This window comes from Caretta caretta, chromosome 10, assembly GCF_965140235.1.
Source record: "Caretta caretta isolate rCarCar2 chromosome 10, rCarCar1.hap1, whole genome shotgun sequence".
In the NCBI taxonomy this organism is placed as follows: domain Eukaryota; kingdom Metazoa; phylum Chordata; order Testudines; family Cheloniidae; genus Caretta; species Caretta caretta.
In genome coordinates, this window is record NC_134215.1 from 18,344,882 (window position 1) to 18,633,239 (window position 288,358).

The following is a 288,358-nucleotide window of genomic DNA, read 5'->3' on the forward strand; positions in this document are numbered from 1 at the left end:
CACTTCAGTGTAGACACTCACTACAGTGAGGGAGAGGTGCTCCTGTCGCTGTAGTTAATCCGCCTCCTCAAGAGGTGGTAGATGGTTTGACAGATGAATTTTTCCATTAACCTAATGCTGTCCAGAGAGGGGTTAGGTCGGCTTAACTAGGTTGGATGTGGTGTGGATTTTTCACACAAGAGTGACCTAGCTGGGTTGATGTAACTTTTTAGTGTCGACCCGGCCCTAGTATATTCCTTGAAAATGTATCCAATGGCACAGGTTTTCACATTCTTTCAAGTGTGGACCACGTTATAATAGACAGGCATTTTCTTGTAGATTTGTCTCCCCTCCCATTTTCAGTCACATCCTTGTGGCAACTACAGCAGTTGTTTCCCTAGAAAAGTACTAGTACAAAGGTATCATGTAGCTTTTAAAATGCATTTTAGCAGCTGGAAGTAAAAAGGAGAAACCAGCACAGTAGATTTAGCCAGCTTCCTGCTAACCACCCCCAATACCTGTAGCGCACCAACGTGTGAACTTCTGTCCTATATGTGGGAGAAAGAACCCCTGTGTGAATTGGGCTGGGTCGGGTAGGCAGGAGACCCCTCAAGGTATGTGGCAAGGTAGGAAACTACTTTTGGGGGAGTAGTCCCCTCAATATGGGTGGGAGGGCAGGAAACCCTACTCGCCCTTCATGGGGATAGGAGACACCCTCATCACAGGATGACCCCCTCCTGAGGATAAACCCCCTCTTCGGGTGGGTGGGGGCCAGGAGGCTCCCTTAGGGGAAGGCGAACCCCCCGAACACACCAAAGAATGGGAGACAGGGGAGAGTTACACCACGGGGAGACCCCTCCCGGGCGGGGGCCAGGAGGCAGAGGGCTGAGTCCCCCGCTGCGGAGACTCCCCCCGGCTGGGTGTGCCCTCTCGGAGTGAGGGAAAGGTTAGGGAAGCCCGTTGTGAGGATACGGCGGGTGGGGGGGGGCGCCCCGGCCCAGTACAGGGGGGTTTTCCGCGTGACCCCGCGGGGGTGACCCCGTTCGATGGCCGCTGTCCCAGGGTGCCCCGCGGAGGGCGGGCGAGCGGGGCGGCCCCATGGCCCGCGATCCCAGCATGCCGTTCGGCCAGGCAGCAGCAGCAGGCGGAGCCGCCACCGCCGCCGTCGTCTCCTCCTTGCCTGTGAGACAGCAGCAGCTTGAGGGGAGCGAGTGAGGAGCCGCCGCCGCCGCCCCTGCCCTGCGCCGCTGCCCGGCCGGCCATGCCCTCTCGGGCAAGGTAATGAGCCGCAGAGCCCCGGGGTCTCGGCTGAGCGGCATCGGCACCAGGCAGCACTATCACCCGCGGAGCTGGAATGACTGGCAACCCAGGTGGGTTGGGCTCGGGTAGGGGGAGGCGCGGCCTAGGCGGCCTCCGGGGACACGCGGGGAGGGGGCCTGGCCTGGCCTGGCCTGTTCCCGCTGTGCTGGGGCCTGTGGAGATTGGGAGGAGGGAAGGTGTGGGGGAGAGGAGAACCCCCCGGCTTTCTACGTAGGCAGGCCCAGCTTCCTGAGTGCTGGGGCCTAGAGGGAAATGGGGAGGGGGGAGTGACCCACCCCCTGACTATTGGGGCCTAGAGGGGGTGCGGGGGGAGTGACCCATTCCTTGACTCTTGGGGCCTAGAGGGAGTTGGTGGGGGCGGGGGAGAGGAGGTGCGAGTGACCCGGTCCCTGACTGTTGGGGCCTACACACTCAGGATTGGGGTGTGTGTGGGGTGAACGGGCACTGCCTCTCTAATGTGGCCTAGTCAAATGGGGAACGAAACGCCAGGACACCTCTGATATAAAGGATCCAGACTTTGCTGGGTACTGGAAAGAGCTGGGGTAGGACGTGTGGACAGTGGAGGGTATTTCCTGCTATATAAGCAATCCCTTATCTATTGGTGGTTAGAGAGACAAAATGTTTCTATATCACACAACACGTAACGTCCTAGGATCCTAGTTGGGTTTATCTTGATTTAGCCTTCGCCTTTCAGGGTTTTGTCCTAGGTGATTTATGGTGTATGATGATTTTAAGGTGTTTCAGTTCAGCTGTTGCTGGCACCCCACACAGTATTGTAAGTAGCAACTTTGTTGCTCAGTGACTTATTTTATAGTAGGAGGCACTTTCCTTTAGTGGTAAATAGACGTTTTGAGTTGCTTATATTGAAACAGAATTTACGGGAACCTTCAGTAAGTGCATTTTTGTTCTCTTTTTGTGTTTTTTAATTGGAAATTACTTGAAGGAGAATGGAGGCTGCAAACATACTGGAGGTCTTTCAAGGGCTAAAAAAATAGCACACAAAACATATATATAAATTTTGTTCTTTAATCAAGGAAAAGTAGTTCAGAGTTGTAAGTAAACTAATGGGATTTTTGTTTGGGATGTGTTGCAGTTATTACATTTCAATAAGTGAAAAGTATATTTTGCATCTGAACTATTTCCAGCATGTCCTGTCACCCATGTAGTTGCTAAACTGCTTTAGTTTACTATATTAATTTTTAAAGTTGTTTTTGTAAAACTTTGTAATTTGGCCTGAAGTACAGTATCTAAGTCCTTTGACTTAATTGTTTCTATGTCAAACTTTTTTGGCTTTGTTTGAATGTTACTAAAACTTAAGTTGGCAGAGAAAGGGACTAGGGTTCTGAAGTTTGCTGTCAGTATCATGTAGTTTATTAAATTGATTGAATGGATGTGGAAGTGGATCCTGCTATTGTATGTGTGGAACATTAGTTTCATATATGTGAAAGAATCAAAAGTTCATTTTGACTAAGTAGTCAGCTCTCCACATGTTAGGGATGTTAAGTATGCAAAAAGCATGCAACATTTAAATGATCACGTGATCAGACCTCACTAGATTCTGCTCTCTTTAGTTGTTGAGGTGTAGTAAATTGTAAGTTTAAAAGTTAGAAATTTGCAAGACATCATATTGATGTCCTGTTGTGGCATCCTATTTCTTCAGTAACAATGGAGGACTTCTAATGGCCTACAGTCTGGTACTTCCCTTACTCTGCAGGCAGTCATTTAGGGAATAATGGACTCCATACTTGAAGTCAAAAACTTTTAAGCTCTTGACCCAGAGTTTTCCCCCCAAGGGAAAGCATTAGATGTACAGTTTGTGTCCCTGCTGATATGGTGACAGCTGTGATAACGGCTTCCTGATAGGACATATTCATTCATTCATAGGACCCATCTTATTTTCAGCATAGAAAATGTGCTTTACAGATGCCGAAGCCCTGTCTATGCTAAGAAATTGACTTACTGAAAACCATTGAACTGGAGGAGGTGAAAATGGTATAACTGTTGGCACTGTAAGAACAAAACTATTCAGCAGTATTACAGAAAGTGAGACTTAGAGGAGATGAACCATTGTCACTGACAAGTTAGTTTCCTAATGTGAATGGGGCCTGGTCCTCTGCATCCGGAGGATCATGAAATTGGAGCATTTGTAAAGGAATAAGTGAGATCTGTAGCTGTCCTCGGGAGCAACCTAAACCTGCAGCAATTAGCTTTACCCCTTAGTTTATCTACTGGGCACCCCAAAGAGTATAAAAATGTGCACCATGAGAGTTGAGAGCTAATTCTACATATATATGAAATCTAAAAATGTTACCATAATACAAAGATCACTTTGACCATATGAATCAATATATGGTTGTTTAGTTGAGCCTTCAACATGAAAAAAATCTTTGCAAAGGTATATTGTCAAGGAATTTAAAAAAAATCTGATAGAACTCCCTTAAATAGTATGTTCTGATATATTTTTTTAATTTAAAAGTAGCTGTGAATTTTTTTGCTTCCTTGTTTTATGTTTAGAATGAACTTTTGGGTAGCAATTATAACACAAAATATGCTCAGACTTCTTTTCTTTTTCTTCTTCTGTGTATACATCTGTTTTACTTACCAGTTCGGTTCTAGCTCTGTTGCTGCTGGTTAATGGTAAATAGCTTCTTGCAGGGACAGAGGAAGGTTGTATGCAGGGACCAAAATTGCAAAAATTCTATCAAATTTCCAGTGAAAGAAAAAAGAAAATAGAACTTTTTTCACTAATCTTTCATGGCACAGAACTTTCAAATGGAAATACTATTTTTGAAGTTGACTGTATCCCTTTAATTAGGATATTGTGTTTTGAAGTTTAATTATCTGTAAATGTGATAAATGAGATGAAATCTGAACTATATCATCAGAATCAAAACTTCCTGAGCTTTGAGGTGTGAAAAATGTGGTTCTGATTTTTGTAGCTCAGATCCATCTCTAATAAAGTCTAGTTGGTGAAGCAGAATTTGAATTTCGTGCCCATGTGAATGCGGCAATACCTGTCAGGTGTGTGTGGGCTGGTCTACACAAAGTTTTTGTAACACTGTATATTGACCAGGAATAAGCTATATGATATACTATAAGCTCCTTTATTCCTGAATAACTGTACCCATGCTAGGAGGTTGTACCAGTTTAACTATATCTGTTTCTAAATGGATATAGCTTACTGTGTATGGACAAGATCTGAGTATATGTGGCAGAACTTTGATCAGGTGACTTGATCAGATTTAGACTCTCTATTGCTACCTTTCTGAACTTTCAAGTTTCCACTTCCTTTGGCTTTTGGAAATAAGAAAAAAATTAAAAAGTCATATCACTGTGTAGCTTCTGCTAGTTTGTCTGCTATTAATCTTTAGCGTGGGGCTGAATTAACTGTGCAACACACAGTACTTCTTCACACTGACAGGAAAGCAGGGTTTGTGCAACACAGTAACATTAAGCAAACTGATGTCTACTGATGCAGCATAATGGTAAAGACTAGAACCATGGTTTCAACGTTCACCTTTTCAGGCTATGGAGAGAAAGGATAGATAGATTTTAAATCGCCTGCTCCTGTAATCAGGAATTACTTCTGGAATAACTGAACTTCTCTTTATGAACAGAAAAAGACACAAACAATCTGGTAGCTGAGGATGTATATGGAAAAGTAAGAAACAAAAGCTCTGACTGGTAAAAGTTCCAAAACTACTCTGATAGATACAAGTTCAATCCTGGAATTTAATTCTTGAAAATGGAAGTTATCCTTCTCATGCAATGTAAGTTAGTGTTCTGAATTATTATTATTCATTTGTATTACTGTGGCACTTAGAACCCCTGGTCATGAATTAGGATACATGTGTGGTAGGTGCTGTACAAATACAGAACAAAAACATGGTCCCTGCCCTCAAAGTGCTTATAGCCTAAATTTTAGGCCTGAGCTACATTAGAAAATTGTGGATCAGAAAATCCACACCCTTGAATGCTGTAGTTAAGTTGGCCTAACCCCCAGTGTAGACATGATTGAGATGAGACCCCATAAGAGTTTTAGCTGTGTGAATGGATAGACAAGGCTGTATCTTAGATGTTATACAGAAAGAATCGGCAAGATTTATACATAGACTTGATGTGAGGACCTAGAGAGATCCAAGATGATAATGACATGCAGGTTACAGGCCTGAATAACAGGCAGGAAGGTGGTATCGTCCACTGTGATTGAGAAAGCGGGTAATGGGGAGGGTTTGGTGGAAAAGATTAACAGCTCTTACTTTAGCTGTATTCAGCTTGAGCTGACAGACAACCACAAGGACACGTCAGAAGGAGACATATCTGGTGAGAAGTGGTAGATCTATGAGCATAGAGATGGTCATTCAATTTGTCTTTGTGGATGATATTCCCCAGAGATAAGGTGTAGAGAGAGAACAGAAGGGGGCCAAGTACAGAGCCCTGTGGAACCCCCACAGAAAGTTGGACAGGTGATACAGAGGATCTACCAAAAGACATGCTGTGGTACCAGTTACAGAGGTAGGAATAGAACCAGGAGAGGACAGAAGCATGAAAGGCAAGGGAGGGCAAGGTTTCAAAGAAAAGCATGGTTGACTATGTTGAAGGTGGCTGACAGGTCAAGAAGGATGAGGATGGAATACTGGTTCTAAACTTTGATTAGGAAGAGGTCATTAGAGATTTTGGGGTGAGGGATTTCAGTGGAGTGCAAGTAACAGAAGCCAAATTAGAGAAGGTCAAGGATGGAATTGGAGAAAAGAAAGCTATTGTAACCAGTGTGTTCAATGACAGGTTTCAGAGTAGCAGCCGTGTTAGTCTGTATCTGCAAAAAGAACAGGAGGACTTGTGGTACCTTAGAGACTAACAAATTTATTAGAGCAAAAGCTTTCGTGGGCTGCAGCTCACTTCATTGGATGCATAGAATGGAACATATAGTAATATATATACATACAACACATACAGATAAATTGGAAGTTACCTTACAAACTGCTGTAGCTCATGAAAGCTCATGCTCAAATAAATTGGTTAGTCTCTAAGGTGCCACAAGTACTCCTTTTCTTCTTACAAACTGAGAGGCTAATTACTTAAGATGAGATATTATCAGCAGGAGAAAAAAACTTTTGTAGTGATAATCAAGATGGCCCATTTAGACAGTTGACAAGAAGGTGTGAGGATACTTAATCTATGGAAATAGATTCAATATGTGTAATGACCCAGCCACTCCCAGTCTCTCTTCAAACCCAAGTTAATAGTATTTAGTTTACATATTAATTCAAGCTCAGCAGTTTCTCCTTGGAGTCTGTTTTTGAAGCTTTTCTGTTGCGAAATTGCCACCCTTAAATCTTTTACTGAGTGGCCAGAGAGGTTGAAGTGTTCTCCTACCAGTTTTTGAATATTATGATTCCTGATGTCAGATTTGTGTCCATTTATTCTTTTTGTGTAGAGACTGTCCGGTTTGGCTAATGTACAAGGCAGAGGGGCATTGCTGGTGCATGATGGCATATATCACATTGATAGATGTGCAGGTGAACGAGCCCCTAATGGCGTGGCTAATGTGATTAGTTCCTATGATGGTGTCACTTGAATAAATATGTGGACAGAGTTGGCATCGGACTTTGTTGCAGGGGTAGGTTCCTGGGTTAGTGTTGTGTGGTGTGTGGTTGCTGGTGAGTATTTGCTTCAGGTTGGGGGGCTGTCTGTGTTCAATGAACTTACAGATAGATGGAAGAAGGTGTTGGAGAGGCAAGGGGGGACAAGGTTGTTCTAGTCTTTCTTAAAGCAGTCGCTCTCAGACTCCTGTACCCCTTTCAGGAGTCTGATTTTCCCTGTGTACTCCCCAGTTTCATCTCACTTAAAAACTACTTGCTTAAAAAAATCAAACATAAAAATACAAAAATATCACACCATACTATTACTGACAAATTGCTTGCTTTCTCATTTTTACCCTATAATTATAAAATAAATCAATTGGAATATAAGGATTGTACTTACCTTTCAGTGTATAGTATACAGAGCAGTATAAATAAGTCCTTGTCTGTATGAAATTTTAGTTTGTACTGACTTCACTAGTGCTTTTTATGTAGCCTGTTGTAAAACTAGACAAATACCTAGAAGCGTTGGTGTACCCCTGGAAAACCTCTGTGTACCCCCAGGGTTGAGAACCACTGGATTAAAGCATGTTTGTTTGTATTGTGAGGGGAAGAGCGAGAGGAGAGTGACAGGTTGAGGAGAAGAGGAAATGAGGGTATGAGAGGAGATCAGGAGATGGCATGGGATGGGGTCACTGAGGCAAGTGGAGGGATTAGAGAAGGTCAGACAAGAAACTTCTATGTCTCAGACAGGAGAGGATTGGGAAAGGAAGGAAGCCAAGGGAGAGGGAAAGTTGTCACCTTTTGCCTATGTTGTCAACTTTTTCTTGTACAAGTTCATCCTGAGCAGAGAGAGAAATGTAGGCAGGAGGCAGGGAGGGTTTGAGGACTGAGTCGAAGATGTTGAAAAGGTGGCTGGAATGCAGGACATGACATTCAGTTAAGTTGGAGAAGTGGAATTGTTTAGGAATATGGCATTTGTAGTGAAGGAAGTTAGCTTGATTACAGGCTTTTTGCCAAAGATGCTCTGCTGTGTGGGAGCAGAAGGAAGTGGATGTTGTGACTGAGCCAACGCTGCAGATGGACAGGATGGGTCTTGCAAAAGAGTCAAGGTGTGGAGGGGAATGAACCATGGAGAGAATCAGCCACCATATCAGTGGATAAAAAGGGAGGTGAGGACTGAGAGCAGATGAGAAGTCATCAACCTTGATAGACTGGAAGTCACAGAATATTCTGAATGTTTCAGCGTTTATGTAGCAAAGAATCAAAGCATATTATAATTCATTTGATCAGGATCTCCTATTAGATGTTCTGTCAGTTTCATGTAATGTTCATGGAGCAGTTTCTTTTATGCAATCCATAAATATTGTTAGTTTTCTGCAAGTTAAAAGTTCTTGTGTGGCTTTTTCAGTTTCTTTTCAAGTGTGGCACATGGATTTCAAGATTTTCTGTTCTAATATACAGAACTTTTAAGCTAATTATGTCAAGGATTCAAACTTGTATAGAGATAACGTAAGCATGTAGTGTAGTATACAGAGAGTTACCTGCACAAGTCCATTTACTGTGTACATGCTCTGTTGCCTTTTTGGTGCCAGCTTGCACTGAAAAGATAACTTACTGAGGTAACAACTGATAGTTGTGGTTCGTGTTCCCAACAGAGATACTGCAAAATCCTAGTAGAATGCTTTTCCTAGCACAGAAAACCTTTTTTAAATATTGCAGTGTATTGGATTCCTATTCCACTCAGAATGAAGAGATTATAATGAGCTCAAAGATACTTTTTTCTAATTCAAGCAGTTTTACTGTTGTATTGGGGATTATGTTTTAATTTTATATGACAAGAAAGAGCAATAAGGCTTAATGTGTAAAATGAAGGTAGAAAGAATTGAGGTAGCAGTGATCACATTAGTAAAATTACGGTAAGAGAGATCCTTCATATGATGAATATTTACCTATAATTACTCAGACGCCACACTTCACTGCTGGCCTCCTTGAAGTGTTTTGTTGTTGTTTTTTTTTTAAACAAGTATTCTATTTCTGTTGTCGTTGTTTTGAATCCGCTTCAGTAGTTTGTCCCAAATGCCATGCTTTTCTAATCTTGAAATCAGTCAGTTCAGTTGTCCACTGAATTGCTTTACAGAAATTGATTGATATGTAATATTTCATCCTTGTTGGCCACATTAGTGCTATTATCTAAACATTCATGAAAACTGTTGTGAATAATTTTCCTCGTCAATCTTACTAGTCTTTAAAATGACCTGCAATGGATTTTTAAGTATTATACATTTATTAATTCTATATAAAAGTGGCCTGTAAGATGATGTGTGTGTGGGGGAGAAGATGTTGTTTTTTGTTCCTTTTTAATAACTTGGTAAATAACTGAAATATCAAGCTTGGGTTTTTTTCTAGTTTTGCTGGAAGACCTCTTCCAGGTCTTAGAGCAAATGGATTGTGATCTCCCATGTCTTGACTGAATGGTCAGTGGAACTGAATCTTCTGATAAAGATATCCTTTCTTCAGAATGTTCTATGATCATCCCTGCTACTACAGCTAGAGGCCCAAATCATTTCTGGGATCTTATTGTGCTAGACATTACAAATACAGAAGTAGACATTGTCGTCTTGGTCATTGGGAGGATTCTTTAACCACAGCATTTCTAATTGTATTTAAATGGGCATCAGCAAACACCGTTTTAAACATTCTGACTAAAAATGCCTTTTTCTCTGTTGCCTAGGTTTATCTTTTGAATTCTGTGAAATAAAAATTGGGGGAGAAAGGGATAATCTTTCCTTCCCATTTTCCTTAAAATGTGGGGGTTGGTGGAATAGCAGTGGAAGTTTTCTCCCATTTTTCAGGTGCTTGGACTTTGGTTTCAGGAAGTGGGAGCTTGCTTTTGAAAAACAGCCTTGGCAAACAGGGCAGGAAACGCAGATCAAAGCCTGCCACCCCCACCCCTTTTTTTTTAAACTGGATTTTGATGCCAATTTCTTTCTACGTATTTTGGAGAAAGGAGAGCAGTTCTGTGACCCATAGGGATTTATTTTTCATTCTAGAAATGTACCTCAACTTCAATTTTGGACAGCATATTTTCAAATTCATATATTACCTCAAGGCAAAATACACTCTACCTGATGGATGTATAACTCCTCTGCTCCTTCAGTGTTTCCATCTTGATTTGTCAACATGTAGCTATCAGAAAGGTCAGTTACGATTGTCACCTCATTTGTTATCTGTACTCCTTTCTACCCTTCATTGGTGTCTTGTTGAGCGCTTTGGTGGACCACCCAGTAGTGATTTTGTCATTTTTGTTGGCACAGTGTGAAACTGACCAGGATCACATAATCCCGGTGCTGGATTGTGAGTGGGTAGTTATAGAGGATTGAATTTGAATGGCTGTATGCCAGAGGGGGTGTGAAGAATACTAAGCATTGAGAGTCTCTTGGCTAATTCAGACCAATAAACAGGCTAGATGTTCAGTCAGTCATTCACCTGTCCTGTTGCAGGTTATAAAATCTCTGCTAAGAGTGAATATTTTAATAATTAACTTCCTCTGGAAAAAATGCCTACCTTGCAAGGTGGGTACAAATCTGACTTTTTTTTTAAAAAAAAAAAACAAACCAAAAACTAAAAACAAATATTTTATTTTATTTTAAAACTAAATATGTTTAAAATTAACCTTAAATTTAGTACCAAATCTGTTTTAGGCCTATATTTATTATAATCTCTTAAATAAGTAGGCTGAATCCATGAGCCTCTGTGACAAACTGTATGTTAAAGGCTACTCTTCTGTATAAAAAAAAAAATCAGGGGAAAAAATTAACTTTTAGTATCAAGCTTTATAAATATGGCAGAATAGGTCATGTACTGTATTAAGGGCTTGTTTTGTTTAAAACAGTTTATATGCTGTTTTGTGTGTTTAGTTAAATTCTAGTCACCTTTCTAATGCATCCGGACACAAATCATGAGTAGAAAACTAATTATCTTGTAAATAAACAATATATTCATCATCTTCTAATACTAAATACTAGTACATACTAAAAATGTACAGTTAATAAGAATCTGAAAACATTAAACTTTTAATAGTTGTTTAAATAAATAAATGCTATAGTTTAAGGCTACATTTTAGTCAAGGGTATTTTTAGTAAAAGTCATGCATAGGTCACGTGCCGTAAACAAAAATTCATTGTACTGTATACCCCTAACTAAAACTTGGGCTGGGCACCGCAGGTGTGTATCGGGGGGGATGTGGGCTGGGGTAGGGCAGGTACTGCAGGGTGGGCGCACGCGGCGGGCCGGGGCTCCTGGTGGAGGTCAGGGGACGCAGCTGGGGTGGGCCGGGCAGTGGCTGCATGTGGCCTAGCACCCCAGTGGTTCTGGGGGGCGGGGGGTTGGAAGGTCTGGCAGGCTCCCTACCCAGATCCCTGCAGCTCCCTGGAAGTGGCTGGCATGTCCCTGCAGCTCCTAGGGGAAGGGAAGGCCAGGGGAGCTCTGTGCTCTGCCCCTGCCACCAGCTCTGTGCGCTGCCCCCGCCATGAGCTCTGGTCCCGCACCCCAACCCCGACCTGGCCCTGGGTCCACTCGCATAACCAAACTGCTGCTGCTGGGCATGGGGCTGCCTGAGTGCTTAGGCAACCCCTGAGCTAGCCGCACCGGCCACTGCTTTACTGCGGAGGTCATGGAAAGTCACGGAATCCATGACCTCTGTGACAGACACGCAGCCTTATTTATAGTGCAAAAAGATGTACCAAATCTAGTGTAATGGCTCTATTTAGTTGTAAATCAACGTTTTAATGGTTATATCAACCAGTCAGAATGCACCTTTCTTTAAAAAATAACTGAAGTACAAATGGAAAAGTTGCTTAAAATTGATGATTTAAATTGAGGCCTTCCAGTTGGAGATTTAAATCAATCCTCCCTGCTACCTTGGGCACGTAGGTACTGGGGGTTGTCTGCATGGAACACTTGACCAGCAAGGCTATTCCAGAATAACTAATCTGCTATAAAGTCACTTTTATTCCAGAGTAATTTCCACAGAGGACAGTTATTCTGGGATAGCTAAATAATAGCAGAATAGTTAATCTGAAGTGGCCATGCCAGTGAATTGCTTCTTTGTAGACAAGGCCATAGAAATTGTAAACCCTTCTGGCATCCTAAAAGTGTTATCTCCACCCAGGTGCTATGATAGGTTATTTTTACTGACTTGGAACTATAATCAATATATTCATCTAGGAGGGAAGAAACCAATCTATTTGTAAGGTCACTGACCTTCACGGGATGATGTATTTCCTCAATCATAATGACTCTACTTTTGACTGACTATTAAGTGTACTCCTTTTCCAAAGAGATTTCTGCCTGTCTCCTTATTCATTTGTTAGAACATGAGTATAGTAACTTTTGTGAACATGCAGTGACTATTTGAGTGTTTAATAAACTGGACTGTTCTTTTTTTTTTTGATAGGTGGGGAAAGAGAATTCAGAATGTTGCTTTGTGAATGTGAGCTTCCCAGTTTCAAAGTGCAACACAAAAACAATCAAAGTATGGGCAAGGAAATTGCTCAGTAGGCAGCTATGCTGATTTGCTTCTCTTCTGTTACCTGATAGTGCATCTTCTATCCATACTATTCTGTGTTCTTTGTCTGCTCTCTAATCATGAGTTTATCATATAGAAACAAAAACTTAAAAGTATCTAATTGGCACTGCCCTGTGGAAGTGCATCCAGCACCTTATAGTGTTGTTATGGTTATCCACCTTCATTTGGTTTCTCACATCTCATTCCAACTGCACAATTTTTATTCTGATATCTCATCATGTATTTGTGACTGAGCTGGTCTGCTGGCACCACTGCATAATGGCTTGGTCACCACACTGTGTGTGTTCTCTTATGAGGTCATGTCAAAATATGTGACCGATGTAAAATCGGCATTCCACAAGACTTTATGAGACGGCATTAATAGTTATGTTCATAACTCAAACTTATCTGCCTGGCACAATCTAGTCAAAATATAAATATTACTTTATGAACAAGAAAAGTGCCATCTTAAAATACAGGCATGCGTTTAGAAAGGCAAGAATACAAGTTTTGTATATCTAATTTGGTTGATGTTTGATGGCACAATTGTATTGCATCATAAAAGAGGAAATGGGGAGACAGGTCAAGGAAGTATACTTTTAAATGCAAGTCACTGAAAAGGTTCTGTATTTGTAAGTATCTATGTAAAGTGTGTTATGGTTTTAAAGTGGATAAAATAGATTAGCACTCTCTCCAAAATACATGTACTCTAATATAGGAAGAAGCTTTTAAACTTTAAATGATTGAAAATGGGTTTATTTTTATGGTTTTATTCTTAGTATTTACCAGTAATTGTACAAACGTATTTGGATAAGCACGCACAAGCCATGATTTCAGCAGTCATCTTGCTCTTTGTTCCTTCAGTGAAATATAGAGGCTGAATTTCCATAGTGACATATTATGATGTCACACATGGAACTCTGATAAGATCAAATCAAAAAGAGAATATGCGCTGTTACTTAAACACACATTTTTGAATAAGTAACAAAGTAATACTGAAATGACTGCTAAGAAAATTGCTTTTTGCATAAATTTTCTTATTACAAGCTTGCTTCAGTGTGAGAATCCATCTTCAAAGCATGACAGGTCATAGTTGAATCATTAAGTCTATTCTCAGGAAACCAAAAACTTGTATTGAAGTGGCCCCTTTGTGCCTGCTGAGAGAGGATCAGAAATTGATGGTGGTTTGAAATGAGAACATTGATTGCAAAGGAGAGGAACAGACTTTTTAGAAGAGATAATAATGCTTGCTTGAGAAAGATGCATGGGGGCAAAAGAGCTTTTTTATTTAAACAAAACGCCACTCTCCCTTCTGCAGTTGATGGGCTGTTATGCGAGGTTGCCCGGCATCTCTTGATTCTGTTAGTTTGCAAGACTCTGCTCCCAAACACAGAACCACAATAGTACATAATACTTCTCAAAGCATCTACAGGCTTGTAGAGCATGTAGGCTTCAACACAATAAAAAGATTTTAAAACACTCCTTTTAAAAGAAGGCAACATTTCAGGAAGTGAGGTTAGTCAAGAATATGTACAATTCTCAGGTCAACTGATGTACAAAACCCAAAGTGCGAAGTCGGTTAATGCTTTACTCAACTTAGGGTGTGTCTACACTACGAAATTAGGTCGAATTTATAGAAGTCGTTTTTTTAGAAATCGGTTTTATATAGTCAATTGTCTGTGTCCCCACACAAAATGCTCTCAGTGCATTAAGTGCATTAACTTGGCTGAGTGCTTCCACAGTGCCGAGGCTAGCTATCCCACAGATCCTGCAGTCTCTGCCGTCCATTGGAATTCTGGGTTGAGATCCCAATGCCAAATGGGGCAAAAACATTGTCGCAGGTGGTTCTGGGTACATGCGTCAAGCATGAAAGCAACGGCAGACAATCGTTTTGCACCTTGTTTCCTGAATTATCTGTGCAGACGCCATACCACGGCAAGCATGGAGCCCACTCAGCTCACTGGCACCATACGTCTCCTGGGTGCTGGCTTTTTTGCATTGCTACACAGCAGCAGCTCATTGCCTTTTGGCAGCAGGCGGTGCAATAAGCCTGATAACCATCGTCATCATGTCCGAGGTGCTCTTGGCCTCCCTGGTAAGGTTGGTCAGGAGCATCTGGGCAGACATGGGCACAGGGACTAAAATAGGAGTGACTCGACCAGGTCATTCTCTTTAGTCCTGCCGGCAGTCCTATTGCACCGCCTTCTGCTGAGCAGCCAGGAGATGAGGATGGCTAGCAGTCCTACTGCACCGTCTGCTGCCAGCCAAAGATGTAAAAGATAGATGGAGTGGATCAAAACAAGAAATATACCAGATTTGTTTTGTATTCTTTGCTCCCCCCCTCCCCCGTGAAATCAACGGCCGACAATCGTTTTGGTGAGGTCTGTCAGGGGCACCTTGAAAAGTTTCATGGAGATTCAGTCCTGCCTGGAATACCGGGGGGAGGGATAGTTCAGTGGGTTGAGCATTGGCCTGCTAAACCCAGAGTTTTGAGTTCAATCCTTGAGGGGGCCATTCTGTGTGACAGTTGTTCTTGTTTCTCCTTGTTGTAAAGCCACCCCCTTTGTTGATTTTAATTCCCTGTAAGCCATGTCTTCAGTCGCCTCTCCCTCTGTCAGAGCAATGGCAGACAATTGTTCCGCGCCTTTTTTCCATGTCGATGCCATACCACGGCAAGCATGGAGCCCACTCAGATCACTTTGGCAATTAGGAGCACGTTAAGCACCATGCGCATTATCCAGCGGTATATGCAGCACCAGAACCTGGCAAAGCGAAACCAGGGGAGTAGGTGACATCAGTGCGGTGACGAGGAGAGTGATGAGGACATGGACACAGACTTCTCTCAAAGCATGGGCCCTGGCAATGTGGGCATCATGGTGCTAATGGGGCAGGTTCATGCCGTGGAACACCGATTGTGGGCCCAGGGAAACCAGGACAGGCTGGTGGGACCGCATAGTGTTGCAGGTCTCGGGCGATTCCCAACAGCTGCGAAACTTTTGCATGCGTAAGGGCACTTTCATGAAACTTTGTGACTTGCTTTCCCCTACCCTGAGGCGCAAGAATACCAAGATGAGAGCAGCCCTCACAGTTGAGAAGCGAGTGGCAATAGCCCTGTGGAAGCTTGCAATGCCAGACAGCTACCGGTCAGTCGGGAATCAATTTGGAGTGGGCAGATCTACTGTGGGGGCTGCTGTGATGCAAGTAGCCAACGCAATCAAAGATCTGCTGATATCAAGGGTAGTGTGCCTGGGAAATGTGCAGGTCATAGTGGATGGCTTTGCTGCAATGGGATTCCCTAACTGTGATGGGGCCACAGACGGAACCCATATCCCTATCTTGGCACCAGAGCACCAAGTCGGCGAGTACATAAACCGCAAGGGGTACTTTTCAATGGTGCTGCAAGCACTGGTGGATCACAAAGGACATTTCACCAACATCAGCGTGGGATGGCCGGGAAAGGTACATGACGCTGGCATCTTCAGGAACTCTGGTCTGTTTCAAAAGCTGCAGGAAGGGGCTTTCTTCCCAGACCAGAAAATAACCGTTGGGGATGTTGAAATGCCTATAGTTATTCTTGGGAACCCAGCCTACCCCTTAATGCCAAGGCTCATGAAGCCATACACAGGCAGCCTGGACAGTAGTCAGGAGCTGTTCAACTACAGGCTGAGCAAGTGTAGAATGATGGTAGAATGTGCATTTGGACGTTTAAAAGCGCGCTGGTGCAGTTCACTGACTCGGTTAGACCTCAGCAAAACCAATATTCCCACAGTTATTACTGCTTGCTGTGCGCTCCACAATATCTGTGAGAGTAAGGGGGAGATGTTTATGGCGGGGTGGGAGGTTGAGGCAAATCGCCTGGCCGCTGGTTACGCGCAGCCAGACACTAGGGCAGTTAGAAGAGCACAGGAGGGCGCAGTACACATCAGAGAAGCTATGAAAACCAGTTTCATGACTGGGCAGGCTATGGTGTGAAAGTTCTGTTTGTTTCTCCTTGATGAACCCACCCCCCCTTGGTTCACTCTACTTCCCTGTAAGCTAACCACCCTTCCCTGCTCCCTTCAGTCACCACTTGCAGAGGCAATAAAGTCATTGTTGCTTCACATTCATGCGTTCTTTGTTAATTCATCACACAAATAGGGGGATAACTGCCAAGGTAGCTCGGAAGGGGTGGTGGAGGAGGGAAGCACCGGGTGGGGTGGTGGAGGAGGGAAGGACAAGGCCACACAGCACTTTAAAACTTATTGAATGCCAGCCTTCTGTTGCTTAGGCAATCCTCTGGGGTGGAGTGGCTGGGTGGCCAGAGGGGGACCCCCCCACCACGTTCTTGGGCATCTGGGTGAGGAGGCTATGGAACTTGGGGAGGAGGGCGGTTGGTTGCACAGGAGCTGTAGCGGCGGTCTGTGCTCCTGCTGCCTTTCCTGCAGCTCAACCATATGTTGGAACATATTAGTTTGATCCTTCATCAGCCTCGTCATTGAATCCTGCCTCCTCTCATCACACTGCTGCCACCTATCAGCTTCAGCCCTCTCTTCAGCCCACCACCTCTCCTCCCGGTCATTTTGTACTTTCCTGCACTCTGACATTGTCTGCCTCCACGCATTCGTCTGTGCTCTGTCAGTATGGGAGGTCAGAGAACATTTCATTGCGAGTGCGGTTTTTTTCGCCTTCTAATCTTCGCTAGTGTCTGGGAAGGAGAAGATCCTGTGATCCTTGAAATACATGCAGCTGGTGGAGGGAAAAAAGGGACAGTGGTATTTAAAAAGACACCTTTTCTAGAACAATGGGTACACTCTTTTTCATGGTAAACCTTGCTGTTAACATACATACATAGCACATGTGCTTTCGTTACAAGGTTGCATTTTGCCTTCCCCCACCAATGGCTAGTCCCTCCCCCCTCTCCATGGCTAACAGCAGGGAACATTTCTGTTCAGCCACAAGCAAACAGCCCAGCAGGAACGGGCACCTCTGAATGTCCCCTTAAGAAAAGCACCCTGTTTCAACCAGGTGACCATGAATGATATCACTTTCCTGAGGATAACACAGAGAGGTAAAGAACGGATGTTGTTTGAATGCCAGCAAACATACGCTGCAATGCTTTGTTCTGCAATGATTCCTGACTACGTGCTACTGGCCTGGTGTGCTAAAGTGTCCTACCATGGTGGACGGAATAAGGCTGCCCTCCCCAGAAACCTTTTGATAAGGCTTTGGGAGTACATCTCGGAGAGCTTTATGGAGATGTCCCTGGAGGATTTCCGCTCCATCCCCAGACACATTAACAGACTTTTCCAGTAGCTGTACTGGCCGCGAATGCCAGGGCAAATTAATCATTAAACACGCTTGCTTTTAAACCATGTATACTATTTAAGAAGGTACACTCACCAGAGGTCCCTTCTCTGCCTGATGGGTCCGGGAGGCAGCCTTGGGTGAGTTCGGGGGGTACTGGCTCCAGGTCCAGGGTGAGAAACAGTTCCTGACTGTCGAGAAAACCAGTTTCTCCGCTTGCTTGCTGTGAGCTGTCTACAGCCTCCTCATCTTCATCTTCCTCATCCCCAAAACCTGCTTCCATGTTGCCTTCATCTCCATTGAAGGAGTCAAACAACACAGTTAGGGTAGTGGTGGCTGAACCCCTTAGAATGGCATGCAGCTCATCATAGAAGCGGCATGTTTGGGGCTCTGACCCGGAGCGGCTGTTCGCCTCTCTGGTTTTCTGGTAGGCTTGCCTCAGCTCCTTAAGTTTCACGCGGCACTGCTTCGGGTCCCTGTTATGGCCTGGGAAATTTTGACAAATGTTTTGGCATTTCGAAAACTGGAATAGAGTTCTGTTAGCATGGATTCCTCTCCCCGTACAGCGATCAGATCCCGTACCTCCTGTTCGTTCGGTCCATGCTGGAGCTCTTTTGCGATTCTGGGACTCCGTCATGGTCACCTCTGCTGATGAGCTCTGCACTCACCTGCCGCTTGCCTCGCTGGTCAAACAGGAATGAAATTCAAAAGTTTGCAGGCCTTTTCCTCTCTACGTGGCCAGTGCATCTGTGTTGAGAGTGCTGTTCAGAGCGGTCGCAATGGAGCACTCTGGGATAGCTCCCAGAGGCCAATACCGTCTGATTGCGTCCATGCTACCCCAAATTCGACCCATTTTGACAGTACGAGATAGTACAGTGTACTGTACTGGAAGGTCATGGTTATCAGAGGAGCCAACTGTTATGAAACTTTTGGGTGTTTAAGCTCAAAGCAATTGAAAATCTGCTGCTCTGTTGCATTGGGTGGCTGAGACAGCAGACACGCTATATGGGACATTCTCCATCTCCCTGAGCGTGAACTAGAAATTTCTGCAGTTTACCCTGGAGGGAGAAAATGTGCAAGGGCCATGTAAGTGGAGTTGGAGTATGATACAGATACATGTGGCATAAAATGGGCTTCGTTTGCTACTTAATACCATATGCTGTAGTAGTGACTGTAGTCCAGGTTGTGTGGGCATGTTCACAGCCCACAGTTAGTTCTCATGAGCAAAGTCTTTTGTTCAGGCTTTCCCTGTTGGATCAGGATTTGGGCCTAAGGGACATCTGTCTGTGTTGCAATAGGAAAGTATTAATTGGGACTCTTAGCTACTTGAGTCTGTAGACTGGGGACAAAATTGTAATTTGGGGTGGGTATTGGGGAATTCAGGAAAACAGATGTGTGTTTTTTTTTTTTTTTTTTAAATCCCCAATAATATTTTTAGTGGTTTTTCACTTGCAAAGTGCTTGACAAGCACTAACCCTCAGGACTGTTATTCTGTTTTGTAGATTGGGAAGCTGATCTTTGAGGGCATCTTTAAGAAATGGTTGAAGAAATAAATCTCTTACTATTTCTTGGTTTGGTAACCTTTTTGCCTGCAAAGTGTATTTAATTCCACTGTTTTGAATTTGCCTCTTGGCTCTTACCATAGTGACCTGTTTCGTTTTTATTGGAAGACCATTGAGGATTTGTCGTATTTTCTCTTCTGATTTTTTGGGGGGTTTATATTTAAGAGTAGAAAAATTAGACTATCATTTTTTTTCTTGATTTATTAAATATAAACAAAAGCTCATAATGAGTATGGGAGATCTTTATGGCTTGCTGAACGGCCCCTTCTGTGAATAATTTTCAGCAATGTAAATTCAGGTATCATTCAGTGTGTTGTATAAAAATCATTTTTGTTGGTTATAGTTTCACTTGATTTAACCTAAAACCTCCAATGCTACTTATAAGGAAGCATTTAAGAGTCTGGTCTTAATTAACTTAAGATACTGGACTTGGATATGCAAAACCAATAACTTCAGAATATTAAATGAAGTTACAGCATTCAAAGTCAAATTCACTTGACATATATGGGGAGAAAATGAATGATGTTTCGGTTTGTCACTCCCCCCACTCTTCCCCCCAAAGTTATTTAGCATGACATAAAGTATATCCAACACACTTAATGAAAGTAATGCACCTTTATAGTCTTTCCTCAGTTTCTTGTTTTGTAGTTATCCTGTGTATGCTAAATAACTTCCTAACGTTAAACTTGCTGCTATACTTTTGCATTATACTTGAGAGGTACTGAAAATATTTGGTAAAAATTCTTATTATATAATTATTTTGAGACGTATTAGTGTGATAGTCTTATTATGATTTGGTTTTTTAAAATCTCCAATTCTGGGACGTCACAAATTAAACTTCATTCTGCAAAGGAATTGCCTGAAAAGTCATTTGTAATTTCTTGACCCTTGAAAAGGGTAACAGTTCTTACTTTGCAGGTTTAATTCTTCCACAGTCACTTTCCCTTTAAATCTCATCTCAGTATTATGCAGCTCATCGCAAACAATATGTCTGCTTACAGGGAGGAATTACCTTGGAGCAGTTCTTAGTTCCTCCACAGTTAACTACATGGTGTTTGTTCCTGGCTGGGGTGGGTTTGTGTGTGTGTGACAGAGAGCTCAATCTGCTTTTCTCTTTTTGTCCATCTCTTCTTTCTTGCCGAATTGATCAAGATCTGACATTCCATGCAGTCCATCCAAGTCTGAGAACTTGACCGTAGTTCTTACAGCGGGGCATTGACCCGCTAGAACACATTACCTTTGTGTTCTGTAACTGTGCTTACTCAGTTCTGATTCAAGGCACAAGTTTAAGGTGCTTGCTTCTTCTACAAGTAGCTAGGGTATACAGTGTAGCCTTATTTTTCTTTCTAAGAAGATTATTGGATTGTTTTTAAATGTGAGCTGTGTTCATAAATGTGAACCCCTCTTTTAGTGTACTCTTACATAAAAATAATTTTCTTTTTGTAGATCTGACAGTGCATCAGCTGATCAAGACAGTTTAAAATACCCTGCATCCAGAGACCGGGGCAGCTCTGCCTCCTATGGATTACAACCCTCAAATTCAGCTGTGGTGTCTCGACAAAGACACGATGATATCAGAGTCCACACTGACATACAGAATGAAGAAAAAGGTATATGGATTTCTGTTTCATGTGTAAAGCACCAGGGGATATCCAAAAAAACCCTGAAAGGCAGAAAACTTAAAATTGATAAGAGGGATTGTCTTTACATAAAGCGTAGTTAATCTGTGAAACTGATTGCCACAAGATATAACTGAGTCTAAAACATAGCAAGATTCAAAAAATATTAGACATTTGATATGGATAATGAGAAAATCCAGAGTTGCATTATATAAAATAAAAAAACAGGTATTAATTGACTGATTAGAAAGAAACTTTGCTGTGGTTCTGTTATTTCATAATTGTCTGCTATGGCTTTCTGGCTCCTTCCTCTGAAATACCTGGTACTGGTTGCTGTTGGCAGTAGGTTACTGAAATAGATGGACCGTAGGTCTGATCTCTTATGGGAATCACTATTTTTCTAGTGATCCTAGCAGTGGATTTGGAATTTACTTCTGGGATCTAGTCTGTACTTTGCCGCTCGCTGTAATCTTGAGCAAATTGTTTAACTTCTTTCTGCCTCAGCTTACCTTTATTATAAAATTGGTGTGATATCTGTTTGTCCCACAGTATTATGAAGTTGGTAGATAAAACACTTCATGGTGCTTGGAGAAAGTATGAAGTATGTTCCTATATCTATATAAAAAAGTGACATTTGTCTCCTTCAACTTTATAGCTGTTTTCTGATTGGGAAGGTTCTCTAGATTCTAACAGCTTGTCTACGCAGCACAGCAACGTGCACTAGAATAATTTGAGTTCTAAAACCCACCAGTGTTGTGCAGTAACTAGCATGCATTGACTCTGCTGTGTGCACTAAAAATTCCCTAGTAGGAAAGGGTCTGAGTTAGAAAAGTCCATGATTCCCCCCACCTCCCCTCCCGCAAGTTCAGAAAAATCATAGTTTTGTAGTTTTCTTTGTGAAAGTCTATACTGTGGAAATGACCAAACACACTGATTTTGGTAATCAGGCTTGGGAAGTATTTCATTCTAGTGGACTTAAAGGATACATACCTCCACATTCTTATCTTATCCACTAAAGGAACTCGCATTTTATGATGACAAGAAATCCATATTTCTGTCTAGCTTTGTTTTTTGCTCTGGTCTTTGCACTAGTGGTTTTTTGGGTATGTCTACATTACAAACTTCTCTCCACTGAGTCTGCCTATAGAGGTCCAGGTACTTGTGGCTGTTTGTGTGTGAACTAGTACATGTATATTTAACCTGATCAGAATAAGTTATGTTCTGTCCAAGAAATAGTCAAGCTAATAGCCTGTAGACAGATAATTGTCACAAATGGATTGTTTCTATTCATTCACAATTTTGACTCAGTAGTGATCATCGGACTGCCATTGGTGGAATGTTTCAATCCTGTAACAAGATTTGAGAGGTTACACCACTCTTGAGCAACAGTCTAGGAGGTGGTGTTTGGCAAGGAGGGGAAGAGTACATTTCCTCTTTTCCTCCCTGTTGTAGGCAGGTAACATTTCGTTTGATTATGAGGGTACTGGAAGTTCATTCCACAAACTTTCACAGCAGCAAGCTATTCCCCTGTATACTAAATTTCCACCATTGCACACAATGTTGTCTGCATGGTTCTGCTAAAATGAACAACACTGTAATATTAACATATTTAATTACTCCTGGTGGAATTTTGCACCAAAATATTAAAAATTATATGGACAATATTGTAAAATTCTGCATATTTTATTTGTCAGAATAACACAATATAATCATGTGAGCGCCAATTATTTTGGTAATTTCTTTCAAAATACCTGTCAGCAAGTATGTCTGTAACAATACAGATGACAAAAAAGATTCGGGAAATATTTTTTGACAAATAGATTCCTTACTAGGCATATTAGCACAGAACGTTGAGTAATTCATTTAAACTACAGTATAGGAACATATTTCCTGCACCCCTCAGAAGCAGTGCAAAGGTTTGGGGGAGTCAGGGTAACAGAGGAGCTGAGGGAGAGGGAAATAATTGCTGGGAAGAACCCTAGGTGTGAACTTGGAGGGTTGTTGGGTGTGGGTGGGAGATGTATGGAACGGTTTTTTGGAGGTGGGGGGGTGTAAGGGAGTCAGTGAGCCTCCCTCATGCAGACCCTGGCCAGCCCCTAGCCTCTCCCATTCAGTCAGGCACATCTGTCCCCGTCATCTGTGTCCCGGCGCCTTCACTCAGCCACCCCTCTTCTCCTGTCCCCCATGTGTCCCTGCACCCCCATTCTCATTCACCCCTGCCTCAGTACTGTCACCCCACTAGCTCCTGTGCCGGTGCTCCAGTCTCCCCCCCCCAGCCCTTCTGAATCCCAGTCTATATGACCCCCCAGCAGCTCCATGTGCCACACTCTCCCCCCCCCCGGTCATATTCCGTTCCTCCTTATCTTTATGACAAAGTGGATATTTTGGAAGGTGGATATTTAAATGTGGCTTTGGTTTGGTGTGAAGTCAGATGTTACCTGTCACTTTCAATTAAATTACATGCTTTTAGTCTTGAATTTTATTGTGGTATACTGTCACTTAACCATAAAATGTATTATAAACATAACAATTAAAAGAAGTGTTGTTGTAGCCATGTTGGTCCCAGGATATTAGACAGACAAGGTAATATTTCTTATTAGATCAACTTTTAGTGGTGAAAGAGATCAACTTTCAAGCTTATACACAGCTCTTATTCAGATCTGGGGAAGGTATGCAGTGTCACAGCTAAATAAAAGAGGGGTACAGATAAGGAGTAACCTGTGGTGCAAGAGACCATTCAAGGTGAAGTGAGCTGTTAACATCTCTAGAGTCATAGGAGAAAAGAGGTGTAGTAGTTTACAGATTGTTGTAATGAGCCATAAATCCAGTGGAGATACATCTGCAGGTTTTGCATCTGTTATTTCTCTTAAAACTGCCTTCACCAAACAAGGAAACTCCAGAGTGGAGTGTTGCTTTACTTGTGGCAAAAAAGCCTTGATGACATATATTCTTTCTGTTTGAACTGAAAAAAATGAGAGAGAAGTTGTAGATCAAATAAAAATACATAATAAAAGATTATCCTTTACTATAATTTTCCAGTTAATTACATAATATACTGTACATAGTTTTAAAGTAAGGAAGTTATAGGTCTCTGTACAGAAATTTGTTGGGTCCTGAGGGAATGGTGAAATTTTCATTAACATCTCAGATGCACAGCTCTTGGAGAGAAGCTTTATAATTGCTCTTTGGGTCCACTGCATCTCAACATCATTTGGACTTCAGTTTTTAAATTTCCTAATTCCTGCAGCTTTAAAAGACATACCTGTTCCAAGCAACTGCTATTGCTGCTGGAAGATGGTCTGCATAATAGTCATATTTGTTTTTCATCTTCCTTATATTGTGAGGCAGTTTGGCTTCTGGAAGTGGTGTTGCTGAGAGAGGGCCTATCGACCATTGGTGATCTTGTGTCAAAAAATCTAGATGAGTTCTTCCCTGGTTGACTGGAGGGGTCAGTTAGGGAAGAAATGTTAAAAGGTTGCCTGCATGGCCTGAAATTTTCTTTCCATGTCTGAGCTTCAAGATTGAGTTCTTGCCAATCAGACAAAGGATTGTGAAGGCCCAATAGACTATTCTTTACCCTGTACAAATTGGCAATCCTGCGGAGAGATGGGCAGAGGGAAGTCCCCCACACAAAGTGCTGCAGGAGACATGATGGAGCAGAAGGTTTCTTCCATTCACTATGTAAATTCTCAGAGAACTGGTTCTTTCAGAATGGCAGTGGCATTTGGCTGTCACCATAGGACAGTATGAACACCACTGGGCTGTGCAGTACCATGAGGAGGCGCTGCAGGGCATTGGGAGGGTCATGCACAAGAGACCATCCTTTCTTCTGGGTTGGCTGATCAATGGTGAATCAGTATCTAATTAACTTCCAGGGCTTGTATAGCCTGGAAATGTGCAGGCTTTTAAGGAACATGATCCATTAGGGAAAAATGTTAGTTCAGAAAGGTTTTTAGAATTTAAGGCCGTGACAGCATTTTAAATTTTATTTAACTGATAGTGTAAGTGTTTCCAGTTTAAGTATACGTTGTGCACTTAGAGTGGACCAGTGGTTCTCAATTTTTTGTATTGGTCAGCAAGCTTCTGAATGCGACCCAACCCTCTCCCCGCCCTCCCTTACAAATTAGAAATACTTAAAAAAAATATTCAATACTGTTATAAATGCTGGATGTGAAGTGGTGTTTGGGGGTGGAGGCTGATGGCTCGCAATCCCCACATTACCTTGTGACCCCCTGAGGAGTCATGACCCCCCAATTTGAGAACGCCTGGAATAGACTCTGTTCCAAATTCAAAAATGTTTTTCCAAATAATAGATTTGTTAGTACACCATGTGTGAGTGAGGATATTCGTTGACACATGCAATTTTTCAAATTGACAATGTCCCTTTTAAGCATTTCTACCTGGAATTTTTTTTACTGGCTATTGCTACAAATAACCCCTAACATCTTTATGACTGAAACTAGAGAACTTCCTCTCAGTGTTTTTTCACCATTTCCCAGAGTGTACAAGATAATGTTTACCTGTTAATAGCAGCAGCAGGTCTGGAACTGGAAATAAGCAGGCAGCAAGGAACAGGTGGGTAAGTGCACAGAGGATGGGTGGGCCCTAAGCCTGTTTACACTCAAGCCCACCCAGAAGACCTCTCTAAGCATAAATAACACCCTTAATCTTTTTAAGGGATTTTAAAAAACTCAAACATATGTATTATTTTGAAAATTGAACTTCGATTTTTTTTAACTCTAATTTCAGTTTGATAGTGTCCCTTTAATTTAGTCTGAACAAGTGACCCAGAAACTCAAAGGACCTAGCAAAGCACTTTTGCATATGAAAGTCTAAAATCAAGCCAAATAACAAATTCAATTTTTTTCATAATTAAAACTGGAAGCCTTTTAATTATTTAAACACTTTATTACATTGGTATAACGCGGTACTAAATAGACAACGCAATAACGTTCTGATTTCAAACCAATTTTTTCCCAGGTGGCTACAATGTCAATGGAGGATCTGGGGAAAATACTTATGGTCGGAAGTCGGTGGGGCAAGAGCTGAGAGTTAACAATGTGACCAACCCTGATTTTACCAGTGTTCAGCATGGAAATCGTGCTTTAGCCACAAAAGACATGAGGAAATCACAGGGTAAGAATGCTATGTGTTTACAGGAAGAATAACAGTAAATTATTTTGAAGTGTAAAATTGTAAACTTCCAAAGATAGGTTGACTGCAGATTAAAAGTATTTGGGGAAAAATACACAATTTAAAAACAAGTGTTTTGGCTATATTGTTACATGGGAAAAAGAGAACATGAAAATATGACTCTCTAATTTGACAGCTCAGTTTATCTTCTAAAGTGAGGAGCGTGGTCTACTTAGTGATAAGAGCAAGATGGGAATCAGTCATGGGCTCTGCTCCCACTACATCAGAGACTTCCTATGTGAAGTTGAACAGATCTTCAGCCTTATTTTTATGATGGTTTAATTTGAACAGTGTTTGCATGAAAATAGGATTTGTTTTATGACTAAATGAAGTTATAAACACTAACTACAGTTGTGTTACTTAGTCCAACAACAGCTGATTGTTATAATTACACCTCTACTCTGATATAATGTGGTCCGATATAACATGAATTCGGATATAACGCGGTAAAGCAGCGCTCCGGGGAGCAGGGCTGTTTTACCTTGTGATATCAGAATTCATGTTACCACAAGTGGCTCCTCTGAGCCCCCCCCCCCCTTACTTGCTGTGGCTCCCCCATCCCAGTTCACCTCCGCTCCGCCCCCTCCCATGAGTGCGCTACAGCTCCGCTTCTCCCCCTTCCCAGGCTTGCCGCGATTGACGTGGCAAGCCTGGGAAGGGGAGAAGAGGAGCTGCGGCGCACTTGTGGGAGGGGGTAGAACGGAGGTGAGCTGGGGCGGGGGGGGGGCGCAGAGGAACCTCTTCCTGCCCCAGGTCACCTGTGCTCCGCCTCTGCCTCTTCCCCTGAGCCCGCTGCCGCCGCTCTGCTTCTCTCCCACCTTCTTTCCAGGCTTCCCGCACCAAATAGCTGATTGGCGCAGCAAGCCTGGGAGGAAGAGGAGGAGCGGAGCAGCGGCGGTGGGCTCAGGGGAGGAGGCGGAGCGGAGATGAGCTGGGGTGGGGAGCTTGGTTTTCCTCTCCCTACCCCGATATAACACGGTTTCACCTATAAGACAGTAAGACTTTTAGGCTCCCGAGGACCGCGTTATAGCGGGGTAGAGGTGTAATTAGTGGTTCCTAAAGGCCTCCACCAAAATTGACTGTGCTACGCAATTTATAAACAAATAGTAATGGACAGTCCTTGCCCCAGATAGGTTAGTCTACTTTAGGCAAGACAGACAAAAGCTGTGAGAGAAGAATACTATCTCCATTTTACAGATTAGAAAACGGGGACACAGACTGACTTATTCAAATAGAGATTTTGTGGCAGAGCCAGGAATTAAACCTAGACCTCCTGAGTCCCAGTCTAGTTCCTTAACAACAAGAATGTCCTGCCCTTTCTGATCTCTTCAGATGAGCCATAAGTAGATGAATGACTAATAGCTGTCCCTGTTTTAAGTCTCATGTCTCTAGTAATAGAATTTAGGGGTGAGAAGAGAGAATATTTTTCAGTATTAGCAGAATATTCTTAATAGTATGTATGTTTCTCTTGAGCAAGCCACAGCTCTAAGTTGCTTCTTAAAGTGCAAAAACTACAGTCTTTAAAGAATGAAATTTAAAAGTAACCATCGGTGACTAGTACACATCTGTTCATATTTCATCTGTCTTTGGACTCAACAGTTTGAGGGCAACTTTTTATTGGGGAGAGTTCACTAATTGGTGGTGTAATCTCTTAGCCAGTTATGTTAAAACTTGGTGTATCCTTTGAAATAATAGAATAATTTTTTTGTGGTAGGATTTTATTTTTAATTTCTTTGTTTGCCATGATCTGAATGTGGTTTCTTTACAGTTGTTTAAATATGGAGGTTGTCTTACTATGAGGGGTAATTAGCATGTTGCAGAAACTTCCCTATTTTGCAAACAAAGTCTTTTGCAGGTGTCCTGTGTTTAACGCTTTGCTTTGCACAACTTCATGTTCATTTTGTCCTTCTGACTTGGTTTTCAGCATATGATTTAGGCTCAACTAACTGGCAGTCTCAACATTTTATTATGTAATAAAGGTCAATATTTCATTTATTAATCAAATTGAAAGAAAGCTGTTTTTAACAGAATTATAAACTGGAAGACTTTTTCATGGAGAAATGAAGTACGTCTATCTAAACCAGTAAACTGTCTTTTTGCAGTTTCATATTGTCGTTTCTTTTTGTATATAAAACAGCACAGCTGCATTTTAATTGAGAAATAAATGTACAGTTCTTGCTCTGAAGAGATTACAAACAAAAGGATAGACACACAAGATGAGACACCAGGAAGTCAAGCGATGAAGATTTAATTACTACAGGTTTAGTTATTTCTATTAACTTTAGATCTACAAGTTAAAACTGAAGAGCCTGCCAGTTTGCTCTACCTCCAGAGCTGCAATTGGTGACAGAAATCCCTCTGCGCAAGTTTAGCACTGCCTTATTCAAGACATTTCTAAATTAGTTACTAAAGAGTACTTATATTCTTATTCCTAACTATAGTATAACTAGTACAGAGTGCATTTCAGAAAAGTAGTTTCTCTCTAAGGCTCCGGTGACCTGTTTCTCTGCAACCCAAATGCTACAGAAACTGGCTGACAAGGCAAAAGAAAACTTTGAGCAAAACTACTCATCCTGTTCCTCTCCTTCCTTCCACAGTGGGTCAGAGATTTGTGATTTTCTGTTTTCAGATGAGTCATTACAGTGCCCTTACACCCTGCTCTCCTATCTCTGTAGCTCAGCCATGTATGGGACATTGGCAGGTAATCTTTGCAGGGCAGCTGCCAAATAAGTCCAGCAGCCAAAGGCTTCTCAAATTAGAGTGATCTTCTTGTAGCAGGGATTCCAGTTCCTAGAGTGGGAATTTCATGGAAGAAATTCCAGCTCTTGCATTAGCAACACCAGGAGCTGACTGTGGTTCCTTCAACACTCCTCACTGGATATAGGGTGTGCTTTCCCATTTCTTAAGACCATGACTTCCAGATAAGCCAAGAGAAAAGGAAAATGAATTCAGTCTACATGGCTATAGTACAGCTGAATACATTGTGCTCAGTTCCAAAAAAGAAATTACAATGAGGAAGTAACATGTTCTCCAAAAGCCTTTTTGAAATTCTTTGAGCTTTTGGGGATGTATAGACATGCTGGCCAGAAACAAGATGTACATTAGACTGCGTCAAGTTTTCCTTGCCATTTCCTTTTCATAAAGATGCCCAATCACCTATCTTCCTCAAAGTTTTAAGACTCTGAACTAATGGCCGATGAGAAACAGATTCTCAAATGCCTTTTAATTTTTTTTTAAACCAGGCAGGGCAGCTACAACAATCGATACCTGTCTGGAAGGTTGGGAAGCACCTTTCCCAACCAGAATAGTACAAGGAGTGTGGTCTCCTAGGGTGAAATGACCAATTAATAGTTTACCAGAACAGAGTGACAATCCACAATGGTCTCAAACCATTGATCTAGTAGTCAATGATGACTAACCGTAATCTTTCTCATGCTCCATATGTCTTAAACAGCAGGGAAAATCTAGCCAACCAGTCTTCCAGAAGGAGCCCTACATTCCCCTTTAAACAGGGGAAGAAAATCTACTATCCATCTGAACTCCCCCATTCAAGAGAACACCATCACAGTTGGCTGGCTAAGTAAAGAACGGATGAATTTTATGGATTGGAGTTGCCACTTCCTGTCTTGGTATTAGTAGTAAAATTGGTTGGCTTTCAGACCTAAGGGCGTCCAAGCAAAACTACAATTCTTCTTTTTGTATTTTTACCCACGAGACTAAAACGTGGAGCAGTAGCCACTCTCAGTTAGGACCAAGGGAGCTCTTGTCCACGTTTACTTTTTTCTTCAGAACCAGAGATCTCACTGAAGATCAGAAGAAGAAGAGCAATAGTCTTTCTTATCATGCAAACCTGATGTAGGATACCATGTATTTGGGGATCAACAATCTCTCGGAAATAATCGGTTTGTTCCACACAGGAAGAATCTGCTAGCATAGGAATCAATGCCATATCAAGATCCTACCAGATAGAAGTTAGCTGTCTGGTTGTTTAGGTTATCTAATTATTCTCTTTTCCCCAGTGTTAACATGCCTTTCTCATCAAAGAAAGAATTATGAATAAAGTCTGTGTATGCCTGTTGGTATTCAAACACTAGAACAAGATTGGACAAATCACTGCTAATTCTCATTAAGATTGTACAAGTGCAGGATTTTTTATCACTATGGTATGGATAAAGATGAATCCATGTGGAGTGCATATTTCCTCTATCCTTGTTTGTTCTCATAGTAATGACTACGATTTTCCATCCATCCAGATGTTAAGATATAGCTTAAAGCAGACTCTCTATTACTTCTGATAGATGAGCAGTTCATTTTCCTCAGTTCTTCTATCTGATATTAAAAATATTTACTGAAAATTGATTTAGGTTTCACTGTACATTTTATTTATCAGAGTCTTTTCACCTTCTCATGACCTGATTTGTAGTGAGGGATCTCAGGGGAAACTCACTTATGTTTGTTCTACTTAGACAAACAGGTACCAAACATAGATTCTATTTCCGAAGTAAACCAAACTTTTCATAGTTCTGGAGTAGTTCTGATGTCATTTGGTAAGATTCTCTCTGTGTAAAATAAATCTGACAAATTTTAGACAACTGCAGAGTCATCAAGATTCCTGAAGCTAGTAGGTTACCATCTTATTTAGCAAAAACAACGAGGAATCCTTGTGGCACCTTAGAGACTAACAAATGTATTTGAACATAAGCTTTCGTGGGCTAGAACCCACTTCATCAGATGCATGGAGTCAACTGTCTGTAATGGGCCACACTCTTACCACCTCAAAAGTTGTTTTTCCTCCCTTGGTATCCTGCTGTTAATAGATTTATCTCGTTAGATTGACCTCACACTTGGTAAAGCAACCCCCATCCTTTCATGTATTTATACCTGTTCCTGTATTTTCACTCCATGCATCTGATGAAGTGGGTTCTAGCCCATGAAAGCTTATGCCCAAACAAATTTGTTAGTCTCTAAGGTACCACAAGGACTTCTCGTTGTTTTTGCTGATACAGACTAACATGGCTACCCCTCTGAAACCTGTCATCTTATATAGGGCTCCAACTCGCCTATCAGTAATAACCTTGTGGACCATGGAATGGTACATCTCAAATGAAGGTACTGGTCAGGTAGTAAATTGATCACTCATTCACTAAACAATACAAAACTTATGTGGAGTCCATACTCAACACAACATTTGGACGGAAAGGTTTGCATGTAGTAGTAACTTGTTAACTTACATTTATTTTATATTACTGTGGCACAAAAGAAGCCCCGACTGAGATCATAGCCCCATTTGCTCTGTACATACACATATATTGTAAACAGTCCCTGCCCAGAAGATCTTGGAGTCTTAAACAAGACAGAGAGGATGGAAGAAATAAGTATGATGCCTATTTTACAGATGATAAATTCTGTATTTGTCTCTCTTCTAACATTAAAACAACATGACCTGCCACCCTCGGTGGAGTGTCAGTACTTAAAACAAAAACAGTTCCTAATCTTTCAGTTTGGTGTGGATGCCCTAGGCCTGCTAAAGGCCCCAGAGTGACAGGAAACCTTGGAAATGCCTCATAAACTCCCCAAGTCCATGTCTGCTATATATGCTTTATATATGCTTTAGTCTGGAGTTCTTTGTGTAAGCATATGAAGGTGAGTTATCACAGCCCTTAAGAGTCTCAGTAGCAGAGCATATTACAGAATGTTACAAATGCTTCTGTGGATCTCAGGCTATGCCTGACACAGCAAAAGATTCTATTCAAAATGTATTGGACTCCACGGAGGTTTTGCAAGATGAGGGCTTTGTCCTCTGATGTAAGTTGGTGCTGTAATAGAGAAAAAGGAACCCTTCTGCATGCTATGGGACTGTCGAACAGCCAGGCAGTTGTGGAAAGAGGTGGACACAAGTGATACGCTTCTTCAACCAGACCTCAGTTTAAAATTATTTCCTAGGTTATGTACCTACTATGCTTGGTTTAACTCCACCACAGGACTTTGATTCTTGAGGGTTGCCATGATTATGAAGCTCATGATTTTACAAAAAATGAAGGAGTAGGCTTATGCCCGGAATAGAGCAATAGTATTCAGACCTGTCTGAGTGAGCAGCAAAAGAAAGAATATCTTACCAATATTGAGAGCACTTATATGAATTGGAAGAAATTTGGACCCTGTTTCTTGATACACTTGGATAAAGAATGCAGACAGCTCAAGGAATACAGACTTCCATTTTATCTGACTCCTCTGCTTTTTTTCCTCTCCTTTCATCCCCCCAGATCTTGCCTTCCCTTTTTTGGCTATTTGTGTGTATTTTTATTGTTACCTCAATCCTAACATGTTGTCTCTGTGCAGTATTGTTTTATTTTTGTATTGTCTAGTCTTGCATCTTTGACAAGCTGTAAAATTGCAAAATTTTATTGAATAGCCTGTGAAATGGGTGGTATTTGGTAACATACAAGCTGTAAATTGTTTACTTTTTGTATTTTTTGTTTCTTTATGAATACTAATAAAAATGATTGTCAAATCTGTGTTCTACTGTTCTGAATTTCTGAAAATGTGTTGTTTCATTCCAGTTAAAATCTCTCCTGCTTGGGACATCAACTGCTAAGATTTCATTTTAAGATCTTTGGGCCTGAATATACTGGAGATTAGGAAAGTTTTATATTCCCCTGAAAACTTCCTTTCTGTTAATAGTTAGGGAGAATAGGATCCTATAAGAAGTGGAGACATAATTACAGTAAAGGTATTCTGTTTTGTTTTATAAGTAGAAGACCCTGCTGCAGAGGCAGGAAAACAGAGCTGTTCAAAACAGTTAACCTGTTCTTATTGTTAATCCATCATAAAATTAAATTTATTTCAGTTTTGAAGTTATTGCTCTTCAACAGGCAGGGTTAGCCTAATGCTGTAACCACAGGTTTTGTTCTGCCTAAGAGCAACAAGGAGACCAAAGAGACATTATAGAGTGTGTACTATTTGCTAAAGAGAAGAAATTTTCAGGTATCTGAACCCATTTTTCTATTTCATTTTTTTAATTTGAGGCTAAGGTAAAGACAAAAATAAAACTGGGTTTTGTTTTTTCTCAAGAAATGGCTATGCTATTAAAATATACCCATGAATTTAAGTTCAGCTTGCTTAGTAAATACTCATACACCATTATAGAGAAAAAAATATTTTTCAGAGCGATCGTTGTCTTATTCTGACGAGTCTCGACTGTCAAATCTTCTTCGGAGAATTACTCGGGAAGACGACAGAGACCGAAGACTGGCTACTGTAAAGCAATTGAAAGAATTTATTCAGCAACCAGAAAACAAACTGGTTAGTAATGTTAACATGCAGTTCCATGTATCATTAAAATGTATAATATGTTCGTTTTCTAAATCAATTTTCTAAACGTTTGACTACTGAAGTGTAGGCTGGGTTAATGCACTTGGTTTTTTTTGTTTTTTTTTAAAGGGTAAACATTTCTGGGCCATGTGCCCTTTCTGTAGCGTTCAGGAAATGATTTATAGCTTGATTACTTAAGACATTTGCCTCAAAGCAAAACCACAAAATACGTGTGAGCCCAAGATGTAAATACGACATCCATTGTACAGCAGTCAGTCTGTTCTTTTTCTTCTGACTGCTCCTGGAAATATTTTCTTGATGAATTAAGTACATTTTTACTTGAATTGAAATGATTTTCTTGTATTCAAAATAATAATTAACTTCAATATTTTTATTAAAAATTGAATACTTATATAAATCATGGATTACTGTGGCAAGGTTCGCAGCTGAGGGAAATACAATTTTCTAGAAAATACAGATGGGGGGAGGGAAGAGCTTCCTACAATGGTACTTGGGGAACCAGAAGCACCCCATCCCCATTTCAATTATGAGCTAGCTTGATGCAAATATCATTGTCTCGCCAGTAGTTTCCCAGCTGTTGGACAGGGACGGGTGATAGATTAGAATCCTGTGAAACCTGCGTGATAGATTATTTCAGAAAAACGAACATTTGCTTAACACCAACCTCTCAGATCTCTCTGAAGGGCAAAATAGAACCACTGAAGCATGAACCTACTACTCCTTCCAGGGATTGCTGTCAAGTTAGCAAAATCTCATCGTTAACTGTATAATATAATAAATCTGAATCCTGTCCATTACCAGGATTGGATTGATGGTTAATGATTAAAGGGCAGTCTCTGTGTTGCAAACCAGACTTAAAGCCAGTTAAAAGGGGCAAGGTCATAAGAGGGCTCCACATAGAGTTAATTTTGCTATAGCCATCTTACTATCTTTGCCCAAATAGGAAAGATTATGGCAAAATAGCTTTAGTTCCACTGCAGCCCTCTGACTTACTTCATCCTTACTTCATCCTTGATCCTGTGTAACAGGATAGCTTGCACCTTTTAAAGGTGAGAGGCCTGGGGCCAGCTAATCTTAGGGAAGTAGGCACACCTTTGCAGGGATCAGGTTAGTTCCCTATAAGAGCAGCAGGAACCTGCAGAGAGAGGGGATGCTCAAGGAGAGAGAACCAGAGGAAGCTGTGACAGAGACTGTAGAAGAGTTGTTGTGCACACGAGACCTTTGTCCAGGCAGAAGGGTTTGGGCCTGGAAGACAGAGAACAAGGCTGAGGACCAGGGAGAGCAGATTCCATGGGAAAAGAGAGACTTCAGCCAGGTGGGGCTGAGAGTGGCTTGCCAAGACAGGAAAGAGCTGTGGGGAGAAGAAAAGTCCCAGGACTGAGGATAGTTTTGCCTTTCATGCCAATAAATTAGATCCTAGAAGAAGGGGTGTTATTTAAGGAGCCCCTTGAAGGGGGGAAATTGAGGCAGGGTTGCCTGTTGAGTGACTTCGGCTGCGAGAGGGCGCGGAAGGCAGTCCTTACGATGAAACTCTGGCTGCAGGCCTTTACCATGAGACTGCGCTGCAATTGTTAATTGATATCTTAGCAATAGACTGAGTTCAGATATTGTCTGTGTTGATTATTTTAGGTCAGCTACCATAAGGGGCACAAGTCCAGTTTGCAAGTTGGAAGTCGAAGCTTTGTGAGCCCATCTAGTATTTTAAAAATGAACTGAAACAGAGAAGACATTGCATTTGTCTCCTCTAAATACAAATTTGCTATCATGAAGGCATCCAGTCTGGCCACAACAGAAATATTACTGTTTCTTGGAGAAGGCAGCCTTGATTCAGTAGACAGTATACCTCTCAAAGACATTCTGGTGGTTAGGGCTTTCTTGTTCTGGAAGAAAGTGTTTTGCCTCCTCTGAATCACTGTTAGACACAATAAGAGTCTTCTAATCCCATTCTGCAATTTACAAAGGTTTGGCATTATAGACCTGAGGTGTGAGAAACAAAGAGCAAATTTGCCAGTATTTACTTGTTGGCGAGAGAATGAATCTATGCAGGTAAAATAGCTACATGGGATATTTATGAATCTCCTGTTCTGCAGCAATTGGTGCTGAATTCAACAGTCTTGCTATCAACATCAGAGGCTTCTTTTGAAAATCATATAAACGTTTTTCCCTCTTAAAGTTTAAACCAGTGCACTTTTCTCATGCAAATGAGACCTACATCAGTTACTCTCCTTTAGCTTATTTTACAGTAACTGTAAAGTTTTTCCTTCTGAAAATCAGTGTGGTGTTGATTTCTGCATCATATTGAGTATCTTCTTTTATTGAATAAATCTTGTTTGGTCTTGATTATTAAAAATGAGGAAATGCATATTCCATTAAGGATTCCTACTGTCTATCAGGCATATGAGAGGAGCTATTATATATATGTCTTTAAAAAAATAAATAAAGGCATAAGAATACTCCCAGTGAAGTGCATGCCTGTTTTATGCTTTTCATAGCCACAATGCTGTTAAAACTTCTGAAGGAACCCACTACTCATAAAAAGTCTTATCTGATGCTGATTGGAATAAAAATTAAGCATAAGTAGCTGGGAGGTCAGACTACTTTTACATGTGAATTTTAGTTCAAATGTATTTATAAGCATCTTTTTGGAATCTAACATAGGCCTGTTGCCCTCCCACCCCTTGTGGATCTTACATGTTTTAGGCTTAGTTGTAACTGTCAAGCTCTCCAGTGGCCTTGGGATTTTTCACACATATGCTCAGAAAAAAATATGATGGGCATCTGTGAGCATTTCATGTTGTTTATTTTGGGGTGGAGTATAAGTGTGTGTGTGTGTGTTTTAATGTGGGAGAAGTTAAGACTCCTCAAAATGGGACAGTTGAGAGCACTGTCATCATTTTAGTTTGCTAGCATGAAAGCAGGACTTCAAAATTAAGGGTTAGCCTAGCTGAAAATATGAGGACTTGCTAAAAATCTCATCTCATTTCATTTTACTTGTAGGATCTTGGCTCAGGCTCTCACTATTTATTAGTCAACCTCTTCCCCTGCCCTTCTCCATCCTCAATCCAACCTCAGTTTTTCATAATCTTTTTAATTTAGACTTTTCATAACACTAGGGAAGATACAGTAGACTTGCAGATATATTTCTCAGAACACAGTGCTAATGCCCATCAAACTTGTCCTTAACTCAACAGTGAAGGAAGTTTTAGGGTAGACCCACAAACAATTAGAACAGTAAGTATCATACTTCTCACACGTGGCCTGTCAGAACATTGTCAAAGCCTCTCCACAGTGTCAAACTTTTAATATATTTTTAAAGGAAATATTTACTTTAACTTAGACCATTCCAGGAAGTACACTTTTCATCACTGAAATTTTTAGCTATGAGCAGATAATGTTCTTGACATAATCTTGAGCCAAAACTTTAAAACCTACTCAAGACAAAGATTTTTAGTGAGCCATAATATCTGTAGGCACTAGATCAGGGGTGGGCAAACGTTTTGGCCCAAGGGCCACATCTGGGTATGGAAATTGTATGGTGGGCCATGAATGCTCACGATATTGGGGGTTGGGGCGTGGGAGGGGGTGAGAGCTCTAGCTGGGGGTGTGGGCTCTGGGGTGCAGGAGGGTGGGACCAAGGGGTTCAAAGGGCAGGAGTGGGATCCAGGTTGGGGCAAAGGATTGGGGCATGGGAGGAGGTTGGGGTGCAGACTCCAGGCAGTGCTTACCTCAAGCAGCTCCTGGAAGCAGCGGCATGTTCCCCCTCTGACTCCTACACAGAGGTGTGGCCAGGTGGCTCTGAACGCTGCCCCGTTCGCAGATGCTGCCCCTGCAGCTCCCATTGGCCCTGTTTGCTGGCCAATAGGAGCTGCAGGGGTGGCGCTTGGGGAAGGGGTAGGGGCCGTGTGCGGAGCAGAGCTGCATAGAGCAAGCCCCTGACCCCGCTCCATGGCAGGAGCTCAAGGGCCAGATTAAAATGTCTGAAGGCTCGGACGCGGCCCCCGGGCCATAGTTTGCCCACCCCTGCACTAGATGCCACCACCGTTTTTGCATTCTGTCTTGCAAAGCCTGCATAAGTCTTTCCCTTCCTTGTTCCATGGTATCCTGTGCCTTTTCATACTTCCTTTCCCAGAAGCAAAGGTTCCCCAACTTGTTTTATAATGACACCATGGTATTCTGAGGGAGTCAAGCACGCAGTCCCTCTCATTTTGCCATTGTTTTCTGAAATGGATCAGCATTGATCAGAATGTAAGATTTTTGAAGTGACCACACACTTTTTCCCCCAAGCACATTAGAAGGTAAACATGTTTTATAAATAAAAAAAAACATAAAAGTAGGCGTATTAGTTTTTAAACATGTCATGTTTTTTGTTATAGTGCCTAACGCTATTGCAAGTGATGTATTTTTGTTTGACCGTGCATTGCCGTATATACCATGCACGTAACTATTCCTCTAGCCTCAGCAATAATTTCCTTTGCAGAATAAGAGATGTGACTGTTTTCCAAAGTTAGGATCACCTAACAAAACATGCTTTTTTTTAAATTTTTTATTTTTTTTTAATAAATACCCCCCAGCCTTAATTAATCAATTAAAGGGTTATTCTGCTGATATACCTGATGGTCAGCATAAAATTGTGTACCCGTAGAAGACATGACAGTAGAATCTCAGAGTTACGAACACCTTGGGAATGGAGGTTCGAAATTGTTCGTAACTCTGAACAAAACATTATGGTGGTTCTTTTAAAAGTTTACAACTAAACATTGACTTAATACAGCTTTGAAACTTTGCTATGCAGAAGAAAGATTCTGCTTTCTTTTTTCTTTTTTAAGTTGTTTACATTTAACACAATATTGTATTGTGTTTTTGGGGTTTTTTGTGTCTCTTTTGCTGCCTGATTCCATACTTCCGGTTCCAAATGAGGTGTCTGGTTGATTGGGCAATTTGTAATTCTGGTGTTTGTAACTCTAAAGTTCTACTGTACTGGAGATAAGGCTCTCTTCATGTTTGTGATGCAACAGTATTAGTGAGAACTACGTTTAGGCTTAATTGCAGTATGTTAGTAAGCTTTTCTAGCCAGTACAGATAGGTATGAAACATAATCTGTAGCACAATATTACAAATCTATTTAAAATAATTCATAGCTGTGTATGATGTCCAGCGAAGATATAATAGTAGTCCACTGTTGCTAATAATGTTTTAATGTGAGTGTAGGAAGGGTCTAAATTGCGGTAGCAATTGTGACAGTTTTAAGTGTATATCCTTTAACTATTGCAGGTACTAGTTAAACAACTGGATAATATCCTGACTGCCATACATGATGTGCTTAACGAAAGGTAAGCTGCAATAAGCTAGAAAAACAAAGCAGTCCAAAAGTTTTAAAGGGACACTGTCCACTTGAATGTTTTCAAATTGACTAATTTCTAAAATGTCTATTTTCTTATAGAGCACCTTTTCAAATATTGTGCCCTGACTTAAAATAAAAAGTCCTTTTAAACATTTTTAAGTGCTTTTCTGCTCCTGTGTTAACAGCAAAGGTGAAACTGACTGTTGGAAGTATGTAGAGTCAGTTTCACAAAGTAAACACAGTGCAAAAAGACATTTTTCTCCAACTGTCTGTGAAGTAATACTTCATAGGCATTACAAGCTATATGAGTAGGGTGGGATTTTAAAAAATGCTTAAGGGAGTTGGGGTTCCAACTCTCAGGCATGTCAGAAAATGCCACCCACATTGCTGAAGTGCAAAAATGACACACACCTTATATTTCTGAGGTGTTGACTTTTTTTTCAAATCTTAGATGCTACTTTTAACAAGAACATGGACAGAATTTTAATGTAGAAACGTGATTGTTGTTTGTTATTATCCCTGTAACTGAAAGGTTGTATAACATCATTGACAGGTTTCAGAGTAGCAGCCGTGTTAGTCTGTATTCACAAAAAGAAAAGGAGTACTTGTGGCACCTTAGAGACTAACCAATTTATCTGAGCATAAGCTTTCGTGAGCTACAGCCGTTGAAGTGAGCTGTAGCTCACGAAAGCTTTTGCTCAAATAAATTGGTTAGTCTCCAAGGTGCCACAAGTACTCCTTTTCTTAACATCATTGACACTTGTTTATTCTCAGTTGGTATACTTAAAATGTAGATTAGTATGTAAGATTAAGTATAAATGCTCATTAGTAGCCATAGGTATTTTGACAAACTTTTATTTGGTGGTCATTGCAGCAGAAAGCCTCTCTTGGCTTTCATCCAACATGATACACCATATGTACTACATTACAATCAACTTCCTAATCCTTACAAGTTGCCAAGGATACTTTCACAAAGCTACTGGTCCTGTTTCACGATGTGTATTGAGCTGACCACTGTTTAGTAAAAGTCACTAATATCCCTGTTCAGATATTAAAATAATTCTTCAGTTGACATTTTTTTGTTTCAAATTCAGGAGATCTTTCATGAACAAATTCTACAAAATAAAAAAAATTAACTTGAGCTTATTTTTCAACAACTCTTTCATATTATATCCATCTGCAATTTGCATCTCTCCATAATAGTTTCCTATTCCTTTGTTTATATAGTAGCTTTTTTCTAAAATTTCTGCAGACAACCAAATCCCCTCTTGTCTCTGTCGCTATACATGAAGGGGACATTAGATATGGTTACAAGGAAGTAAAATTTTACACAACTAGAATTTTACATAACTAACCTCTGGAACTAAGTGCAACTAGAAATCATTGGGGCTAAGAATTTAAGTAGGACTCAAAAGAGAGTGATCCGTTTGTATGGGTAAATAAGAACATCCATAATTGCATTAGACTCAAAATACCTTTTTAGAAGGGGTGTGAGTGTGTGTGTATGGGCATAAGCAAACCCACTAAGTGACAGGGGTTAGAAGGAAGCTTCTTTTGTGAGCAGGTTATTCCCTCATTGTCTGCTATGGGGTTTTTTGCACCCTTCTCTGAAATATCTAGTGCAACTGCTAAACAGGATACTGATCTACACAGACTGCTGATTTGATCTGGTATTGTACGTAATTCCTAGGTTCCTAAATAATGAAAATAATTCAGACATTAAGCATTGGCATTTTTTTAACTTAACCTGAAAGTTCAATTTCACGACAGTAGCTTCTGAATCTGTCAGTTTTATTTTGCTGTGTTTTCTGCTGGCTGAATTAAATAGTTGGACTCTTCAAGTTTTTAAATTTTATACCTAGAATACTGGAGCTTTATTATAATGTAAAGGAAGTAAGTTATCTTTGGGGGGTTGGAAGCGAGAGAACCCAAGTTTCATTCATTTGAATATCTAATTATAGGAGCATACAGATTACAGAAATTTTATGCCAAATGCAACCTTGGTACCTATGTGCAATAACTTAAATTAAAATTAAAATTAATATTAAATGTTGCATATAAAAAATAAATTAGTATTTTTTTAAGCCTCCCCCATTGGCCAATAGACAAACTTCATACGAGCGAAGAAACACCGTCCAACTAAAAGCTAAATGAAAACTGTTTTACATGGTTTCTAGAAAGTGGCCAGACATAAGTTTTCATGTAGTGTGAGAGGGAGTGAGTTCCAGAGGGTCTCCCATTAAGAGTGCATTGCCATAGGCCACAATGAGGTCATTTTGTAGGGTTGCCAGAAGAACACCTGAGTAGATAGAATCTGTTGCAAGTGGAGCATGGGAGAGAGGTGGTGTCTGAGGTAGCCAGGCCCTGAACTTTCTCTCTACTATGTATTCTTGTATCTAAAGTCAGCTGTCTGTTTACTTGAGGAGATTTGTTCATCAGATGGCAGGTCTAAAATAGTTTTGCCAATCTAACTGTAGTATTTCCATATTTATATAGACTTGTTTAGTGGAAATCAATTTCTTATTATTCATTTTTACATAACTGATCTAAATGGCTGGTGCAGCTATTTAGTGGAAGGAATACAATAGCTTCATATATACATGCCTTTTTTGCATTAGAAATGATTGCTTGTGCAAACTTTTTTACTGAATATGTTCAAGATTTTTTACTGAATATGTTCAAGATTTTTTCTGTTCTTGTACTTGTTCACTGTGTAAAAAGGTCTAACTGCTTTTACCTTCTGAAAGCTTAAATTAATTTTTTTGTATAAATACAGTAGCAAATTGCTTCAGGAACTGAGACAAGAGGGAGCTTGCTGTCTTGGCCTTCTTTGTGCTTCTTTGAGCTACGAGGCTGAGAAGATCTTTAAATGGATTTTTAGCAAATTTAGCTCATCCACTAAAGATGAAGTTAAACTTCTTTACTTGTGTGCAACCTACAAAGCACTAGAGACTGTGGGAGAAAAGAAAGCCTTTTCATCTGTAATGCAGGTAAGAATAAAAGTTAAAATTGGGGCATTATTGCTTTTCCGGTATTTTATTGATGCACAGCTTGAATCAAATCATTGCTTTTACTAAAATGAAGACATGAAGAGTAAGCAGTCAGGGTGTTAGAATAATAGAGATACATAACCCTGTGGAAAAACACATTTTACATATGGAATAGAAAAGTTTAATATTTTATGAGATTTAAGTTTACTTTTTCTTTAAAAATGTGATTTGAATTTGATGTCTGGATTATAGTTTGAAAAATCTTTATATAGTAAGGATGTGTGAAATGTCCTTCTTTATTCTGTTTTGGTTAATATCTAGTCTGTAAGTATTTTAGAACTAAAACTACTATTTTATCTCACTTCTTGTGACCTTGCTGCCTGCTCTTGGTTATTATAGCATTTTTTTCCACCTTTTTACTTGATTAAACTGGAAGACTTGGCAGCAGAACTTGCCAGACCCTCCCTCCCTCCCCTTGAAAAATTATTTTCAGTCACAGGGACATCTGAAATATCACCTGTCCAGTATGAGGGCTGTGAAATATTTAAAATAAGCCTGGTGGCTGGAAGGTCCACCAGAGCACTAGCTTGTATTTGCCTTGTATTTTAATTTGTACCTTTTTACTCTTCATCCCGTTTTGTTCTTGTGAGTATTCATGATTTCATCAGTTCCCTGGGTTGTTTTTGGTTGGGAGACCTGCCTACGCTTAAAAGGGTTTTCCGGTATAGATCTACTGGTAGAGTTATGTTGGCAAACTGCCCTAGATGGAAATGTTCTTTTGCTAGTATAGCTTAAACCAATTTCTAAAATGGAGTAAGGCTTTGTCTGTATTTAAAAGTTTTTTGCTGGCATAATTATGACTGACATAGTTATGCTGGCAAAAGCCCTAGTATAGATGGCCATTCTGGCAAACCTCCTAGTGTAGACAGAAATTATATTAGTAAAAGAGTTTTATTGCCAATATAGCTTACGCCAGTTCCCAAATAAACTTTACTGGCAAAAGGACTCTTGCCAGTATAGCTGTGTCTACGCTAGGTTTTTGTTTTTTCTCCTCCTATCCTTGACCGACAGCTATGCTGGCAAAAGCCATAGTATAGAAGCAGGTACAGTGGCAGAAAATTCATCTTGCCAGTATAGCTTATTTTGTTCAGGGAACTGGTAAGAGTTGTACTGGCAGTAAAACTCTTTTGCCAGTATAAGTTGCATTTATATTAGAAGAGTATGCTAGAATAGTTATAGTGGTATAACTATACTGGCAAACCTTTCGTAGCGTAGACCAGGCCTAAGGACTCTTACCTTAAGGACTTTAACTGCATCTATACTAGGGCTTTAGCTGGCATAGCTGTGTCAGTCAAGGTTGGAGAAAAATCACACACCTTACCGATATAGCTATGCTGACAAAAGTTTTAAGTGTAGACCAGGCCCACACCTGTAGCATATTTGCTACGCTCGTTTTGAAATGCTAAACTTTTTTTTCCACGGTCACTTATGAGGATTCCTTCAGTGGAAGAAGTCTGTAAGGAAAAAATGCTAATTATGGTCAAGGAGCTCATTTCATTTAGTGGTCGCTTCAGTTAGCCTTTGGCCTGAGGTACCTTACACTTTTTTCCATTTCTCAAATGTTTTATTATGACGTGGCTGTAGCTCCACCTTTCCCTTCTCCAGACAGTCGCTCCAAACTAAAAACATTTGTGATTTACCTGGGGGATCAGCCTACAGTAAACCCCAAATGTTTGGGTAAAAAGTATTCAGACTGTCTTTTAAAAGGTGTTAATTGTCAGTCAGTTAAGTCAAGAGAAACTGTAGAGAAACAAGGCATGAGTTTATGCTTTACCTTTGATTGTGTCTACAATCTGGAGACTTGATCTGCACTTAAAAATTAGGTTGACATAGCTATGCCATTCAAGGCTGTGAACAATTTCGTCCGCTGAGAACTGTAATTAGGTTGACCTAACCCTGATGTAGTTGTGGCTAGGTCGATGGAATAGTTCTTCCATCAACCTAGGTACCACTAAGCTGCAGTGCTGTAGCTGTGTTATTGTAGTTTGTGTAGTGTAGACATACCCTTAATTTGGGTGGTGGTGTTCCTACATCGATGGAAAAAACCCTTCTATTGACATGTCTCTGCTCCAGGGTTATGCTGGCATAGCCACGCTCACATTGGAAGGGGTTTTTCCATCCGTGTAGGAACACTGCCTCCACAAATGAAATTAGCTATGTTGACGGAAACATTCTTCCGTCAACATAGTTGCATCGACACGGGGAGTGGCGGGGAAGGTCAGCATAGCTGTGTGATCAGGGGTATGTTTTTTTCACACCCCTGATCAGTGTAGCTATGTAGATGTAACTTGTAAGTGTGTAGGCCAGGCCTTAGGAAAGACCAGGCTTCTCCCTAGGCTAAAGCATGAATGCTTGTAGCCTGGATCAAAGTGAAGAGTGACCACTTAGTCTTTATGAATGTTAAATATCTCCTAACTGGATGTAAAAAGTCTAGTGAAGACAAGCCCTTTGTGAACCTCAGGTATTTTGGAATACCCATCCACACGTTCAGCCCAGGCAAGTGTTAGAAGAATTGTTAGGGGAACCTTCAAGTCTTTTGTAGTTCGTTGGAAACCCTAACACCATGCAAGCCCTCTCCCAGGTAGCCTTATTAGTCTCTGTAATTCCTAGTAAGCTTAAATAAATTTGTCATTGTTAACCTATCACTTTCCCCCCCTTTCACACCTTGGCATTTCCATGTTTCATAGGAAGGCAGAAAATATATACTATACATCAAAATGCTATGCAAGTACCTGTTGCTTGAATCTTAACAATGAGCAGCCATCTGTTTTGTATCAGATCTATCTTATGCCAGTCAAGGTTACAATTGATTTAACAGCATTCATGACTTTTCAATATTTTTGAATAAGCTGAAATGACTAGTAACTTTTTTTTAATTTGTGACTCTTTTTAAGCTTGTAATGACCAGCCTGCAGTCCATTCTAGAAAATGTGGATACACCAGAGTTACTGTGCAAATGTGTCAAGTGCATCCTTCTGGTGTCCCGATGTTACCCACATATTTTCAGCACCAATTTTAGGGTAAGCTTGTGCCTGAATTTTTTCTGCCCCCTTTTATCGTATAAAACATTGACATAGCACATCACATAGGTGATTTACCTTTTTCATTGCTTTCAAGGACACAGTTGACATATTGGTTGGGTGGCATATAGATCACACTCAGAAACCTTCTCTGACACAGCAGGTGTCTGGTAAGTCTGGCCTACAAAATCGTTACATGTGATGACCTACTATTAGTGTTCTGCTCCACCTTGTGGAGGATGTGGATTTATTTCTAAGTGTTACTCACTGCCACTGTGCGCACACTGCTGTGGAGGCAACCTGCCTGATCCCCAGACAGAGGATGCCTCTTGTCACTCAGTGGCAACCCCTCCATGTAAGTGGCATTCATTAATTATTAAAAGTCCAATGCAGTTCCTTCCCACATGGGGTAAAGGAGTTTACATAAAAACAACAAAAAAAAAAGTCTGGTTATATGGGAGACTTAGCGTATTAACAGAACTCAGAACCAAAAAACCTATTGTCATATACCATTCATGTCAGTCAGTTAAAATTTAATTAAAGGACATTTTAGCCAGCCTACATTTAAACATCATTTGCTTTCTCTGTTAGAGAAAATTAATTCATTCTTATAGTTATCAACCCTCAAGCAACTCCTGAAAACATAACCTCCTTCTTGTGCACCTTTTAAAAATAACGTGTTAGAAAAAAGGAAGGATGGATTGGGATTCAGGAGACAAGTTAATTTTCTGGCTTTACCACAGACTTCCTGTGATGACTTTGGGCATGTCACTTAATCTCTCTATGCCTCAGGCGCTCATCTGTAAAAGGGGACTAATGTTTCCTTTGTCTGTTTAAATTGTAGACTCTTTCTTACAATGTATTTATGCAGTGTCTAGTCCAGTATGACCCCAATCTCCTTGAGGCTCCTTGGGTTACTGTAATACAGATAATTATAAATAAAAATAATTTTGTTCTTAAAAAAAAAAAAAAAGAAAGATAAATTTAAATGAGTCATCTTTTCCATCCTTCAGTAATATGTATCTGAAATTTTATACCTGTGTTCTACTTTGCTTGTAACAATCTGTTTCACTTGGTCTGACTTATACAGGATGGCTACAGAGCTTGGAGCCATTTTGGGTAGCTGATCTTGCTTTTTCCACCACACTTTTGGGTCAGTTTCTAGAGGATATGGAGGCATATGCTGAGGTAAGCAAAGTTTATTGTGAAGCAGCATTAAGAGTTCTAAAATAATTAAGATATATTATAGCCATAAAGGCCTGTTTGAAGAGCTCTGTGTAAGCTTGAAAACTCATCTCTCTCCAACATAAGTTTATCCAATAAAAGGTATTACCTCACCCACCTTGTCTGTCTGATCATATTACCTTGTTTTGTTAAGTTTATAGAAAGTATGTTGAAAGTAAGGTGTGGGGTTGATGGGAGGGGACTCAAATGCTGCATACGCTTGTAGAAAATAAAATAAAATATAAAGGTGCTTGCATACTGATATGCTTCTTGGATGAAATTCTAGCCCCATTAAAGTCAGCCCCTCTTGTTTTTAGGAAGTCTAATTTTGAGGATGGGAATAGGGAAGAAACAATGATCTTTTGTAACAGATTAGTCAGTTAGCTCTGGGATGTGTTTAAGACATGCATATTGAAACACTGGGGTGCAATATTGCATTTTCTTAGAGAGACAAGGTAGGTGAGGTAATGTCTTTTATTGAACCAGCCAGCTTCTGTTGGTGAGAGAGACAAGCTTTTCTTAGCATTTTCTGCTAGTTTGTAATGTTGTCGTCTTCATGATTTCCTGTTAAAACAGATGAGATGACATTGAGATGTTCACAATAATTGAAAGGACGACATGAAAAAGAAAGTTGCTTCTTAAATCTTATTTAATATGGTACCTGGTTTTATTTTGCTATAAATTACAACAATAATGCATCTGTAATTTGTACACCAGTAATCTATCTTAAAATTTGTGGTGACTGTATACACAGAGCTAATGTAAATACAGTTTTCCAGACATTTTGTGTTGCTTATCATCTTTAATTAACAAGTATAATTACAGCTTGTTGAAGCTATAGTGTAAAGAGAGAACTCTGGTGTTGTCATATTTATTGTGATACATTTGGGATACGTCTGATATTAAAACTGAATTTTATATATATTTTGTCTATATTAGAACTGCTTGTACTTACTACTTAATGACATAAATTTTCCTATCTAGGACCTCAGCCATGTGGCCTCTGGAGAATCAGTGGACGAAGATATTCCTCCTCCTTCAGTATCACTACCTAAATTAGCTGCACTTCTTCGGGTTTTCAGCACTGTGGTGAGGAGTATTGGGGAACGCTTCAGCCCAATTAGAGGACAACCAATTACTGAAGCATATGTAACTGATGTAAGATTTCAGAACATGTTTCATGCTACTTATTAAGAAATATGTGCTGGTAAATTTACTGTAAATAATGAAACCCAACATCCATATTTTTTGCAAAATTTGGCAGCGTACAAATGTACTCATGGTCAACTTTACTGAAGGACTAGATTTGTCTGACAGCTAATAGAATCTGATTTAATATTTAGTGGTGATTGTGACAGAGACCTGTGATAGCTATATGTACCAGAAACCACAATGTATTTGATGTAAGTATTTTTCCAAAGATTTTTCAGTCTGACCTGGCTATAGACCTTTGTTATGATCTGTTCAAATTATCATGGTGCAAATTATCATGATGCTTTAAAAAAACTGGAGTATAATTATAACCAGCTAAAGGTTTGTACTTTATCCCTTTCTAATCTTCATCTAGTTGAAATCTGGTATATAAGAAGTTTTTCATTTTAGAGTATCTTTTGGAATAGATACTATTGCACAGTATGAGAAGGTGACTTTTGTTCTTACGTTGGTAATACAAAAATAATTAATGGGTTACAATCACAGTTAAAGCGACATCCAATTTAATCAAAACAAGGACACTCAGGAATAAGGTCCTGATTCTGCAGTTGAATCTGAGTGGGTAGACCTATGCCTGTACAGAATCCCATTGATATGCCTGCAAGGAGTTCCAGATTTAAGGGTCCACCTGCACAGATTTCATTATTGGGATCTAAAGTTGTCTGAGTGACATGTGCAGGCACTGAAATATGAGACCCTTGTGGGACAAGTTAAGTAAAGAAGACCAGTTCTTTTCTCACTGAAGGCAATAGAAGTTCTAACATTGACTTCAGTTCAAGGTGTATAGGACCCAAAGTAATTACTTTAACTCTGTGTTTCTGTGCTTCTTTTAGTTCATTGTCTTTAAAATTATTCTAAATTTGGGGTTGTTGCATTTTTGTATTTAATGAAAATATAAAAAGAAAAGGAGTACTTGTGGCACCTTAGAGACTAACCAATTTATTTGAGCATGAGCTTTCGTGAGCTACAGCTCACTTCATCAGATGCATACCGTGGAAACTGCAGCAGACTTTATATACACACAGAGAATATGAAACAATACCTCCTCCCACCCCACTGTCCTGCTGGTAATAGCTTATCTAAAGTGATCATCAGGTGGGCCATTTCCAGCACAAATCCAGGTTTTCTCACCCTCCACCCCCCCACACAAATTCACTCTCCTGCTGGTGCTAGCCCATCCAAAGTGAAAACTCTTTACATAATCAAGTCGGGCTATTTCCTGCATAAATCCAGGTTTTCTCACATCCCCCCCACCCCCATACACACACAAACTCACTCTCCTGCTGGTAATAGCTCATCTAAACTGACCACTCTCCAAGTTTAAATCCAAGTTAAACCAGAACATCTGTGGGGGGAGGGGTAGGAAAAAACCAGAGGTTTTTTTTCCTCCCCCCCTCCTCCCCCCCCAGATGTTCTGGTTTAACTTGGATTTAAACTTGGAGAGTGGTCAGTTTAGATGAGCTATTACCAGCAGGAGAGTGAGTTTGTGTGTGTATGGGGGTGGGGGGGATGTGAGAAAACCTGGATTTATGCAGGAAATAGCCCGACTTGATTATGTAAAGAGTTTTCACTTTGGATGGGCTAGCACCAGCAGGAGAGTGAATTTGTGTGGGGGGGTGGAGGGTGAGAAAACCTGGATTTGTGCTGGAAATGGCCCACCTGATGATCACTTTAGATAAGCTATTACCAGCAGGACAGTGGGGTGGGAGGAGGTATTGTTTCATATTCTGTGTGTTTATAAAGTCTGCTGCAGTTTCCACGGTATGCATCTGATGAAGTGAGCTGTAGCTCACGAAAGCTCATGCTCAAATAAATTGGTTAGTCTCTAAGGTGCCACAAGTACTCCTTTTCTTTTTGCGAATACAGACTAACACGGCTGTTACTCAGAAACCAATGAAAATATAAATGCACATTAAGCATTTTTAATATTTATTTTGACAAAGAACTTGCTCCAGTGCAGAGTAGTGTTGGATTCTGAGATTATTAACAGGAGTGTCATATGTAAGACATGGAAGGCAATTATTCCACTCTACTCTGTACTGGTGAAGCCTCAGATGGAGTACTGTGTCCAGTTTTGGACATCACACTTTTCAGAAAAATGTGGACAAATTAGAGGGAGTCTGGAGGAGAGCAACAAAAATAAGAGGTTTAGAAAACATGAGGAAAGGTTAAAAAGCCTGGACATGTTTAGTCTATAGGAGAGAAGCCCTGAGGAGGGACACAAGTCTTCAAATATGTAAAAGGTTGTTACAAGCAGTGTGGTATTCAGTTGTTTTCATGTCCATCGAGGGTAGGACAAGAAGTAGTCAGCTTAGTTTTCAGCACAAGAGATTTAGGTTAGATATTAAGAAAAACTTTCTAACTCTAAGGATAGTTAAGCACTGAAACAGGTTACCTAAGGAGGTTGTGGAATCCTCATTCTTGGTGGTTTTTAAAAAACAGATTAGATAGACATCTGGCAGGGATGTTTTAGATGTACTTAATCTTGCCTCATCATGGGGGGATGGGGGAGATTAGATGACCTCTTGAGGTCCCTTCTTGCCCTGCATTTCTGGTTCTGTGTAGTTTCAAATGGATGTGGGTTTTTCCCCTATGCTTAAATAACATCCAGTACTAGTTAAACTGACTTGAATTCACTTTCCTTCTTTTCCAGGTTCTGTACAGAGTAATGAGATGTGTGACTACAGCAAACCAAGTGTTCTTCTCTGAGGCTGTATTGACCGCTGCCAATGAGTGTGTTGGGGTTTTACTCGGTAGTCTGGACCCCAGTATGACTATACACTGTGACATGGTCATCACATATGGCTTAGATCAACTGGAGAATTGCCAGACTTGTGGTACCGATTATATCATCTCGGTCTTGAATTTATTGACACTGGTACATACAAATTCTCATTTTTGTGGGGCTTTATAATTAGAAAAAAATATTTAACATATCTCATTCAGGCACCTGAATTACAAACTGATTTAACAGTAAATCGTGATCTTTGTTTCCTTTTTTCCTATTTCAATGTCTTGTATTCCCCTCCCCCCCCCCAAAAAAAACCCCAAAACAAACAAACAAAAACCTATCAAATGTTTGTAATCATTTTGAAAAACTGGTAGAGCTTGTGCTGATAGCCTTCCTACTTAGTTCTATTACTGAATAGTTTTCAGTTTATCCAAAATAATTTTCCTTTGACTTTGGATAGTGCCTATTCTTTAACCAATATGTTAACTTTCCTCTGCAACTGGTAGCAGTATTTTTGATGAACTGCCAGAGAGACTAGGATTTAGTATGTTTATGCAGTCACTCTGCCATGGCTAAACACTTTGGATAGCGGATGACTTCAGAATATTGATCTCCACAACCTGTGTGTTGGCTAAATAACTGTTTTAACCTCTATTGGCTAAATAACCACATTAGCACATTACCATAGAACTTACGTCCAGCAATCTATATTGGTCATATGCTTGAGTTCCACTTCGGTTGACAAGATAGCATAAAAATAGCCTGTCCTCTGAATATTGAATTTTGGCAGAGCAATTATGTTTTTTCAGTAACTTACAAAAGTAACTAATCGGTGTCTATGTAACTGATTTCTTAACTCTAATGTAGTCAAATATTTATAAATATCTTTAAGGGGTTCTGATTTATTAAGTTCTGTAAATTAGTGCCATAAATGTGTCTGAATAAATAATTCAGGCAATTGAAGATGTATATTATCAGTGCTTATGTTTTGTCTCTAGATTGTTGAACAAATAAATACAAAATTGCCATCGACATTTGTAGAGAAATTGTTTGTACCAGAATCTAAACTACTTGTACTCCGTTACCATAAGGAGAAAGAGGTAAGAAGTGGATGGTTGCTACTAATATGCTATAGCAATTCTAATACTGTTTTAGAGGAGTGGTATATTATCTTATGGAATTTTGCCCATAAGAAGAACAGTTAGTTGCGTAGATGTCTGAACTCATTAGAAAAACAGAAGCCTAAACTCAGGTTTGGTTATTGTTCATTCGGTTGTGGCATGTGAGGAAACATACTTTGTCACATACCAGACAGAAGAGAATTCTTTTTAATTTGCATAGCATCATTTGTTACAAATATAAATTGGAAGGTGGAAAAGAAAAGGATTACAATCCAGTGTTTACTTGGAGGTTTTTTGTGTGCGCGCTAAATATATCTTAACTCAGAGTTTATTCAGTAGGGCTTTTAGCATATATTTTAAGATTAACTCAATTTTAATTTTAGTTTTAAAGTTGATTCTTAATGGAAGTTCACCTACTTGTGGCAAATAGTCTAATTTGTTTTACTATTGGCTGGTGTAGTTTTGGTACCCTAAAATAATGATCAGCTTAATTTGCCTAGAAGAATTAAAGAAACAGTTAATTATAATAAACTGAAGAGCGAGACACTCAGACCATACATGTTCATAAGTCTTTCTTTCATCTAACAAGAAAGCTTCACTTCAGAAATATCTCACTGTTAAATAACATTTTGAATCTTTTCATTTTCAAGGTTGTTGCAGCAGCCCATGCTGTCTATCAAGCAGTATTGAGCCTGAAGAACATTCCTGTTTTGGAGACTGCTTACAGGTTGATTCTGGGAGAAATGACCTGTGGTCTAAATAGTCTCCTTTGTAGCCTACAACTTCCTGAGGCATGTTCTGAAATCCAGCATGATGCTTTTAAGAACCATGTATTCAATGTGGCTAATGCAAAGTTTGTAGTTATATTTGACCTCAGTGCCCTAACTACTATTGGAAATGCTAAAAACTCATTGATTGGGGTAAGTATTTAACTGCAGTAAAAATAAATACTTTTTTAAATTTTTGCTCAATAAATCATATAATGTTTGGCTTTTATTGATAGATACACGTCTCCGTGGATTCATGTAATGCATATAATCTTCATTTCATGCGTGCATATATGTACTTAAGGGGTCTTTTTTCTTGATACTTCAGTACTTTTGAGGGAGGAATTTTAATAACTTCCATGGTGCAAAATTGTTTGAGATAATTATTTCTAGTCTTAAAGGTGTGAGGAAATATAACTTCCACATTACAGTACTTTACTGGGGTGATGGTAATTACTTCTGATACCGTCAGGACATTCTACTATCTTGATGAGAAAAGAAAGAAACTAAAGTAGTTTCGACATATCTTGCAGTGATCCTCACTGACAATAAAATGCTACCTTGCATTTGATGTCGTGTTTTCTGTCTTTTCAAGGTAGAATATAAACCTTTTGGGGCAGTGTATGTATAGGGTGCTTTTAAAAAAAAAAAAGGTGGACAGCAAAGTAGAAGATTAGCAAACAGGGTCAGAAATATGAAGGATATATTTTCATTAAATCATTTAAAATATAAACAGCCAAAAAAAACCCAAATCTGCCAATGTATTTGAATACAGTATATAGAAATTACCGAGTAGGAAAGAAAAATGTAGAAAACTGCACTGTCTCCAACTTCCGTATTGTGCCACTTTGATTCAAAGTACCCTTGCATCACCTTTTAAAGAAAACTTTTACATCAGAAAAGACAGATGTGTGTTTCTTCAACTATGGGCAGGACAGCATTCACATTTGAGAAATTCTAGATAGACAAAAACAGTAAAGATTACTAGTAAAAATGTCCTAATTTCAGCAGGTTTTTTGTGATTTCAGCAGTACATTTTTTTGTTTAAAGGAAACTTGATCATTTATTTCTTTATAAACCAGATACATGTAAATATGACTGATAGCAATATCCTTTACATACATATTTTTGTGCTTTTATTACAATTGTTTTGTAGATGTGGGCCCTTTCTCCAACTGTGTTTGCACTGTTGAGTAAGAATTTGATGATTGTTCACAGTGACATAGCCATTCACTTTCCTGCTGTCCAGTATGCAGTTCTCTACACTTTATATTCACATTGTACCAGGTAGGAAGATCACTAAGGCATTAATATTTAAGAGCATAAATAGATAGATGTAAACTGTATTTGAGTTTAGGGAAGAATTTTACGATAGCAGCACTGATGGTCGTGTAATCAATGTGTTGCCACCATTTCTCTTATAAATCCTTATTTTCATTGATTTTATTTTCATAGGTACTAGAGATCACCCATGAAAAACGATTCTAGGTTGAAATTGGCCATGCATATTCTCAGTTTCCTAAAAATCTTGTGCAAAAGATAATTTTAGATATTTTTAAGATTGAGAATTAAGGTTTATTTTATAATTTCTAATTTAAGTGTGTCTAAAATAATTCTGCAAGCAGTTTATGATGTGAACTAATGGGTTTTCCTTTTTCGAAAAAAATTAACCTCTGGTATGTTACATGGTTCCTCTGATACTTAGCGTATTCTTTTCAGTACACATTAAACAATGCTTCATTTTGTATGGCATCTTGCATGCAAACATTAACCGAAACATTGTACACTGCAACTGCAAAAATTAAAGTAGATTTCAATTGTTGTATTAGGGATAAAATACCTATGAATAAAAAACTTCTAGATTTCAGATCAACAAGTAGTCATAACATGTCCTAATGAATGCAAGGGTGAAGTAAAAAATCCAGCTTGAAATAGAAGAAATCTGGGGGGGAACAGATTGCTGAGACACAAGTTGCTCCTGTGCCACCTTGGAATTAATAGTACATGATTGGTCACTCGTTATCTAATGCTTCCAGTGATATTGTGGCTGTGTTGGTCCCAGGATATTAGAGGTGGGTGAGGTAATATCTTTTATTGGATCAATTTCTGTTAGTGAAAGAGACAAGTTGAAGAAAAGCTCTTTGTAGCACGAAAAGCTCTTTCACCAACAGAAGTTGGTCCAATAAAAGATATTACCTCACCATTCTTGTCGCTCATTACTTAAGGTATTTTGCAAGGTATGTCTTGTGATTGAATCCATCTTTGGTGATGAGGGATAGGAGCACTGACATAAACTAGAACCATGGTGCACACAAGCACGGTGGCAGCATCTACATGCAGTTTTGCAGGTCAGGACTGAATGACATAGGCAGTACTCTCATTATTCTAGACTTGGGACGCTTTTGAGCAAATGCTAATAGATGTGACAAACGATGTGGTGATTTTGTAGTGGAACACATCTGGATCAGACCCTCTCAACTTAACTAGCTTTAGCTTCCTTTCTTGCTTGTATACCTCATATTTTTTCTGTCGCTGTTTAATGTTGAAATTACATTTATTTTCAGTACTTCAGAGGATTTGAGGCTGTAGTTAGCATAAAACTATTGAAAAATAATTAATTAAACTCATTCTTATTTAGCTAGACATTGATAGTGCATTGGAGCTTTTAAATTTTAGACTATCATGCAATTATAACATTGAAACTAGTTTCTGGGCAACACATCTGAGTATAACACTGATTTTTTTTTTTCTGATTTAGTTGTATGTTTAAGGAAATAAAATACTTTTTTCTAATTTTCCTTCAGGCATGACCACTTCATATCCAGTAGCCTCAGCTCCTCCTCTCCTTCTTTGTTTGATGGAGCAGTGATTAGCACTGTAACCACAGCTACAAAGAAACATTTCTCTATCATACTAAACCTTTTGGGGTTATTGCTTAAGAAGGATAACCTTATTCAAGATACCAGGTAAATAGTATTGTCTTCATATCAGAGATTGAGATTTTTTTTTAAAGAGAATTATTAGTTCTGATTTAGAACCAAGAAAATGTTTGCATTATTTTTCTTTAGAATAAAAAAAGGAGTGGTGAGGACCAAATATTTCAAAGTGGAGGATTTTGGTTTCATACAAAACATAAGAACTAAAATAATCATTCATGCTCAACATAATTGGTTCATAGGATTCAGGCTAAAACACTGAAAAAAAAAGTTTTCATATTCATGAAAACACCAAAGGTGAAACTCTTCTAGGCCAAACATTGAATATAGAGCTTCCAAAACTCAATTGTTAGGTAATTTTCACTTATTTAATGGTTTTCTTTCACAAATATTTGCAAGTTTGCTTTACCACATTGATGTGAAAACTCAGGATATTTAATGTTTTATGAGTAACTTTGTCCCAGAATCTAGTTTTATAGAGTGACTAGTCTGTAATGCATTTTTAGGAAACTACTGATGACCTGGGCTTTGGAAGTGGCTGTTCTAATGAAAAAATCAGAAACATATGCGCCGTTATTCTCTCTTCCATCTTTCCACAAGTTTTGTAAAGGACTTCTAGGAAACAGTAAGATCACACAAAATTGTTTTTTCTTATTGGTTACCCTTTATAAGATGCCATTAACTGTATTGATATGTCCTTGGGTAAAGACAGCTGATTGATAGATACAACTGTGGTCATCTTCTGATTTGCAGTTTTTTGTTGAGCTCTGGTTGCAGCTGCATAACCACTCCCTTGCCTTTTCCTCTTCCTCTTGTTCCTCAAACTGTCAGTTATTTGGAGAAGAGAATGTCCTTGTATGAAGGGACTACAATCATGAGATTGATTAAGCTTCTCAGTGGAATAATAGATATTTGGAAGTCAGATTGCATATGTTTGACAAAGGATAAGCAATCCTACCATAATTTGAGGTATTGTGTTAGATAGAGATTGGAAAACTAAATGGTGACAGGGTTATGGAAACAAGTATTCTAGCCCTGCTCTTATATCCTTCTGGCCTTGGACAATTAATTTACTTTCTTTAACTCTGTTTCTCCTAACTGCAAAATAGGCAAATGTGTATTATCCCCAACACATAGGGCAATATAAGGATTAACCTGTCAGCAATGTTTTAGGTCAGAAAGTGCTACATAAGTGCCAGGGATTATTCTTGATGATAATTATACATTTTTAAAATGACACAATCATGTTAAATATACATGGTAGGGATACAATTTCAGCTTTGATTTCCATGCGGCTTCTATTAGCATTAATAAAATCCATGCAGCTAAAACGGAACAAAATAAAAATGAAATGATTTTTTTATACAGTAATGTCCTTAAACGTTCAGGATATCTCTGTGTGGAGATGAATGAGTTTTTGCATCTTAATGAAAATGACATCCTTTATTTGTACCCTTAATGCAGCCCTTCTTGAAGATGTGAATATCTGTCTTCAAGCATGTAGTAGCCTCCATGCTCTTTCATCTTCCCTACCAGATGACCTTTTACAAAGGTACTTCCCCAAAATTCAATAAATTTTCTTAATATGTTACTAGATGCACATTTTATTATGACTCAATTTATTTTATTTATTTATGCAGGTGCGTTGATGTGTGCCGAGTTCAGCTAATCCATAGTGGTGCCCGTGTAAGACAAGCTTTTGGGAAACTGTTAAAGTCAATTCCTTTGGACGTGGTTCTGAGGTAAATAGTTCATTTTAAGTATTTGTGTATCTAGAAAGAGTTTTACTACTTTGTTTCACAGTCTAACTTTATTTTAATTTTAAGAAAGTACACTTCTGTAATATATCCAAATAGCTTAGCTATACAGAGTTAATATTTTTTAAAAGATCATATAAAACATGACAACAGTACCATGAGACTGTTTTTTGGTTTTTTTATTGGGTGCTTAGTGTACTTTTAGCATAAAATGACAGTTATTGACTTGGAGTTTAATGAAATGTGAACTTTGTAAGATCAGTATCACCCAGTGTTTCAACAATAACATCTTCTTGGTCTCCAGGACACAAACTCCTGGGTTCCAAAAAGCATTTTTCATTCTCATAATCTGAGAACATACTTATTTCCAGCAGTTATAACTTTTATTTTGACTGGGAAGAAGATTGTTGCTTCTGTGCATATCTAGTAAATTCTAAATTTTAATATATCAAATTGTATTCTTAATCTAGGAACATATGAACGTGTTTCCTTCATAACGTCGTCTTTTGGGCTGAAACAGCCACTATCTAGAGTCAAATATTGACAAACAATGTATGGCAACTCTGTTATATATATTATAGACCACCCTATAATTCAATAAGATGATTCAACTTGTATAGGCAGAGTACTTGAAATCCAGAAATGCTTCTAGTATCTGGTAAATTTATCGAAGTATCAAGTCCCTCAAACCTTACATAAATCTTTAGATTCTGCCTTAACATGTATTTGTGAGCTGTTTTCTTTTATCCTTGGATAATTAAATAATCTATATTTTTAGAAATTTCTTACTCTAATTTCTCCTGTTCTGTCAGAGACTGCCATCTTTCTTAAGGTGTTCTTCCGACTCGGCAAAACAGGTGGCAATGTTATACAAAATTCTTTTTAAAAAAATAAGTAATTGGTGGTATTTTCCTGGCAAATTAAAAAGGTATAAGTGGCAGAGACTGGCTATAGAGAGACTCCTATTATTCTTCCCAGTCCAGCATTTATATATATGTTGAGGGGATTTTGATGGTGGGACTTCTCTGGAAACTTTGTCTCTTTAGAAGCTTTTCAGAAACTCAGTTGTTTCCCTCAAGGAAATCCTGCCAATATAAAATTCCACACATGTTTTAAAAAATTTAAGATGTACTAGTCAGCCCCAAATCTCTTAATGATAACAACACACACAACAGAAATAGCCCTTGCTTTACGCCAAAGGGTGAGTAGTGTACTGTCAAAATTGTAGTTTACAAAACCAGTTATAATCCTTAACTTCAAAACTTTAACTGAGGAGTTTCTCAGCCATTTAGTATAGTAACTTTTCAAGCAAACAGCCAAGTCTCAAAATCTTTATCAGTGACCTAAAACAGGTACAAAAGCAGTTCAACAAATTGTACTCCAAAATAAAATATGTAGTTCTGCTTGGTTGAGGTCACTGAGTTGAAAAAAGGTAAAGACAATTACAAATGTTTAGGTAATTGGAGATAAAGTACATTACTTTTTTAGTTTTTGCTTATCCCTTCTCTCTAGACCTGGGATGAGTGGGATGAGATTGGCCCAATGAGCTCTAGGGATGTTTTGCTGTACATGCAAAAACTAGTTAAAACTGAAATAGTGTTGCAGTTTCTTTCCTAAAATTAGTAAATACCGGGAATAATTTAAATTTGTTTTGTGAACTTCCTTGTATAGTATAGTTTGGTCTAAGGAGAATCAGACATATCTTATGTTTTTCTGTTTGTAGTAACAACAACCACACAGAAATACAAGAAATCTCTTTGGCTGTAAGAAATCACATGAGCAAAGCTCCAAGTAATACATTCCACCCACAGGACTTCTCTGATGTCATTAGTTTTATTTTGTATGGGAACTGTCACAGAACAGGGTAAGAACTTTTTGTACCTTTTAAAATAAAAAATATTATGTAGAATCCACACTTGACTATTTACTAAGTATATGCCTATTATTATTGGACAAGTTTAATGTGTTTGGTTTGCATTGGTTACCTTGAATCCTGAAATACGAAATTAGCTCATCAACAGACCTACTTCAAAAGTGATAACTAATTTACAAATGGTTTTGCTTCATAGTATAGATATTATCTGTGATGGAATTTGAGACTCTGCTTTTATTAAATATGTAAGATCAAATAGCTTTGGTAGCTCTTTTCAATGCCCCCTGGAAGAATTGGATTCATTTCAGAATTTGGGCCTCTTGCTCTTAAGAGTTATGGAAAGTCACTTTTGGTGGTAGAAGGCTGCTTCCACCTTTCAAAAACTCCTGTTCAACTACTAAAAAAAATTGCTTTTTGTTCACCCTCTCAACCTTTCAGTTAGTGAGAACTGTGTATAGGGTTGTGCTAGTGACAATGTAGTTGAACAAGCATTTTAATTACATGACTATCTTTTTCAGATGTTTGTAAGTGTGTGCGTACTTTGTGGTCTAACTTCTCATTCTTTTTCTCATCTCAAAGGCTAAACTTATTTTGAAAAGTTTGGTAAAATTCCACTGAGCTGTTTGAATTATCAGGATGGGAAGTGCTTGTGGGAAGGTGTCTTCAGTCTTAGGCCCCAGTTCTATAAAGAACTCCATGTGAGCAGACACCCATTGTTGTTGGTGTTGCTCCACCAGAGCACATAGGTTTACACTTGGCTAACTTGGGGGATTTAGTTTTAAAAATGAAACTTCTCATGCTTGAGCCTTGTGAGCTGCATGTAGTGTTTTTCAGTTAAATGCAAATACCAGTACATTTGTCTGTGTGCAGTCTCACAAATGTGATTATATTTACAACATACGCGATATGATTGTGTAGACATTGAAATGAATGTATGATCATTTTGCACGTCACATCACACACAGCAAAACCTACAATAGTGTGTATAACCAAGGGGGATTAGTTACAGACTGAGATGTTACTGCAATACAAATAATAAATAGTAATTGCAGGAATGCAGTTGCTGTGGGAAAATTGCTTTATATATCCTGATGCTTTAAGATATTATTAATCCTCAATCACTTTTCCATTGAATTAAAGAAGGTAACATTCTTCTTTGAGGTATGTGTAGCCATGTATTCCATGTGGGTGTGTGCACCCCACATACCAGTGAGCCAGAGAACTTTGCCTCGCAGTACCTGTAGGGGCAGCCCTTACGCCCTGCAGCCATAGCTCTTCCTGGCCACATAAGGGTGGTGCTGCCCTCACCACCTCGGTTCCTTTGCACTGCCCATGGATAGAGGTGGAGCTCTGTGTGGTATCTTCACCTCATAAGAACGGCCATACTGGGTCAGACTAACGGTCCCTCTAGCCCAGTATCCTGTCTTCCAACAGTAGTCAATGCCAGATGCTTCAAAGGGAATGAACAGAACAGGGCAATTATTAAGTGATCCCAGTTATGATTTTCACCTTCATGGCATCTTCAGGTAATGAATTCCACAAATTATGTGTTGTACAACAAAGTACTTTCTTTGTTTTAAATCTGCTGCCTATTAATTTCATTGGGTGACTCTGGTTCATGTATATGTGAAGGGGTAAATAACACTTCCGTATTCACTTTCTTCACACCATTGATGATTTTATAGATCTCGGTCATATTCCCCCTTAGTCATCTCTTTTCCAAGATGAACAATCCCAGTCTTTTAATCTCTCCTCAGAGGGAAGTTGTGCCATACCCTAAATTGTTTTTCTTGCCCTTCTCTATACCTTTTCCATTTCTAATATATCTCTTTTGAGATGAGCAACCAGAATTGCACACAGTATTTAAGGTGGGAGAGCGGTGGTAAATTTTCATATTATCTGTTCCTTTCCTAATGGTTCCTAACTTTGTTAGGTTTTTTGACTGCTGCTGCACATTAAGCGAATGTTTTTAGAGAACTATCCACAATGAATCCAAGATTTTTCTTGAGTGGTAATAGCTAATTTAGACCCCATCATTTTGTATGTATAGTTGAGATAATTTTTTTCAGTATGCATTACTTTGCGTTTATCAACACTGAATTTCATCTGCCCTTTTGTTGCTCAGTCACCCAGTTTTGTGATATCCCTTTAACTCTTTGCTGATTGCTTTGGAGTTAATTATCTTGAGTAATTTTGTACCATCAGCAAACTTTGCCACTTCGCTGCTTACCCCTTTTTCTGGATCATTTATAAATATGTTGAACAGCACTGGTCAGAGTACAGATTCTTAGGGAACCCTGCTATTTACCTCTGTCCATTCTGAAAACAAACCATTTATTCCTTCCCTTTTAACCAGTTACTTATGCATGAAAAAAACTTCCCTCTTATCCCATCACTGCTTAATTTGCTTAAGAGCATTTGGTGATGGACCTTGTCAAAGGTTTTCTGAAAATCCAAGTACATTGTATCCACTGGATCATCCTTGTCCACATGTTTTTTGACGCCCCTCATAGAATTCTAATAGACTGGTGAGGCATGATTTCCCTTTAAAATAGCCAGTTGACTCTTCCCCCAACAAATAGTGTTCAGCTGTGTCTGATCATTCTGTTCTTAACTGTAATTTCAACCAATTTGCTTGGTACTGAAGTTAGGCATATCAGTCTGTAATTGCCAGCATCACTTCTGGAGACTTTTTTTTTAAAAATTAGTGTCACATCGGCTATACTCCCGTCATCTGGACAGAGCCCGATTTAAGTGATAGGTTACATACCACATTTAGTAATTCTGCAACTTCATGTATGAGTTCCTTCAGAACTCTTGGGTGAATACCATCCGGTCCTGGTAACTTATTACTGTTGAATTTGTCAATTTGTTCCAAAACATCCTCTACTGACACCTCAGTCTGAGAGAGTTCCTCAGATTTGTTACCTAAAAAGAATGGCTTAGCTGTGGGAATCTCCATCACATCCTCTGCAGTAAAGACCAACGCAAAGAATTCATTTAGCTTCTCCGCAGCACACTTGTCTTCCCTGAGTACTCCTGTAGCATCTTGATTGTCCAGTGGCCCCACTGATTGTTTGGAAGGCTTCCTGCTTCTATTGTACTTAAATTTTTTTTGCTGTTTGCTAGTTGCTCTTCAAATTCTTTTTTGACCGACCTAATTATACTTTTACATTTGACTTGCCAGAGTTTATGCTCCTTTCTATTTTCCTTAGTAGGATTTGGCTTCCAGTTTTTAAAAGATGCCTTTTTGACTCTATTGGTGGCATTTTTTTGGTCCTCTTACAGTTTTTTAAAATTTGGGGTAAACATTTAATTCGAACCTCTCATGTTTTAAAAAAGATTCCATGCAGCTTGTAGTCATTAAGCAGTCACACTTTCACTCCCAGTTTTCTGAGAACTTTTATATAGTAATATTATACCTTCGATTAAGTTTAAGTGTTTAGTTTAGTGTTAGAGTAGTTAGCTGCCCTGTGTGATGCCCTCACCAGGGTTCAAGCAATGCCCACCATGTAGGGGGGCTATCCCCAACAGTTTATTGTGCCTCAGCGAGGGTCAGAGCACCTCTCTTTAATCTATCTGCAAGTCATTCACCAAGAGGACTCAGGTGGCTAGAGACTTGCAGTTGAAGCAGAACCTTCTGGAGCAGGCCTTGAGGCCCTCATCTCCTCAGCAGTTGCCTTTGGATCCAGCAAGTGATGTTGGCCTGCTCTCGGGCCCTGCTGCTTCCCCCCAAAAGAAAAAGGGGTTGTTCACCCTCTCTGGTGCAGTGAGAAAGAGGTCCTAAAAAATATGAGTTGGGCCCGTTCCAGGGCTTGGGGAGATGATGACTTTTCTAGGAGGAGTGTTGACCAGCATTGTATTTTTTATGGCATGTGGAATGGAGCAGGTCTGTCCAACCGCTCCCTAATATTGGACCGAGAGCAGCGAGGGCCCTTATTGCCAACTTTGGTTCTGGCCATGGTGCACAGTTGAGTCAGGTATTGACGACATTGGCACCAGCGCTAACTGTCTCCATTATGATAACATACCATGCATCAGACCTGCTTTGCCTCTCAATCCCAGACTTCCTCTTGTTTCAGGAGTTCTCTAGTGTTATGGCGTCTACTGGCTCATCCTCCATTGTGTCTTTGGCACCTTCTGGCCATATCGCAGTCACAAGCTCTGTTGGCAATGCAACTTCTATCGCATAGGCCAGACTGCAGAGTCAAGGCTGGGCCCAACACTGAAGGCCCCCACGATGCTGGTGCAGGCTTCAGCACAGTTATTGTCTTGGAGGCAGATCCCATCATTGAGTTTGGTACCAGCTTCGGTGCTGAAGCCTCTGCTGGCAGTACTCGTGCGACTGATGCTGATTCCTCCCTCCTCTTTGGCACCTGTGCTGCCTCCTTATTGTGCTTTAGATGCGTCTGACTGGTTCTTTGCCCCATCAGGAACTGATTCCCCCATTGTTACTACAGAAACTCTGGTATTCCTCAAGATCCAGGCTGGGGTTATCCTCCTCGTCCGATAAGTGCCAGAGATCATTTTGAGATCACTTTAACTTCCAAGATTGACATCTGTCCTGCAGTTGGGACAGGGTCTCTTGGCCCTCTACCTACTGGCCACCAATGCCTTATACACATGTCGTCTAGTGGCCTCCTTGGAATCCCTGGGATACTCCTCAGTCCCTGAGGTCCTGCTCCAGATCAAGATCGCTGGTCCTGATCACCACTCCCATACCATTTCAGCTGCAAGTGATCGCTGAGTTGATTTCCCAAGGACCTATGTGGCTCTTCTGTCCTGATCTTGTGGTACAAGAACAGAATCAGTCATTGGCACAGCAAACTACCTTCTTGTCCTGCCCACTCTACTGTGCTGGAATCTTCCTCTCACTTGGTGTCTGAGGACATTAAAACTTATCAGGACCTCCTCTGGCATATGGCCACTGCCTTGGGTATACAGGAAGAATTTCTGCAGGAGAATACGCATAAGTTGCTGGATATTCTCCAATCATTAGCTCCAGGTAGAGCACCCCTCCTGATTAAATGAGGCTTTTCTGGAGACTACAAAGGCCCTCTGGAATACCCCATCTTCATTGCCCCCTGTGGCGAAGTGTTTGGATGCAAGGGTTCCTATGCAAGGGTTTGAGGGTTTCTCTTTCCGCCAAGCCACTAACTCCCTGGTGGTGACTGCAGCAAATGACAGGGCTTGGCAAGGAATGTGTAAATCCACACCCAAGGACAGAGAGTGCCAAAGAGGATGGAGTTGGGGAGAAAGATTGTATACCTCCTCTTCCCTGCAGATGTGCATATGAACCAGCGGGTGTTGCTCTCTAAATATGACTTTGTTAATTGGGCAACCATATCTAAGTTCATGGAGAAATTGCCAGAAGCCTCCAGGGAAAAGTTTAAGGTATTCATTGCAGAAGGCCATTTGGCCAAGATTTTGTTGCAGGCAGCTCTGGAAGGGGCAGGTGCCTCAGCCAGGATTATGGCATTGTCTGTAACCATGAGGAGAGCCTGATGGTGACAGAACTCAGGTTTTGTGCCTGATGTGCAGCAGACCATTGAAGGTTTACATTTGATGGCTGGGTTTTGTTTTCAGGAAAGACTGACAAAACTTTGCCCTCTTTTAAAAGACTCCTGAGCTACTTTGTGCTTTGGGAGTATATTCTCTGGCTGTGAAGAGGTACCACTATAGTGGTTAGCTGCTGCAGCAGTTATACCACTTGCAGTGATTTTTTTTGGATAATTGTCCCATCCTGTGTGGCAGTGGAATTACTCCAGAAAGAGCCAGTGATTACAAAGGAGGAGGTCCTCTGGTTCTGAGTTTAACTAGCCCCTCCCACCCATTTGCCCACCTGGCATCTAGTGGGTACCCATTTTGACTTGTTTAACCTCTCCTTTTCCATGCCCCCAGTTCAGGGACAAGCTAGCCCACTTGTAGAGTGTTTGGGACTCAATTACAATGGACAACTGGATCCTAAACGCAGTCAGATTGGGATATGCCATACTGTTCCTCTCCATCCATCCTCTATTTAAGCCTCTAGCAACTTCTTTCCACTTTCTGTGTCAGAGAACAGCTTTCCTTGTGGTGGTAACATTTGTAAGGAGAGTGTGCATATTGCAGGCTTGGATGGCGGAGCCTCCCCACATGCAGTTTTCAAAAGACAAAGTAATCCTGAGGCCGCACCCAAAGCAAAGGTGATTTCCCAGTGTCACTTGAACAGTGTTATATATTTACCAGTGTTCTTCCTTAAGCTGCGTTGAACCCCAAAGGAACAGAGTCTTCATACCTTGAATGTCAGGTGATTTTACATTTTTATGTGGCTAGAACTAAACCTTTTCATTCCTCTCTTCGTCTGTTTCATATGCAGACTGAATGAAGGGTCAAGTGGTCTCTTCACAGACAATCTCCAGGTGGATAACATCATGTATTTTGACAGCATATGAAGTAGCCCAGGCTACGCCTCCTCAAGAGGTGTGAGTGCATTCCAAGCAAGTTCAGGCAACGACAACAGCATTTCTCTATGACGTTCCTATATTGGACATTTGCAGGGTGGCCACTTGGTACTCTGTGCATACTTTTGCTATGTGCTATGTCATTACAGCTGTGTCCGGATCAGATGCAAACTTTAGGAAGGTAGACGTGCTGCCTTCTTTAAGTAGACTCTGAGCCTCACGTCCTGCGAGTACTGCTTGCAAGTCACCTGCATGGAGTATGTGGCTACATCTACTTGAAGTAAAAAGAGTTACCTACCTGTAACTGTTGTTCTTCCAGATGTGATACAGATGTGATACAAATGTGTATTTCGTGACCTGCCCTTCGTTGCCTCTGCATTTGGAGTCTGTACTTCAGACCTTTTATATGAAGGAACTGAGAGGATCGGGGCAGTGCCACCCGTATACAGCCAGGGGAGGCCCTACAGCCATAGGGTGTGAGAGCCTCAGCTACTGGTATGTCCCAGCTCCAGAGCATGGAGTGTGCACACTGACCTGGAATACATGTCTGCATCACATCTTGAAGAACAGAAGATTATGTATTTTTCCAGACAGAAACTATTAAAATTACATTCTTTACTAATGCAAGTTGTAAATATTAAATTTAAAGTTTCAGTTAATTCTTTTTGGTATGTAAAGACTTAATGTATTTAAATCTGCAAGAACGGATGTTATGTAAGCCTTTGTATAATCAGTTTTGTCACCATGTAGCTACTAAAACCCACTACTCTGCTCACATCCATGTTGAAAGAGTTGAATATGTTTTTTTATTTTACTTTTTATTACCACTGGGTTGGTCATGTGGCATTAGGAGGGCCTTCAATGTTTTCAGAAGTTTCTGAAAGCAGACTAGGTAAGGCAGCATTTGTGAACCCAGAGAGCAAATTCTATATACCTCATAGTTTTAACCATCTGTTCCTCTTTTATCCCTGCCAATTCACTCTTAAAATTAAGGTCTTTTCAGCTGTAAGTAAATAATTTTTTTGTTTGTTTGGTTTTAATTATGGTCTGTTTAATAGTTGATTTTTTTTTCTGATAGCCTTAAGTCAGCTGGGTGTGATAGGTGAATTTGAGTAACTTCTTTTTCTTGTCTTAATTGCACCATTGCCCTAGTGGATTTCCTTAGCTTGATGCACCCAGTACCTCTATACAGCTAGTCCCATTGTGCACAAAAGATGCTACAAACTAATGTTGACTGGTATATAGCACACTGCTTCCTCAGGTACTCCAGATGCCATCAACCTTCTTGCCTGGAACCATATGCTCCATATAGTTATACATGCCTCTTCCTCTCCTCTCCTCCCCCCCCCCCCCCCCTTCGAGCTCAATGTGTAGGTATTCAATACAGATGTCTTTATACCATTTCTGTAGGATGCCAATCTCCTTCTTATGTATTTGACATATGATACACACAGAAGTTATACTGATATCATCTGCATTCTGAGACTGCAGACTCAATGCAAACTGACAATGAGGCATGTTTTGATGGTGTTGGCTCATGTTAGAAGATGAGACAGTGTTGGGACAGATATTGAGTTGTACTACTTGCAGTTGGCTTCACTGCGATCTTTCTAACTTGTGGGCCTTCTCTGTCATTTTGTACACCTGGAAGAGAATGTCTGAAATCCTTTTTCCGGTTTTTGGCACCAGCTGAAACTATTTACCATTCCAGTTTTTGGGATGCAATATTTTATGCTGCTAAATCCTTACAGTCTTCATTAATTTCTATTCACATCTATTTTTATCTCTCAGAATTTTGAATATCTTATTTCTCTTTGCTCATTTTCATTTTCAACCAAAAGTGTATGCCTCTTTTTCAAATTTGTCTTCTGCACTGTGTTTTCTTTACTTTTGGCTAGCAAACCCTTTGTCTCCATTTTTTCTGCCTTTGTAATTTTTTTTGCAATGTTCTTGAGCTCTGTATTTGTTCCTGCAGAATAATCCTGTGTGTGTGTACACGCATGTGCATGACAATAGGAAACATAGGTCCATTAGAGGTTTGATTACAAGAGTAATCAGTTACAAGCTAAAATACCTTTACAGCTATGTATATAGATATGAATTGCTGTATTTGTCTTAACTTTTTTTCAGGAAGGACAATTGGTTAGAAAGATTGTTCTACAGCTGTCAGAGATTAGATAAGCGTGACCAATCGACCATTCCTCGCAATCTGTTGAAGACGGATGCTGTACTGTGGCAGTGGGCTGTTTGGGAAGCAGCTCAGTTTACAGTCCTTTCTAAGTTAAGAACCCCTTTAGGTAGAGCCCAAGATACGTTCCAGACAATTGAAGGTAACATAAAGAATGTATATTTTTTTTAATGGGATATTTGGTTTAAGAAATAGAGTAGTGAGCTGTTTTCTTAAATTATGGTCAAGATAGGAAAAAATTACTTTCTTTTTCAACAATTTGTTGCTTTTTTAGACCTTTCTTAAATGTCAAGAAATCAAGTGTTATATAATAATTTTGGAGATGCTTTATGTAGTTTTTTATTTGTTGAAGTACATGTTAATAATTTTAGACTCAATTTTCACAGATATTTTTATATTATATTAAGGTGTGAATACCTGATTATTTGGTAACCAGTGTGTTGACATGTTCTGGCCAAATGTTCATAGGTATCATTAGAAGTCTTGCAGCCCACACGTTAAACCCGGATCAAGATGTTAGCCAGTGGACTATAGCAGACAATGATGAAGGACACAGCAGTAATCAGCTTAGACTTGTTCTCCTTCTACAGTACTTGGAGAATCTGGAGAAATTGATGTACAATGCTTATGAAGGATGTGCTAATGCACTCACTTCTCCACCCAAGGTTTGTCTCTTTCAATGCTGACCGTGTACTGCAAACTGTCCCACAAAAGTGGGAATATTTCACTGTATATCACTAGATATTTATCAAGAATCATATGCCACTTCTGAATGATTCCTTGTAATAACTTTTCTATCGAAATGTCCGATATACTACCCTGATTATAAGCCAACAATTTTTCCACTTTAAAAAATTAAAAAAGCTCAGGATTACCTAGCTGTTCTCCCTATTGGTGGAGTTTACTGTTTTTGAAAAAGATCAGCTGCAGACAACCTGGTTTCCAAACATTGTAGGCTTGTGTTCTGATTTTCATTTAACCTTGTTTGTCTAATTTCAAACAAACATGATATATTCCTTCAGTTTCTTTTGCCTTACTTGATTTAATGTTATTTGTTATTAAACAACTGAAAAGGGAATATCGTTTTCTTGAGTAACTGTTTACACAGCAGCACAATATCAAACACGTTGCAGATGATAAAATGAATAACTATTGAATGTGAATTAAAGGCACAGTAGTCACTGCTCTATTAAGCTATCAACATTTGTTATGAAATGCATTCAGTTGTGAGGAGTTCAAGCTGCCATTTGTTGGATATGAAACAAAAATTGATGTATTTACAGTTAAATCTATGAAGCTTTGGCCTTCATAAACCAAACTGCTTTAAAAATTGAAAGGACCACTTTGCTGTTTTCCCATTTCTGTTTAAACAATCTGTAAAATGGCCAAGCAGTTGACATATTAAATCATGTCATAATTGCAATGAGTTTTTGCAAGAATTATTTGTTTGCTATTTTGCCTGTCCAGACATGTATTTGGAAGGGTTCCAAGGAAACCATTTCTGTTTGTTGAAAAAAATCCATCCAAATCTGATTGATTATAATATTTGGTAGAAAGATATTGCACCACTCGTGTGTTTGCCTCAGAATCTCTACAATTATAATGTATGTTGTCATTTCCCAATGGCAGGTCAAACTGAATTTGGGAGTAGTCTAGAATTAGTGTATTTTGCTGCTGTGCAGGGGATCAAATTTTAAGGATCAAGCTGAATTCTTTTCTCCCAGGCTGGCAAGAAGTAGTGAGTCACTGATGAGTCAGATTTTCTCTCTTTTCATCCCTTCTTTCCCCCCAACTTCCAGCCTCTTTCATATGGAAATGTGGTCCTCCAAGAGCAGGTATTGACGGAGGGTTGAGTAAAGCAAAAATATTTTCCAAGAAATCATCCGTTGTAAGTAGGGCTTCTTAGGTACGGGGGAAAGAGATTTGAAAGGACAAGTTAAAACACATTTAAATCTAACTTCTTGTCATGGACTTGCTGACAGAAATCTTCCCACGGCAACGTTGTTACATTTTAATCATTCTATAGTAAATTACACCACTTGAAAATTTAGTTAGAGAAGGGAACCCTTCTGGATAAAGATTATGCTGTGTTCTATGTATTAAATATTATAATGCATCTATTTTAATTTATACAGAAATAGAAAGTATTGTTTTATAAAACTCAGGATCTCTTTTTTTTTCTTTCTCCCTTCCCCCTATTGTAAAGGTTATCAGGACATTCTTCTACACTAACCGCCAGACCTGCCAAGATTGGCTAACTCGGATTAGACTTTCTATCATGCGGGTTGGATTGTTGGCTGGTCAACCTGCTGTGACAGTCAGACATGGTTTTGATTTACTCACAGAAATGAAGGTAGTATATTTTTCAAAATTTAGTAAGCTGTAGAAAAAAACATTTCCATAGTATTGTATATAAACTAAAAGATAAACCAATGGATTAGGTAATCAAACCAATAGGCCTGTCAAAAACTGTATTCTAGAGCAACAGTTTTGAACTTTTACTTATCTATTTTTGAGGGGGTGGAATTTTTTCTAGGCAAAATAGTTTAAAATCTGGAAATTCTGTGTTACACATTTAGTCAAAGATTTATAGCTAGCTCATATTTTGAACTATATAATTCCCACTGTTTAAGTAAGGAGCCTCTGTTTAAAACTTGTGGAAGTTTTTTGATACTTTTGCTAGATCAGTATTTTTCAAACTTTTTGTCTGTGGAACCCTTCCTGATATTGTGAAAAGCAACCCTTTTCTAACCAAGGACTGGGATGAGGACTGGAAGAGGATGAGGTCCAGGAGGAGATCTTTCTACAAAATGTTGGCACAATGAGTTGGAAAAACCACTGTGTTTAGAACACTTTGTATAAAAGCTGAAGGGTACCGATGACTTGTTCGATAATGTTGTTTGACCTTCTTAAAATGTGTGTGTTTTTAGCAGAGAACGCTTTCTAGATTTATGCCTGGGTAGTAATTTGTCTGCTGATGAATTTCTGGGGATTTGTGAAAAAGTAATGTATTTGCATAAGTATAGGCGATGAGCTAGATGTGCTTTTCAGAGGGTAGTGTACAGTGTCTGGTTTTCAAATATTCTTTGCTTTACTTTGTGGGAGTGGGGTAACTGTGACCATTGAGAATACTTTATTAAATATAAACATGAAGTATTGCATTACACATTTAAAACATTTAACAATGTACGCATCTTTTCTCTTCAAACAAGATCTGTTAAATTAGGCTTAAACTTCATTTCTAGGGAAGTGAATTGGAAGTGACAATTATGATGTTGGTGGAAGCACTATGTGAGCTTCATTGCCCTGAAGCTATACAAGGAATAGCTGTCTGGTCTTCTGCTATAGTTGGGAAGAGTCTGTCTTGGATTAATTCTGTAGCTCAGCAAGCAGAAGGACGGTAAGTTGGCACAAATGGCTGGAGAACTGGTATAAATATGAGCTTATTTTCTAAATACATGAAGTGCCAATATTTTTATCTCAGTTAATGTAAGTTGCTTCATGGATCAAAGCTGCTCTTCTGGTTTCCTTATCTGAACAAGAAGTTCACTTTTAGCATGTCTTTGGGAGATGGTTAGCATGTCCTAGAATTTTTTAAAAACAGATGCATAAGAACATCACTAAGTTGTCAGTGTTCAAGGATCAGCTGTGCTGTGTTACATTTTCAGAAATTCTCTGTAGTGTAGCAGCATTAGTTAGCCAGGGTTATGTTGCAAATTATTCTTTAATCTGAATTTTTTTTTACCCGGTTTCCTGGCCAGAGGTAGTAATCTGAGGTTCTTTAAGGATATCCAGATGTAATTTTCAGACCTGGCTCTGAACCCTTTTTTGTGTTATGAGTGTTGATCACGCTGAGGTAGTGTCTTAAATTACAGCTCCACCCTAGTCTACACTACAGTGTTAGGTTGACATATGTTATGAATTATACCTGATAGGACACGCACACAAATGCTACGAATTACACCTGGTAGGTCACGCACAGTTCGAATCTAGGCTGAGGCACATAAACAAAGTCCACAACTGCAAAGTTCCCAAAAAACACCAAGTTTATTACGCTTGAGCGTGGTGCCCCCCTGCTACCCAGGAGGGTACCCCGAATACAGATTATACAAAGGTTATATACCTCTTAGCAAAGCATGTTGCCCTCGCGCATCGGAAACCTTAACCAATAAACAAACCCTTTTTTTATCTACCACCTATCCCTGCTTGGTGCATTCTTCATGCTAAACTAGTATGTTAATTACACAGCATGGTCCTAAAGCGATGCGTCAGTAACTTTTATTATCAGGATGGGAGGCCTCACATCAAAGGCCAGGAGATAAGGAGTTAGAGACAGACAAAGAACAGATACCAGGAATCAAGGCAGGCTGGAGACGAGGAGGAGGATTTTCACAGGAATGCAGTATCTAAGGAACACTCCTCCTGATGCATGATGTGCTTGCTTTTAGACAATGGCGGGCCCCAAACCAAAATGGAGTCACGTGCTAACTTTTCCTTAACACATAAAGCACCTTATGATTTACAGCCACTGCAGTGGCTGTAAGTCAACCTAACATAGGTCGACTTGTTTATAGTTTAAACCTATGCTAAGAATCCGTAGAGCAGTGTGGTAGATTTTAAAAAGTGAATCAAAATACATGGAAACATACTTGAAATTTTCATCCACTTATGGGGAAGCAACTCACCTTTTCACTGTGGAAAGTAGTTACTGAATCCCAGAAAGGAAAAAGGAGACCCCTGTTAATTCTTAGGTACATGTGCAGACAAACAAAACCTAGGCAGGCAAAAATCTATAGAATTTTTATAAGGATTATTGATGTCTGTTTTCTTTTGTTAGGTCCTTCAAATAATGCATATCTTTGTAAGATACAAAGTGTGGTGTTCAGAAATACTTTCTGTTAGTAATGTGAACTGTTGCTGTACCAAGACTTAGAGAAAATCTTCAGTCCTAAAATCTACTGTACTAAACGTTATTTAGCTAACGGACATTCAGCTTCACTGTGTCAAGACAGTTATTACATGTGTGACTGAATAAGCAAAATAATGTTTGATCTATTATTCAACTATTTGAATAGTCAAAGCTTGCAACTCTGTTATGCAACATCCTTTCAGATTAATGAGATGTTGGGATATGACTAGTACAACAGGCCACAGTGAAAAAGGAAATTAATGGGACATTTCTGAAAGGAAGGTTAGCAGTGAAAAGGGAAATGTTGGTTTATGTTTGGTTTAACATTTGTTTTGCAGTACTACTCGGAGCCTCTCTATCATGATGATGGGGATCTCATTCTGTTAAGTGCTGCACAAAGGCATAGGATGACAGTCCCTGTCCCTTCTTACAGTCCAAGAAAATATGCAATATACAGAGACTAGAGGGTAGAAGGAAAAAGTCAGATACAATTATTATAAATATATATACACCTTTACATTTTTTGTTATAAAGAAAGAAAGAATTATTCCCAACTGCTGCTTAAACTATCCATCATTATATGCTCTTCGGGGTGTGGAAAAGTGACTAGTTTTGTTTGTTTGTGTTTTAATTTAGGGCAAAGACATCTAAATTTGGGATTTGTGATGTTAAGTATATACAGTAAAATAAAATACTGTTTTTTGTTTTTTTAAAGGTCCTCATGGGTTATATACTTAGCACTACTGCCAACCCACAGAGCTAATAATTTATTGAAAATCGATATTATGTTGTATAGTTTTAATGTGGGCAGTCTTCGGAGTTTTGAACACGTAGGGAAAAACACCCTTTCCACCCATACCAAAGTACTTGTGTTTTACATATTAGACTAAAATTCACCTGTGGGAAAAACATGCAAACACATTCTGTGTCCGTGTATACCTTTTGTCCTGCTGGCATACTGAAAGAAACAACACTCTTAATCTCTCTTCCCACCTCTGTCTCTGTTACAGGTGCTTCCTTCCCCCTGCCTTCTTAACTGCTTGGTTTGGCCTGTGTGGAAGCATCTTCCTGCAGGACTAGCTTTGATGTCTCTCACCCTCCAACATTTTACCACTTCCTTCCTCTGCCACCAGTCAGGGCCCATAGACATGCTGCCTTAAGTGTCAACATACCTTAAATAGGATCTGGTCAGAGGCATGAGGAGTTAGTGGCAGAGTGGATGCAAATCGGGCCTGCAGATCACACCAGTGATCTTCTCTTCTCCTGCTCTGTTGAGTGAGAGAAGTGGGAACTTCATGGCTCTTCTCCTTCAAACAACTTCAGCTCCCTCCATAAGACCAGCAGTGTCTGAGAAGCACTCCTATTATACCAGCCTCAGTTAGGTAACCTTGCCAGATTACACCTCTGTCTCCCGCTTGTGGTTCCTGTAAGCAGAGAAAGAAAGAATCCAATATTTGCTTCTCTCAGTTAAAGTCATGAGTAGCAAACGTTTGTGAATATAACAAAGCTGTTAGTCTAGTCATCTTTCATCTGCGGAGGTACAGTACTCACAGTATGCTAAGTGCTTTCCAAACAGGCGAGAGAGAGCGAGAGTGAGCCTTGTTGCAAGGGCTTCAGAGTCAAAAAAGGAGAAAACATATTAGGCTGGGAGAGAGGTACACATATGAGCAAAGAGGCCATGGCAGTTAACGTGTGTCCTGTTTGTTCCATGGTTTTCGTTCGATGGTTTTCATTTTTTTCTTTTAAAAAATGTTTTGTTATGGGGACAGTGGCAGGGGAGCAAGGGAGATACTAGGAACAAGGTTTGGGGGAAGGTCATTGAGAGGCAGGAGTGCGGGAAGAGTGACACTGGCAATGGAGGGACTGTGTTGAGGTGTGAGAATGAGATTAGGAGGAGCAAACAGTCAGCAAAAAAACAAATCTAGAATTCAAATTGTAAAATGCCAGCTGCTGACATCTTTCGGGCCTAGAGGCTGTGAAGCTCGTTCCACTAACCATGGTTTCCATTCTGTATCCCCAGATCAACATAGCTGGGGGAGCTCTGCTCGTCCTCACCCTGCTGTGTTGTTGCTTCTGTCTCCTGTGAGGGAGGGGGAGTTTCTGGCAGACGTCTCATGTGAAAAATCATATTATAGCTACTCCATCTAGAACAGTGCCAGCAAGTAAATTTTGCTTCAGTTCATAGTAATTTGAAGTTGGTATGAAAAGCTGATACATAGTTTCATATATGTGAAATTATGCCTATCAACTGACCACCTTAATTGTTTTCCATCTTCTTCAACCTTATTTTTTAAAGATCCCAGTTTGATGTTTTGGGTTGAAGGATAAAGACAATTCCAGAAATAAAAAAGATCAGTAACTAGATCACCCACCTTCAGTAGCTTCCTCGCCCCACCACTTCTGTTTTCTAAGTTTTACCATAGGGAGAAATCCTCTGTGGTCTTCCTTAGTTTTATTCTTGTGGCATTGCAGGGATCATTCATTCTGTCCTTTTATAGGAAAGTTTAATACAAACTCCATATACAAAAAGTAGAAAATCATTGCTGTAAAATGTTGACTAAACATTAAATCTTAAATGTTTAAGGTTTGAAAAAGCAACTGTTGAATACCAGGAGCACTTGAGTTCCATGACAGGAATGGATTGCTCCATAGCTGGTTTTGATAAATCTGTCCTGAAGTTGGCCAATTCAAATAGTGGCAATAATGCCAGCCCAAAGCATTCTTTCAATGGTAAGTATTATTAATTGCTTTTTAAAATGGTCACAAACTCCATGTACTGAATATGTGCATAACATTGTTATGGTTTACAGGTAATATAGTCAACAATAAAGCCTTGCTATATTGCCTTAGTAATTTACATTGTAAACACTTACGTACAAGTTTAACTGAATAATCCAGTTGAAGATATTGGGGCTACTCACATATGTAAAGATAAGCACATGCATAGATGTTTGCAGGTTTGGGGCCTAGTGAAGAGTTGGATAAAAGCAAGGATAACACATTGTATTTTAAGCAGTTTAGTTCTAATTATTTAGACTTTAATACGTCATTACTTCCAGTTATTTGTATACATCATGAATGTACTATAGTATAAAAAGAAGCCTTAAAATGAGACCTTGCCACAGCACTCTATTAAAATCTTGAGAAGTGGGAAGGGGTATTTTGTACACTTTTGTGTGTATTATCAGGTGCACATATTAGTTTAGTTCTTCTATATTGATCAGATCATTTTCTATCTTCCAGTTTCTTTATAAATATTAACTAAATTCTCTTGCGTAAGTATTTCAGTTTTACAGGTGATAAAATATGCTACAGATGAGAAGTTAGGTGCTGTAAATATTGTGTAACTAATCTTATCTAAAACAGATGAAACTTTTTGCCTTAAAACATAATTTCCAAATGCTTTGTCAAGTAATAAGGCTTATTTTTCTTAAATATTGATTTTCTTAATTTCACAGGTGAAGCTAGAAAAACTGTTCTGACTAAACCAAGTGATTCTTCACCTGAAGTTATAAATTACTTGGGTAACAAAGCATGTGAATGTTACATTGCAATTGCTGATTGGTCTGCTGTACAAGAATGGCAGAATGCTGTCCATGATTTGAAAAAAAGCACAAGTAATACCTCAGTCAATTTAAAAGCAGACTTTAACTACATAAAGTAAGGTTCTCATTAATTTATTCAATAATATCTCTGAAAGCAGTAAACTGTTACATGAAAGCTTCTCTTAGTCTCATCATATCAGTGCCATGTGGTTTCCAAGATCTTTATCTTTTGTGATGCAAAATGAATAATGATTTAGTAGGAAAACTTCCTTGATGTATAGTAGCTATAACAAATAATTAGTGAATTGACACCATCCTAAGTAAATCATTGGGGCTTTCATGATTCTTAAGATTAGGAAAGGCCTCTTAAAGTGTTTATTTGGAGGCAGAAGATAATGGATTTGTTTTAGTTATTTTTCATTGTAAGGGGATTCATCCATTCTCACAACTAGAATAATTTTTTAAAATACCTTATCTTTCACTTGTATCTTTTTTTATTCTTTAGATTTCTGAATTAAAATATTTTAACTCTAAAGCTTTCTTCAGAAATTAAAGAAGATTATGTTGGTTGATAGCTAATGATTCATTAGAGATACAAGGTGGATGAGGTAATATTTTATTGAATCACTATCTGTTGACAAGAGAAATTTTCAAGCTTACGTGGTGTTCTTCAGGATCTCTGTGTAAGCTTGGAAGCTTGTCTGTCTCACCCAATAAAATATATTACCTCACCACCTTGTCTCTCGAATGACCTAGGGCCGACACAGCTACAACAACCCTGCATATATCTAATGAATCATGATAGTCTTTTTAGGTTTTTTTAAGTAAATATAAAAAAAGCGCACCTATGATTCTAGCAGACATTTGTCTTGTTACTCAAGTGGGTTTCAGCCTTTCTTCATTTGTGAACCCCTAAAAATTTCCAGTGGACGTGCAGACCCCTTTAGAAATCTTACACATAGTTTGTGGACCACCAGGGACCACAGGTTGAAAACCACTGTTCTAGGGTAATGACAGTCGTTTGCGAACAACTTAAACGTAGTCTGCGGATCCCTAAGGGGTCTGTGGACCACAGGTCCAAAACCACTGCTCTAGTTAATATAAAGTTGGAATTGCAATAGATAAGACTTCTGTAGCCATTCCATTTGAAGATCTATTCTTTTCAAGCCTGTACTTCTCCAATAAACTTCATAAAAAATCTTTTGTCTGAAGTTTTTCACATGCAGACTTGGCCTAAAAGTAAATTCTTGGGGAAAAGTTTAAATATAGTCTGTCAAGATGTTTGAGTTTCTAAGGATAGAGTGTTTCTTTTTTTCTGTTAGTAAAACTGGTGGACTTCCTCATATAAACATAACTCAAAAAGTTTGTTTTTTAAAAGTTGCCATGTAGTTAATCCACAATGTAGGCAAGTCTTTACGATGTGTCTGAAAATATTTTGTTTAGAAATAGTTATGAATACTTCATATCCTCATCCTTTTTAGATACATTTGTCTGTGCTGGCAGAGATTTTTCAGTGATAGGCATCCACAAATAGTTTGTTTGCAGGTGCAGAGATTTGATCATTCTGAGTTGTGTGGGGCATGTGTAGTTTTATCCAGGTCGTCTGTCTAATCTACATATTTTCCTGGTTATTAGGCACCAAATTTGTACACCCTCTAAAAAGCTTTTTAGGGTGCTCTATACCCATTTAAGATTATGACTTCACTGCAGAATCAAGCAAAAGGGAGAAACTCTGTAGCTAAAGAGAGAAGTTTTTAATCAAATAAATATGCAGTAGTAATGGAAATATAAACGTTTTCATAGTGATTGTGGGTTTTTTCTTCTTTGTCAGTCCAGACACTTCATATTTCCTTTCTGCCAGCAGATGGTAACAGAACACTTTAAACATTTGTATCATGACATTCTGTGTTAAGGGTCTTGTTGGCTCAATCTTCAGTGTCTGATCTCAGTTGGCTGACTGATACTGTATCAAGTCTCCTGAACTGCTCAACTGATATGCTGTCAACAGGGTAGAAGGGTTGGGTGAGGAAGTTAGATTTTGGCTGTTGCAGGCTGTCAGCATACTCCTCTGTAAACTATGCCCTACACAAGACTCTAGGTCACAACCTGTGGCTCGTGGGCCGCTTGCAGCCCAATCAGCACACAGCTGCAATCCATGTGACATCCTCAGGGCCCTACAGATAGTATTGGATGTGGCCCACATAACACATTGTGGCCCATAATGGTAAATAGGTTGAGAGCCACTGTTCTAGGAGCTTGTCTATGGAAGGACACTCAAGAAAATTAACTGAAGGTGTAAATTTAAAGTAGATTAGTTAAATCAAGTTTAAACCCCTTTGTGAATGCTACTATTTTGAATTAAAGTGGCCTTAATTCACTTTAATTCTGAAGAAGGTTCTCATAGGGGTTTAATGCAGTTTAACTAATCCCCTTTAAAATTTAGTTTGAATTAATTTTTCTGAGTGTCCCTGTGTAAACAAACCCTGTGTCTCTTGTTGTCATGTGCACCAAGCAGTTCAATTACTGGCCAAAAAAAATTTTGGGGCCTCTTTATTAGCCCTATATAAGTCAATGGTAAAACTCTCATTGACTTGGATGGAACGAGGATTCCCCCCCTTAAACATAAAGGAAAGCTCTTTTTAAGATTGCTCCCCTGAAAGGATCTTACTTTAATTTGCCAGTACTTATTATTTTCCTTCCTTTATCCCTACACCTAGTGGAAGAGCAGTAGGTGTGTGGACTAATTGATGATTTTCTATAAATATGAAACTTTGAAATGTTTGTTCTTTAATTTTGATAGTCTGATAGCTTCTAAATTTTCATGAATGGCAAAAATTGAATTAAGTGTTTTCTGCTACGTTACCTTCATTTTACAGATTATGATTTTATATTAAGATGGAAATCTTTGTTTTCAAGTTATGTGAATGTGCTCTGACTTCCACCTTCTAAAAGTGCTGTGTGAGAACCTCTCAGGGCTTTGAATAAAGGTATGTCTACACTTGAAGCTGGTGGCATAATTCACAGCTGGGGGAGACATACAATAGCTCTGACTGAGCAAGCATGCTAAAAATGGAATGTAGATGCAGCAGCGCAAGTGGGCTAGCTGCCCTGATTGCCTGCCTGTTTCTGACACACGTTCTGCGTGGCTAGCCCTTCGTGCTGCTTGTGCTGCTGTGGCTATATTCTATTGTTAACACGCTAGCTCACTCAGAGCTAGCATGAATATCTCTTCAAGCTGGGATCACACCCCCTGCTCGAAGCGTACATATCGTAAGGCTACATGGAAGAAACATGTTAAAAGACAATTGGTTTGAGTAGTGCTCCTTCTGGCTTTTCATTGCTGTTAAGTTGTAGGATCTTCACCAACTAGGGTGAAGTAGGAGTATGGAAATAAAACTATAAAAATTGAATTGCAGATCTTTAAGCAGCTTTGAATGTGGAGAACTTATTGACTGTACAGAACAGCTAGAACTGCTACCTGGAGAAAACATCAACCTACTTACTGGAGGATCCAAAGAAAAAATAGGTACAAATAAAATCAAAATTCATAATAAAAGTAATTCCTAAACACTTATTATAAGCTTAAAATACAGTACCATATCAATATAGAAATTATACTTGGAGACTTTCTGGATAAGGATTCCAGAGTTCAGCAGAACTACTGTAACTTTATTTACCGAGTTGAGAAATAATTGGCAATCATAATCCTAAATGCTGTTGTATCTTTTTTTTGGATATATATGTGTTTTTTGAGAAAAGAACTTGGACTTAGAAATGTAATTTTCTCATTAATTATCAATATTTGTTCTGCAGTTCTTATCGCGAACTTTCTTCCTTTCAAAACTTTTATTGCAAGAATTATGGTAAAGGTTGGTACTTTTTAATCATTTGTGGAATGTATGTATGTATAATCTTTGTAGACATGAAGAAGCTGCTTCCTAACATGCTAAGTCCTGATCCAAGAGAATTTCAGAAAGCAATTGAAGTACAGTTGTTGAGAAGTTCAGTATGTCTGGCAACAGCTATTAACCACACAGAACAGGAACAAAAGTGGCAATTGATAACTGAGTAAGTTTAAAGAACCTTTGAGTGAATACAGTGACCTTGTATAACTTGTGTGAGAGAAGTTGTAATCCATTAAAAACCACTTTGTAGTAACTGTAGTCTTTGTTGTATTTAAGTATGAAGCTTTTGTTTGGCTGCATTTCTGAGAGTACATGAAGTTGTGTTTCATGGATTAGGAGTATAAACCACTAGGAGAAAGAATAAGGAGGGATTTTAATTTTAGAGATCTAATGCTTTGTTCACCTGGCCAGTTGACAGTAAACAATTCTTTGAAACAGACGATCTGTGGAAACTTATTGTGCATGATAAATGATAGGTTATGCAAGACCTGATCTTTTCTTCCATATGAAGAGGCTGAATTTTGCTGCCTGTTGCACATTCATAGTGTTTTTTTTATGTTAATAAATAACAATATCTGTTAATTAAAAAGACGAGGATAATTAGTAGCTAATAGAATGGACTGTTCTAGTTTCTAACTCTAAATCTTTATTTCAGAAATATAGTAAAATATCTGAAGCAGACGTCACGAATCGCCATTGGACCTTTAAGACTTTCCACATTGACTGTGTCTCAGTCATTGCCAGTGTTGAGCACCCTGCAGTTATATTGTTCATCTGCTTTGGAAAACACAGTATCAAGCAGGCTTTCATCAGAGGTATGTTTTTTTGTGTATAAATTCTTAAAATAATATTAATAAGGTCATGTGTTAATACATGCATCAGGTAACATCTTTCTGCAGAGATGGGCTCATTCTTATTCAAACTAAGTTGAGAACACATTGAATTTCCTAACATATTTGCACCTGAAAATATTTTTTTTTTAATCTGTTAGTAAAATTTCTGACCATTTAACACCACTTCTACCTGCATCTTTGTAATCCCACAGTAAAAAGGGCTTCATTGCAGGACTCTTCAGACCTCACTTTAGACACCTCTCTCATGCAGTAACATCCCTGCTCAAACAGTCCAACTAAGCAAATATTTTTGGTGTTACGCTTTGCTATATAAACTTAAATTAGTAAACTACAGCTTACTCCACTCTAAAATATTCTGTAGGTATTGAAAACTACAAGTTCTACATTATTCCATGACAAACATGAAATTTTTTTATGCCTTCCACAGGACTGTCTTATCCCTCTTTTTAGTGATGCTTTACGGTCGTGCAAACAGCATGATGTAAGACCATGGATGCATGCCTTAAGATATACTGTGTACCAGAATCAATTGCTGGAAAAAATTAAAGGTATCTAAATTTTATGTTGGTCTCTAAGGTGCCACAAGGACTCCTCATTATACACAATTAGTGACTTAGACTTTTGTTTTGGTAGAAGCACTTGCATTTTCATGGTTCAAATAATTTGCTTAGAAATATGCAAAATATGCTAAATAAAATTGTTTTATTTAGCAAATGCTTATGTATGTTATAAAATATTTAGGAAACAATGCTATAATGTAATTCACTCATTCTCAAGTTTTTAAACACTTCCATTGTGTTCTTAGACATACCTTGTGCTGTCATTAGTGTGTTTTCAAAAACAAGCTCCTTTACAGTAATTCAAGTATGCAGTATGCTTCTGGTATGCAAAGAAGCAGGGTACAGGTAAAATCTCCGCCCCGGTTTTTTTCTTCTTTTGGTAATCCATGAGTCTCAAATTTTAAATGTCAAACTGGAATTAAAACTAGCTACATGAGACGAGAGCATACTGTGGAAGAGTGATTAATGTTTTTAATACTGGCTCCAAACAGGTTTTTTACTTTTATATTGTCTAATAGAATCTTAAAATGGAAAAAAGTAAACAAATTGCAAAAATATTGCTTTTCTTATGTAACTAGTTTTGTGGCCTCTGACATCAGCCATCTGTTAAATCGCATGCATATTGGGGGGAGAGCGCCCACAATCTTCTGCTCCAAAGCCATCTCATATATCACTTGACCTAACAGACTCTTCATTAGTTGTCAGTGATATTTTTTTTTTGCTGTGAATCACCCATCCAATACTCTGGATTTTATCTGTCTTCTGTTTAAAAAAAAAAAAAAAAAAAGTATCAGTAAAATTGCACAATAATGAATTTGGACCATTGTCAAGAATCTAAAAACCGTTAGGTCATTCTTCTCTCTTCAGAAAAGAAAACTCCCACTTAATGGTCCTTTTTAAAAAAAAAAAAAAGTGCCTGGGAGAATAATGAAGGCTAAGCATGATCTGAAACTCAGTACAAACCAATTAGAAATATTTGAGCAGCGCTCATTTCTTTGAAGAGAAAGCAGTAGTATACATAGACTTAAGCCAGCATACCAGTTTTTTAAAATACTTATTTATCAAGTTTTCACAGGTCTACATAGTGCCAAATCCAAAAGAGGTCCATATCTTTTGTTAGAATTTGATACAGAGAAAGCTTTTGACAGAATAGAGTGGAACTTTCTGTCTATGTAGTGCTTTCATATTGACCTTGACCCCCAATTCCTTAAATGGATAACTGCTCTTTATACTGGCCCAAAAGCAGCTGTGCCTTTTGGACTTAAAGCTTCCCTGTTTGAATTACACAGGGGAGCTAGGCAAGGATATCCATTGTTTCCTTTACTTTTTGCATTTCCATGGCCTTTATACAGAGGATAAAGAATAATGAATTTATCACTGTAAGCATGACAACACCTCAGAAAATAGCTTTATATGCTAGTGATGTAATAGTATCTAACCTGAACATTTCCTTAAAATTAGTATCTAAAGAAATGCATGATGTCAGGAAAACATGAGGCTTGAAATAAATTATACTGTTTCTATGTGTAATTATAGATCTGTAATACTAGCTATAAATTTACCAGACTTTGAGAAGTTATCCCTCCAGAAGACATTTGGGTACACATAGGCAACAAATTCTGTAAGATACTGGGGAATTAAAATCTCAAAACAGCCAAGAGTTAAATGATTTAATTTTTCAAACTACTATTTCAGCAGATGAAAAAAGACTTGGGGTGCTGGAGGGAAGTATGCAATTACTTGGTTGGTAAGAATAGCCACGATCAAAATTAATATTGTTGCCCAGGATATCCTTCTTGTTTCAAAATCTCTCTCTAATCATTCCAGATAATTCTCTGGCAGGCATACAGAGAATGTTAGAATTTATATGGACTAAGAAAAGACCAAGAGTGGGTATAGTTTTTTCCTCTGTTGATAGTTGCATTCTGTATACGGCTGGCATGGTGAGGCAATCATCTACTTGTGTTCCAAATGCAATTATTGCTTTAAAACAAAGTTTTGTCGTCAAAAATTTGCTTTCTTTTTCAGAACAAACTGTCTCTGTTAGAAGTCATCTAATGGAACTGGGTCTAACGGCAGCAAAATTTGCTAGAAAACGGGGGAATGTGGCCCTAGCCACACGATTGCTTGCTCAATGCAGTGAAGTTCAGCTGGGAAAAACCACTACTGCTCAAGATTTAGTTCAGCACTTCAAAAAATTGTCAGCACCAGGTCAAATAGATGAAAAATGGAGTCCTGAACTTGATATTGAGAAAACAAAATTGCTATACACAGCTGGTTAGTGTTTGATAATCTCACATAGATACTATGTCTTATCGTACTTCTTGCCAGGTTGTTTTTTCCAAGAAATCATAGTGGTACAGTAAACCTAGAAATTGCTTTCAACCCAATAACTAATGTCTCAGTTTGAGTATTTTAAAATGGCTTTTCTCTTTAGTTGTTTAGATTTGAAGGAAGAGAAACTCCCTTTCTTACAAATTGCTGAGAGTATAGAATTGTTTCTGTATTATAAGTTTAACTCTTACAAATATTTGGCCCTGTAGTATAGACTCTTATAATACCCCAGTAACATCAGCAGATAGAAAAAGGCAGTCTCTCATTTCTGTTCATGATTTGTTAAAGCTGCATCTGAAATTTGCGGAATTTTGAGATTACGGGGAAGTGCTTTGAATAAAACTAACATCTCTAATAAAAATGTACTGTGTGTCTTGATATGCAGGTCAGTCAACACACGCTATGGAAATGCTAAGTTCTTGTGCCATATCTTTCTGCAAATCTGCCAAAGCCGAATATGCAGTAGCTAAGTCTATTCTTACACTGGCTAAATGGATTCAGGCTGAATGGAAAGAGATTTCAGGTCAACTGAAGCAAGTATACAGAGCACGACAGCAACAGAATCTCACTGGCCTTTCTACATTGTCTAAAAACATATATACTTTGATTGACCTGCCAGCTGTTAATACAATAGAAGAGGAATATCCTAGAATTGAAAGTGAATCTACAGGTAGAAGTTCCTCCTTCTAGTTTTTGCTTTGCCAGGCTATATGGTTACTCAGATGTGATGGTTCCAATAAGGGGCAGAGCCAGCTGTGCTGGTAAAGTTTAATGTGGTACAACTGCTTTGCTATTTTAAAAAAAAGATTTTCAGACTTAGGTTAATATTTTATATAAAATTCAGATTTTGGGGTTTTGTAGAATTTAAATACTAATGGGAAATACAGGAGCTTGGAATGAATTCTCTTAAGGGCAACACTATGCTTTTAAAGTTATTACAAAATCATAATAAACTCTCACTTAAGATCTAGCGCCCAGACTGTAAATATAAAAGATCTATATTTAAATACCTTTAATAAACTTGAAAAACAATTATAAAATTTTTTTCCTCACAGGGTAACTGATCTTTTTTCTAAACACTTTTATTGCTCTTACAATTGTGATGTGTGTTGCAGTTAGTAAATTTGGTTGTTTCTTAGGAGACTTCTCCAAGTGTCACGATTACATTTTTCCTCGTTTGAATCTGGACATCCTATCTAATTTAGGCCTCTGTTCAGCACATGCTCTCTACCTGACTTGTATCTATATTCTTTTCTCTTTACCTTCCTATATCTCTACTCTCTTTAAAGTGATATATTGAAGTCTGTCTCTGAAGCACAGTATTCTGGTATTTTGGAGATCAGGATTCTCATAAATGTGAATCAGATGTGTTTATTTTTGTGTGTAACCTCTGTTGCTCTATTTCCACCACCACAGTAAATATTGGCGTTGGAGAACCTGACTTCATTTTGGGGCACCTGTATCACCTGTCTTCAGTACAGGCACCTGAAGTAGCCAAGTCATGGGCAGCACTGGCTAGTTGGGCTTACAGATGGGGCAGGAAGGTAGTTGATAATGCCAGGTAAATCTATTATTCTTGTTTTTAAAAAAATAAATACATAAAAAATCTTAATTTCACATTTGTTGAGTATATGTTAGCTCTCAATAAGTGTAATTCACCCCTGTGCGGTTCAGAGAGCCAAAACAAGATGGATGTGCCACTTGTGTTCTGTTTTGATTGCTGGCCCTCCGAATAGGGGTGAATTTCACCCTAAGACGAAGCCTTAAATATACAGTATTATGAAGGTAAGTAGTTCTGTAAATATTTACATTAATTGTGGTTTTGGGTTTGATGACTTATTAAATGTTACAGTCAGGGAGGTGTCCGTCTTCTGCCAAAAGAGAAATCTGAGGTTCAAAGCTTGCTTCCTGACAACATTGCAGAGGAAGACCGAGAGAAAATCTATGGCATTCTTGGACAGGCAGTATGTCGTCCAGCTGGAATTCAGGTAAGTGGAAACTTGCATTATTGAAAAATGTTCCAATTCATTCAGCGTGCCACTTTAGCTTTCCTCCCTGATTGTGTAGTGGACTACAATATTTATATAATGTCTTAAATCAAACTTCTCCCAAAATGGCATACTGCACAAAAAATGCAGAAATTCCCAAGAAATAAGCTATGTTAGTGATTATACATGTATGGCATTATATCTGCTCTGGAATGAAGCAACTGAAAGAACTGTGTGTGTACACATTTCAAATTCCTGGCTACCCTTCCCGGGATCAGCAATTAATATACATTGTGGAAAAGTTTTGTGGTCTTGTTCAAACCAATTATCTCATTCTTTCCTCTTAATATTCTTGCATAATCTGAGTTTAGGATGAAGATATGACCCTACAGATCACAGAAAATGAAGACAATGAAGAAGATGATATGGTGGATGTTATATGGCGTCAGTTGCTGAGTAGTTGCCCCTGGCTTTCAGATCTTGATGAAAATGCAACAGAGGGGTTAATCAAAGTGTGGAGAAAAGTAGTAGACAGAATCTTCAGTCTCTATAAACTGTCCTGCAGTGCATATTTTACCTTCCTTAAACTCAATGCTGGTCAGGTATGCATTACAGTCTGTTGTGGTGATGAAAGCTAGTTCTTAAACATTTTTAAAGCTTAAGACCCATGACAAAACAGTATGGTCAGTTAAGAGTGCTACTTCTTTCTATAATATGTAGGTTCCTCTTGATGAAGATGACCCCAGACTACTTTTAAGAAACACTTCTGAACAAAGCACTGATGATGTTATTGTGATGGCAACCTTGAGATTGTTGAGGTTACTTGTGAAACATGCTGGAGAACTTCGACAATATCTAGAGCAGGGACTAGAAACAACCCCTACTGCTCCATGGAGAGGTAAGGTGGTTTTAGCTGAATTATTAAATTGAATTTTGACAGACTTTTTTGCTAAATATAAATAAACAGAAAACTTCTTATCAAACTTGCCTTTGCAAACCTTTCTCTTTCAACCGTTGTAAACCCTAAGTTTATAAAAAAAAAAAAAAAAAAAAATGTATACACAATAGTTTGTCTCCCACCTAATAGGCAGATTATTGTGTACTCTTCATCTAACAAAACTTATTTTTTAAAAAGACTTTGGTATTCCCTAAGACTTTTGCGAAGACTAACCTGTATTCAAATTTGAAAGACTATTTTCAGTTTCTTGTAGGAAGTGAATGACCCCTTCCCAGGTGGGCCAGAGGAATGGACCATATATTCCTGAATTACAGTGGTAACTGCTGGACAGTGGCAGCCCTTCCAGGAATGGGTGAATTCCTACCACTTCTCTCAAGTGCTAGAATTAGTCAGCAAGATGCAGTGACCTGACTATAAAAAAGTGATGTTGAGTGGAAATGACAGGTTTCAGAGTAGCAGCCATGTTAGTCTGTATCCGCAAAAAGAAAAGGAGTACTTGTGGCACCTTAGAGACTAACAAATTTATTTGAGCATAAGCTTTCGTGAGCTACAGCTCACTTCATCGGATGCATCCACTGCACACATCCAAAGAAGTGAGCTCTAGCTCACGAAAGCTTATGCTCAAATAAATTTGTTAGTCTGTAAGGTGCCACAAGTACTCCTTTTCTTTTTGAGTGGAAATGGGTCTCTCCTTATTGCACCTTCTACATTGTCACAAAATCACATTTCTTTTTTGGAGCTTCTAGTGACGCAATCCCTAAAAACTATATGACGCTAACAGGCCCAATGTGCAGGACTCAATTGCTAGTGCTCTGTTGCAAGATTTATGTACTAAATATAATTGACTCTGCTTCTTGAATGGTAGGGGGAAATAATCTAGTACCCATACACTAAAAGGTAGAGATCTTGCTGTGGTTTAAATAACAGGAGAATGTTTCATGATACAAAAATTACACATCACTGAAAACATCTTTCTGTGGCTTCAGTGTACAAAAATCAATGTAGCCCTTTTTTCTGCTCTTTTTTTATAAAGGTATTATTCCTCAACTCTTCTCCCGCCTGAACCACCCTGAAATATATGTTCGTCAAAGTATTTGCAATTTACTGTGTCGAGTAGCTCAAGATTCTCCTCATCTTATATTGTACCCTGCAATAGTGGGTACCATTTCACTTAGCAGTGAATCCCAGTCTTCAGGTATGGAAGGATTCTTTTTGTTGTTGTTGGGGTTATTACTTAATGCCAAATAGTTGATAAATGAAATAATGTTCAGAAGGTCCATTTTAAACAATTTGCTGAGAAATACAGCAAGTCTATGTATGTGTGCTGCTAGCTAGAATGCAGTATGTTTGAACTTTTACTGTTTATACAGTAAAAGTTCACTTTGGTTATATCTTTCGATACAACACTCCTTAAGGTGTGACGTATTATGGACTACACCTGTAAACTGTCTAAAATTCTAGTACCTTGTACGAAGACCCCTTTGGCACACCATAATTTTTTCATTATGATTTCATATATTATATCTAAGCCTTTTATACTTCCATAAGTTTGTGCAGTACCGAGCATAATGGGGCCCTGATTCAAAATTTGGCCTTTGGATGCTACTGCAGTATATATATTATTCAATACACTTTTTCTAATCTAGGGAACAAGTTGCCCTCTGCAATCCCTACTTTGCTAGGTAACATTCAAGGTGAAGAACTATTAGGTGGTGAATGTGAAGGAGGAAGTCCCCCGGCTTCTCAAGAAAGTAATAAGGATGAACCAAAAAATGGATTAAATGAAGACCAAGCAATGATGCAGGACTGCTACAGCAAAATTGTAGAAAAGCTGTCTACTGCAAATCCAACAATGGTGTTGCAGGTAAAATAAATTTGTTTTTTTGTAATTTATTCAGGCTGACTTGTAACCAGACATACAGTTTGTGAAATTATGTATTCTTTGAGTGCTTGCACGTGTCCATTGCAACGTAGGTGTGCGCGCGCCCTGAGCACAATTGCCACAATCTTTTCCCTTCACGGTATCCGTTGGGTCGACTCCAGCGCCCCCTGGTGCTGTGCGCTCATAGTGCTAGTATGTAGCCGCGCCAAGCCCGCATCCCTTCAGTTCCTTCTTACCGCCTGTGACGGATACTGGAACTTACCTCTTTGCTCAGGCAATCTCTTCCAGTGGTTTCTTTCTCCTTTTTTGGGGTATATAGTTCTTGTAGTTTAGCTAGTTTGGTGGTGGTGGTGGTAGCACTACTTTTAGTAGTTAGTGTGTTTTGGATGCCTCTGTACTTATTTGGAGAGGCTTGTCTGCTCCCTAGTGCCAGGGTATGCCTCTGTCACGGGGTTTTAAGCCCTGCTCTTCCTGTGGCAAGTCGACTAATTGTGTCTTCACCAGACCCGCTAAATCACTATCACTGCGTCAACTACATCAACAGGCAGGGCGGAGTGCTCTCTTCCTCCCTATGGCAGGAGGCAGTCTGGCTGTGGGAGTTCTGCATTACACACTCAATCTACCTAGAAGCATCTTACCTGCCAGGTACACAGAACAAATTCGCAGATCACCTCAGCAGGTCCTTCTGCACTTGCCACAAGTGGTCCCTTCATCCAGACATGGCAAGGGACATCTTCCAGAGCCTAGGTATGGGACTACCTTTGTAGACCTGTTTGCTACCTGCGACAACAGGAAATGCCATCAGTTTTGCTCCCGGAGGGGCCACAATTTGGGTCTCTTACGGATGCCTTCCTGTTGGCATGGACAACTTACCTGTATTACACTCCCCCCCCCCCCCCCCCCATTCCCTTAATTTGAAAGGTTCTGTCGAAAATCAAGCAGCATTGAGCACGGGTCATCCCTATAGCCCCGGCGTGGCTCAGATAGCACTGGTTCACTCACCATCCTCAAGCCTTTCAGTGGAGCTCTCACTGCACCTGGCTGAATCCTGAAGAGCAAGCTTGCTCAGAGCAGATTCATAGAGTCCTACTAAGCAGTAGAAAATCTTCCACCATGGCAACATACCTGGCAAAGTGGAAACAGTTCTCCATCTGGTCTTCCCAATGGAGGGTTCCACCTATACAATCCTCATTGCAACTTACTTTGGAGTACCTTCTGCTCTTGAAACAACAAGGTGGCCATTTCATCTTTCTATCCTAAAGTTGACAAGAGATTGGTCTTTTCGCATGAAATGGTAATCTGTTTTCTCAAAGGCCTGGAGAGGATGTTTCCTCAGATAAAGAAACGAATCTCTCCTTGGAACCTAAACCTTATCTTGTCAAAGCTGACAGGCCCGCCCTTTGAGCTGCTAGCGACGTACTCACTGTTTCACCTCTCCTGGAAAGTGGCCGTTTTAGTGGCCATCACTTCAGCCAGAAGAGTTTCAGAGACCTGAGCCCTCATGGTGGAACCCCTGTATACAGTGTTCTTCAGAGATAAAGTACAGCTGTGTCTGCATCCAAAGTTCTTCCCAAAATTGGTTTCACAATTCCATTGCAGCCAAGCAGTTTTTCTACCAATATTCTACCCTAAGCTGCGTGCAGATGGAGAAGAACAGTGTCTGCACTCCTTGGATGTTAGAGGGCCCCTGGCATTTTATATTTCACAGTTCATAATGATAGCTGAGCGAATGAAGGGGCTCCCCATCTCTGCCCAGAGGATTTCGTCTTGGATTACTTCACGTATCTGGGCATGTTATGACTTCGTGGGAATCCCTCGTCCACCTAACCTGACTGCTCACTCCACAAGATCTCAGGCTTCTTAGGCCGCTTTCCTAGCTCAAGTCCCTATTCAAGATATCTGCAGGGCAGCAACCTGGCCCTCGGCGCACACATTCTCAGCACACTTGCCATTACCCAGCAAGCCAGAGATTATGCCAACTTCGGCCGGGCAGTGTTGCAGTCAGTGTGTCATAGAATCATAGAATATCGGGGTTGTAAGGGACCTCCGGGGACCTCAGGGTTGGAAGGGACCATCTAGTCCAACCCCCTGCTCAAAGCAGGACCAATCCCCAACTAAATTGTCCCAGCCAGGGCTTTGTCAAGCCTGACCTTAAAAACCTCAAAGGCAGGAGATTCCACCACCTCACTAGGTAATGCATTCCAGTGCTTCACCACCCTCCTCCTGAAAAAGTTTTTCCTGATATCCAACCTAAACCTCCCCCACTGCAACTTGAGACCATTACTCCTTGTTCTGTCATCTGCTACCACTGAGAACAGTCTAGATCCATCCTCTTTGGAACCCCCTTCAGGTAGTTGAAAGCAACTATCAAATCCCCCCTCATTCTTCTCTTCTGCATACTAAACAATCCCAATTCCCTCAGCCTCTCCTCATAACTTATGTGTTCCAGTCCCCTAATCATTTTTGTTGCCCTCTGCTGGACACTTTCCAATTTTTCCACATCCTTGTAGTGTGGGGCCCAAAACTGGACACAGTACTCCAGATGAGGCCTCACCAGTGTCGAATAGAGGGGAACGATCATGTCCCTCGATCTGCTGGCAATGCCCCCACTTATACAGCCCAAAATGCCGTTAGCCTTCTTGGCAACAAGGGCACACTGTTGACTCATATCCAGCTTCTCGTCCATTGTAACCTCTAGGTCCTTTTCTGCAGAACTGCTGCCTAGCCACTCAGTCCCTAGTCTGAAGCAGTGCATGGGATTCTTTTGTTCTAAGTGCAGGACTCTGCACTTGTCTTTGTTGAACCTCATCAGATTTCTTTTGGCCCAATCCTCTAATTTGTCTAAGTCCGTCTGTATCCTATCCCTACCTTCCAGCATATCTACCACTCCTCCCAGTTTAGTGTCATCTGCAAACTTGCTGAGGGTGCAGTCCACGCCATCCTCTGGATCATTAATGAGTCCTTGAACTCTGAGCCCATCTCCTGTGCAACTGGTTGTGAGTCATCTACATTGGAATGGACATGTGCAAGCACTCGAAGAAAAAAGATTTGCTAACCTTTCTGTAACTGTTGTTCTTCGAGATGTGTTGCACATATCCATTCCAAGACCTGCCCGCTGTTCCCTCTCCTGAAGCGATTGGTAAGAATAACCTGAAGAGGTGTGGGGTCGGTGGGGCCCCTTATACTTGTGCTATGAGCATGTAGCACCAGGGGGTGCAGGAGCCGATCCGATGGAAAAAATTCTGGCAAATGTGCTCTGGGCACTCACACACCTACACTGGAAAGGACGTGCAACACATCTCAAAGAACAACAGTTACAGAAAAGTTAGTAACTTGTTTCTTTTGCGTGGATGGTTACTAAAGTTTCCAGTGTAACTTTGATCTTACTGTAAGGATGTCATTCTTTTAAGACGTTCAAGCTGCTATTAAATAGATGACCTAGAAAAAAAATCTTGAACTTTAAAAATAAGGGCATTTTAATTTATTTTATACAGGTTCAGATGCTAGTAGCAGAGCTGCGCCGAGTTACAGTTCTGTGGGATGAACTTTGGTTGGGAGTGCTGTTGCAGCAGCACATGTATGTCCTCAGACGGATTCAGCAACTGGAAGATGAAGTCAAGAGAGTTCAAAACAACAACACTCTACGGAAGTAGGTTTTCATGAATAACTTCTAAGTAAAAATGGGCGAGAGAAGACAGATTGTCGCTGCGCAGTAGAATTATTAAATTGACCAGTCATGCTTTTCCTCCTAAATCGGTATCAGAGGTCAGGGTGCCACAGCTGGTACTTTGGTGCACTCCATTTGCACCACACAGAAGGTGCAAGTGGAGCAAAATATACAGCAATACGTTCCTTGCTGTGGATTCCCCCAGTATGGAGCAGTCACCTGTGAGTGTAGAACTACAGAATTCATATCCTACTCCTTCCCTTCTCACAGCCCTAGTACAGGCTCCTGTCAGCTGTGTAGAGGTTTGTCAAGGGTAGAGATGGGAGTGGCTGGTGTACACTGTACTCCAGCTATTCACCTCTGGTGTACAGTGGTGGAGGGACAGTTAACAGCTCATGTTAGGCTTGTACAGGAAGCTTTAATTGATTTTCAGCTTGTCTTTTTCCCATTCCTGGGTTTTCCTGGGTGGCTGTGTGGAGGAGGGAAGTGATGCTTTTGGAAGCACTTGTCTAGCCTCCGGAAGAATCAGATGACTTTCAGTCCTGCTCTCCCTGTCAATACTTCTGTCTAGCATGGAAGCAGACAATAAAGAAGCCAAAACTATTACTGCTTCCTCATATGCAGTGCTACATGCAGCCAGGGAGGGAGCAGCAGCTGCTCAGAGTCCTCCCTGCTCACACCAGAGCAGCTTCTGTGACTGGAAAGGAAGAAGTGACAGGCTGTGCCTCTATTCCCCATAGTGATGGGGCTGATTCAGAGGCTTCCGTTTAAAAAATTAGAAGCCAAAGCTCAAGGGACCATATTTTCAATATGTAACCAAATACAAATTTTCTTCTTAACACAGCCACCATCAAAGGCCACAATTTAGAGAACTGGGAACCAAAGGTTGGACATCCCTGTCTTGACTGCTTTTTAGTTTGTTGTCTCTTATTAATGTATGAAATCACCTTTATCATATATCTGTTTGATTCTAAGTTCTGCACTGGTAGGCAAGATTGAAGATGGAAAAATATACTAAATTTAACTAGTAACACTTCTGTGATTTGTCTTTTCAATGATAAGACATTTTATTTAGTATAATTTTGTACCCAACACTAGTGTTGTACCCAACATTTTTGAAATGTTAGACATAAATGTTTCTGGTACGACTGATCTGTCTCCTGTCCTGAAACATCAACCGTTGACAAGTTCTAAGTGTTTATTGCCTCCTCTTCTGAAAGGCATCACAAATGAAAGTCCAATGGATTTGGAAATATAAATTCAGGTTTGTTTTGCAGTGTTTTTTTATGAAGAAGAAAAGAGCTTGTTCCTTGGTGGTGGTTTGACAATTATTTATAATATAGACATTTATTTGACATTTATAATATAATATAGAAGTACTGTTAAGTGTTTTGGGTGTACATAAGTAGCTTTTTTTCTCTTCCTGGTATTAACATCTGGTTGGCTCACTTATGGGTTTTTAAATATTGCTTGCTGGTGTTAAAATACCTATTTTCTTCTATTTTATATTTATCCTGAAAGATTGGCATCTTAATTTAGACTTTGTATTTAACTGGGTAACTGTCAGTGTGATATATCCTATAATAAATATGCCTTTTGTTTTAAAATAGTTCATTTTTAAAGCTGGTATAGAATTATTTTTTCTCTCCTTCCTACATAGAGAGGAAAAGATAGCAATCATGCGTGAAAAGCATACAGCTCTAATGAAGCCCATTGTATTTGCTTTGGAACATGTACAAAGCATCACTGCAGCTCCTGCAGAAACTCCTCATGAAAAGTGGTTTCAGGACAATTATGGAGATGCAATTGAAAATGCTTTAGAAAAACTTAAGAACCCTTCTAATCCTGCTAAACCTGGAAGCAGCTGGATCCCATTTAAAGAGGTACTGTGTCTTCAACATGCTAGTAAAGAAAATTATATATAAAATCTGATAACTTTTTCTGCTACATATGATTAAACTGACTTCTTACTTGTTACTGGAATGACTAATGTACCAATCAAAGTCTCTTCCTCTGTATCATGGGTTTGAATGTCATCATATTTTAGGGCAAGATCATAGCTGGTTGAATCTTGGAAGATTAACAAGGACAGATTTTGTGTCCTCATTACATCGCAAATATTTTTGTCTCGAGCGGAAGCTGACATTGGGAACTTGTTTAAAATCATAATAGGGCCAAATTAGGGCAGTGGTGCTCAAATTATAGTTTGCAGAATAACATGCTTAGGAACAAGGCACAGGTGCCTTAAGACAAAGGAAATATCCTCTCATGGATTAAGTAGACTGCAGAATGAAGCAGTGTGAGAGCTACCACTGCATCAATAAGCATCTGTCCTCCAGTACCATCTGACTATAGGTTGGCTTCATCCCTTGCAATTAGAGTAATGTTCCATATGCACATTTTTTTTTTATGCCCTCTCCAGGACTTTTAGGAGCTCTGTTATCACCACATCCTAGTATTTTGCCTCTGCCACAAATACAGCTTATATCTCTACCCTCTCCACTACTAACCTTCCAGCCATTGATAGTACTTTCCTTTTTTAACCTCCTACCTTCTAGTCTGTGGGATCCTGGAAAATGATAGGAGCAAGCAGCTGTTCCTTTCCTGTTTTTCCCATCCTATCTCTTCAAATTTCTCCCCATCTCCCTCCCCATGAGCCTAGTCATCTCAGACTCTGCTACCGAACACATTTCCTCTCTTGGAAGTCCAGCAGTGCTCCAGTTAGTTTTAACAGCAGTCCTCAACTTCTCCAGTTCTCTTTACATGACCTGCTTTCTACCACCTGACAGTCTTACTCAAAAATCTCACAATTCTTGCAGTCTCTCCTAGTTCCTCCAGATACTGGCATTGCCATCTCAGTACTGGAAGACTTGAGCTGCTAGATCAAGGTAGGAAATACAGCTCTTTTCTGAAGGTTTCTTTGGTGTGACTTTGTTATGAAGTAATGACTTTTATAATCCTTCCACCAATGCATTTGGGTGATATTTTTCTATTGGTTGAAGCCTGACTTTGGAGCTTCAACAAGTTCAATGAACTACCATCCTGGAATTGTTTTAAATTGTTTCATTAAAGGTCTCAAACCCAGCACTGTGTAGAGACAGTCTTCAATGTTAGCAGCTCTGGACCTGGCAGAACATCTTGGTCGCCTACTGTAATATGAGGCCTTTATCTGTTAGCTGTCCCTGTGGCAGGATGGGGAGCTATACCACCTGACTCCATTCCCATTATGCCACTGAGTTCCAGCTCAGGGCCCTTGTTTGGAACATCCAGAACCAATCCTTCTCTGTCCCTTGCTGCTCCCTGAGCTGCCTCCTACCTTTCTTCCTCTATAGGCTTCCCCAGTGTCTTGCTCTGTTCTCCCTTTTTGGAGCATTGGCTTCTCACCAGTTTCCTGGGATCCTCTCTGCAGGCCTTCTGCCTCTCTGGCAGCTGCCTTTTTCCTCAGGAGTTCCCCCTCTAACTGAGGTACCTTTTATCATGTCCAGGTGCTAAACTGTTGAATTAACTGCCTCCCAGTTACTTCATGAATTAACTACTCCTAGGTGAACCTGAGCTGTCTCATTCCCCCTTGTGGAGCCTCTCAGAGGTAGGCTGTGCCCCTGACCCCTTCAGGGGGCTAACTACCCTCTGACACCTACGTATCTCCCGCTTCATACCCGCTAAGTCTTAGGATCTGTCTTGTGACTCCTTTTTGGTCATCTCCTATCCTGTTTTATTGCTGATGCTTTAGAGCGTTGTAGCAACAAAAGAGCTCTTACAGGCAGGAAAAGAGAACTGAAACCAGGTCTATACCAAGAGCTTACATTGGTGTAGCTATGTTTCTTAGGGGTGTGAAAAGTATAGAGACATAGGCTAAGTCTGCGCTACAGACCTATTACGATATAACTATGTTGCTCAGGGGTGTGAAAAATCCACCCACCTGAGCAACATAGGTCAGTATAACTATCCCTCTGTGTAGACAGCACTGTGTCGACAGGAGAGCTTCTGTTGACATAGCTACCACCTCTCAGGGAGGTGGATTAACTGCGCCGATGAAAGAAGCTCTCAGGTCGGCGTAGTAGCATCTTCACTAAAGCACTGCAGCAGTGCCATTATAGCGCTGTATGTGAAGGCAAGCCCATAGCTATACCGACCTAACCCCCCCAATGTAGACAGCACTAGGTCGATGGAAGAATTCTTCTAATCTACCGCCTCTCAGGGAGGTGGATTTATATATACTGGCAGGAGAAGCCCTCCCGTGAATGTAGGTAGTGTCTATACTGAACCACTACAGCGTTTTAAGTGTAGACATCCCTAAAGAGAGATGATGTCCAACTGTTAAATGGCCAGAGCCAACCTGGGGTAATTGAACCGGATTGGTAGATGGGTGCTATTCAAGAAAACCAATTTATATATTAAAGTTAGCCTGTTCTGCAAAACAGAAGTGAGGAAACCTGCAGATTTCTTGGTAGCAAGTAACTCTCTAGTGCTCTGCTCTGTCCTTTCTTCTGTTCCCAAAACAGACCTAGTACCAAATCTTAATAAATACAGGAACTAGCCCCTTTAAGGGAGTTCCCTTCTTATAAATACAGTTTTCTCTAAGCCAAAATCTTTTCTTTTGTTAAATAAAAATGGTGAAAATAATGTTACTGTCTTTGATATGGTTTTGTCACCAATAATTCTAAATATAGATTAGTACATCAATAAAATGGAAGAATACATGGCATAAGAAAGAGCTTCCTTCCTTCCTTCCTTCCCCCCAAAAGTGGAAAATCTGTTTGTTTTTGTAAATGTTTACCACTACATCAGCTTGAACCTCAGCTTTTTAACCATTTCTTTAAAAGGTTATGCTAAGTTTGCAACAAAGAGCACAGAAACGTGCTAGTTACATCTTACGCCTTGAAGAAATTAGTCCTTGGTTGGCTGCCACGATGAACACTGAAATAGCACTCCCTGGAGAAGTGTCCGCTAGAGACACAGTCACGATTCAAAGCGTGGGGAGTACTATCACAATTCTGCCTACTAAAACCAAACCCAAAAAACTCCTTTTCTTGGGTTCAGATGGGAAGAACTACCCATACCTTTTCAAAGGTAAGACCTGGAAATTTCCTCAGGATTGGGGTGGGAGGGAGTTACATGTTTTATATGTATGTTATTCAGGCTTACACTCACTTTAAATTAGAGAGTAGCACACCTAAAGTTGGAAAGATGTATTGTGAACATTGAGTGTGTATTCTGATAAAGTCAGCCTGGCCAAAAAACTTCTTAGGTAGCCCTTAAAATTATACCTGAACAGTGGATGAAAGACATTGTAGGTGTCCATATGTAATAGTATCCATCATCCATCAGCTTTTCTTTCCAGAAATTCTGTAAGATTCTTTGACTCTCAGAAGAAGAGGCCTGTGGGTCCTTGTGGCTGTTGCAACAGAAAACAGAGTCCCAGCTGCAGCCTGTTTTGATCTTTCTTCTCAGCTGAACTCTCTCACAAAACTCATGCAGTAGCCTGAAGAGAGAGCGTCAGCCTGAGGCGTGAATGGTAGTGAAGTGATCTGCAGAGCTGGCACTCCACTTGCATGCTTCTCCCGTGGAGTTAGAACAGCAGCCCAAGCGCAAGGACTGTTTTCTTAGCAAATACCCCATTGCTTAGGAACCCATTCTGGGCCTGGATAGATATATAGCTTTTTAAGTCTAAAATGAAATGTGCACTTCAGAAATGCTACTTTGGGGGATTCATTTAAGGAAAAAGAGCTTTTATTATTTTAGTTGTAGAAGCTAAATTTTAAACAGAATACTTTTAAATTTTATAATACAGGTTTAGAAGATTTACATCTAGATGAGAGAATCATGCAGTTTTTATCAATTGTGAACACCATGTTTGCTACAATTAATCGTCAAGAGACACCACGGTTTCATGCTAGGCACTATTCTGTGACACCGCTGGGAACGAGATCAGGCCTGATTCAGTGGGTGGATGGAGCCACTCCTTTATTTGGCCTTTACAAGCGGTGGCAGCAGCGAGAAGCTGCTTTACAAGCTCAGAAGGTAACTACTGTATTTTAGCGCCTCTCAGAAGTGGAATAGATCATAAGTTTCTTTAAAACCTAAAGCAAATATTAAAATATTTTTCATTATTTTTATCTGTACATGCATTCGTTCTGAGCAGATCTGTATGTTCATATCTTATGGGTTTGATCAGATGTCAGGCAAAACTGTATAGACAAATTTTGTCTTTTAGAGAGAGGAACGGTTCTTAGGCATATTTTAATTTAATTATACTATTCTTGCATGATACTTCAAGGGTAGGAGCATTTTTGGATGGCTTGAGCTAAAGTTACTCTAAACCATTTGTTTCTTTTCCATTCTTAGCTCTTTTGTCACTTTACCTTCTGTAGCTTTAGAAAGGGATTTTCAGAAGTGCTAAATGTTGTCCTAACCCTGCTGCCACTGAATTAGTTATAAAAGTCCCGTTGACTTCAGTAGAAGTTGAGGTAAGACTGTGCTGAGTGCTTTGAAAATCACCGTCCTAAATTTAAAAAAAAAAACCCAACGTCCTGAATTTGAAATAGTTAGTCCAAGCGCTGCAAGTCATCATCAGGAGAGAGGATTTAGATTCCAACTTTTTTAGTCTGAACTGACTTTAGGATAACTTCAACTCAGTATTGTAGTAGAATAAATAAGATAGCTTTATAATTCAATTTCTTGTAGGCTCAGGATTCTTACCAGACCCCTCAAAATCCTGGAATAGTACCTAGACCCAGTGAACTTTACTACAGTAAAATTGGACCTGCTTTGAAGGCAGTTGGGCTTAGTCTAGATGTATCTCGTCGTGACTGGCCTTTGAATGTAATGAAGGCTGTTCTAGAGGAGCTTATGGAAGCAACTCCACCAAATCTTCTAGCTAAAGAACTTTGGTCATCATGTGCTACACCTGATGAGTGGTGGAGAGTTACACAGGTAAGCTAACATACATTATTTTCCTTTTTAAAACCATATTTTTGACTTGAGTGAGGGGCAGTAGATGCTTGGGATGCTTATAGCAATGGCACTCTTGTAGGGACAGGTGAGCTAGTACTATTGAATCATCACTTACCAGAAGTGTGTGCTTTAATATGGATAGTTGGAAGAAGGGAGCGAGAGAGATTGGAAGTAAAAGCAGAAAAAATGGTGACCTAGAAAGAAGTGGGAAACCTGATTACCTGTATCTTAATTAGCCTATTAATTGAAGTTCTTAAATAAATGAGTGCTCTGTTGGTAGATGTCTTGAGACAATCAGTAAAGGAGAACTTGCAACTGACTGCTGTGAATTATCCTAAAAAGAATAATAAAAAAATTAAGTGATGTTTTTTTAAGGTTCATAAAACCCAAAATATTATTCTGAAATTTTCTTTAAAGTCATACGCAAGATCCACTGCAGTTATGTCCATGGTTGGCTATATAATTGGTCTTGGAGACAGACATCTGGATAATGTTCTTATCGACATGACTACAGGAGAAGTTGTACATATAGATTACAATGTTTGCTTTGAAAAAGGTAAAAAATATTTTCTTTTATATACATTGTTCAAATATAACCTTTTCTTAATAATTAAAAATCTGAATCTTTCTCTTGAAGGAAAAAGCCTTAGAGTACCAGAAAAAGTTCCGTTCCGGATGACACACAATATTGAAACAGCACTTGGAGTAACAGGAGTAGAAGGGGTTTTCAGGCTTTCTTGTGAACAGGTAGGCTGTGTGACTTCTAGAAATGTGGGGAACTCTCATCTGTGTTTGTTTGGAAATGCTTCCCTTCTCCTTACTGCCTTTTCAAAGCCTTATTCTATTCTTATTCTTTAAATGTTGTGTTTTGATATGGAGGAAATAAGAGTATTATTTTGGGGACATTTTATATTTATGTGAAACCCTAAAAAAAAAATAAGTGTACAAGTATATAAAATTTGGCTCCAGATGTTGGCATAATCACAGTGGTCCATTGTTTGGCAGGTTTAACTGACTATTAAAAATTAGGCTCTCCAGATCAGAAATATAAAGTATTATGTTTAGAATACTGTGTTAAAATTTGAGATAAATGCAATGTAAGAAGCACATAGCCAATCATACCTGTCAACCAATTAAAATTAGAAATAAGGCACACCTTTAACGTGAGCATGATTAACTATTGGAACAAACTACCAAGGGAAGTGGTGGATTCTCCATCTTTTGATGTCTTCAAATCAAGACTTGGATGCCTTTCTGGAAGATATGCTTTGGCTAAACATGGGTTATTGAGCTCAGTACTGGGGTAATTGTGTGAAATGTACTGGCCTGTGATATACAGGTGGTCAAACTAGATGATCTGATGATATCTTCTGGCCTTAAGGTCTATGAATCTGTTATGTCTTATGGGGATATATAAGATGGTTAGAGAATTTAATACCTGAAAAGTTTTTGTATTCTAATAGTAAATTGAGGGGGTGTTTCTGGAGAATTTGTGGTGATATGACAAAGAAGGCATTAAGTTTCACTGAGATCTTCACTTACTACTGAGCATGTTCAGAGACTTCTTTCAGCCCCTAAGAACCTTTTTATTTTTTACTGCATACCAAACAAATGAAATAGCTCTCCAGGAAGACTATATGCATGTCAAACTTGCATTTCAGACTTCAGGTTTTTTTGGTGTACTGTCAAGGTTTTTTTTTTTTTTTTTTTTTTTTTTTTATTAAAAAAAAGAGAGAGAAAGAGATTTTTATTTTTTTATTTATATGTTACACAAGGGGGAAGTTGACATTTATTTACTCAACCATAACTCAGATGACTGAAGGGATTTTGCTTGGTTGTCATTATCTTTCCTCTTCTTTCTCTACTACTTTTCTTCTCTCTGTCTTCCCACCTCTGCACTCTTTATGCACAAATAAGAAAAGAAAAATCAGCTTTGGGCAGAGACAAATACAGAAAAATTCATCCCCAAAGTAAATGTTTTCAAAGAGTTAGGAGCTTGTGAAGAAAGGTTAGAACGCAAACTCTGGTGCAGCTGAAACTCAAGAAAGTGCTATTTGAACTTGCAGCTATAATTGTATATACTTCAGTATATCCACCTTCAGGAAAGTTATGGATTGCTTTATTTAGCTATTCAAATATTAATGTATATATTGTATTTAAAAACTGTGCTATTTTATGAGGATAACTTAACCTGACTAAACTTGTTAAAATACACAAAATACAGGTTCTACATATTATGCGACGTGGGAGAGAGACTTTGCTTACGTTGCTTGAGGCTTTTGTTTATGATCCTCTTGTGGACTGGACAGCAGGAGGGGAAGCAGGATTTGCTGGGGCTGTGTATGGTGGTGGTGGCCAGCAGGCTGAAAACAAACAGAGCAAAAGAGAGATGGAAAGAGACATCACTCGTAGCCTCTTTTCTTCAAGAGTAGCTGAGATAAAGGTGAAGTAGAGTCACTAAAGTAAAATTTCACATTATACTATCAGATAAAACATTTTAAAAAAGCTAAAAGTCTCATGAATAGAAATTCTTCACATTTTAAAGTAGTTTTTGCATGTTAGAAATACTATTTACTAAGAGCATAATACTGACCTCTTTTATTGAGCTAATTCAGGCCCAGATTTAGGAAAGTCACTGTTTAGGAAGGACACTTAAGAACACGCTTAACTTTTAAGCACATGAAGGTTAAGTATGTGCTAAAGAAATTTCCTGCATTGGGCCACAGGGTTGAAATCTGAAGCCTAGAGACATTGGTCAAAATATTGACCTATGTCCTAAAAGCTTAATACCTGTGAGAGTGAAAGAAACCTGTACCCATGGATTACAGCTGAGCAGCAGCGCAGAAATGAAGTACTCCCTCCTCTATCCATTTGAATAAGTATCACATCTATTTTTCTAATTTCTATATCTTGATTTATAGGTAAACTGGTTTAAGAACAGAGATGAAATGCTGGTTGTGCTTCCTAAGCTGGACAGCAGTTTAGAAGAGTATCTAAGCTTGCAAGAACAGTTGACGGACATTGAAAAATTGCAAGGCAAATTACTAGAAGAGTTAGAATTTCTTGAAGGAGCAGAAGGAGTGGATCACCCATCTCATACATTGCAGCACAGGTATCGAAATATCTATGCTTCTACAGTGCATTTATTTGAGGATCTTAAAGCTTTGTTTTATATTGCACTGTTAACACATTGCAGCTTTTTATGAATAGGATGCTGTCTGCACACTGGTTAATTTTATAACGGTTACTTCGAACCCGAGATTGACAGCAGTGAGAAACCTGTTCTCACAGTGCAAATACAATTAGTGTTTAATATATTTGTTTTTAACTTTTTATAATATGTAATCCTGTGAAAATTATAAAACAGATTTTCAGATCAATTGAGTTAGTACTGCTTTGATCGGTGTAGTTAAATATTTCTCATATGGCGGTTAATAGATTCCCTGACTTCTATAACTCAGGTATTCTGAACACACCCAGCTGCAATCACAGCAAAGAGCTGTTCAGGAAGCAATCCAAGTGAAGCTGAATGAATTTGAGCAGTGGATAACACATTACCAAGCTGCTTTTAATAATTTAGAGGCAACACAACTTGCAAGTCTTCTTCAAGAAATTAGCACCCAAATGGACCTTGGTATGAAATAAACAGTATTGTATCCTTCTCTAGGTATTTTTATCCATGACAAAATAATTGAACTAGTATTTAAAACCAAATGTTTTCTTAACAAATGACTTAAAAGTATGTTTGTAATACTCTGGTTTTATACATATAAAGAAGTGATTTTAAATTATGGTCATATTACATATGTGATCACCAATAGTTACAGGAAAATAGTTAAAATTTAATCTCTTTCTTGAAAGGTCCCCCAAGTTATGTACCAGCAACAGCCTTTCTACAGAATGCTGGCCAGGCACATTTGATCAGTCAGTGTGAACAGCTAGAGGGAGAGGTTGGTGCTTTTCTTCAACAGAGGCGGTCTGTTTTACGTGGCTGTCTTGAACAATTGCATAACTATGCAACAGTAGCTCTTCAGTATCCCAAAGCTGTGTTTCAGAAACACCGAATTGAGCAGTGGAAGACCTGGATGGAAGAACTCATCTGTAACATGACCATAGAACGTTGTCAGGATCTCTACGGGAAGTAAGTTGACAGCACAATGGATTTCCCTAGTAATTTAATCCTTGCTACTTTCCAGATATCTTTATATTAAGCAGGAAATGTAAAATACTAAAGTTTTGTTTTATATTAAAATGCCATAGTCTTTCCAAGGACTGTTTCTTTTTAAAGTGCTATTACAGAAGTTTTAAAAAGATAATAGAGAATATCTTGTAAAGTGTGGTCACAGCTTCATCCATGTAGTGACAAAACAGAACTATAAATATTGTTGCTTTATTTTGTGATTAATGGCTGTGCACAGCTCTAGGAAAGTGACCGTCATGGTTTAAAACAAAACAAAACGCTACCCCACACCAAGCAGAGTTTTGATCATGAAAAAGAAGTGCCTGAGACTCCATGAGGTCACTAGGGACTTTGGCATTGTTATCAAATACTACAATGATGGGTGGTAGAAAAACTCAAAAGCACAGTGAACTGGTATTTAGTAGCATGGTTAGTGGTTTTTAACATTAATTGTACTTCTGAAATTAGGAGACTTCTGGCTTGTTGTCCACAAATTGATCCTGAGAATAGATTTTAGTGTTAATGCTGGATTATAATCAAAAGGCAGAAAGGTAGGATGTCCATTGACTTACATCGGTGCTATTCTAAATTTATTGCCAACTCATTCCCTAAAAAATGTTGAAAGGTGACACTGAAGAAGGAAGACTTTATTTTAACTCAAAAAAAAAAAATTTGCTAGATCAATATACTCAGTGCATCTACTGTATTAGAGATGTTCTGGAAACAAAGGATCGAATTCTGGGTAATGAAGGGGAAGTGAACGTAAGCTCTCCACCTCGATAAAAGGAGATGCATTCAAAACAAAAGCAGTGTTAATTTGCATTTGTATCCTGGCTTAGATCAACTCTCATGATTTCTTTTTGTGCCAAAAGTAGGGGGGGAAATGTGGATGGACATCATGACTTGGGTCAGGCACTTGTATAGAAGCAGACTAAAGCTGGTTTGGAAGAACCAAAATTTTCAGCAAAGGGGGAGGGGGTGGGAATCTTGTGAATTTTTTGCCATCTTTTTTTTTTTTTTGACAGAGAGACTTGATCTACACCAGAGCTGTCCATGCACTATTGTACTCCATGTCAGGAGCCATTGAATGAGTTACAAGTCCATGATTTGACAGAAGAGCCAAAGTAGGGTGGCCATCGTCCACTTTGTTCACATCTAGAATTTGGCCCAAAATATTTCATGATTCAGTTCCTGTTTAAATAAGGAGTACTCTTCCTAGGGAATGGAATGCAGCTTGTTAGAGCGTCAGAAAGGAGAACTTGTCATTTTGTTGTCATTTTACAGGTATGAAATGCAGTATGCTCCTCAGCCACCTCCAGCTGTATGTCAGTTCATAACTGCTACAGAAATGACTCTTCAAAGATATGCAGCAGATATAAACAACAGACTAATCAGACAGGTGGAACGTTTGAAACAAGAAGCAGTCACTGTGCCAGTGTGTGAGGAACAGTTGAAAGAAATTGAACGCTGCATTAAGGTTTTCCTTCATGAAAATGGAGAGGAGGGGTCATTGAGCCTAGCAAGTGTTATAATATCTGCTCTTTGCACCCTTACAAGGTGAGCTGTCTGTTTATAAAATATACTATAGGTAGATGATCTCATGGTCCCTGGATAGGCTGCCCCCTATGAGACCGTTTTCCAGTCCCCTTAGTGTACCCTTTCCAGTTTCAGGCCTGTGCCTCCACTTCTTTTTGTGGTGGGGGTCTTGTGATCCAACCACTGTCTCTGGGTTACAGCCCCCCTGGCTACCACCTGTGACTAATTCAGGAGATCCAGCGGGGGTTGTATACTGCAAGGTTTCCCTTTTGGGAGCCTTGTGTCTGTATGTGTGTGTAGTAATGCAGAAACAGCTGATTTTAAAAAAAAGAACATGATTTATTTTTCCTAAAGATACTCAGTGCTTAGAGAAGTGGATTTAAAATAAGAAACCTACATGCATATTTCCTTACCTAAGCTTTTAACCTCTTAATCCCTAGCTGAGATTAAAGAGTCTGGCTTATTCCCCATCTCTTGAGTTGGGTGAAACAGTCTGTCCTGCTTGCAGCTTTTCCCCCCAGTCCCTGAATGTCAGTCACTGTTAGCCTTTTCACTGTCACATCCTGACCAGCCTCTCTGACCACTTCCCCACCTACTTTGACTTTTCTGCCAGAAGCACCTTTTAAACTCGTCAGGATTTTCTGATCTTTCAGGTTCTCCTTTGATCTCAGTTCAACTTTGGAAGAGTAAAACAACCTAGCTTGGATGAATCCAATATCATCATCATGTCTGTCCCGTCCCCCGGCCCCTCCCACACGCACACGATGGCCGAGCCACTGTTATCTTAATTCCCTTGTAGCTGCCTACCTAAGAGGCTGTCTTATCTGTCTCGTGTTACTCCTCTTACCTGGCTCCTCAACATCCTTTTACAGCCTCCTTTGATTTCACTCTATGCATTTAGGCAGGCAGCAATACACAATTGCTGGGAAACAGTCACACAGTATTCCTAAGAAATATAACAGACATTTTCCCAGGTCATCGCAGATGATTATATATTCCTTTTTTGGCCAAAAAAGGTAATTTTTTTTACACTTGAGTTATTGACTTTAATTAGAAAATCATTTTATCAATTTAATATCAGTATTAGAAATCTAAATTACCATATTGCCTGGAATATACTATAAAATATGTTGCCTTTTTTTGAGATCTGTTCCATTCCATGTTTTTATGGCTAGCTTATCAATTTAAGTAGAAGCAAAGTAAACTTAATATGCATTAGCACATGTGCTTTTACTTGTCTAACAGAAATATTGCTTCATTTAGACGTAATCTAATGATGGAAGGTGCTGCATCTAGTGCTGGAGAGCAGCTGGTTGATCTGACTTCAAGGGATGGAGCCTGGTTCTTGGAGGAGCTGTGTAGCATGAGTGGGAATGTTACATGCCTCGTGCAGTTGTTGAAGCAATGTCATCTGGTCCCACAAGACTTGGACATTCCAAACCCAATTGAAGCATCAGAAGCAGTTCACTTAGCTAATGGAGTTTACATCTCACTTCAGGTGAAGTGTACTTTTATGCCATTGTTTTTTTCCCCATTGTTTTTTTGGCTTCGGTGGAGCCATATAGTTTATGTTGTGTTCCAGAAATTCTCCTAAAAAAGTATTTATAATTATTTTACATTATCACCAGAAGTCTTTCATCAGGAATTAGTCTTAAATATCCCATTTATTCCCTGACTCTCAACCTATTATTTTTACTATCTTTACTTCATATTTAAATGACTAAAACAAACTATTAATGCAACCCAAAATTTTGAAAAAAGTTACTATTTATTAACCATAATGAGATATAGAAGATGGGGATAGTAACAAATTAGTCAAAGTAACAGCTTTATGTCTTGCTGTTATTTCATAGTATTCCATGACCCCTATCGCTGGGAGTCCAAAAAGGTTTCCAAATAGTGTTTAAAATTTCTCATTTCTATTTATTTCTAGCTACAGTTTATTCCTCCTCTCCCCCCCCCCCCCAAAAAAAAAAACAAAAAAAAACCAAAAACAACAAACCACAAGCTGTTTGAAACACACTAAAGGAATACTTTACAGGCCTCAGCTCCCAGACGTGGGGGGGGGGGGGGGGGAGGAGGAATTAACTATCTTCATTTTACCTACAGAAGAGTGCTAACCCATAGAAACTTTTCACTTTAAGGGCAACTCTGAATCATATGGATCAAATACTTGGTTTTCACCAGCCATCCATTTGGCTATGACAGGTGTGACTGTTACATTTTTGAGGATTTTTGTGCTCCCGAGTCACTTTTCAAAAGCACTCTTTACCCACCTTTATAAAGGGCCTTGAGAGTCTCTGAAGAAAGGTGCTATTTTATAAGTGCAAAGCATTAACCCGTGTTTCAGAAGCATGCATATAACTTAATTGCACTGCACACAAATATGGTCATATTTCCTTTTGAGTTCTTGGATGAGACTTGAAAATCTTACTAAACTAAGCTAACTAACCTTTCTTTTGGTGCATCCTGTCTTGTTTTGGAGATGGAGGGCGCTGGCTGATACCTTACACAATGTGCTTTAGCCCTCAGATGCATTCTGTGTAGTGAAAATAGTGGTTCTCAAAATGAAGTCTCTGTACTACCAGTCATCTGCAGAGCACTTGCAGTTAGTCCTTGCAGAGCTGATTGGTCACATGGTGCTAGAGCTCCTAATTTCTAGTTGCTAAACAGCAGTCAGATAAGCTAAAACTACTTTAAATGTTTTCCAATTATTTTTCCATACAAAATTGGTTATTTGCTACAGAGTGGTGGTTCAGTAATCTGCATAAGTCATGAAAAGGTGACAAAGTGGGCAACAAGACACTTTCTCTAAGATATTGCCTTTACTACTTAATGTTTTAAAACCCTTTGGTTTATGTAAAATGCCATTGCTTTAGGTTTAGAACATCTAAATTCAAAGTTACAGGGCTTCCTATTCTCAATTTATATGATAAAATATTTGAATCAAGTTTCTGATCCTTTTGCTAGTCAATAGTCTATTGTCTTCAAACAACCTTTACTGTAGGTGGCATACTTATAATATAAATAAGGCATTGCATAGGACATCTAAAAAGGGAAGAAGCTATTTTTTTTTCTTATTCTTGCATATTTCTGACAGGAATTGAACTCAAACTTCAGGCAGATCATTTTTCCAGAAGCTCTTAGGTGTTTAATGAAAGGAGAGTACACTTTAGAAAGTATGCTTCATGAACTGGACAATCTTATTGAACAAACAACTGATGGAGTCCCTTTGCAAACGCTGGTTGAATCTCTTCAAGCTTATTTAAGAAATACAGCTATGGGGCTAGAAGAAGAAACACATACTCATTACATTGATGTTGCAAGGTAAATAGTTTTGTGTGTGTTTCCTTTAGTTCAAATTCAGTATGTTTTGCCGTATTCTAACCCACCATATCCAATTCTTGGTTTGTCTTTAATTTGATTATTTGTCACCTAACAATGAATAATAGTAAAATGAGTATAAATGTGAGATTATGAAAACTTTTATATTTTAATCAGCATAAATTAGACATTAAGATACATTTGATGTTTGGGGTATTTCCCAAAGTGTCCAGGCAACACAAGACCATTCTTTTAGCCAGACGCTTTTATGTTAGAGATTTAAAAAGAAAAACTTAGGAAAATATGGAGAGATGAGATTTCAGGAGAGCAAGTGTCTCTAAAATCTGAGAAGGTTGTGAACTGGAGTGAGGAATTCATAATTTTTGCAGTTCCTGCAGCAGCCACTGTTTGAATGAGTTTTCTGCACAAGACTTCCTGGTCAGATAGAATCACCAGTGGCCATAGGTATTTTTGGTAGCAAAAATATCTTAACCCCTTTATCTTTTTCCTAGAATACTTCATGCTCAGTATGGTGAACTAATTCAGCCAAGAAATGGTTCAGTTGATGAAACTCCAAAAATGTCAGCTGGTCAGATGCTTTTGGTTGCATTTGATGGAATGTTTGCCCAAGTAGAAACTGCATTTGGCTTGTTAATTGAAAAGGTATGGCTTTATTTTTCAAAATATCCTTGAGGCATAAGGCATTTATAAAACAAGAAAATAATCCTTTCCTTACTTTCATTCAGCTAAACAAGATGGAAGTACCTGTCACTTGGCGTAAGATTGATATAATCAGGGAAGCCCGGAGCACTCAAGTTAATTTCTTTGATGATGACGATAATCGACAAGTTCTAGAGGAGATTTTCTTTCTAAAGAGACTACAGACAATTAAAGAATTTTTCAGACTCTGTGGTACATTTTCTAAAACTTTGTCAGGTAAATATGCATGAATGTAAAAGAAACCATTTTTGTTTCATAGCAATAGGAAACCTCCCTGTTCTACACCATTTTACCTGTGATCTGAGTACAGAGTGAAACTAATCTGTATTTTTGTAACTTACATATTTTAAGATGCTAGTGTCTAGAACAGGGGTCTCAAACATGGGGCCCGCGGGGTTCTTCCCTGCAGCCCACCAAGCTCCACACGACTTCTGTCCCCTCCCCAGCGTGCCACATCCCCAGCCTACCTCCAGGCCAGAGGTGGGCAAACTACAGACCTGGACCGGATCCGGCCCATGGATTTGCCAACCCTGTGGTGCTGAGGGCCCCACGCCACTCCGGGAAGTGGCTGGCACCACTTCCCTGCAGTTCCGGGAGAACGGGGAGCAGAGAACTCCGTGAGCTGTTTTTGCCTGTGGTTATCTCCCCTGAAGCTCCCATTGGCCGGGAATGGGGAAGCGCGGCCAGTGGGAGCTTCGGGGGAGGTACCCACAGACAAGAACAGCTCACGGAGTTCTCTGCTCCCCCTTCCCCCGGGGCTGCAGGGAAGCGGTGCCCACCGCTTCCCGGAGCGGTACGGGGCTGGGCCAGAGCCAGGGAGCCTACCCTGGCCCCGGTGCGCACCCCCGCCACCCTGGAGCCCCTCAAGGTAAGTAGCGCCGGGCCGGAACCCCGAACCCCTCCTGCACCCCAACTCCCTGCCCTGAGCCCCCTGCCTGCACCCCAACCCCTGCCATACCCCGCACTCCCTCCTGCACCCCAACCTCCTGCCACACCCCGCACTCCCTCCTGCACCCCAACCCCCTGCCCTGAGCCGCCTGCCTGCACCCCAACCCCCTGCCACACCCCGCACTCCCTTCTGCACCCCAACTCCCTGCCCTGAGCCCCCTGCTGCACCCCGTGGGCAGGGGTGGGGATGGAGTCAGGGGCGGGGGCAGCGGCCCTCAGGCCAATGTATGAGTCCTCATGTTGCCCTCCTGGTGATTCGAGTTTGAGACCCCGGTCTAGAAAATAAATGTAAATTCTGTCATGTAATAATGTTGTTGTCTTTGCAGAAAATAAATGAAATTTTTCTAGATATACAAAATGTTTATATGAAATATTGTTTATTTTTTAAAGGATCAAGTTCACTTGAAGATCAGAACACAGTAAATGGACCTGTGCAAATTGTCAATGTGAAAGCCCTTTATAGAAATTCTTGTTTTAGTGAAGACCAAATGGCTAAACCTATAAAGGCATTTACAGCAGATTTTGTGAGACAGCTTTTAATTGGCCTTCCAAATCAAGCCTTGGGGCTTACCTTGTGCAGTTTCATCAGTGCTCTGGGTGTGGATATCATTGCTCAAGTAGAGGCTAAGGACTTTGGAGCAGAAAGCAAAGTTTCTGTGGATGACCTGTGTAAGAAAGCTGTAGAACACAATATCCAAATTGGCAAGTTCTCACAGTTGGTCATGAACAGGGCAACAGTATTGGCCAGTTCATATGACACAGCATGGAAGAAACATGATTTAGTGCGCAGACTTGAAACCAGTATTTCTTCTTGCAAGACTAGCCTTCAGAGGGTGCAATTGCATATTGCCATGTTCCAGGTAAAACCATATGTAAACTCTTTCCAAAATTGTTCATCTAAAAATATGCCTCAGTTGTGTCATGCAGGTATATAAAATGCATATTGCTTGTGGAGTGTATAATGAATGTCGGTGGTTTTTAGTAAACTTAATTTAGTTTTCAGTTTTAAAATTTTGTTTTAATACACAGATGTGGAAGAATAGCGTAGCATGCTGGTGGTAGCTTGTGGAGCTAGCTGCTCTCAAGGGTGCAGACATGACCATTTGTAATTTAAGTTTTGGAAATAACCATATATAAACCAGTGTCTGGCTATGCCAGAAGAAGGACCAGAGACACTGGATGTGTTTTAATTAGGCCATAAATGTATTTTTAAGTGTCTGGGAGTACCCGACAGATACAAGTGTATGGTGCAGGTAATTCCGTAATTATTTCAGTGTGTACCCGGGAGGCTTCCATCAGCCCTCTCCCTTACCCATTGTGATCCTCAAGCAACCCGCAGCTTGGACCTCCCCTTCCCCTCTCTGAATAGGGGTAAGAGAGGCTGTAAAGGGAGGGGATTTGGCTTCCTGCGGTACCAGTCATAGGAGCCCCAACCCCACCCCCTCTCTTTCCCACTCCTTTAAAGGATATCTCCTTTAAATCTTTTACTGATCCATTTGATCTGATCTCTCTATCCCTTCCCTATGGAGTACCTGTACTGGACATCTGTCCCATATTCACATAATGAGTTGCAACATCATAGTCTAATTCCTTTTCCTGTTTGCCCAACTAAGCCTCTCCCCACCCCAAACCAGCTGTGTGGAAGGTGGAAAAAACCCACTTGTCCAGTCTGGTGATGAGGGGAAAGTTCTGTTTCAGCCCCCCCGAGAAAGGAGGAACTAGTGCAGTGCCCACAGTGAAAAATCCACACCCCTGAGTGACATTTATACCAACCCAATCCTCTGTGTAGATAGCGCTTTCTTGACAAGAGAGCTTCTCCCATCGACATAGCTACCATCTCTTGGAGAGGTGGATTAACTCTGCCAATGGGAGAAGCTCTCCCATCAGCGTAGTAGCATCTTCACTGAGTGCTAAACAGCACAGCTGCACCGCTGTATGTGAAGACGAGCCTTTAATGATTTCTGCTATGTAGATATTTGGTTGAGTGTAGTATTGTGATAAGTCTTCCTTTTGGAATGTTTTGTATGTTTTAGAAAAGTGGAGTAGGAAATTGTTTTTTATTTTAAATGTAAATGAGTTGTTTTTAAAAATAATAATTAATAACAATTAAAACATTAATTGCTAAACTGTTTCATAGATGTCTTCTCAAATATTCTGTTTGTTAACCTGTGATGGGTTTAAAAAAAAAAGTATAAAGTGTAATCCATTTTCCTTTAGATTAAGGGTACAGAGATAAATATTTTTCTGAAGGGTTAATAATAAATGGTTAATTTAGTTCAACAGGACACTACATTATTTGTATCCATGGCATATAACCATCTGTATCACTTTCTACTGATGTTCATAACTATCTATGATGCCTGCTGCTTATATCTGTAACATATTTGCCATTTATTAATTGTTTAACCCTTTATAAATATATCCTTGATATAAAATGTAACCATGATGTTAGAATTAATGTTGTCTTTTAAAAGTTTAACATTTTTGAAAGAAATTATATAAACTTCAATACAAATATTTTTTCTGAAAAAGTGGCAGCATGAAGATCTCCTTATCAGTCGCCCACAAGCCATGTCCATTACTCCTCCACCCCGTTCTGCAATTTTAGCCAGCATGAAAAAGAAACTTCATACGCTCAGCCAGATCGAAGCTTCAGTTGGAACAGTTCAGGTATTTTCTTTTTTTGGGTGTGTTTTTGCAGCATGTATAAATGTGAATTCTTTCTCATTGTGTGGACTGCATTAGTACATTCCAAAAGTGTCCACCTCTTGCTCACCATAATTCTGGATATTAGCCAATGTGAGCTAACATCTTTTACCTGGCCTTGTTAGTCTGAGTTGCCTTTCTCTGTCCCACCTTTTGCGTAGTTATTCCATTACTTCATCCCTCTGCCTCAGGAGACACAGCATTCTCTGCTTGGGATGGCAGGAAATTTGCTCTGACTAAATACCCAGGTATACAAAGCATCCTTCTCCTGAAGGCTGAGACACTTATCCTTCAAGAGGAAGGGTAGTCCCATGGGTAGAGTTTTGGGTTTTTTTAAACCAGTCTTTGTGTTTTTTTGCAATTTTTTGGTTGATCATTTTCTCAATATAGGAGAAGCTAGCAGCACTTGAAGCAAGCATTGAGCAGCGTTTGAAATGGGCAGGAGGTGCCAATCCTGCATTAGCCCCAGTCCTACAAGATTTTGATGCCACTATTGCTGAAAGAAGAAACCTTGTCCTTAAAGAAAGTCAAAGAGCAAGTCAGGTACTATAAGCTATTTCACCGAAAGTTTGTTCAGCCCTGCTACAGGTAGGGTTTGGAAAATCTCTGGTGCCAGTAAGGGCAGTTGACTATTTTTGGGAATTCCAACTGCTTTTAAATTAGAAAAATTTATATAATGTTATTGCCCATGAATTGACACAGTTGTTACTACTGCCTGCTTTGAGTGCTCTTGTCTAGAAGTAGACTTGCAGATAAAAGCCTTGAAGCTTCATTGTGTTTTTATTTGATGTAATATGCAATTTAATTGGGGTGGTTCTCACTTTTTCCACTTTGTAGGTTACTTTCCTCTGCAGTAACATAATTCATTTTGAAAGTTTACGCACTAGAACAGCAGAAGCCTTGAGTCTTGATACTGCATTGTTTGAACTTATCAAACGTTGTCAACAAATGTGTTCATTTGCATCACAGTTTAACAGTTCAGTCTCTGACCTGGAGCTACGTTTACTTCAGAGAGTGGTGAGTAAAGTTAATGGGGGAGACGGATTGTAAAACACAACATAATTACCAAACTTATGAATGGCTTCTCCACTTCATTTTCACTTACTAGTTTTGTGTGCTTGTTTTAGCAAGTAAAGGGTATTGGGTTAAATCCATTTAGCAGTAAACATAAAATGGAAGTACTTGTATAGTAAATTATTGTATCTAGATGGAGCTTAAAATTTTCTTTTTTCAGGGCACCAATCTTGAACATCCTATTGGTAGCTCTGAATGGCATCTCTCAGCTCACAAACAACTAACCCAGGACATGTCTACGCAGAGGGCAGTGCAAACAGAGAAAGAACAGCAGATAGAAACAGTTTGTGAAACAATTCAGAATCTGGTTGATAGTATTAAAACTGTGCTCACTGGTCACAACAGACAACTTGGAGATGTCAAACATCTGCTGAAAGCAATGGCAAAGGTAATGCCCAAAACTTCCATTGTTTTGTTACAGAAGACCTACCTAGTGTTCAAGAAAAAAAAATTACCAGGGTATTCATATTAGGCTACCTCATGGTATCCCCTAAAATTAAATATTTAATAATGGTGATTCCTGCTCACGTACATAGGGTTGAACCGATTAACACTTTGAGATCAAAGAAATTTTACTTAAGGGTATATTGAGTAAAGGGGTTCGGGTCGGAGTGATACAAGTTGATCAGATATTGGTAGACCTAAAGCTTGCCTTTTTTGTACGTATGTCTCTGTTTCTGTTTTAACCCACACACGCGCACAAACCTTTTTAAAATGCTGGACATGTCCAACATTTCCTTTTCAAGTTAGATAAATCTGAAGAAAAATTTTCTTATATTGATATTACAGTCACTTATGTACATGGTGTTCATAGGAAAACCCATCAAAGGCTGTAGAGGCAGGCAACTGCTAAGCTTTTCTAAGGTACAGAACAAAGCAAACATGAATCTTAACGCCTAGTTTCTTTGTTTATAGGATGAAGAAGCTGCTCTGGCAGATGGTGAAGATGTTCCCTATGAGAACAGTGTTAGGCAGTTCTTGGGTGAATATAAATCATGGCAAGACAATATTCAGACAGTTTTGTTTACATTAGTTCAAGCTATGGGTCAGGTCCGCAATCAGGAGCATGTTGAAATGCTGCAGGAAATAACTCCCACCCTGAAAGAACTCAAAACACAGAGTCAAAGGTAAAGCTATATGTTTTGTATGGTTGTAGAGAATTTTCTTTTCTGTTTACATATGTAAATAAATCCAGACACACATGCCATTCTAGTTCTTTTTGCAGAATTTCACTTCATTTTTACTCAGGTTTTCATTTGGGATTTTCAAGTAGCATACTATAGCTGAATGTATAAATATTTGTATTGACTTTATTATGTTTCCTAGTGTCTACAATAATCTAGTGAGTTTTGCATCACCCTTAGTCACGGATACATCAAATGAATGTTCAAGCCCAACATCAACTACTACATATCAGCCAACCTTTGCTGCAGGTAACATTTGGGAAAGTATCAAATCAAACATGATGGAGAATTTTTTAGCAAAAATAAAGAACTAAATCTCTCCAGGTGTACTGTTTTGGCACACTTACTACACCTATTTCTGAAAGAGAAAAAAATCAAACTTGGTGGAACAGGTATTTCTTACAGACTACGTGTGTGTATACCAAGTTTTAATTAAAAATATTAGTTTTATCCAAATTCAGTTTGAACTGTTAGTCTGAAAGGACAGTTCTTAAATAGCTGATCGAATGTTCATTCAGACTTTCCAAATTTTTGTCGGGGTTGAAAATAAGCATGACAAATTCTATACTAAAGGATAACTTTTTTTGAAAATTAACATTGATCTGCCTTGTAAACCATTTCTACAGCTTCCTTCAGTCCATTCTGCACGCACAGTTCAATAGTAATGTACATTCACAGCAGGTGTGTGTGCTGTAGGCATATGGAGGTGACTGCAAGCAACTTAGACCAGGCTGTCTCACAAATGGCCCAGTTAAGAAAAGTTTCTGGAGTGCCACGTTCTCCTCAGGCCTCTGAGGTAGAGGAGCATATGGAGAAAAGGTGGATGGGAAACCAAAAGGCCAGTAATCTGCTTAGCTAGTAAAGGTGAAGCTGCCTTGAGAGACAGGTAGCTTCAGGCTGGGTGCAGAAGAAAGAAGGGGAGGAGGGAAAGGTCATAGTAGCTGGAGAGAGGAGATGAAAAAGACAAAATCAGAGACTTAAGGGGCAGAAGAGAGCAGTGTGACAAGGCTAATGCAGCTGTTTAGTAGTTGGACAGGATTTGTGAATGGGATGAGAAGGCCAATTTACAATTTAAAAAAAAAAATCTATTTAGTGTCATGAATCCAAATCCCAGGACAATGGAGTTGAATTTGCTTATTCATTCATATGCTAGTTGTTAATGGGAATACCCTGGCTGCTAATCATCTCCCAGGAACTTGTTTTAGAGAACTAGCAAGTTACTGACCTGTTTATATATATTTCCTCTTATTTAGAATTTTAATTTTTACATTTAAATTTGAGTGTAAAAACAAATCCGTTTTAGTAATACTTTTCTACATTCTGTTGCTCAAATGATTAAACATTATATTTACAGCTGTGCGTAGCAATACAGGACAGAAGACCCAGACAGAGGTCATGTCGCAGAATGCAAGAAAGCCAGTTCAGAAAAATCTTGCTACGTCAGCAGATACGCCTCCAAGCACAGTTCCAGGAACTGGCAAAAGTGTCGCCTGTAGTCCTAAAAAGGCCGTCAGGGACCCGAAAACAGGAAAGGGTAAATAGTGGAGTAAAAATTGTTGTAAAATGTGTTAACGTGCTTCTATATGTACTGTTAAATGTAGCTGATTGTTTGAATTTGCATTTTTAGCAGTGCAAGAAAGGAATTCATATGCAGTTAGTGTGTGGAAGCGAGTCAAAGCCAAGTTAGAGGGCCGAGATGTGGATCCCAACAGGAGAATGTCTGTTGCTGAACAGGTGAGTTGAATTTCGTAAAAGTTTAAGTAACAGTCCTTGTTAACAGTACTTGTCAATAAATTATCAATTTACTTATTTATCTTTTGTTAAAGCTTGACTGCAAAACTGAAACCTACAGTGAGTGGTTTTAGGATTGGTTAATCCACATTGGAATATTGTGCTCTGTCCTGGTTGTTTAATGGAAAAGAGGGTCAGTGGGAGGGATAAAATGGGAAGCAGTATTGCTACACTAGATCTAGTTTGGGAGAGCAGGAAGAGGGGCGTGTGATAGTGAACAACAAATTAGACGTGCCTTTGCAATACAATGTGGGAGCAAAAGCACCCACGGCAGGTTTAGGTTATATATGCAGAGAGTCACTGCAGAGTAGGGAGGCTCTGGTGTCAAGTGCATCAGTAATATTCCATTTAGTTTTTACTGAACATCGTGCTGCCTATGTTATATGTATTTACTTTAGTGACCCAAAAGTTCTCATTCTTGTTAGCTCTGCAGAGCCAACACAACTAAGTGTGAACTATATTGTATTCCTTTTTTTCATGCATCAGAATTGTTGCCTTTTGTGCATAGCTTTGCAGCTCCATGTCTTTAATGAGTAACATAAAGGGCATAATTTCCTTGTGAATTTCAGCATTACAAAGAAATGCTTAATTTTACACGCCTAAGTAGTGCCTTTGAAGTCAATGGAACCTATCTAGTTCAAACAGGAATTCAAGGAAGTCCTATGGCCTGCTATGCAGGAGGTGCTGGATGATTGTAATGATCATTTCTGGCCATATAATTTATGTATATAAAAAGCTGAGCATGTTCTTAAATGTTTGCAGCACTGGGGCTTTAAAGAGGACACTTGGTCTTTCCTTTCCTGAAACTTTGTTTAATAGGCAGCAGGTTTAAAACAAAAGAAAGTACTTCACACAACACAGTCAATCTGTGGAACTTGTTTCCAGGGGATGTTGTGAAGACCAAAACTATAGCAGGGTTCAGAAAAGAATTAGATAAGTTCATGGAGGATAGGTCCATCAAAGACTATTAGCTAAGGTAGTCAGGGATGCAACACCATGCTCTGGGTGTCCCTAGCCTCTGACCTCCGGAAGTTGGGAGTAGACAGAGGATTGATTGCCTGTTCTGTTCATTCCTTCCAAAGCACCTGGCATTGGCTACTGTCGGAACACAAGATACTGGGCTAGATGGTCCATTGGTCTGATCCTGTATGGCTGTTCTTATGTAAATTTGTATGAATAAATTAATTGAATATTTAAAGTTTACTTAGAAATTCCCTACAAAAGTTTCTAAATGTTAAGGCCTAGTTAGGAAGTACTTTTAACAGTTAACTATTATATGAAAATACATTCAGTTGCACTAGTTTTAATAACTTATTTATTTGTCTCTTAAATAGGTTGACTTTGTGATTAAGGAAGCAACTAATCTAGATAACTTGGCTCAGCTGTATGAAGGTTGGACAGCCTGGGTATGAATAGGAAGAAAGCAGATCAGTCTGGTTCAGCAACGTCAGACATCCACCAGAATCAACTCGGCCTCAGGCATCCATAGCTGCACCACAGCCGGTGGTGATGCATACTGGGGCTTCATCTGAGGAAACCTAGGAAATCTCGGTGCACTGGGAAGTGAATCCTGCAGGATAGCTGCACTCAGGGATATGCTTAACACAATGGTCTGCAACCCCCCCAGGGTCAAGGGTGAAAGCTCACCGCCTGAACAACACGGTTGTCTTTCTGCTACAGAAGAACTGCAAACGTGTCAGGGGGTTAGCTGCAGAAAAGAAATCGGAATGCTACAAACCGCGGAGTGATTGGAACTCAATTCCACCTGACCCTGTGAACAATTCAGGAAACATCAAACCCTGTTCAAAGAAAAACAGAAAAATGGGGCCGTGAAGAAATCACAGCAAAGGGAGATTTGATGCATTTAGATTCTTGTTACTCTTGTTGGTTGGCAACAGAGCTGGTTGAGTTGACCAGTTAGTATACAAAAGGCTACAAGATATGAACTTCAGAAATGGACTGAAAGCAAAGAGCTGTATCAGATACACACTACATTGGAAGAACTTCTGAGATAGAAGAAAAAGCCTTTTTGTATCTTCCCTTTTTTTCTCCTCTTGTCCCGCCCCCTTGGCTTATTCTTGTAGTTTAAGGTGTACTTCCAATATACTTTTTATTTCAATCCTTGTATTTCACAGTTTAGTCAAATTAACAACATAATTTTTGTTTGGTAAACAGGAAATTTTCCAAAAGCACTGAAAATACTGAACATTCATTGATTATTTCTGAGTTGGCTGATCAAATGCAAAATGTAATTTTGGTTACTTTAAAATCATTTCTGTGATTTTTATCATGTACAGTTTCTCAAGATTGTCACTGTGCATTTAAAGGTAATGAATCTAGCAGGCATTTGATTTAATGTGCACTTCCCTCTGCTTGCAGTGTACACTTTTTTGTAATTCAGAATTGTCCCTCAAATCTCATTCTATTGTGATTGCTGTAGTTTCTTTGGTAAAATGTAGCGAATCCAATGTAATCTTTACCTTTTTAAAAACCAGGATAGAGTATCTAGTAGAGTTTTACATTGTTGATGACAGATAAACAAACAATAAAGTGCTGTTCTGGTGGAGGTAGAGTGATATGCTTTTTAATTCACTTTCTTAATACTTTAATTTACACTTGTAAATTATTGTGCTTCAGTTTACTGTGGTTTTCAGGACCTATACATATAATATTAAAATGAAGGACTATCCAATTTTTGTTCAACTCATTTGAAAAGATTTGTGCAAAGTAATTTTTGCTTTGCCATAGGACTTCAGTAGATGGTGGTTCAATAATGCATTGATAATTAATTTCTTACCATCAAGATTTACTTAAATTCAGCTTTGCACTCAAAGTGTGGTTATGGTCGGAAAAGTTTCTATAAAAATGGCATCTACTTAACAGATCTACATCCAGTTTGTACTGTCATATCTGCCTATTGACTAAAATATTTTTTTCCACTGTTTTATTCTTTAGACTATATTGACTATGCCATACTATGGAAGAGAAGAGCTGGTTCTTTTTCTGGCTCATGCACTGAGCACAATTCTGTTCCAATTACAGAATCTATTACTAGTGGTGATGTCCAAGACTGAAAGCACATTGCTTAACTCTCTGATCCCAGATTCTCTACTTGTAAACTTAGCAAATTTGGTATAAAAGCCATTAAAAGATGATAAACTTGGAATTCTATTTTAGCCACTTAGAACTTTAGAACTTGTGCCATTTTAGCCACTTTTCAGAGTAAAAACACACTTTAAATACTGAGCTACCCAAAATGATTTTTTTAAATCAAAATTTAATCATAATTAAATATCTTGAGCCAAGTTCACCACTTGCATGAGCTGACACAATTTTCATTGACGTTAATAGAGTTGCACTTGCTTCTGTGAGTGGAGAGCTTAGTCCTTTAGCTAGAGTAGTGATAATCAAATAACACAAAGTAACAGGCATAGTAAAAGAAGAACATACATTATTTTACATATTTACCATGTGTTACCTGTTCTGCCTTCTCAGTAGGTCCTAGGCAGATCTGCGTTCACTCTCCTTTTGCCAATCTTTCATGGACATATGCTTTAAGTGTAAGATATTCCAACAAAACTATGGCCTTTTATGCATTCTGATTGCCTGACTAGGTGTAGGGAAGTCACAGGCTATGTTTATTGACAAATGCATTCCAATATCAATGCTTTTGAAACTCTCTGCCATGACATGTATTGCAAGAAATACAGTGTTTGAATGTTAAAGCAAAGAAAATTCGTATGCCTAACAAGACACTCACACTGTTAGTCCATTTTACTTTTTCTCCACTTTCAAATAACCTTACAATCTGTATTGGAGCACCATAGTAATAAGACTGTATTATACATGCTGTTTTATTTCTTGGAAGCCGGGGGAGGGGAGGGTTAATGCACTTGCCTGTGGCTCATGTATTATACCTCTGCCATCCAGAAATGAAACGCTTGTGTGGAGATGGGTTCTTTACTGCCTAACTGAATAAAGTTTAAAAAGAAAATCAGCTTGTATTCTTGGTTTCCTTCTATGGTATTCTAAATTACTTCTGTTTTTGTAAGTTGTAGGGAGAGGAACAAAATCATCTTAAATAGCCAGCAAGTGCCAGATGTCGGCCTTTAGAATTAAGCATATGTGTAACTTTGGCTTCAGTAGGACTTCTCACATGCTAAGTTTTTGTAGTATTGGAGCCTCAACGAACTAGGGTGGTAAACATTTTTCTTGTTAAATATGCAGATTCAATATAAAGTTAGGAAAACCTAAAGGGCAATCTGTATACAGTAGAATCTGCTTATAAATTAGATCTTAATAGAGAGCTTAATCTAATTACATGTTTTAAAAGATGAGACAGTTTTATGAGCTGGATGAAACCATGTTATGGGCTGAGTTTAAACCTCTATTATGGGCTGAGTTTAAACCTCTAAGCTGATGCATAAACCAGTCCTCCATTTAAGATAGTTGTAAGAGACAGTTAAGGGGCCACACCTAAAACAAAGCCTAAAAGAGTCTGCCCAGAAACTAGCACCACGGGGGTAGAGGGATTGACTGGGTATTATGACCAAGTGGTGTAGGTGTGGGTGTAAGAGAACACAGAAAGAAACTGGGAACAGACAAGACTGCAAGAGGGAAAAAAAGCAAGAGACGAGCAATAGTCTGTGAGCACCATGTGACTCTGGAAAAAGCTAGAGAGCTTTTGAGTCTGGGTTTGTTTGTAGAGGTTTGGGGGTTGGGGCTGGTAAACTATGAAACTGCTCCTTTTTGTTCTTGGTTCCTTCTGCATTCAGAGACGTGGGACTTTGTAAATAAACAAGAATGCATCAAAGAAACCCCCAATTTCTATATCCCCAGGGTCCTGAACTTTGACTAGTTGCTCAGTTCAGAAGGGGCTTCACTGTTGTCAGGAGTGGGATTCATTTTTTCAAGGAGAGAGATTGTGAGCTGGTATCCTGTTGAACCAAGATGGACCAAATAAATGGAGTGGCTTGTGGAAATCAGAAACGGCCAGCAGGATTGAAAACAAGACCTAAAACAAAAAGAAAAGGAGTACTTGTGGCACCTTAGAGACTAACCAATTTATTTGAGCATAAGTGCTCAAATAAATTGGTTAGTCTCTAAGGTGCCACAAGTACTCCTTTTTGCAAATACCGACTAACACGGCTGCTACTGTAAGACCTAAAACAGGAACTGGAGACTTTGCCAATGGAATTAAAACAAGATCTGGAGGTTTCCCAGAAAGGGCTCAGAGATGGCTTGCAGGCTGAGATTAGATCCCTGTTGGAGCAGCAGCTACAAAGTGCCCGGACAGATTGAGGAAACCCAGCTGCAACACACCCAGGATGGAATGGTGAAACAGATTGATGAGGTGATCAGTAATCTGACTGCCCTAGACTAGAAGTTTTTCCACAAAATAATGCAGACGAAAAAGGCTTTGTCCAGTTTGGAACTTGCTAACTGAGATGAACTGCAGTAAGAACTTGAGCTGAAAATTCAGCTGCAGAAGGAAATCAGAGTCACTCACTGACCACAGTGGAAGATAATTACCTGAATGAGGAATTGAGCCAACCAGTCGACTTGGATAAGACCAGACATTTACAATGGTTTTCCACCCCATTTGTAAGCCACATATGCCCTGAGGGGAGAGATCAGGTTGTCTCAGCTCAAATGATGCAAAAGCCCCACTATCTTTGAGGGGAAAACTCTCTTGGAGGCTTATCTGACTCAGTTCAACATAACTCAAATGAATGACTGGGAAGAGGGACAGAAAGGGGTATAATTAGCCACCAATTTAGGTGGCCCAGCTCTGATTGTGTTGTAGAACCTACGCCCAGAAAAGAGACATTGACATAAAGCTGCCAGAGTGGGTATATCACTTGTGCATGAGCACACATGGCTACTTTGTTGGCACTGTGTGTGCGCACCATGAGTGCTTGTGTCAATGCACAGGTAGGTATCCCAGTGCCACTCACCGCTACCTGGCCCATTCTTGGGACATTTTCACAATGCATTTTGGGGCAGAAACAAGTAGCACAGCAGTGACTAGGAGCAAGGGATCAAGTTCCCATCTTATAACTTTCTCTATCCCATAATGCCATCCAACGTTGCAACGGGGGGAAAAAAGGAAAGAAAGCTAACCAGTAGCCTGTGAGCACAATGACCCCCAGAGAAAGTTTTTTGGGTCTGGTGTTGGCTAATGTGGTTTGGGGAGCTGGTAAGCTAAAAAAAAAACTTATCCTTTTTTTTATTGGTTCCCTCTGCATACAGAGATACAGGACTTTGTACATTCCTTGTAAATAAACAAGATTGCAGTAAATAAATACCGAGCTACCACCAATTTCTGTTTCCGACTGAAAACCCACAAAGCCGTGAACTTTGATTACCCACTTGGATCATAAAGGGCCAACAATAGCATATCTTTTGATACAAAGCCATATACATAAGTAAACTATGGAATAATCCTTTAACAAAACTGACATTCAATACCTAATTTTTCCTCAGGGCATACTAAAAACAGAATTATTTTCTGCAGGTTGGAAAAGCTGTTTAGCTTTGCTATGCAAAACCAGAATTAAAAATGTGATTAAAGCTAATGTTAAATTTATATAATATACAGGTTAAGAAAATAGTGTCTGTATACCTGGGCATAGTGCTTAGATTATCCACAAATACAAAGTTTGTTTTAAAAGTCATAAGATACATATAGTACATGATCAGCAATAACCCAAATTGAGGTGAATACAATTTTAACAATACAGTTTAAATATTAGAATCTGAATACTCGGGTACCTCACTCATGAAAAGTTGTACAGAGTTCGTTATGGAAAGCCAAATATATCAATGAGTGAAGATTGTCCATCAGTAATAGAATTTAGGGTAGGTTGTCTATTTAGAAAATGCATTCCATCACGTGCATTTTCCTCAGCTAAGATAATTGGAGCTGTACTTTGTAACTTGTGAAAATTTTACCCATAGGTTTTACCTTCAGTACACTGGCCATTAAGCCACCATTTTCAGGTCCTCGTGAATTAATTTCTCATAAAAGTTAAATTCCAAGTGGCTTTGTAGTTTTCAGTTGTAAAACAAATATTGATAGTGGAACTTTGGTACAGGAAAAAGTTACAGTACCAGTTCCAAGTCTAATGTGAATTAGCACTGTAAGTTCACATAGATGGAGGAAGTATTAGTCCAGAGGTTAGGGTGCTAACCTTGGATTTGGGAGACCCTGATTCAATTCCTTACTCTGTCTGTGTGATCTTGAATAAGTCCCTGAGTCTCTTGGTTCCCCATCTGTAAAATGGGGATAATACTTCCCTACCTCACAGGAGTGTTATTAAGATAAATATGCTACAAGATTGTGAGGTGCTCAGCTACTGTGGTAATGGGGCCCATAATATATAACCTTAAATATACTTTGATGAAACTATGATAAAAATATCAAGTCATAAAACTCAAGGTAAAATTATGAAGTTGTGAACACGTTTTCCAGTAATCAAACTTGCCTTTGCTAAGCCAATATCTACTTTTTTCCTTTTCCTTTAATGCTTTGTAGGTGCTTCATGATCTTGCCTATTTTAGCTTTCCTTCTTGACTATCTAGATCAATAGGAAAGACCCTTTAATGCAGCTGTATTAGCAACTTTACATACATATTTAATAAAAATCATTTTTGTTGATCCCTGGTAGTTAAGTTGTCTGGAGTGCCTTGTTGGGGCTGTTTCCCATTGCATGGTTGTACTGTACTGCCCTGGTGGACTAATAGCTTGAAAAGCCATTACATTTTCACCAGTCTAGTCTTCAGTCTTAACATGTGAATATCCTAAAACATTTTTTAAAAGGAAAAAAACCATTCAATCTATGATTAACAGCTGTGACATACTTTTAACCCCATAAGTGAAGATTATCAGTTTGGGGCTAACATGCCCTATTAATTGTCCCCACGGTTATACAGTAATTTCTCAACTTCCTTTGAAATCTAGTCAAAATTAGGTTTTTGTAATCAATGGGGTTTTATACTAGTCTTGTAGGAAACTAAGAAAAGGTAGCATGGCCTGCTGGAGAGGCACCACGCTGGGAGTCAGGAAACCTTGGTTCTATGCTCAACCTTGCCATTAACTTACCATAGTGCCTTCCTGGCAAGTCACTTAAATTCTCTCTGACTTCCATTTCCTTATCAATAAAATGGATATAATATTTACTCTTTTTATGTGAAATGCTCTGAAATCTATAGATGAAAAGCACTATAAAAGTGCTAAGTATTACTTTTAAAAAACTCTTTGCAGCCAACAGGGTGGTAAGCGGGCATTTTGAGGATGCACTCGAGCAACCTGCCAGCCTGTGTCCTGGATCCTGCTTCCCGGCGTTTCTCCAACCAGCTTCCCCTTTCCTCCCTGCCTGGGCCTCTATAACTTTGGACCGTTGGGTCCTCAGCACTGTGGCTCAGGATTATACCCTCCAGTTTTTCTGTCTCCCCCTCACACACCGCTTCCCTGTCCCTCTTCAGGGACCCCTCTCATGATAGTCTGCTTATGCAGGAGGTCCCTCTAAATTACAGGGGCCGGGGTTTTTACTTCTGTTACTTTCTAATCCCAAAGGGGGGCTAAGGCCCATCCTGGACCTGCAAGACCTCAACAAATGCGAAGTTTTGCATGGTCTCCCTGGTCTCCATTATTCCTTCCCTAAATCCAGGAGTCTGGTAGGCTGCCCTCTATTTGAAGGACGCTTACTTTCATGTATCGACATTCCACAGGCACAGAGGTTTCCCACATTTCATGGTGGGGTCTGCTCACTACCAATTTGCGGTGCTCCTGTTCGGCCTGGCGACAACCCCAAGGGTGTTTACGAAGTGGATGTCGGTGATGCGTCTTACCTCAGGCATCGGGATATCCAGATTTACCCTTACTTTGACAATTGGCTGTGAGGCCTGCAACCATGAGCTATGCCTCATGGCGATACCGGAGGACAAGGTGCGCGCCGCCGAGTACGCAGCGTCCAGTGGGGCTTGTAAAGAGGTCTGTGCCACTGCCTTGCCCTCCTCCACTATCGCTCCAAACTCCTCCCTGGACACTGTTGGCACGAACTCCTTGAACCTGAGTAACGAGTTCCAGGAGTTGAAGTTATACCAGCTCAGAATTGCCTGCTGATTGGCAATCCTGAGTTGGAAACTGCCCTCCCCCCTCACTCCCGTCGAGTACACCTTATGCTCAAAGAAGTCCAGGCACTTGGCATCAGGCGCTGGGGCTTGTTGCCCGTGCCTCTCCTTCTCGTTCACTGCTGCAACCACCAATGAACAAGGCTGCAGGTGTGTGAAGAGGTATTTGTACCCCTTCGATGGCATGAAGTATTTCCTCTCAACGTACTTGGCGGTGGGAGGGATGGAGGTTGGGGTCTGCCAGACAGTCTTGGCATTGGCCTGTATGGACTTAATGATGGGCAGAGCCACCCTTGAAGGATCTTCCAGGGCCAAGATGTTAACCATCGGATCCTCCAACTCCACCACCTCCTGGGCCTGCAGACCCATGTTGCGTGCCACCCTGCAAAGGAGGTCCTGGTGGGCACGGCTGTCTATGGAGGGCGGTTCGGAGACAGAAGTGCCTGCAACGGCCTCGTCTGGGGAGGACGACAAGGAGGCTAATGGGGGAACAGGGTCCTCCTGCTCTTCAGGGACCTCCCGTCCTGTCTTGCTGGCTGAACCAGGAAGACCAGGGTCCTGTTCAGGAACTGGAGTTGGAGTTGGTTCCACAGGGGGTGGGGTGCGGGCATGGCACCTCCTCGGCACCTCAGGGGTGAGGCGATTGGCGGAAGCCTCCAGCACCTGCGGTTCAGAGGTGGACGATTGGGAGCCTTCAGACTGGGTGCCCTGGGCTTTGTGGTATGCCCAGGGGGTTCAAAATGGCCACTGCGCTGGTCCCTGCCACTGTGCAGGCCACGGTCCTGCCTCCACCACAGAGCATTCACGGCCTAACCAGTGCCAACCCCACTCGGAGTATCTAGATCCCGTCTGAAGATTGGGATCTGGACCGCGATGGCCAGGGTGATTCTGAGCGGAGCTGATCTGATGAGCAGTGCCACGACCTGGATTGATGCTGTGATCTGGAGCTTCACGGGGTCCCTGAGTGGCACCAGGAGCGGGACCTGCTGCGCGACAGGGATCGACACAGAGATGGGCATCACAAGCGGAAGTGCTGGCACCACCTGGATCGGTGCTGCGAGTGCAAGCAGTGCCGTGATTTTATCCGTGGTGCTGAGGGATGGAGCATCACCGGTTTGCCTTGGGACAGTGCCACTTGATGCAGTACCAAAGGCTTGGCGTAAAGGGTGGGTGACCTCAGCGCTGTCATGGCGATGAGGTCCCTCACAGCCTCAAAAGTGGCCAGGGTGGATAGCAGTTCCACCTCCTTGATGACCTGGGCCGGGGAGTCAAACGGCACCGGACTCGACAGTCCCCCTTGCGAGGCCGAAGTCGATGGTGCCATCTCCGCAGACTTCGGCGCTGGATGCTCCTCTCGAGGACACACCCCATTGGCTAGCTCCAGAGGGGTGGACCTCTGGGACAGAAAGCTGCTCCTCCCTTGCTTCTTGCACTTGTCGGCTTGGTGAGCCTCCCCCAGACAAGTGTCGTCGGGGTTGCCCGTTGGCATGGGCTTGCTGCAGGACTTGCAGGGCTTGAACCCCTGGGATTTGGGCATGTAAGCCCTCCCAAGGAAAAGCGGTCAGGATAGAGGATAAACTCCCCAGCCCAACTGCTAACTACTAACTAATGACTAAGAACTAACTAATAAGTACAGAGAACAAGAAACAAACAAAGTTAGGGAAACATGGTAGAACTTGCTGAGCAAGATGCAACAGTTCCAACGACTGTCACTGGCGGTAAGAAGGAACTGAGGAGGCGCCGGGTCAGCAGGATCATATATGGAGCACCATGAAGGTGCCACTTCAGGGGGCTCCACAGCCAACTCGACGGGTGCTGCTAGGGGAAAAACTTTCCAACAACTGTGCACGCAGAGTGCACACACCTAATTGGAAGCGGTATGAGTAATCACTCGAAGAAGAAATTGTGTGTCCGTGACTGAGGAGTAAGAGGAGAGAGTTGTAAGGGGGAATTCAAGGCGATTTGAGGGGAGGAGAAAAGTCACATTGTCTTTTGTCAGTTTCCACTTGAAACAAATCAGCAAGATCCTGTGCAAAGAAAAATGGAAGTAGGAAGGAAGGTTTGAGGAGTGAGTCAAATGTGGCAAAAAGGCAGAGAAGTTGAAGTAGAACTGTTTAGCTAGGAAAATGGGAGAACTGAAAGAGGAGAGAATTAATTTGTTATGGAGCAAGACCGCCTGATCAGGGGATTTCCACCAGATAGACTGCAGCACGAGATCAAGAACAGAGGAAGTGGATGTTGGGGATGAGCCAGGGCTGGGAGTTTGGAGGGCAGACCTTGTGATAGGAGAGAGCGGCAAAAGAGTCAAGTTGTGGAGGAGAGTGAAGCATGGAGAGAATCAACAGCTGTATCAATGGAAGAAAGGAAAAAGAGGCAGGGAGGAGAGCGCTGAGAGCAAACAATTCAACGCTGATGGAAAGCAAGTCACAGAAAGGCCAAGAAATAGGGCATGAGGTGGGGGCAGGGGGTTGATAGACGATGTTGAGGGAGACCAGCTGAGAGCACCAGAGAGGTCAGAGAGACAGCAGAGCTTGGTCAAAACCAAGTCCAAGCCCATTCGGTGAGTAGGAGAGTTGAACCATGGCTGCAGGTTGAATGAAGAGGTGCTGGTGAGGAAATGTGTAGCTAAGGAGTCCAGTAAGTTGTCAACATGAAAGACTTGAAGATTGTGAGGCACAAGAGGAAGAGAGCAAGCCAGGAATCTAAATCAGAGAGGAAGGCTGATGGGAAGGACTGTAGAGGACAGCAAAAAGGAGGGGGAAAAGGGGTGGAGAATTAGATGCAGTGCTGTTCAAAAGAGGAGAAAGATAGGGAAGAGAGAAGGTGTTGGAAGTGGCAGGAAGAGGACAGGAGAAGCCCAACACTCTCACCTGGTCTGATCCAAGGTGGGGAGTGTGGCTGCAGAGGCAGTGTCAGACAAAAGGACCACTGTGAGACCCAGGAGCTGGAGGGAGAGATATATTAAGAGGTCATGGATGACCGATCTTTTTCAAGATGAAGTGGATGTTCCAGAAATGGAAAGCGAAGAGAAGGAGGGAGAGAGAAAGAAGAAGGATGGGCATAAGGTTAGGAATGATGGCATGAGAAGGGTGGAGACAGGTGTGGGACATGGAGAAGGTGGGGATGGAAGGAAGGTCAGGGTTGAGGCAAATGTCACCAGAGCTGAGGAGGCGGTGGCTGCAGAGGATGTGGGTTCTGGATTTATGCTGGCAGGAGAGGGGCAGAGTACAGGATGGAGATACCTCTACTCCATGGATCCAAAATCCAAGTGGTGACAGATCACATAGATAAGAAGGAGCTAAGTCATCTTTGCTTGGTCAGGAGGCCATTCAGTTCTGGACTACTTGTGTTCATCAAGGCCCTACATTTTCCAGGCACCCAGAATTTGATGGCAAATCACAATAGTAGCCAATTCTCAGACAACCATGAGTGGCTGATAAAGGACCCAGTGTTCATGAGAAACTTTTGCAAGTAGGGATACCCATCACTAGATCTATTTACCAGGAACCAGAACAAAAAATGCCAAGTGTTCTGCTCCAGAGGAGGCTCCAGTCTAGGCTCCCTGTTAAATGCCTTTCTTATACCCTGGATACCAGGACTTATCTATGTCTTCCACCTAGTCCTCATGATACTGACAATCTGAGGAAACCAAGGCAAGATGCTGGATACATGATTATGATAACCCTGGCCTGGGTCAGGCAGTTCTGCTATTCGGATCTGATGAACCTCTCACCGCAGTCCCCTGATCACTTTGCCTAGCATAGGATCTGACCGTTGTTCTGTGAAACTACAACTGGACACTGCAATGTTACAACTGACGCCTGGATACTGGCTGGCTAACATCCACCAAAAGAACCTAAAGTTCACATTCTACCCTAAAGCACAAAAGCCTCAACTAGACTGACTTATAAACCTAAGTGGAAGAATTTTATTTCAGCATCTCATCACTAGCTGTCTCGAAAACACCCTTTTCAGCCATATAGGGCTAGTAAATAGTTCAGAAAAAATCTGGACTTTCTATTAGTTGCATGGGAGTCTATTTAGCAGCTCTATCTTCACATCACTCTATCTAGGACCACAGTGTGGGTTTGTTTGTATTTTACTCTACAGGGGTGGTCTCCAACTTTTTTATGCACAAGATCACTTTTTGAATTTAAGTGCAACCCAGGATCTGCCCCGGCCCGCTCACTCCATCCCCCCTCCCTCCATCGCTCCCTCTCCCCCACCCTCACTCACTTTCACTGTGCTGAGGCAGGGGTTGGGGTTTGGGAGGGGGTGTGGACAGGGGTTGGGGTTTGGGAGGGGGCCCAGAGGTTCAGAATGTGGGAGGGGGCTCTGGGCTGAATCTGGGGCAGACTGAGTCTGGGGTGTACCAGGTGGTAAGAGGTACAAGCTCTGGGAGGGAGTTTGGGTGCAGGAGGGGGCTCTGAGCTGGGGCAGAGTGTTGGGGTGCATGAGGGGGTTTGAGGTGCTGGCTCTGGGAAGGGGGTCAGGGCTGGGTCAGGGGCTTGGGGTGTAGGAGAGGGCTCGGGGCTGGGGTGTGAGCTCCTGCTGGGCGGCACTTACCTTGGGTGGCTCCCAGTCAGCAGCATAGTGGAGGCTCCCTGCCTGCCCCACGCTGCCCCCAGAAGCGACCAGCATGCCCCCATGGCCTCTGAGGGGGTGGCGGGACAGGGGTCTCCGTCCACTGCTCCTGGCTGGAAGCACTGCCCCTGCAGCTCCCATTGGCCACAGTTCCCTGTTCTTGGCCAATGGGAACTGCAGGGGTGGTAGTTCCAGGCAGAACACGGAGATCTCTGCCCTCGCCCACCCCACCTCACCCCACCCCCCAGGAACTGCGGGGGCATGCTGGCCGCTTCTGGGAGCGGCGTCGGGCAGGCATGGAGCCTGCCTTAACTCCGCTGTGCCGCTGGATTTTTAGCAGCCAGAGCTCACGATTGACTGGCAGAGGCTCCAGGATCGACCAGTCAATCGCGATATATGGGTTAGTGACCACTGCTCTATAGTGTCTAGATTCCTTAGTTGCCTTATTTGTGTTCTTTTTTTCCCCCAGTTCAGGAGTGGTCCTCTTGGGACCGCAATATAGTATTAATAGGGTTAATGGGCCCTTCCCAACCCTTTGAGCTCTTGGTAACTTATTCCCTCTACCACTTCCAATGAAGACTGCCTTTTCAGTAGCCGTTACGTCAGTTTGAAGAGTATGAGAGATTCAGGCCCTCAGGGTAACTCCCCCTTATACATTGTTTAATAAAGGTGGGGTCACTGTCAGGCCTCATCTCAAATTACTGGCCAAAGTTGTTTGAGTTCCGTATGGATCGATTTATTCATCTCCTAGTTTTCTTCCCCAAGCCTCTCCACGCCAGGGGAAGCTAAACTTCATAGCATTGATGATGTAAGGGCCCTGTTGTATTACCGTTAACAGGATAATCATTCAGAAACACACCTAGACAATTCATGGCCGTTTCTGAGAGGATTAAAGGTCAGGCAATATTCTCACAAAGATTATTGAAATAGGTCTCTGACTCAATAAAAACACATTATGAGCTAGCAAACTTCCATCCACATGCACCCATTAGAGTTTCTTCCTCTAGCGCTCAAGCTGCCTCTGCTGCCTGTTTGAAGAACGTCCCTATTTCTGAAATTTGAAGGGCAGCTAGCTGTGGAGTTCACTCCACCCTTTTACAAGACACTCTAGGCAGAGGCTTCCCAATTGGTATCCATTTTGGTAGGGTGTCCTGCAGTCATCATTTAACTGGCACTCCTGCCACCTCCAAGCAAACAGACAACTGCTTGTTAATCACCAATAGTGGAATCCATGTGGACAATCACTCAAAGAATAAAGAATGGTTACTTGCTTTAGAGTAAAGCTGGTTCTTCAAGGTGTGTTGGTCACACAAATTCCATGACCTGTCTTCCATTCACACTACTACACCGCCCCCTCCCCTAGAAATCTTTATTGACAAAGGAATTGAGGGATGGTTGGACCTGTTCTGCCCTTTGTGTGGGGAGGGAGCAGAGAGGGGGTGTGCGTGTGTGACGACGTCTAGGGCATAGGTCCCTAGGCAGCACTAGTCCCCCTACCAGCACTAATCCCTAGGAAGACTGCAGGCCAAATCTAGACTGCCAGGCACTTTTGAGTAGACCCCCAATACCTTTTTATTTACTTGTTATTTCTTTAAAATTATTTTCTCTGCAGTCTGGACCTTGACTATACCTTGACCATGACATTTGGACCTTGACAAAAAATTGACTACTCCTGCCCCATACCAAAATAATCTGATCTTAGACATGTGTGCATTAAAAGTAAAATTCCTATAGACAACACATCTTGAAGAACCACAATCACTGTAAAGTAAGTAACCATTCTTTCTTTTTATTTACCTTCAGGTGTCTGAGTCTTTAGGTACACTCAAATCATGTTTTCAAGCTCCTCTCCAAAATCAGGAGGGCTTAAAACTTGCTTTTTAAAATAAAGCTGAAATTCTTGCATAAAGGTTCAGCTCCTTGGAGACAAATGACTAAATCAAACATCAAATCTCATTGTAAAATTACACACGATGGGACCATTCTACCAAGCTGATAATTGGTGGAGGCATGACTCATGGTTTTTGAAAGCTTGAAGTGGTTTAGCTGAAGTTCAGACCGTTCTGTGGTTGTGTATCCATTTTGTTTGTTCTTCTGTTGGCCCTCCCTTCCTGTTAGCTCCATCCACCCATTCCGCTACTGCCCATAGCTGCTTTTCCATTTGCCAAAAGCACGGGGAGTGCGTCCGCTATGGCCAAACCGTGCAGTGTGTGCCAGATCGGCTCTGTCCACACCACTCTGAAACCACCCCCCAACGTGCTTTCCTGAACGATGCATCTCTCTGGCATGTGGTGTTCCCTGAGTGTTCCTGGCGTAGCCACCTGAGGGTGCTGCTCTGCCCAGGCACAACTATCACCATCCCCCCCACTTGCTTGGCCTTTAATTCCACTCTGCTGCTTTCTTTTCTTTTTGCTCGTCCATAGTCCTCTTCTGGGCTGGCCACAGGCCTGTGCTCGTTGCAGCTGTGCCCTTATGGACCAGTGTCTCTGAATGGTTTTTGTACCTGTGGCAACTACTGAGGCAGGCGCCCGCTCAAGGGGCAAAGTACCCACTGAGGGGTAGCTGTGAATGGGAGACTCTCCTCTCCTAGATGTGGGGGGCTGTGAACGGTGGCGTCTCCCTCGCCCCCAGGAAACGTGGGACAGCTGAGAGGCTCTCCCTCCCATTGCCCCCAGGAACTTGGAGACAAGTGAGAAAGCCCCCCCCCCCCCCCTCCCCTCCTGAGGGAGATTTCGGCCACCAGTTAACGCTCTACACTACTGAGAGGAAGAGGAGAAGCGGATCCCTGATTGGTCGCGGCCTGTATTCAAACAGCAACTGCCAGCAGGCAGGCTCCGGTTGTAGTTGAGCGCTCTGGGATTGACCTGACCCAGGCTTGGAGTCCGCCAACCAATTTGGCGGGCACGGCGTCTGGGCGGAGCTAGCCGCTTCCCCCACCCCGCTGGACGCCGCGTCTATAAGGGCGGCGGCCGGGGGGGCTGGCGAGCTGCTGCAGCGCGGTTTGACGGCTGCAGTGCAGCGACTGGGAGGGCGCGGCTAAAGGACGAGAAGCAGCAAGCGCAGCGCACCGCACCGCACCGACTCGCACAAAATGGCGGAGGGAGATAACAGGAGCGCCAACCAACTGGTGAGCGGGTCTTGCGGGCTGGCCAGGGTCGCTTGGGAAGCCGGAAGGGGACGTGAGCGTCTCCGGCCCCTTGCGCCGTTCTTCTCGCTGCCCCGGGCGCGGTCTGCTCGGGGAAGGAGGGAGACAGTGGGGCTGCGTCTTCCCTGTCCCCCTTCCCCCCCACCCCCCACGCGTCTTCAACCCTCGCTCTCCAGCCGGGGGTGGCGACCAACGAAAATTTATCCCCTCCGGCGTTCCGTAGTGAGGGGGTCCTGGCTTTGTGTGGGAGGCCGGGCCGGCCCCGTTTCGCCCGCCTCCGGGAGATGCTGTTGGGACTGGCTCCCGCAGGCGCGGGGCAGTCTGCGGTGGGGACGGAGCGCTCGCGGCGGGAGGTCGAGCCTACCCCGCGGGCGTTCTCCGGGCAGATGGCGTGGGGCCGGTGGCCCACTGAGCCGAGCGGGGGTGTGCGGCCGCTTCTGTGTGCTTCCCCCCCGCCCTGGCTGACCGCCTGAGCCCGTCGAAGCGCCGGTGGCCCGACGCCTCCCTTGGTTCAGCCTCCCCTCCCCCAGCCTTTGGTGGCTTTGGTCAGCGCGCGCAGAAGGGCTCCAGCCGCTGACTGCGCAGGGCGTCCTCGTGGTGTTAGCACCTGCCCCTGTTAATAAAGGGGACAAGGATTAGCCCGGCGCTTCCCAGCAAACCTCACACGAGGCCTTGGTCGCTTGTAATTGGCCCAGCCCTGTATGCAATTTTAGAGTCAGATTGTTTTTTACATAACATACGCAGGCTTTTTTTTCTTAGTTTGTAATCTCTGTGAGAGAACCCACCAGGCTTTCCTGAGGGGATGGTCATATTTCAGCGTATTTAGGGTGTGACTAGGTGTTTGACAGATGTAAGAGGACCGCAGAAGATGCAGGGTGGCTAGTGGGGTACTTTAAGGTAACGGCTGGATATAGCTACAAAACTGAGGGTGGAAGAAGTGAAGACTTGACTTAGTGGGTGGTGGTAGCCAAATGGGCAGGATGCGTTCATCTTCCATTCAGTTTAAAATTTAAATAAAACAAATCTGAGAAGTAGTTTTGGGTACTCCCTTGGACACGTTTTTTTATAGCTATATTTTCATATTCTTCAACTTGTATTATTCTAAAAATTCCAAATAGACAAAAGGGGGGAAATTATTTCTTGAAAATACAGGAAGGAGGAAATAGTGACACTGCGTAGATGTAGGTGCTACCAAATGCACAAACTAAAACAAAAACCTGGAAAAATCATGCTAATTCGCTTTTAAGAAGACAACTGAAACAATAAGCAATTTGAACTTACCATCAGTATACATTCTCATTGCAGAGGTGTCCTCTGGTCTTGAAGTTTGATGGATTAACCATGACTTTGTATGAGTGGTTAACTCATTTGTTGTTGTTTATATTAGAGCAGAGCGTTCTCAAACTCTGTGGTAAGAAACCTTATTGGAAGTGATATCCCAAAAGGTCTTTTTAAAATTTAAAAAGTTTCATGTACAGTCATCACCTACACTGCAGCATTTCAGAAAATGCTTGGGAAGCAAAATGCACTTGCCTGCTTTGAGCCATAATGGTCAATAAGACTTTATTTATTTATTTATTTATTTATTTTGCTAAGCCTAGCTTTCAGCGTGCACCAGGCTGCACAATTTGAGCTACTGAAGTGAACTTGCAAAGTTCCATATCATCCTTCAGAGCTCATCTCTAAAAAGAGACACGTGTACACTGCTGGTTCAAAACGTGCAGCTGTGCAGATTGGTGAGATAAAAGGGCCTGTCACAAACAAAGCCACTGCAGAGTATGAGCTCCCTCTGCACTCCCTACCCTGCAGAGGCTGCAGACTGGGCCCTGCAGTACTGGGAGGCCTGGGGCACATGGGGATTTTCCTCCTATCTCCCCAGGGAAGTATGCGCGCTTGCTGGGGGTGGTGTCAGTTGGGTCTAGACTGTCTGGTGGATAAAAGCCTGTCTGTAATACTAAGGAGAGCCACCTGGCTCTTCAGCAGCAGAACTGGATAACTGCAATCCCTGCTTGGCGGGGGCTGGAGTTGCTGAGGAGCAAGAGCGCTTCTATGCCAAGTGGTATCTGATACCCAGGTAAAGCCAAGACTCCCCCATTCCCCTTCCTTCTGAGTCACCTGCTCTTTAGTTATACACAAGCACAGCCCTTTTCTCATTAATGGTGCTTTTTAAAATTTGTGCAAGAGCAAATAAAAATGTTTTGTATTTAAATTTTGTGGGGTTTTGTTTTTAAAGGAAGCAAAATGAATTTTGACTCACACTCAGCAATAACCCAAATAAGAATTAGCAGGAACATCAGACTTAAATTAAACAAGTTAGTCAAGTCATTGACTGTAGCTCAGCAGCATATCAAAATATATCAGGACACCATTTATGATGTACTTATTTGTTGTAATTTGAGTAACATAAAAGGCCTAGTGGTGGCTTCATTGTGTTTTTTGTTGTATGTTATAATTAAGTGTTGTAATTAAACTTGGGTGAGATTTTTAGATTACATTTTTTTGTTGGAAATTGAAAATATTCATTAGTTGAAATGTATTGTTCGGATGAAACTTTTATCAGGAAGGTTTCTCAGGTCCGGAACAGAATTTCTGGTCGAAACCAGAAACCCACTGTAGAGTAGCCAGTCGCCCAGTGGTCAGGGCACTCTCCTGGGTTGTAGGAAACCCATGTTCAACAAGACTCTGGTTTGCATGATTCAGATGAGAGACTGGAATCTGGATCTGCTATATTCTGTGTGAGTGCCCTAATCACTGTTTTATTGGGTATTTTAGAAGTGTTTATTGTGGGAGGAAAAAAGGTCTTGCTTTTGTTTCACATTGGAACAAAAACAAATGTTGAAATCTGAGAATTTTTTATTGGAATTATCTAACATTTTAGGCCTCCTAGGCATTTACTTCACAGTCTGGATATACTTAAATTAAGCTTATGAAGGGCTGAATTAAATGTGCATAGGAAACAGAAATTTGCATGTGATACTTTGAATATCTTATTTTCAAAAAGGTGTTATGGGAACCAACAAAGGTTGGGGAAACACTAGACTAGGGGATTTCTTCTATGTCTGAAAATAGCAGATTACAAATCTTTTAATATAGCACTATGTCTTGTGAGTCTCAAAACAGTGGAGGGGGATTTAGAGACCCATTCTACTCCGCAAATTGCTTGGAAAATCTCAGTCTCACTGTTTTGATTGAAACTGACTATATAGCTATATCCCATACTCTTTTGGGTCTGACTGAGGAGAATTTTTGATATAAAAATGTTTTTCTAACTGAAAAAGGAAGTAACCATATATGGTATCTTAATAAAAAAATAACTTAGTTCAGAGTGGCTTCACAACCAAAGGTCCTTATTTTAATATAAGTGGTGTATCTGTAAAGCACTTTAGATGTAAGAATTATTTGATTTCTTAATGAATGATAACGCTTTTTTTTTAATACAGGCTGCAGAGACTGCAAGTTTGGAGGAACATTTGCAAGGATGGGGAGAAGTAATTCTGGTAGCTGACAAAATCCTTCGTTGGGAGAGAGCTTGGTTTCCACTTGTATTGATGGGTGGTGTTTCCTTTGCTTTTCTGTGAGTGCGGTACCCTCTGATCACTTACATCTTCAGATAGCAAAAATGCAGTGAAACTTAGCAAGTCTTTACTTCTCTAAAGATGCGTAAACAGAGATCTTGGAGTAAGAATCCTGCACAAATGCAAGTAAAGCAGAACTCCTCAAGCTCTAAAGATTTGTCTTTCTGAGCGCAGTGGTAACAGGAAGGAACAGAAGCCATGTTCTACCCACACACAGGCCAGTGGCAGTGCTGATTTAGTCTCAGAAACCTTAGAGGACCAACTATACCTAGACTATCCCTAATGGGTTTGTCTAACCTGTTCTTTAAAACTTTCAATGACTGAATTTTCACAACCTCCCTTGGTAACCTATTCCAGTACTTAATTGTCCTCAAGTTTTTCTTAATATCCAACCTAAATCTTCCCTGCTCTAGATTAAGCCAATTACTTCTTGTCCTACCTCCAGTGGACATGGAGAACATATGTGCACATAGTGATTCTTTGATGCTTGGAAAATAATTCAGACTTTTTGTAGGGATAAAGTACTACCAGTTTCTTGATTCCTGAGCTAGCACTCACCATGCCTTGCATTTTCGTAAAAGCTCCTTGGTGTATCAACGCTTAACGTGAGTTGGGGAAGTATCCCCAACCTGCTATCCTCGGGATGGTGTTGTGCATGCCTGTGCTAGGGAACTGTAGATCAAGAGTGACAATCTTAAGATGACATCTTTATAGAATTAGAAGTACAAGTGAAGTGACTGTCCCTTCCTGAAATAGTGTAAACGTTCTGTATTGCTAAACAATCTGCATAGCACATTGTCTTGCTGCAGGTTTTAGTGTTAACAGGTTTTAGTGTTGTTCAATACAGTGATATTTTGGAGGGTACTGCCGGGGAATAGTTCTGTATTGGTATTCTTTTTTTGGTTTTTGTTTTGTTTTAAATCACTGGAGCTAAGAGCAACTTTGAACCACTTAACTTGTTAAATTTGTTTAAATCTAAATTTTGTGTTGAACTCAAACAACATCCTTTTAAATGCAGCAATTTAAAGATTTAGACAAACTGAATTTTCAGAAATCCACAAGCAAGCAATTTTTATATTGCCTTTTCTTTACAGGATGATCTACTACCTGGATCCTTCTGTTCTTTCAGGTGTTTCTTGTTTTGTCATGTTCCTGTGTTTGGCTGACTATCTTGTTCCTGCTCTTGCTCCTAGAATTTTTGGCTCTAATAAATGGTATGTAAAATCAAAACCAGACAAATAAACCCCTTATGGCTTTCCTATTTATGAAAATGAACATTGTCAAAATGGGCAGTTGAGTGGCTAATATCAGGTCAGTTGTGTATACCATAGCATGTAAGGGTAAGGCGCTCATCACCTACTAACCAAAAGATGCTAGTGAGTCCAGTGGTAAGAAGTCGAGCTTCATTTTATTTTAGAAGATGGGGTACTGCACATCTTCGCAGCTCTGCCTCATTCCAGCTAAAGACCTCTTTAGTGATGGGCATATTGCCTTAATCTGCTTTAAGATGTTGCCTTACTACTAACTTTATTCTTTTAAAGTTAACACTTCAAGTCTTAACAATTCAAACTGGTGTTAAATATGATTGGTGTTAAATATGACCTAACTAAAAATCTAGAAAGGGGAGTATACAGCACATGAATGAAAATTTTAGGTGCTGAAGTGGAGGAGTAGTCCATAAATTAGGATGAAGAAAGTAATACACCGAGGGACCTAGAGTAGAAATTTGGGTGGGAAATAATCAACACTTCAACTTGGGGGAAGGGAAGTGAATTTTTACAGAAAGAAGTAACAATAACCTGACCTACTGGAAGAAAAACCTAGAGAATTACATGTTGGATTTAAAAAAAAAAAAAAAGAGGAATCTAAAATGGGATAATTGGCTAATACCAGGGTAAGACCGTATGGCTGTTTGAAAAAAAATTCTATGCAAGAGTATCAGCTAGTGTAGCCAGACTAGGCAGTGGATAAAACTTCAGTAGTATGCATCTCTTGTGCATGCTCTAACGTAGCATTATGCAAGCCTTTTGAATTAATTGCCCCTGAAAGAATAGTACGCAATTTTTGAGCGATTCAGTGTACAGTGAATTCTAGAACAAGTTCAAAGTATACAGTCAATTGATAAATGAAGGGTGCTCAATAAAATGGGCAGTAATTTAAGGAAATGTAAAAGTAAACAAAATCAAGATCATGCTTCAATGTACATAACACTGATCTTGAAAAGTTAAGAGCTCTACGTGTTCTTTGCTTTTACTGAAAGAGCAATGAATTTTACATCCTGAACTTTAAACTGACCTTTAGATGATATCTTAGGCTCAAGATATTTCAGATTGTAGTAAATTTATTTTTAAAAATTCCTTTTTAAAAAGGACCACAGAACAACAGCAAAGATTTCATGAAATTTGCAGCAACCTGGTAAAAACTCGTCGCAGAATTATTGGCTGGTGGAAACGTGTCTTCACATTGAAGGAAGAAAAGCCTAAAATGGTACTTTACACACTTGGTCCTGAGGGGTTGGGGGTTGAAAAAATTACTTAAACTGTGATTCTGCTTTATTCACATTTGAAACAAGGGTTTTGTCTGTTTATGAAATGGCATCTTGTATTTAGATTTGGCAACTCTGGTTGAGTTTGCAATGTAGGGAACACATCTTATTTTTGTAAATCTACCAAACGAGGGTTCAAAACACTTCTCAATATAAACTCAAACTCTGACCAACTTTAACCTTAAAGCAGAGTATAACAACTTTGAGGAGCCCAACTTCTGAGACCATCTTAAATCAATGTCTTTCAGTAAGCACCTGCCATCTGAAAACGAGGCTCCTTTTAAGGTGTGTCAAGTTAGGCACACTTTAGAATATCTTGGCCTAAAAGTAACTTCAGATGCTGTACCTTTCTTATCAGTTGTAATGGTGGTGCAATTACACTAAATATTTCTCTACCACATCTGTGTGAAAGACCCTTGCAAACAAAAGGAACAGTTAATACACTGGGAAACTGATGAACTGAAAATATGAACATTTGTCTGTGATCTCAGGTCAGGCATTTTAAATGGTGTGTGTAACTATAGTGTGTAATGGTTGGGTGAGCGAGGGGCGCTTCCAACTAAAGTGGTTGGAGGTTCATTTCCCTTCTTAAATTTGGGAATTTAAAATGCTGTGAAATCCCGGACAGGACTTGAGTAACTTAATGTTTTATCTCTCATTCTTAGTACTTCATGACCATGCTCTGTTCTCTTGCTGGAATTGCTTGGGTAGGACAGCAAGTTCATAATCTCTTCCTCACCTACCTTATAGGTAAGTGTTCATACTTTGCAGAGTGGATACAAACAAGAATATTTTCCCCTCTTCTGAATAGAGACACGATAGCCAAAAGTTCACATGCTAAACTGCTCATTTGTTTGAAACTCACTGTTTCCTGATGGACCTACTTTCCCACTTCCACTGAAAGGACAAGCAATACAGTAACTTCTCACCTAGTGTCATCCCCCTTCATGTTGTTTCATTGTTACATTGCTGATCAATTAGAGAACTTGCTCGTTTAAAGTTGCGCAATGCTCCCTTATAATGTTGTTCGGCAGCCGCCTGCTTTGTTCACTGCTTGCAGAAAGAGCAACCTGTTGGAGCTAGCTGGTGGGGGCTTGGAACCAGGGTGGACCGGCAGCCCCCCTAAGTTCCCTGTCCGGCAACCACCTAGCAGGCTATCAGTTGCTGGGCAGTGTCTCTCCCCGCCACTGCTGTGTGCTGCTCCTATTCTCTGCCTTGAAGCTTCTCCCAGGAGCCTCCTGCTTGCTTTGCAAGGGGGTGGGGGGAGGAAGAGGGGTGCTAATGTCAGGGTGTCCCCCTCCCCCTGCTCCTGTACCCCATCTCCACAGAGCAGGCAGGGGAGGGACATGAGTGTTCAGGACAGAGGGAGCTTACTGGCAGCAGTTGCTGTCTCAACTTGTTGATCTACTTAAAGGGGCAATGCACATCTCTCTCGCGCACACATACGTCTCTGTCTCTCTCTCTCTCATGCTGTGTCTCCTTCCTCCATTCGTGTGGAGTGTGAGGCTACATTAACAACAATGTAGTGCTATTCATCATTTAGCAGTAAGGCATTCCTTGGGACATATTCGATCCTCTGACTCCACCATCTCAAGCAAGCTTCACAATCATCATTGCTGTGTACAGCATTAAATTGTTCATTTAAACTTATACGATGTGTGTGTAAAATTGGATTTGCTTAACATCGTTTCGCTTAAAGTAGCATTTTTTAGGAACGTAACTACAATGTTAAGCAAGGAGAACACTTAATATAAAGAACACTTAATAGGGTTTAGCAAACGTGGGGTTATATAGTGAAAGGAACTTTTTATAAGAAAATATACTGTTAAGTAATTTGTTCTGTCTGATCTCATTTTAGTGAGTGTTTTGTTGCTGTTTCCTGGATTAAACCAACATGGAATCATTACCAAGTATGTTGGAATGGCAAAAAGGGAGATTAACAAACTTCTCAAGCAAAAGGAGAAGAAAAATGAATGAAGCATCACTTGCTAATTAAGCTACAGCGTAAGATGTCCCTGGGAACAGTTTCTAGAATTCCTCTATACTTATTATAGAAGCAGTTACTTTGCTCATTGGCTCTAATTAAAATTGGGTCCCTATTCAGCAGAAATGCCATTCTCTCAACAGCTGTGAGGGTCTCCTGTTTCCTCTGGTAGGCACATAGTTTTGTAGCCTGCTGGTGATTATATTAGGGAAATACCTATTTTATGCAATGGGGAGCCCTGCTGAACTTATTTAACATCCACACCATGTGGGAAGTCTTAGCTGCTAAAGCACAAGAATTGGCACTTTTGTAATGTATGAATAGTATCCTCATAATGAAGTTAGTAGTGTTGCCTCACCATCAATAGGCTTGTGGGCGCAGAAAGCAGCGAAGTATGTGATTTAAGAACTAGTTAATTGGTGTGGAGATTTTTTACTACTGATTCTAGTGGGAAGGGACCAATTAATAGTCTTCGTTCCCATTCAGTTCTTTCTGGGGGCACTTGCACAGAACTATGGCTAAAAATGAATCTATGGCCTAGCTAAAATAGTATTTATTTGTTTCTGTTGGCTAGCTTAATTGGTTGAATAAACCATGGATTATTTCTGCCAAATAGGGCTCCTGAACACTTAAATTTGAATTTAGTCACTAGCTGTAGTGTATCTGTCAACTCATTGCACTGAAAATATGTTGAAAGTGGCCTAGGGTATATGTACCCGAACAGTCAATTATTTTGAAAACTGCTGTAGTCATGGAGCCATGTAACAAGTCTGTTTTTATGTATGTTGTCCTGTCCATAGATGTACTAGATATTTCTGTCTCTTGTAAATAATCCTGTCTTCTGAGTTATGACTTCAGTTTTTAAAACTGTACTTATGTTTCCTTAAGTAAAAGCTGAAAGATGTTTACGTATCAAGGCCTCTTAAAAGTTGAACATTTGTTTTAAAACTATCTTTCTTCTATGTTTTTCAACTGTAAAACAGGTAAATGGTGGTACCTTTTAATTTAAAATATAGACTTGAGAAAACCATTTTGAAGAGTTGCTCTTTCGCACATCCCTGGTGTGTGTTCACAATGTATCTGATCCTTGCCAGGATGAGAGTGGAGATGTGAAAATACTTTCATTCTTCAACCTCACAAATGCATCTATGGGCACAGGGCTACTATCTTAAGTGTCTCCCGTACTGCACTTAATGTAATGATAGTAAACTTCTCTCTTTATTTTTTTTCTAAAGAGTGGAGCTTGTCAGTATAACTGCTGTTTGTTCAATCTGAGAAGTAGTGCCTATGCTGCTGAGAAGCCCGGAACATCATGGGAACAGAAGAGACTGTAATGTCTTTTCTCTGCAGTACATGGAATTTCTTCCACTGTTGCTTGTCATAGCTTTCATAGCAGCAGCTGCTTATGACTGACCTAGGTCAATTTTTAGGAACTGTGAATAAATCTGTGGGGAAAGGGCATATATGAAAGTGACAAAGCAGGCCCAATCAACAAAAAATACAAGTTTGAACTCTACAAAGTTAGACACTGCTGGGGAAAATGAAACATTTGTTAATGTCTCAAAGCTGACATTTAACTAACTTTGGATTCTGACTATGATGAGTATCCCATATAATGAGCAAGAATACTCTGATACAGAATTTCCCTTAGCCTCCATGGCTGCAGAGAATCTTTAAAATGTAAACTGATGCAGGGTTAATACTTTAAGCCTATAAGTAGCTTGAAGTAGTAGCTTTCAATGGTATGAACTTTTCCATCTTAATCAACTTTGAAAAATATATGCTAATGTTAACTTGCTCACTTCTAAAGATCTCTCTAGAAACAGCAGAACACAATTCTAAACAGCCTCTAATGGGCTTCCCAGATGCTAAAGATCTGTTTTATCAAGCCTCCAGGCCTCCAGCTTTTCCCCAGCCAGTTTTCATAATGTGGATTGATGCATAACGCATACTGAAGCTTAAATTTAGGGTGTATGTTTAAAAACAACCAGCTTTGTTAAATGGTATAACCAAGTAACACTGTGGTATTCATATACAATAAAAACATCCCATTTTAAAAAAAAATTGTTGCTGAAGAATCTCCAGACATCTGTGATGTAATTCAAGAAGTTCACTCCAAAATCTAGGCTTGCAAGGATTATACTGGCTCTTGGCTATGAATGCTTTCATGTGGCTTGAAAACTGGGTGAAGACCGTAATGAAAGATCAGCCTTGGGGATAGTGAAGTAACTGTTCCTTTGTTTTGAAGAAACTATACCTGGCATTTTTCTGTGCATGTTACTACCAAAATATAGTGGCAATTTGGAAAAAAATACCTTTGTTGAAGGGGTGCAGTGGGAAGAGATGCCTCTCTGAGGAACAAGACACTTACTTTGGCATCATATGAGTACAACTACTTAACCTTTTATTGCAGCACCTGTAGAAGAGCTTGGAGGATGGCTTTCTCACTTCTCTTTAAAGCAATCCACTCCACATAACTATTTCACCACTCCCTGTGCTTTTTGATCCTGGTCTCCAGAAAGGGCTGGAGATGAGGATAGAATTTCCATAGAGTCCTAAAAGGGGTTCAGGGAATGAAGCCACCCCATTGTTTTCTTCCAAGATCTGTTGATTCACTTCATAGAATCATAGAATATAAGGGTTGGAAGGGACCCCAGAAGGTCATCTAGTCCAACCCCCTGCTCGAAGCAGGACCAATTCCCAGTTAAATCATCCCAGCCAGGGCTTTGTCAAGCCTGACCTTAAAAACCTCTAAGGAAGGAGATTCTACCACCTCCCTAGGTAACGCATTCCAGTGTTTCACCACCCTCTTAGTGAAAAAGTTTTTCCTAATATCCAATCTAAACCTCCCCCACTGCAGCTTGAGACCATTACTCCTCGTTCTGTCATCTGATACCATTGAGAACAGTCTAGAGCCATCCTCTTTGGAACCCCCTTTCAGGTAGTTGAAAGCAGCTATCAAATCCCCCCTCATTCTTCTCTTCTGCAGGCTAAACAATCCCAGCTCCCTCAGCCTCTCCTCATAAGTCATGTGTTCCAGACCCCTAATCATTTTTGTTGCCCTTCGCTGGACTCTCTCCAATTTATCCACATCCTTCTTGAAGTGTGGGGCCCAAAACTGGACACAGTACTCCAGATGAGGCCTCACCAATGTCGAATAGAGGGGAACGATCACGTCCCTCGATCTGCTCGCTATGCCCCTACTTATGCATCCCAAAATGCCATTGACCTTCTTGGCAACAAGGGCACACTGCTGACTCATATCCAGCTTCTCGTCCACTGTCACCCCTAGGTCCTTTTCCGCAGAACTGCTGCCTAGACATTCGGTCCCTAGTCTGTAGCTGTGCATTGGGTTCTTCCGTCCTAAGTGCAGGACCCTGCACTTATCCTTATTGAACCTCATCAGATTTCTTTTGGCCCAATCCTCCAATTTGTCTAGGTCCTTCTGTATCCTATCCCTCCCCTCCAGCGTATCTACCACTCCTCCCAGTTTAGTATCATCCGCAAATTTGCTGAGAGTGCAATCCACACCATCCTCCAGATCATTTATGAAGATATTGAACAAAACCGGCCCCAGGACCGACCCTTGGGGCACTCCACTTGATACCGGCTGCCAACTAGACATGGAGCCATTGATAACTACCCGTTGAGCCCGACAATCTAGCCAGCTTTCTACCCACCTTGTAGTGCATTCATCCAGCCCATACTTCCTTAACTTGCTGACAAGAATACTGTGGGAGACCGTGTCAAAAGCTTTGCTAAAGTCAAGAAACAATACATCCACTGCTTTCCCTTCATCCACAGAACCAGTAATCTCATCATAGAAGGCGATTAGATTAGTCAGGCATGACCTTCCCTTGGTGAATCCATGCTGGCTGTTCCTGATCACTTTCCTCTCATGCAAGTGCTTCAGGATTGATTCTTTGAGGACCTGCTCCATGATTTTTCCAGGGACTGAAGTGAGGCTGACTGGCCTGTAGTTCCCAGGATCCTCCTTCTTCCCTTTTTTAAAGATTGGCACTACATTAGCCTTTTTCCAGTCATCCGGGACTTCCCCGGTTCGCCACGAGTTTTCAAAGATAATGGCCAATGGCTCTGCAATCACAGCCGCCAGTTCCTTCAGCACTCTCGGATGCAACTCGTCCGGCCCCATGGACTTGTGCACGTCCAGCTTTTCTAAATAGTCCCTAACCACCTCTATCTCCACAGAGGGCTGTCCATCTCTTCCCCATTTTGTGATGCCCAGCGTAGCAGTCTGGGAGCTAACCTTGTTAGTGAAAACAGAGGCAAAAAAAGCATTGAGTACATTAGCTTTTTCCACATCCTCTGTCACTAGTTTGCCTCCCTCATTCAGTAAGGGGCCCACACATTCCTTGGCTTTCTTCTTGTTGCCAACATACCTGAAGAAACCCTTCATACTCACTTGCAGAGAATGGAAAAAGACAGCTCTGTGATGGAATCCAAATAAGTGATATCTTCTTGATTCCAAACTTAGAGTGGTACATCTGCTATATTAATGATAAATACCCTCATGCAGAGTTTGTGGTGGGTGGGAAAGGCCTTCCACCTCCCAGTGAATGTCATGTTATCTTGTGAATGCCTGAAATTTAACTGCACAAAATAAAAGTAAAAATCTTTTTTTATAGTAATTTGGTGTTAGCTGTACAGAAGTAGCGGGAACTGTGAGCATGTGTGATCCTTAACATAAAGATATCCTTTTAAAATACCAACAAAAAACAAGCTAACTATATTCTTTGTATTTTGGTAAACTTGAATTCAGATAGAAATGTTCATCTTGCAAAAGGAGTAATGGTATCTTCACATCCTAGATTCTACTGTTCTCTACTCTTTTTTTTTTTTGTAGCTTAAATGTCTGTATTTCCTACACTGATATAAAACTGGCCTATCATGCCCAGTTTAGGATTTTTTTCCTCTCCCCACAGATCTCTTCTGTGGGCCTCAAACTTATTTACTCAAACAATTTACTCCTTAAGACTAAGTTTTTTGTTTATAAATCTATGGCTCCTCCATAATGTTTAGTGAGTTGTGTGCAATTTCAAAAAGAAAAATGGACCAAAGGAGGTTTAATCAATCATTTCAATTTCCTCACTTCTGCTGAATGTACCTGCAGTAATATACACCATGCACAGAAGCTGAGTGAATGTACCACTGTGTTTTAAATGGAATATTAGTACATCAGGGAATACGGCTAGAGTGAAAGGGTCAAATCCTGTAATGTGCTCTGTACAAGTAGCTCCCTTTCTCAGAAGGAAAACTTTAGGATCTGAATGCATGTTTTTCATAATGCTGGAGGAGACTAGTGAGTATGAAGGGCTGCTGTTGTAATTACATCAGTCAAGAAAGAGCTACAATGAAGGAGTTACCTGTAAGAAAATATAGCAACCAGGGAAACTAATTCCTCAAAACTCAAACCTGACCTTTTCAACAAAGAACACAACTGCTAACCAATCTCATTAGGAGTGCTATCATACATGCTATTAAAAGGAGAGATCATAAATAAACTAAGGTAGAAAGTTTTTTCAGGGTTTGTCTACATGAAGAAACTTACCAGCATAATTATACCAGTAAATTTCCTTGTACAGGCCACCTCTTATGTCTTCTGTGTTTTGAGTCACGGTAGCAGACCCAAACGCTTAAGGTTAGGCAGCTGTGGTTTTGTATTGCTTGAATCAGATTTACTGGTAGAGTGGTGCTGGTCTCCCATTGTGGGGCTTTCTGACTGCAGGAGGTGCTCAGTACCTTTCACTGTCACAGTTCCTTTCAATTTATTTTCCTGCTGTTTCAAAAGAGATTTCAGAGTTTAAGGCTGGATGGGACCATTGGATCTAGTCTGATCTGTATACCATACATTTCATTGTTATCCCTGCATTGAGACTAGTATAAGTTGTATAACCATAGTGCCAGGACCCCAGTGTGGTAGGCACTGTACAAATACAGAACAAAAAGACAGTGCTTGCCTTCAAAAAGCTTACTCTCTAAGTAACTTGTGTTGGACTAAAGTGTATCTTCCAGAAAGGGAGGCACTCAGCTTTTTTTCTCCACTAGATGAAAAATCCCTTAACTACCTTATATCTTCTGGTGAAGGCCTTACAGGCTCCAATCAAGTAATTTCTCAATCTTTTTGATAAACTAAACAGAATGAGCTCTTTGTATCTCACTGTAAGGCATTTTCTCATTGTTTGAATAATTTCTGTGGTTCTTTTCCCTCCCCAATTTTTCAAAATCCTTTTTAAAATGTGGGTTATCAGAATTGTATGTTGTATTTCAGTATCAGTCTTACCAATACAAAATAGAGAGAAAATCACCTTCCTCCTCCTGTTTAGTTTTCCAGGCATTGCATTTAGCCCTTTTTGCCTCAGCATTGCACTGGGAGCTCATGTTCAGTTGCTTGTACGCTCTGACCCTTAATTCCATTTCAGTCACTCCCTTTCAGGATACATTTCAGAGTAACAGTCGTGTTGAGTAACAGCTGTATTAGTTTGTATTTGCAAAAAGAAAAGGAGTACTTGTGGCACCTTAGAGACTAACCAATTTATTTGAGCATGAGCTTTCGTGAGCTACAGTTCACTTCATCAGATGCATACCGTGGAAACTGCCAAAGACATTATATACACAGAGAGACTATGAAATACAGTCCCCCATTTTGTATGAATGGCCTGCATTCTTTGTTCCTAGATGTATTAAAATATTTTGTTTGAATGGGCTTATTTTACCAAGCACTCCAGATTATTGTGTGTGACTGCTCTGTCCTTATTATTTACCACTCCACCAATCTTTGTGTCATCCACTAATTTTATCAGTAATTTTATATTTAGTTTTAGGCAATGGATGAAAATGTTGAACTGTACTGGACCATGCACATGGTAACATACACCATGCACAGAAGCTGAGTGAATGTACCACTGCAGAACCCTGCTAGAAGTATCCCCATTTGAAGATGATTGACAACTACCTTGTGAGATCCATAAATTAGCCAACTCTGAATCCATTTAACGTGCTTTACTGATGTCTAATGCTATTTTTTTAATCAGAATGTTATGCTAAATCAAACAGCTTACAAAAGTCTATTATGTATATAGTTACCTTTCTCAACTAAACGTGTAATCATCACAGAATTGGGTTTGTCATAAAACCTATTTTCCATAAAAACATGGGCTGAATTATATTCCTATCTTTAATCCTTTATCAGTGTAATCCCCTGTCAACTTTTGCTCAGGATTTATATCAGGCTAACTGCTCTATAGCTAACTGAGTCACCTCATATGCCCCTTTTTGAATACTAGCACATTAGTAGTCTTCTGGTATTTCCCTGGTATTCCAAAATTTATTAAAAATTAACATCAGTAGCCAAAGATCTCCCCAGCCACCTGTTTCAAGACATTTGAGGACAAATTATTCAGGATCGTTCATTTTAAAATGTTTATCCCTAGTATATGGTCTTTGATCTCAGTTACTAATGCACTGGAAACTACTTCATGAGCCTCATGTATGATTACAGGTTTCAGAGTGGTATCTGTGTTAGTCTGTATCAGCAAAAACGAGTCCTTGTGGCACCTTAGAGACTAACAAATTTATTTGGGCATAAGCTTTCATGGGCTAGAACCCACTTCATCAGATGCGTGGAGTGGAACGTTTAGTAGCAGGTATATATATACATAGTACAGGAAAAGATGGGAGTTGCCTTACAAGGTTGGGGGTCAGTCTAACAAGACAATTCAATTAACAGAATACCAAGGGAGGAAAAATCACTTTAGTCGTGGTAATGAGCATCATCTTGTTTCTTTCCAAATACAAAACAAATATTTATTGAATACTTTTCCTTTTTTGGTATCATTATGAATAATTTTACCATCTGATGTCATTTCCCGAATGTCTTTGGAATGCTGTCAGATACACAACAAAAGCTCCCTTCCCGCCAGTTCCAGCGCTGATTGTGCCGGTTGCTGAGGTCCCCGCTTCTGTCCTGAAGCACTTACCAAACTTCTCTGTTTCGGCTCCCTAACTGTGTTTGGTGACAAGCTCCACCCTTATGAATGTTTCTAAACGTGGGAGGCAGCAAGCTTCCGCTATGAAGCTCCTGACAGGGCAAGGCAAAGAGCTCACCCCATGCCCCCCTGGGTAACTGCACCCCACCAGAGCCCACTGACTGTGGAAGGCACAGAGCTCATTGCATGAACAGCTGGTGTTTAGCTTCCCCCTTACCAGGTCCCCTTGACTGCAAGTCACAGAGTTCAACCCATGGCTTAGTGGACTACATCATGTGGGGCACTTAGCTCCCCACTTCTGGTACCCCTGACTGGGGGAGGGGCTCAGCCTCAGGGCACCTCACAAGCTCCGCGCTCTTCCCTCACTGCATCGAGTCGCTGCTTCCCTGCGCCAAGGCCTTCACGCTGAGGCCCCTTCCCCGCCCCAGGGCTCCCCTCGCCCCCCAAGATGCAGGGCTCACCTACTCCCCGCGAGCCAGCTAGCTCCCGTCGGACCACGGGCCCCCAAGTTGCGGAGCGCGCCCCTCCCAAAAGACGGTGACTCGGCTGTGACAAGGTGAGCGGGCATTCAGTTTGTCCGTTCACACTTGCCTTCACCCTCCTCCCTCCCGGATCGGAAGTATTCCGGTTGCTATTGGATACCTGACGGAAGTATCGACTGCCTGTCTCAGGAAGGGCCAAGAAAAATGGCGGGCGCCGCTCTCAGCCAATGACAGCAGGAGAGACCTGCGACCGCTTCTCTCCGACTGGGAGAGCGGGTATCGCGAGATCCCTGAGATCTCCTTCCACCAACCTGAGTTCCCATAACGCCCTGCGCGAGCCCGGCCTCTTCCTTTTTCCGCCATCTTGCTGCACCGGTGAGTTGTGGGCCTCGTTGGGCCCTAGGCGCCATCCGCCGTGTACTATCCCCATCCTGGCCCTGCGGGCGTCTTCACCCGCCTTCCCGCCACCTCCGGACTCCGCCCGGCCGGCTCAGTCTGTTTTGAGCCGCCTGCGGCCGCCACGGCCGCCGGTGGAGCCACCCGAATAGGGAGGGGGGAGGCGCTTTCCTAGCCTGAGCCCCGCTCTCTGGAGGGAGCTGTGGTGGGGTGGGGGAGGGCTCGGGTGGCAGGCTGGGCCCGAGGAGCGTGATGGTGGGACTCGGGCCGCGGGAAGGGGGGGAGTGGGGGATCTGGGGTATGTGAGACGGTAGCCTGGGCCCTGGGAGAGGCGGTGGTAGGAGGGGGTATCGCGGGGGTGAGGGGGCGTGCAGACGTAGGCTTGGCCCTGGAAGAGGAAGAAGAATCGGGGGCGGGAGGACGCAGACTGGGCCTGGGTAGGGGGCAGTCAGTTTCTCTGAGTTCAAGCTGAATCTCCCATAGTTTATCTCCTGTTAAGTCGGTGGGTGCTGATTGAGTTTAGCAGTAAATGCCCCCCTGCGCAGTGCAGATAATCATACCAGGCAGGAGGGTTATTTTGTGTGGCAATGTGGCTTGATCCAGCCCTTCTGGACTCAAAGCACCTCAAAGGTATTGTAAAACTCTGTAGGCCAAATGCTGACAGTGTAATGGCTGGGTAGGCAAATGGGGCGATAGTACAATGCTTTGTTTAACTGTGGGATATGTTGCCCTAGTCATCAGAACACAAGCTTGAGTGCCCAAGTGCCACAGTATCTTCAGTATGCAACTGGATTTCTGCCAGAGATGGGTGAATTGGGCAATACTTAAAAGGTTTTGTCCTTGTTCTGGACAGGCTATAATGTGGGGTAAATGATTCTTGAAACCCACTATCAAGAGTTGACAGTTTTTAGTAAAAAAAAAAAAAAAAAAAAAACACAACAAAAAACAACACCCTCCCCCCCAAGAAAGTGCAAAGCCATGTCACTTTAATGGTATAACAGCTCTGTAATGTAAACAGGGTCTAAGATTTTGCTCAATACTCCACTGCAGTCTCAACAGGCTTAGATCCTATTGTGAGATTTTAGCCCACATTAACCAGTAGGTCCAAAAATAACTAGTGACTGTTTCAGTCTTGGGGTGACATATTTCAGAAAGTACAGCTAATCTCTGGAAATTAGGTCATTCTCATATTGAACACCTGAAATCTCTTATCGCTTATGAAAAATCCTGGCCAGGATGTCTTGCAGCATCTTTAAATATGCTTTAAGTCTAGACTTTAAGTCTTTGTCTCTGAACATATCTTATTGTAGAACACTAAGTTTATGCTGTATATGTTGTATAAACTTTTTATGGCATAAAATGTAGACTGTTGAATATAGTTATGATGGGTTTGAATTGTGGTGGTCATACCCAAATAATAACTTGACCTGTGTGGTGTTTGCATAAAACATCTTGAAGCTTTGTCAGAATAATAATATCTGCTGTTCTGAGTTCAAAAATTCTGAAATTAACAGTGGTAGCTTTTTTTCAAAAAGTATCCCTGCTTAAATGTGAAACCAAGAAGTTGGCACACATAACTAACTTTGTTCCACACACAGGCATCATGGTGCGCATGAATGTTCTGGCCGATGCCCTTAAGAGCATCAACAATGCAGAGAAACGTGGAAAACGTCAAGTTCTCATTAGACCGTGCTCTAAAGTAATTGTCCGGTTTTTAACTGTGATGATGAAGCATGGTAAGTCATCAGAAAGTAAAATTCTTATCTAATTATTTCTATAAAAGTTAAGAGGCACCAAATAGTGTAAAACTCAACTATCTCCTGTAGCAAAGGGATATTGCATCACTTGCAATGTTTCAAACTGCAAAAAAAAAAAAAAAAAACATTTAGGGGTGGGGAGCGGGCAAGGGCAAATACTTTGTTTATTGTCTTTTGGTTGGTGTGTTAATGAATAGCATTGGAAAAACTTGGGTATGCTGCCAAGATAAAGCCAACAATGCAATTTTTTGGAAGCTGTCCACAGTGGCCAGTGTTCAGTGTCTGAGTGATTCCTTAGATAAAACATGCATTGCCTTTCCAAGTGAACTTAAATTGCATTTAGTTTGACTCTGTGGGAAGGTGAGCTGATCAGTTACTCTGCTCTTTTGTAGAGTAAGCTAATCAACCTGTTAAACTTCCAAGTTGAAAAGAGTACTTGGAGACATGCAAGACTAACCTTACAAAGTTAGTGCTGCCTCGAATATTGCTGGATATAAGACCATTGTATTAAATACGTTAAACAGAGAATAATGTGTATTCTGTAATAGCTGAAATGTGATGACTTGTCTACATGAAAAAGTTGCACCATTTTAACAGTTGAGTGCTAATAGTTTTAAGTGTGATTGTTAAACCAATTCAGTGACACGAAGGCAAAAGGCTGTGTGGATGCTTATTTGGTTTAGCTTAAGTTGATTAGGACTCTTAAGCTAAACCAAAATAAGTCAGTCTTAAACCAAAATAGGTGTCCAAAAAAGCTTGGCACCAGTTTAATAAAATTGGTATATGAACTGATTTTAAGTTAAACCACTGCAGCTCTCTCATGTAGACATGGTCTAAATGTTAAGTTTTTGACTTGTCTGCATTTAAGACTGCACTAATTTGGATAATAAAGGTTCTGCTTGATTTAATCGTTCACAGGTTACATTGGTGAATTTGAGATCATTGACGATCACAGAGCTGGGAAAATTGTTGTTAATCTCACAGGCAGACTGAACAAGGTAGGGTTTGATTTAGTGCTGAATTCTTTTTTCTTTCTAGAAAGCTGTTTAATTCTGAGAAATATACACTCTTCCTATGCATTTATATTGTTAATCTTTGAAGGAATTCTGTGAATGTGGTTGTGTAATGATAAATGATTTGATAAGGGCATGTGAATGGAGGCTAGTATGCATGTGGCTTAAGTGGAAGCTTTCTTGGGTCCTAATGATTGTGCTGGATAAAAACGTACTTGAGCAACCATAACAAAGTAAATTAAGCTTGTGTGGGAATATGTACAGGGAACTTTGCTTGCCAGCACCACTTTCTCTGCTTTTTCCTTAGGGGCCTTCTAGTATGTATATATTGTCCAGTCATACACCCTGTCTATATTTGTGTAGTCTCATATTCCAGTTTCAGACAACAATTCAATTATGAAATAATCAGTAAGCTAGAAATTGAATACTTAAGTATTTAAGCTGACTTTAATTGGAACAGATTTGTTTGGAACATGTTTAAGAAATGCAAACTTGTATCCAGGTGATGCATAATACTAGTAAATGACTAGAGAAAATTGTAGAAGTCAAGCCTTGCTGTACTAACTGGATTTTGTTTGCAGTGAACTGTTGAGCTGTGCATCTTGTAGTTATGTCATTGCACTGCATAACTCCTTCCTAAATATCCATGTAATGTTTTTGGGTTGTCAAGATTTCTTTAACTCTGTCCGGAAATCCTGTGGGCTATATAACTTGACAGTTACCATCATGATCTATTATAACAGATTCCTCCATTGGTTCAAAACCATTTCTCACTTAAATAGTTTAAATGAAAACACTGCCCATCCAGTATGTCAATATTCTGAATTGGTAGCAGAGAAAGTTGACCCCTCATGAGCATATTTTGGATCCCTTCCATAGAGAACAGAAATCTGTCAACATAAACATGTTTTTCAACTGGTAATTACTTGTCTGGAGCAGGCTGAGGATTGTATAAGTGCAATAGAGAATCTCATAATTTGACCAGGTCGAACTATATAACAGTTTGGAGTCTGTTGTATTTTAGGATAAGGGTTTGTGCTGTCACTGAGCTACTTGGAGGTTGTTTTTTGAGTGATGTTTGGCACAAACAAATATGTTTTTCTAGAGTAGTTCTGTTACTTGGTCCAGTCAAACATTGAACAGTGCAACAACAGCATACTTTTTGTGCATGCTTAAGTGGCAAAGACTTGTTAAAATAAATGTAAATACCAATTAAATGGTGAGAACGAAAGTTGCTGTCTGCTCCATATTTTTAGTGTCACTGGTTATTGACACTTCAGCACATATGATACTAACCCAAGATATAATCTGTGTTGGCGGTTCTAACCACACTGTATACTTCTGGTTTTTAATCATTTGCATAAGATTAGTATAATTAACTTGAACATTTCTTATTAGTTGGTGAGTTTCTAGGCATGGTTTTTAATTTCTCAGACATACAAAAAACTTAAAAGTTTGTGTGTCCAGGTAGCTAACTTTGTAGATATTCAGTTCTTCTTTGCCATGGTTAAGAACCTGGGAGTAATCTCAGTTCTTTGGTAATAATGCTCTGGAGTTAATGCTTTCTTTCAAGGCGTATACAGCATGCTCTTAAGCTCTCCCAGAACTGAACTGGCTACAAAATGGCATTGCCTTCTGAGTTTGCAGACCCAGCAGTAATGTAGTTTCAGCCCTATCTAGTTGAAAGGAAGACGGTAGTATCAAAGCAGCTCAGGACTGAATAGTTAGATCCTCTGCTTAGTCCAGCTGACAACCTGAGTATGCACAGTGGATGAAGTTGATGGAATAATGGAGTGCCATTCTTGGATACTTTGATCTTGCCCTGTCAGACAAGTTGGATACTTGATTGGCACTATTAATCCTCTTCTGATCAATGATTTGGCGAGACATAGCACTGAATGCCTTAAATGCTGCAACTTGTGTAGAGAGATAAGGTAGGCTAGGTATTATCTTTTATTGGATCAACTTCTGTTGGTGAGAGAGACAAGTTTGCAAGCCACACAGAGCTCTTCAGGTCTAGGAAAGGTATTCACAGTAAAATGCATGGTGGAACAGATTGTAAGGGACCATTCAAGGTAGAATGGCCTGTTAACACCTCTGCAGTCATAGGATGAAAAGGGGAGTGTGTGTTAATGGGTTACAGATTGTTGTAATAAGCCATACATCCATTTTCATTCCCAGACATGAAGAAGAGCTCCATGTAGCTTTGAAAGCTTTTGTCTCATCAACAGAGGTTGGTCCAATTAAATATACTTCCTCACCCAACTTGTGTATCTCATATCCTGGGACCCAAAAGGGCTACAATTACATTGCATATACAACAATGGAAGAAATATATGTAGTAGTCCTCCTGTATCAAAGTTCTTCAGCTTCTGTTGGGGTTTTATTTTATAGTGTGGTGTGATCAGTCCCAGATTTGATGTTCAGTTGAAGGACCTGGAAAAGTGGCAGAACAACCTTTTGCCTTCACGTCAGTTTGGGTAAGTGCCAGATATGCAGAGTTAAATTGTTGAAATTCACAATGAGGAGAATTGCTATGAATTGTTCTAAGAGAAAGTAGTTAATGCAAAAAAAAAAACTTCAGGTAATTTCATAAATGAAACTAGCACTGTTTTGAAGATCTCTGTTCTGATCACTTCTTCAGAAAAGAGGGACACACTTAAAAATCAGTTTTTATATAAGCATTTTTTATCTACCGCTAAAAGTTAGCGCGAAGAGACAGCGTTCTTTGTTTTTCCGTTTGTGCATCTGACAAGACTTCGTATAGTCAATTTCGTCTACATCATTCTCACTCTTCTCCGTCCGAATGTTGGTCTTAATTCTGTAGAGACACTTAAAAAGAAAGTTGTAATAAAAATACAAATTAACAGGTACTTGGGTATAGGTGTAGTATCAGAAATGACTGAGGTCTTTTTAAAAATTCTCTAGATATCAAACTAAGGACTTTCTTTTAATAGAGGCTTTGGCTGTTACATTAAATCAATATATAGTAGAATCCCACTGTCACTGAATCTTGTGACTAAGTGAACAAACACACCAAAGCAAGGAAAGATGCATTACAAAATGTACAGTTACTATAAAGAGTTAACTGTAGCTAAACATTGCTCTAGTATTCTAGTACATATACTTCAGCATATTTTGTGTGAATTAAATAGAAACTCTTGTGAGGCTAATCTTGACAGTGTCAACTTTCGTGCAGAAAGCATGATAATTACTATAGTTAGGTGTTAGAAATAACTAGAGTTACCTCAGCTAGCTTAAGCTTAGTACTAATATTCAGGTATTAGCAGCATCAGCATGAGCAACTTTAGGAGTTGTACCATATGAATTTTTTATGCTCTGCTAGCAATCTGGCATAATACCAACTATACACTTGTTATGAGCAGGTAATTGGCATGGGTTTGAAAATGGTGACATGGGCCAACCGCAAAGTTGAGGTTATGACCTTGCTAACACTGCTTCAGCTCTACGGTGCTAACAGCAGGAATGTCCAATGAAAATTCCTAGTGTAAATAAGGTTTGTGGGGAAGTTAGGAAGTCTACTCTAAAGAGCATGTCGTCAAATGTAAATTTACCCCAGTGCAATTTTAAATTCTCAAGCATTTCAAAATAGCATATTTGTAGGGTTTGTATAACTATTTTACATTAGAACTGTTGTAGTCTAAGTTGTCACATTTCCTTGCATTGGCTAAAGAAGCTGAGACATTGCACTACAAAAATGAGATTGGATGGTTTTTCTAATTGTATGAGTGGTAGGGAAATCTACCAGAATATGCTACTGAAAATACTTTTTACTTAATAGGTACATAGTGCTGACAACTTCCGCTGGCATCATGGACCATGAGGAAGCAAGGCGAAAACACACAGGAGGCAAAATCCTGGGATTCTTTTTCTAAAACTTGTAAAACAGGCATACTAATAAATTGTTCAAATGGACTCTGTTTGCATTCAGTATTAATGGTTTAGAACACTTCCATTGGGAACACTGCAATATGTAATAACACTTAAGACCTAATGGTACACTCCACACACTGTAAAACATGGAAGACGTATTGTAATTGAGCCAATTCTAGATTTGGCATCTATTCCACTCTGCTTACAATTTTCTAATTCTACCAAGCTAATTAATTTCAGTTCAGGAAGAAACAAATTATAGCCAGTTACTCCAAAATGCCCCCAAATCCTCTGTGTAAGGTCTGAAATTTTGAGCTGCACAGTATTATAGCCTATGACTGGTGCTACCTGTTATTCAGAAGTATGACTATCTAGTGCCTAGGGTTGTTAATGTCTATTTTTTTTACCTTAAGGTCAGGTAATGAAAGATGCTTTGCAAGTTGCTATAAAGACAGTGCCCAGGGAATAGCAAAGTAGCTTGTATGCTTTGAAATCTAAATTCTAATCTTATAAAAGTTTCTACTAGTCCAGGAAATAAGTACAGCGGAAAATTAATCAATTTGTTCCTAGGTTTTCCAATTAATCTTTTTGTTAAAACTTTTTTTAAAAAATGCAAATGTATATGCCTTCTCAAAGTTGCTGTGCAAATTTAGAGTTGTGAGGTTCTAGGACTGTTGAACCCATTCCAGAATGGCAAAAAACCCTGAGATCTCAGTCTCCCACAAATAAACAGAGCAGGCAGTGACAAAAATTAGATTAGCGTTGAGTTATCGGTCACATTCTTCAAAGTCCGAGTACCCCCAAGATACAGTGGATTTTTTTTAATGCTGTAACAGGAGAAGAGACTTGAGCTCATTTCAAACAGTACCAGAGAATGTGAAGCAGGCTTCCTTGTAGCACAGCTGCGCTGCTGTAGCACTTCAAGGTAGACCTTACTTACGCTGATTTGAGGGGTTCTCTCATTGGCATAGGAATCCACCTCTCCAAGAGGCAGTAGGTAGGTCGAGGGAAGAAGTCTTCTCTCGACTAGCACTATTACGTTTATAAAAACTCAGGGGGAGTTTTTCAGGGGACAAGGCAATACGCAGTGTTTATTTAAAATGCTAAACAGATATTAAAAATCAGTAAGTATATGCATATATTCAAACAAGCACACACACACAAAGGTTTTGCATCTGGTGTTATAGTTACCAGTCCTTATTGTTGCTCGAGTCAGCCTAGTGGCCAGCTAGACTGAACACGAGTAGTGGGAGCTGGGCCTCTGTCGAACGCATCCGATGCTCTGTTGTTGCAGAATGACCCAAAGCCTCCTGGCTCTTGCCCACCTTTATAGTAGTTGTCTTTCATGTAAGTCTATGGATTTTGCTTTGTCAACTGGGATCTGTTAATTGCAAATCTGCTGTTCTCACAGTCGTCTTTCATCAGTAATGTTTGGCTCCTCAATCACAAACTGGGTGCTGGGTGTTTAAACAGCTGCTCCTTATCTTATAGTTTGTTTTTAGTTTGGGATGGATGCCTTGCTCTTCAAGGTCATTAATCTGCACTCCTACAGCCATCAGGACAGGATGACACTGGCGTCTTGTGATTACTAGTGTGCTCAGCTGGCCTCTTTATCTTTCAGGTGAGTTGCATCATATGCGCATTTAACTTACACAAATTCAACTATATGCACTCGGGGGGGAGGGGGTATCGATCTAAGTTAAGCAACTTCAGCTACGTGAATAACGGAGCTGAAGTCAACGTACTTAGATCTACTCACCGTGGTCTTCACTGCAGTGAGCTGACTGCTGCCACTCCCCCGTCGACTCTGCCTGCGTCTCTTGTAGTGGTGGAGTACAGGAGTTGACGGGAGAACGCTTGGGGGTCGATTTATCACGTCTAAACTAGACACGATAAATCGATCCCCGCTGGATCGATTGCTGCCTGCTGATCCAATGGGTAGTGTAGATAGCCTTTATGCGCGTTGAAACCTCCCGCCGAAGAGAGACAGCTTTCTGATGAGAGAGAATTCAAAGCTAGCCAAGGTTGGCTTCACAGTTTTAGGAACCGCTTCAACCTCAAAAACGTGCAGACTACTGGTGAAGCCGCCTCTGCCAGTGAAGAGGCAGCAAAAGCCTACTCTGAACAATTAAAGAAAATCATAGAAGAAAAGGACTATCTTTCAGAACAAGTTTTTAATGCTGACGAGACTGGGCTCTTCCGGAAAAAAATGCCCAACCACACTTCGAAATCAGAAAGACAAGCCCATGGCTTCAAAGCAGCTAAAGACCGTGTGACTCTGTTGTTTTGTGACAATGCGGCTGGGCATTTAATAAAGCTGGGCTTGCTGTACAGGGCTGCAAATCCCTGTGCCCTAAGAGGCAAGAACAAAAATCTCCTGCCTGTGTTCTGGCAATCAAATAAAAAGGCTTGTGTGACAGCAGCATTATTTCTGGATTGGTTCCACAAGTGTTTCATTCCGGAGGTCAAGCGGTACCTCGAAGAGAAAGGACTTGACTTTATAGTGTCGCTGATCGTAGACAATGCTGGCCACCCTGCGGCACTCCGGTTTGCGATTTAAGGGATTTTCAAGGGTAATTTTGACTATATACGATTTTCGCCTTACGCGCTGACTTTAGAACCTAACCCCCGCGTAAGATGCGACATCACTGTACTTATATCCTTGCATACCTCACTCACACAAAGAACAACTATAAAAAGAACAGGAGTACTTGTGGCACCTTAGAGACTAACAAATTTATTAGAGCATAAGCTTTCATGGGCTACAGCTCTAGTCTCTAAGGTGCCCCAAGTACTCCTGTTCTTTTTGTGGATACAGACTAACACGGTTGCTAATCTAAAAGAACTATGTATCTGTCTACTAAGCAATTAGAGGAAGTTAAACAGTTTCACAGCTATACATTCTTCTACTAAGCAATTAAATGGAACAGGGGCTGTTGAACAACTTTCTAACAAGCAGGCTTATAGCAAAACGTGATCTTGAAACAAATCAATCTCATTTAGTACTCTTAACTCTAACTCAATCCAACACAGCTTAATAGATCAGGGCAACTTAGTCCGGGATTGGTATTGGGTGTGCACTGGCTAACAGCACTGTCTACACAGAGACTTAGGTCGACTTAACAGCATTACTTGGGTGTGGATTTTTCACACCCCAGCCTGGCATAGTTAAATAGACCTAGTGTAGATCAGGTCTTGCACTAAGATTTGAATAGACTTGTTGGAATAGAACAAACATCTTTACATTTTTAATCATTAAATATATGGTTTTCCTTAGTGTAATCAAGTATACAACTTGCAGATTTCCTTATCTTTGTGTCCTGGGCATCATTGCAATCACTAAAAATAACTGGATCAGATGGAGGTCTTCCACTGCAGAATCTTAAGCTGAGCCTGAGAAGGAAAACTAACCTTATTCATAGTGCTTGAGTTGAATAACCTAAGAGCAGCAGTAGACTGATAAATGAAAAATAATGGGTTTGGTGTTAAAATGTTCCCTGAAAGAGAAAATTGGAAGACATTATGTATTCCTAAAAACAGGTTCTCAAGTTGCTTTTTGTAAGCATGGGGATACCTGTTTGTGCTATTTAGTGGTGATGGATGCAGTTCACATTGTGAGCTCTCAATCTTGCAGCTTAGTGTTCATAAAGCTCTTGGGATCACCTTAAGATATACTGGGTTTTTTTTGTTTTTTGTTTTTTTAATACCTTGCTTCGTGGTGTTACCCTTGACTGGAAATAGTTGAAATGTAGATGTAACATCAAAGCCGTGGTGATGTGCTCCCTTGAATGAGGTTCACTGTGGTTTTAAGCTCACTAATTTAGTTATTTTCTTTTGTTTGTGGCTTATGGAGCCCAAGACTAATTACAATAATCGGTCATTGGCATGTGTATAGCTCTATCCAGTAGTCTGTTTGCATTAGGTGTGATTGCTTTAACCTTATACAAGCACCTCATTGATGTGATCCTACTTCGGAAACTTTTGAAGTGGAAGAATATTTTAATGTCTCTGGATGATTTCTCAGTTTAGGCTAAGGGGGTCATGTATTAGAGTATATTCAGTTTATTTAATGATCCAATACCATTGACACTAGGCCTAGAGCATCTGTTCTTTTGCATTAATAGTCCCTGCACCAGATGCAAGGGAAGGGCATGTATGTAAGTAGGTGGCACCAGGAGCACCATCCCAGGACAGATTTTATTGTACATAATTAAGTTTATTTTAGAGCATGGGTTTCCAGACTTGCCTACTATGGACTACATTCTCATATGGGCTTCCTTCCCATTCACGATCAAATAAAACCCAGGCAGCAGTTACAGCTTTCTTTAATGTGATTTAGCAGGTAAAAGTAAGGGAGAGCAGCCCCATGTGATCAGTCAGCCTTCCACAGATGGAAAACTTGAAAGCAGACTTGTAGTGTTTGAAGTTACCATGTACGCAAGCACTGGAGTGATTCCTAAGGGAAGGAGCAGCATTGGTTGCATTTTAAAACAAACCAAACCAAACCAAACTTTTGCACTGACAAAGTGAAGAGACTGCAAAAGCAACTGTGGAAGTAATTTTCTGTGGATGCTATTTGCCTGAATATCTGCCTCATCCTCATTAGCTGATACTGCTTTGAAGTTATAAGCCTATATCTGGCGCATCTATAGTCACAAATTGAAATGTCACCGGACAACATGGCAAAGCTAAAATGGGGTAACATGAAGAGAATCTTGAAAGCTGTAAAATAATAAATCAAATTGCATGTCTAGGTAGTTTTGCTTCAGTAATAGCCCCCATTTAACTCTGCCTAACATAAGATTTCCATAATCTCTGGCTTTGGTTGTACTAGCTAGTTGCTGCAGGCTAGAGATCCAATTAATTTCTGAAACAAGATTCAGCAGCTAACATGTTGGATTACAGCACCCAGCATAATGCCTTAGTATGGAGCTGCCTGAGAAGGTTTTGTAAAAACATTCAGTTCTAAAGCAGGCTGTAGAAAATGGGAAGAGATAGGTGCTGAACTGTGGCAGTGCTCAGAACGTTTAGGTATCTTCCTGAGTGAAATCTAAACTTTGCAGATTGTCCAGAAAAGCTCCAAATCCAATAGCATGTAAGTGTTCTGAACTTGCATGTGTGCCCCTCCCCTAGGCTAGCCTGAGGTGAACTTTAGAGAAAAACATTAGCCTGACTAACAAACTTGAAAGACTGCATCTAGTTGCTATTCATAAACCTGCATGCTATCCACTATATTAAATCTAACTCCTTGAATTAATTGCCTTTAGAAGTATTTCTGGAAGCAGAACCTGCTTGCCTAGTTGAGGAATGGTTAGTATTTGTAAACCGCGAATAATAGGAGTTCTTCCCACATGCACAGTGCATTCTCACTTGTATGTCCCAACAATTTACAAAGGTGGGTAAGCATCACTAGTCCTATTTCACATGTGGTGGAATGGTTAAAGAGTAAATAACTCACCTAAGATCAGCCAAAAACTCTGGGGCATTCTGGAAATAATGGTGGGTTATCTGTTAGACCAGTGTGCCCCAACCTTTCCAGACTATTGTGCCCCTTTCAGGAGTCTTGATTTGTCTTGCATACCTCAAGTTTCACCTCACTTAAAAACTACCTGCTTACAAAATCAGACATAAAAATACAGAAGTGTCACAGCCCACTATTACTGCTATTGCTTACTTTCTCATTGTTACCATATAATTATAAAATAAATTAATAGGAATATAAATATTGTACTTACATTTCAGTATATAGACCAGTATAAACAAGACGACTGTGAAATTCTAGCCTGTACTCCAGTGCTTTTCATGTAGCCTGTTGTAAAACTAGGCAAATATCTAGATGAGTTGATGTACCCCCTCAAAGACCTCTGTACCCCCATGAGTACATGTACCCCTGGTTAAGAAATGCTGTATTGGACATCTTATTCTTCTGATCACATGCACTGTAGAAACAGCATCTCCCTTCCTTACTGACGGTGGGTGTTTCTTTTTCAGAGTTTAATTTATTGTAAAAAAAATAAAAAATAATAATAATAGAAAGCACTTGGATTAATTTTGCTGGATATGTATTTCTCTTGCAGTGAAAGATTCTACCACCAGGTGGTAGCACATGATTTAATCATCCAAGGTTTTTCGAAGGTTATGCTAAATCATGATGGAGGCCCTTCTGTCTTTTGTGTAGCTAAGGAAAGATCCTGACTCTTACCTCACACTAGTGTACTTCTGTTGAGTTGATCCTGTTTTGCACAAGGCTAAATGAGATGAGAATAAGGACTGAAAAAGAAACTTGCTCTACAAGATGCTGGATCAAACTGAAGCTGGATGTAACACCAATGATTTCAATGGAATTTTACACCAGGACTGATTTTTCTGACCCCTTATGTTTTAATTACTTTGTGGGAGAAGCCAATCAAAGCAGTTCTAGCAAGAATGGCATACTTTTTCAGGTTCTTAAAAACTAAGACTTATGGGTAGGGCCCTACCAAATTCACAGTCCATTTTGGTGAATTTCACAGTCATAGGATTTTTAAAATAGTAAATTTCATGATTTCAGATATTTTAAATCTGAAATTTCACAGTGTTATAATTGGAGGGGTGCTGACTCAAAAAGTTGTGGTGGGTTTGCATTATTATAGGCTGGGTTGCAGTACTGCTGCCAGAGAGCGGCACAGAAGCAAGCTTGGCATGGTACGGTTTTGCCACACTTACTTCTGTGCTGCTGCCTTCAGAGCTGGGCTCTTGGTTGGTAGCTGCCACTTTTTGGCCATCCAGCTCTGAAGGCTACAGCAGAGAAGAAAGGGTGGCATGGTATGGTATTGCCCCCCTCCCGCCCCACTGCTGCTGGCAGGGCACTGCCTTCAGGGCTGGGTGCCTGGCCAACAGCTGCCACCCTCCGGCTGCACAGCTCTGGAGGCAGTGCAGAAGTAAGGGTGGCAATACTGGGACTCCGTAAAATAAGCTTACAACCTCTCTGAAACTCCCTTTTGGGTCAGGACACAAGTGTTTCTCAAATTGGGGGTCTCCCGGAGAAATCTGTATAGTATAGGGTAAGAGCGCACACAAGTCCAGATTTCACGGTCCATGACACTTCACGGTCCATTTTTCATGGTCGTGAATTTGGTAGAGCGCTACTTGTAGGTCAGTTATCAGAAATACAAGTAGTAATTACAGGTAGATCTTTACCATCCTTTAAATTGAACAAAGTCAAATTATTTCAATGGCTTTCTTAGCTCCTTTGAGATTCTAGGAGACAAATTCAGTGGTGAGAAACACTGATGGATGTTAGCCATCAAGCATGAACGGGACAGAAAATGGATGTATGTGAGTTTAAGTGGCAAAGCTTTGACTTTCATCATTGCAAGTTGAGGGATAAGAGTGGGTATAATAGGAAGTGCAACTAATAGAACTGTGTAAGGTAAAGCAGATCTTCTCATTTTCTCTTGTGCTCTCCTTATCTTTCCTACTACATCCAGCCCCTACTTTGATGTGTAAATCCCAGGTGGCCTACCCACTGAATGCCAAATCAGTGCAAGTTACATTGCTTTACTGCTTCCTAGTTCTGGACCCACTTACACCACTGTTTACTGCTGCATTTGGCTCAGACCTCTGTGGTCTTGACACATCTTGGCACTGTGGGTACCTGTAGCAATCTGAAATGTGTTCCCACATCTATGAGACATACCATTACTGTGGTTACTAATATTGTAGATACAGTTTGGTGTAGATATAGCTGTTAATAAAAGGTATGATGAAGAGCAACGCTAAATGTTACTCAAGAGTACTGAAGTTACTTTCCAAGATGCGTATAGGTAAAATGAAATATGGGTGAACTCTTGGCCCCGGTAGTCAATAGCAGAGCTTTCATTGACTTGAATCCAGGATTTTATCCTTATTGGGAATGGATTGCAGCCTTGCTGCCAAGTCTCTCAGTTCTACTTTAGGTAGGAAAGTTCTCTCTTCTACTGTGACATACATTATTTGGCAAAAAGATCATTTTAAGAAACAATCTGCCCTGCTGATGATTAACTTCTTTAGAGTTATATAAGGGCTGAATTTCTAGGGTGTTTGAACTGATGAGTTTTTGGTATTTCCAGTTGCTCATTTTGTAAACAATATGTCCTTTATCTGCTAGGCTAGTAACAAAAACTTCAGGCCATGGCTGTATCTGCTTTTGGTTGAGAAGTTGCTGTGAGCCTCTCCCCTTCAGTTTGTCTGTGGCACTTCAGATAGTATAAGTGGCAGATGCTTCTCTTAGCCCCACAAAATGTGATATTTAGTTTTTGAATCCTGAGGAGCCAGCCCAATCATACTGCGTACGTTTACTGGTCTTTCAATTCAGGTAAGCTTCAGCTAGAAGGCCTGCATCTCCGCTTCATCCATGTCCTAAAACACTAGTGTCAGATGCGAGGTGTGGTGTTTCGCCTTCTGATGGAATCATGATGGAGGGCTCTTCTTCTTCTGACTCTACGTAGCCAAAGAGGAATGATGCTGATAGTCAATAATATTACACCCTGCAGATTGCTAACCTGAGTCACTCATGAACGGGGTTCTCTCCCTTGATCCAGGGGCACCTGTAGTTTTCCTTTTCTCTCACTACTCCTTGCAGTTCTTGGCCTTTATAAAGACCAGGTGCTTTTCACTATCTCCAACCTCTGACCTGAGCTGAGAGGCAGATGATTAGTCACAGGTGTGGCTGGGCCCTTCTCCTGGTAAAAAGGCTGGTTCACCCAGTGGCATTGCTTTTGTCTGCTTTTTCCTCCCCAGGAAAATCAGTGTCCTATAAAAAGCTAATGGAAACAGAAAAAGTGAAGGGGCTACTCAATTGGTTCATGACTACAAATTGCATAGTCTCAAATGACAAGGTTTCTTGTGTTTTTTTTTTTTCCAAAAGGCTAATTCAGCCAATTCAGATTTATAAACAAGATTAGCCAATGTTAAATATCTCACAACCAAATAAATCACATTATGATTTGACCAAGAGCTTGATAAATTGTCTCAGTAGATTTGGTAAACAGAACCTGAACGTTTAGTCCAGAGAAATGGCCTATTCATTTCAGGAAATTTCAGAAACAGCATGTATTCATTCTGAAAGTCACCTATTCAAATGCTTTCTTTTCTCCAAAGGAATCTATTTATACACACAGTTCCATTTTAAAACATAAATAGAATTATCTAATTTGATATAATATTCCTGCTGTTATACTTATCTGTCTGGTACAGTAAATAAGCATTTCAGGACTAGTGGCTCCACTTTAACTGTGCAATTGGTATTAAAGTAGGCGAAGATTAAATAGAATCTGTTATTCTGGACCTTTTGTATTTGATACCAGAGTGCTCTGTGATATTTCTTTGTAAAGATGGGTGTAAATGAAAGTTTTCCCATGTGTCACCTGAGTACAAATGTCTCATTTGGTTTCATTTATAAATTGTATTTCGATCATAAAGATATACCAAAATGTTGGCAGAGTGCATTAAAAGCATAACTGCATAAGGATTCTCTATTGAATGAGGTCATTTATTTGAATACCAGTCTACCCCTTCTGTTAAAGAAAACAGGATCAATGACAACAGAGGGGAAAATGTGAATACCGCTGTAAATAAAATGTTTCACTTACGCTGGTGCTCAGTGCACATATGTAACATGATGCAAATGAATGCTAAGCAAATAAGCTGAATCTCTGGCAAAACAATAGAAACAAAGGAGAATTTATTGAAAAATTCTCTATTGCTGTCATCCTATACAAAGGAACTGGACATAGGGTCTCATCAAAGTCATTGGGAGTTTTGACTTCTGTAGGAACGGGGATTGGACTAAAGAGTAACCTGTCAACTCCTCGTGGGAGCTCTTTGTAAATATACAAATCTAGCTACCATTTCTGGAAAGGTGGTCTTGTAATTTAGATTTGGCCAAACCTGATTATAGCACAGTACCGGGAGTCAGCGTTCTATTCCCAGCTCTGCCATGGACTACTCGTGGGGCCTATGAAAGGTAACAAACTCTTTGTGCCATAGTTTATTGATCTGTAAAGTGTGGCATTATGATTCATAGAGAAAGACTGTTACATTTCATAGTGTGTAATCAGCTAAATTATACTGGGATACTATATCTTGACTAATATGAAGTCCACTGCTGTACTTAAAGGGTTAAAACTTTACAAGTAAAGGGAAATGGCCCCAATGCCTGTCGGGTTTCAATTGGTACTGGACAGTGGTGATACATTTAAACAAGAGGTTTTTAACAGCCCTTGTTAGGGAAGAAATTGTTACGTTTGTGTATTGGAAGCAGATGGCATTTTCTTGTTCATTTTGCATAATGGTTTTGGTTATAACGCTGTTCTAGTTACACGGTTCCCTAATCAGAATAGCCTCCAAAAATTTAACAAAAAAAAATTGTTGTTTTCAGGAATCATCTTTAGTAACGCAGCGCGCGCACATATAAAGATGAGCAGATGTCTAATTAATAACTAAATTACAACCTGTTAAAATGTGATACTTTTGCTTTGATATGATGATATATTAGTCACACTCACTTTATATAACCAAGGATTCAACTGGAATTTTATACCCTGAACACACCAGGCATACCTTGTTCATTTTTCTGAAACTGAGGAATGGCTATGTTAAATACTGTACAGCTATTTTAAGTGATCTGGAACAAATTGTTCTAGCTGCATTCCTGCCTGAGCTTGACAGGTGAGAAAAACCTGTGGACCAGAAATATACATACATAGTATTAATACAAGTGGAGAAATGGTGCTTATGTCATTTTGACAATAATGTTCCCCTGAGTAATTCTGGATTAAGAGATTTTTAAGGCCAGAAGAGACCAGTAGATTACCTATCCTGACCACCTTTATAACACCATAGAATTTCATCCAGTTACTCCTGTATTGACCTGGATGAAATTCCTAGACAGCTGGAGAGAGAGAGAGCGAGAGAGAGGGGTTAATGAACAAACATAAACTAGAAGCCTGGCTAGCATGGAAAATTGTTCCATTGGAAGTTTTAACATTACAAAGGTTTCATGCATCAAACTTAGAAATCTTAACATACATGAGTTCTATGGCACCAGTTTAGACATGTATGAATCTGTTTTGGAAAAACAACAACACAATCTTACGAATGTCTCGTTACTCAGCTCCCATTTAAAAATAAATAATCTGATTTCTATCTAATTTCTTGACTACAATAAGTCGAGCTCAGTTTGCCCCACCCATATTTTGAATTCTATATTTTTTTTGCTCAGATTCTTTATCTAATATACCAGTCAAATATGCAACTGTTTTATAAGAATAATACTTTACACTGACAACACCTTTAATTTGAGCATTTCAAAGCTGTTTTTGAACAGCCTTCCCAATGCCCCATGTCTCTCCATACCCTTGTAAGGTACGTAGGTAAGAATTATTACTTCCATTGTACAGATAGGTGGCTTGCCTAATGTCACACAGCAAGTCAACAGCAAAGGTAGGAATAGGAGCCAACAATAAAGAATATTAGTGCCATCAGTTTAATTATTTGAAAACATCAGCTGGTTTGGCCAAGCACAATGTGCTTTGTAAGGGGCCCCACCTAGAAGCAGACACAGAAGCCCCATTACAGAGTTGGTTGCCGGCAGAAAAATTTAACTTTTTTGCTCACTCTGGTAGCTCTGTGAGATACACGTCTTGTTCTTGTGAGTGCATCAGGGTAATGCAGTACTAGCTGATCATATTTCAGTGCTATACAAACAAAAGAATGCAGGATACTCCATCTCAAATAGCCAACAACACCCAGCACCCACAATTTCCGTTCTTTTTACAGTGGCAAAAATTCTATAAGATAGAAATCAAATGTTCTTTGACATCAGGCTGGTTTGCTGCATATTTTCGTGGGACAGGTGTGTTATTCCACCGATTCTGGGTTGTGACTCCAGAATTTGGTTTCCCTAGTCAGTGTAGCCATAGGCACTTTTCAAATGGGTCAATTGAGCATTCTTGCAGTGTAAGTTGGTTAAATGTGCTGGTATCAAGCCATGAACATGTTACTAAGCAATGTAAGCTACAACTTGCTATTAAATCCAGTCACCTCATTTGGTAATGAGGTTGGAAATGAAGAATGATGTGTTTGAGGTTGCTTGCCTGGTACGCTTATTGAGTGACTTTGCTATTTAATCATCATGACCTCTTGTGCAATGGTGCAATGCCAACAAGAGCCTCATTACTAACCTGATGTCCATGATACTGTACTCAGCAGAGCCCTGTAGAGTTTATGAAATGTCCCTTTGTGAGGCTACCATCTGTGATTTACTGTCTGCACTGGACCCATTGTAATATGTGATGAACATGAACGTAGCAACTTTGGACATGATCGTTGTTTGAGGAATCACAATCCTGTCTTGGTAGGGCACTTAAATAGCTTCAGAACTTCACTACGGTTCTGAGTGAAGGCAGAAAAGGTACCAAGATGACACTGGCATGCCAGTCTCTGTTGCAAGCCATGCCAAGTATACCTACATTTTGGGCAAAGAAGGAGCTAACTGAGTTTTCTGGGAAGACCTATGATGGTACTTTACAGCTATGCAGAAAAGGTAAGTGGCATATTCTGCTGATGAGTAAAGTGCTGTACTGTGTGGCTCTTATTCATTTTTCAATAGGTTGATCACCACCCAGGGCTAGGGGCTCATTGCTGAAGGAGGGTCATAAACTTTTGCTCCTTCCAAAGAAACTGTCGGGGGAAAAATCTTATCATTGCTCTGAATTTCCTGAAGAAGCCCAAATCTTTCCTGTTGGATTTCTTTGTTTAATTTTGGGCATGGTTATGAGAGTGCTGGAAATATCAAAGGTAAAATGTGCTGATGTACATTGACTTTGTGAATATGAGTGAGCGTATGATATTGCTGGGCGGATAAAGAACTTAACTACTCCTGTGCGCTAAGGAGGTTTTCCATTAGCTCAAGTGGTAAAGGATTCTGATTTTGAAACTGAAGGAACAGGATTCTAGGTCCAGCTCGCAAGTGAAGATATGTGATTTATCCAGCAATTATATCTGATAGGAGTGCTTGGATTCATTGCTGCTTGGTACCTGGCCGTTGCATTTGAACTCCTGTTTTGTAGAGGCAATACTTAACTAGAGGAATATATGCACTGAATAAATCACTCATTGTTTTCTATTCTGCAAGAAGATAATTGATTTGAAAGATTTTTGGGAAGGGCCTTGTCTGGCACTAAATTATAAAAATACTTAAGCAAGCATCATAAAATAAAGAATTCCCATTCACCATCCAGTCCCTGATTTAGAATACCTTCTTTAGTTCCTGGTTATAATATTGAGTTTTTTCTCAAATTCCATCCTAAAGGATCCTTGCATTTATTATAGCATCATGCCATTCAGCCTAGGGAGAGCCATATTTTCCAGAAACCTGCAATCACCTGTCTATGATCCCTAGATGTCTCTATTGCCTTAATAGATGGAAATTTGAAAGACAAAGAATGTGTTAGCCAATCACAACATGTTATCTTGAATAGAAATGTGCTATGTGAAAGGTTCCATAGTTTTCTACTCTATTGGTAAAACAGAGTGAGGTTCTTCTATTGTGTCACATGGCAAAAATGTTTGTGTAAACTTTTTTATTGCTTACCACCAATGCAAGCAGATTTTGCAGCTGTTTGGAATTGTATAGAAACAGAAAGAGGAGACGATTAAGATCAGAAGCAAAATGTGAAAAGCAGTAACTGGTTGAGATTAAAAGAAAATTAATGTCTGGAAATTATTTCTAAACCACCTTTCCAATCTCATTAACTCCACAGACAGAGCCTCATGGATCCTGGAGTTTCTGTGCCAGTTGCTTTGGGGCAGATCATTCTTATGGACTGATTTTCAGAAGTACCGAGTACTAACAAAGTTCCTTGTAGTCCTGGGAGCTGGAGGTAGTCCGTATCTTTGAAAATCAGGCTTTGGGTGTTGAGGTCAGTGTGAAATCATAGAAAAATGGTGAGGAATGCTTTGGACATTACCAAGGATTCTTTTCCTCCACACCCTTTTGCAATTCATGTTGATGGTCTCTCATATACTTCAAATGGCAAAAGTAACTATTCTCAGGAGGAAAAGAGCTCATCAAAGCATAATCCATGGGTCTCTGTGTGGAGTAGTAGTTAGGAGTCCTGGCTCCCAGTCCTGTATGCTAAGGTCACTTCCCAGCTCTGCCACCTACTCTCTGTGTGACTTACTTAAGTACTTGTGTCCCTCAGGGTGAAACTGGTGTGTTAATTCTTACCTAGCTCAAAGACAGGTTGTGAGTCTCTGCTTGTCTACACTTAAAACGTGACAGCACCAATTTTTTACTAGCTAGTTACAGTGGTACAACCCTAGGGTTACTTTGCTTCCCAAATCAGAATAAGCTATGTGGGTATAAGCACATCTATAGTGGTGCAAAGGCATCCACGCTAGGTGGGTTTTGCCACTTTAATTGTACCAATATAGTTAAAACAGCACACTTTCTAGGGTAGACAAGCCCTCTCTGATCTGGCCAAGATGCCCTCAGTGCAGGATCCAAACGTGGTATGGAACAAAGGTGGCGTTAAGCCAGTCCATTTCTGATGCATGCTTGCCCACAACTCCAAGGAACTGTTCTGGCAACTTGGAATTATCGAGTTGTAGGGAGGCCCCGGCCATAACTTGTTTTCCCCAAACATGCCTCTATGCCAGGGGCTGGAGATGAGGTGACCTATAATCACTATGGAGACCTTATGGCTAGATCCTCAAAGATATTTAGGCACCTAACACCCAAAATGTCTTTCATGTCACCCAGAGAGTCCTACACATGGGGAATGCTCAGGGACCAAATTTAGCAGTTTCTTTTGCACTGCCAGAACAGCACAAAGCAGCTGGAGTCACCCGAGAACTGGGTCCACTGTATGTGTCATAGTTACAGTGGCATGAAAAAATAAAAGCCATTTTATATTAATGGATTTTCTTGTTCCAAAATGTAGCTGTGAGAGCTTGCCTCACAAACCAGCGAAAGAGGAATCCAAGGCTGGCAGGCAAATACCACAAAAATAGAACAATATTGCTACAGTGGGTAACATGTTCCCCTGACAGCTGAAGTATAAACTGAACAAAAATCTGCTTTAATTGCTATCTCTCTGTCTACTGCCTGCCTAATTCACTAAAAATAAAGGTCTTCTCTTTAGTGATGCTCAGAACTGAGCTAAGCAGACGTGATTGGGAGATAAACATGTTTGGAATAAATACTGATATGAATGACACTTATTAGCTACAGGGTGGCATGTTTCTCTCTCATTAGGTAGCATAATAGCACATTGTGAAAAGAGAAGGGTTCCTTACTTTTGCATTATTATTTATATGTAAACCCCCCACAACAGATCATCATGGTGGGGAGGCTTGCAGATGTTAGTAGATGATTTTCTCTGTAATTCGCACTGGCATTGTTTATTGGGAGCTCTGAGCAAACAAGATGAGCACAGCTGCAATTTGAGGTTTTCTCCTTCTTTGTCAAAAAGTTACTTTGTTCACTTCACACATAGGGGATGAAACAATGGAGATGCGCTGTGAGGGAAGAGTGTAGCCAGTTACATCAGTCCCTCAGGCCTCCTAAATACAATATGACAGAGTCAGGACCAGACTCCTGTCTACTGTAGCTCCATTGAAGCGAAGGGCCAGACTGTAGCGGATTTTGCGCAGGTTTGCAAGGGGATATGCTGCAAGGTCCCATGTGTCCTGCTCCGGCTTGCACAGGATGGTAGAATGGGCAAATCCAATTGGCATCCCCTGGGTATGTATAGGGGAGGAGCCAGACTCTGACCCCGCACCTTTCCAGCCCCATTCAGCAGAGTAGGGTGGAGGGGATTGCACTTTGTGCCCCCTACAGGGACATGCAGCAACTGTCCCACCACTGTATAACGTTCCCCAATGCAGCGTGGCTGCAGTATATGCCTTTGCCAAATAGGCCCAATCTGGCCATAACCAAGAAACAACCTTGGCTTGAAGATATCTGGTTGAAGCATGAGGGGGATGAACACATTTTCATTTATTACAAGTAAATTACAAGACCCAATCTGAAGTACTGTAGTTCATTAACGTAAAAGCTTTGATCCTCTCCCCTGGACAAGCCAGGCAAACCTCCGGGGGCCATGCACTATGCAGTCAACATAATGTGAAAAGATCCTGGGTGGAAGATCAGATCCGTCGTTTGGATATTAAATATATTTGGTTTTGGATGACGGTTGGCCTAGGCATCTCCTTCATCATATTATTCTTTGTTCTTATTTCTTTTACTTTATATATTTTTTGGTAGTGCACTTTCCAGGCCTTCAAGAAGGGACAGTCTCTTTGTCAAGGAGCTCACAGTCTATGGAGAGACAGGTCGAGCAGGGTTAGGAGAAAAAGAGCAATAAACCAGGGGTTCTGTACACATCAGATGCATTCACTCTGAGCAGCATAGAAGTAGGTTTTAGGATTTGATCCAAAGCCCACTGAAATCAGTGGTACTCTTTCTATTGATTTCAATGGGCTTTGGCTTGGGCCCTTAAAGAAGGCTCTGATGTGCACAACATAGGTCCTTTGGTAGCACTGGCCAGCTTCTTGGCAGAAGCATCTTTATCAGTCAATGGTATCGTTTCCTTAAAACTTCCAGTTCTTCCAGAGTCCCTGGAGGATAAGCGTTGGGGCATTCTGTTGAATTTGTATTTAGAATGTGGCCATTGAACCAAACTGGAGCTTCCACATACTGCTGATAGAACACTGAACGATCTCTTGGAGGGTGGGATGCTCCCCACCCTGAACCGTACAGAAGGGCACGGCAAGCAACTTCATTTGTTTTAAGGAAGAGCTTGACAAATTTATGAATAGGATTGAGTGATGGGATGCCTTATGGGGGAAAGGTACCTGTCAGTTCATGTTTCATGTTCCTAAATCACATGCATCAGGGCTTCAGCCAGTCACCTGGCAGGGTCAGGAAGGGCTCCACCCCACAATAAATTCCCATTTTGTTTTGTTTTTTTTGGTTTCCTTCCACGGAAGCATAAGAGGTGGCCATAGCTGGAGACTGGCCAGGGTGGAATGAGATGTAATTAAGAATTCTTTCAGGTGCTTGGCTGGTTGGTTTTTGCTCAAGGTCTAATTGATCACCATATATGGGGCTGGGAAGTAATTTTCCCCCAAGTCTGATTGGCAGTGACCTTGGTGGTTTTTGTTTGTTTGTTTTGGGGTGTTTTTTTTTGCCGTCTTTTGCAGCGTGTAGGTATGAGTCACTTGCCAGGATTATCTGGGTATATTTCAGTTCTCTGCCATTGTAGGGGCCTTGGGCATTGGTGCACCTTGGTCCCTCTATTCTCTACCTGTGGCACACAATATTCTAGTCTCCTGAGCACTGTAAGACTTTGGTCTAATTCTGGTTGTTGGGTTCAGTGTGCAGATGCTGGTTGGTGTTGGTATCCTGTGATATACAAGAGATTAAACTAGATGATCTAATGGTCTCTTCTGGCCTTAAACTCGATGACTCTAAGATCTTAGAAATGCTTAAGAGGTGATTGTGGTGTGACGCTCCATATTCTTCATAGAAATATGCTTAAGATATGAATATGCCATAACTAAGATATACTTTATGCAAGATGGCTCATGTAAGATATCATTGAAAGGTTATGAATTACTCAATGTGATTATCCAATTTGTGTGCACGTATCATTTCTGTATCTGAATTTAGGAATATTAGGACTCTGTAACAATTACAACTGTGTGTGTACTTGGGGAAACGCACACCAGACAGTAAGCAATCATCCTGAATGAGCCATTTAAGAAGGACAATAGAACTCTGAAGACACTAATCTCCCACCTTCCAGAGGAGTTTCCTGGGATGCTGCATTGACACTACAAGGTCAAGTGATTATGTCACCTGATGCAAAATACCACCTTGAACACTGCTAATACTTTCCCACTGGAAACAAAGGCTTCCCACCTTATGTAAATCTTATTTAAGGCTGGGGAGTAAGGCAAATAGGACTCTTCTCCATTGCCTTCCTGCCCAAGAAGAAAGACTGCTGAAAGTACCTGAAGAGACAAAGGAACTAAGCTGAGGGAAAGGCAAGGGCTGAGTCCAGACTGAGAAAGAGGAGTCTAGTCTGTAAAGAGAAATAACTGGAAATTTAAGCTACAGAAACTCTGCATCCTGCCTAAAGTCAAGATTTAGGGTGAGAAATTACATTTTGTAACCTGTTTCTTTAGTGAATCAAGCTTAGTTTGCGTGTTTTGTTTTATTTGCATAGTAATTTGCTTTGTTCTGTTTACTATCTCCTATAATCACTTAAAATTTACCTTTTTATAACTAATAAACATATTTCTTGTTTATAACATAACCCAGTTTGTGCAATTTATAACTGGGGGATGAGGCAAGAAGTTGTGCATATCTCTCTTCACATTGAGGGAGAGGGTGAATTTTTATGAGCTTGTACTGTGCAGATCTTTCTATACAGCGCAAGACAATATTATATGGGGTTTACCTCTCCACAGTGGGTGTGCACATAAGTGCTGGGTGAATTCTTTCACACAGATCTGACTGTAGTCTCTGTCTGCAACTGTGTGTGGTCTTGCCTGGGAATGTGCTGGAAAGGGGCTTGAGAGCCTGGCACAGCAACCCAGGGCAAGGGAAACCCAGGCTGGCAGGCTGAGTGACCCCAGCACATCAGATGGCATCCCAGAAGGGGGTCCAACCCATCACAGTGGTGATGCAGCTGGCATTTGCATTCAAACGAGAGCTGGCTGGGAATGTTTTGTCAACATTTTTTTGTTGAAAAATGCCTATTCGTCAAAACCCAAACTGTTTGCAAAACAGGTTCAGATCTGAAGAACCTTCCAACTTGACAAAATGCTGAAAAAAGTCTCAAAGCAGTTGATGTTTCGCTTTGCCCTTTTTCAAAAAAACCTGTTTTCTGATTCAAAATGAAGTTTTGTTTAGAGATTTCAGCTGATTGAACTGAGAGGTTGAAATCCAAACAACATTTTTTTGTAATTATTGAAACAAAATGTCTCAACTGACCCTAACTGAAACTTTTTTGTGGGGGTATATGAATATTTTTAAAATTTTGACTTTTCATTCCAGTTTGAGATGGGAATTTTTTTTTTTGAACTTATGAAATAGTGAAGGGACGGGAAAACTGTTTCCTGCCCTAGGTCTATTTTCTAACTCTTTCATCACAGAAATTTAGGGCTGGAGGGCCTCAAGCGGTGATCTAGTCCGGCCCCCTGTGCTGAGGCAGGATTAAGTATACATAACCCATACCTAATAGGGGTTTAATGTTGGGTTCTAAGAAAAAACTGGAGCATCATTTTGTGTGAGAGGAGCCTGGAATCTCACAGTGGAACTGTGAAAGCTGAGTAACAATATTTCAGGGAGCTTTAATGGAAGGATACCTCTCTTGATGAATCTAGTTCTATCCTGGTAAAAGGTGTTAAACCTACCATTATTCATATCCTATAGTACAGATGATTCCATTCCACGATAGCTGAGCTGTAAGAGGAAAACCCTTGGGACACACGCCCATGAGTAACAAACTTTCCATTCCCTCAAAGTTCATTTGATTGAGTGCTTGGTTCAGAACTACTCTAAAAATGCCCAGCCAGAGCTTGAAGTGTCTCATTACCAGGTGTTCAGCTTCTCGGAACTTTCACTCAGGGGTTGTTGTGGGTTTTGTGTTTTCTGTTGAATTTTTTTAATGAAAATGTCAAAGCGGGGAGGAGGGAGAGAACAATTACAAAAAGTGCTACTTTGCTTGAAAATAAAAATGCTGACTTTCAACAGCAGGGGCTTTCAACAGTGCTTATTCTGTTCTGTGCTTCTGATTATATATTATCACAAAAGCTTTTGGGATGCTGTTTGGTATGAAAGGCCTGGTACAAATATGAAATTGTTGTTTTTAGCATGCTGTAAGGTAACTCAGGTTTACCTGGAGGCAAAGCAGGAGAGAAGAGCAAGTAGGAGGTGTTGCTACTCAGACTGCAATCCTCTCCTACCAGGAGAGGAGCAAACAGACAGAAGGACAAATACAATAAATAATAAATTGGCCTCATAATTGACTGAAATCATAACAGTTCTGTTCCAGGCAATGCGGTCTAGCAAATAGTGCCCTGACCTGGGACTCAGAAGACCTTGGTTCTATTCCCAGCTCTATGACCTGGGGTGAGTCATTTCAACTTTCTCTGCCTGTTTCTCCTCCTGTGCCTTATCTGCTTAGATTCAGAGCAGAGATTCTTTTGCTACATTTTTACAATGCGCCATGGAGCCCTGATCTCAATTATGGCCTCTGAAACGCTACTGTAAACAACAACAATACTAAAAGTTCTCAAACAGGTCAAGAACAGGTGGGATGGTAAGATGTGTGTAAGATGGAAAGAGCTATCCTGATAACCAAGCAACCAGCAAAATTATGAACAGGAAGGAAACATAAGTAAGGTCTAAAATTGACCCCAAGTGGGAAAAATCTTTGTAGGGGACTGGAACTGCTGTGAGGTTCTCCTTGTGGAGTGTTCCTAGAGCTGTTCTGTCTGGGAAAAGGGCAGGGCTGAATTAAGGCATAGGCAATGTAAGCCTGTGTGTGTAGGATCCGGCCCCAGCTCCTGGAGACATAATTGCATCAGATTCTCAGGTTTTGTTTTTTTAAGAAGTTTCTATTCCTCATGGTTGTGAAGAAAAGCTTGCAGATGTGATTCAGGTGTAGCCAACTGTCACTCTCTTGCTTTGCACTGTCACTACCTGAGTCTGCAAGTAGCCAGAAGCAATAGCTCCAAGAGGAGTGAACTTCTCATACATCTTAATGGAGTGTTAACTCCCAAACCCACTGCTGTAGGGTGGCCCTGCTCACACCAACCCACCACAGGACAGTGGTAGGTGGGCCTGGCCTATCCACCCATGCAGAACATGCTGGCTGCAAAAGCACAAGGGCCTCCTGTGCTTCTACCATGCTACTTCCAAGGGAGAGGAACCCCTGCTGCTTCTTGGGGTGGGGCAAAAGGGGCTCCCGTGCCACTACCATTGCAAGTGGGGGTGGAGTCACAGGGGGCTGGATGATGTGCCTAGAGCTCTGGATTGTTTTTATTTTGTCCCAGGGAGAAGAGGTTCCCTCTTCTCTTGGAGAACAAGCAGGGGGTTTGGCCTAAATATTCTCCAAGACCTACTGGAGATTAGGGGCATCTGTGCTGGTTCTGAACCCCTCCCTGAAACATCCCTAGCTCCCTGGAGCTTCCACAGCATGGAAAAGAAACTCATAGACATGGCATCCAATTTCAAATAGTAAAATATAAACCATATGGGAAATATCTTCCAGGAAAAACAGGACTTAATATAAACAGACTGTGGTTGAAACAATTGTGTTTTATAGATAATAATCTCTGGCTCCAGCAGTAGAAATAAAGGACAAAAACTGTGAGGAGCCAAAAAAGAGTGGTTGTGGGAATGAATCTCAGGGAAATGAAGATGAAAAATACACAGAAAAGCATAGAATTGCCTGAGACAGAATCAGAACTATCTTCCTAGAACGACAGCTGATATCATATAGGAACCACATAGTGAAATGTAGAGGATCGGGCTAAAGGTCAGGACTAGTTGGCAATTAATAGTGGAAAGAGCAGGCAGCCAGGGTGGGAGCCATCCTGGCACTTCTATTCTTCCAGTTCAAGAACAGTAGTTTTTCAAGAGTAGGCTTTGTTGGTAGGGGATGGTCCTTAGTGCAGGTGATTGTAAATATCACTTAGAAAGGAACATGGACAGATGGGCTCAAGCCAGAATGGTCAGGTGAGGGTCCAGATTTCAAGCACCCCAAAATTTGGGAGATGTTCAGATTCGGGTTTTTATTTCCATGGGTAGAGAATGGATTTACTTGTGGGAAACTTAAACGGTATAAGGAAGTCTCTGGACTCTGGAAGTCAAATATGTCAGAAGCATTGCTGTTTATTTTACCTAACGATGCCTGATGGAGCTGCCATGCAGTGGCACAAGCTGTTGCCCTCTCATGAAGCTATGTGTGTTGAACATGTGTTGCTCTTTTCAATTAATTTCTATGCCAACCTGTTCACGTTAGAGAGTCATTGCTATGCATTAAGGACCTGACCCAAAGAGTCCTATTGACCTCAATGGGCTTTCGATCAGGGTGTAAGGGTCCAAATCTGCAACTCTTGCCAAGTGGTGCTGACTTTTGTGAGTAATCCTATTGACTGCAATATTACAACAACTCATGTGACTAAGTACTGCTTAGCATGGACAAGGGTTACAAGCCTGGGCCCCAAATATTAAGTTCCTCCCATTTGCACATTGAATGATCAGATATTAGGAACAAAAATCAATATTGGTAATAGAAATGCTAAATGTAAGTGCTAGCGAGAGATTAGATATGATTAGTTTGTGTGTTATTACCTACGTTTAGTCATGAGACATGTATATAGGGCAGATCCTCACCTAGTGTATATTTACACAGATCCATTGAATATACACAATTGTCCTAAGAATGTCAGAGAAGCAGATACATCAATAATCTGTATTCTGACTCTTTCTTAAAAGAGAAGCAATGGGGACCACCCTAGCTGAAACAAGCACTTGGCAGACAATAGAATTCAAAGGTTTATATAATTCTTATTCTGCTGCTGCAGCTGTCGTCTATTCAAGAGCTGGGATGATATTTTTAGTTGGAAAGGAGAAGCGTGTCCCAACTTTATGCTAATAATGTAATTTTGGTGCACTAGCTGATTTTCTCAGGCTGTTGAATGGATCAAACAATTTGCCTTTTTGGAGCCCCAAAAGACATAGGTGCCTAACTGCCACTGTAGGCACCTAAATCCAACATCTAGGAGACACTGAGATCCTCAGCTGCTGCCTAGCTCTGGAGGGGCCTATAGTCCCTCTGCCTAAATTTCTGCTTTTAAAATCCCCATGGCCCCTAAAAATCGGCCAGTGAGCATGTGCACAGCCACCTCAGTCTAGGCACGTGGGCGCCTAACTCAGGCCTAGGCTCCAGTGTTCCCCTGTGAGGCCCAATCCAATGGGCATGCTCTGAGAGTGCCTAAGCCCACAGAAAATAACCAGGGGAGGAAGTAGGGATGCCAACCATGTAACTTCTACCCCTGCGGTTAGAGCACTCACCTGGAGATGGGAGACCCAGGTTCAATTCCACTCCCTTCCCCAACCCTCGGGTGAGTACCCTAACCATTGAGGTTAAGGTGTTGGGGGGCACCACCACCTTTTTCTCCTTGGTTTTGTGTGAAGGGGCTGAGTGGCCTAACTTCAGGAGAGGGTTTGTGAACATGAATCCTGAGCAGAGATAGGGGGCTTAGGCAGCTCCCTGCTCAGCGGGTGGGCTTTTGTGAGTCCCATTCTTAGGCACCTATTTCTCCCCATGCCTTGCTTAGGGAGCCTCGGTGCCTAACTCAGGGCTGTGGATTCTGCTAGGTGTCAAGACTTGTGAAAGCTCAGTGTCACTGTGCCCAAGTTCTTTTGTGGATCCAGCACTAAATTAATAGAATACCTTACTCCCCTTTTTGCTGTCAGTTTGTCCCACACAATTTTAGTACTACCTGGTCCAGGTTTTTTTAATATGAATTCCTGGATCACCAAATGTGAGCAAGCCCTACAAAAATGAACCTGTATTAGGTAAGTCATCCTCAGCAGAAGGTGTTATGTGCACACCTTCTCCTCAGCAGAAGGTGTTGTGTGTGTGTATGTTTGTACACACACGCTCTCTCTTTCTGCATGCAAAAAATGCAGGCGGGAGTGCAGTGTCTATCTCCTGGTATCTGAGTACTGAATCTAAAAATGTATCTGAACTGGAGAGAAACAGAATCCTTTTTCTAAAGGTCGTATGTTGAAATTAACTAAAAGAGACCCCAAGAAATCTCCACTAGTAAAATAAAGTTACATATACGGGACAGCTCATTGTTTTGAAACTGACAACTGGACAAGCTTTCTCCCCAAATTAAACCCTAGTTTATCACAGAATAAACATGCCATGCAGTTAAATGAATCAGAAATGCAGCAGACACTTGCTTTGTGGCTTTCCTTTCCTGGCTTAGAGTACTTTGTCACTAATCAGTGCACATTGTACAGAATATTTTTATACCACCATGAGATAGGTATTATTCCCACTTTAGAGATTAGGAATGAAAATGGAGGGAAGTTAAGTGACAGGTCTGAGGCCACAGCAGAAGTCAGTGTCAGAGTTGGGTTTAGAATTCAGTTATTCCTGGCTCCTAGTTTATGCTCAGACTACATCCTTTTCTGACAGGCAATTCCACAGCTGCAGATGGTCCTGCCAGCAGTATACCCAATGTGATCCTGCTGCATGGAATTGAGGAAGATTTGGAGGAGCTCACATAGGAGTTCACCCTGCCAGAGCAATCATTATACACTCCATTTCCCTTTACACATGTTTATTCTTTGCATGAGTTAGCAGCCAGGCCACAGAGTGTGTGTGTGTGTGTTTTGGGGGGGGGGGGCACTTGGGAGATATTGTAAGGCAGTTTATTCCCCTGGGGCTGAATGCACAGCAATGCTCCCAGCTCCTGCTGGCCCAGACACAGCAATACATGCAAAATATTAACCTCTCTCCAATCATTTAACTGTTTGATACCCACCACTACCCATAACAGCCCCTTGTGGCTCAACATTGGGAGAAACAATAAATCCTCTGTGATTTCTGAACTCGTCCTGTAGAATTTCCCCATGCAGCTGCAACAACAGTATAAGCTGTGAGCATCTTTCTCCAGGCAACAGGTTATGGAGATGATTCCTAGCTACCAAAGAAGAGACGGAATGCACTGCTGGGGCTGTGAATGACCCAACTGTATAGAGGCTGGTGACCTCTCGCTGCAATAAGCCGTTTGACAAAACATCCCTGGTTTGACATGTGCCCTTGAGTAGGTAGTATGATCAGAGTTTTTCAAGCCTTATTCTTATCTCACTACAGGTCACAAATGCCCCAGAAGCAAGGGAAAAAACAACAAAACAAAAGGAAACCTGGAGAACCTGTAGTCTGACACTGCATTTGATGAATGCAACTTGTTCAGAAGTATCCAATGGCTCTATCTAGGCATTTGTATCATGCTCATTATTGTAGTATCTTAGTGCCTAGAGTTGGAGGGTCCAACTCCCTTGAGGTGTATGTAGCCTCTGGAAAAGGCAGCCCTCCATATTGAAAAAGGGCCCTTTTAAGATTTCCTCTGAGTTTCTCTTATAAATAACCTCTTCTGTTGGCCTCCCCTGCCTCCAAACTTCCTGTTGTCTCGTGATTCTGCGGGACAGAAAGTATCACTTAATTAAGAGGCTCATGTGTCCAGGGGAGCAGAGGTGACTCAGGAAAGTAGACCAGAGTTTGAAAAGCTGTGGACCAGGGGCTACCTCTGACATTAAGGAACTTTCAGACTTCCTAGATGCATTTTGGGAATCTTTCAAAGGAGCAGAAATTCACATCATGGGGCTGTCATCGGTATCTAGGCACTGGCGTTTATTTTAGATCAGAAATGTTGACTTGTTACAGGAGATCTTGGAGGCGAATAGCCAGCAGAGCTGGGAGATTAAAATAAAAAAAAATCAAGCTGAGTCTTTGACAAAACCATTAACACCTTTTTAAAAACTAAAAAAAAACCAAAAAAAATAACCCTAACAAATTTTTTCTTTTCATTTTGATGCTCTTCCTAGATTCTACTGGGCCTGAAATAGATGCTATCCTTATGGCTTTTCTGACCCCTTTGGAACCAGAAATGGTCAACAGTAGCACAAAAGATTTATGAAACTTTCAATCCAGTTTCTACACTAGAGAGATTTAAAGAAGTCTTAAAATATGTAGGGGCTTCACTGAATTGAACCACTGGAGATGGGTGAGTGGAGATTCCATACATCTTTTTTGCCTCTTTAAAGAATTGTTCAGCACATGTAACCTGCCTTCATTTTCTGCATCATGGCGAACATAAATATGTAATGTCCACCTGTTATATACTAAACAAAGTGAACAGCAAACTTGCATCCCAGGTTTTTAAATATAGAGCCAGATTTTCGAAAGAGCTCAGGGTCAGATTTTCAAAGAAGCCCAGTTCTATTTAAGGGACCTAAATAAGAGCCAGATTTTCAGAAGTCCTCAGTTCCCAGTGTGCTGAGATCTTTGAAAGTCTGTCCAGTCTTATTTTGGTGCCGACAGGGAAGCTGAGCTCTCCTGAAATCTCTAGTCCTAGATGTGGGTCCTAAGTCCTTTTGAAAATTCTGGCCGTAACATCAGCACAAAGGTACACAGCTGACTTCAGCCTTGTAGAGCTTCATGATTTTTTCGACTAGATCCCTTCCTTCCTTAAAAGTGTGACTTTAGGTGCTTTCTAACAGGCACCTTTCTTTATGAGGAGCTGCCTTTCTCTCAGGCCACCCATTTTAGGAATCTTTCCCAGAATGCTTTTCTAACAGCTGGCCCGCTGAAATTTGTCAGCGCTAAGCAGCTGCAGCCCTGAAGCAACCATTCAGTGGAGGCTTGCTCTTCCAGCTGGTAAGTACTCCAGATTTGTTTCCCCCTGTCTCTCATGAACGAGGAGATGGAAAGTCCTCTTACTGATGCAAAATCACCTCAAACAGGTATTTGTTTCCTGCCAAACCTCTTCCTCCCCCAGGTTTGTGATGGGCCATGGCAAGTGCAAAGAAGCACAGAATGAATTATCTGGCTAGGAAATAAACACTAATTTGGCATGATTTCATATTAGCATTGTAGCACTTTGGTGAAGCTGATTGCTTTTGCTTTGATCTAAAATGTTTAAGCAGACATATCCTGAGACACCCATTCCTACAGAATAAAAGGAAAGAAATAAAGTAAGGGTGGGTTAAGTAATCAGTTAAACTGAGGAGGGAAATAACGCTCACTCAAAATGCCTATTTTCAGAGGAAATACTAGTATCTGAGCTATGTTTTCTTAGGGAACTGGCTGGCTCTGGTGGTCAGTCATAGGGAAACAGTCTTTCACCTCTAGGATCCCCGGTTGTAATCCAGCCCAAGTGAGGAGTGACCAAAAGTCATTGCTCTCTGAAGGCCTCTGTGCTGAGGAACAATGTAGAGGGGAAAGGGTGTTCCAGAGGCAGCTTTCCTCAGAGAAAACCCTGGCTGTATGGCTTCAGTAGAGTAGGGAGAGAGAGCCCACCATGTGTGTGATGCTATAAGTCCTCTGCAGTGAGAATCCAGTGTGTTCAAGGAGGCAGAACCCTCTATTTCATTCCGCAGGGAGTGCGAGAGGCCAACATCTCTCAGCCAAGGAATGACTTGGGGATAACTCTGGAGTAAAAACCTCATGGAGTATTCATCTGCCAAGTGCTGCCTCCTGCATGGGTGACTGTTGTGTTGGCAGAATCTCACAGCTCAGTGGTGGCTTGTCCATCTATCTACACCTCTATCTGCCCTGATCACGGTAGTGCTAGAACACACATGATACACTGCAAACATGCCTTGTCTTGAAAGAGTTCCCAAACCTCAAACACTTCACTCCCCCAGGGAAACAGAAATTGGCCTGGCATTGGCTCAATAAGGCACTGATTAGTCCACCACCCTCAGCTGAAGGTGTAATTACAACTTATCCTTTCAAAACAATGCACCTGCACCTACTTCACTTGAAGTTTTATAACAGCATCACTCAAGGGTCATGGGCAGTTCAGGCACTAAAGATCATGGTTGCAGCTAGGGTCTGTAAAAGCAGAGGGAGAAGCATAGGGCTGATGTAAGTAGTCCTTTGCTGCCTTCTCCCTTTGCAAGGCCTGGTACCTGGGCAGGAGGTATGTGTTGGAAATGGGAAGAGGAGTAGGCAGAGCATTAGGTGCTATGGAGATTCTGTTCTGCAGTGCCACCTATAGGCTGTTTGGGAAAGGCTTCCATATATTAGATCAGCCCTGGGGAATCTGGGCTATGGCTCCCATGGAGCTTGCGCCCATCTTTGTTGTGCCCTGGAAGCCTGCCTCAACTGCTGTGACTTGTTAGCACTAGCTCCAGCTGACAGATGCTATTGAGCTGGAACATGGTTTGCTCCAGAAGGGGAGCTGCACCTGGGCAGAACTCCTCTGGAAGGAAATATTCCAGGATTTTCTATGGAGGACAGACACAGAGCAAAGAGTTTGCTGAATCTTTTAAGGATTTTTCAGGCTTCCAGGAAAATAACGTTTGCCTGGTGCCTGATCTTAGGATTTTTTGCCCACAAAGGAAGAGCGTGGCTGGCTAACCATAGGCCCTGGTTTTTTTTAAGTCTTCCCTGGCTTTGTTGCCTAGAAGGGGCTAGATCCTCAGCTGGTGTAAAGCAACATAGCATCATTGACTTCAATGGAGAAAATATTCCTCCACGACCTCACGGGGCAAGAGGGTACATATCTTTGGAAACACTTTAGTGGAGCTACCTTGATTTACACCAGCTGCCCATCTGCTCAGAGTGTCCTATTGGCTTTTCTGGTGGTAAACTGTACCATGTGCTTCTAATAACCCTCCCTCTGTTGCCCTGTAGTCAGTGATGCCAGGGCAAGCGTGGTGTGTGTGATGTCATCTTCTTTCCCAATCACACTTTCCAAATGGAATAACAGCTTCACTGCTATCTTGTGTTGCTTCCCACACAGAGAGTGGTGCCTCTGAGAGCTCCTCTCTATTCCTGGCCTTGCTAAATCTCTAGCAAGATGTGCATTTTAAAGGAGCGATAAGCATTTTATTCTTGACTGAAGTCAGGGGAAGAGCTGTCAGCTGACTGAGTGGTTCTGGATCCACCTGTCGTTTATTTTTGGAAACGTTCTCCCAGGCTCTCCCATTAGCCATTTCAGTGTGTCAAGGTGAGACAAGGATTAGTTCTTTAAAGAAAATGAGTCAGACCCAGAGCTGGTGTCAATCAAACTCCAGATAGTGCTGCACAGATTCACACCAGCTAAGGACCTGGCCTACCTTTCCTTTTTATAGAAAGGAACCATTCTCCTTATGCACCCCCATCTAACTGTATCTTGAGCTTCAAGGACCAAACCGAACCCCCCACAAAACATCCCTGCAGTTGAACAAGTTCCCTGGATTCACATTTCAAATATGTTTACATTTAAAAGGCTGAGGTAAAAACAGAATGAGACCGGAAGAAAGTGGGAAAGAGACAAAAGTCAAGGGGTGTGTGTGTGAGTGAATGTGTGTGAGCGAGAGAGAAAGAAAGAAAGAAAGAGAGACATAGATATATAGAGAAAACGCATTATGTAGCTTAAATGAAAAAGCAGCCAAATAGAAAGCTTGACTTCTCTTTTGTTGTAATCTCAGGCACACTGTGATTAGTAGAGAGACATTTTTCTCATCAGTACCATGCTAGGAAAAGAAGAAAACTAATTGGCATCTGCCACCCACTGTTTTAATGCAATTTCTCTTAAATATTTTCTGTGTACTGCATTCTGTTGTCAAAAAAGCAGCTTTTCCATGGTCTGTGAAACACATTTCAGTACAAACACAGCTCAATACAAAGGTCACCCCGTCAAAAAAATGTTTTTCCTCAGTAGAGAGAGTGCCAAAAGTGGCATTTTGCTGTATAGTCTCCCCCTTTTATTTGATATTTCTTAAGTGGTAGACAGCTGGAGATTGTAATTTTTCTTTGATGAGCAGAATTTGAGGGAGCCTGGTTTTTTTTTTTCTTACTGGAATATGGACTCTTTAATAGCTACTTATGACAGGTAATTTTCTTCTGTCTCTTGTTTCTTTTATGGCTCTTATTATCTATTGTTTTTGAGATTGGCTATTGTTCCTTATATTAGTGTATGTTTCACTGAGTTAGAGTTTTAATGGTAGTTAGGCTCTCAGATGCTAAATTACATTCCACATCAGCCTTTCTGTTTACCTGACGCATGTCAAACATGAGAAGGCTCTGGGAACTTGCATACAGAACAAGAACAGTAAATCAACTGTATATCACATTGTAGAGTCCAGCCAGAGGTCAAACAACAGCATCAAGAAAGGTTTTGAATGATACCCCTCCTCCCACAATTGTTCCACATGTTTAGAATAAGGCAGATTTTGAAGTTCTAACTGACGCTGTAAGCATCCAGAAGTGTTTGTTTTCTGCATGTTCTCCCAGACGTGCTTGTAACAGAAATATGTGCACAAAACAAGCCTGATTCTTATCCTCTTTATGTCACACAGGAGCCATTACTATGTGTGGGGGATTTACCTGGTGCATATTTCACCAAGGGTTTTCAATCACACTGTTTATCGCTATTAATTTGGGGGGTTGAAGAGGGCGTGGATTGTTCAATAAGGAAATGGTCTCCTTTGTTGTGCTGACTGGATTAACCATTATAAGATACTTTTCTGAAGAAGCATCTGAGAGGCAGGAAAAACAGTGATTCCTGGTTAGCTCCTACCAAGTAAATGTCAAGTAATCTTCCAGTGCTGGCAAAGGAAAGATCAAGACATTTAAGAACACAGCAGCGGATGCTCTCCCTCCCCGAAAAGAGCTACTGTTTATTTTTGTTGGGAAACACAGTCTTTTGAGAGAGAATTCTAACAATTTCATCTGTAATTAGTCCAAGTACATTGACTTTAGGCCTACCTATGTTTATCTAACAGCTCTCTGAAATGAGTAGTATATGTAAAGGATCATAAACCTTTAATCTTAGATCATCCCATTAAAGAGGATCCCCGAAGTAATGTATCTCCACAATGGAGCTCTTATTGGGTGATGTGGGCAGCCTTGGAATCTTAATATTTTCAGACAATGGCTTAGGTGGGACTTGAATCTGGGACTCCTGGATCTATAAGCACAAGATGCTGCTGCCTGAGCTAAAGAAAGAGCTCCCTTAGCCTGGTGGTAATAGCAGACTCCCAAACTTATTAGTTGAGCCAGCTGCTATAGGGGAAGAAAGTGCCACTGTGGGCTACAATGCTATCTGTCCTGCAGGTGGAATTCCATTAAATAACATTGAGTTCTTTTTCAAAAACGTCTTTTCTTCTGGAGGGACAGGAGGATTTTAAGGCTCCCGTGGCCTGATTCTTTACCTAAATATTGGATTTGGGGGTTTTTAGGTAAATAGGATTGGCACAAATGATACCAAAACTGCAGGTGTGTGTATTTCAGTTTATGTGGACAAAAAGTTACTGAATACAATGAAACTTGCTTTGAAGAGTCATACGAGCAAAAATTGTTGTTAGTGATGGTCTTTAACTAAAGACAGAATTAAACTGTTATGGAAATAGCTTGGATATACTTTAAAGTGATTGCTTCAGACAAGAAGTTGCTATTGGGAGTGGTCCTCCCTGTTGCACTTGTCACTGTGCAGTTTCTATCTTTCTTGCTGCTAGAATGCTGTGCATTTTAGGAACAGAATTTATTTTAGCTTGTTGTTTGTCTAATTACAGGGCAAAGTAGTGTACATGGTAATGTCAACTTCTGATCTCCAAAACATCGTTATAAACACTGCTTGCCCCAACTCCAGTCTATCGACAGACATTCACCGGGGTTCAGGCCTCTCACTGTAGGATCATAGAATCATAGAATATCAGGGTTGGAAGGGACCTCAAGAGGTACACTCTCCCTGCCCCTGCCTTGCTATTAGTTTCTGTCAACCCTATGAAGAGTTCTTATATGCTATGAAGCTGTCAGTCAATTTCTACCCGTGGGGGTGTTTGATGTTTTATCAGTGGAGTGTGTTATTTATTCTTTAGGCCCAAACACAACCTAGTTCTTGCATAACAGTTTGTGTTGAGCTTGGTCATCCGTTTCAAGCAGGACAGATTGCTAAAGATCTCTGTCACTTCCAATAGTTCTGTTCCTCCCATTGCTGAGAGCAAAAAGGGCACCAATGTAACCCATTTCCTGCAGTTCAGTTCCACTAAACCCATTGGTCCCTTGGCTGACTGCATATTGGAAAAGCAACTGTAGTAGCTGACAGTGCAGTTCTGCCTTTTATATCAAATAATGCTCAGCACTGTCAAAACATAAGCTGAATATAGGCACCGAGAATCACAGAGTTCTGAATCCTCCCTTTCCAGGGGCATGCTGCTAATATTATTGCAAGCCTTTTTGATTTAGACTTATTTTGGACACTAAATTGTTGATTCGACCTTGATTTTAAGTAACTAATATTAAATAACACTGTAACATGCCTGTTTCCTAATATGTGCATCTAACTCACATTCGCTCTTCCGGAATTTCAAGCCATTTTCTGTGCTTCTTTTGCTTTTAGCCATTCCTTTGGTTCACTCGTCCTGCTGAGTCCCAGTAGAGTATCATCAAGCAAGATGGGTGAGGTAACTTTTTTTACTGGACCAACTTCTATTGGTGAAAGAGACAAGTTTTCAAGCTACACAGCGCTCTTCTTCTGCCAACCGAAGCTGGTCAAATAACAGATATTACCTTGCTCCCCCTTTTTGCCTTAATATCCTGGGACCGACGGCTACAACACTGCAACTGTCAAGTAATGTACTCACTAGGTGGCAGCCACTGACAATTAATGCCTAGACAGAGGCCAAACAACCCTGTAAAATGTATTCCCACCCTTAACCAGGGATGGTATTAGCAAATGATAAGACACATACAATCATAACAGATAAATGCCAAAAAAGCAGCAGTTTAGTTTAAATGAATCTCAGACTTTTATGCAGATTGAAATTTCTATCAGTCCATCCCCATGTTACCGGAGTACCTCAGATATAGACAGTCCGTATGGTGAGCTTCGACTGACTTGCCACACAGAGTGTGTGCGTGTTTGTTATAGGTGCCCAAATGAGGGTGCATAAAAGTAACAAATGATCCCCGGTTTGAAGGATTCCTCACAAGGGGAAGCCTTTTTATTGCAGTTACAGATTTTTCTTTTCTTAGGAGCCAGCCCTTCCTTCACTAGCTGACTGCTCCAGCACATCTTGGGCTTCAGCTTAGTTTCTCGGTGAGACAGGCAGTTGGGTGCACAAAATGATCCAATGTTTTAAAAACCTAGGAAAACAATTTAAGCTATTTTTTTCAAACCCTTCTGTTTGAAGGGTTCTCCACTGAAGAGCTCTTCAGTAGTTGAGTGAGAATTCTTTTGTGGTTGGCTTTAGTGATCACTGAGGCTTCTGGAAGGAGCTGTATTAAAAAGGATATTATATGTAATTCGTTTCCGAGTTGGAAGGATGATCCAGTGGTTAGGACACTAGTCTTGGACTTAGGATCCTGACTGCAGCTCCATGCTGTACTTTGTGACCCGGTGTGAACCACTCTCTCTCTTGCTTATCTGTGAAATGTGCATAACAGCAGTTCCCTACCTCCCAGGGGTGTTGGGAAGATAAGTGCGTTAAAGATTGTGAGGTGTTCATATGGTGTGGTTGTGGGGTACCTGAGCTGCTTTTTGTTGAGGGAACAGTTGTCTTCAGTGACCCTTCTGGCTGCATCCCTCCTAATTGGAATGTTATGGGCCAGATTTTCAAAGAAGTGCTACCCCCATTTAGGCACCCAAAAATCTGTCCCCATGTGACGGGGCACAGCTTCCAGGGGGGCAGGCTGCAGAGTGCTCTTTGTCATCTCTGTGCTTGGCTTGACAGGTTTCCATTCATTCAGTGCTCATAGCTTGCAGCTGTGTTTCCAACAGTCACACCTTCCTGAGCAGAAACCTCGGGCCTGGTCCATCTCCTGTGGAATTCAATGGAAGTTTGCGACGGACATGAACGATGTGCCCCTCGAGGTCCAAGCTGTGGTGTCAGAGCCAAAGAGTCTGAGAGAGCTCTGGGTTTTAACTGATCAGCATCACATAGAATCATAGAATATCAACATTGGAAGGGACCTCAGGAGGTCATCTAGTCCAACCCCCTGCTCAAAGCAGGACCAATCCCCAATTTTTGCCTCAGATCCCTAAATGGCCCCCTCAGGGATTGAACTCACAACCTTGGGTTTAGCAGGCCAATGCTCAACCCACTAAGCTATCCCTCCCTCTGCCCCCCAACATGACATGAACCTCTCCATAACATGGGTGCTGGTTCCAACTAGCTCATGCCAGACCCTCTGAAAGGCACAGTGCCCCTCATTAGCAGCGCACACAGGTGAGCGCAGCATGAGGATAGCTAACTTGGGTATGGCTTTGCAGTTTGCTCAGTCTCAGGTGCCAATCACGAAGTTAAGTCTGTGGGGAAGACACGTCCACAGGCTGCACTGCTCCACTGGCTAGGAGGCGTCAAGCCCTGTCTCCTTCATCCCCCGCCCCTTCCCATCCACTTTACAGAAGAGTGACCTCAGGGCAATGCTTGCATTCTCCAGCTGTGGTTTCTTGCACACTGCCATCGTCCTGCCCTGCCCACCAGAGTTTCTGTAAAACTTTCTTTATCTTGATTCCATTTGTGATGAACACAACAGGAAGAACTGTACAGAGCAGCCTCCAAGTGAGAACAGAAAGATCCTGAGTTAAAGCTAAGTGCTCTGTTATACATACACGGGTATATTTATCCAGTTGTGGGAGGATAATCCTGCCAACAGTCTATGGAGCCCGGGGATAATTTGCAAGTCCCAGCAGCAAAGAAATGAAATGTTCGCTTGTTCTGGGAGTATAGAGTACCAGAAATGTGTGGCAGAATTTTTACCTTGGGCACATTCCAGCTAGTGTGCCCTCTCTTCCCCCCACTCTCCACATATACAGCCTGAGTTTTTAGTAAACAAATTCTGTGGCAAAACTGTGCATGACTGAATTCACTGTGCATGTTTAGGGCCTGCATCCAGGAGCTCTGCTAATGGTTTGTGTCTGTCTTGGCTAAACATAACGGACACATTCACTACTGTATGCAGGCACTTCATTTAATTGGACATCAAGCTACAACAGTGTAGCCAACTCTCATTGTTTTATTGTGGGTCTCATGATATTTGGGATATTTCTTAAAGCACCAGCTCCTGGAGTCATGTTACTTCATGAAAATATCAGCCTTTTAAAAACCGTTTCTAGTTTTTGGGGAAAACTTCAAAACATGCCCTGAGAGCATGCTAGAGGCTCAGAAACCAGAAGACAAAAAGGACACTATGGGTTTTAATTATTATTTTTATGGACAATTCTAAAGCCAGTCTCCTGAGGTTTTGAGGCCTGGCTCATGATTTTTGAATGCTTGGGGTTGGCAACACTGCTCAAAGCCTACCCTTGTAACTCTGATCTGTCACATACCTTTGTTGTGGGTGTCTACACGGCACTGAAATCTCATCACCACTATAATGTCCAGCCATAGTCACAGACAAAACAAAAGGTAAAAGACAGAAAAATGTAATGACCTCAGATATTACCATAGGCTCCACTCTCATAAGCTTTGTAGATTCTTCTGATTCATTAATCAATGTGGAGTGAGAGAGAGACATGGCTCTGTCCTGCAGATGCAACCTTTCCTGCTGCATTGTCTGTTGACAGTGGCCTATACAGAGAATTGTCAAAGTGCAGAAAGAGACATGAAATGTCTAGTAAAGGGGAACAAATATTCAAAGGCAGCATGTTTAGTGACCAGAGTCAGGGAAAGCTGGTAGTCAAGACATAGGCACTGACTCCGTAAGTGTTCCGGGGCTGGAGCACCCACGGGGAAAAATTAGTCAGTGCTCTGCACCCATCGGCAGCCAAGCTCCCCCCCACCCCACCTCCCCTCCTCCTTCTCCCCTCAGTCCACTGCGTCCCCACTGCTCTGCCTACCTCCCAGGGCTTGCTGCTGCAAAACAGCTGTTTTGCAGCATAACAAGATCTGGGAGGGAGAGGGGAGGAGCAGGAATGCAGCATGCTCAGGGGAGGAGGCAGGGAAGAAGCGGGGCCTGGGCGGGGATTTGGGGAAGGAGTTCAATAGGGGCAGGGAGGGGGTGGAGTTGGGGCGGGGACAATGGGGAAGGGGTTGGAATGGGGGGGTGGGCAGGGTAGGGGTGGAGTTGGGGCTGAGCTGGGGGCAGAGAGGGGTCGAGCACCCACCAGCACCATCAGAAGTCGGCACCTATGAGTCAAGAGCTCCAGGGTCTGTTTCCAATTCTGCCATTGACTTGCTGCATGAGTGTGAAAACCAAATCACCTCCCTCTTTCAATGCCTCAGTTTCCCTATCTGTATAATGGACAGGGTGCACCATATAAAGCATGTTGGCATCTTTGTGTTATATAATTGCAAAACATTATCAGCCCTAGATTGTTATTCTCAAGCCCTCTCACTTAGCCTTGTGATTAAGGCATTGGTCTGTTTCGGAGAGCTGAAGTCAATTCTCGGCTGTATCACAGAATTCCCTTTGGACAAGGTATCAGATCTCTCTGTGCCTTAGTTTCTAGCCCATACGATGGGGTTGTAATAGTTCCCACCTCTCACAGGGCTGGTGGGAGGATAAATTCACTGACGTTGGCTGTGGTGTCGCGGGCAGTAAAAGCACCTCGGTAGAAGTCATTCAGCTGAGGCATGGCATCCGTCTGTTCATTCAGGAATATGGCTAGGATTCTTTCTTTCTTTCTTTTTCTTTCTTTTTTTCACCTTGCTCTAACAAATGTGTGCCAGACCATACTCCATGATCTGCTGCTCCGTCAGCTGAGGAGGATGGACACCTGGTTTTCAGTGGAGGGAGGCTAGTAGAGGGGAAAAAATGGCCCCTCTGGGAATCACCTATGAAAATGAAAACCATGAATAGCCATTCGTGAACTATTTGAAACAGCGATGGAGTCTAAGGAAGCGGCCCAGATGTGTCTGGCATACGGCAGGAGATGTTGTAAAACCAGGGCCATGAAAAGCAAATATGTTGTGAGCCAGCCAGGTTCTTATCTGGGTAATACGAATACCACAGTAATGACAGGTGGGCTAATGGTGCTCGTCCTCCTGCAAACCTGCATCGCAGGCTGCTCGCTGCTCTACACCTTGGTGGGTGTTCTCCAGAGAAACAATTCCACCCCAGGATGAAACAGGAGCAGTGTGTGATGCCAGGCAGCGTGAGAGACCAAGTGCTCCCATCATCACAGAATTGTGGGTCAAATGGAAAACTATGTATGTCGCAGCATATCAGGCTCTGCTCTCATTAGGGAAGATCTAGCCACATACACGGATGAAGTATGAAAATATCTCATTGTGGACTGCCTGCAACAGGATAGGGAAGCAACAATGAGGAGTGGGGTGGAATCCCATCAAAGTCAGTGATTTTCACAATACTGAACTTATTGAAAATATGTCACAGTAGGCATGTAAAATGTGTGTGTATTGTCCCACTTATGCCAAGGCCAGAAAATTCTGACCAAGCTGGAGGAAAATAACAATTTGGGCAGAGATCGCATCAGGCAGGATGCTTCAGCTTGTTAAAATGCAACTTACTGTCTGCTTGAGAAGCTTCTGCAATGCATAAAAAGAAACTGCTCATGCTTGCATTGGGAGATATAAAGGAGAACAGAAACATATTTTTTCATTGCTTTCTACTGGAAAATTATTTATTGCCACTTAACAGTCGCTGCGATCTTAAAGTGGTTATTTGGAGAGTCAGCAATGAGAGTGGCTGTATTTGCAAGTGTTCTTAACAGGAGAGAAGTTGCAGAGAGAACAAGTTAGCAATGGTTGTAACTGGGTTATCGCAGCATTTTAATGGTTCGCTGCTCTGTGTTTATCATTGGCTACAATAGCTCCTGTTTCCCCAGCCCTTCTGATATTTCTGGCATTTATCAGACACTTTATTATGGCATCACTATCTAATAAGGGATAGCTTGGTGAAGAGAATGTGGTGGGAATAAATAGAGGTTTTTTCTGGCCCCCACCACCAAACCACTGGTTACAATTGAGCCAGCTTGTTTCAGTCACGGGCTAGTGACTAATGCCGTTCTTACAGACAGTTGCAGAAAAATAGGTTGTAAGGAGAAGCTACTGAAAGTAAATCTGAGTGACCATCTGCTCTGGGCAGTCTGTATTGTTGACCAAAAGAGACCGTTCTGATTAGAATAAATGATGGCTTTTTCTGTGGGCTCTCTCTTGTGAGTGGATGGGGGGAACCAATGAACCCTACAAAAACTCCAGGGCCAGTAGACAATATTGAGTGCTATGTTATTGGGAGCCACTCAGTTAATACCCAGAGCCTAATGAAAAGTAGCAGGGCTGTTCATTACTTATCAGGTTATGCTAGTTATTGGAAATTGAAAAAATAAAAATAATACATTTGAGTGTGCACTTATTGAGGTTGCATCTCCACCGCAGGTAAAATCTGGGAGGAACGACTGTCTGAGATGGACCAGATACTATGGAAATGATCCATCCTGGACATCAAAGTAGAAAAAACTTTTCTAACTTTGCAACAGACCCCAGACATTGTAACCAATTGCTGCGTACTGTGAGCATGAGTAACTACAGTCATGTTCCTTTCAGTTTTGCTGCTACCGGTGACTGTGTAAGTATATCCTGGTTTTAGATTTGGCCCCATTTCAGGAAAGCATTAAGCGTGTGCTTGAGTCCCATTGAAACCAATGGAATTTAAGTAGATGCTTAAAGTTAAGCATTTTCCTGAATATGGATGGACTTAAGCATATGCTTAAACGCTTTCCTGAATAGAAAGCTATGGAAAAAGAGGAATTAATGATAATCAGTGTTGTGATGAATGGAAGATGGTATTTTTAATACAAATACTTTTCCTCGCCCTACCAGATTGCGAACAATAACCCAGACACCCCTCCTGGCCATCAAAGTGTCTTCACTTCTGTTTTCTGCTGCTATAACATGCAGTGAACTAAAGAAAATGAAAGGCAATTGGGCGGAGCTGAAATGTTAAACATTGCAGAGAGTGTGGAATCGTGTCAGCCCCAAGCTTGTAAAAAGAAAAATCATCATTCAGTACAGACAGCTTAATAGGCTCATAAAATTTGGCACCATCAAAATCACGATTTTGGTTTAATCAAAGCATGGCAGGGGAACCTTGAGAAATGACATCTGTATTATCCCCTGATCAGCCTGAGAGTAACATCAGGAGCAGGCTGGAAACAGCTCAGAAAATAATTTCGCATGGAGTGCTTGCTGGGAAAAGAACGCAAAAATAGATTGAAATGAAAGAATTAATAGGAGTATCAATAACCTTCCTACAGCTTCCATGAGACATGACTTGAAAACTATTTGAAAGTTGGAATCTGTTATGTATACTATGACCATCAAGACAGGCTGGGAGATGAGATGAGAATCCAAATCAGGTAATTAAAAGACAATCCTGGAAAGTACTAGGAAAACTAATGCTTAAAGGCAACACACCAAAAACTACTAGCCTGCTCTCCAGACACAGGTGTGAAGTCAAATTCTGATCTCACTTACACTTAGTGGAATGAAGAGATTTACAGCAGCGTGACTGAAATGGGAATATAGCCCCTTGGGTGCAAGGGCTAATTCTCTCCAGCAAAGAGCATAATGCATCTTTGCTTTCAGAGGAAATTCTGTGGGCGTAAGGTGAGGAAGAACTCATCACCCAGAGATGATGTGATCGTTAAGTCTGATCCAAAGCCCATTGAAACAGCCTTATTGAGTCCAGTCCTGCCATGGGTAAGCATCTCCTGAGTGGTGCTGTATCATACAGGAGTGGGGAAAGTGGGAAATAATGGACATAGCCCCCCGCCCCCATACCCCCAGTGTGTATCTGATCCTTGTGCACTTGTACTGTGCATGGGCAGAGCCGGTGCTAGACATAAGCAGACTAAGCAATTGCTTAGGGCCCCGAACAGCTCAGCCCCCAGTAGCTTTTTTTTTTTTTTTTAATATGTGTTGGGGGTGGGGGGGAGGATATTCCTCCTTAAGGCCCCCAATGGGTGTGGCAGAAATACTGTGTGTTGGCTGCTTTTGCCATTCCTGGGTCAGGAGGCTCAGGTTTTGAGCTCTAGGCGTAAATTGTGCTGAGCATGGGGCTAAGGAAAAACAAGCCCTTCCAGCACTTAGGGGAAACATGACTTAGGAGCCTAAGCTACTCTTCTAAAAGCGGTTTAGTCACTGAAGAGCCTCACTGTAATTCAAAGTCAGTGTTACTTAGACACCTTTATGAGAATTTTACCCATAATGCTTATATATTTAAAGTGCTTTACAAACATTACATAACTAATTCTCACAAGTTTTCTGGAAGCATTCTTATCCCTATTTGACAGACAGGGCCGTTAAAATAGAAGAGTGACATGACTCACTCAAGGCCAAACAGTGAGCTAGTAGGTGAGCTGGGATTAGAATATGGGAATTCATGACTTCCAATACTCTGCTTATTTGTACCATCCCACCCTTCAACAGAGGATCCTTTGAGGGTTTAATGAATCCTCATCCCCAAAATGCTGTACCAGCTTTACTCTCAAACCACAGCGACACACAAATGAAGTTCTTTGTAGGACAGGAATGCATCAAGCAAAACATTTCCCATTCCCTGTATTCACTTTTTTTTGGATACACTATAAACAGTCCTAGATTCTGTCTTCATTCACTGGATCCTAATGTAGTGGACACTCCAGCACACCAATTCAGCTGCTGCTCTGCAAAAATAAATAAATAAAAATAAAAGCCCAAGAACAAATATTCCTAGCAAAGGGGTTGCAACTAAGGCTCTAGTGATAAAGAGAATGTGGCTGGTAGTTAATTTGCACTGCTTGAACCAAAAATATAGAGAGAGAGTTTCACACCAAATTCAAATTCATATTTAATTTTATGTTTGCAGTGCAGACAGCCAGCATTTGTCCTCAAGGCCAAACCTTCGATATTTCATCATTTCAAACTTAGAGTGTTCTCAGAAAGAAGCATTGTTGCTGTCTAGATTTCTAAAATGTGTGAAAGCCACGTCTGTCTCGATGGGCTTTACTACACCACACAGGATCAGTGAAACTATTGAATAAGAAAAAACACTTCTGTGTAAGCACACTATACACCAAGACAAAGATTAGGTCACATGGGTCTAACTAAGACCAATGTTGTACATTTACATACAAAGGAGGAATGGAACAAAACAATAAAACTGGTCATTTTAGCAACAACCCAGGTATTTCTTTCTCTATTGCTCTCAAAGGGAAGAGAGTCTGAAAGTAGTTGACACTAAACTGATTGATGATTCCTCTATCTTGGTGTGTCTTAGCAGATAAGCATGAAGTAAAGAGACTTGTGTTTTCAGATGGGCTGAGAGCGCAGAGAGGAAAAGTAAGCAACATTAGTTCTGTGTTGCGGGCAAGGGTTGTGGTCTGGTTGAAAGATGGAAAACCATTCTGCTGCTTCTGAGAAACTTCTCTTGTCCACCAAGTGCTCCCCTTCCTAGTGACAGGCCCGTACCTCCACTTCTCTTTGGGGCAGGACCCATGCTCCAACCACTCTCTGACTGGGTCTCCAGGTTAGGCCCCTCTGCTTGCCAACCATGATACTGAGCAGGCTCAATGGACGTGGCACCTGGAAGAGTTTCCCTTTGGGATCCTGGGGACAGTAACTGGAGGCAGTGACACATAAGCAGATTTTTAAAACTGAGTATGATTTATTGTGCTTAAAAAGTGCACATCACTCTGAGAAATAGATGTAAAGTAACAGGAAGTCTATGCACATGCTGTCACACCTATGCTTGGCCTTCCCCTCCGGTCCCTAGGTAGACATAGCCTTGGTGCTGCCCCTTTTCTTGGTGCCCCACAAATTACAGCCTGCTTGCTGCAGACTGTGATGCTCAGTCAGTTTTCTCTGGGGGGCAGATCTGTCTCTTTATCTCCCTCTTCTAAGCCTTGGCAAAACAGCCCTGGGCTGGGTTAAGGAGTTGACTGTAAACCTGGCTGTTATGTTTGGTGCCTGCAGAGATGCTCCTTATCCAGGCCCTTGTTTGACCTTTTTTTGTCTCATTTCTTTAACACCCCCCTTTGGCTTTGCTCTGTACACACAGGCAAGATAATACCACACAGATACCATATGCCCCTCAGTGTATTTATAAAAAACAATAGAAATATTTCCCAGGTCGCCTCAGAGGCTACTCCATTCCCATTGGACGAGAAGCTGGATATATGAGTCAACAGTGTGCCCTTGTTGCCAAGAAAGCCAATGGCATTTTGGGATGTATAAGTAGGGGCATTGCCAGCAGATCAAGGGACGTGATCGTTCCCCTCTATTCGACATTGGTGAGGCCTCATCTGGAGTACTGTGTCCAGTTTTGGGCCCCACACTACAAGGAAGGATGTGGAAAAATTGGGAAGAGCCCAGCAGAGGGCAACAAAAATGGTTAGGGGACTGGAACACATGAGTTATGAGGAGAGGCTGAGGGAACTGGGGATGTTTAGTCTACGGAAGAGAAGAATGAGGGGGGATTTGATAGCTGCTTTCAACTACCTGAAAGGGGGTTCCAAAGAGGATGGCTCTGGACTGTTCTCAGTGGTAGCAGATGACAGAACAAGGAGTAATGGTCTCAAGTTGCAGTGGAGGAGATTTAGGATGGATATTAGGAAAAACTTTTTCACTAGGAGCGTGGTGAAACACTGGAATGTGTTACCTAGGGAGGTGGTGGAATCTCCTTCCTTAGAAGTTTTTAAGGTCAGGCTTGACAAAGCCCTGGCTGGGATGATTTAGTTGGGGAGCAGCCCTGCTTTGAGCAGGGGGTTGGACTAGATGACCTCCTGAGGTCCCTTCCAACCCTGATATATTCTATGATAGGTTCTGCAGCCCCTTACGTGGCCCTCCCCCATGAGGCAGTATTGGCAGATCCATCCCGCTGCACATCCTCACCCTGTGTCTTCTCCTGGCCTGCCCATAGCTAGCCTGCTTCCATGGCGCAGGCACTGCCAAAGAAGCTGAGATGGGCTCCCAGAATCCTGTTCCACAATCTACTTGGGCAACAGAACATTTTCACTTTGCAGCCAAAGAGGTTTCCACAACTACAGAGGGAGGGGGAGGATTTGCCCTAGCTGCAGTACCTATTGAGTATCATGGTAGAGAAGGCTAGCATGTCAGATGTGTGCTTCCAGCACTGGTGAATGAGGAAAAATTGTTCCCCTAGTTTCCTCGTTTTATGTAAGATGTGGGGTTGCCTCTTACGATTCACTGGAGAGTATTGCTAGGAGAAGTGATGAAATGGAACCTATGCAGAGGGTGCAGAAATACCTGCAGAAGCTACAGCTAAACTGGACCATCTTTCAGTCATATTCACAAAGTGCTTGTCATTTCCATTTCATAGCCACCTTGAAGTTGCTGTTCATACAATGCATGTTAGAGGGGGAGGGAGGAAAAAATCTGTATCCAGAGTGTTATACCCAATTGGAATAAATCAATATGCATGTACTTGAAGAAAATTATTTCTATGTGGTGCTCAAAGTTTGTGATTCTAGGTATTTTTTCTTTTCAGCACTTGATTTTTCCCATACATGATTGATTTGACTGGGAATTATTTGCAGGTAGCTTCAGAGGATCAAAGTCAGAACCAGCCTTTACAACACACTATTTATCCCTCTGCCATTCAGTTTAGGCAGATGGTAATAAGATTCCTTTTGTGCGGCCTGACATTCATGTCTTTTGTTTACTCTATTGAAATCGTTTTGCAGGCCTCCCACATTTTAATAAGCTGTAGAGAATCTGGCAACATATTCTACAAAGATTTTCTACAATCAGATTAACAGCAGCAAAACGAGAAAATGCCCCTTCTCCCCATAGTTGCTGAATATATTCGTTCATAAAATGTCAGAATCCTGCATCTGACTCCTTGAGAACAGCACCTTCTCCATTGCTGCCTTTAATCTACATTATTATAGGTTTAAAGCAAACACACTCATTTCTTGCCCTTTAATGTCTCTAGTTTTCACGCAAGACTAAATGATTTTGTGAAGGCTGTACTGACACTAAATGACACGCTCCTACACCTTTAAAAGAAGGTATTCCCTGTCAGAGACAGGAAAAGTCTCATTAGTCTTTTCAAATCACTCCCAGCAGGTTTTTCTGCAATTCCTGACTTGTCAGGTGCATAAATATGCTTCTCTAGTTTAATCAGCCATGCTGATTGTGCACGATCACTATGCTGGAGTTTGCTTTGCTTTCATATGGACAGCTGAAAACATCTTTTTTAAGCAATGGTGAAAGACAGAGAGCCATGCGGAATCCTGAGAATTAGTTGGAATGTGTGAGATATAAGTTGGAACCTGGTCATTATTTCCCAGAAAATACTGTGGTGAAGGGCATTATAACTATTGGAAAAGTATATATTAAAGAAGAATTGCTAATGTGATCTCAGTCTCTCACTCACAAACATACATTAGGAAACCAGATTGGTTAAAGAGCACCCCCAATACCTGATGGGACACGTAATCAGTCAGGGAATCTGTCCCTTAAGAATTCAGCTACCTCTTGTGCTTTCACTACATTTGAAGCTATAAGTATAGGGGGTATCAAAACTGTTTTCACAGCAGCCAGTTGTGGTCTCAGAATCCAGGAGTTTATTTGGATGTCAGTGACAGAATGGTCAAAAGTCAGGAATGGATGAATGAGTAAGACCCAATGACTGGACTGGATCAGATCCAAAGCATAGCTCCCCTGACTTAAATGACTCTATGCCCATTTACACCAGCTGAGGACCCAGTCTTTTTTCTTGCCAGAGCCTTTAGTAACAAAGAACGATGGAGGAGAAACACAGGCACCCTACAGAAAATAACTGGATTTATCTGCTGTCTGAGAATAACACATCAGGATTAGTATTATTGTTGTAGTCGTTATTGCTACATGATCAGACTCTACATAGTATTTACTCAGGCAAAGGCCCCAAATGGGCTCAATGGGTGTTTTGATGGATCAAGCACTGAGTGCTGTAGGATTGGTCTCATAGCGATGAGTGAGGTCCCCCTGTGGTCTCTGTGGAAATTAAGTTCCACATTCATAGTATGAGACGGGAAGGTATGGGAAGATAAGAGGTTTTGGAGTGTTCAGGGACAGAAGGATCTGCCTGGCTCACAGTGAAGTAATGAGCTAAGTTCCAGGCTTAATGACTGGCTCTCAGACAATCATACTGCAGGATTCATAGATGGAGGCTAAGGCCCAATGAATCTTGCTAGTACTGCCTGTGGCAGGGAGCCAGTGAGGAGCACAGAAGAAGGGGGCAGTGGCTCTATATCCTGTTCCCTAGATCCCATGGAAGCCTTTTCAGTAGGTACACCATAGAGCTGGGCCTCTGCAGGTTGCGAGGGAAAGTGCTGAGGGCTGCTCTCCGCAGCATTGTGCCCCTCATTGCCACATAATGCCCCTCCAGGTTGACCCACTCAGTGTTCTCTGCCACTCTGCTCAGCCATGGAAGTGTAAGGTCAGGGGCTGAAGACAGCAGGGCTCTTGAGAGCGTGCCACCACAGCCATGGGTGAAGGGGTGGCCTAGAGAGCTGTGTGGAGACACTAGCCTTGCATGAGGATGGCCCTCTCTGCTGTCTGTGGCTGTTTTGAGGTCCTTAAGTGATGAAAGCAATGCTCACTTTGTGGGAGGACAAACCCCTCTCTTCCCCCCCTCCCCCCCGGAAACTCATGATGTTTCCTGTCCTCTCTAAAGCTAATTTCTATGCCTGCGTTGATTTGACCCTTCGTTTTAACATGTGATACATGTGAAGCTGAGACGGAGAGAAATTAGACGGGAATGGAAGTGGCAGCACCAGCACACAGAGGAAAATATGGCGCATGCAACGTTGGAGCCATTTCAAAATCTCTGAGCAAGCAATGCCAGGTTCACCAGCAGGCATGAAGAGATTAAAGAGCTCTCTCTCCATGCCTGTATTCAACAACACTTTGGATGCAAAACAGTGCTGGAACTGATAGCCTGAAACAAACTGCCACTCAGAGCAAGTGGGATGCAAGAGAAGGATCTGAGTTAGCAAATGGAATGGGGCAACAACGTACAGAATGAAGTTGGCTGCAAGGTGGTGACCACACCACATGTGCTGACTGCAATGAGAAATTAAGACCCCCCCCAAAACAAACAAACAAACAAAAACCCCTTCATCTCTTCCATAAAAGTTTTAGGTCATCATAAAGCATCAGAGCAGCAAATTATCCCAGTGTTTCTAAGATGCTATGTGTGTGTGGAGATGAAGAATAGAAATGATTCCGAAAGTCTTGGAAGTGCATTCTTTTGAGCTCATTTAGATGAGGACGCTTTCCCACACAAACTTTAATTAAAGTATTTGATTTTCATTTTGTACATGGAGTTAATTTGTGTGACACAATTAAGTCCCTTTTGTGTAAATAAAATGTGTTTTTAAAACTGGAGTAGGTAATTAAAAAAATCTTTTCTTCTGAAATTTTAGCTGCCTTTAATCTCAAAAGATTGTTTCATTTTAGCTTTGTTTTACTTGAGCACTTTTGAAATGGAATCTGTTAAACATTAGGATGCATTTCAAATAACCGCTTATATCCCCGTGTTTTTCTTTTATGCACAGTCTGGATTTTATGCCTTGCATTTGAGATGTTTAAAGGATCTTGAAAGCATTTAATTGGACTAAGCAATGAATTTTAATTCAGCCATTGGACCTTATTGCTCAAAGTAGCCTGGATGAAGTGAACTGTTTTGTAGTGTCACTGCAAAACAGTAGAAAAGTCATGGCGATGTCCTTCTTTGAAATTTGTGTGATTTGGAATAAAAACACTTCTGGATGTATTATTAATTGAATAAATGGCACACACCCTCTCTCTCCATACAGATAAAATTATCATCAAATCTGGTTTCCTGCATCGTGCAGTGATCATAGAATATCAGGGTTGGAAGGGACCTTAGGAGGTCATCTAGTCCAACCCCCTGCTCAAAGCAAGACCAATCCCCAACTAAATCATCCCAGGCAGGGGTTTGTCAAGCCAGGCCTTAAAAACCTCTAAGGAAGGAGATTCCACCACCTCCCTAGTTAATCCATTCCAACGCTTCACCACCCTTGGAGTGAAAAAGTTTTTCCTAATATCCAACCTAAACCTCCCTCACTGCAACTTGAGACCAGTGCTCCTTGTTCTGTCATCAGCTACCACTGAGTACAGTCTAGAAAGAAATATCCTCTTTGGAACCCCCTTCAGGTAGTTGAAAGCAGCTATCAAATCCCCCCTCATTCTTCTCTTCTGCAGACTAAATAATCCCAGTTCCCTCAGCTTCTCCTCATAAATCATGTGCTCCAGCCCCCTAATAATTTTTGTTGCCCTCTGCTGGACTCTTTCCAATTTTTCCACATCCTTCTTGTAGTGTGGGGCCCAAAATTGGACACAGTACTCCAGATGAGGCTTCACCAATGCTGAATAGAGGGGAATGATCACATCCCTTGATCTGCTGGCAATGCTTCTACTTATACAGCCCAAAATGCTGTTGGCCTTCTTGGCAACAAGGTCACACTGTTGACTCATATTCAGCTTCTCGTCCACTGTAACTCCAGGTCCTTTTCTGTAGAACTGCTGCCTAGCCACTCAGTCCTAGTCTGTAGCAGTGCATGGGATTCTTCCATCCTAAGTGCAGGACTCTGCACTTATCTTTGTTGAACCTCATCAGATTTCTTTTGGCCCAATCCTCTAATTTGTCCAGGTCCCTCTGTACTCTATCTCTACCCTCCAGTGTATCTACCACTCCTCCCAGTTCAGTGTCATCTGCAAACTTGCTGAGGATGCAATCCATGCCATCCTCCAGATCATTAATGAAGATATTGAACAAAACCGGCCCCAGGACTGACCCTTGGGGCACTCCTCTTGATACCAGCTGCCAATTAGATATGGAGCTGTTGAGCCTGATAATCTAGCCAGCTTTTTATCCACTTTATAGTCCATTCATCCAGCCTATACTACTTTAGCTTGCTGGCAAGAATACTGTGGGAGACCGTATCAAAAGCTTTGCTAAAGTCAAGGAATAACACGTCCACTGCTTTCCCCTCATCCACAGAGCCAGTTATCTCATCAGAGAAGGCACTTAGGTCAGTACTTGATAGAGAGAAACAACATCTTCCCCAAACAAACAGAAACCCTCCCACAAATAATCAAAACAATAATGCATCTGGCCAATATTGCCTTGCTATAAATGACTGAAAAAGTACCTTGCTGAGCTGTCACATGACTATCTTGCATCCTGAAAAATGAGATCTGATTACTTCATATTAGCACACAGAAGTATTGTACTCATGTAATTGGATCTTAGGGGGAGCATAAGGAGAGAGAGATTTGGCCATCCATGTCTTTAGTGTTACAAGACCGCTCTTTATAAAGGGACTCATCTGTGATTATTTTCATGCTCAGTTTGCTTGAGACTTCATAGAAGATATCAACTGCTGTCTTTGGATTGCCAATTGTTTTGTTGTAAACTAAAGCCAGACCCTGCAGCTTCACACTACTTTAGTACTGACCATCTCATAATAAGGTATAAATTTCAGTCCTTCTGACTATCAAATAAAATCTCTTAACTCACATACTCATCTCCTAGTGTTTTGCTATATTGCTTATTAATACAGATAAACTTGATTGCATCAAAAAGAGGAGCAAAGTCCTTTTCCCATGATAGATATTTATTAATTATTATTATTTTCAAAAACACTTTGGGACCTGGTCTTTCAGTCTCCATGCATGTAAGACTAGCCTTGGCAACATTCAGAGTTGGCAACATACAGTAAGGACTGTAGCATTATGCTGTTTGCACACTAAGTGCAATCTCTCCTCTAATTTAAAGATCATGTGCTACAGAAGGTTTGTTTGGCTTTGTCTACACTACACAGCTTTCAGCGACAGGGCTGTGTCGCCACAGCCGTGCCGCTAAAAGTTGTGCAGGGTAGCTGCTGTTTGCCGGCTTGCCTGCCGACAAAAAAAACTTCCACCGCCAAGGAGCGGGGTTAGCTTTGTTGGCAGGAGCGCTCCTGCTGACAATGTGCTGTTCATACTGGCACTTGTTGCGGCAAAACTTTTGTCTTTCGGGGGTGGGGTGGGAGTTTTTAACTTTAAAAAAGTTTTGTCTTTCAATTGCCAGTGTAGACATAGCCTTAGTCTGGTAATTCTTGTAAGTAGAAGCTTTGCTCACTCTTTCCTTCACAGTATGTGTGTGCCCCTTCCTCTTGTGTGCACTGCTCCACTACATTTTCCTTAGTAAGGAGGCTTAAAATGCCTGTAAGTATTCTCACACCTGCAAGTCCCGTATGTTAATCAGTTTTGCTGTCTTGATAATCTCCACCTGCTTTCCCAATCTTCATTCCCTCCCCTCCCAACCAGATCTCAATGGTTCTGATAGCTAATTCTCTCTTTCTGGAACACTGATAAATGGAAAAAGTACAGGCTTTAGATTTTCATTTGCAGCTTGACTAGTCATACTCGCACAGGAAACTTGCCTCGGCATTTAGATTATCATTCCTGCAGCCCTCCAGTCTGAGATCACATTTAAAGTTTGTACTTTGGAGAAAAAAGAAAGGGGAAAAAACCCATCTCCAGAACTTTAAATCACACTTAAACCACAGACTGGAAAAAGTGAGGCTGCATGCACGATGGTGTTCAGGGTTATGCTGTTCCAAGGTGTCAACCCATCAATAATCTGGATAATTCAACAAGTCAAAATCTGCAAGGGTAGCTGTATCAATCTACTTGGCATGAGTTCAGGTTGTTATAAGAACCAGCAATGTCTTATCGTTTTTTTTATCCAATTCAGATACTTGGGTAGTGGGTACAACTGTTATGTGAAGAAGTTGGATTTCTATTCTTACTCATGCAGCTTCACTGAGACAAAGGAGGTGGTTTCCAGGCAAAGCAGCACAAAGCATTTTATTTAACTGCTACAATATAGAGTACCTAGTCATCCTCCCGCTCTGCTGTGCTGATTCAGAGCATCAGTTGCATTGTCTCTCTTCATTTTCCTCCCCGCCCACAGGGCTGGGATGAGCTAAAGGCGTAGGCAGGATGTCGGTAACTCTTATAGCTAAAGGTACAGTCCCATCAATCCATTACACTACCTGCTTCAAAGAGTCAGTAGCGGCCCCTTGTGAAAATGGAGGAAGGATTTTGTTTTACTGAGTCCTTTCATTTTGGTGAACCTGTGTTCAGCATGGTCTGTTGGGCTCTATTCTTGCTGAGCAATACAGCCAGTAAAGACCCTTTGAACTGCTAGATATCTCTGTGTATTTTCTAAAGGGACAGGCATCCCATTTCTCTGAGATGTCTTTACTTGTTTGTATATAAGTAACAATAGGAGCTGCTTAAAAAGTTTCTACCATTTTTCATGGAAAATGTTGACCTCATTTCTGTTCCGCAGGTTTGAAAAGGGAACCTTTTGTTTGAAATTTTTTGATAAAAATTTCAAACAGTTTCAAAAACGTTGGTGTTTTCAATTTTCAGGTATTTTGGTGGGCTTCTTCCCCCTCCTTCTCTCCCCCCTCTTGTTTTCATTTTGCAACTGAAAAGTAGCAGGAGGCTAGAAGGGGAAGGCAGAAAACTAAAAAGAGAAACATTTCACTTTTGAATAAAATGGAAACTTTCACCCCCAACCCCCCAATTTTTTCCCCACAAAAACTTTCATTTAAAAAAGCCCGTTTTTCAACAACAAAAATTCATTTGAAAAATTCTGATTAGCACTAGTGAGAAGCCCCAAGCTTTAGGCTTCCCACTCCAAGTCCTTACTGGCTGGACAAAAAAATGAAAGCCATTTCCTTGGGAGTTCACAGTTCAAATGCAGCAGTGGGCAAAGAGTAGACCCAGTGCTGCTTTCTTTGGCAACGTAGGACCACTCAAAACATAATTATTGTGTGCAGTGATGCTGCTGCACTGTACTTGAGTGAGCATTCTCTGATTCTCTTCTTTCTCTCCTGTATGAATTATTAATTTACCCTGCTCCTCTCTGCTGCAGTGGATTAAATAACTCTGAAACCTGTAGTTTGAGTGTAAAAGAAGAAAACCAGCTGGTGCCCCTTTTGTCCTGGAAAGAGGCAGAGAAAATCACAGTCTTCATGGCATATCTAGTGCCATGATGTCCATTAACAAGTCTCTCTGTAGCACGTCTTTTTCTTTTTGGACCATTGTTTTGTGGTTCAAGCACTGGACTGGGAGTCAGGAGATCTGGCTCAACATTTTCCAAAGGGTCTAGAGATTTTGGGAGCTTAACCTGAGATGTCTTACAGCAGTTTAATTTTTCAGATATTGCCAAGCATAAGAACTGATTGGGAATTTTCTGACAAGATGTTCTTTTATAGGAAAATGCCAATTTGCCAAACAGAATGTGTTTGCGGGAAACAGTCTGTTTTGACAAATCTTCAAATACAATTTTTTTTTTGGGTGGAGAAAAAAAGAGTTTCTAAGTTGTCAAAATGAAAATGATCATTTTCTGGCTCCAAATGACTTTTCATTTTGAAACATTAGTGAATTTGAATGAAAAAAAGGTTTTAAAAAAAATCAAAATGATACTTTGAAATGGTCAAAACGCAATGTTTCAATTGACCTTCATACTTTTCTTGATTATCAGTTTGTGAAAAATTCTGAGATTTCAACATTTTTATCTTGATTCAGGAGAGGAAAAATTCTGAACTCTCAAACTCTCCCAGGATTGGAAAACCATTTCTTGCTCATCTGTACTGAGAACCCACCCTCTGACAGTCACCTCAAAGGTGTCACATGCTATGTCCCCAAAGTCAACACTCATTTTGGAAATTACTGTACTTGGGTTTTTCCAAGGATCTATCAGAGATTTGCTGGCGGACTTTTCTGTGCTTTGGCTCCCTCATCTACAAATGTGAGATGACAATACATCTCCGATGTCACAGCAGAGGAGTGTGGCTGCATTAATGTGTGTGAAACATTCTGAAGTCTTTGAATGGAAGGTACAGCATAAAGTATTGTCAGACACGAGCAAATCAAGTTCAATTAAACATTTATTGGATTAATTTAATTTTTATTCTGTTTGAGAACTGCCTGTGAACAGACTGCTAAATTTTCCAATAAATTCTTTATTCTAAATTATTTGTGAGTTTCTACAGCAAATAATTCTTGGTCTGTGTGTAACTTGTGAACAACTAGTGAATATTTGCAATTGTTCAGCTATGCAAATCATGCAGTATTTGACTCTCGTCCTTGATTGGATAACTTAGGTAGTTTCCCAACATAGTGTGAATTTCAAAGATTAAAAACCAACATACAAATTCAAAACTTGTTTTCAGCAAATATTCTAAGCATTGGAACTGAAATGCTTTGCTGGATTGGGGTGAGAGTTTTCATCACCTTGCCAATCTGAGCCCAAAGAACAGAGACACCACTCTCTGAAATCAATGAGAGTCTTTCTACTGACTTCAGTGGATACTGGATGGGGTCCTAAATTCCTTTTTCCATGAATGTATGGGTGAGTAGGCAAACTTAAAAGGGTTGAAAATGTGGATAAATCAAAATTTGCCGTCAAAAAGGAATATTTGCAGAGAGAGAATCCTGCTAGCTTCTCAGCTTTGATGATTATTTTTAACATTTTAGACTTCCTGTGTCTTTTTTCTGTTTGTGGTGGTGTTGTAGCTGTGTTGGACCCAGAATATTAGAGAGACAAGGTGGGTGACCTGAAGAAGAGCTCTGTGTAAGCTCAAAACGCCTGTCTCTTTCCCCAGCTGAAGTTGGTCCAATAAAAAAATATCTCATCCACCTTATCTTTCTTCTATGTAATATATGATTTAATCCTTAGCAGGGACACTACTGCTTCTGCTTCTGTCTGCGACACGAGTTTAGGTTTAACCCGTATTTGCAGTCTGCCTTATATTTATGTGCCTTTCAACAATGCCAGGTGTGAGAGTGGCAGTGGAGAGGGCCTAGGTTGAGTTCAGTGCTGGTGAGCTAGCTGAAGCAGGGGAGTTTTGAGTAGGCATTTATATGAGGAGAGGGAGGGTGCCTGAATGCAGGAGGAGGATATTCCCAGTGTCTGGGGTGGAGTGGAAAAAGTTGCAGTGTCATGTATGGGAGGAGGAGACCTCAGGAGTATCAAGCTGGAAGACCATGTGCCCAAGAGGTGGAGAAGGAGGAAATGAGAGCTGTGAAGTAGGCATGTTCTGAGTCATGGAGCACTTTGAGGATGTGGGGTTGGATTTGAAGCAGAAGGGGACAGGAAGCCAGTGGAGGGGGAGTGATATGGTTTGTTGAATGGAGCTGACAGACTCAAAGGGCATGGCAGAGGTGCTGAGCACAAATTCTTCATCCAAATCCATCCACCCAATACATATCACAAGAGCAAAAAATAAGGAACACGAAAGTTTAAAAACATCAAAACCTAAGTCACCAAACATGCATTGTGGGGCAAAAAAATCTCAAGATGGGAATCACTGATGTGACACAACAGCAGTGGAGAATAGGGCTGCCAGTGACAACCAGTTCAGCTAAACAAAAACCGTAGTGGCACACAGCTATCCAAGATCTCATTATTTATTCCACCCAGTATCACTGCTCTGGGGACAGCGTGAGATCATAGAATCATAGAATATCAGGGTTGGAAGGGACCTCAGGAGGTCATCTAGTCCAACCCCCTGCTCAAAGCAGGACCAATCCCCAATTAAATTATCCCAGCCAGGGCTTTGTCAAGCCTGACCTTAAAAACTTCTAAGGAAGGAGATTCTACTACCTCCATAGGTAACGCATTCCAGCGTTTCACCACCCTCCTAGTGAAAAAGTTTTTCCTAATATCCAACCTAAACCTCCCCCACTGCAACTTGAGACCATTACTCCTTGTCCTGTCCTCTTCTACCACTGAGAATAGTCTAGAACCATCCTCTCTGGAACCCCCTTTCAGGTAGTTGAAAGCAGCTATCAAATCCCCCCTCATTCTTCTCTTCTGCAGACTAAACAATCCCAGTTCCCTCAGCCTCTCCTCATAAGTCATGTGTTCCAGACCCCTAATCATTTTTGTTGCCCTTCGCTGGACTCTCTCCAATTTATCCACATCCTTCTTGTAGTGTGGGGCCCAAAACTGGACACAGTACTCCAGATGAGGCCTCACCAATGTCGAATAGAGGGGGACGATCACGTCCCTCGATCTGCTCGCTATGCCCCTACTTATACATCCCAAAATGCCATTGGCCCTCTTGGCAACAAGGGCACACTGCTGACTCATATCCAGCTTCTCGTCCACTGTCCTCCCTCGGTCCTTTCCCGCAGAACTGCTGCCTAGCCATTTGGTCCCTAGTCTGTAGCTGTGCATTGGGTTCTTCCGTCCTAAGTGCAGGACCCTGTACTTATCCTTATTGAACCTCATCAGATATCTTTTGGCCCAATCCTCCAATTTGTCTAGGTCCCTCTGTATCCTATCCCTGCCCTCCAGCGTATCTACCACTCCTCCTAGTTTAGTATCATCTGCAAATTTGCTGAGAGTGCAATCCACACCATCCTCCAGATCATTAATGAAGATATTGAACAAAACCGGCCCCGGGACCGACCCCTGGGGCACTCCACTTGACACCGGTTGCCAACTACACAATGAGCCATTGATCACTACCCGTTGAGCCCGACAATCTAGCCAACTTTCTACCCACCTTATAGTGCATTCATCCAGCCCATACTTCTTTAAGTTGCTGACAAGAATACTGTGAGAGAACGTGTCAAAAGCTTTGCTAAAGTCAAGAAACAATACATCCACTGCTTTCCCTTCATCCACAGAACCAGTAATCTCATCATAGAAGGCGATTAGATTAGTCAGGCATGACCTTCCCTTGGTGAATCCATGCTGACTGTTCCTGATCACTTTCATCTCATGTAAGTGCTTCAGGATTGATTCTTTGAGGACCTGCTCTATGATTTTTCCGGGGACTGAGGTGAGGCTGACTGGCCTGTAGTTCCCAGGATCATCCTCCTTCCCTTTTTTAAAGATTGGCACTACATTAGCCTTTTTCCAGTCATCTGGGTCTTCCCCCCTTCGCCACGAGTTTTCAAAGATAATGGCCAATGGCTCTGCAATCACATCCGCCAATTCCTTTAGCACTCTCGGATGCAACTCGTCCGGCCCCATGGACTTGTGCACGTCCAGCTTTTCTAAATAGTCCCTAACCACCTCTTTCTCCACAGAGGGCTGGCCATCTACTCCCTTTAGATGCGACTAAATAGGTCAGAGTTTCTGCTTTATTGTGTTCTACGACTTTCTGCCTGTGATGGTTTTATTGCATGTCATGATATAAAGGTCCAGTGGATTGTTTTCTCCTGGTTTTTAATTTGCTTGATAGTCTAGTGACTGGTATGAATACCATTCTTCCTGTTCATTATGGAGGCATGCATGTGGCATTACAAAACACAATAAATGCAAAACTGTGCTCAGACTCATGAAGATGGAAATGCTGGCATCCTGACTGCTGCTAATATTTCACTTTTTAGTCTACTGTATGAATCTCTTTGCCCCATTGGTGAGAGTGACTTGCTAGCATGTGCAACAATGTTCACTTGGTCGGAGTTTTGGCTGTGCTTTTACATTAGTATAGCTCCCAGCCCAACTGCATTGACATAAACAGTTAGTTCATTCTGCTGGTGTTAATTAAAATAAGCTAAGAGTATCACTTGTTATCATAGCTTCTAAAGGCATACAAGCATCTCTGTGTCTATCAGCCCATTTCCATGGCTGATCTTTGTTTGTCAATTCATGTTGTGGCTGTGTACAGGTTGCTAAATCTGGAGTGAAACAGGAGCAATGATTAATGAAACCCAGATGATTTCTTGCTTCTACAGCAGTCTTTGGCTCAGTGGCATGTTATATCTATACCTCCTTTCTTACACCAAAATAAATGCAACTATAAAATTAAATCCTTGCCCTTTGTTACTTAGGTGGTGTAGGTAGCTACGAACCTGTTATGGTGGGAGTCACCAGATGATGCTAGTAGGCATATTGGTGGGGGTGTGCTTCATTTGGGGGCAGTGCACAGCCTTTGAAGAAATGATGCATTATTGTTCTGTTTCTCTTTGGTGGAGTTGTTGCAAGAAGCAGGAGAATTTCCTATCTGCCTTAAACTCTTTAACTAGCAGAGCTGCTCCATGGGAACTTGGCACTAGTGAGTTGGCTTCAATTCCTGAAAGAAGGGATTGCCTGCTATGTGGTGTTCGACCACGTCTGTTCAAGGACTGGTGTGTCTATAATGTAACTAAAACAAGTTGCACAAAGAAAACACTGGAAATCAATGTCACTGATTTCTCCTCCATCAGGAAACTCACCTTCAAGTCCTTGAATTCTGCTACCACCTGGCAGAGGGGGGTGACAACATAATGATTTTGATTTCTACATATTTCACCTTGACATCTCCAGGAGTCTGCAGAGCAGCTGCCATTTTGTGAAGTGGAGTTGATGCAGTATGTTACCAAGGCAACCAACATCATGCTCTCTCATGGAAACCTTACTTTTGTTCATTCTTGTTTTGTTGTCTTCCTTAATTTAAAATAAGTAATTCATAGTGGTAGTACATGGTTGCGCTTTGTGTATTAAAATCATAACCACACCTCTCTTTGTTTCAATCAAATGGCATCACTATTTTCTTAATCAAAACCCTCTGAAAACAAATTCAACCATAAAATGATTTTTAATCTTTAATATTTTTATGACAGAAACAGCTTCAGGACTTGGGGCCGTACCATTACATGGTGCCACATAACCCTCTGTAACTTATAATTTGCTTCTAATTTGCTAAATTAGATTCTTTTCTTACAGCCTTTGGAGTACAGATGCTAGCTTGGCATCAAGTTTATCTTGTGTTTCTCCATGCACCACAACATCCTCAGGGACATTCAGTACTCCATGGATTCCTGATTGCTGACTTTCAATGACATTCCGAAAGATCTCTGCTGCTGATGCGAGATTGTCCTCTGTCCTACAGGATATAAAAGACAACAGTGCATTTAATATATTGGAGTATATGAGTCACAGCAGCAGTTTGTATGATTTATCTATAAGACAATGGTGCTGCCATGGCATGTTCTGTAAATATAAGCACAAACAAATCATGCTGTAACTGGTAGTAAATTTCCTTTACTGCTGAAGTGTCTAAATTAATAAATGCAGTGGCAGCATATACAATAATTAAATAATTCAAAGAATATGCTGAATAGGAGGCTGCTCACCCAGTACAACTGTGGTCCATTCACCTTCTCTGACAAAGGTATGGGAATTCAGAGACACTGCAGAGAGAAAAGAAAACAATATACCTCATGAGGCCTGATGACTCTGCAGACCTTGCCAGTGGGAGTAGGGCCATGGCAAGGGCTGGGGTGGGAAAACAACCAACGTGCAGTCTTAACTCTATAATGGACACCAGTGTCATACACCAAATTACATAGGCACACTGTGATCACTTCTGTAACGTCTACGTTAAAAAACAGGACCCAGTGTAGAACACCATTAACAGTGCAGATCATCCATTCAGTACTCTTCCTACACTGTACAGAAGAAACATCTTACCACTACCATTTGCTACCCAGCACCAAACCTCACGTACATATGCATTCCATACAAACCAGGATTGTGGGTGAAATCACATATAAAGGCTGCACCAACCCTCTATTAATCAGGCACATAATAACAACAAACATGGAGTTCCAGGGAGCCTACTGGTTTCCACCAAGGCCAGGGTGAGAAGGGGAACTGAGGAGTGGTGTGTCAATGAGGTGTGGAAAGATTTTACTGTTTAATTTCCTTGCCTTTGATGGCTTGTGTTGGTGGACTATATAGTGTAACAACCTCCGATCTAGACTTCCTAAGTTTTTGGTGAGGGGTATATCTCGGCGTAACCCAAATGTGTCATATATTATCTTCATATTCCCTTTTGTAAGATGTATTGTTTTGTATGTATATGAGGGCTAGGGTAGGGAGTGCGAAGAGGAGAAATGGCTTTCAAGCGCTCTACATAGGTTCCATGAACAGACAAGGAAAATAAAAACATTGTTTTAAAAAATGTTCATTTTCCCACTTGAAATGAAGCAAGCGGAAAAGAGAAGATAGTCAATGAGAGGCACAAAGAGGTGTGAGTCAAATGCTGATGAGCATATGTTCCCGCATAGGTGGGAAATATCATAGGGTCTCCTGAGTTATATTTTCTATTGGCAATTCTGGTGAGGGAAGTTACTGAGTTAATCCAACTAAAATAATCTGCTGAATTGGCTTGGAAGATAGTCTCTGGGAGTCTTCTCTGAATTCTTGTTGTTTTTTAAATTCAGCTAAAATCAGTGTCCGACCCAAACAGGAGCAGGGTCACATATTTTGCGCTGACTGATGCACCCTGTGCAACCCCCCTGAAGTCACTGGAATAGTATACAGTGGAATATGGCGACAACTGTATGTATAATCATAGCTCTCTATTACCAAGCAGTTTACATACAACTCGTCCCCCTGTTAAAGCCACATCTATTTTAACCCAGCTTCCGCCCCACTCTCTAGCAGATTAGGGCAAGTATGAGATGCTACACCCTGTCAGAGAGTGGAGGTCTTGATCGTGTACCCCCAGTACTCTAGTCTGGAAGGCATTTGTGCTGGAGTGCAGAAGGAAATAGGGAGTATGTCAGAAAGACACTTCTGGAACAAAGCTTTATAATGAATGTTTCCTGAAATGGGATGGAAAGGACTTTTGTATGGGGCTTTTAAGGGTTTGGATTTACTATTTTGGAGATAATAGCCTCCAAATTAGCATAGCCATGTCTTCTTCACAGGCTACTCTCTGGTACAAGGGATGCTTTATACTGATTTCATTTAACATAAGAATGGCCACACTGAGTCAACAATGGTCCATCTACCTCAGTATCCGATCTTTGGACAGTGCCCAATGCTAGATACTTCAGAGGACATAAACAGAATGGAGCAATTATCAAGTGACTTATCCCCTGTTGTCCAATCCCATCTTCCGGCAGTCAGAGGTTTAGGGACACCCAGACCATGGGATTGCGTTCCTGACCATCTTGACTAATAGCCATTCAGGGACCTATCCTCCATGAAGTTGCCTAATTCAGTTTTGAACAAAGTTATACTTTTGGCCTTCACAACATCCCTTTGCAATGATTTCCACCACCTGACTGTACATTGGGTGAAAAAATACTTCCTTTTGTATGTTTTAAATCTGCTGTTGTTAACTTCATCAGGTGGCCCTTAGTTCTTGTGTTTATGTGTAGGGATAAATAACACAACCCTGTTCACTTTCTCTATACCATTCATGATTTTTATAGACCTCTATCATATCCCCCTTTTGTTGTCTCTTTTCTAAGATGAGCAGTTCCAGGGCTCATCTGCACTGGGAATTTAAATCAGCGTAGCTACATCTCTTAGGAGTATGAAAATTCTTCCATCGATCTAGCTACTGCCTCTCGGGGAGGTGGATTACTTATGCCGATGGGAGCACCTCTCCTTTCAGTGTGTTGTGTCTATACTGAAGCACTACACGTGCAGTTGTGCTGCTGTAGTGTTTCAAGTGTAGACAAGCCTCCCCCCCACATTTTTAATCTTTTCTCGAATGGAAGCTGTTCCATGCCCCGAATCATTTTTGTTGCTCTTCTATGCATCTTTCCCAATTGTAATATATCTCTTCTGAGATGGGGTGACCAGAACTGCATGTTGTATTCAAGGCGTGGAAGTACCATGGATGTATGTAATGGCATTATGGTATTTTTCTGTTTTATAATCTATCAATTTCCTAATGGTCTCTAACATTCTACTAGTGTTTTTGACTGCTGCTGCACACTGAGTGGATGTTTTCAGAGAATTATCCACGATGACTCCGAGATCTGTTTCTTGAATGGTAACAGCTAATGTAAACACTGAATTTCATCTGCCATTTTGTTGTCCAGTCACCCAGTTTAGTGGAATCCTTTTGTAATTATTTGCAATCGATTTTGAACTTAACCATATTGAGTAATTCTGTATCATCTGAAAATTTTTGTCATCTTACTGTTTACCTCCTTTTCTGGATCATTTATGAATTGCTTAAACAGCACAGGTCCCAGTGCAGATGCTTGGGGGAATCCACTATCTACCACTATCCACTGTGAAAATTGACCATTTATTCTTACTCTTTGTTTCCTGTCTTTGTTTTCAGCTCAGCACCTGTGTTTGGAATTGCTCTTCAGTACTATTTACTTAATCCTTTAACAAGTTTAGGGCTGTAGATATTTTTTTACTTGACTCCCTGATCAAGCAGGTGAGACCCTGCATTAGTGTAACAGTTATAGACAGCACACTTGGCTTTAAAAGAGTAGCTGTTGCAGAAAGCATTTTTCATTTGATCTCTTAAGGCCAATTTCTGCCTTCAGTTACACTTATGTTGTCCCTTTGATTTTTAAAGTGTGGGAGTCTGATTTTCTTCTCACACTAGTCTTACACTGGGGTGTGAATCCATTGGCTTAAATAAATTTCCTCATGATGCATTTTCCAGTGGGAGCAAAAGGAGAATCAGATAAAGGAAGAACATTTTTTTTTTTAAATCAAAATTCTGAACAAACAATTCTCGGTTATGTGACTCTTTCAGTATTCTAGAAATGTAGGACCTGATACAAAACCCATTGAAACTAATGGAAATTTTTTCATTGACTTCAGTGGGCTTTGGTGTTCAAATGCCATAACAATGTTCAACATTTTCTTTGTTAGGCTTTAAACTTTGTCTTCCTGTAAGAAGTTTTAATAAGAGTAGAAAATGCGTGGAATATTTAAACTGAACTGTACTTTAAAAACAGAAAAGGGAGCTAGTTCTAGGGTCTGAAGGACATTTCGCTTGATTGGAGCTATTTTTTCCCCCCTGACATCTATTAAAATAATTTGAATTTTGCTGAACCTGTGCCTGATCAAATATTTTTCCTTTTGAATTGCTGCTGTATTTTAGTAGGGATGTGTCAAGTAGCTATGTCATTATCTCCGATGTTCTCCTGTAGATTCAACAGGTGTCCGATATTCAAAACAAACCCTACAACTGAAGATAAGAATAAACATTTTTTAACTGATAAAATGATGTGTATAGCTGCAGATGAAGAGTGGCAGCTTGCTTCACAAATTCACATTCTGATATGCTGAGCAATGAGAGTATGAACTCTCTATAGGTGAGAAAATACAAGTAAAGGTTTGCTCCTGGTATTTCTCCTCTTTCTGCTTGTAATCCCATTCAGCTGAATATAGATCATTCTACTAAAGGGAGATAAACACGTTGCCATTGATCATCCTTATGGGTATGTGATATGTTGTATGTTCAAAGGAACAGTCCCCCTCCTTCCTCGAACCCCAGACTCTCTCAGTTGTGTGCCTAGTTCCAGAGCTGGATTTAACATACATAAAGAAGGACTGTTCAGTGGGTTATCATCAGGAAATGGAGCATCTCACCTAGACTACTGGTTTGAATCTGTCTCAGAACAGTAGTGACTGACAGGGGTTGGAATCCAAATGCTCTTTGGTTCTGTATTTGAAATAGGTTGATGGTATCAGCCCAGTCCCCAAGGGATGGGTGCCCTTTGCAATGGGCATCCTTGTTGAGGACTTCAGCAGAGAAGCTAAAGATTGAGTGAACATGGGTCACTGAGCTCTCTCTTCACTCCTAACGCTGGTCTCTCCAGGTAATAGTTCAGATACACGTGTAGGGAAGCTTGCATCACCATTGTTAATGTTGCACCTACTCTGTGGATTAATATGGTCCTTGGGTCTCCTTGGCTGTTAACCAAGCAAGATCAAATGCATGCAATTTTGTGTGCAATTTTGTATGGAAAGGGAGGCAAAACAGAGGTAATATGCTATGATTTGGACGTATGACTCTGGGAAGCACCTGGTCTCCACATAATGTAACAAAGGATTTGTCTGTATAGCTTTTCCATTCAGAAACTCATTGAATGCCCTGGTATCTACTTCACTGAAGCCCGCAAAAATTGTTTTTCCTTCATTTTCATGCCCTTCTAGAAATTTGAGTGCGTTTCCCCATTTGACACAGGCTGAAGGAATATAACACACATTTAGTTTTTGTTCTCTTTACTTTTGATTTATGGTCTTTAAAACAACAATTGAACAAATATAAAGTGAGACAAAATAAAACTCCACAGTCATTTGAAAAAGCCTGATATCTTGGATCATGTTTTGCAAGATAAAAAAGATCAGATATCACCTATGTCCTCACAAACTGCTTCTTCACACAAAGCAAATAATCATAAACAGGTTATTTCATTGACAGTAAGTTTAAAATCAAAGGTCTTGTCTAGTAATACAACCACATTGTCAGACTGTTTTTCTAACTGTTGCTGTAAATGTTATGACATTCAAAAGATGCATCAGATTTTGTTGTTTTGCTGTGTGGCTTAAAGCATAAATATAGAAAAAATGCCAGCAGAAAAAATGTTAGTAATTTATATTTGAACCTGGAAAATTCTCTTGGGTTTCACAGAAATATCCAAAGTAGCATGAAACAGTCTGAATTATTCCCCATTTTTTATACAGCTTGTTTTGTTTGTGATGACCTCTTCCCTCCATTTTTACTTTGTCATGTAAAATGTTTTCTAATTAGAATTACTTTTTAAAGGAAGCCAGTAAAACACTATGGCAGATTTAGGCCCTTATCCTGCAAATAGATGTGCCACTTTGAATCTGTATTCTAGTGCGGAGCCTTCCTGAAGTCAATGAGACTCCAAACAGGAATATGGGTCCATAGTGGGGATGCTCTTAAGGGGGCTTATCCCATAGCCTTTTGGAGGTAGCAAACTTGTTGCCATGCGTCTTTTGCAAACACCTAGCATAACCTTAGCATTATGGCCCAAGTTTGCAATGTGCTAAGCATCTCCTGAGAGGTGCTGCACAGTGTCTTTAATACCCATTGAAGTGTGTGGGAGTTGAGGATGCTCAGAGTATTAGGCCCCTACTAAATCATCATCTGTGAATACCTTATGTGAGGGAGGTCCTGATGGAATAACACTGAAGTATGCAATAGAGCAGGAAAATCCATTTGGTCCACAGATTCTGTTATCTGTATTACAGTATTATCTATAGGCCAGAGGCCCATGGTGCTGGGTACTGTAGGACAAACATATGACAGACAGCCCCTGAGCCTAAGTGCTTACCATTTTAATTCTAATACAGGCAAGTGACTGCCATATTGTTCCAGTGAGGTGGCAAAGTTTGCAGATGATACTAAACTGCTCAAGATAGTTAAGACCAAAGCAGACTGTGAAGAACTTCAAAAAGATCTCACAAAACTAAGTGATTGGGCAACGAAATGGCAAATGAAATTTAATGTGGATAAATGTAAAGTAATGCACATTGGAAAAAATAACCCCAATTATACATACAATATGATGGGGGGCTAATTTAGATACAACTAATCAGGAGAAAGATCTTGGAGTCATTGTGGGTAGTTCTCTGAAGACATCCACGCAGTGTGCAGCAGCAGTCAAAAAAGCAAACGGGATGTTATGAATCATTAAAAAAGGGATAGAGAAGAAGATGGAGAATATCTTATTGCCCTTATATAAATCCATGGTATGCTCACATCTTGAATTCTGCATACGGATGTGGTCTCCTCATCTCAAAAAAGATATACTGGCATTAGAAAAGGTTCAGAAAAGGTTAACTACAATTAGGGGTTTACAATGGGTCCCATATGAAGAGAGATTAAAGAAGCTAGGACTTTTCAGCTTGGAAAATAGGAGACTAAGGGGGGATATGATAGAGGCATATAAAATCATGAGTGGTGTGGAGAAAGTGAATAAGGAAAAGTTATTTACTTGTTCCCATAATATAAGAATTAGGAGCCACCAAATGAAATTAATGAGCAGCAGGTTTAAAACAATAAAAGGAAGTTCTTCTTCACTCAGTGCACAGTCAACCTGTGGAACTCCTTGCCTGAGGAGGTTGTGAAGGCTAGGACTATAACAGGGTTTAAAAGAGAACTGGATAAATTCATGGAGGTTAAGTCCATTAATGGCTATTAGCCAGGATGGGTAAGGAATGGTGTCCCTAGCCTCTGTTTGTCAGAGGGTGGAGATGGATGGGCAGGAGAGAGATCACTAGATCATTACCTGTTAGGTTCACTCCCTCTGGGGCACTTGGCATTGGCCACTGTCAGTAGACAGGGTACTGGGCTGGATGGACCTTTTGTCTGACCCAGTATGGCCATTCTTATGTTCTTAGAGGCTTGTGGGAGTGTACCAGGATCCTAAGCATGTCAGTCATCAAAAAGGGTCAGGCCAGGGTTGATTTGAAACAGAAGCCAAAGGCAGAAAATTCTTGCTACAACATCTGTTCAGTCTCTCTGTCACTGCCGGAGCTATGCTGGCGTACCTACCCTTTCCCCCTACCGATCTATGCCTTGCTTGGGAGTCTATCCACAATCAATATGGAGCATGCTTTCTCTCACAGCAAGTCTTTTCTGAATGTCTATATATTCAATTTTGCAACTTTATCCTATTGCTCCAAGCTATACCCCCAAGTTCTACACTGAGAATTTTCTCTTCATTCATGGTTTTTGTTAGGAGAGTGCTCTGTGAGTATGTCTACACCGTGATAAAGAGACCCCAGCACGGCCCCGACCGGCCTGTGTCAGCTGAAATGGGGCTCAGGCTGTGGGGCTATAAAATTGAAGTGTAGATGTTTGGGTTCAGGCAGGGGCCTGGGCTATGAGACCGCACAAGGGGGTTGGATCTCAGAGCCCAGGCACCATCTAGAGCTCGAACGTCTACATGGCAATTTTTAGCCCTGCAGCCAAAGCCCCACGAGGCTGAGTCAGCTGACCTGGGCCCTGAGTTGTTTTTCTATTGCTGTGTAGACATACCCTGAATTTCTAAACTGTTAATAAAGTGCCAGTAGATGGCACTCAAGAACATGTAGCATAGTTCTTGGGTTTTCTAGGCCCAATGAAATGCAAATGGCTTTCTCTTGGTGCTTTTTACATCACCTTCTAGCAGTGTTTATGCCTTCTAGTAAATGCAGACTGTTACTAAATGCTCCACCCCTCCTCCACCCTTAGTTGTCTCTTAGTGTGGCTTCTGTAATTTTCCATGAAAGCTGGTCCTGCCTTCATACAAAATATTTTTATCTCCACTCCTTCTGGTTTTCAGTGTCCTGGCCGGTGTCCAGAGCTGAATGCAATGGGTATAGCAAGGACTCTGTAAACTGCGCCATTTGGGCTAGTTTAACACTAATCCATCTCAGCCATGCAGTTCATGTGCTAAACCCCTAGCAAATGAACCATCATAACAAATAATTCCCCCCACCCCAACATATATACAGTATTCCTCATACAGCACAAAAAATCCCAGATTGCTGGATAAAGCACAAAAATACTACATTAAGTAACTGAAACCCCTTAATTCATTTAGCGTAGCTTGGGCATTCCACAGCATCATTTACACGTATATTACTATTACTTTACGCAGCATCATAAGTAGCGATGATTCAGATGAGAGAATGATCAAGTGTTTTCTTTCAGAGTAGCAGCCATATTAGTCTGTATCTGCAAAAAGAAAAGGAGTACTTGTGGCACCTTAGAGACTAACAAATTTATTTGAGCATAAGCTTTTGTGAGCTACAGCTCACTTCATCGGATGCATTCGGTGGAAAATACAGTGGGGAGCTTTTATATACACAGAGAACATGAATACAATGGGTGTTACCATACACGCTGTAACGAGAGTGATCAGGTAAGGTGAGCTATTACCAGCAGGGGAGTGGGGGTGGGGGTGGGGGGGAACCTTTTGTAGTGATAATCAAGGTGGGCCATTTCCAGCAGTTAATAAGAACCTGTGAGGAACAGTGTGTGGGGGGCGGAATTAACAGCCCCCAACTAAAACCCCTCCAATGCATCATCAAGGATCTACAATCCATCCTGAAGGATGACCCATCACTCACAGATCTTGGGAGACAGGCCAGTCCTTGCTTACAGACAGCCCCTCAACCTGAAGCAAATACTCACCAGCAACCACACAACAGAACCACTAACCCAGGAACCTATCCTTGCAACAAAGCCCGTTGCCAACTGTGCCCACATATCTATTCAGGGGACACCATCATAGGGCCTAATCCCATCTGCCACACTATCAGAGGCTCATTCACCTGCGCATCTAACAATGTAATATATGCCAACATGTGCCAGCAATGCCCCTCTGCCATGTACATTGGCCAAACCGGACAGTCTCTACGTAAAAGAATAAATGGACACAAATCAGATGTCAAGAATTATAACATTCAAAAACCAGTTGGAGAACACTTCAATCTCTCTGGTCACTCGATTACAGACCTAAAAGTTGCAATTCTTCAACAAAAAAACTTCAAAAACAGACTCCAACGAGATTAATTGGAATTAATTTAAATTTGCAAACTGGACACAATTAACTTAGGCATGAATAAAGACTGGGAGTGGATGTGTCATTACACAAAGTAAAACTATTTCCCCATGTTTATTCCCGCCCCCTCCTCCCCCACTACTGTTCCTCACATGTGCTTGTCAACTGCTGGAAATGGCCCACCTTGATTATCACTACAAAAGGTTCCCCCCCACTGCCACCCCCCCATCTCCTGCTGGTAATAGCTCACCTTACCTGATCACTCTCGTTACAGTGTGTATGGTAACACCCATTGTTTCATGTTCTCTGTGTATATAAAATCTCCCCACTGTATTTTCCACTGAATGCATCCGATGAAGTGAGCTGTAGCTCACAAAAGCGTATGCTCAGATAAATTTGTTAGTCTCTAAGGTGCCACAAGTACTCCTTTTCTTCAAGTTTTTTCTGTCATTGATTGACACAACCCACATCTACTGGGTCCAGGTGCATGAGCTATGAAATGGTGTGACACAAGCAGTTAAAGGTTGTTTGTAGGGTTTTTTTTTTTAAATATACAGAACATAGAACAAAAGTAAAGACATGAAGTGGGTGAAATAGCTGTGGCTTAGCCTAAGACCTGCTTGAATCATCCATAGAATTATATAACAAATCTGAGACCTCACAGGGAAATAGTGCAAAGCCTTGAGAACAAGTACAGTACTCAGCCTTTTGTATTTGGAAACTAGTTTCTGTAGAAATTGAGGCTTGCAAACAGCACAGTAGATAATCTTATGGTCTTGAAAGCTAGTATGTATCTACTTATTTAGCTCATCTTGTTGTAACCCTTCTGCCCATCAGAGTTGGCAGCAACAAGGGCCGGCTTCAATATCTAGGGGATCCATTCCAATAACACAATGCAAACCGGCTCGAGCCCCCACCCAGTGACCTGGGACAAATATATACCACCCCCGCTGGGCGCCTCCAAGAGGCAATACTTCCCCTCTCGCAAGCACATAGTCTGAGTGTAGCAAAAAGCCTTTTAATAACAGAGAGAAAGAATGTGGCATTATGTTGGGGAAACACCACCAACAGGATTCATAACACAATCCATGAGCAAAAAAAAAACCCACCCCAAGCAAATTGGGGCATGCCCCTTTCCCTTTGGTTCTTGAGTCCAGCAACTCCAAATCACCCAAAGTCCCAAAAGTCCAGTGACCCAAAAGTCTCTGTCCCTGGTCAGGGCAGCCCCAGAGTTCAAAAGTTTATCTGCGGAGCTTTACCTCCCAACCTGGGTGGAGATGGGACAGGGGTAAGAGGCACCTTACATGATCTGAAGCTGACCACCCCACAGCTCCATAGGCCTTCGCTCCGCACCGCTCCGCCAGCTGCCCCACAAACTCCTTCGCTCAGCTCTGCTCCACTCCGCGGCCCACAAGCAGCTCCCGCCATCCCACAAACTGCTCCACGTCCCACCAGCAACTCCCGCTGTCCTATGAACTGCTCCACCAACCTGTCCACAAGGCACTCCAGCCATCCTGCAAACTGCTCCACAATATATCTTCAGGCTCCCCCACTACTTAACACAACGCTCAGTGATTTCAGCTCTTAGTCAGTTCAGCTCTTTGGTGAATTCAGCTTGTAGTAGGGGAGCCTCAGTGCTGGTGTACTATTAGCCCAAAGTGAGCTCAGCAGCCTGTAACTAGACTTCTAATGAAATCAAAATTAGCTCTGATATTCCACAGTGGAGAGAGGAGGAAGTGCAATTAGCATGTAAGGCCCTCACCAAGGGGCCCATACCACCAAGTATTAATACTTGTCCCCAGCCTCTTTCAATTCACAGAGTTTTGGAACCCATGACCCTTGCCTAGCGAGTGCCACTTAGTTGATGGTGAGTCCCTCCATCATAACAAAAGGCCAAGCATTTGGGCAGCTATGGCCTCATTCTAGGCGGGGTGGGTGTGCCTATGCAAATGAGATCGGCCCCTGAAGTTCTTTTCCACAACTTGCCACACCTCACCACCAGATGTCAGGGTGGAGCTCATCCTGACACTGCTTACATTGTTATAGAGTGTCTTCCCTCCTGCTCCTCAAAAAACACAATTCCTTTTTGATGTTACCCTGGTAAACCAGTATTTGTCAGGGGATTAGCCTCAACCCTATAAACTCTAGTTACCACCCTTCAGTTGGGCATAAAAAAAGTCAACATCTTAAATGCTAAGTTTACAAAACATTAGGACACCAGTGATCTGAAAAGCCAAACTCTGAGGTAATTTTTGACTGCATCTCCTTCTGGGGTTTTTAAAGTTATTTTCTCATTGTAAACTTCAGGTTAAATCAGTGTTTATTGTGCAGTACTGGGTCCCAGTGGACAAATGAGTCACAGAGGAGTGGTTTCACATGTCTGTGTTTAAAGTATTCTTTTATTTATATCTTTTTATTGTGTCTTCTCCAAGGCAGTAAATAGACAGACTTAGTTTAAGTGATAGTAGTTCTGTCATCAAATATAGTGAATCCGCTGTATGACTCTTAAAAGACACATTTTAGAGCTCTCATTCCTTCAAGTGATGCTGCTTAGTCTTGGTCAGGAACAATGCAGTCTGATTTAAAATAGACATTACAGTTACAAAATAGAGAAAAAAACCCCTCTATTAGAGAGGGTCATATGGTGAGCCATGATTCTTGAGATGTAGGCGGTGAGCTAGCAAATTTGAGATGTCTTGAAGACAGAAAAGACCCTAATGACTGAAAACAAACACTAATCAGAACATGGCTGAGAACTGGCTTAAGATGCTCAAACAACAGTGAAAAGAGGGGGGAAAAATTAAGTTGTAATTTGTGAGTCTTTCAAAACCTGCTTATTTCAGGAGAGATTGTATTGTTATGAACATACACAATTCATCAGACTCCAGTGGGTCTTTCCATTGACTTCAGTGGACTATGGAAGAGGCCCATCATGAGTTATGGAAGAAGATGGGCCAAATTCTCTACTGGCCTAACTCTACTACGTACAATAGAGATAGGCCACCAGTGAATTTGGCCTGATGACTTCAGCTAGCAATGGTCTTCCATTCACAGGTTTTGTGGATTCTTTTGGAAACTGCATTTGGAAACACAAGGCCTAATTCATCACTTACTCATGTGTTGCTTTGTTTTATGCTGGTATTTCAGTGGAGTTATAACTGACTTTCCCTGATGTGAGAACAGAGTTTGATCCCAGATCACTATGCAAGATATTACTGCTTACACTCATTTAGGCTTTAACACTAGACTTATCATGTCTACTATAACATATAGCATGGTATGCAGTACAGTATTTTGCAAGTTGCTGCTATACCTTATTTTTTTTGCATGGAACTGTTTTTGTTTTTCTCAAACACAATAAGGGCTATATGAAGTCAAAGAAATTTGGACCCCATTTCTTGATGCATTTGGATAAAGAATGCAGAGACAGTCCAATAATTCCAGACTACCATTCAACCTGACCTCTCTGCTTTTCTCTTCCTCTTCCCCTTTTTGCCTTTTTTTTGTTTTTTGTTACATCCACCCTAATATCTGTGTAATATTGTCTGATTTTTGTTTTGTTTTGTCTGGTCTTGCAGCTTTAAATTTGTGTCATTGCATAATTTTATTTGATGTAGACAAGCTGTAAGTTGTTTATCTTTTAGTATTTTTTATGAAAATTAAATTTAAAAAAATCACAAACACATGAACAAAATAAAATCACAAAAAACACTACACTGACAACTTGTAAAATTTCCTCCTCAAATATTAACTGATTTTTTTAAAAAGCAAAAATAATAAAGAAACCTCCTCTTGCATTCTATTTGCTAGAGGACATCTACTCTGCAAATGTGTGCACTAAATTTCAATCTGATAGGATTTGAAACAAGTGTGTGTGACCATTGTAGTGCAGCCAATTACATTTTGTTTTAAAATCAAGTTTTCCAGGGTTCACATTTTTTTCTTTCTTCACTATGGAGGTAATACTGTCAAGTGTTTTGCTGTTTTATTGCTCCAAAATATAAACTGAAAAAGGTTAATGTGTACCTTTTAAATGAAGTCTTTGGATGACAAACTTGGTTCTGAACTGGCCCAGTGCCCCCTCCATGGCTATATCCTCCCACCATGAAAAAGCTCCCATGCATCGTATTCCTTCACTGAAAGCCAAGTTAATAAAAGATTGGTCAACTAAAACTGACTTAATTACAGGAAGAGCTTTTGTTTTCATAGGGCAAATAGAAAAAAAAAGCTGGCTCAGGTGCTTGGGGGCAATATTCAGGTGGACAGATTCCTCTGCAGGTCTGCTGACACTAATCTGCTGGCAGACTGGTTTGTTTCACTGCTTGCTGTTTCCATAGTGACAAATCTCAGGTGGGATGACCATCAGATAAAGGCCTCAGCTGAGTGCAATATGTTTTCTGCTCCTGCTGCATTCAACCTAAAATCTTCCTTCAGAAAAGGATAGCGAGTGCCACCAGCTTCGCTTATCAATTCTTGTGGGCACCTTCACTTACACCATGTTAAAATTAATGGGCCAAATTCTTCACAGGTGCAAACGTTTTAAACTCCATGAAAATAAATAGCGCCGTGCCCGTTTATCCCCAACATCGCTAGTGAGCAGCAAGCCCATCATCTGGGTGGCCAAAAGACAAGGGACCTGATTCAGCAATATGGTGATTGCCCCAGATGGGGAGTTCTGATAGCACAAAATGGCTCATTATTATGATTTGTTCTCTGACCACACAAGCATGCTAGGCACAAAGCATACAGACAAAAAACTGTCCTTGCCCCAAAGATATGGCAAGTTACTTAGGGAGGAGGTATGAAAGGGCTACAAAAATAAAATAAAGTAAAAAGCCCCATATTTGACTCGTTCCAAATTCCCATTTCTTATTATTTGACTCCATTGCACTGATTGCAATGTTAATCCTGGCATATTGTTTCTTGGAAGCTGTTTTCTAAATTCATATTCCTGCCTTTCCTATTTTTTTAAGACTTATAATTTAACCTTTGCCTCTTTTCAGTTTTTATTACTATTAATGTTTGCCTTTTCTATAAGGTTTTTACTTTTTGAAAACATAGTATTACCCAATCCTCTCTGAATTTCAAACATTTGACCCCCCAATTTTCCATTTTACAATTGAGCGAGACAAGGTAGGTGAGGTAATATCTTTTATTGGACCTATTTCTGTTGGTAGAAGAGCTCTGAGTAAACTTGAAAGCTTGTTTTTTTTCACCAACAGAAGCTGGTCCAATAAAAGATATTACCTCCCCTACCCTGTCTCTCTGATGTCCTGGGACTAACATGGCTACACCATCACTGCAAGCAACTATTTAAACCCTACTTAGAACAGTCAAGTTACTCATGCATGTAAATATTTGCAGGATGGTGCTCTCAGATTCTGAGTCACTGTTCCAACCCTTGCTCTTCTTTGCATAGAGTCAGATTACCTTCCTTTTGTTTCCCGAGTGGGCTTCTCCCAGCTCATTCACCTGCCTTTCTTGACTAATACTTTGCTCTCATAAAGCCCCTACATTCTTGCTCTCTTGGCCACCTGCCCTCCCATGTTTATCTGCCTTTGTAGAGCAGCTACTTATATCACATTTTTCATAGAGTGAGATCGTTCCCTCCAGATCTGCATACAAAGGGTACCATGGCTATATGGCTCTTCCACCCCACCCATTTGCATAGAAAGAACACCTAGCTGCATCTGCAGCACTGTCTCCTCCTTTCCTTTGGACTTCTGGAGGCTTCTCTGTGAGTCCAACTCTCTGGCCCCGAGGAGCTTAAAAGGAAAAGATCCCCTGTCTGCATTATGAAAAGGAGTACTTGTGGCACCTGTGGATGCACCTACAGCTCACTTCATCGGATGCTCATGCTCAAATAAATTTGTTAGTCTCTAAGGTGCCACAAGTACTCCTTTTCTTTTTGCGAATACAGACTAACATGGCTGCTACTCTGAAACCTGTCTGCATTATGTTACCTTTCCTACAGAACCCCTCCATGGCAAGGATCTGCCTTTACATCTGTATGCAGCTTTGGCAGGGGCAGCCATGCTTTCAGGGGCCAGTGTGGGGTCCAGTCGGTGGGGCTAAAGCTGGCATGAGTCCTCTGCAGGCGTGACTCTAGCCTCTAGTGTGTCCTTGTGATCCAAAGAGTTTTTGGTGGGCCCTATCATCTAGTGTAGATGTGAAAGGGAGACAAACAGGGCTCTCCCAACCCCCCCATTTTATGAGGGTATCCTTAACAGTTTTTCCTTCTGCAGAGCTCTCTCCCATGGGTTGTGGGCAGAGAGGAAAATCAGACCCTTTGATAATCAAGATGGACAAGGTGACCTGTAGAGGAGGCCATTGCAGGGCTGCTGTCACTAGTATATTCTCAAATAGTTTTGTTCTGTATTGTGGTAAAAAAGAACAAAAACTGAAGTGAAGGTTGGAGGCTGCGAGAAAATATCCTTCTTCCTGGGTTACCCATGTGATACCCTCTTCACTCTCCCTCCCCCCAAGACCTAATGTTAAAATTAGTCTCAAGCTTACTGCCTAAATGCTTTCTCCACCTATGTCTTGCTAGCTGGCAGAACTTGCACTGCTCATTTCTCCTTCCAGAATGACAGCCAGGCAATTATTACAGTGCCATTTAAAGACCATAAAATAGAAGAGGAGCAGATGGCAGGCCATGTATCTTTAACACGAGCAGTGTATGTCACTGTGGTATATATTGTCATCGCGCGCTGTGCTGCTTTCACAAAATCTTGAACAATGGATGTTACCATCAGACTAAGAAGATGTCAACCCAAGCAAGAACTTAGGTGCACGGGCTTTGTGGCTGTGGCAAGGAATCTGGGCAAGGCACTTCAGTGACAATGAGATCTAAATACTTGCCGTTAAGATAATCACAATAATCTATCTGCCAGCATTTTTTTTCTAATTAATTGTGGGAGGCAAAATCCTTTGACCAGCTGAATGAAGAGGTGGCATTATGACTATTCTTCAAACTGTCATACCACTGGAAGAAGCCATTGTCCAACTCATGAAACCACAACTTCCCCAAGATGGCGGACCCTTCCCACCCCATAAAGACAAACATTTACCTTTGAAAAGGAAGCTGGAAAATGAATATTTTGGCAAAAAGGATGCAGAATTCTGAGAAAGGACTAGAAAAGTGACTGTCACTGTCAGGGCTAGCTGCACCTCTGCTCCCCTCCTGGTGTCTGAGTGCACTCTCTCAGGTGCCAATCTTCGTGCCTTCACCTTTCCTGGGGTGGGATTTTGCCCTGTTAGACCAGGCCCTGCTGGGACACTGTACCCCGTGAATCACCTGTTCTTACCTAGCAGGTCTGACTGGGTTTGGCATCTGCTGTTCTTCCCTCTGAGTCTGTGACCAAAGCGCTTACTAGTAAGAAGAAAGCATTTAAAGAAAATGGATTTTAAAAGATAAAAAATCTGCATGTACATTTATCCTCCATCCCTCAATGGTGACATGGCCACGCCTAGCTTCTTCAGACACCCCAGTGGGTGTCTGTGTCAGACTGGTTTCCCCCCAACTAGCTAGCCCCCTCTTGAGGAAGTCTCTTTAAATGGCTACAGTCCTTCTGATCTGCTGGTTCCCAGGTCTTGGCCCTGCTTGTCAAAATCAGCTCTATAAGTTGGCTGAAGTCAGGAGATAGATTTGAAGAGTTTTCTAGTGTGTCTCTTAACAACCCTCAAATGGCTACTGGAGGGGACGTGTACCTAATCTTGAGCCACTCTTCTTCCCTTCCTGCTGCTTTTTCATTACAAATACCCCTATTGCATTAAACCAACATACTCCTACAGTAAATATCCAATAACCAGGTCAGCATACAGCGTAACAGAGCAGCTGCATTTTCCACAGTGATACTCATGGCAAAGACCAGTCAATATGGACACAAGCCTATGTATTTGGTTCATATATTTAGGATTGGAGCATTCCATTACTAGTAACAATAGGAAATACTAACAAAAAAGCTTTTAGAAGGGAGATATAATATGCTTACACCAATCTCAAACTATTAAGCGTTACAAGGAGGCTCCTGTGGGAGCCAAACTATCCCCCATTCTTATTTATTTGAATTGCAGCAGCATCTAGGTGTGCCATTTATTGATGAGGATCCTGTTGTGCTAGGTGCTGCACAAATAGACAGGCCTTGCACTGAAGAGCTTACGGTCTTTGACTGTAAACTGTCTGGGGCAGGCCCAACTTCTGTCTACTTTGGGCATGTCCAGCACCAGATACTTCAGACGAAGAGGGCAGGATACAGCACAAGACGGACTGTGGGTCGATCCAATATGGTAATTCTTATGTTCCTGGTAGGAAACTCTGGACTAAATTCATCACTGTTCTGACTGTAGGAAAAACTACCTGTAGTAATTTGGTCATCAAGGGATTAACTGAGTTACTCAGAATATTATGGATTGGAGCCATACTCCACCCCTTCCTTACTTCCAGTTTAGTTAGTGTATGGTTTTCTTTCCTTCCAACTTTACGTAGTTCACTAAAGTAGCATGTTCCTAGTCTACAGAACTGTAAGTAGAGTGAGCTGCTTGTGCATGCATTGAGTGGGCCCTTACAGAACTACTGTTGTGAACTATCCAATGAACCTCCAGGCATCAGTAAGGGTGACTTAAGTCCTCCAGCTAATTATAGCATCTGTTACACAAAAGTCCCTCTTCTGATGCAATGCTACGTGTGGATGATGTGTTCCCTGCCAGTTAACAAAGATTTCCTGTAGCACAGTGGGATTTCTCTGCTACATGGGGGACAGATCCTTAACTGGTATAAATGGGCACAACTCTTTCGGTGTCAATAAAACTAAGCTGATTTACAAAATGAGGATCTGGAATATGGAGTCCAAAAAATGCCTTGGAAAAATAGGGCTGCTTTTTCGGGGGTGGGGAGGGGGAGGAATGCCAACACATCCTGGATTTTATTGGTGCTAAAGGGCCTACCTCATTGCTTGATAAATTTGTTCATTTTTTTCTGGAGGTCCTGATGAGCAAAAGGAAAGGGATAGTAGGGCTAATGAGACAAGCTTACAAAGTTAGCAGTATTTAACAGAGAAAAGATTACCTTCTCTGTTGTTGTTATGGAGTTCATTTCAGCTGGTAATGATACTGACTAATACCTTGGCTGTAACAATTTGTGTTACAATTTGTGTTTTCAAGGCAAACTTCCTGCCAACAAGCCCCATCCAAATGAACAAGTAAACTACAAGAACAGTTGCCTGGCAGGTAAATAAAAGTGGAGATGTTTGGCTTTCATACTTTAGTTGTATTTCATTTACTGAAACGGATTTAATTATTTATTTTTAAATATTGAAAACTCTCACCCTGAGGTGAACAAACAGAGGAGAAAAATTCCACCGAGACCGAGACATGAGAAGCTAATGTGCTGTAACATGGCTATAAATCTGCCACCAAATAACACCGGAATACTTAGGAGCTTGATCCGGTAAAGCTCTGCCATACAAGAGGAGTCTTGCTCAGGCAAGCAGGCGCAATGTAGTCAAGCCAGAGCAGGTTGGTGCATAAAAGTTGTTTCCATCTGCTTCCTGTGGGTGATCTGTGTGAAGTGAGTTTGCTGGTCTCAGTCCAGTTCTAAGTGGACAGATGTCAATCTCGTAAATACGGCAGCCACAACTGGCAGCACTGGTGGCGCTCTCAGTGGAGGGTGTGTCTTCACAGCACAGTTAGTTCAAGTCCTAACTCAAGTGTTATCCCTAACTCGATTCCTGTCCAAACACAAAAATCTGTACCTTGAGTTAGCTCAAGCTTAGGGCACCACTTCTCTGGCCTGTGGGAGGAGAGGGAGTTGGTTCCCAAGCAGTTGATGCTCCCCTCTGTGATGTCCTGCCCTTTTAAATGTTCAGGGGGCTCTGTACTCTTCCCACTGCAAAGCCTCATTTTCCTGTTTAATTTCAGTTTAGCAGTCAGAGCAATAAATCTAACCACGCAGGCAGGTGTGTGTCCATCTCCTTCTCCACTATCACCAGAAATATGACACATGCCAGCTAATAATGCAGAGGGGCTGCAACAGTTACAACAACTCATCTATGGCTAATCTGGTCACTTTGCTGATCCAATGAGTGTAACTCCCATGCTGTTTTGATTGCTCTCATTCAAACTAGGCTAATTCCAGTTTGCTAACTGTGCTGCAGTGAAGACAAGCCCTGAGAGGCTGAAGACTAAAGGGACTTAGAAGTGGGTCAGATTTGCAAAGTAATGTGTGGAGGCTTGTGTTGGGGTTGCTGGTGCTCTATATATTCTTGGGATAAATGAGTATTTTGGTGTCTGCAGCTGCTTTGGGCAACTTTCACCAGTGCTGAAATTACTACTGTTCTCTTTGAATTTCTTCTTTCCTAAGGAAAATGCCTAAGCAAGGTTTCATGTCTTTCACTGCAGCTAGCTGACCCTAGTGCCATTTCGTACCCAGCTGGGACCCTTGTAGTTTGCACTCTGCATCTTTAAGAAGCGAGTTAGCTAAACAGAAACTTCCCAACAACCAAGTAGGAGCTGTGCTGAGTCGTCTCCTCCTCCCCCCCGCCCCTTGAGCTGGAAGTCATTTATCATAGAGAGTTTTCAGTCCTGTTGAATCTGGCTTAGTGTTTCTCAAGGGATGGAGGAAGGATTGCTAATAGTTTTATGAATCCATGTTAGTTTCTCTCTTTAGAACATGAACTTTCTGCAGAACAGGCTGAAGCAAAGTCCTGTGTCCAGGGTGACTCTTTGCTAAACAGGTTGGCAACGCTCTATTTAGCAAAATCTTTTATTCACCTCGGATTGTACTGAGGCTGCCTGGTGTTCCCCTGCACAGAAGAGCCGTGGCACAGGCAGTGTGAGAGATGCTATGAAAGGAGATGTAAATACACATTGCCATTTCCCAGCACCATGGTCACTAGAATGAGTACAGTTATAAAGCAGTGATAAGACAATATTTTGACCCGAATCAGATCAGTCTCCCACATATGCCCTATTCCCCCACTCTTCCCCCCCCGCCCCAACCACACACACAATTGTCCCTTCACCTATGTAAAATACATGGCCTTCATCTCCAGGGGAGAATATTTGTGTCTTCCACACTACGAAGATAGTGATAGGATTGTGTTTTGGCACAATAACCTTAGTTATGTAAAATTTACTCAGGATATTTTAAAAAATGCTAAATGGAACTTGCCCATCTTTTGAAGTCAATGTTAGGAGCACCCAGAATGACTGCCCTTGATAATGCCAATTCTAACCTAATTTGTAATAACTGGTCACAGATGCTTTCAAAGTGGGCTTTTTCCCCCTCCCTCAATGCCCAGTGAAATGAATCTGTAAATGGCAGGTACTGGACCCTGACACACATAATGTCATGTACTGATGCCAGTGACAGACTGTAATAAATTGCTTGTCTGAGTCAACAACCAGCTTCTCCAGTTCTGTTTGTCTTCTTGCTAATTTTGTTTCCCTGTTCAGTTTTCCTGGAATCTGTGCACACCTATTGACCTGATAAATAACTGGAGCAAGCAGCAGAGATAAGGGGAAGCTTTACACTCCAGAGGTCAAGTTAGCCTCCAAATGGTATTTGTCTTAAAAGAGAACAAATTCAACACTAACCCAAATAGGTGTCAAATGATTGTTTAGTCACCTGAGAAAATACTGTGATCAGATTAAATGAATTCTCATTATTTTTCCATTGTATTTCTTTTTTCTTTAATTTCTCTTTGGTTTCTGCTACAAACCTAGAAATAGAGGCCTTAGAGTCACATGGTACTTCAGAGCCACCCCAAGGCAGATGTGAAGTCCAAGATAGGTTAGGGTTGGTATTTTCAAATAGCAAATAATAATAATAATAAAAAAGGTCTTTAAAGGGAGTGGAAATAAATCACTAACCTTCCAAGGTGTCTATTTCAGGTATTTCTATTGTTTATCTCTGAATAATATTAAGCAGTGGAGATATTATGGAGCCATGCAGATGGGGGGGATTCCGTAGCCAGCTGCTGCCCTTCAGAATCCCTTTCAAAGGGATTCTCTCTTGGAAGAAGTGGTGGTGGGACACCAGAAAGGTAAGTTTGGGTTCATTTCTGGTTTATGACTTTTTTTAAAGTCATTATTTGAGGAATCTCCTAGTCTAAAGGTGTTCAGTTTCACTTGCCATAAGAATGAGCTACTCTCAATTTAGTTTGATTATCATTCCAAAGAAAGTTCAAGAAAATATGTTACCCATTTTTGGATGCTTCTCCAGTTTGCCCTATAAAACTGTAGGACTGGGGATCAAATGTAGGCCTGGTTTTGGGGTGGTCCCATAGCTCCATTGTCCCATGGGAGGCTCAAATGCCTCACATTGGCACAAATCCTCCCTGAGCAGGCCAGTGAAGAGGGGGACTGCATGGACAGTATCATCCTCTAACATTGTGCAGTTTGCTCCTCCTAGTGAAAATGATTTGCTTTGTGGGTTGGTGCTGAAGCCAGGTGAGTGCATGGTCCTGCCTTCTCCTTGCACCTCTCTGCCCTCTTTGGAGAGCATCTTGCGCTAATGGAAAGATTCCTATTAACATCATGGATCAGCCCCAATGGAATAGCCTTTGCATGTTCAGGGACTGTGACTGAGAGAGACTCTCACCCCAAGTTATGGAAGGTTGGCATGGCAATTTGGATGCTCTCCCCACCCGTGCTTGTAACAATCTACCACAATCTGGTTCTGAGTTAGGTATATGAGCAAGCTGGTGTCAATTGGTTATGGTGCCATTTCTACTCACTCTAAGGGCAACCATTACATTGTTTAAGAAAAGTGTCAGAGGAGCCAGACCTTGTACCCATTAACATAACTCTATATTCAGTACATCGGATACCTCCTCTTTTGTGTGTACTTAAATTAATTATTTCTCATACAAATAACTTATAACAACAATATTTCATCATATTACTATGCATGGAGGTAAATGTGGATCTCAAATGAGTGACTTATTTGTTAACAATGTACACTTGGAAAGGGTGGACAGCTTCCTAATGCATTTGAGTTTAGTATGTACCATAGAAATGTAACTTATAATTCTTCTGTAGTTAGATTAGTTGTAACAGAGTTGACTTACCATATGTCTTGCAGTCCTTTCATCTAGTATACCAGGGAACCATCTTAACTCTCTTTCTGCTACATTTCATTGTACCAAGTTACTGAAAGATGTCTGATCATTTCATCCTTAATTGTGGTTTTTCCTTGGATAGGCCAGTTTGGGTGATACACTTAATGCAATTTAGATGTAGTGTTTAGTTGTGACTATTTCTTATAAATATCAAATAGTTCAGCTGGGGAGCATGCCCCAGAGAGGAGAAGGAGAGTAAGAGGCATCAAAACTACAGTTCTCAGGAGGTATCTTGGCAACTCAGGCAAATACAGTTTAAAGCTGAACCAAGCTAAAACAAAACATTTAGACATTTCTGAATTGAAATCTTTCTGCTTTCCGTGCTATGAAAACATCTGGCATTTCATTCTGATCTGGAATGAAAACAAATGTCAGAATATCCCAATTTCCCACAGGATGGAAATTCCAACTTTTTGACCAGCTCTATATTGAAGTCTGTAGAAGTTTTTCTATTAACATTAACAGGCGCTGAATCAGGCCCTATAATGCCAAAATATCTGTTTATATTTTATAAAGAATCTCCAGGCTGAAGAACTAAGGGCCAAGTTCTCCTCTGGAGTAAGGAGGTGTGACGATTCTGTATTTTAATTCTCATTATTACTCCAGGGCTGAATTTGACTGACTATTTAAAACAAAAGCACTAGCATAAAAAAACAGTGAATGACTCTAAGAACTAACACGATATCCTAGGCGACCCTCCATAAATCAATAGAAGGAATAGTACTAAAAAGGCGGCTTCTCAGACTTTAATAAGATGATGTCTGTGAAGATTACATATTGGCTTATAGGCACAATATTTCATTCTCTCCAGTTCTTTATCATCTTTTCTAATATGTCAATGCTCACATCTTGTGCTTGCACGCTTATTTCTGGTCACTCCTCAGTCAAGTAACATTTAAAAAAGAAGTAGTAAAAGATGAATTCTAAAATGCCCATGTTAGGATGGTATAATGGCTGAGATGGTAAACAAACTATTCATTTAAAGAAAATTTATTGAAGCTGCATATGACATTGGTGACTGCGAGAAATTGTCATTCAACACCATCCCAGCCATGCTACCACCACCAGAAAGATCACTGTGGAGACACAAACCAAATGGGGATAGAGGATCTCTTTTCTGAACAGCATGGAAAATAAAGTGATTTCTCTTTTCCTGCATTTGAATAGTAGCCCATAGCAGTACTGAACTGAGCGTGTACTGAGAGAACGCAATAATCCCCACTGGCTAACAGAAAACAAATGTCTAGCTAATCACCCTTCAAAGAAGCACACATATTTTCTGTCAGGGCCCTTAAAAGACATTTCCAGCTGCTGGACTGTTCATGAGGGTTGCATTATGCTCTGTGGCTCTTATTCCAACTGTTCCCCATAACTATAGGTTTCCTAGACATCTGATACAAGAGACTCTGCTTCGAAGCCTCAAAGGCTGGTGATTTATTTTTCTCCTTAATATTCGGGTCTTGTGTGATCAGATGTATGTGAGATGGGGGTAGAGTTGCCTCAAAGGGTACTTTTGCTGTAAAATAGATGGTACTTGCTCTGTTAGGCATGCCACCCATCTAAACTCATTTTAGGTTGCCACCCATGTCAGCTGGAATGCTACCATCTGAATGGATAAGTGAATTCTTGACAGACAGACAAGCAAAAATGCATGTGCCTCACTTAGAGATGTTACTGACAGATTCAGAATGGGAAACATTCAGTGTTTGATCTCTATTCCTGTACCTGTAGGTTGGGGGAATAGGTCATTACTATCTTAGCTCAAAGCATGATCAATAGTTTAGATGATGCCATGACTTTTGTGTTTAGTGAGTCAAACTTAATATATCATAAGCACCAGAGAGGTATTTTAGCTCCAGAAAGATCTGTGCAAGATTTGGTTTAGATAGTGGTTTGGTGGGGAGACCAAACTCCATCTGAACAGTAGAGTAGAGCCCAGAATGGGGAGCTTGTACTCAGATCCAAGCTTCTCCAAAGTGCAAGGCCATTCACATCTGAGGTTCTGGTTCTAGCCCATCTCTAGTAAATAGATCAATGGAAGAGCTCCGTGAATAGTGTAAAAACCTGTCTGTGAACACTTTGCCCAAATAGAACTCTGGATTTGATTTTTTTTTACCCTTTTTACCCATTTACATATTCAAATTGCTGTACAAACTGGTTCTTACAAAACCATTGCAAGTTATGAAAACACTTGTGACCATTTTACACATGGGGAAACTGAGGCAAAGAAGTGACGTGACTTGCCCAAGGCCACCCAGCAACTTAGTGGCAAAAACAGATTAGAATTCAAAATGTCTGTAGCTGAGATCTGTTTAATCTGGAAACAAAGTTTGTTTCCTGACAAATCAGAATATATTTTGGGTAAAACAGCAAAATGTATCCCGTCATGGAACAGCAGCACTCGAGATAGGTGATTGGTCACAAAAGTCAAATACTAGAGCTGGGCAAAAAAAAAATGTTGGACAAAACTTTGTTTTGCTGAATTAAATTTGAAATTACTTCTCCATTTGGAAATCTACTTCAATTTCATTTTTTAGGGAGGGTGAAAAGTCAAAAACGAAACAAAATGTTTCATTTTGGGTTGAACAAAACATTTCATATGACCTGAAATGAATTTTTGTTTTTGCTTTGGCCGGTGAACCAAAAAATTAGTTATTACCAAAGATCCCATAGATTATGGGATCCTTTCTATGAACAGTTCATGAACAATTCACTCTCTCTAGTACGTTAATGAAAGTTACTCATGAAACCATTCTGAATTATGAACACACATGTAGAATTTCATCTGTTTGTTGACAATTTATGATAAAAAGGGCTAAATTCATTGAATAAGTTGTTTTTAATGAACAGTTTGACCAGAGAGTATGTGAACTTGTTCTATCGGCCTCCACAAGTTTTATGCTAAATGGAGCCTCAAAGTTTAATCAGAAATACAACTGCTTCCTGAATATTTTACAATGATCCTCTTTAGAACTATCATAATGACTAAAGTATTCCAACCTCCCTTCCAAACCTGCACACCCCAGCTCCCAAATCTCTGGCCTTTTATAAGTGTTGTGAAATATAACTATACCACGCAGAATGAATCTGGTGACATTAACATTGTGGCCAAGATTTAGTAAGATTAAAAAAAGAGAGAGGATGTTTATGTGGATAACAAGAATATCCAGAGTTCTAATTATTAATGCTAACAAATTTTGGAAGGACTATAAAACTTCATGTTTCAGATTTAAAACCATATCTGTTAGGGATAAGGATGAGACTTTCATGGGGTGGGCAGATTATCCCACATCTGTCTACTGCAGGAATGCTGGCATCTTCCTCTGAACCATCTGGTGCTGGCTACTGTCAGAGACAAGGTAATGGACTAGTTGGATCACATTTCTGATCCAGTCTGGCACTTTCTATGGATATTTAAATCTTGACTAGAGCTCTAGAGGGGACATGCTAAAAGTATGCAACATAATTAATGGGCTAGAGAAGATTAGATTGGGCACTTCTATGTACCTATTCTCATAACAAAAGAACTAGGGGGACAGTCAATTAAACTGAAAGGTAACAAATTTAAAACTGATAAGAGGAGATGCTTTTTTTCACAATTACCTTGTGTCACTGAATTCCACAAACTATCACTGAAGCCAAGAGTTTAATAGGGTTGAAGTACGGATTGGACATTTATATGGCTAATGAAAAACATCCATAGTTGTTATGGCAAGGATTACAACAACAACAGAAAAACAACTAAGTAGAATTCTCATTATACAGAGAAAGGGAGTGACTTGTCCATAGTTATCACAGTGGTAGTCAGTGTCAGAGATGGGGTTAGAATTTGGGAATTCTGGGTTGCTAGCGCCATCCTTAGACTATTGACTTCGTTAGGTTTTGGAAGGGATATAAACCTTGTAATTCAGGACAAAAACCAGCTTCTAGGAAGAAATTTAACTGCCTGCTGCATGGATTTTTTTTTCACCTTTTTCTGAAGCATCTAGCATTGACCACTGCATATTTGACTAGATAGATCACTTGTCTGATCGCATCTGGCAATTCCTATGAATTCTTCCAGTCTAAGCTTCCTCTGTATAATACGAGATCATGTTGGGAAGCGAGTGTGGCTTACTGTATGTTTACTGATTGCTGCGTTAGCATTAGAACAAAAATGGCTAATCATAATCTGCACATGTGAATTGCTTTTGGTGCAACTGTTACAGCCATGAGTGCACATGACTGTTAAACAGGATTAATGAGTGTTTATTATGTTGAGGGTAACTGCATGGGATGCGCCACAGATTTATGGAAGAGCCTGGCTACAAGAAGAGATCAGCTGCTTTTAACACTGAATGGATACAACACCCCTTCCACCAGTTTTAAAAGTTCTCGGAGAGAAATAGCAGCTGTGAGGTAAATGGCCAACCTGAAGCAATGAGCTAGAGAAGTGGTTTTCAGCCTGTGGTCCACGGACCCCCTGGGCACCTGCAGGCTATGTTTAAGGGGTCCACAAAAGGCTGTCATTACCATAGAACAGTGGTTTTCAACCTGTAATCCACATAATATGTCTAAGATTTCTAAGAGAAAAGCTGTTATGGAAAAAAGAGGGAGCTTTTAGGAGACTTGCACCTGATTTTAAACTTTTGACATGTTTAAAAACAAGCTCTGAACGGATAAGGCAGAAATTTTCCTACACTTTAAATGAGATCTAAAAAACCCTACAGTAATGGCATTGGTTACCATGGTGTTTAACGGTACAACTCAGCAGATACTTCCAACAATGAACAAAGCTTTTATCTGCCTATATGACTGAGTTAATTTTCATCAGCTGGAATTTGTTTAGTCGACTTTAATAACTATAGATGGGAATATCACAAAGGGATCTGATCCTAATACAGACAGCTCCGGCTGACTCCAGAGGAAGGAAGATCAGACCAAAGTGCACAGGTCAGAGGAAGCAATCTGGGTAACTATGAAGTCCATGTAGAACCCTACTGAAGTCAGGGGCTCATCTGAGGCATGGGGTTCTATGCCTTGCATAGACCTCGCTTCAGAATTAGGGCCTAACATTCTAATCCATACAGTTACAGGCCATCAAATAAAAGCAGAGCTTGTAAAACACAATGGCCTTTCATCGATAATGCGCCAAAAAAAATAAACAAAACTGGCTGCATTTTAAAAATTCATTTTCAGTGAACATGGAAACACTGAGGGCCACAGTAGTAAAAATACTGAGCAAATATGTAGTCCTTTTATATGTGTCCCAGAGGAGGGTGAATATTAGGAATTCCTGTTTTACAGTTTCAAGAGGCGAAGTGACTTGTCCAAAGTAATCAAAGGGTGAATCAGCATCTGCAGTAGGATTAGAATTCAGGAGTTCTTGGTTCCTAGCTCCCTCCTCAGACTCTTGACCCTGCCCCAGCTTCCTCTAGAGCCCAAAATCTTCACCAGTTTTGCTGAAACGGAAAGCTTCAGACTGAGCGGTGGTATCTGCCGTGCAAAATGTTAGAAGCAGAGATGTATGAACTGGTTCAGATAAAATAAAGTCCCTAAATGGCCCCTCTCTCAAAAACAAAACAATAACCAAAACAATCAATTCCCCCCCCCCAAACAAATAACAATAAGAACAAACCAAACTAATAACCCTTTGTCCTAAACTCAAATCAAATCTTTTCTGAGGTGCTAAAAATTAGTTAGTTTCGCCCCCTCTTCATGCTGCTCTGGCTTCCACAGGACTGGAAACAGATGTGCCAAAATCTAGCAAGTCAGGCTGTTCTTGCATGATAACTGATTTCTCAGAAGTATGCAGTGTTCTTGAAGCCGTGTTGGTCCCAGGATATCAGACAGGCCAGGTGGGAGAGGCCTGAAGAAGAGCTCTGTGTAAGCTCGAAAGCTTGTGTCTCTCACCAACAGAAGTTGGACCAATAAGACATATTACTTCACACACCATGTTTCTCAAGAAGTAGGCAGTACCACAGATCTCATAGGATTCCTAACCTTCTACAGATTTGAGTGGACGGTTCATACATGAGGTTTTTTTAGCCTCATTTGTTAGTTTTAAGCTTGTGGGAGTTGTTTTCCAGGGCAAGTGGAACTAGAGAGGGAACAATCAGCCATCTGTTTCTCTGGCTTAACTAAAGTTCCCTATTTACCCAAAGAACAGGTACTGCAAAGCCAGTAGCAATACAAGCTCTGCCAATGTGCCTCAGCTCTGTCTTGAACTGGCCACCTCTAGGGGAGTGCGAGTTCGATTGTCATACTCTTCGCTGTCATTGGCCACCATGCTGGGCCTTTCAACTAGTGTTGCCAGTTGTGATGGGGAGGTTTTGTAATATGGACCAAGAACATTACCTCATTTCACACAGACATCCAAGCTGCTGCCATTGTGGATTGAGCATTATTTAAATGGGCTTTTCAGGTCACTAAGCAGTTCACTACCCTTTGTTACCAGGGACAAGCTATTTTTAATAGTAACGGGAACTTAAATCCCAAATCCACGTGAGGTGTTTGCCTGACTTTGCCAAAGAGCTGAGCACTCAGCAGGTCCCATTGACTGTAGTGGTAGCTACTGGATGCTTGCTTTCTTTGGTAATCAGGCTGTTTGTTTAGGTGCTGAAGACCCTGACCCTGTGCCAAGTGCTCCATGTGTGGATCCCCAGGCCTGTACAGTGCTCTCTGAATGATCAGGGCTTGAAAATGGACTAAGTAGACTTACCTTAAGCACTTGCTTTAAGAAAATCATGGCCCACCTGCATTGCTTCTTGATCAGTGACTCGGCAGCTTTGTATCGAGCTTGTTCTTTTCTATATGTGACCTTGTATTTTATAGGTGAAAGCACCCATGTCTTATTTTGTCTTTTGATGATTTCCCCATTCCCAGCAGCCAGACCTCTTTTCCCCCATCCGCCCTGTCTAAAATACCTGAGAATGCTAAGAAAGAAAAATTAGAAACAGATGATGTGAGACGCTGCAGGTCTGTGTAAGTTAACCTATTTCTGTCTTCCCAGACAGATAATCAGTATAGAACATGCATTTATCATGTTTTTCTCCCCAAATATTAGTTGTCACATATCTACAATGTAACAGCACTTAGAGCCTTGAGATCCTTCTGAACACCCTCTATATGCTTTTTTTAATTGTTTTTTTTTTCACTCTTCCCTTTAGAAGCATGAGTCAGGAACCCTCACTTATTAAAAGTAGTCCCAGTTGCACATACCTTTCATTTCCTTTGAATTACATTAATTGCCTGGCAGCTAAAAGTGATCTGAGTTTTTCAGATTTCAGCACTGGACTGCAAGAAATATTTGCCAGCTACAGCAGATTTATAAAGATGCGACTGCGATGCCTTGAGACTAACAATCAGAAAACACAGCAGCAAAACAACACTATTTTTCAAGGTTAAATGCCCTGAATGCTAAAAAGGAATTGCAGATAATAAAGCCCAACAATGAGTTAGATCCAGCCTGTTTTCTCAGCTTGCCTCACATAAAAGGAAGATGCCAAACAATCTCACAGTGCCACACAACAGGTATAAGTTTAATAAAGCAGCGTTTAATAAGGGAGCTTTACTTTTAATTTAATTTGTTTGTGTAGATCAGATCTCTCTCTGTTTGCTTCATTCTCCTGCCTCCATTGGATGGTTATTTTCTTTAATATTATTTAGCGACTTAGGAGTCAAAATCCCATTGACAAGTGATGGGATTTAGGCTCTTAAGTGCCTAAATCCCTTCTGAAGATGAGATTTAGACTCCTTAATCAATTAAGCATTGCAACATGGAGTGCAGCAACACCTAAATATCTTAAAACTCTGGCCCTTAGTCTCTCTGTGCCTTAGCTTCCCATCTGTGAAGTGGGGATAATGACATCTCCCTACCTCAGAGGGGCTGTGAAGATAAATGCATTTCAGACTGTGAAGTGTTTATATAGCATGATTTTAGGGAAATATAAGTACCTTAGACATACAGATTGAAATGCAAGTGTGCTTAGGTAATATACGGGCAATGAAATAAATTTGGGCAAATTCTTATCTTTGTTGCAACTCAAAAATTAGTCGGCCTGCTTCTCATTTACACAAAGGCCACTTTACACCATGGTAGCAGTGTAAGCAAACCTACTTCAAGGTCCCTTCTTGCCATAGTAGTATGAAATGCCCTGGGTGGAAATGAGAATTGGGGTCATTATTATTGTTGCCCTGAAGCCTTGATCAGGACTGCATTGTGCTAGACACTGGGCATCCATATAATAACGATATCCCCAGCCACAAAGTGATTTCAATCTATACGCAAAAAGGCAGCTTTCCATGTAACAAATCAATTTTACCAGTCTCAGATGTGGAATCCAAAATGAACTGTTTGATGTACAATAATAACAAAATCAAGGCCATTTAAGGCTGGCCTGCTAAGGGATACAGACCTTCTTAAATGACATTTAATGAAAACAGGTGATGGAAAAGTATTGCTACTTGTCACCGAAATGACCCTGTAAGAATTTCTCTAGTTTCTCCCCACTCCATATAACTGTGGCTCTCTTACATCTTTATGGATTATTTTTATTAAAAAAGAAAATCGTGCTTTCAGTCGAGGGCACTTGTAGAAGCATTACTGCATAGCAATTTATTTTAAATGATAAAGAAATGGACCAATCTGTTAGGTCAATGTGTTTTTTAAATAACACAGGTACCCAGCATGCCAACTTTCTTTGCCTAACATCTGAAACTATCAAAAAAAGATTGGCAACAGCAGGGGGAAAAAGCAGAAAATGGCCCAAAATTCCTTCCATTTTATACCTCACAGTGAACCCTCGGCAGACCACTGAGAAGTGTTGGGCTAGATCAACTAAATCATGCTAGCTGGGAGTAGCCAGGAGAGCCTCAGAAGAATGCTCAGGCCAATGCTCCTTACCAAGAGGGGAGGAAATTGACAGTCTCTTTATCTACTGCTAGAAGTACATACCCGTAGTAATACAACTCCAGACTGGGTCTAAATACAGGACGGAGTTCCCCATGCCTTGTTAACATGAGTGAGAGGATAAAAAACAATCCTTAGTAGATTAACCTCTCATTAATAATTAATAATACATCCCTGTCAGAAATATTTCTCTTTCCAAGTCCTTCTGGTGGAAATGCAGTAAATTTGGTCCATCCTCTATTCAGTGTTAGTTCTTCAGGAAGATAGTATTTCTCTAGAAGATGTTTGGGACAGACTGACTGAAGAGAGAGCTGAGAAGCCCACAATATGATCACAAGTGTCCTAGATGTCTTAGATGTCTTCTTTAGATGTGTCAGTTCATGTGGCCTGTTTTTTCCAAAGTCTTCCTGGAGTTGCTCAAGGAAAGAGTTGACCCAGAAAATGGACTCCTGCCAGACCAGAAAGAAATTCAGATTGGGTATTCGCTAGCTGCAGTTGACCATGGTCATGTTGACAGTGACCAATGGGGCCTCATTTCAGGGGGCTACCTTGCAGGTTAGATTGCAGTATTGAGGCCTATGACTTGATCTAAATTATATCATGGCCTGATAGTGAAATAATGTTGAGGAGAGCCTTGTGACTATGGTAGATGGTTTTCCCAGTATAGATAATATTTTCATTCCCCATTCCTTGAAGACAAGCAAAATTTTGGGGTGGGGGGAGGTACCTTAGGCCTTGTCTAGGTGACAAAATGTATGGGCATTACAAAATATACTAGATTAATTAAACTGCATTAAACCCCTGTGTGGAACCTCTCATTTAGAATAAAAATAGCTTTAATTTGGTTTCTATTAATTCACTTACTTCCACGTTAGTTTTTCTGAGTGTCCCTCTGTAGATAAGACCTTAGCAGAACCTTCAAAATCTTAAATTCCTCCTTCGTAGATTTAGCAGTGAGCGGGTGTTCTTTTATGGATATCACGTCCTTGTCAGTAGTTTAACATGCTGCCCTCCTCTAATATGGTCAAATTTGTACATTCACATTTGTTTTCTGTAGCACCCCACCTTATCAAGTCTACCAGTTGCACATGAATGTAAAGAAGTGATGTTTGGTTTTGCAACTAAAAACTCTGAATTTCCCATTAATTTTACATTCTTGACCCACTTTTGCCGATATGGAATTTTAATGGATGAGTTTCTCTAGTCCTTAGAGACCTGCATCCTAAATCTCAACAATTTATGTGGTTCTATCATATTGTGGCTCCAGGTTTATCCTCCTCTAATGAATATGGAGAAAAGATTTTTGGTTTTCAATGGGCTAGTAAATTGCGCCCATTATTATTTCTTATCTCGCGCCATCTGCCTCTCACAGGTTGGAAGGGAGCCCTTTATCTTAGAAATGCTTCCTTGCTCATGGGCCTTTTCTTTTTTTTTAACCTCTAAAGAATTAGCTGTTTTTGTAAATTTTCCAGCACTCAGCTCTTTTGCTCCAGCTTTGTGTTTTTAATGTATCGACTCAACCCATTGCCGTTGACTCTTTCCAAGAGAGGATTCTGGGAACTTTAAATATTGAATTTTTCTTTAATGCTACCCCAATGATCAAGATAACTTTGTAGGTTTAGACTCAAGAAGAACCTGTGACTTTTTAAGTGTGTGTGGTTGTGAGTTTTTTGGGGATATGTGAGTATGTCATGACCTACCTGTGGCAGCTGAGAATAGAAAGGGATGTACTTTTTTTGTCTCTACCTCACAGTTGTTTGGGCATGATGATTTTTTTTATTATAAATTATTTGTAACACTCACATCATCTGAATTTTTAAAGTAATATTTTCATATTTCATCACTAAATAATTCTATGCTTGTCCAGTGCAGCTTTTATTCAAGGGTCTCAAAGTGTTTGACTTGCATTAACAAAGGTAGCTTAACACCACTACTCATGCAAACGGATAAATTAAAGTCACATCATGGTTAAATGACTTTCCCATAGTCACACCTAGGCCAACTCTTCAAAGCCCGACGCAATGGGTGCGCTGGGTAATATGTACACTGACCATCATTATGTGGGTAAAATCCTGTATCTGATTTGTGTGCGCAGACATGTTTGTAAATACTGAGTTTTCCTTACCCCACTAGCGTGTAGGCATTTTTGCCTTGATCACCACTTCCATCAGGCTTTGACAACTGGCTCAGTGAATAGGCAGATGACAGCAGTAGGAGTAGAATCCAGGAGACCTGCCCTAATCACTAGGCAACAATGCATCTCTAAATTAAAGATGCACAGGAAGTGTCGGAGGGGATCTAGCTATGATTTCCAAGAGCATATTATGGTGTTTTGTGTTTAATGTAATATCTCTAATGCTACTTAATTATCTGCTAAAAATAATCTCCTTTCAGGATCAGGTGCTTTTGTTCCACACGTAAAGAAGTACCTTTCTGGGAAGAAAATATCTGATAATAGAGGTCTGTGAAGTCTGTCAGACAAAGACATGATAAAACAGAATGGCTAGAAGTTGAAGCTAAACAAATTAGGACTGAAAATAAGGCACCAGTCTTTAATAGTGAGGGTAATTAACCATTGGAATGATTTACCAAGGGAAGTGGTGGATTCTCCATCATGTGAAGTCTTTAAATTAAGATTGGCTGTCTTTCTACAAGGTATGCTCTTGTTCAGTCAGATTATGGGCTTGAGGCAGGAATACTGGGTGAAATTATTTTGCCTGTGGTATGCAGGAGATTAGATGATTCATAATGGTCTTTTCTGAGTTTAAATTCTATAGGTGAAACTCTGGCCCTCTGAATGTAAAATTTATTCAATTAATGTAATCTATTTAATTCAGAATGTTGCTATGGCAGGGGTCACCAGATGGTGCTGTTACAGACAGGCTTATAAGTTCTTTTTCTGAGTGTTGTTGCAATTTTCTGTCTGTGAAGAAATGCAGCACCATTGTTAATTTTATTATGCAGTGGTCCTTGGAGAGACCCAGAGGAAGATAGCAGAGTTTGGTCTCTGCCTAATTCCCTGTATTTGAAGGCAATTCTTGGGACACAGTAACTTCCTAAGAATGGGATACTGGGGTGAGGTCTGAGATTTCTGGAAGAGGGAATTGCCTGCATGCTCTTTGTGATCAAGTCTGTTCCAGGACTGGTGTATATGTGGAAATAAAGCAGTTACACTTAGAACATACTGAGACTCTGCATCACTAATTTCTCCTCCGCTAGGAAGTCAACCCACTTGTCCCAGCCTGGAGGGAGGAGCACAGGTTGCAGGAGGGAAGAGTTTGGAGGATGCACCAGATAGTCAGTCTGTGTACACGTCTGGAATGCTAACTGCAGTTGCAACACCTCTGTAAATAGTTCTCTTAATAAAAGCCAGTTTAATTTTAGAAAGATGTTATTACCTTGCACAGTACATAAAACACTGCAAGTCCTCAGACTTCTGCTACTGCTCGGCAGAGGTGGGGCACTGATGTCAGAAGGGAAAACAATATATTACAGCTGTGACGGGTGTTAGGGAGCTTATTACTTCACCCACTTACTTCCTTGGTCCTTCTCGCATGAACAGAGAGCAACAATACCCAAAGTCCAAAGGTGCAAACAATTTGATGTTTATTGGGGTGAACTTCCAGCAAGCATGATTCCAGTTTCCTTCCTTAGTGTCCCCCTTCCCAGCTCTGACACCCCAGAGCCTTACACCTATGTACCTGTTCCCATTCCTGCCCTTAGCCAAACATGATTCCAATTTCCCCACCCCCATTCCCTGTTCCCATTCCCCCCCACACACCCACACACTTCCTGATTGACTGCAGACTATATAAAACTTGAGTTCTGCTTAGCTATTCCTTAACCAATCATTTTACTGAAATTTAAGTAACCAATCCTAACATGATTATTTAACCAATTATATCACACCACCTTAATTAGTTTACACCCAGCAAAATTAATTATACAGCAGACAGAAACAATCACAGAACCAGACAGAGATTATACAGACAAACAATGGGGAAATGGGGACTACAGTGATAGAACAATACAGAAGTGAGGATTTCACATCCCAGCTATTGATAAGTGAGTTCTTGCCAGACAGGATGCTATCAAACTATGTTTCCTTTTACATTTTCTAGGCACTTCCCTTTCTCTGGAGGCGATAGGCATTATCATGACAGGATTGTATTCCTAACAGCCCAATAGCACCTTATTTCAATGTGACTAGTTTGGAATGTGAGGTGGTGACCGATCGCTTCCCAGCTTATGACTGCCTCTGTTGCTTAGCCAAAAGCCTTAGCCTAAGAACAAGGCCTCAGACTGTCACAGTGAGAAAAGGCCTTATATAGTTAGATAGTGATTTTGATTCTCTCTTTTATACCTCTAGAACTAGCCAAGTGATAAGAATACACCTAAATTCTTAGAGTATAGGCCTTTACAGACAGGCCTGAATATCTATATCCTAACAACGGGTTCAGTCACAGAGACCCCCTTGGGACTGTCACCTGATGTGCTGAATTTGCCTCTGAGTCCATTTTCCCTGCCAGCTTGGGACTCCAGAACCGTGCCTCGTTGAGCCAGACATGCTAGCCAGCTGCAAACACAGACCCAGGTCTGGTCCACACTCTCAAAGCGCAGACTTTAAGCAAAAACTGCTCAGAAGATCACCTATCTCCAGCACCCAGACACCCAGTCCCCAATGGGATCCAAACTCCAAATACATCCATTTTACCCTGTATAAAACTTATACAGAGTAAACTCAGAAATTGTCTGCCCTTAATAACACTGATAGAGAGATATGCACAGCTGTTTGCTCCTCCAGGTATTAATCACTTACTCTGGGTTAATTAATAAACAAAAGTGATTTTATTAAGTATAAAAAGTAGGATTTAAGTGGTTTCAAGTAATAACAGACAGAACAAAGTAAGTTACCAAGCAAAATAAAACAAAACATGCAAGTCCAAGCCTAATACATTAAGAAACTGAATACAGGTAAATCTCACTCTTAGAAATGTTCCAATAAGCTTCTTTCACAGAGTAGACTTCTTCCAGTCTGGGCCCAATCCTTTCCCCAGTACAGTTCTTGTTAGTTCCAGCTCAGGTGGTAACTAGGGGATTCTCATGACTGAAAGCCTCCTCTGTTCTGTTCCACCCCCTTTTTATATCTTTGGTACAAGGTGGGAATCCTTTGTCTCTCTCTGGGTTCCCACCCCTCCTTCTAAATGGAAAAGCACCAGGTTAAAGATGGATTCCAGTTGAGGTGACATAGGAAGGTTGGCAGGTAAACAAACCCATTCACAGGTCATTGATTCTGAAGCCCCCTTAATGGCTTCCGCTTAACATGTTTACAAGTGTATATCTTATTCTCCTAACTCCAGACATAGAAATAATACAAGCAAACAATTAGGATGGACACACTCAGTAGATCATAAACTTTGTAATGATACCTTACAAGAGACTTTTTGCATGAAGCATATTCCAGTCACACTTATAAACATATTTCCATAAAACATATGGAGTGCACTGTTACAACAGATTCCTGAATATTTTGAGGTGAGATAAACCAAACCCACAAATCCAGCACCTCAAACCAAACCCAAAAATCAGGACTCCCATTCCCTTCTAAGCTCAGATCCAAATTTCACAACTCACCTGATGGCATATTTAACTATGCCACTAGTATGCCTTTGTTTTCTGTGTACTGCACCTGTAAATCTCTAAATACTCTGTGGCCTGCAGAGATAGGAAATCGTTTTGAAAGGTTGTTACAGAGGAGATACACACTAAAACATTCCCTTACAGATACTTTACTTTTCTTTCTTGTTTGGTTGTTTTCCTTCTAAAAGAAAAAAGCCAAAAGACTCAATGAGTGTGTGTGTGTGTGTAAACTTAGCTGCTTCTCTCTCTCTCTCTATAGTGGGCCAAGATCCTCCAAAGTTTGGATTAGAACGCTGTGATGTGGAACACATATTTGTTTTGATGCATCTTCGCTTTTCGTGCTCATTGTTGATATATAAGCAGCAGTGACATTAAATCTAAAGAGTTATCAGTTCTCAATAGAATCACCAGTAGAAATTGAAACGAATCCACTGTCTTCCACTCTAAGCTGTATTATGCTGACTTTAAATGAGGAAAGAAAAAGTACTCAATAAAGTCAGAGAGATGCAGAATGGAAAGGATAGGACTCTACAGCCACTAAAGAATCAAATATAGGAACAGCTTTTTAAAACAGGGGTGGCAAATGCAGAGAGGGGGCAGTGCAGTGTTCTCCTCAAAGAACTGGGAACAGAACTCCATAGCTCCAGGTCACCAAAACTGAAGAAATATTCCTGCACCATCCTGTAACCAGTGTATTCCCTAGATGAAACTTTTCCCCCACAGTGAGGCAGGTGGTGAGCAGAAGAGTCAGAGAGAATTGATATTGGGGAAATATTCTCTTTGGGAAAAAAAATCTGGGGAGACATGAGAGGTTTAATTGCTCCTAAAAGTAAAAAAGAAAGAAAGCTATAACTGTACTGATGCTCCTGTAAGGAGAAATTGCAGTGATGCAATATTGTGTTGACAATAGCAGTCTCCAGAGCAGCACTAAGATGTAAGGGCTAGTTCTGCTCTCCCGGTTAAGACAAGGAAATCATTCTTCTAACTGCCGTGAATAAACTGATGGACTGAATTTGCAGCAATCCTCTAGTAAACTCTAAAACAAATGAGATTATGGAATCAAATCTTAGAATGCAAAATATTTGTGTTAATTGTATCATTGAAAGCTGTTGCAATATTAATGAATATTTTAAACCAGGATTAAACAGAAGATTCATTTCAGTTTTGTAAACGTGTCTAAACCTTTAATCTAGTAGAGTATTACACTGTAGGTACCTTTTGCTGAATCTTTGCTCAAAAGCATTTTATTTAAAAAGCACAACCAGAATCCCTTCCGTTTCAAAGCTCTAGTCATTCTCCACTATTTCCTCTGATCATCTTTTTCCCCATTCCCCTGTTATTCCAGGTCCCTCTCCTGTAGATAAAAAGTAGGTTATAGCAAGACATATAACCTAAGAACAGACATAAGAAGAGCCACACTGGGTCAGACCAATGGCCTAGCTAGCCCTGTATCCTGTATTCTGACAGGAGCCCGTGCCAGGTGCTTCAAAGGGAATGAACAGAACAGGCAATCCATCAAGTTATCCATCCCCTGTCGTCTACTCCCAGCTTCTGGGAAACAGAGGCTAGGGACACTCAGAGAATGGGGTGGTATCCCTGACCGTCCTGGCTAATAGCCATTGATGGACCTATCCTCCAGGAATGTATCTAGTTCTTTTTTGAACCTTGTTATAGTCTTGGCCTTCACAACATCCCCTGGCAAAGAGTTCCACAGGCTGACTGTGTGTTGTGTGAAGATGTACTTCGTTTTGTTTGTTTTAAACCTGCTGCCTATTAATTTCATTGGGTGACCCCTAGTTCTTGTATTATGTGAAGGAGTAAACAACATTTCATTATTCACTTTCTCCACACTAGTCAAGATTTTATAGACCTCTATTGTGTTCATTCTTAGTCATCTCTTTTCCAAACTGAAAAGTCCCGGTCTTTTCAATCTCTCCTTTTACGGAAGCTGTTTCATACCCCTAATAATTTTTATTGCCCTTCTTGGTAATTTTACCAATTCTTACATATCTTTTTTGAGATGAGTGACCAGACCTGCATGCAGTACTCAGGTGTGGGTGTACCATAGATTTGTATAGTGATATTTTCATTTAATTATCTATCCCTTTCCTAATGGTTCCTAACATTCTATTATCTTTTTTGTCTGCTGCTGCACCTTGAGCAGATGTTTTCAGAAAATTATCCACAATGACTCCAAGATCTCTTTGTGGAGTGGTAACAGCTAATTTAAACCCCCTCATTTTGTATGTATCGTTGGGATTATGTTTTCCAGTGTGCATTACTTTGCATTTATTAACATTGATTTTCATCTGCCATTTTGTTGCCGGTCATTGTGCCGAACATGTACCCCGCCCCTGGTTTCAGGTGGGTTTGTGCTCCCCATGGCTTAGCCATGTCTCCGCTGCCATTATCCGTGCTACTGTAGCTACACTTCTATTTTTACTCACACTAGCTCAATGAGAGCCAGCACGAATATGTGTACACAAGCAGGGAAATCACACCCCTAGCTCCGTGTAGATGTAGTGTGTGACACCTGAGCCATTTCCTTTGCTAGCTGATAAATAAAGGCCAATCTTGGTTTCACTGGCTTCAGTGAGAATACTTGCGCAGGTAAAGACACAAAAAGGAGTTTAAAAGAAAGGGCCTTACAATCTGATAATTGATTGATTGCACACTATCAACTGTTACAAGAGGGCTCCCTGGATATATGTCAATTAGTCAATAGATAAAGGGCCAGTAGATGATGCTCAAGAATATGTATCAGAGTTCTTGGGGTTTGTTAGAGCAATAAAACTTGTTTGTGCACTGCAAATGTCTTCCTTTTGTGCAGCTCTTTGCACTAGCTTTTAAAATCAACCACAGAATTTGGAATATTTCGTAGCTTGTATTCAGGAGAGGTCTGGGGATGTATGTATGATAAGGAGCATATGAGGCTAGGGTGCTTGACAAGGTTAAGCACAACTACATGGAGAAACTTGAACCACATCTCCCCACACTATGCATGGCTCAGTATTGTCAGTCTCTTTAATATTTAAAATAGGATATTTGCAATTGGTGATCTAAGCCTAAATATTCCAAAGTGTCTTTTTCTTTCAGGCACAGTTTTGCACCAGCTGCTACATGGATCCACAACTTTGCACCTGTAAATGAACTGCAGATGCAAATGGTGGCAATTGGACAACTAACTACCTGTCTGAGAGTAAACATCAGGTAAATTACATATCAATTTGCTACCATTTGTGCCTGCAGTTTATTGTGGATGCAAATAATAGGCTGCAAAATTAGAGACCAGGTTAAAGCCTGCCTGAAAATCAGGGCTTTATTGTCCAGATTTCCAGAGTTGCTGAATACCCACTTGAGTTATCATGGCAGCTACAGGTGATCAGCACCTCTGAAAATCAGGCCATTAGTGTTTAAATGTTTTACCTGGAAAACTTTCACAAAGGGCTTTTGCAAGAAGTAATCCACCTGCATGTACAACAGTCCCCTTCTCATGCACAGGGATAGTCTGTTTAAAACATTTCATCTCCATGTAAACCTTGTTTGAAAATCACTTATTTACACATTTCTGGCATTGTTTGGCAGTTAATTCTTGCTGCCAGCTGTGTGTTCTCTGACTCCTCTCCAGATCTATCCTATTTTATATCTGCTGCAAAATAGTTATACTCTGGGTTGTCAATATACAGATTCCAAACTGCTGCAAAGAAAAAAAGCACTGCTCACATCTGGAGAAGGAAAGGGGGAGGGGAGGGGAAAGACTCATGGAGAGAAGAGTCCAAACTTTTGGGGGTGGGAATCAGAGTGTGGTTTGAGGCTGGGGCGGCAGGTTTGTAGAAATTTTGGTGGTGTCCAGAAGGCCCAGAGCCCCTCCCTTCCCCCTCTGAACTCCACCCTCCCCCCATCTGCCTAAGGCTCTGTGAGGGAGTTTGGGTTGGGGGAAGAGGTCTGAGGTGCAGGCCCTGGGCTGGGGCAGGGGATTGGGGTGTAGGATGGTTGAGAGGTTGGGCTGTGGGATGGAGTCTGGGGTGCAGGCTCTGGGAGGGAGTTTGGGTGCTGGGTGCAGGCTCCGGGCTGGGGGTGCAGGCTCTGGGAGGGAGTTTGGGGGCGGGAGGGGGTGCGTAGGGAGGGGGTGCAGGCTCTGGGAGGAAGTTTGGGGGCTAGAGGGTGTGTGGGAATGGGGTGGGGGTGCAGGCTCTGGGAAGGGGTACGGGGGGCGGTGAGGTCCACCCCAGATGTCTCCAGCCGGAAGGAAGCCCCCTCGGCATCTCTCCTGGTGGGTATAGGGGGAGAGGAGGGCTGCCAAGCACCTGTGTGCCTCCTCCCTCTCCCCGCCCTGAGGTGGAGCAGCAGCTGCCAGCTGCCTCAGCCTGCCGCTGGCGCTGGCCCTGCTCTTGTGCTGGAGCCTTTGGCAGCAGTAGCAGCTGGCGCCGGCAGCACAGGCAGGCAAGGGGGAGCCGCGCCGCTTTCATTCAGGCAGGGACGCTCTGGGGCCTGGGTGAGGCGTGCGGGGGAGGGAGGCAGGCAGGGGCTGGGGGCCGCTCCAGGCAGGGCCGGGGGAGAGACCCAGCTCCAAACATTGGTGGAGTAGGCCCCCCCAGCCCTGAATATTCCTGGAGCCCGGGCACCACGGGCCCATACAACTCGCCGCCCCTGATTGTGTACACTGCATCCTCAGCTTCACATCCCTGCCTCTGCAATGGGCCTTTTTCATGGATTTCCTTTCACTCTCCCCCTTTAGGGAGACTTGAAGTACATTCCTGAGGAGCGATCACTATCTCAGACCCCTGTGCACGCTTTTATTTAGTCACATTTTGCCACAGAGTGGAAGACAGAGGTTGGGAGCAGGGGAAGAACAATGAGCTAGGTGTGTACAAGTCAACTCTATTCACTGCAGAGCCCAGGATTGGGTCCTGAGATCAGTCTCCTGCTGTCAGGGATCTTTAAGAGGGTCTTTGGTGCAGGCAGGGGAAGGGTCTTGGTGATGAGCTCAGGAGGGTCCTGTCTCCATGCAGGGGACCCAGTGGAGGAAGCTGACCAATGGATGGGCAAGGCTGAGAGCACTGGCCCAGCAAGCAGGGCAGGGGGCTGTGTGAAGCTTAACAAGGGAGGACAGGCAAGGAGGGGCAGAGCTTTGAAGGTGGTGAGCGACGAGAAGCTTGGATGTGATGTGCTGGCGCTTGGGGAACAAGTGGAGGGATTCCTAGAGGGGAGTGACATGGTCAAATCAGCAGGTGGCTCCGAATGAAACTGAATGGTGATACAACTGGAAAAGTCCTTTCTTCTCATGCATTGTGACCCCAAGATCACCCCTATGCCAGATGGCACAGAGCCCCCTGGTAGGTAACAGCAAAACTCAGCTGGCCTGAGCAGTTCAATACACCTCATACACACACCTGTTATGATGTTTATTTAAAAAGTACTTTGTAATAGATCATTTGAAATCTACTAACACATCAGTCTTTAATATCACTGTGAAATGCGTGCCACAACGCTGTATGTGGAATTGTGGACATTCTGATATTATGTTTTGGAGTCTGTAAACAGACCAAGGAGGACAACATATTTTTTTTTTCCAGACAGAGGAGAATGGCCAACACCTCTTGGACTCAATCACAAATCAAACAGGTGTGGCCAAGAACAATGGGCTATTCATTTGCCCTGGCGATTGAAGAAAGATCATTTGCACTGCAAAATCACAGGAGGATGCATGGGCTCCCTGATGGACACAGAAAGCTGAGCCCCCAGGAGGGCTTCTTGACATTGAAAACAAAGATAAATTTTGAGGCTGTAAAGACCTACTGAAAGACCTTAGATATCCACCACCTAGGGGACAAAGGGGAGAAGTATCCTTTGAGTTCCTGAAAAGTGGATCTTCTTGGCCCAGGAGGCGAGAATAGCTGAAAACTGACTATAGGAGAGAAACCTGCTTAGACATCCGATGAAGTGAGCTGTAGCTCATGAAAGCTTATGCTCAAATAAATTTGTTAGTCTCTAAGGTGCCACAAGTACTCGTTTTCTTTTTGAGGATACAGACTAACACGGCTGCTACTCTGAAACTTGCTTATCTACACTGAAATTAAAAATCCACAGCTGGCCTGTGCCAGTTGACTGAGGCTCATGGGGATTGGGCTAAGGGGCTGTTTAACGACAGTGTAGACGTTTGGGCTCAGGCTGCAGCCCAAGCTCTGGGACCCTCCCACCTCACAGAGGTCTAGAACCCAGGCTCCACCCCAAGCACAGACATCTACACCACAATTAAACAGCCCTTTAGCCTGAGCCCTGGGAGCTGGAGTCAGCTGGCACAGGCCACCTGCACGTGTCTAATTGCAGTGTAGATAGCCCCAAAGATTGTAACTTGCTAAAATGAAATTTTAGTCACTTGAAAGCGTGTTTGGTTTGGTTTGGTTTTACTTGTAACCATACCTGTCTCTTCTGCTGTTACTTATTATCACTCAAATACCTCTTCTTTCTTAAACTCATTTTTGTTTTCTTATAAAACCCAATCAGTGCTGTGTATTGAACAGAAGGGTAAAATGCTCACCCCAACTAAGAGGCCAGGGTGTGTGCTGTCTCTATGGAGGCAGCAAGCTTGATAACTTCTTTAAGGGTTCAGTGAGAGGGACTGGACCCTGCAGGGGAGAAGGGTTGAGGGAGACTTGGGACTGGAAGGGCTGGTGGAAGCTGTCATTGTGCTGCAAGCAGGCTGCTGTGGCAGGGCTCTGAGCCAGAGTAGCACAGCACAGAAGCACCCAGGGTTACATGGCAGGCAGTGCCTCAGCCCTCACTGGTCTGGGTGAACCCCAAAGCGTCACATCCATTAGAAATATTATGACAGTTATCTGTAGTTGGGAAGCCAGGGAATCCTTTCCCCAGTACGCACAGATATCTGATTTCCTCTATGTGTCTAAAAATTCAGGGACTTCCCAGCCAGGCAATGTATTTTTCCAACTTCTCTCTCTCTCTTTCTTTCTGGGTTGTGTTATCATTTACTAAATACGGCTTGGCTTGCTATTTAGCTTATGCTGCATTGTAAATGCCTTTCTGTGTCATCCCCAGCTGGGAATTTCACGCATAAATCACTGCTGTACAAATGCTCTTTGTGTGTGTGACACTTTTGGCAGAGAAAGCGAGTTGAGTTCCACGCAATGCAAAGGGGACTGTGGTAAGAATGGAGCTGAAATGCAATGAGACAGACAGCAAGAGAGAGAGAGTGGATGGAGCCTTGATGCGCATTACTTTATACCCTCCCAGACTCATCTGCCTAATATTAGCTTGAAGCCAAATTACTACCTATTTAGACAGTTAGTATCAGTCACAAAATTTGCCTTTCCTCAATTTCCTAAAACCGTGCACTGAAGGGATGAGCGCAGTTTCAGTGCAGACAAGACCTAGTAGCCACCATGTATAAAGGAAATGAATCTCCTTTAAAAGAATTGTAAAAAGAAAAGGAGTACTTCTGGCACCTTAGAGACTAACCAATTTATTTGAGCATGAGCTTTTTCTTTTTGCGAATACAGACTAACACGGCTGTTACTCTGAAACCTAAAAGAATTGTATTATTCAGCTCCATTCAGGCATTAAACTTTTAATGACCATTTCAAAGCTAAACCACTGCCACTGATTGAGAGAACATAAGCATATCACACATCTTACCATGTCAGCAAGGCAGATATCAGGCTGTAGGGAATGCAAGCCCTTTGCCATGGTACCATGTGTCTCTGCTGAGGTTTTCAAAAGTAGTTAATGGTTTAGCCTGCCTCCATTTTTGGGTGCCCAATTTGAAGATCAGGGTATTAAATGGGGTTTGATTTAGAGAGTGGGTGTTCTGTGCACTTTGAAAATCAGACCCCTTTACAGTGTTTCTGATCGGTTACCCAAACACTGAGGCATCTAAAATCATTCATCACTTTTGAAAATGTTGGCCATCTGACTTTCCCTATCGATGCATTAAATGGCCTGTTAGTGTTTCCCTCACCCCCAGGGTTCTGTGAGAAAAGGTTACTGTTTCAATAGTACCATGTATGAGGCTGAAGGCTGGGGCTCCTTTGTATCTGGGTTGTATTGAAGCTGGCATATGCTGCAGAGTTGAAAAACTGTGGGCTTGGGAGGAACAGTCCAAAAGAACAGTGATATGCAGATTGACTATATGGACTATATTCAACGAAGAAGTAGTAATGTGACTTCTGTTTTCCTGTGAGTAGAAATAAGGCATCTTGTCAGCAACCATCTGCAGCAGGAGAGGAAGGAGAACCCAGTATTGTGACCTTACCTTGGACTGGGGAGAGCCCTCAGGATGCTTCTGCAATAAACCCACATTTCCAGATTTGCTTAACTTTGGTTACTTTTTCATACTAGCGGAAGATGTGCCGATGGCAGGATTGAACTCCGGCTGTACAGACTGAGTGCTTGCTACAAGTGCACTTATCCTTTGCTTGCAGCAAAACAGAGATCTGAATGGATATGGGATGCCCATCGTCCATGCATACTGAAAGCCCTCCACCTTCTATGAGACTCTTGAAAGTTGCACTGGTTTAGGGGAGGGGTAGGAAATCAGATATTATGGGTGTGATTAACACAGGTGCTCCACATTGGCCTAATTTTGGCTCCCACTAAAATAAAATTAATTCAGTGGGAGTAGAGTTAAGGCAATCCTGGGTACATTTAATAATTGCAGCCCCTTGTGTATTTCTACCCCCCCGAAGTGTGGCCACCAAAGACTGGCTCAGAGAAACACAACCTTGAGCTTCTGGCAAAGCGCAGGGTGAGTACTTGACTTTAATAATATGTTGAGGTTCAGCTTCTCAACGCTGCAGTGCTAGTTTGTATGAAAGTCATGGATTTTCTCACAGATGCCCATCAAAGGTTAATTAAACCTTTCTGGATTTAGTTTAGGGGTTTTGTTTACCTACAGGATTTGTTGAGGGCATCTGAGCGATTGTTTCCTCATGACCCTTGCCCTGACCCAAAGATTAGACTGATATAAAACCCTCACTTTGTCACCCAATCCTTCATTCTGCAACAACAGCATGTACTTCTGTCCTTCTCAATTCCCCATGTGGCTGCTATCAGCATAGCTTTCCTCTGGCCACAGGAAAGCTGAATCAATGTCTCTTCTCCATTATATATCTGCTCCAGTCTCCTCACAGCCCCCTCTGTATTACACTGATTTCACTGGTAGTTTTGCATGTGGGACTGGACCTTTCTGAGCATCTGACTCTAAGCTTGGAGGTTCTTAGTGGTCTTGTTTCCCAGAATCCATACAAAGTTTGCCTCATTTTGGCTTTCACTGCAAAATCAAAACTCAGCCAGGGCACTGAAGGTTTGTGGAACTTTGAGGTTCGCATAGGTTCTAGATGGAAACCTGGTAAAATTCCATCTTTTTGTCTCTGCTTTGAGTTTTTAGGATTGTTTTTGACCTCAAAATGCAGAGCATAACTCTGGGAGTGTGAAACTCTTGCAAACCAAAGCCAAAAGGAAGGATTGCCTGAATTTGCATGAGTTGTTTGGGAACCAAGTTTTGAGTAGTTCCTCTCCCCACACACCAACCGTCTGGTTCTTGCACTGCATGAAAGTCAGTTGAAGGTAGCATAATTTTCTCAGCTGTTCTTTGGCTGCTGTAAAATAGACTTCACCTGCAGGCAAAAATGGCTGAGACAGTAATGTCTTCTTCAGCATCCTTGTTCGTTCTCAAGACTATGCTGAGCACTAATTACCATAGATCTTGTTTTGTTCTTCCAGGCAATCAATATCTATTCTTTCTGGAACGATAGTTTGAAAACAAACAAAGAGCCCCATGCCAGATATATAGAAAGGAAGGGGATGTCACTATCCTGTTGGGTAGCAGAAGACTTTCATTCTATAGGATGACATTTCTTGAGGTTCCTCATCTGTGACATATTCCTGGGAGGTTTGTCAGTCTGCAGCCGGGCCTGTACTTTCCTCCCGCTTTGTGAGTGCATTCTGGAGGCCTAAATTATTTTGACTGACAACGACCATAGCCTTATCAGAGCTCTTTCCCATTACAATCCTGTGATTGGCTAGGCTGAGCCCGTATATGGGTAGAAAATTCTTCTCTGTAGAAAGAAACAATTATAAAGCATTTTAAGAGCAGCCAGCTGAGTGCTTTTCACAGCTGGCAGTTCTTGTTTATGACAAGTAACCCAAAAAAAAAAAAAAAAAGGCAAGTTTATTTTGAAAGGGCACTTAGTGCCCAAGAGAAGTCAGGTTCTGTAGGTAACAGGGTGATGCGCACCACACAATTGAATACTCAGGCTCCCCAGTGGAATTAATTTGGAGGTTGCAGTAGGGTCTGATCTCAGGTAGGCATATGTTTCTTTAGATCTGCCACAATTAGCTGTTGTCCAAGCGAGTAGCAGCTTGTGACTTTATTTTAGAAGACACACACCAGCAAAAACAAACCTTTCAGTTCTCTAAGAGCACATCAGGCCATTAGGACTCTGTAAGAAAATTGTTTCCTTGGTGCCAGAGTCTGGCTCATTAGGGCAGACTGTAGCTGCCCCTAAGTCACTTAGAGGCTTTGGAAACTTCCACCCTAGGTCTATTTTTTATGCTTGTCACAGGTAATGCCTTCTGGATCAGCTGTTCACCCCTGCTTTGGCACCTTTATACTGGGTAAAGAGCTTGAGTGCTATAAAGAGACCCTAAAAGCCCTGTATCATGCCAGGGCAGGATTCCCTTAGTACAGGCATTGTGCAAGGCCATTTTAGGCGTCATGCATTGGGGCATTGGGGATGAAGCTTCAGCATATCCGTAGGCGGCTAGGGACGGGCTGTCATAACCTAGACAGGTCCGCAGGGATATAAATGTTGCATAAGGCCTGCTCCAGTCTCTGGGGCAGTCTTAAAACCAGCTTAGCCCCACCACCCTTCCCTTGATCAGTGAGTTCTCTGCTGCACCTCTAAGAAGCAGAGGATAGAATCTTCCCTCAGACTTTGTTCTGTGGTCATTGGCAAGACAGCACAATATCCAGTCAACCTCACACAGCATGTAATAAATACTGCACCATGTTATATATCCATCAGTCCTATGCATATGTACATGCTTTGTTCTCATGCATCCTAGAATGGTGAAGGCAGTTTCATTGGGAAAGCTCAGTATTAATCAAACATGTCACAGTGATTCATCTCTTGTTAGGGAAGGTTGCAACCTATGTTTGGAGCTGGTGGATTCGTCTCAGTCATCTTGCAATTCTGTCTTGGGACTCAAAGAACTAAACCTCCTGTGGCTTCATACAGATCTATCCCCAGAAGCACTTCTTTTAAGCTGCAGTTTTCCTTAAGCTTATTATTAGAAGAAATGTCAGAGCCTTTGAATTTGGATGGGTTTCAGAGTAGCAGCTGTGTTAGCCTTGTGGCATGTAGTAGTTTAGATCGTCTCTAAGGTGCCACAAGTACTCCTTTTCTTTTTGTGAATACAGACTAACACGGCTGTTACTCTGAAACCTGTCTTTAGATAGTTTAGTGTCCTTTTTCTTTTGTAGAGAAGCAAAGTGTGTGTTGTAAATGGCTTGTCTAGTTTTTGTAAAGGCCAGCCACGAGGAAGTTTGTGTGGAAGGTTGGTTTTTTATGAGAGTATCCAGTTTTGAGAGCTCATTCTTAATCTTTCCCTGTATGCTGTAGAGGATGTTGATCAGGTCGTTCCAACAATTTCCATCCCACCATCAACCTCAGCCTGGACCAGTCCACACAAGAGATCCACTTCCTGGACACTACGGTGCTAGTAAGCGATGGTCACATAAACACCACCCTATACCGGAAACCTACTGACCGCTATTCCTACCTACATGCCTCCAGCTTTCACCCCGACCACACCACACGATCCGTCGTCTACAGCCAAGCTCTACGATACAACCACATTTGCTCCAACCCCTCAGACAGAGACAAACACCTACAAGATCTCTATCAAGCATTCTTACAACTACAATACCCACCTGCTGAAGTGAAGAAACAGATTGACAGAACAAGAACAGTACCCAGAAGTCACCTACTACAGGACAGGCCCAACAAAGATAATAACAGAACGCTACCAGCCTTCACCTTCAGCACCCAACTGAAACCTCTCCAACGCATCATCAAGGATCTACAACCTATCCTGAAGGACGACCCATCACTCTTACAGATCTTGGGAGACAGGCGAGTCTTTGCTTACAGACAGCCCCCCAACCTGAAGCAAATACTCACCAGCAACCACACACCACACAACAGAACCACTAACCCAGGAACCTATCCTTGCAACAAAGCCCATTGCCAACTGTGTGCACATATCTATTCAGGGGACACCATCATAGGGCCTAATCCCATCAGCCACACTATGAGAGGCTCGTTCACCTGCACATCTACCAATGTGATATATGCCATCATGTGCCAGCAATGCCCCTCAGCCATGTACATTGGTCAAACTGGACAGTCTCTACGCAAAAGAATAAATGGACACAAATCAGACGTCAAGAATTATAACATTCAAAAACCAGTTGGAGAACACGTCAATCTCTCTGGTCACTCGATTACAGTCCTAAAAGTGGCAATACTTCAACAAAAAACTTCAAAAACAGACTCCAGTGAGAGACTGCTGAATTGGAATTAATTTGCAAACTGGATACAATTAACTTAGGCTTGAATAGAGACTCGGAGTGGATGGGTCATTACACAAAGTAAAACTATTTCCCCATGTTTATCCCCCACTCCACCCCCCACTGTTCCTCAGACGTTCTTGTCAACTGCTGGAAATGGCCCTCTACAAAAGGTTTTTGTATCACTACAAAAGGTAATATTCTGCTTATGCTCCTTTAATGGATAGCACACATAGCTTCCATGTAAAGATCTTAGCAATAAAGGAAGGATCCTACAAACCCCGGCTTCCATTGGACGACAGAGTGAGTCAGCAGGAGCTGACAGTAACTGCAAGGGCAGGGTGAATCAATGTGGGCCTGCACCCTATCTCCTAAGCACCCGTCAAGCTCCAGGTGCTTTCAACACCATCTAATTTGACTCTCCTTTCAAACCCCTCTGTCTGTTTCCCTGCACATACACTTTCATACAAAACCTGCATCTTTGCTGTGGGATAGGCAAAGTGGAAGGAGGTAGCAATGTTTATCATGAGTTGGCTGAGGCCAGCGGGACAGATGGTAACTAAAAAAAGTGGCTGATAAGATGCACACACCCAACATGACCTAAGACATTTTACTTGTCTTTGCTTGTTTGTCTGTCTTGTCTGTTTGGACTGTAAACTCTTCAGGGCAGGTTGCACCACATTCTAGGCACTACTTCCGTCTAAATAAATGAATAGAAATAATAATTAATAATGCACTTTGCTCTTAGCTGCAGGATTTATGGAAACATCAGTGCAAATTTCAGACAAGACTTCACATTTGAGAGTGGTCATAATAGAAGGAAGGAAAGAGAGAGAAAGAACTTGACACTGGAAAGGAAAGAAGCATAGTTCAGCTGGGTTTCTCAGATCTTTAAGACCCTATGTTAGTTCAAAAACTGACTTCAGTCAGTGGAAGACACACACTAAGAAAGAGCTTCCATAATCTAAGAAGAGAATTGGGCTCTTTGGACTCTGAGAGAAGCTTACAGACAGTTAAGCATGTGTTCAAGTGCTTTGCTGGATCAGGATCTCTAATCATCATCTTCTCCAGTTTCCTAGGAAGTTTCTTGAATCCCTTATGGACCATTTCATTTCTGTGTTCCATTTAATAGTGAAATGGGGATGAAAAAGCCACTTTGAGCACCATCATTTCATGGATGGTCCAAGGAGACTATGGTTGAAAAAGAAATGGATAATGTATTTAAGGAAATGCAGGGGCACCAGATTTTAGAGGATCTGTTCCAAAGATACTGGGCCATAGCCTCAGCTGGGTGAAATTGTCATAATTCCATTGAGGTCCACAGAGGTGCACCAATTCACACCAGCTGATGATTTAGCCCATAAAGGGAATGCTGGATATGTATCTAATCACACTGCTCTAATTGCCTATCTGAACAGAAGTGGGGCAAACTGATATCTTATTTTCTGTTTTTCCCCTCTAAGCTGCTGAGATGATAGCCAAGCCCCTTGGCAGTTTCCAGTATCCCTAAACTTTTTGATTTAGCCTTGTACTTGAATTCTCCTCAGTTAATATTTTCAGCCTCCTGCTGCCTTCTCTGATTATTCTGTCACTAGTTAAGTACAGTACATGATGTGGGATATCTATAGTAGATTTTACCTGATCTTTTAAACACTGGCTGCTTCTTTGTTGAGGTTCAGTATTGTCACCATTATAGACCATTTCATTCATGTTTTAGAGCCCTTAGCAGCAGTATATCCAGAATAATAAAAATCTAGGCATTTTAGCTTAAATGATATCTATTAGGGCTGTCAATTAATCGCATTTAACTCACGCGATTAACTCAAAAAAATTAATCGCGATTAATCGCAGTTTTAATTGTAATGTTAAACAATAGATGACCAATTAGAACTTATTTAATATTTTGGATGTTTTTCTACATTTTCATATATATTGTATTCTGTGTTGTAATTGAAATCAAAGTGTATATTATTTTTGCTAACAAATATTTCCACTGTAAAAATGATAAACAAAAGAAATAGTATTTTTCAATTCACCTTGTACAAGTACTGTAGTGCAATCTCTTTGTCATGAAAGTGCAACTTTAGCCGGCATTGCAAGGTATTTATGTGCCAGATATGCTAAACATTCATATGCCCCTTCATGTTTCAGCCACCGTTCCAGAGGACATGCTTCCATGCTGATGACGCTCATTAAAAAAATAATGCTTTAATTGAATTTGTGACTGAACTCCTTGGGGGAGAATTGTATGTCCCCTGCTCTGTTTTACTTGCATTCTGCCATATATTTCATGTTATAGCAGTCTCAGATGATGTCCCAGCACATGTTCATTTAAGAACACTTTCACTGCATATTTGACAAAACTCAAAGAAGGTACTAATGTGAGATTTCTAAAGACAGCTACAGCACTTGACCCAAGGTTTAAGAAACTGAAGTGCCTTCTAAAATCTGAGAGGGATGAGGCGTGGAGCATGCTTTCAGAAGTCTTAAAAGAGCAACATTCCGATGCGGAAACCACAGAACCCGAACCACCAAAAAAGAAAATTAACCTTCTGCTGGTGGCATCTGAATCAGATGATGAAAATGAACATACGTTGGTCTGCACTGCTTTGGATTGTTATCCAGCAGAACCCGCCATCAGCATGAACGCATGTCCTCTGGAATGGTGGTTGAAGCATGAAGGGCCATATTAATCTTTAGCGCATCTGGCACTAAATATTTCGTGACGCTGGCTACAACAGTGCCACGAGAACGCCTGTTCTCATTTTCAGGTGACATTGTAAACAAGAAGCAGGCAGCATTATCTCCTGCAAATGTAAACAAACTTCTTTGTCTGAGTGATTGGCTGAACAAGAAGTAGGACTAAGTGGACTTGCAGGATCTAAAATTTTATACTGTTTTATTTTTGAATGCAGTTTTTTATACATAATTCTGTATTTGTAATTTCAACTTTCATGATAAAGAGATTGCACTACAGTGCTTGTATTAGGTGAATTGAAAAATACTATTTCTTTTGTTTTTTTACAGTGCAAACATTTGTAATAAAAATAAATATAAAGTGAGCACTGTACGCTTAGTATTCTGTGTTGTAATTGAAATAAATATATTGGAAAATGCAGAAATATTTAAATAAATGGTATTCTATTATTGTTTAACAGTGTGATTAGTCACGATTAATTTTTTTAATCACTTGACAGCCCTAATATCTAGCTCTCCTGGACTGTATTGAGTTTTTAATTTTTGATTTCCCAAATCAGCCAACTTTTCTTTGTATACTGTCTGGTGTGGAGGTCTCTACAATCGCCAGGATTCCATCCTCCATCAGCATTTGATTAGGTCCAACAGGCATTCTCTAAGGTGGGGTACAGCTCTGATCTGTGACTTTAATTGATCCTAAATTATATTGTGTCTGGAGTGTGAGAATTCGTTCTTTTCAAAAGATTGTGTACCTGGCGATATGCCACCCAAGCACACCCTAAGTGAAGGGAGAGAGAAACAAAATGAGTAGTGTCAGACATAGGCGTCGACTCCGTGGGTCCTCTGGGGCTTGGCAGGCCCCCCATCAGCTCCTCCTCCTCCTCCCAGCACCTCACGCCTGCCACGATTAGCTGTTCAGTGGCGTTCATGAGCGGGAAAGTGGAGGAGTGAGGGCAGAGTGTGCTAGGGGATGGGGAAGAACGGGGCGGGGTGGGAAGAGATGGGGCAGGAAGAGGTGGGATGGTGCTGGGGGTTTGAGGGAAGGGGTGGAGTGGAGTGGAGTGGGGGCAGGGCCTGGGGCAGAGTGGGGGTTGAGCACCTCCCGGTAACTCATAAAGTTGGTGCCTATAGTGGCAGAGAAAAAAGATAGTTCTTTCTCTCCTCACTATTTATTTTCTCTATCTATCATTGCTCTCTCTATTTTTTCTTTTCTCTCCAAAGTTTTTTCTCTTCTTATTCTCACTCCTCCCTTTTCTCTCTCTTTCCCTCCCTTGTGTTTTTAATTGAGTCCTTCCTTTTTCTTGCCTCCTTTGCATCCGATGGGCATCCTGTTTTCCTCCTCAGGGAGAGGCTCAGATTCCTACGTCACCTCCAGAATCCTGTAGTCAACACTGACTGGTTGCATCAGAGATAGGCAGTGGGCCAGACTCCCATTTCCACTGGCTCCTGCTGATCTTGCTGATTTTGTGTCACTCTGGCTGACTTATATTATACAGTGCCTTTCTATATTGTGAAATTTTTCCCTCCCTCCATACCCATGAGAGAGAGAGAGAGAGATTGGAACTGCTAATCCCGCTGAGCTTCTCATCACTTTGTGATGGAGTGCATAAACCCTACCCTGGTACAGAAAGTGTTAAGGGGAACTGGAAAGCTCATTTAGTGCACCCGGAGGGTGTGTCCGGTTTAAATAAGGATGAGACCCAGCTGTGGAGAAGCTGCAGGAAAGAGATGGTACACTGAGGGTGAAAGGCACTAGGGGTGAAGGAGAGTCGTGAAACAGGCCTTGGAGAATGATGACGCCAAGGAAGAAGCCCTGAGGGTCAGTGGTTCGGGAAGAGTTGAGCCTTCAGAGAGAGAGCCCTTGAAGGCAGTACTCTGTAGCAGAGCAGGAATGAATTTTGCAGCACCTAGGAGGGTGGTGAAGAGTTTTATAAGGATGGGGCCCAGGAAGGGTGGAGGAGTTATTTCTTTGCATTTGGCATAGACTTTGGGTAGGAGTGGACCACAAGCAGGATTGAACAGCGTTTGGTGGAGTTGATGGAGGAGAAGGCTCTGGAACAGATTGTTAATAGTTTTTGTTGTCTATGATAGAGAACCCCCTGAAATGCAAATACAAATAGTTTTTGTTGGCTTTGCGCATGGAAGTGTGTGTCTGTGTGTGTTTAAATAGGAGAGTTTTGTGTTCAGTTTTGCTGTTAGTTGTTCTTGTGTGACTCACAGGTAGGTTTTTACTTTCAATGTGATATTTGTATATCAACACACTGTAACACTATCACATCACTGTCCATATTAAACAGAGCTGCCCATGGGTCAGCCAGAAATTACAAGCCAAACTTCTCAAAAGTGGCCACTGGTTTTTGGTGTCTCTCTTTTTGAGAGGCCAACTTGAGATACCTTGGGCCTGAATTTTTTTTTTTTTCCTGACGTGTTTGAGCTTGTAGCTTCTTTTGACTTCAGATCAATGTGTGGGTTCTCAGCACCTCTAGGCACCAGTCCTACATTGGGTGGCCACCCAATGAATCACTCCAAGTTATTGGCCATTTATAGACACATGGCTGGTGGATGTTTTGGAACATGGATTCGGTGTGCGTGTGTGACAGATATGGCAATATCCTGGACAAACCTTATTGAATGAAGCATTTTAGGAGCGCATTGTATTAAAATGCAAATGTTTATCTGTTATTGTGGGATTGTATGTAACTTGGCTAGGAGACATGACTAATGTAAAGGGAAGTGTTATGAGCTCCGTAAGGCAAGTCCTGCACCAGTAACAAGATTAAAAGAACATTAAATTTGGGAGGCTACACACTAAAAGCAAGAAGTTTTGCAGTTATACCATGTGTCTTCCAAGGCCTAGGCACAATGGCCAGCCTCTTAATGTACTTAGTTTTCCAGCGTGCTCTTTTAAGTATTTGTAACACTTTGGCCAAGAGTGTTTTGCCCCTGTCAAGTGAATGGACATTGCAAAGAGATATCTTCATAAATGATCTGGAGGATGGTGTGGATTGCACTCTCAGCAAATTTGCGGATGATACTAAACTGGGAGGAGTGGTAGATACGCTGGAGGGGAGGGATAGGATACAGAAGGACCTAGACAAATTGGAGGATTGGGCCAAAAGAAATCTGATGAGGTTCAATAAGGATAAGTGCAGGGTCCTGCACTTAGGACGAAAGAACCCAATGCACAGCTACAGACTAGGGACCGAATGGCTAGGCAGCAGTTCTACGGAAAAGGACCTAGGGGTGACAGTGGACGAGAAGCTGGATATGAGTCAGCAGTGTGCCCTTGTTGCCAAGAAGGCCAATGGCATTTTGGGATGTATAAGTAGGGGCATAGCGAGCAGATCGAGGGACGTGATCGTTCCCCTCTATTCGACATTGGTGAGGCCTCATCTGGAGTACTGTGTCCAGTTTTGGGCCCCACACTTCAAGAAGGATGTGGATAAATTGGAGAGAGTCCAGCGAAGGGCAACAAAAATGATTAGGGGTCTGGAACACATGAGTTATGAGGAGAGGCTGAGGGAGCTGGGATTGTTTAGCCTGCAGAAGAGAAGAATGAGGGGGGATTTGATAGCTGCTTTCAACTACCTGAAAGGGGGTTCCAAAGAGGATGGCTCTAGACTATTCTCAATGGTATCAGATGACAGAACGAGGAGTAATGGTCTCAAGCTGCAGTGGGGGAGGTTTAGATTGGATATTAGGAAAAACTTTTTCACTAAGAGGGTGGTGAAACACTGGAATGCGTTACCTAGGGAGGTGGTAGAATCTCCTTCCTTAGAGGTTTTTAAGGTCAGGCTTGACAAAGCCCTGGCTGGGATGATTTAACTGGGAATTGGTCCTGCTTCGAGCAGGGGGTTGGACTAGATGACCTTCTGGAGTCCCTTCCAACCCTTATATTCTATGATTCTATGATTCTATGTCTGCTACTACCTTCAGGCTAACGGATTTGGTTCTTTAAATCAAACAGTAGAAACTGTTAGGTTCACTGATGGGCACATGTCACTAGAAAATCCTTGTTTTTATGGTATTATGCCCCAGTCTTAACATAATGTTGGACTAAAGAATCCTCTTCATCTTGGAGATGTTGCTAGGTCTCCTGGGAATTTATCAATCCATGCAAATAGCCATAGTTTCTGCTTTCTGATATGTGGTGCTCTGGGGAGACTGCCCCATAGGGCTCTGTGTGCACAGCGGGGAACATGGATGAAGGCTCCTTATTTTCACCAAGGTTGGTAACAAAATTGCCTGTATTTAAATGGTTTTCTGCTATCTAATCATTAAGTGTGTATTTTTCCCATGCTGTTTCATGTAAGTATCAGACGGCTGTCCTTGATGTTGCCCAGTAATGTAGCCCACATAGATTGGAACTATAGCCATAGTCAATGCTCCTGTTTTTAGTGTCACAACAGCTTGCTGGAAAAGATTATTATAAGAGACGTGCTTCAGTACTGGTGCAGACATCAGCTGTAAAATGAATAATGTTTCTCTCTCTTGGCTTTCATTTGTTCTTACGGAGAAGGCGGTATTACTTGAGTTACTTTGTGCTAAAAGACATCGGGGATAAGAATGTGTCAGTCCATCATTAAGGGGATGTACCATTCCACTTTCTTTAGAAAACAACAAGAAAGAGATTTTAGTTAAACAGGAATTCAGTACGCTATGGGTTCATGAACACACAGCGCCCTTCTGACTGTTGATATATCTTTACTAGTGTGGTATAAAGGTACATGTACTCCAGGTCCATCACCATGGCCCCAGATCCCGGAGATGTGGTTACATCTGAGCTGTCATTTTAAGAAAATAAAAGGGTAAGTATTTAGCCTCCTGGTTGTGGAGAGAAGCTGGAAAACGTGAACTGCATATAACTGAAGCAGCAATATTATATGCCTGAGTCTGCAGAGAGCCTGAAACAACAGATCTGGGAGAAGTGAACTGTCCCATCTCAGTGTGGGGGTCAACACCAAAACCCATTGCTCTGGGGGCACCCAATAATGTTGGTAAGTGAAGCTGTTAGGGACAGGGATGTCTTTTTGTTCTGTATTTGTACCACACCTAGTATAAGGGGTCCTGGTCCATGACTCGGTCTCCCAGGCACTACCACAATACAAATAATTAATAATAATTAATAGTGTGTGCAGCAGACCTGGCCCACCCACCCAAACAGGTACACCACAGCTGCTGAGCTAAGTGCTGAGGGCCCTTCTGCTGCCACTCCTGCCTGTCTCCTGGTGGGGAGGGGCTGCTATTGTTCCTGGAGATGAGGCAGGGGCTTGTTGCTGCCACTACTGGCGGGAAGGAAAAGGAAACTTCCTACTGCATCCACTTCTCCACTGAGGCGGGGTCATGGTTCAGGGTTGGGATCATGAGGAGCCTGTGATTTGGTATGTCTGGGCAATGGGATTGCCTTAATCTGGGCATGATGCTTGCAATCCATCAAAGCTTATGCTATTGAAAAGAAATCACATGGTCCATAAATACCTACAACTTGAGATTCCTTGAGCAATTAAAGATCTCTGGCCAAAATTCTGCTGGTAGTTACACAGGTGTAAATCTGGAGTGACTCCACTGAAATCAAGTGCACATTAAACTCCCTTCATCGAAGACCTGATTCAAAACCCACTGAAGTCAATAGGAGTCTTTCAAGGGCCGTTGGATAAGGCTGTGGAAGGAGAGTTGACAGTCTTGTTAGTAGACATCCCAACATTTCTCTACTGGTTTTTTTTTTCTTTTTTTTTTTTACCATTCAGGAAGGGCAGGGATCGGTGTCACAAATGTAAACGCCAAATGTAAACGCACTAGTTTAAGGAAATCGGTGCAACATTTGCATCAGTTTAACTAAACATGTAACTTGTGCGTGTAGACAAGGCCACTGCAAGGACTGCAGCTAGTCCTTTCTGACAGTACCTCCAGGGCTGCTTTTCACATGAATGGGACAAGTACTCAGAGCGAGGGTGTGGCATTTCAGTTCCTCTCCTTGGCTTCCTATTTCCTTCAATGGAAGCCAAATCTAGTGCTGCTGTCTGTACCAAGCTCCTGGTCGTTGCTCAGGCCATGTTTCGGTCTGGCTTACAGGGCGAGGCTAGGCACAGTCTATCCTGTGCAGTTCTAGGAAAAAGGGGTGCACTGAGAAATGCTGACATTCTTCGAGCACATTGTAAGATCAAACCCAAAATATATGGCTGCCACTTTTATCTGCTTCGGCATAGCTCTGTGCCTAGAGTATGTATCCAGAACAATTCCATTGTTTACTGTTTAAACATGAGGTATAGAGTACTTTAGCTGCCAGTTTCCTGGGGAAAAGGCTGCAACAATCATCTATTACCTATGCTCCAACCTCCCCCCGCCTCCCCGACTCTTAGGCCACATATATAAGATTGAGCAATTCTTTTCCAGTAATTGGACTTTGGTTTTGGCTACATTAAGTTTTTGTTCTGTGATTTAATAGTCTATTAACTATTTTGCCTCCATTCACAAAGTGAAGATAAATCAGCTATTTGCAAGCAGGGCTGCAGCTAGGCCTGAAAAAGCACTGGGGGTTTTATTCATAGTAAATGAGTCCTAGCTGAGGCATCTGACCCAAGGAGAAATGGTAGCAGGTTGCTGTAAAATGTTTCTCCTTTGGGCGGTGCAGCCGGTTTGTGTTGTCTGATTTGCTCTAGCTGGTCAGCCTTCTAGTCTGTAAAAACTGTTCTGCCACAATGATTGTCTGAAGAAAGAGCTAATCCTGGATCCATGCCCAGTTTACCCTATTAGGGATGGGGACCCTTCCGACCATCTGATAAGCAGGTCACAATCAGGCTTATGCAGCCAAGTGTGTTTCGGCAGCACTTTGCTGTTCACTTGGGGCCCACAGTGCTCCCTGAAGTCAGTGGAGTTTTTTCCATTGACTGGATCAGGCTTTTGTTGGAATCGTTGTTGGGTTGTTCTCTCTCCATGCTGCATGGATTTGCTGCAGTGCCCATTAATGCTCTGGCAGGCAACGCAACCCAAATATGACACTTGGCAATAGCACAGCTTGCATCATGCAAGCATGGAATTTGAGACCACAAGCAGAGATCACAAGACTGGCACTTGTCACCCTGGGGGCAGGGGGGTTCCTGGCAACAGGGTAAAATTAGCTTCCCTGTGTCAGGAGACAGAAAGCCTGTGATGGAACGGCATTAATGCCATCTCTTCCTCTGTTTCAAATGCACCAGGAACTACAGTGTTGCTCTTAGGTGTCATCTTATTAAGTTAATTTCAGATAAATTATGGCCTCTTGGACACTTTCTCTGTGTGTGTATTTTTTTTCCCTTCCTCTACTTTGTTTCCTTCCCTGAGCAATGAAATAATTAAGCTGGTCAGAAGTTCACCATGGTTTTATTTCTTTTGGCTGTAAGAGATAGTTGGTTCAAGTAGTAAAATAAAGCCACGCTGCAAGTGACCTAAAAACCTCTACCCTTGGCCAGACTTATCCCTGGCATGCTGGGTGACCAGTCTGAATTCATTCCCTGGTGTGGTGCAGGGTAGCAGCGGAAACAGTATGAGATAGGCCTCTTCTTAGTTTCTACTTATCCCTCGGCTCTGACCCCCCAACTTTTTCTGCTTCCAAATGCCAAAAAGGAACTTATTTACTTTTTGAGCAAATAACCTAAATTTGCAGTGAAGTGATCTGAAGGTCCTGGAAAATTTACAAATGGGATTTGGATGTTGGAATCTGGTTCTTTGAAATATGTGAAAGGGGAGATTCCGTTTGCAGTATTTCTCTTTCAGTCAGTAGTGCTAAGTAAAGATGGTCCGGAGTTCCTGGATCTGAAAATCCCTAAGGCTCAAATGAGTATGGATCTGTTTTTTGGGTTAGATCCACCTTGCAGGGATCTACCCAGGCTTAGAATGCTGGATCCAGATTTCCCCACAGTTCAGATAGATTTGTATCTGGGAATCTAGTTCAATTCACCTTTTAGAGATGAGTCTCAGGCATAAAATTTGGATCTGGGCCCAGGACCAACCTCTCCAAAGTTTGAGTGGAAGGGGGACAATATGGCAGCCGAGTTTGTCTCCAGCACTGAGCACTGTTTGTTTCTCCCATGTCTCTGTTCTTCCTGTAAGTGAGATATGAAAACAAACAGATAATATGCAAATATATTTGATTTTATGCAGTCTTGAAAATGCTAATTTACAGTGGTGAGATTCTGAAACTGACATCAAGGTTACACGCAGCCAGCCTGTGGTTATTGTTGAAAACTCTTGGATGAAGCAGAGGATTGGCTTGATGCAGCCATTCCTTTTTCTTTACAAAAAGATTCAAATTAAAAATGTCTTTGCATATTTTAAAGGGGTGAAGAGAAGGGAGGACTGAAGTGGTTGCCAAAGCACCAGTGGATGTCAGTGTGCAATGGGATTCAAAGAACTGTACAGCTTTTCCCCATTTTCAGCAGCCAAAAACCTCTGTACAATTAGCTTTATTGCAATGAGACTTCAGAGCTGCTAACTGTGTATGGGGAGAAGAGATTCAAATTGAGAAGCAGCTCCCTCTTTTATCTGAGGAACTGACGGAAAGATGACAAAACATTTGTTGGAATGATAGAGAGCAAATGTTCTAATTCATGTCATGTTTCATAGTGCTAATTTATACATATTTGTTTCTGTACCAAGCTGGCAAGTTTCAAGAAAAGATCTGCCAGGGATCAGGGAAAAGTCTGTAGATCCTTTGAAACTACTAGCATGTATTTGTAACGTTATTTGGTGTTGATAGCTTAAACAGAATTGTGTCTCTTAGAGACCGTAACAGGCTGCGAGGCCGTGTGAGAGGCAGTATGGCCAGTGGGGAGGGCACTCGACTTGGACTTGGGAGTTCAGGATTCTATTCTAAGTTCTGCTGCTGGGTGACCTTGGCAAAGTCAACTCACTTCTCTGTGCCTCCATTTTGCCATCTGTAAAGCAGAGATACTGGTACTTACCTCCTTTGTAAAGCGCTCTGAGGCTTACAGATGAATACGTAGCACTTATATGGCATTTTTCTAGTTCAATAAACCATTCCTCCTCTTGCCAGGGTAGGATTGTTCTCTGCAGTCTGTTTTGTAGCATTTTGGCCAGTTCCCTATTAAATGTCCCAAGAGATGGTGCCTCTTCCATTTCCCTATTCCACATTCTGATCGATCTCACAACAAGGAAATCTTTCATAGAATCATAGAAGATTAGGGTTGGAAGAAACCTCAAGAGGTCATCTAGTCCAACCCCCTGCTCAAAGCAGGACCAACCCCAGCTAAATCATCCCAGCCAGGGCTTTGTCAAGCGAGGCCTTAAAAACCTCTAAGGATGGAGATTTCGCCATCTCCCTAGGCAACCCATTCCAGTACTTCACCCCCATCCTAGTGAAATAGTATTTCCTAAATTCCAACCTAGACCTCCCCCACAGCAACTTGAGACTGTTGCTTCTTTTTCTGTCATCTGCCACCACTGAGAACAGCCTAGCTCCATCTTCTTTGGAACCCCCGCTTCAGGTAGTTGAAGGCTGTTATCAAATCCTCTTTCACTCTTCTCTTCTGCAGACTAAATAAGCCCAATTCCCTCAGCCTCTCCTCATAAGTCGTGTGCCTCAGCCCTCTGATCATTTTTATTGCCTTCTGCTGGACTCTCTCCAATTTGTCCAAATCCTTTCTGTAGTGGGGGGCCCAATACTGGACGCAATACTTCAGTTGTGGCCTCACCAGTGCTGTACAGAGGTGATTAATCACGTCCCTCGATCTGCTGGCAATGCTCCTACTAATGCAGCCCAATATGCTGTTGGCCTTCTTGGCAACAAGGGCACACTGCTGACTCATACCCAGCTTCTCGTCCGCTGTAATCCCCAGGTCTTTTTCTGCAGAACTGCAGCTTAGCCAGTTGGGGCCCAGCCTGCAGCAGTGCCTGGGACTTCCTGATAGGCTGAACGTTTTTTTCCCTTAATTTCATCCCATTACTTAGCATTATGCCTCCCACGTATCACCCTAAAAATCCCTCTATTTCCTTAGGGTCTAGTTCTGCCACTCTGACTTATATTCAGTGGTAATTTACCCTGCTGGGAGTGTCACTGGTTCTAGCAGGACTTCTTGCAAAGTAAAATACTCCTCAAAATGAGTAGGAGAATCTGGATCTTGGTGTGTTTAATTCTTCGGTTGTTTGTAGATGTGCCCATTCAGTCAGTGTTGAGTCTGGCTATACATATTTAGCTGTTTTAATCTTTCCTCTTAAGTCAGCCCCTCCAGCTCTTTTATCATTTCTGTGGCTCACTTTTGTCTTATTTCCACTACACCTGAATTTCTCAGTAAGGCTCTTGCCTTCTGGGGGTTTGATCTAAGTGTCAAGAATATGTCACGGCTGAAGCTGGCCAGGGAATGTGCCTGGCCTGCTTCTACAGGGAGATGATTATTGCAAGAAGAAAAACACTTACTCTCCAAAGAAAGTTAGTGAGTGTCCTGGTAAGAGGCGGGAAGAAAAAATAGCTCTGGGGCTAGTAATAGGGAAGTTAACGTAAACGTGATATGGATCTCAAGAGAAACACTACACAGATGCTAATCGTTTCAGCAACACTTATGCTATTTGATCTGGGGGGTGTGTTGTATCCAGTTTGCACAATCCTTTCTCTCAGACCTTTTTGCCAGTGCATCTCATCTAGTCAGCCATGAGATGGAGTTCATGTGCAGCACCCAACTATCTCCCGCAGGGCATGTGCCTTGCGGGAGGGCGCAAGGGGACCACAGGTTCATCTTTCTCCATTGCCCCCAGTACATTTAGGCCTGTTGTAGCCCTCATCAGGCAGCCATTGCTGCCCCAGCTAGCCCCTATCCCTGAAATAATGTAGGCGTCTACATGTGTGGAGCTTCTACCTGTCTCAGGAAGAAAAAATAAAAGGTTAACCAGGGGCTCCTAAATGCCAAGAAAACCCCAAACAATTATTTATTTGTGAAAGACTGAGCCTGGCCATTCACTCTCTGCCAGATCTTTCCTTCTGTAAAGGATGTGAACTTGTGTCCCATGTCGCCTTGGAACTTGAGGGGTAGAAGCACCCCTTCCTCGGATAGGGGGTGGATTTGGGAGGAAGAGTGACGACTCCGCATCTCTCTTCTCCCTGCTCCCTCACATGGAAGCCTGGTTATTTTACAGACTGTTGGAGAGAGACTATCCCAAAGGCACAAAGGAAATCTGTGACAGAGCCAGGAATATAATTTTAGACTTGGAAGGATTAGATTTTTATTAGTAAATGCTGGTAAACACGGATTCTTTTTACCATAAACGCACAAACGGATGGAAAAATATTTCCATCGATGATCAACATTTACAGATAGACAGAGTAAGAAAAATGTTGCTTGAGAACTTCTTCTTAATTTGATATAAGGATATTGTGCTGTTGACAAGTCGTATTTTAACCGTTATAAAGCTTTAACTTTTTTTGAATCTACTGTAATTGTCTGAAACCCCTGTAACTTCAACAACTGTAAAAATTTAAATAGATTAAAATAGATGAAAGATGCTAAAAGCCCATAATTTGTGAAAATTTAAACAGATAAAAACTGAAAAAAATGCTTAAAAATAAACATTGATAGCTGTTGAAATTATATATATATATATATATATAACTTTTTTCTATATGTAAAAAAATAATTATGACAAGCCTAAATATAATCCAGGTTGCCCATTGTGTTTTAACCACAAGGCAGTTTTCCTCCCATACTGGCACTAACATGAGCTGTACCTGGTAATTAATAGCCTGCTTCTGATCACAGAAGGATTTGGATTCACTTCCTCTTAAACGTACATTTGTTGCAAAACTGCATGAAATGAACACAAGTGATGTCTCTGTGACTTCTGTTATAAAGCTCCCCTGTACCATGTGTTTAGTTTGCTTCCTTTTGTGTTTGACCAGTTCTAAGTATTTAGATAAGATCATTATATACCCTTTCTTAACAACGTATCATTCAAGATATTGGATCATAATTGTCTCCAGTAATGTCGGACCTAGTCAACAAGTCTCAAAACAGACCTACACCCGTTCTTCTGCACAAACCTTGCACCCTGGCTTTTCAGCTCAGGAGCGGGAGGTTTGTATAATTTTTGGTGGTGCACAGAACAGGTGTCCAAGTCCGCCCCCCCCCCCAGCAACACACACACCTGCCGAAGGCTGTAGGAGGGAGTTTGGGTGTGGGAGGGGACTTGGGGTGCAGGCTCTGGGAGGAAGTTTGGGTACGGGAGGGGTGCGGGCTCTGGGATGGAGTTTGGATGCTGTGTGCAGGCTCTGGGCTGGGGCAGGGGGTTCAGATGCAGGAGGGGGTTTGGGGTGCTGGGTGTGGGCTCTCGGCTGGGACAGAGGCTTGGGGTGTGGGAGCGAGTGCAGGGCATGGGGCTGGGCTGGGGATGAGGAGTTTGGGCAGGCTACCCTGGGACTGGGGTGGGGGACCAGAGAGGAGGATTCCCCCCAGCCCTCTCCCCGCTGGCAGCAGCGAGCTCTGGGAGACAGGGGGGCACCTAACCCAGCCTGCTGGCATGACACTCACCCAGGCCCCCCCAGGCTGCTGCTCAGGAGGTCCAGCCACGTAACCTTGACATTTTACTTCAATAGTCTTAGCTACGGGAAGGGGGGTGAAGCAAAAGAAAAATAAACAAAAACAGCTGTGATTTTTGTCACAAGAAAACTAGCTACAGTATCAAGTTTAAGTATGTTTTAAACCTGACTATTCTTTCTAAAATGATGATCTGTAATAAAGCCTGCTGATGGCAGAATGAAGTTTAGTAAGCCTTGTTAAAGGCAAACACAACACTGCGGGCAGCATTCTGATCTGTGTTACCTCGTGTAAATTTGGATGTGACTTCATTGAAGTCACTTGTTTATTTCCCTTGACCGAGTCAGAAATATGGAGGCAATTTTTGTTTAGTCTGGGGACATCAATGATTTCACTGGAGTTAATTATGATTTATACTGGTATAGCTGAGATCAGAACCAAGCCCACTGTACCTATAGCTTGACAGTTGTAAAGTCAATACATAAAAACGGTTATTGGCATAGTTACTAGAAATGTTTGCTCGGTTACTCTACTCTACCCATACCACAAAGAACATAAGAGAGTGTTCCCGTAGAGAACAGGTTGCACTTGAAATGTAAATCAAATTCAATATCATCTAACTTGTTAGTACAAAGTCTTTGGTGCTGTTTGATAAATAGGCAGCACATGGAACCTTGACATCTGGCCATTTGGGAATTAATAAAATGTGTCATTAACTCAGTCAGCATTTTGAACTGGAAGACATTTAAGGAAGGATATGCAAGAGTGAAAGAACCGTTGTCCTGTGCGTACTTCAAAAAAGATGCTAAAACCTTCAGTGACCTTAGACTATAAGTAATCCTGTCATTGGACCTCAAGGTAAAGTGTCTGTAGTTACATAAGGCCTTTTCTCTGTTCCTAAAGCTAACACAAGTTGGGCATTTTTGTCACTACTGATCATTTCATTCACATGGCAGAAGCTTTGCTAATTACAGATCAAGAGACGTAGGCTACAGTTAAACCTTGGCATAAACCTTGTTTGCAGTTATAGTAAAGCATGTAATATTTTCAATGACCAAGTGAGAAATTTGGAATCAATTTTGTCTAGTGTGGGGAAAACAGATTCTAAAATGGCTTCATCCGGTCTACACTGGGGAAAGTATCTTTAACCTGCAATAGCAGAACCCACTTCCAAAACCAGGTTTGGCTAACACAGCTTTTTCCATTCTGTGGGCAGGACATCTCTCTCCATCAGTGAAACAGAGCTGCAAACAAATTCATCCATCGTGTTTAACTACAATCTGTGTCCCCTAGTCTGTGATTAGAAAAGCTTCTGCCAAATTAATAAAAGGTCTGATCCTGCTCCCATTGACATCAATGGCAAAACTCTCACTGACTTCAGTGGGTCAGGGGCAAACCCCAAAGGCCAGATTTACAAAGGTGCCTGGGTGTCTAAAGATGCAGATAGGCACCTAGTGGGATTTTCAAAAGCATCTAAATGATCTAGGTGCCCAACTCCCACTGACCTTCAAATCTTCATATCTAAATAGGCAGGTCCATTTAGCTCTTCTGTATTCTATAAAGATAAAAATAGTGTAGCTAACAGGGATCAGAACTCCTGGGTTCTTTTCCCAGCCTTGCCACTCTTACTGTGTGAAATTGGGTGACTGTACAATGGACTTCTGGGTGCTGTATAATATATAAACTGTAAAAGGAATAATTTGCTGACAAACGGTGTTTAAGACTGTAGGCGTTACTCATTGTTATCTCCCTGGTTGATCCTTCGTGCAAAAGCCTGAGACAAGGGATGAGCTTACACTGTACCCTTCAGATTAGCAAACTCAGGCTCTGGAGGAAGCAAATGCCAAAGTTGAGGGCCTTCCTTTGGGAATGCTGTGCTCCCAGCCCTGTGGTATCCAAATCCGGGTAGTGTTAGCAGAAGTATGTCACCTGACTTTAACCATCATGACGTAAGGAGAGAGGCAGTCTCAGCCTGCAGCCTGTATAGCTCAACGTCAATACCTTGAATTGCATCTACAGAGAAGTAGAAAGGCAGTGCAGTCTTTGGGGTTCCTCTGTGCCTCATTTTCTTCATCTGTAAAAATCAGTTATCCTACTTCAACAGGGGCTTGTGAGGCTTGATAAACTACAGCTTGATACAAAGCCAGCTGAAATCAGTGGTGAAAAAACCCCTACCAGTGATGACTAAGATCTTTGGATCATGCCCTTAATCACTGTGAAGCACTTTGAGCTCCTCTGATGAAAGTTATGTAGACATGCAAATCACCGCTCTTGGTGGTTTCTGGATGAGGATTATGAAGTCAACCACAGTGAAGAAGTGATGGAATTGTAGAGACAACTAAACAGACTTAAATTTTCCAAATGATCATGTCTACGGCTTAGAGTACACATCCAGTGGCTTCAAAATGTCATTTCTGGCCAAAGTGATCCCTGAAATATGACTTTTCTTCTCTGCTTATCTAGGAGGGTTGTGGTGTTCCATCATTTGCCATGGCTTCTGCTGAACAAAATCTCACTGCTTTTCTTTTAGGGCCATTTAATTCCCAGAGGCCTTCAATGACCAGATGTTAAGGCATTGGCTACACATCATAAACATGAAAGGAATTATTCTGGATGAATGAACTTTAATATTTGATTGTCATTGTCTACTTGTGCTAATTCATTACACTCTTTGGGCTATGTGTAATTATTGTACACCTCCCAGATGACACAGGTGGCAGACTATCAAATCATTTAAAGCATTCTTTATTGAGCAAATTCTGATAGCCAACAAAAATGCTTGTTATAAAGATAGTTGTGTGAAGTACTAAGTAATGAGCAAACCTCTTATTCTATAGAGCCTCTTCTGGGACATGAAATTAGCACAGTATATCTAGAAATGAAATTTCAGCATTGTGCATCACCAGGTATGAAAATTAAGGTGCAATCTTTAGGTAGGTGTGAGGGTTAGTGTGTGTGTGTGTGTGTGTGTTTAAAAAAACAAACCAAAAACCAACCCCAACAGATTCATATGCCACTGATTTATTAATGATAAATCAGACCGTAAGAAGTGCTGCCTACCATGTCTAACCTGTATATTGCTGCACTTGAAAATAACGTTTTGAATTAATAGTAGCATTGTTTATGACTAGTGCTGCTGTAAATATTTAGGGACCCAGAGACTCCAATGAAATCAGAGTCCCACAGTGCTAATCACTGTACATACTTAAATAGACAGAATAAAGTGTGGGGAAGGAAACAGAGGCACAGAGAGATGAAGTGACTTGACCAAAGTCACAGAGCATGTCAGCAGAAGAGTCAGAAGTAAACCCCAGGGCTCCTGACTCCTCACCCTATGCCCTAGCCACTGGATCAAACTACCTCTGTACAGCCCCTCCAGCAGGACTACTTGTGTGAGTAAGATGAGTGAGACTTGGCCCTTGTAGTAGCTTAATTTGCTTACAGTCTTTAAGAAGTGCAACTCTCCAAATGGCTGCCAGGAAGTTCTGCTGTCACCTGTGGCTTGTTCAGAAGGGAGTTTACAGCATCCTAGGGACAGAAAAGAATGGAGTCCTGCACTGGAGTCCTAGATGGTCTGTCTGGGAGAGTCAGATACCACAGTGATGGGTATAGTATAAGAACCTGAATAGAACAGAGTCCAGGGCTCTAGCATGGCATTGCAGTCTGGTGCAGCATCATGCTTCCATGATTTCAAAAACTAAACCAAACAAGCAAAAACAGGGTTTGTCTGATTTTAAACATTCCCTTCCAGTGAGCAACCAGCACAGCGCTGTGTTAATGTGTGAGCAGCAGTGAGTGGTCTAATTGTCCAAACAGTGTGATTCAAATATATAAATGGCATAAATGGTGGAAACTTTGAAGTGTTTAGTTTTTAATAGTCTATGGGATTAGTAATACAGATAAGGCATTTAATCATTTAAACATGTGTCTTTTATTTTAGCAATGTCCTCTTTAAAACTTTGAGCTACCAAGGCATTCAGATGAACTATTGTCTTGCCAGTATTTTGAGAAATGGGTTTGTAAGCAGAACTCCTCACTGAGGACAACAAGGAGTCCTGCTTTAAAACCACTGGTACAATATGGCCATTAGTGCTTAATCCTGTAAGGTGCGGGGTCAGTGGGAACTGAGGGTGACCTGTTGAAATCTTACTGAGCATGAAGGTTTACAGTTTGTGTTCATAGCAAAGCGAGGCTTGATGGAGAAGTGATCCTGATAAGCGAATGAAAGTTCTGTGCAGCAAAAGGCAAAGAGTAATGATCCTGACATCTGCTAACGCAGTCCATACCAACCTGCCCCATGAAATCCCCTTTAAATCAATACCTGATCAAATAATGAACCTGTTGAAGGAATACAAACCAGGGCTTCACTGCAACATTTCCATCTGATTGTTTTTAAATCAGAAAATTGAGCTTTTCTAAATAATTAGAGAATTCTACTACTCTTTATTAATAGTTTTTCTCTTGCTTGAGGTGAACTATATTTATGCTTCAGTTAGATATTACTGATCCCTGTTTCATAGAATTATGTTTATTACTGATGATCTTTATGTTCCATAGTATCAGGTTCTAATGAATTAAACTAGTGCATAACAATATGGATAAAAGGTACATACTGTAATCCAGGACACTTGTAAGCATTCAGAGAAGATATTCTGAGTTGTTTCCCTCTAATTAAAGGGATAATATACTCTCGTAGGCCTGCCTGGTCTATAGTCGTAGATTACTTCCCCTCCTGCACCAGCTCAGCTGTCAGGGCTGGAGCATTGTGGAGATGGAGCCAGGCATGCATTCCCCACCTCTGCCTGCCCACACCCCTAGGATAGGGAGTAGCACCCCCCAGATATGAGTAGCTGGCACCGAGCGGGCTTACTGACCTGCCACATGTTAGGACAATGACAGATAAGATCTTGGCAAATTCTTTGCACATTCTTCAGACTTTCTGGAATGAAGTTTTCAGTCTCTCATATACCTACTCTCTGGCAGAGCCTCTATTGTAGTCCATAGGAATTGTCATGGGAAAAGGATCAGGCCCTGGATAGGCATAATCAGCTTTCCCTTTTTATGTTGATGTAAAACAGGGGTAGTCAGTTATTTTTTGTGAAGGTCCAGATTTCTTGGTCAAGGTCCAAACTCCAAAGAAAATAATAATTAAAAACCCCCAGTAATGATGATAGTAAGTAAATAAAAAAGATTCTGGGGTCTGTTCAAAAAGCCTCTGTCAGTCCTGGTCTGGCCCGCGGTCCGCCTATTGACTACGCCTGATGTAAAGGATGATGCTTTGTTTTGAACTGAGAAGGTTAAAAAGGACAAGAAGCCATCAAGTAGGATGGCTAGAATTTCATTTATTTGCCTTCTATAAGGAGTCAAACAGGCTAGTAGTTATGTGGCAAAAGGCTCAGCATGAGAGCTCCGGTTCAGGAAAGCATCCCTATTCAGCAAAGCACTTACACCCCATTGAAGCGAGGCACGTCTTTAGGTGCATTGCTGAATAGGGATGGATTCAGGCATGTGCCTAAGTGCTTTCTTCAGGATTTAAGGCTCTGATCTAGCAAAGCAGTAAAGGATGTGTGTGTAAGTCTAAGCATGCGAGCAGCCCCACTGAAGTCAGTGCACATAAATGCTTTACTGCATCGGGACCCAAGGGCCAAAATTTACCTCTATTGTCATCAATAGGAATTTTAATGGGGGAAGAGGCTAAGGCTCAAAAGAAAGGGAGCCCAGGAAAGGTCCCAGCACTCAAACATAAAAAGAAATGCTAATAGAAAAGGTAACTTCTTGTGCTGGAAGAGCCTAATGGCTGCTGTCTTTGATCTCTAAGCAATTACAGACTTCATGAAAGAGGATGGGTATTATAGCTAGCCTTCATTCAGGCTAAATGGAAGAAGCAATTCAGTTATATTATTCCATAAGGGAGCTTGAGACAATGGAAGCCACCACCCAATGCAACTCTACCCATAATAGACTCAACCCAAACCAGGGTTTGAGGGTTTCCTTGGAACTGATTGCAAAATAAGGACTGAGGCATTGACTGGTTAGAGATGTGTATTGGAGCAGAAAGCAAAGAGCAGCAGAAAGACAGAGAAAGCCGTTGTGAGTGTAGGCTAAGAGCAGAGACAGAGTTTCTTGGACACAAGAATGACTAAAAGGACAAGCCTGGAAATTGTGAGCAAGGAAACTGCCTACTGTGATCAAGGAAACAGGACTTTGATGAGTCAGGTACCTTCTTTGTAAATAAACCAATTTCTCCTCCTAAAGAATGCCCTGAATATTGGCTAATCACTCAGGCCAAAGAAGCAACTGTTTTGAGCTTTCTATAGAAAGAAAATCAATGCCGTTCTTTAGTTGAAAATAGAAATGTCAGCAACAGAAATTCCCAGGACAAGGATGAAAATGGCTGCTCTGGTGGTTCAGGCGCTATCCTAGGAGCCAAGAGGTCAATTCTCTGCTGCACCACAAGCTTCCTGTGTGGCCATGGGCAAGTCACTTAGTCGCTCTGTGCGTCAGTTTCCTGTATGTACAAAGGAGATAATGGGGCCTCTGGGTGCCACAGGAGTGCTGTGAGGATAAATGCATTAAAGAATATGAGGTGCTCAGGTACTATCAGAGTTGCCATGTTGAGAAACTGGAGCTGGTGCAGAAACAAGCCACCAAAATGTTTCGAGGGCAGGAGAAAATGCCTGTCAGAGAGAGCCTTCGAGCTCAATCTATTTAGTTTATTGAAAAGAAGAATGAGAGGTGATTTGAAGATATGCTTTAGTCAAACACAGGTTATGCTTGAGTCCAACAATTCAGGGGCAACTGGGGGAAATTTAATAGCCTGTGAAACACAGGAGGACAGACTAGAGGATCTAATGGTAGATAACTAAAGGATGTTGGGGTTTAACTCCTTTTTGGGGATAGTGAAACTCACACAGAGACTGGACTAACTCAATCACACATGCTTAACTTTACACATAAGATTCCTCACGTCATGCATAAGTATTCGGAGGATAGGAGTCCCAGAGCTTGATGCAGCTGTCAAAACCCCCTTTTAGGTCCAATTTTGGGTCCCTGGGTCACAGGTTTGCAAGGCCAGTAATCTTGATAATTTTCCTTTCTTTTCAAGTCTAAATGCACTAGAACAGCACAGCATGTGAGAGAAGGCAAGATTTATTTATTTTCATCATTTACTTATCTGGCACTGTAGATATGCATGGTACTGTAATTTGGCAATCAGGCTTAAATGAGGAATTAGTGTTTTGTTAGCTCTACCATTTGATCTACAATTATGGAGTAATATATGTAATAACAATACTTTGCACTTCTTATTCCACGAATCCAAAGGACTTTAGACATTGACATAGCCTCTCACAGTAGTTCTGTGAGATTAGTAAATAGTGCTATACCCATTCTCCTGAAGGGTCAGCTAAGGCACTGAAAGTTATGTGACTTGTCCAAGGTCACATAAGACAGTGGTGGAGCTGGGAATAGAACCAAGGAGTTATGATGACCTCCTGAGGTCCCTTCCAACCCTGATATTCTATGATTCTATGACTGCTGCTCAACTGATCTCTTTACAGAATAAATCTATATAAGAGGTGCAGTGCTCACCGTGCTGTGGGAACTGGTTGCTGGAAAAAGGAAGTTTGTGCCATTGAGGTTCTGGCCTATGGAGAGCTGTGCTGCACCAGATGACCTTGGAAGCCAGGGTGATTCTGGGGAGTGCTCCCGGTCTTCAGGGTTGCCGACTTTTGTGACACTTGTGATAAAAAGCACAATACATAGTGTTTTTCTTAAAGGCCCAGATGCTGGAATTGAGAGTGCATGAGAATCTTGGCTTTCCATTTCCCCCCTGCCATTTTTAAAAGGTATACGTCTAGCCCTCTGGGATGTTCGGAAAAGTTTGGAAACATGATCCAAATGTGCACTACAGGCTCAGAAGACAAACTCAAAACTGATTGGTATAAAGAAATCTCATGATTTTTAAGACAGGCTCTTGATCTTTTGGGAGCCCTGTGATGGCTTCCCCCAGGGGTGCCACTTGGAACTGGGGTACCACTGAGCCTGCCTGATCTACCAGCCTGGGCTCCCTTCCACACTGTGGTGCTGTGATAATTTTCCAAGCTTGCTCTTTCACCAGCATACACACAGGTAGGGAGACACCCAGCTGCAGCTTCACACACACATGCTGAGATCAGCTCTGCATGGCAAGGCTCAGCTAAGGCACCTCCCAATTGCTAAGGCATGCACCCCCCTCTGGAGTTTAAACCCAAAATTATACCGTTTGACACCACCAACATACTCTTATCAACCTCCTGGCTCCAGTCTGTACCTGCGGCATTCCACTCCTCCCCCGTCACAGTCCAGCACTGCGGACTCCAGTACCCACTGCACTCAACACCCATCTCTCTGTGGTTTCGCACTGCTGAAGTACAGTACCCGCTGTTCTGGACTCCATAGGAGAAGATTGGATATGATGCCTGGACATACACAAATCTTTAACCCTCCCAGGACCCCACCTCCTCCTGGGACCCTCCCTTCCACCATCCCCCTTAGTGCTAATGTGTTTTTTTTGTCTGTCTCTCTTCTCCATTTGATGTTTTTTAATAAAAGAATTGTGTTGGTTTGAAAGCAATCTTTATTCTGTTAATTGAAAGCAAACAGATCTGTGCAAAGCAACAGGCAATTTTCTTAAACCTTCATAGTGCATTGTCTGCACCAATCACAATCACCCCCCAGCATTACAAGCACTGCACTTCCAAGCATAGCAACAAATATTAGTGGCTTTCAGCTTCAAATTGCTGCCTCAAGGCATCACTGATCCTTATGGCCCTACGCTGCACCCCTCTATTAGCCCTGTTCTCTGGCTGTTTAAAGTCAGCCTCCAGGTGCTGAGCCTCAGCGGTCCAGCCCTGAGTGAAGCTTTCACCCTTCCCTTTTACAAATATTATGATGCGTACAGCACACAGCTATAAGCATAGGAATATTGTCATTGGCCAGGTCCAGCTTCCCATATAGGCATACCCCTTCTGATTAATGTACTCAGTGGCTAGGTAGTCTGGTGCCAGAATTGGAATATGCGTGCCATCTATTGCCCCTCCACAGTTAGGGAAGCCCATTTGTGCAAAGCCATCCACAATGTCATGCATGTTGCCCAGAGTCACTGTCTTGCAGAGCAGGATGTGATTAATGGCCCTGCACATTTCTGTCAACACGAGTCCAACGGTCGACTTTCCCACTCTGAACTGGTTAGCGATCGGTAGCAGTCTGGAGTAGCCAGATTCCACAGTGCAGTCTCCACACGCTTTTCCAGTGACAGGGCAGGTCTCATTCTCATGTCCTTGTGCCGCAGGGCTGGGACGAGCTCATTACACAGTCCCATGAATGTAGCTTTCCTCATCTGAAAGTTCTGCAGCCACTGCTTGTCATCCCAGACGTGCATGATGATGTGATCCCACCACTCAGTGCTTGTTTCCTGAGCCCAAAAGCGGCGTTCCACTGTGGTCAGCACCTTTGTGAATGCCACAAGCACTCTCATGTCGTAGCTACTATGCGTGGCAAGATCAATGTCACACTCCTCTTGCCTTTGTATTTTAAGGAATAACTCCACTGCCATTCGTGATGTTAGTCAGAGCGAGCAGCACACTGGTCAGCAGTTCGGGATCCATTCCTGCAGATCGACGAGGCAGAGTGCACAGTACACAAACTGTTGCAAGATGGTGCCAGATGCAGAGGGAAGCACAGGGATTGCTGGGATATGAAGCAATGCATCACGGGGCGTTAGGACAGGACCCAGGATGCCCTGGGACCCCCTCCATCTTCCCACAACGCTTAGTGGCGGAAGAGGAAGAGACGCTCTGTGGGATAGCTGCCCAGAGTGCACCGCTCCGAACAGCGCTGCAAGTGCCACGAGTGCGAACACGCGATTGCGCAGATAGCTGACAGTGTGAACACACAACGGTTTCCCTTCAGTGCTCTCTGAGCAGCACCGTAACTGTGTAGTGTAGTGCTCGTGTAGACATACCCTTAGTAACATTAAAAATCCTGTCAGCCACCCCAGGTGTGGCTGGGGCTCCAGCTGTCAGCCTTGGGCGGCTGCTTTTGTGCCAGCCTGGGAAGTGGGAGAGGGGACCCCATTGTAACCCCCAGGCCTGGGGAGGGTGAAGAACCCCAATGAGTAGAGGTGAGGCTGGGTGCTGCAGGGGGGATGAAGTGACAAGGGTGATGGCTGATGGGGT

The 288,358-nt window shown here is 41.4% G+C and overlaps 3 protein-coding genes and 1 long non-coding RNA gene across 5 annotated transcripts; 3 read left to right on the plus strand and 1 right to left on the minus strand.

Annotated features, from left to right (window-relative positions):
• The first annotated feature begins 1,103 nt into the window (after positions 1–1,103).
• On the plus strand, positions 1,104–120,118 carry SMG1 (SMG1 nonsense mediated mRNA decay associated PI3K related kinase). 2 transcript variants are annotated; one of them, XM_048865858.2, is made up of 63 exons: positions 1,104–1,349; positions 20,742–20,905; positions 25,895–26,050; positions 33,273–33,409; positions 38,711–38,769; positions 41,557–41,770; positions 44,725–44,850; positions 44,948–45,020; positions 45,941–46,038; positions 47,059–47,232; positions 49,940–50,164; positions 51,016–51,117; positions 51,789–52,058; positions 53,062–53,192; positions 54,710–54,871; positions 55,348–55,466; positions 56,306–56,393; positions 56,482–56,583; positions 58,322–58,462; positions 67,045–67,244; positions 67,571–67,767; positions 69,309–69,455; positions 70,348–70,502; positions 74,596–74,741; positions 75,470–75,671; positions 78,973–79,082; positions 79,477–79,624; positions 80,117–80,276; positions 80,743–80,863; positions 82,904–83,152; positions 83,595–83,879; positions 84,626–84,770; positions 85,062–85,197; positions 85,569–85,799; positions 85,918–86,095; positions 87,189–87,350; positions 87,802–88,019; positions 91,532–91,686; positions 93,365–93,587; positions 96,528–96,774; positions 97,496–97,725; positions 98,389–98,637; positions 99,076–99,214; positions 99,296–99,405; positions 100,883–101,101; positions 101,580–101,770; positions 102,120–102,292; positions 102,520–102,799; positions 104,123–104,395; positions 105,638–105,872; positions 107,475–107,701; positions 108,211–108,361; positions 108,445–108,634; positions 109,757–110,226; positions 111,899–112,036; positions 112,463–112,615; positions 112,910–113,089; positions 113,307–113,534; positions 114,062–114,273; positions 114,473–114,579; positions 115,685–115,864; positions 115,958–116,064; positions 117,456–120,118. In XM_048865858.2, the coding sequence occupies exons 1-63, from the start codon at positions 1,261–1,263 to the stop codon at positions 117,531–117,533; spliced, it is 10,965 nt and encodes a 3,654-aa protein (XP_048721815.2). In that variant the 5' UTR covers positions 1,104–1,260; the 3' UTR covers positions 117,534–120,118. The 2 variants fall into 2 exon arrangements, with proteins under 2 accessions (XP_048721815.2, XP_074988847.1); XM_075132746.1 differs by lacking the exon at positions 20,742–20,905.
• A 12,592-nt stretch (positions 120,119–132,710) lies between these two features.
• Positions 132,711–142,119, plus strand: ARL6IP1 (ARL6 interacting reticulophagy regulator 1). Its single transcript, XM_048866027.2, has 6 exons — positions 132,711–132,967; positions 136,426–136,559; positions 137,655–137,774; positions 138,930–139,047; positions 139,771–139,855; positions 140,964–142,119. The coding sequence occupies exons 1-6, from the start codon at positions 132,932–132,934 to the stop codon at positions 141,080–141,082; spliced, it is 612 nt and encodes a 203-aa protein (XP_048721984.2). The 5' UTR covers positions 132,711–132,931; the 3' UTR covers positions 141,083–142,119.
• Positions 142,120–149,789: 7,670 nt separating this feature from the next.
• On the plus strand, positions 149,790–156,679 carry RPS15A (ribosomal protein S15a). Its single transcript, XM_048866028.2, has 5 exons — positions 149,790–149,952; positions 151,572–151,709; positions 152,649–152,728; positions 155,138–155,223; positions 156,546–156,679. Exons 1-5 carry the CDS (start codon positions 149,805–149,807, stop codon positions 156,637–156,639), a joined length of 546 nt encoding a protein of 181 aa, XP_048721985.2. The 5' UTR covers positions 149,790–149,804; the 3' UTR covers positions 156,640–156,679.
• A 56,352-nt stretch (positions 156,680–213,031) lies between these two features.
• LOC142073459 (uncharacterized) lies at positions 213,032–226,802 on the minus strand. The gene is made up of 3 exons (XR_012670362.1): positions 226,713–226,802; positions 213,525–213,581; positions 213,032–213,274 (listed from the first exon to the last, which is right to left on the minus strand). It is a non-coding gene; the product is annotated as an uncharacterized LOC142073459 (long non-coding RNA).
• Between the last annotated feature and the right edge of the window lie 61,556 nt (positions 226,803–288,358).

What these genes read in the sequence shown, in the direction of transcription:
- SMG1 (XM_048865858.2), top strand. Translation starts at nt 1,261, where the DNA reads ATGAGCCGCAGAGCCCCGGGGTCTCGGCTGAGCGGCATCGGCACCAGG. An exon ending in GCAGACTTTAACTACATAAA is followed by an intron (nt 75,672 to 78,972) that starts GTAAGGTTCTCA and finishes ATTGAATTGCAG; the next exon opens with ATCTTTAAGCAGCTTTGAAT. An exon ending in TGCTGAAAGCAATGGCAAAG is followed by an intron (nt 113,535 to 114,061) that starts GTAATGCCCAAA and finishes CTTTGTTTATAG; the next exon opens with GATGAAGAAGCTGCTCTGGC.
- ARL6IP1 (XM_048866027.2), top strand. Translation starts at nt 132,932, where the DNA reads ATGGCGGAGGGAGATAACAGGAGCGCCAACCAACTG. An exon ending in AGGAAGAAAAGCCTAAAATG is followed by an intron (nt 139,048 to 139,770) that starts GTACTTTACACA and finishes TCTCATTCTTAG; the next exon opens with TACTTCATGACCATGCTCTG. An exon ending in CTTCCTCACCTACCTTATAG is followed by an intron (nt 139,856 to 140,963) that starts GTAAGTGTTCAT and finishes ATCTCATTTTAG; the next exon opens with TGAGTGTTTTGTTGCTGTTT.
- RPS15A (XM_048866028.2), top strand. Translation starts at nt 149,805, where the DNA reads ATGACAGCAGGAGAGACCTGCGACCGCTTCTCTCCGACTGGGAGAGCG. An exon ending in AACTGTGATGATGAAGCATG is followed by an intron (nt 151,710 to 152,648) that starts GTAAGTCATCAG and finishes AATCGTTCACAG; the next exon opens with GTTACATTGGTGAATTTGAG. An exon ending in TCACAGGCAGACTGAACAAG is followed by an intron (nt 152,729 to 155,137) that starts GTAGGGTTTGAT and finishes TTTATTTTATAG; the next exon opens with TGTGGTGTGATCAGTCCCAG.